This window comes from Ixodes scapularis, unplaced genomic scaffold (assembly GCF_016920785.2).
Source record: "Ixodes scapularis isolate PalLabHiFi unplaced genomic scaffold, ASM1692078v2 PGA_scaffold1__304_contigs__length_218370807, whole genome shotgun sequence".
Lineage (NCBI taxonomy): Eukaryota > Metazoa > Arthropoda > Arachnida > Ixodida > Ixodidae > Ixodes > Ixodes scapularis.
In genome coordinates this window covers 50,624,666-50,856,332 of record NW_024609846.1, presented here as the reverse complement: position 1 = coordinate 50,856,332, position 231,667 = coordinate 50,624,666, and the positions used below count along the sequence as shown (strand labels likewise).

The window sequence follows — 231,667 nt, the reverse complement described above, 5'->3', positions numbered from 1 at the left end:
TTTTTATGAAGAGTTTTATTTTCTCTTGGAGTTTAGAGGTTGGCAATATATATTCTACAGGCAAATGCCACAGTACGGAAAGAGCAGCAACACACACGTCACATTCTCAAGCGCTACATGTTCTAGCGGGAAGAGTGCCATACACATGCCCTTGCCGACAAACAAAAGCCGTTCGGAGGGGCGTGAAGAAAGGCAAACCTATTTCGCCCTCGCCACGGCCCAAGGTCGACGTCTGTTTATAGGAGAGAAAATAGATGCGGCCAGACGTATCCTAATAAATAAAACAACAAGAAAACGTGACGCAGCGTGTCCTTCTTCCTTTTTCTGTCTGTGTATTTCTGCTGGTTGGCGCTAACTATTTAGTCGAAACGTTAGTCAATGTTTCGGAGCCGCCACGCTCCACTCAGGCTGGGGCAAGCTGATGCCGTTGCTCCAACTGGCGCAAGCAGGCGTCACAATGAGCGGATTTCTTGAGGATCTTAGTTACAAGCAAAACCAGGCTCTTGATGATGTAAGTGCACTCCCTCCAAATAATCCTGTACAGGCGTACCAAGAAAGTAAGTTCGGTTAGTGCATGAGTCCATCGATAGTATTAAATTACGCGTTCCGCAAGCGTAGCTGTATGCCTTCATCTATTAGTCACATCCAAACGATATTTCGTAAGGTGGTGATTGTTTATGGCGTGCGTGCTTTTAGTTATTCATGCTTAGGTCACTAGAACGGCCCGCCAACTCTGAAGCATATTTTGTCATAAAATGTTTTAGTGCGACAAGTATCATAATAGGCAGACCACAAAAAGGTTCATTGACTGATTTTCAAATGTTTAAAGACTAAACGTAATAAACGAAAGACTGGTAGGGGATCAAATTCTAATGCTTTATAAAGGGCGAAAAAACGTTCCTGGTGCATCGCGGAGCAGTAGACTCTAGAGGTATTCCTGTCACGGAAGATTTGGTGGAAAAAAGGCTTAGGACACTGTGAAGAACTAACGCATTACAACTTTTGGTCTTTTAACACATGTCCTAGTAGTTTCGAAATCGTTACTTCACGGAAGTTTTGAACACACTTCATCAGCCATACTATCTTCAGGGTGGACGGTAAAGATGTTAACTCCAGACTGAGGCAACATACCTCTATGAAGAAGTTATTAAAAAGCTTGTGCCGTAGGGTATTACGTCAAACAGCAAACAAAAGTATGCAGAATTAATTAAATTGAAGCATTACACAAGAGGCGTTGCTTGACTCCCACTTTAAAAAGCGCAACTCAGTTTTTGGAAGCCCTAGTTTATTCATCACATAATAAAGTAATTTCCTTTATTGCGTCAAACGTTCGAGTTTGCGACGCATAACAGATTTAATATGTTTTTTTGTTATTGAGCTGGGCACACTGACTTGAACGCGAATCCATTTTATTCAGTTATATACAACCTAAATCGGAAAATTCAAAGCAAAATTCGAACATTTTGTAGGCTAATCTTTTATGCAATCATACCAAGAGAATATGTTTAAAATTAGCTGAATTGGAAGAGATACCATTCAAAAATCTTAATAATTACGCCTTTTCAATTGCTAATTATCCACGTTTTAATAATGATCTGAACATGTGGTTGCTTTTTGCTTCGTCTCTTTCTTGTGTCATGTACACCTTGTTTAAAAGATGTCTCAGCAAACAGCGCCGAATGCAGCCCAATACCTCATTCTTAGAGGCACTTGAAAGGCCGTCAAACCTCAAGCCTTTGACCAGTCGGTGAACCAGCGCATGCCGAGAAGCACGCGGAGAGTAAGGAGTGCGAGCTGATTCACCACTCATTCAAAGGCCTTGGATCTGAATTGGCATTTGGAATCACCGTGATATAGGGGTTTAAGACTCTTCGGGCCGTATCATGGCTTTTTTTACTCCTACCCTTGATGCCAGCTTCGTGAGTAGACAAAGGACATCAGGTAAGACATGGTCAAGGCTCCCTTGGCATTAAAGGGGAGTTCCGGCAAAATTTTGTTTTCACAAATTTGGCTGAACATTTATTTGATGAATATATGAATACGACTGAACTGGTAAATCAAATTATATGTCAAAATATTGTATTTTTGCGAACTTATTATAGTTTGAAAATTGTTAATTTTTTTTTTTTAACTTTGTATTTTGGCCATCAGAAACTGCTCTCGACGGGTTACTAGAAGTTTGACGGTGTGAAACGAAAGCTCGAAAAGCATCAAAGAGAAGTAACGCCCTACATGCAGTACCGTTTCGGTTTGCGAGCTCGACCTGTCAGATTTACGGGTGACGTCTCCACAGTGAAATACGCGGGAAAGTTGAATATTCGTTTTGGCATCTTCTTTAGTTCCCATTTTCTATAGAAATATTTTGAATGCAGAGATTATAAATAATGTGGCGAAAAGAGGAAATTCCAGGCGCTCCGAAGAAGTAATAAGTTCGTGTAGCTAAAAAAATAAAATAAAGTATAACGAGAGATGTCCCTTTCGAATTATGAAGAGAGTGAAGCTTGCAGGAGCTTGAAAGTAACCACCTGGAAGCTTGAAACTGGAAGTGAAATTTAGGTTGTAACCTTGAAGCTTCGATGAGGTTTCTCCCGAGCTCTTGTCATGAAGGAAGGTCGAGATTATTCTGCTTGGTTAAGGTCGTTTTGGTTTGATGTAGATTGCTGTGTCTGCGGTACTGTTAACCAGCTATGTTCCTTAAAAAAGTTCCATTGGGCGTTCGGATAAACCTTTTGCTTATCAAAACACTTTTTTTGTGGGAGGATTCATTATTTTGGACATCGACTTGGTCACATAACTTGCAGCTAGGATTGGAGACGGTATAAGGATGTATGCATACATATATCAACAGTTGTCACTAAGGAAAAAATTGTTTTTTATGCAATATGCACATATTTAATCATTTCCTCTTACTAGCGACAACTCTTGCAGGATGACACATGCATATTGGCACATGTGTGCTGAGAGAGCTTAGTTGATGCTACCCCTACCAGGAGGATTAAGTTTACGTCAGCCATTTCCCCATCGGAAACTGAATGTATAATAACATTTGATATAAAGGAAAATAATGTGCAACTTAAACTTTAGTTTAAAAGAAATTACAAGGTGGTTATGACACAAAAAAACAGTATAAAATAAACATGCCATAAATATTACGCGATACCACATTCATTTAAAAATACACAAACTTGGAGTTCGTTTGCTTTTGAGGTCATTTCTTTCTTCTAAGAAAACAACCCTAGAAGTCATGTGAGTACAATGCGACGTGTTTGATACGTTTAGGATATCCCTAAGGCTCCCTGAATTAGTTATGGTTCTGTAATTTGAGTTTCTTCCCGCAGTCTCAAGTCTAGGACATTTTATTTCCGAAACATCGCCCAACATCTTGCTTTGCATTTCAAGGTTCTGCAATGACACTTGCGGTTTATTCATGCGACAAATGTAAAGGCTAAATGTAGGTCAATATATAATTAACATATATTCGTTCGTTGTAATCTTCCTCAGTTCAAGCGGCGCATTCAGGACATCTGGAAGGAGGAGTTCACGGACTCATTCTTACTTAGATGGCTCAGAGGTGAGGCCAGCCCCTGGCATAGATCGATTTTCTTCCCATACGCGCGTCACCTAAAGTTACGGCACAATGGGTGTAACGTGCCACTGTAGGTTATGAGTGTAGTGGCGGCCGAGATGTTGACTTTCTGCTGTAACGCTCTGCTAAAGATATTTTATAAAAACAAATGTCCGACTTGAATGAAGAGTGGCAGGGTATTACCATAGTTCAAATATTGTGTCTAAATAAGAATACAAGTATGTATTAAAATTTACTGGCAAATAGAGCGTTAGTATTTTTAGGACAACCCGCAATGGAAAAGCCATTCAAAATCTGGCATTGAGTGTAGTGATACATATTGATACGTTTCGTTTTAAAGTACAGGTATTGCTGGCAGCGTAAGTCTATCCTGATACACTTTTAAACCACCACGAGCAATATGGCTTCAGCTTTCGGGCTCTTGGTAACACTGCTCTTTTTCTGAGTCAAATTAACTCCACAGCTTGTATGTTAGACTGCATTTAAAGAAGCCGTTAGCAAGTCTTTGCTAGCGGAAAGCTGGCTTGGAGTGCCTGGAATTGGGTGCTGAGTTTTGCGGTATTGTGTTTGTCAACTAACGTTAAATGTTTCAGGCAGCAACACAGGGATGACAGCCAAGCAGATCCCCAATATCTTTCAGTTGTTTCCTTACAAACTAATTCGTAATTAGGATCCTAGTGAATGTGCTTGCCTGTGGCACCAAGGCTGAAAGAAAACTATCTGGTTTGAAGCTAGAACTGGTTAGTAAAAATTAAAAGTGCATGGATTTCGTACTCGTTCTAACTGGGTCATACAGTGTACATTGAATATATGTATCGCACTTGAGCCATTCTTGTCACTTGTTTTTAATTCGTGTATTATTGTTCTGTTTAGATCTGGCTAGGACTGACATTGGTTTTAAGTGAAGTGTATAATCAAAATTACAGGTGTGTTTTTTATGTGAAACAACGATAATGACTTCTCTTGTTTTATATAGTATTATTATTGTTTTTTTTTTTTGGCATTGATTAGTCTCGGCTTGTGTCCGCGTGAAATCAGCTTTTGCGGATCATCGGTCTTCCGTTTGTCCGAAAGCATTAGAGCGCATTGGTAGCGCCCCTGCGTCTGCTGTGTGTGCTCAGCTGACCTGACTTTGGCATATATCACGGCTGTGCCGACTCGCTTCCTATATTCTGTCTGAATCTAATGACAATAGATGTTCAACTTTCAAGCTGTGCAAAAATCTTCCACACGACATTGGCGAAAAAGAACCAAGACAATCGAAAACATCCGTCATATTCCCAGCGTACCTTCCCATTCTCGTTTAAACAGCCGCAGGAGGCGTAGCGTTTTTTCCCCCCGAGAATAATGAGCCACTGAAATCGCCAGAGAGGTTACTTGACATGATGCCGCGCCTAATATGATTAATTTTATTTGAAGCGAGCATTCGTTCATAAAATATAAATCAAAATGAACATTTTTGTTTAGATGGTTTGACTGTTCCCACGACTAACCTAACCAAATGCAGCTATATAATGTAGTTACCGACATCATAATTAAGAAACGCATTTTATCATTTTATTATCACTCTAAAGTCAATCAAACTACTTGATTAGACCACAAGGACGCCGAAGAACAAAGCAAGAAGCGTGAACATCATAAACAGCGCCCTGCATTTATTATGTTGTCAGCGACTACAGTTAATTTCTTTCGAGAGAGCCGCCATTAAAAAAAAAGAAAATAAAAGTGTGATGTGAATAATTGTTTCTTCAAGTTGCATTGCCGCTGATTCCTCTGTAGAAAAAACCAAGTTTGCATAGGCACTGACTGAGGAAATCAGATAAAATATGGGGCGATTCCTACCCGACACAAATATTTGATGTTGGGTGGAATACCGCTTATACGAATTGTTCGATTAATTTCGACGAACCGAAGATTAAGGGACGTAGGGAGCGGCTTAACGTCGGCACAATATCGGTTTGTAGATGTTCGTACAGTTCTCGGTTGAATTTCTCAGCCGGTCAGACGACTGGAGTTTGTGTTAAAGAAAACTAAACCATTCATTGCGGAAAAAAAATACACATGAAGGAAGAAATCTCGGGGGCGTCATAAACGAGAAAAAAAGTGATAAATATATACACATATAATACATTTAAAGATGAAGGGTGCTCAGGTATTAGTGCTGGTTTCTGTGTAATGATCTCGCTTTTTTTAACATAGCAGTACCTATTGCATATGCTGTGACTAGTTGGTTGTGGCAGCTTGTGTTGCACAAATTATCCGGCTTCCTTATATATATTAGGTATCATTAATTGCCTAATCGACTGCAGCAACCAGTTTTTGTTTATTGAGAGAACGTTGAGTGGTAATGTGCTCAGTCATAATTTTTAGAGTCATAAACTCACAATGTGCACCCCATCGCTCGGTGGGTTTCATCGAGCATAAACTCTTAATAATAATACTTGTCCGAAATAACCACGAACAAAACCTATACATACGTGAATAAAACATTCATACTTTGAGCTCAATTAATGATGCGAAGTTTATGACGTGTAGGAGTTCTACGAATAAAACATATTCAGTGACTAGATTCAGTTAGCAGACCACCCAAATACCGAAATGCAAATGAGTTTTTGTTAACAGTATATATACTCAATTCAAAACATGTACATATGTGTATCAAGGTGTTCGATCTTAGTTTGAACAGATTTTTTTGAGAATGAAGAGGGTGAGTATAAAACGAGTCTTCACCATGTATTTATCAGGCTCCGCTGACATTAGCCGAGTGAACAATCGTCATGCTGAAGCTGCAGTACTGACGGCATGCACTATTAGAGGAAAAACCGATTTAACGCTCGATTTAAATATAGCACAATAATTATTGGGACTGTGAGGATATTTATACAGCGTGTAGTTGGTCAGCGATTTCAAAGTTGCGACGAGTCTCTCGCTGTAGATGAGCAATTTACCCAGTGCAGTACAACTGCTAGCCTGGGGTCTTTGACGTGCACCACGCAGTAGTGATACACGACCGCACGCCGGTAGGATGCTCATCCAGATCGAAACGGTCAAGAGTGGGGATTAAACGCATTATACCTGGGTTCTGCAGCGCGAGCTTTCGCTCCACGTTCTCCGAGCCGGTGCGCGCTAGCCCACTCGACTACCGATCCCGCTATAAAATTGCACTAAAAAGAGCGTTGCAAGCCATGGAGGTAGGAAGATTCTGGAGGTGACATGACGCCACCAGAGGTGAAGCCTGAAGTTCTGAAGAGACACGCCCCCAACGCTGACCAAAACCACAGCTGTTTTGGTCACCGTTGGGGGCGTGTCCTTTCTAAACTTCGGGCTTTATCTCTGGTGGCGCCATATCACCTCCAGAAGCTTCCTAACTTCGAATTGCTGGCACTGCCCGCAATGACGCTTGGAAGAGTGACGTTGTTTCAGTCGCGTCGTCACCTGTGTTGTCTGCGCACCCACCAAGCAGACGCTGTCGAGATAGCGACACCATGACTGAAACGATTACGTCACTCTTCCACGTGTCATTAAGGGCAGGGCTTGCGACGCTCTTAAAAAAAAAATTAAAATCAGTAAAAAGACAAAAAAAAAACGCCGAGTATTTCTTGATTAATACATTTAAAACCATTACCTTTACACCCATGTTTTTAATTGGCCTGGACTTTGATAGTTATTGCCGTAAATATTGCTATTGTAACATAACCCCTGAAACCAATAATTTATTTATTTATTTATGCAATACCCACAGCGCCAAATCAGGCATTACCGTGGGGGGGATATACATACAAAAAACAACGTACAATGTCATTCAGACCTCTGCTCCACGGCAGATAAATCATTCAAACAACATATAAACCTTAATTATAAACCATACAAGGAAATAGAAACTTATAAACAACACATATAAACATAGCTTATAAACCACGCAGGGAAGAACTCAAGCTAGATTTAATCTAACAGAGAAAAAAAGTGATCATTTGACAGTACACCAACCAAAGACGGAGGCAATCGATTCCACTCGTAGATAGTTCTTGGAAAAAAGGACATCCTAAATACCTCTGTTTTGAACGAAATTTCTCTCACCTTGAAACTATGGTCAACGCGCTCTGATTGATAGTGGGGCTGCATTATATACATGTCTCTTTGTATGCCAACTGTCGAATGATAAATGCAATGAAACAACTTTAAACGAAGTCTCCTTCTGCGAGTTTCGAGGAGCTCCCATTTTAAAACATCTTTTGTGCGTGTTGCGCTGAAATCTATATTATAATTCCCGGTAACAAACCGAGCAGCTAAGTTCTGCAGTCTTTCTAGCTTTATTTTGTCACGTGCTGTGGGCGGGTCCCAGACTACACAGGCGTATTCCATGACTGACCTGACGTATGTTTTATAGAGCAAATCCCGAGTATCTTTATTGAAATTTCTTGCATTACGACGGAGGAACCCTAATATTTTACCAGTCTTGGCCACTACGTAATCAACGTGTGTGTTCCATCTTAAGTCAGTCGTGTAATTTACCCCCAGATATTTATATTCTAACACTCTTGATAAAATATTGTTATTTATGGCATAAGATGCAGCGTACGGTTTTTTTTTCCTTGTGAATGTCATAAAAACAGTTTTCCCTAAATTTAACTGCATACGCCATCTGAGGCGTAAAAATAATTACAAAGGTAATTATTTTTTAAATTTTAATATTCAATTTATTGTGTTGATTATCTCGTCGTGTAATGCACGTCAAGCATTATCAATACATTATGAAAATGGCAATCCTGTAACACTCACCACCTTAAAGAAAATGTATTTTCGAATTAAAATAAACACCCTGTGTGCCAAAGACCCGGTAGACTCATTTGCAGGGAGAGGACCAGTATCTGAGGTCACTGCAAAACTGAAACCCAGAAAACTTAGTAATTTATCAGTAATTATACAGATGGAAACCAATTAGTTGACGACTGTACCATGGAACTAGGAGCATATCTGAAGTGCTATATTTAACTGCGGGTTTGAAATATTGAGCGACAAGTGATATCAAATTTTTGCACTAAATCTCAGATTAGTGTTGAAAACATGTCGAGTTGATTGGCATATTGTTCTATTTCTTCCACAGCTCGAGAATTCGACGTCAACAAAGCAGAGAATATGCTACGCAAGGTATTTATCAAGTACAGCATCAATAAAATAGAAACACATTTGATTGAGGCTATTAAAATTAACGTAAAATTCGCTAGCATGGTAGAAATATTGAAGTCAATGCACAGCTATATCTAGAAACGTTATTCTAGAAACGTCACGGGACATGAACAAAAAATGTAAATTAGGCCAGGCGACCAAGGTATGCATTTCTTGAGGTTATGTTTCGTGCCGTATGCTGAAAGGAGGACGTGAATATAAAATGTCAGATCATGTTATCCTGCTTCTGCTTTCTCTAAAATCTTAGCATGTGACATGCGGAGTAGAATAATATAATCAAGCTTTTTTACTCCGCTGATCATATGCGAAAATGGTAATGCCATGAAATGTACATGTGAACCACACGTCTTGGGTTACTGGACTAGAAGATGAGATCTTGTAATCGGAATACGGAAGAAACAATCTTGTCGGAAATCAAAAATAAAGAACGCATTTGATTGAAATATAACGGTCAAGTGTATACTGGAATTTGCGAATTATTCAAACTTTTTTCGCTGACTTTCAGTGCTCTTTTTCGTACGTTATTCACCTGGAACTAAGGTGCTTTCAGTTGTTTCGGGTTGCCTTCCTGGTAGGATATAAATTGTCGTGAGATGTTGCAATGGTTGTAGTTGTTCTGAAGGGCGCCTTGATTCAGTAATGTTTTATTGCTTTTCGTGTTATTGAAATGAACGTGTTGGTAATTCCGCGTTCCAGAATCAGGCCTGGCGGATTGACAACGGCATAGACTTGCTACTTCAGACCTACCAGTGGCCACCGGTAAATATCGCAGTCCGCATTGGGCGACGCGTAGCTCCAAATGACAGTGCATGACAACTCATTGTTAAATTAGTGCTCGGAGAAAGTTGACTAGGGACGGAAACATTAGTAGATAATGTTGTAGACTGTGAAGAGTACCAAAGCCGATGGATGTTTGATGATACAGTAAACACAAAACAAAACAAACACTGACCTACTTCTGAGTAATGGCAACATTACCTTCAGGTGGTCGAGTGAGTGCTTCGTGATTCGTGTACGAACTAGACTGAAGAAAGAAACTGGGACTGCTTATTGTTATGTCAGATATTCTTGGTTCATTAGCGATCTAAATTATCATTTTATGCGAGTGTACAATTTGCTTTGCTTTTAAAAGTTACACGCTTTCCCAAGTAATATTCTTATTGAAATCTAGAGAATAAAAAAAAATAAAAGCGTTAACTGACCTAACTATTTTGACATTTTCAAAGCGGGGGCTACTGGTATCAAATATTTTCACAACAATAATGAGTTTGCAAAATCATTACCATCCGGTGTCGCAAATGCATCCTGACTTAAGAACGATTAATTTTTTTACTATGTCAAACGCGCATATATACAGCAACACTTAAGATTCAGTTCCTAAGCATAAAACCATGAATAGAAACAATTCTTTCTGGGTAGACTTGACACCATTTAAGACTTCTCCGTGGCTCAACCAAGGAATCGGGACTTTAAGAAGAAAAACACTGTCTCGGATAATTTCAAATAATGCAGTGCAAGGCTTTGACATAGAATTACATTTTGATGTTTTGCACTATCAACATGTTTTGTTTTTATTGGTAAATCAAAGCTAATATGTGCAAGCTAAAAAAGTAACAATTATTTTTTAGGCAAAAAAGCACAACTCAATCTTATAATTAATTGTCATCTAAATCAATATGATTTCTTCTAGTCACGGGATTTTGCGAGGATAATATCATTAAACAATTTTATGAGCATGAAAAGGCACCTTAGGTACGTGATCTGACTGGTCGGTGGCGGTAATACTAAAAGGACACCCGCGAGCCCTTTGTTTTTTTTTTTATTTGAGTGTCTCTAGGGCACGAAAGCAGGATTTACAACAATTCATACTGTCCCAGGTATTGAAACGCTACATGCCAGGTGGATTGTGCAGCCACGACCGAGACTGCCGGCCCCTCTGGATAATGCGCACTGGCAATGCTGACTACAAAGGTAGCATGAAAATTTTATACTGTCGTTTGGGTTTAAATGAAGAAGACGGCATGTTTCTAATAATAGCTTTAAAAGCTAAAAAACAAAACAACACTAGCATGTGCAGAGAAGTACGGCCTCCGACGATATGAAAGGCCCATTCGCCGACGCAGTTCATACGGCAGTACTAAGCCCATTCTGGCCAGAGAATCTTTGTTTTTACAAGGAGAATAGAACAAAGGTTAATTTCGTTCCTCACCTCAAGCAGTGGGAGCCTGGCCAAAGCGAATCCAGCACAGTTACCTAAAACTTCCACGTCGACGTTTTTATGTTGTTGGAAACATGTACAGAAACATAAAACAAACAACTATATCCTAAAGAAATCGTAGATGCCTGCTTATTATTTTTGTGTTTTTATTTATTGTTGTTTACAAGTATTCAAACTTACCGAATACGTAGAAAACACAAGAAGTTCAATGAGCAAACATTTATCGGTAAGTTTTGGGCCAGAATAATTTACTAAATGGTGTTCAGGCTGACAATATTTGCTTCGGGAGCTTTGTTTTCAGTAGAATAGCTGTATGAGGTGTGATAAGGAATTGTGTGAAATATTTTTATAGCCGATTCAAACGACGAACCGAACCGCGATTTTCGTCCTCGGACCGGGTACCATGTGACCGTCACGCCGATTTCTCCGATCCGCTGCTCGTCCGCGGGAGCGCGGAGGAAAGCGACTGCGAGCGCCATTTCGCTAGCGGATTTTCGGCGGGTGATTGACGTGAAAAGCCTTTAGTCTGGCAACGGTACAACCATTTTGTTAAAACATCTGAGACTGTGTGTGAAAAAATTAAAGACGTTTACCAATATCTGTAAAGCGGAACTAGAGCGCAGCTCGTGAGGAGGAGGAGGGAAGGGTCTGCCCCTCCTCCTCCTCTGTACCTTCCCCTCTTCTTCCTCCTCTCCTCCTCCTTCTCGTTTTCTCTCCTTCTCCTCCCCTCCTCCTCCGCCTCTCCTCCTCTCGTTAAATTTCCCCGCTAAATTGTCCTCTAAATTTAGCAAAAATTTTCCCGCTAAAGTAAGTGCGTTACGTTTCCCCCGCTAACTTTATCGGGGAAGTGACGTTACATGACTTCGTGTCACGTCACCCATGAACAAATTCAACTTTTTTCTCTAGATTTAGCGAGAAAATTGACAACGCGTGACCTCAACACCAATTCAATGTCCCACTAAATGTAGCGGGACGGTTAAGCCGGCCGCGACGGCGATGCCGCTATAAGTGCAAACGGGCGCCTAAGAGCTGCGCTCTAAAAACCCTGAAACAACCAAAAGCAAAAAGGCAGGAAAAGAAGTCAGTTAGACAATGTCTCAAACGCAGCCCTAATAAGTTTATTCATTATACCTCTTATACACACTTTGAAACCAAGGTCGGCACCAACCAGCACACAAAGAATATTTGTTGGCCCCTTTTTTATCTTTTTTACAAACTTTGCAGCCAACTATGTGCACACTTATGAGACATGATGACCTTGCGCGTTCGCTGTACGTTTGAACGATACTCATACTTCTGAGAACCCCCTAGCACAATGGTAAATTTACCTTACCTCGCCTGCGCCCTTACTAAGGTGGCGCATAAATGTGTTTTGTGTATTCGCTGGCACATTTTGTAGCGGAATTTTTTGTTCAATGCGTGAAGAAAGCTCCAAAAAGTTCGCCCCGCGACGGAGGTTCCGGTACAGCTCCGGGCAGTGTTGCCAACCGTAGGGTAATTACCCTACTTGTAGGGTATTTTAGGCATTTTTGGTACATTGTAGGGTTGTAGGGCCGTCCGGCCATTTCCCTGCCAAAAGTATACGATATTTTCACACGTAGCTTCTTCAACGGCAAGCATAATACAAAAAAGTAAAAAAAAGCTGATGTGCAAGCTTTGCATAACTTTACAACCCGTGTGCTGCCACACCACGACATCATGCATAATGAAAGTATCCGAGTTACAAGACGTGCTAACAGAGTGCACCACACACCAAGTTGGAGTAAAGTCCCTCGATGTTTTTTCTGGAGAGTTTTGGAAAGCTACAGCAAGTGGGAGAGGTGGGAGGAGGTGGAGTTGCGCATATGGAGTTTGGAGCCAGAAGAGGTATCTTCCCAGTGGAAATGTTCCCGCCAATTTTTTTCTGGTGACTCTGGTCCATCCGGCGACCCTTGTTACACCTGCGAAACACGTGGCACCGCGGGCGGAACCAGGCCGAGCCCACCAGAACCGGCTGTCACCTGTTCAACTGTACTTTTCTACGCGATGCGTAAGGTGCGCATGCTGCATATACCCATAGCGGGAACTACCACTCGTACTGGGCCCTTTTTTTTTTTGTTATGGCGCATTGCAATTAACTCTCCTTACCACGCCTATAGAGCGCTGATCACGGGTGATCGACGAGTACAGAAACCGATTTCAAAGCTCCCGCGGAGCTTCCCGGCACGTTGTGCAGTCGGTAGGCAGTTTGAAGACTGTCTACCGACTGCGCAAGTAGTTGGGACTGGAGGCGTTCACTTGAGTGAACGACGTTTTAGTGAACGAAGTCGAAACCATCAGATTTCATCAAATGACACTTTAGCGAATACAGAAGAGCCGCCGGTTTCCTATCCTCCCCCGGTGTAATAGCCTAGTTTGTCGAAATATTACCCTCGTTTGACGAATCCCTAGGCGGTTCACCCAAAGAATAAGCTAATATACCGTTCCGATTAGCTTCCTTTTGTAATGAGCCGCCTTGCCTGTCGCCACGAGTGCTGGTCCCACGTAGCCCAGTTTTTAATTTGATGATAAATCAGCTAAACATGTTGGTTGGGGATGTCTGTGCGCTCGAAGTAACACTGTTGTGCTGATGCTACACAGCGCGCATGCAAGCATGGTGTTCTAGAATAACCCCGGTATGCGCGTGCATGCGTGCCCTGTCGCTTTGTACTGTATTAATACTACCCTATATCAGCATAATTCATGCATCAGCATTATTTTAACAAAGATTCGCCTCGTAGGGTAGAATGTAGGGTAATGAGAAATATTCGTAGGGTAACGTAGGGTTTTCTGGACGCTGGCGTGGGGTATTTTTAAAAAATAGGTTGGCAACACTGGCTCCGGGTCCGTGTCAAGAAGCCTTTGTCAAAACGCATATAGCACGCTGGGATCTTCTTTGCACGTCCAATCAGCCTTTCGCCCATCAAGACCTATCTTGCAGCCGGTGTGTACTGAAGTGTTTCGCGCGAGCGCAGAGTGCGTGAAGGCATCTTCAAACGCCTCTCCGCGAGCCCAGGGTTTCGTCGGTTCTACGCCGAAGCCTCCTCGAGCAGGACTATGCTTGTGCCACTGTCATGCCTTGGGTGAGTAAAGCTAGTCACTGGATCCAGTGACTTGGGAAGTAAAGCTAGCGGTATTTCACGCTAAGCCCCTCATGGTGTACTCTCTCCCTTTGTACAAGCTATGTCGAACAATGACTGTGCGACCCATGCTGTGACTGACGATGAGGAGGCTGTTATCTGCTCCTAATCTAGTCTTCTCTTAATTTCGTCATTTTGTTATTTCTTTAGTTCGCCAACATGCCAAGCTCTTAAAAAGAGGCAGAATCCACGAATAAATGCTCGGTCTGCCCTATAGAGTGTCCGAGTCACTTCGGTGGCGACGAAAAAGATTACGACCCGTCACTAGCCGGCCACACTTTCGGATCGTTTGCGGCAAGGATGCCTACGGCATGGATGGCAAGTAATTTCGGCGTCTCTACGCCAACCACAGCTCGAGGAAACCGTGGACAAGTGTGGCGCGTACAAGTTGTGGCTGGAGGCCTTCTTTGAGGGGAACGGCGTGAGCCATACCAAGAAGATGCGATCCTTCCTGGTGGCAACATTTAACACCCGCACGGTCGAGGTGTTGAGCAGTCGATGCTCCCCAAGGAAGGTTAAGGACCTCGAGTACGCAGAAGTGACGCAACTTTCTTAGAAGCACTACTCGCCGAAGACGAACGAGATTACCCAGTCGTACAGGTTTTTCACCCTGAACCAGGAGCCAGACGAAACAGCAAAGGATTTCATCATGGCGGTTCTGAAGTTGACGAAGAGTTGCAACTTCGGGAGCTCGCTACACCGAATGTTGCGCGACCGCATCGTCTGCGGAATTTGAGACCCTGACGTGCAAAAAAACATGTGCACGAAGACGTCGTTGACACTACCGCAAGTTGAAGAAATCTCCCAAGCTGCAGAGATGGCCAAGATCAACATGCAGTGGATGACCTGTCACGAGGAGCCTGGGGAGGAGGACAACGCAGCACATGCGCTCAACGGCCGAACAACAGAACGTCCAGAAAGAGCGCATCGACCGAGTGCTTGTAAGAGCGGCAGAGAGCCCTGCCAAAAATGTGGATCGTGGATCGAGAGAGTGCAAGTTTCGCAACGACCGATGTTTTTGCTGTAACAATACTGGTCACCTGGATAAACGCCGCTTTGTTACACGCAACAAGTCAGCAGGCGCCTTGGCTTTAGGTATTCGTCCAGACTCGAACGAAGGCCCGGACGGGCTTTTAGCAATGAAGCCGCAAGGAGAGTTTACCGGGAACCTCAACGTAGTTGAACCGTTCGTGCAGACTTTCCGTCGGGGTGGTGCACCGGTGAACTTTCATGCTAGAAACAGGGGCACCGGTGTTCGCCCTCCCATGAGCCACATACCAAAGGCACAGGAACGTCTCGCCGAGACTACGCGAGACGTCGCACGAGTTGACGTGCTTCCTGGGAAAGCGTTCCGTGCGCGGAAAGCTGGATATGCAAGTGTCACTAGCAAACAAGATTGTGCCCGGAACATTGACAGTCCTGCAGTGCACTGATCACGAGAATCCAGGTTGAGGCTACATCCAGAAAAATGTAAGTTCGGTCAGCAAGACGTTGCATCACTTCTGCGTACTCGAGCTCGAGGCTGCGTACTTGGGTCACAAAATTGATGTGAAATGTTTGCACACCAAGGTGGAAAACGTTGTTGCGGTGATTTTTTTACCGTTGCCAACATACGTGACAGAGTTAAGGGCGCTTTTGGGATTTATGTCATATAATCTTAAGTTTTTTCCGGATGTGTCCTCGGTCTTGGGGCTCTTGTACGATCTTTTAAAAAAGGGGACTATATGAACCGAGGTTCAAAAGGAAGCTTTCAAGCGCACGAAGACTCTTTTTCGGGAAGACAACTTTATCGCGCACTACGACCCCAACAAACCGTTATGTTTAGAATGCGATGCGTCACCCACGGAAATTGGGACAGTATACTTTCACACCGAGAAGATGGCATGGAACGCCCGATCGAATTTCGCTCCCGGACGCATTCGGCGGCAGAGCGAAACTACTCGCAGTGGGAGCGTGAGACATTTTCTCTAGTGCTTGGTGTCTTGAAATTTTGTCAATACTTGCTGGGACAGAGTTTCACTCTGGTTACCGATCATAAACCCCTCGTAGGGATTTTTCACCCAGAGAGACCAATCCTTGCGACGGCTGCAGCAAGAATACAGCGCTGGGCGCTACTACGGAGTGCCTACTTGTATAACATCGAGTACAAGCCGGGAAGAAGCAACGTCTCGGCAGATGGTCTGAGTCGTTTACCAGTGCCTGAAAGTGAGGAGCGTAAGTTTCGCGGATAAAGATGCTCAAGAATACATCCTGCTGACCGAACAGTCCAATGACGGGGTGATATCAACGAAGGAACTAGCAGTTCACTAACAATGATTTGCAAATACGGCAAATTCGTGGATATATACGAGACGACTAGCCACAGCGGTTGCAGGAGTCGCAGCTGTCGTTACGCCCGTATTTAGGCGGCAGAGACAGGCTGACGCTGAGTCATAGACTAATCTACAGGGGTCATCGTGCTGTAGTTCTGACAAAGGTAAGAGAAACAATACAGGAAATGTTACACGCCACGCACCAAGCTATTGCGGCTGTGATGACTCTTGCGCGCTTACATTTTAATGCGAAAGCATTAACTGTCCCATGGAGCGAAGCCGGTCTTGTCTGCAACCGTCTGTAGCAGCGAAAAGGCAGTTCAATTCTTACTGGCCAAGAGCACAGCAACGCATATGGTTCGTCACGGAAGTCGGCGGTGTGCTCAAGGTTAAAGCGGTCGCGCTTCAGAAATGAGACACAAAGAAAAACACAGCAACGCAGATGCATTTTCACGGAAGGTATGGGGCAGCGGGGTTCGACGCACCTGCGAAGCGGGGGAGCGTGATGTCACCACAGGAGCGCCGAAGGCGATAGGAAGACGTGGCGCGCTGCTTGTAGGAATGCTTCCCACATTCCTTCACATAAGCAGTCTTAAGTGTCTTTGGTTCCCCCGGGTTGACAGCGGCATCGAACGGTTGGCTAAAATTTGTCAGATTTGCGTGCAAGCCTCCTCTATACCACCAGCCAAGCATCTCGCAGGAGGGCCAACAGCGGAGACACCTTGTCCAGCTGAGAAACCGAGCTGTCCCAACCGAGCCGGCGCTCACAGTGGAAGCCATACCTGCGGTCATGGAGGAATCAGCAGCGGCCTCTACCGACGACCCCCGGACATGGTCTCGAAGCCTGCAAGGATTTTCATGAATGATCCCCCGCCACCACCCTAACCACGACTCCGCAGCAGCGTTCGACTAGAAGACGCAAACCACCAGACCGCTACTTGCCTTAAGGTGTAGAAGTGCTATGTCGAACAATGGCTGTACAACCCGTGCTGTGACTGACGATGACGCGGCTGTTACCCCACTCACTAATATATTCTTCCCTTCATTTCGTTATTATGTTATTTGTTTCGTTCACTACCATACCAAGCTCTTAAAAAGCGCCAGAGTCCACAAATAATCTTTCAGTCTGCCCGAGACAGTATCCGAGTCACTCCAGTACGTAACAGCGGCGCACGATTATTTGTCGCAGTAGAGAAACGTCGATTTAGCTTTTAGACAACGGTGCCACAGTGCGATGAGTTCCGAGGCACTGTGGGCTCGCGAACAGGTTTGGTCCGTTCCCGATTTCGTCTGTTCATTGTCTCCTTTGTGTGGATGCGCTTGGGAGATGGGCGAACAGCGGACGTGTCGGCACGCGATCAATTTGTACGCGGATCAGTCTGTCGTGTGAAGCTACCATTAAGCGCTGCCTCCAGTGCGTTCTTGTGCCGCTTCGACCTTCTGTCTACTCTGGTCAGCTGCACGCTTGCCTGGCTTGCCACTAAAGCACCTCTATACTGAAACTCGCGGGGTTGACTGATCTTCGGACACACTCTCAGTCTCCAGAAAAAGCCTCTCCTCTTCAAACATTCCCTTGCCACAATCACTGATTGGTTGAGCGTCCGTCCGGTTTCGGTTCGCCACTTCTGTCCACCCTTCGTACCCTCCCGCGTTGCGGCCTTGCATTCACCGGCAGCGTGCATACGCATACATACTACGTTGTCGGCCGCGTGTCGAAGTTCCTTTTTTTTATCGCTTAAGTATATGTCGCATGTTTTGCTTTAAGGAACGTCATCGAACTGCCGCTATGACCCCCCCATGGCGTTACTAAATCACTTTCGCACGTTTACAAAACACTCATTTACGTTTTTTCAACTTCTTGTCACTTCGCCGTGTAAAGACAGAAACTATCTGGCACAAGCGGTGATGATATTTGCTGTCGACTGTTTCGGAAACGAGTGATTTGGTGACACAGAAACTACGGTGTGCTTTGCTCCGTTCGCAGCGTAAGATCATGGCCTCGCATTCCGTAAGAGAAACATGTACGCGCGTATCGCCTCTCTGCTCAAGAGAAAAAACAAGTCGAAGACACTTCAGATTGCACACGTGTAGGAATGCGTAAGCATTATATTCCGGCGTGTGAAATGTTTTCGAGTAATGTTTTTGCACCCGTGAAAGTTGTTTCTGTCGGTATTGGATTTGGTGTCTGTGTTTGTGTATTCGTTGGCCTGCTTCCTCGGCTGTGGCGCACTTGCGCGGGTGGCCACGTGTGCCTGCGGGAGCCACCGTAGATGAAGACGCTGCTGCCGATGTCGAGGCCATAGATGTAGACGCGGTCGCCTCACAGTCCGTCGCGCGAAGCACACAACGAGCACAGATTAAGTCCGAAGTACAACTGACGCGCCGGAGGCAGCGCGCCACGTCTTCCTTTTGCACACTGCGCTCCGGCGGTGACATCCCACTCCCCCACTGCGCAGGCGCGTCACCCCCGCCGGCGTCACGGCTTCCGTGACGAAGTATCTGCGTTGCTATCCTTTTCTTTGTGTCTTTAATAAGGTTAAGGCGATCTGTCTTATAGCTCAATTTTATTGTATGAATTTATATAAAACGAAATACTGCATCTGATCTCGAACCGAATGATCCGAGCAGACACACAGCCGAAGCCTGGACAAAACTCGCGTGCGCGCTCCAGACGTGAAGCAATGGAAAGACATGCACAGTAGTAAAGGCGTCAAGGACACCAGAAACTCACATCGTAGCGAAAACACGAAAGTTGCCTCTCGAAGTCGCGCGCAGAAAACACCAATCTAGCAAGGGTTTGCCAGCAGTCACCTGTATGGGTGCTCGGTGGAAGGGCAGAGCCTAGGAGGCGCCAGCGTCGAAAAGAGAGAAAGACAGACTTGCGGAAAGGAGGGAAGAGCGAGTGATTTTCGTAAGAAAGAAGACTTGGCCGCTACTTTCAATATACACCTTTTTCACAAGGGCGCAACCATTTTGAATGTCGTCACTTCTGGTATGCTCAAAAACACTGATTTGATCTCTCCACGCCGCTGGAAGGAGTTCACGAAAAATGCGTGATTGTCACACATTCTTGTTTTGCCTCACCTACATTTTATCGCTTTTTACAGGTTGAAATGTTTGATTATTTTTTCGTCCCGCATACCAGCTACGGAACCCACGTGAGCGCCGAAAGCGAAATGAAACAAAAAAACGTCAATGGCAGGCTTTAGCTTGCCACTTCTGCTCGTCGCATGGCGGACTGTGACTGTGAGGAATGGCTAAGTATTGACTGGGAAAGCTTCTAGGATAACGAAGTGGCGGCTGGGAGGATGTGCTAGGTGGCCCCGCTATCTTTCCCTCTCCTTATCTGCGTCACCACTCTCTGCCCTCGATCACGCGGGCTTTTGTGCGGACAACACCAAATTTCGCTTTAAAAATTGCCGCTGCAGAAACCAGTGCTACAAAGCTACCGTTGCAAGAACTCTAAAACAAATGTATTCAGTAAAAAGCCTTGCTTTCCTCTCGGACTTTCTTTTTACATATCTCGAGAAAACCTGATCGCCTTTTTTATACTTCGGTGACTTCACTTTGATTATAAATTAATGGTAAACTCGCTTTCCAAACGCAGGAATGTTGCAGTGCGTGTCAAAGGAGGACATGCTCAAAGCATGCTTCTACCAACTTGAACTGATCCTAGCGGATTTAAAAAGTCAAAGCTTCAAGGTGAGGAAGGTTGATCAAGCGGCCCGGATGCCTGCCTTTCAAGATTTACGTGAACAAGCGTTGTTTTGAAAAATAATGCAACGTTCAAAAACGTTAGAGAAAGAGAGAACGAAAGAGGGAGATAGAGAAAATGATACACAAAGCCACCTCAATTATGTCAGTACGTATTACCATAAGCAGTAATTATATGCAGCCACTGAATGTGATTGCAGTAAAGGTTTTTGTATGTGGCTGTGAAAAAAACAGCAAAAAAAAATCGAAGCAGGTCGAAAAGTTGTTTATAATGGTGAGATTCAAGCAGATACGGTTGTAAAATAAAGCGAGCAGCACAGATCACGGCACATGGATAATAATAATAATAATAATAGAGTTTATTTCCCATTCAATACAGCAATAGAAGAAACGAGGGGAAAATGCGGTTTAACAGCTTGATGTAGCCCTCTGCTCCCTTACAGCTCCCCCCCCCCCCCCCCCCCCCATATGACAAAGTAAAATACAAAGCAACAGCAAAATATCAACATTGTAACAAAAATAGATTGCAACCTATCGCAGAAAACCAATATATATATATATTCGATTCAAAGAAGAAAAGAAATCTTGCATTGTGACAGATATTATATCAAAGTTTTTGTTTAAGACGAAATTTAGCAAAGTAGGTAGCATATACTTTAGAGACTGCATGTAATAGTTGTTGTGGAAAAGAGGCACAGCCCAACGTGCCGCAGAACGAGTTGGCTAAGAAATAACATGAAGACGCGAGTGAGCTTGAATGCTGTTTTATTCTCGTGTGAGATGATGGTAAGTAGCAAAGGAAGTGTTTAACGGCCGCGATTCTCTTTCCAGCACAACAAAAATGTAAAAACCTTTACCGTTTTGTGCGATTGCGAAAACTTCAGCCTGAAGCAGATATATAGTGTCAATGGTAAAGTACTTATCAGTCAATTTCACCGTTTGTGTTTTTCTTTTTCTTTTTTGCAATCATTGATGTTAACTGAATATTTTTTTTTTTCAGTGATCGAGTTTTTAAGAGAGATTATAGTTAAGTTTGAGGAGAACTATCCAGAGACTCTGGAACGATGTCTGGTCATCAATGGTAAAATTACATTGATTGTATTTTATGCTATAGGTTAAATGAGTATAAGAATAGTGCTTTTCGAATTCTTGATTTAATTTGTTTTAGAGTAGGTCTAGAAGCCAATAAAACACACCACTTAAACTCAATATATTTTGAGGGATTATCAAATTTTAATACCACCTTCACGTTTTTTTTTCGCTGCCAAGTGCGCCACGCGGAGTGACCCCAGATATTTCTAAAGAGAAAACCTTCGACAGCTGTGTCGTCATTGATTATTTAGGAAGCCTTTTTTAGATTGAAAACATTGATAAAAATATGTCTTAAAATAAAAAGAAATTATTCCTTTGGAATAGCCTTCTCGGCCGCGGTGAATGATAGGGTAATAATAATAAAGGGAAAAATTACTCACTAATGAACCTTTTAAAACTTTTATGCTCAACAGGAACCTTTCACTTAGAAATGTGTAGCTTGTGCTAAAAATGAGCTATTAGAGGCGATGGTTTAAAAACAAATGGAAAGCAAGATTTCGCTTTGTGCTACTCAGCGGCAACTTAGGCCCTCTAGACCCCAGCATATCAAAGATAAGACGGGAAAGCACGACAAAAGTCCATTCCCCCCAAAAGAAGAAGAGTCATTTTGCACGAAAAGGCCTCGTCTAGATTCTAGCCGGGTCAATATTCTGCCTCCCCTCACAATGTACACCAGTTAATGCTTCAAAAGAAATTGTTTTCTTTGCACGTAAAATTTTGACTGTGATGAATGCTTCGTGGGATTTAAGCGAATTGCGCGAACTTACGCTGAGCAAATAGATGAAACTCCACTGCACAAATTGCACTCGTGCTAGAGTCCAATTTGTGCAGTTACAAAAGGCAGAACATCCTGTTGCTGTCTAGAAAACTGTCACACCAATAAAACCATAAAATAAGCAATGTTACCTTGTTTCGAATGGCCACCAGGTATTTTTATTTTTTTCTGCCAAAGCACCCACCAAATTATCTGATAGCTCTCTCGAATTTTGCTTTAAAGCATGTTTTGAAGTGGCATCGTGACTCCCTGATACAAATAGTTATCCCCCAAAACACTGTCGACTAAAACTACCAGTTCTCTCCCCCATGGGTTAAGTGACAAAGAAATGCCGATAAAGATGGAAATCATGTCGTGGTTGAAAGAAATATAATGCACGCGATATGCTGAAAATGCCATATTTTCCAAAAGGTTACGTGCTGGCCTATGGTAATAGGACAACCTGGCAGTTGTAATTGCAAAACGTGTGCGGTTGACAGCTGCGTCCTTCACAATGAAAGAACACCGACTAGGCAACCGAAACTGTCATATTTTGAAAGAAACCAAAAAAAAAAAAATCTAAGTGCTAGTTCAACTGCTAATTCTGTAGAAGAAATAACAAGTGACTACGAAACATAATTCATGACAGCCATACCAAATAAAGGGTGATATTTTATTTTCTAAGCCAGACCTTATTCATTTGCAGCTCCCAGCTTCTTTCCACTTTTTTGGAAGATTATTCGACCTTTCGTGTCAGAAAAAACAGCAACAAAGATGGAAATATTCTCACAAGGTAGGAGGCATCCTTCCTCTGAATCACTGGACTGCATGTTCTTGCTCCGATTGGCTTTGTCCATGATACGAGCTCTTTTTGCGTCTATCGTGAATGTTAAATGAATCTGTGATGGCCACCACATGTCGCTATCACTTGACAGTATTGGGAAATATCGGTCGTGCAATTGCCTTATGTTTTTGTTTGCGTTTAATGAACTGAAGGAACTGTAGCATCAGAACATGCTGGATAGAAATTCAGATGCAAAATAGAATTTGTGTAACCATACCGCGGAAATGACGAAGGTTCAAATAAACACAGCTGCTTACAATTCGGGTTCGCCGCAGAACAATAAGCATGTCGACAGTTTTGAACGTCTTCGACTGTTTATTCAAAGGAGCCATTACACACCGTTTGGCTTGATACAGAGTAGAAAAATAGTGGAAAAAGTGTTATAGTGGACATAACTTCAAGTGAAGGGTGGACTCGTATTTGACTGTATACATTTGTTTGTAGTGAACTAACGTCTAATAACAGCGGCATTAATGTGTCCGATATAAGATTCATAACACCAGAGTCCAGTGCAATACGAACAGAATTAAGCGATACAGTACTTGTTAAACAGAAAAGTACAGGTTGCGACATGATCGAATTTTAAAAGTAGAGCAACGAATTTTGCTGTAGCAATTTGAACAAACACATAGTCACAGTTCACGTGCTCGTAGCATTGTGAAGTTGTTTGCCCATGCTTCCTGTCATCTTAAAAATGTCGACTGCCTGGCCTCATTGCAGCTGGAGTGCTTGCCGCGAATACAACCATCGCGCAACGACGATATCAGAGCAATTCCTTGTTTGCGGATTCAGGCAAACAAAAGGAAAGGAATGTGCGCAGAACTTTTGCTTGTTTTTTTATATCCAAAAAGCTTTTGTTTTTAGAAGAAAAAAAAAGCTTGTAAGCATTTTTAAGCTTTTAATTCTTTTTAGCTTTTTGGGTATCCCTAAAACCTCGATAATCACTTATCCTCGAAAATTCAAATTTGTGTTTGTTATTTAAAAAGGGGCAAAAAGCTACAAGATCATAAGGTTCGAAAGCGCAAACAGACAGGGCCGATAGGAAATAACACAAACGACAGGGACAAGCGCAACGCCTGTCCCTGTCGGAGCGCCTGTCCCTGTCGTTTGTGGTCTTTCCTATCGTACCTGTCCGTTTGCGCTTTTAAGCCTCATACCTGCCATAGACCAACTAGCCCAAACCAAAGTTTTAATGCTAAGAGATCACTTTGTGAGATTCCATCACGCATAGTGTCGAAATTAAATCGACGCGAGGGTAAAATTCGATACAAATAACGTTCTAAAAGTACGGTCATTTGAGGAGCCTCGCGGAACACGCGTCGTTTAAAAATAAATCTTAAATTGTGTACCCTCTCGACAACATACGATATTAAGCATTTTCAAACGTCATACTCTGTGACCGAGTTCAGATATTAGTTAAACTTCCAAGCGTATCTGAGAACTATGCCAAAACAGGTTTTCTGTCATCGAAGTACCGCTTTAGTTAACGCTAATCATAGAAAATAGTATTATTCAAGACAGCGTCAACCGAAGAAATCATTGTCAGTTCAATTTTTATGATTTTAATTCAGACTTTGATATCATATGTCTGTTAGACCTGATTCAGCATATAATGTACTTCACGTTTTGAATCGCCCCCTTCTGACTGGCTGAAACATTGCAGTTGGATGGCAGCCCGTCTTATTCAAATATGTGGAACCCTCTGAGCTTCCAGCTTATTGGGGCGGAAAACTTTTTGGACCGAATAATGACCCCGAGTGTTCCCACGAGGTGAGGATCTGCAGTTGTTTGAAGGGTGAAACCGTGTCATATTTTGTAATTTTCTATCTGCTGTTAAAAACTGCAGTTCTGATTTCCTGCGAAATGTTCAGTGCCATAACTGTTCATCGGCCGTAGCAGGTTTCTAAATATTCTGTTAAAAATAGGATTTATAACCATATTATAGCACGTCTTATGTAACAAACCAGATAAACCCGACTAAATAAATTGTTAACCTCAATAAAATAACTATATAGACCTTGGGACTCGTCGATGCAGAAATGGCTTTGGACGAGCCTACACTGTCATCTCAAAAACACTTTAAACCAGTCGCCACCGCAGCAGAAACTCTACATCTGTCTTATGCTTTATTAGCATACGTTTTTTCCAAGCACTACATTCTAAAGCCCCATAGTCCCACTTGAGCGGAAACCAGCAGTCACTCACAACGACCAATCAGAAGCATGTGCAACACGCATGCGGAGGTATCTTTGTGAGGCCTGCAGCCAGTCATGCAAACCTTAGCGGCACCGACAAATTGCATGCCTGCTAAAAATACTGTCGAAATCACGCTGCAACTGTTTCAGGTTGCCCTTAATTTGTTATCGCTGCCAGACGCTTATGTGAAACTAGAGCATGACACATTCCTTATGTTTTATTTGAAGGCGCTATTTACGCAGAGACAGTGAGCAAAGTATTCCTTGTGCTCATTTATCCAGGGCACAATGTGTTTACGAGCCAGTTTCTCTCGGGACTCGTAATTCTTGGGGCTCTCCACGAATGGCTGCGTTCGTATCACGTAGGCGTGCAAGAGTGCTTTAGAAACTAAATTGTGAAAATGAAACAAAATATCTCTGGGTCCCTTTGAAAACATCATTTTTAGCCGTATATAACGCGTGCTGTATGAAAGTACTAAGGCCAGCCTAAGGGTCAACCCCACCCCCCCCCCCCCCCCCCCCCCCCCCTTCCCATAGGTCCCTTTGGACTTGAAAGAAGAGTAGATAGCTTGGGGACACTTATGGAGTCGCAGTGAACAGATTTTAGTCAATAGAGCCGATAAAAGATTCGTTAAATGCGGTTTATAAGACGCGAACAAAGTTCGTTCCGTCTTGTGACTCGCAAACTTTGCTTATTGCAACATTGCGCCGTACCGGCAAGCTTAAGATTGCCCTACTTGCGGGAGCATAATATTTCTCACTTTCTGCTTCAGTTTCTTTCTCTGCCCTTTGTTAGCAAATCAGCATAGAAGTAAACCCAGACAGGTTCAAGATATTTCTACGTAATATGTCCAACTCCGTTAGACGTAGCACGCAAACGGTGGGTCCCGCTTCCGTGTTGTTAGCGCCACCAAGTAGGCGTTCTTCAAAGTATCGCGAGAGTGCAGAAATACGGAAGACACCCTAAAGCCCAGTTCACAAGATGCGGTTTTTCTCGCGATTTCGCAACTGCGACGTCAGGATCCACAACCTCCACCACACATTATTATTATTTTTTTTTTTGTTGTTGCCGCGCGAGCGATGTTTTAGCTGCGAAATCGCATGTAGATTCGCACCATGTAAATTGGGGTTAACGACTCAAACAACGCAATGTCATCCGCGGTGTTTTCGAGGAACCGCACACTATAGAGAATTGTAAGTATGACGCCGCGATTGGTGTCCCATATGTGCAAGCACGTGCAGCGTACGCGTGAGCGTAGTATGCCTTTATCAAGCTTGCATTTTGGACGGAATCGTCCCCACGAGTGGAGACATGGTGGTGGCCAGTCGCCCCACCTGCAGTCGTCTATAGTGTGTGGTACTGGCACAGTATAACGCACACCTTTCTTGTGTTACAGCCAGTAAAGTCTGACACAGTACAGATTAACACAAAGTGGGATCGAGGGTTCCCAGCAATCTGTGTCAAGGAGAGTAGCGTAAAGGCCGGAATGCGAAGCCGCTGTTCCTTCTTCATCAATGCATCCAGTTGTCTAGTTCAGGTTTCCCTCTGCCCGTGTGTGCAATGATAAATGCTATCGTATTCACACATAACCACTTCTGTGGTTTATACAAATTTGCCTCGACCATCGATTTGCTGCCCCGTAATTTCGGAGCGCAATTTCGTCTGCTTCTTGCACAGGTGTGGCTGGGACGTCGGGTACGCCGAATTCTAATTGGCCCCAATTGGAACAATAGTGGGTAGACCTCAAGGCAGCCAGCATCGGGGTCTACTCACTATACTTCCAATCAGAGCCATTCAGAGCTTGGTGTTTTGACGTCACTCGAACCTCTGATCAAGAAGCAGATGAACTGGCGCTACGCATAGTCACCGTCACTTTAAGAAAGGCAAGATGTGGCTCAATACGTACACAATTTAAGCTTCGATTCGTTCTTACGCGTTTTTATTAGCAAATTCTATAATCTGATTGACTACGGAGCGATGGTAAAATCCTCTGTGCTTCCTAGTTCCTGCGTTTCTTAAATAGTCATTAACTATAAAGTATAGCATCTGCCACAAACAGGAGGACAGCAATTTGGCTAGCTAGAGTATGTCGTGCCTGTGGCAGTGATTCTCGCCCATTAGCGGGTCCACTAGTACATTGAACGGTTATAATATTTGATTTTTTAAAAGTATTTTCTTTACACGCGAGCACACTGTATATAGCAAACTTAGTATAATATAACATATTAGCAATGTGGAAACTAATAAAAAAAACATCGACCCATGTAGATTGGACGTGGAGGCCAGGTACCCGAGGAGCTTTACTTAAGGAATGGGCCGAGGGTCTCTGATGACCGAGACTCGACAACTTGCTCTCTGGAACGAGGCCAGAGCCTCGAAGTGCCTGTGGAAGTGACACGCGCCGGCAGCACCCTGCGTTGGAAGTTTCAGACGAGCCCTGGGCACGACGTGGACTTCAGCATCACGCGCAGCGTCAGAGGAGACGCGAAACAAGGAGAGCAGGTCAGGCAGGTCGCCAGAATCAAGTGCGACCTCGTGCCGGAAACTGGTCAGCTGGAAAACCTCGCGATCGGATCATGTGAGTGGGACCCCTTCGCTTTTTGAAACTTCATCAAATGTCCCATCATGCGCTTTGAACGATCAAAATATTAGCACTTTAGACAAAACCCCGAGACTGGGGGGAAGGAAGGACAACACAACAAGAAATTTCAAACACGGCTGAAAGTTATTGGACAGGGGATCGTAGTTTTATAGGGTACCAGTGCCCCGAAAACCAAAAAGAAGAAAAAAGGGAGACGTTGAGCTTCTCTTCCCCGAACGCACAAGAGAGGGAGGACATTGACCAATAGCCCATCGGTATTGTTCTAACGCAAACAAAAAGGGGGGGGGGGGGGGGGAGGAGAGATACCTTATCCCACCTCGGTGAGGTCCTGATACGCATTCCAAAAGTCAGGGCTGCGGGGCGGTGACCCAGTAGGGTTAAACCCCAATAAGGACAAAGGCGAACATTTGTCAGATTATTACATTAAAAAGTTCTCAAAAAATGGGGCGACCGACCTCACTGAGCTTTCCACGCATGCGTAACACCGCTATAACCGTAGTCGACAGGAGTCATGGAAGAGAGGGACTGCTAGTGCCGTCTCGTGCTCTACTCGCGCAAAGCCGCAGTAGGGTTGTTGCCCGCGTAGAAAGACTCTACATCTTTTCCCCAAGGGCGCAGCCATTTTGAATATCGACACTTCTGGTATGCGGTAAAACATCATTTTGATCTCTCCACGCCGCTGGAAGGTGTTTACGAAAAGTGCGTGATTGTCACACATTCTTGTTTTGTTTATATTTTCTCGCATATTTCAGGTTGAAATGCGGCGGCGTAGCCAAACTTCCTGGTGATATTATTGCTATATCATTGTGATTTATTTCCCCGTTTTTGGCCGAGTTGGCATCGCCCGCAACTTCCACTCGAGGGTACGGGGTTTGAACTGCCCAGCGTTCTTAGATCTATCAGTTGACAAGTTCCACGGAAGAGCGGAGTTCGAAAACATTTCTTCTCTGTTGCACGGGTGGATAGGGTGTCTGAATATCTGTCTCAGGCTGAAGAATTTTTTTTGTTGCAATGCGAGTGTACGCGTCTAAGCATTAGTCAAGGCTACGCGCTCGAGTTGAGTCACACCGGATTGCGCGCACTTCACAAGACACACAAAAAATGAGCCGGAATCACTCGAAGTCTCGAAGAAGGGTGTCAGCATCTCGCGCAGCGTTTATATATAACAAAGTACGGTGAATGAAGCCCCTCAGCACTTTTCCTCGGGGTGAACGTTCCCGAAACCCCTCTTCTCCCTTGCGAAAGCAGATGATTTCACGCGGTGCGCGTAAAACGACAAAGCCATTTTGTTGTTCGTATTGATTCACCGCAAACGTGCGTTTAATCCTGCGGTGGATAGATCATGCACATGAGCGGCCTGTGCAACGTGAAGTTCGCCAGATATGCCGTTTGAAGGTCATGCACATTGCGACCGAATCTATAGTCGTTTTTACTTTCCTCTCGTTCTGAGGCACGTGGGTCATATGTCTGCTTTGGGGGAAGAAAAAATAATAAGACATTTCAACCTGGAATATGCGAGAAAATATAGGTGACGAGAAACAAGAATGTCTGACAGTCACGCATTCTTTGGGAACACATTCCAGCGGCGTCGAGAGATTGTGGCAACGTTTTACCACATACCAGAAGTGACGACATTCAAGACGGCTGCGCAATTGCGTAGAAGGTGTACAGTGGTGCCGTTGCGCGACGTGGCTTCGGTAACGACCGTGCACGGTGTCAGTCTTCAGGACGTCCCGATGAAGACAGTGCCACTGTTGAAACGTCGACGGACGTCAGACCCCTTTCTTATCTTTTTTTTTTAATTTTTAATTCTTTATTCCATTTTCTATTTAACTATTAATTTTTGTAAGTTCTTGTGTTTAACTTTGACTTTTATTCTTTCATTTTTAAGTGTACCTACTCGTATTTAGCGCTTTTGTGTCTAGCCTCGATTGCTCTTGTAATATAATACACAAGTTTTTTCAGCCCTTTACTCTTTTTTTTTTTACTTTTTTCGCCATTTAGATTATATATATATATATATATATATATATATATATATATATATATATATATATATATATATATATATAATAAGAATGAGTGAAGATTGACAAGTGCAGCCGTAGTGATGTTGTGAACGAAGAGGGGAGAATTTGATTATTGAATTTCATTGCATTAAAGTTAGGGAAAGGGAAAGAGAGCTGGCGAAAAATATGGCCAGGAGCGGGGATTGAGCCCGCAACCTTCGCCTGTCCGGGGCGACGCCTTAACCGATTAGACCATCCCGGCCACTGGTTTCGGCGGACTTAATTTCTGACCAGCTCTTTGTGTACTGTTTAGTTTCGAATTCACTTAACTTGGTAGACGACAACCGTTGATGATTTAAGGCCCGCACTATATATATACATATATATATATATATATATATAATAAATGAATTAATTTATATATATAAAAATGTTCAGCCGACTGGAGTGAAATATTTAGAAGAATGTGTTTCTTCGCCGAATTATTGATTATTTCACGAAGGATATTTATTCTTGAAACTCCCGCTACCCCTCGTATTCTCACCTTATCACAAGCAATCATAAAGGTACAGCCTGCTTCATGATAACGATCGATACCTACAGATGAACAGAAAGGAGCGTTAAACAGAGACACACACACAAACATGTAACAAAATAAAGCTGGAAACAAGTATAAGCAACACAGACGAAACAAATGATATAATACTGTATGTATGAAGAGCCTAAATGATTTACTCATAGAATATATGAACATGAAAATGAGCAGCTTAAAAATAATGGCAGTGTTGATTGCAAATTTAAAAAGCAGTACTCTAACAAGATGTGCTTCTTGAATTTTTAATTTTTTTTTCTTTTTCAGATATTTTCAAGTTTGACAACAGCTACAGTTGGTTCGCCAAGAAGCAGCTTTCTTATATTTTGCAAGTTGGGGATCCTGAAAACTCACTTGTGCCACGCAGTTGATAACTTCACTGCTGATTTCAGCGAAATATATCAAGCATTCTACAGTGTATAAACTAAAAATAAATAAAAATTGAAAAAAAAAGAACTTAAGTTGCAAGGAACGTTTGAGTGGAAAGATAAGCATCAGTTTCGTTCAAGATTCTCCTCCGTCTTTGTCGTTGCTTTGAAATAGATAATATGAAATGTGGGTATGTCTTGAAAACCTTACTAATAATTTAAAATACCGTCATATCCTCTGAGAAATCTCCAAGCGTGTTTGTTTTTGAAGTAGCTTTAGCTGATAGCGGCATTCAGTTAATACACGTGCCACTCTATATAAGCCGTTCAACCCAAATTAGGTCAAAGAATTTGACGCCCTCGTACGTTATGCACCACATAGGGTTATTGGCTTGACTTAGCGGTACATGCTTATGATAGTTAAGAAAATAAAGAGAGGCATCATTGTCAGTTATTCAGGAAAAATGGCTGGCTTCTTGCTATGCTCTGTTTTGTTATGGGTGTGATGCACCAACCCTTGCTACGATTCTACATCCGAGGGAACACAAAACTGCCGCGACTGATGTTAGCTGCATGATTATAATTAGGGTGCACTTCTGTCGTATGCCATTGTTAGCACCCTAATTATAATCATGCAGCTAACAAGGGCATACGACAGAAGTGCGAAATTCTGCCTGCGTAATTTTGTTTCCAGAAAAAGAAATTGAACTTATAAATGTATAAATGGGTCGGCCTGCTCGCAATAAAATAATTTTATCTTACTGAAAGATAATAATAAAAAAAATGGTTGCCAAAGACAAGTGAAAGAAAAGTCACTAGAAGCTATCAGTTGCGGAGCTCGCGCTCTGCGGCCGAGAATTGTGGATCGAACGCTACAGTCGTCACTAGCGCCTAGAGTGAATGACTGTTCATTAAAAGTGACGTACACACCTTTAAACTAGCAACCAACATTTAAAAATGCCACCCTCAACGTGTCAGCCCTCACCTAACCCCAAACTCTATAAAAAAAAGAAAACGCTAAAAAAAAAGAGATCCGGGACTTGGAGTTTGCTAAGGAAAAAGAGAAACAAGAAGAACGGAAGAGAACTTGTCTTGAGGTTGAAGGATTTGTGGTTATGCCGACATGTTGTGTACCCGAGTGTACGGCCGATTACAACATCAACCAAAAGAAACGACACTTTCCTAAGCAATCGGCAAGTGTAGAAAAAAAAAAGAAGAAGCTTGGAACCGCGTTACAACGCGCAGGCAAACTCACTCGGCAAGTTACCATGTGTGCGATCTCCACTTTAACAGTGGGGATGTTATAACAGTTTACAAATACCAAGTAGGCGATGAAATTGTGGATCCAAGGGTGGGACGCTGCCGGCAGACTTGTACACGTTACTGAAAAATAGTAAGGAATTACATTTACAATTACTCGAGGCTAAATTGTAATTTATTACAATTACAATTACCCTCCCATCAAAGTAACTGACCGTTACCCCAAAAAGTAATCCCTTACTTTCGTGCGTTACTTTTAACATTATTGTCCTCAAGTAAGAAACCAAGGGAAGAGGGTTATTTAAGTTCTTATTGCTGCCACCTGTTCCATTGAATGACCTTGAGTATTTTGAGCAACAGCTGGCTCTCGAAAGTCTCATCAGACATTTTGCGTTATTTCTTACTCAATATGTCGACTGCTACGCTGAACACCATTTGAGCTGAGGCTCTGGATGGGAGTGCCATATTGTTCCTCACGAATGCTTTAAGCTCTGCATTGAGCTTTTTCAGCGAAGCGAGGGAAGTACTATTTACTTCGAATGTACAGCAAAGCTTCGTCGTTGCAGCCGTTGCCATGCTATTCGAGAGATTTAGTAGATCCTTCCGATACCTCCGATACCCGCAATAACGGTACCCTATAACGATATGATGCATACGTAAAGACGGCGACGAAGTATCGGATATCATTATCAGAATCATCGGACCGATCTACTAAAATTGTCCATTGTCTAAATCGCGAAGCTGTAGAAGTCATCAATAGCAAAACATAGTTGTAACAGTAAGGGGATAATTAAATAATAAATAAGGTTTGGCTCGATATTCTTCTTCCTCTGGTTATGAACAGTTGGAGCCTCACTTGAGACGTTGGTGAATAAAAAAAAGTTTCCAGTATATAAATATAAGTAATAAAAGGAAAAGAAGGACACTCATAACAACAATTAATTAGAGCGTCGGTTAAAACAAGGAAATGTAAACGCACGTTTGCCGTGTGTACTTTTCTTGGTGCCGTTCAAAAACTCACGGAGCACGGACCGACTGCACTTTACTCCGGTGTTCTCCAGATAGACGTCCGCTGATGCCACGGGCAGCAAGGGGTAGAGTACTAAGCCGCGCTATGGCCCCAATCACGAATTTCACTCTCTCCTCAAGCCCAGAATATCAAGTCTACGTCAGCCACCATTATGTTTTATTTATAAAAATATCTGCTTGAGATAAGATGCGTCCTGCTGGGGCAAAACAGGAAGAAGAAGAAAGGAAGACTATTACCATTTTATAAGTGCTCGCAAAAAGCTGACTCACAAAAAGGGTAGGGTAGACGGAGCGTTGCCTCGTGTTGTGACATTATGAAAATGGTCCTAGTCACTATAACCAAGAAGGACATTGTTAATTCTTTTCAGTGCACTTACCGCCTCAAGCTTCTCGAAGAGGCGCACAATAACTTGGTGTCCTCCTCCCCCCGTCTTCGATCGCAAAAAACAACAACAAAGGAACTAAAAAAAAGCGGAAATGACTTGCCCCCCCCCCCTTTTTTTTTGTAGAGTTGTTTATTTGGATTTTTTTACATTGATGTCAGGGTCTAAAAAAAAGATTCAGGGGCTTGGTGCTGCAAAAAAAGGGTTTGCGGAACTGAAGAGTGCCAAGCCTCTCTTTGCGCTGGTCGATTCGCGTGACAGTGTCACTGCGCTCGACTTTACAAAAATGAAAAAAAAAGAAATCTTTATTTAGAATGGGGGGGGGGGGTGGTTCTGAAAAAAAAATGTAACGGATTACAAGGAATCCGTTACCTAAAAAATGTAACGGAATTACTTTAAAATTACTCTAGAAAGTATGTAATTAATCCGTTACTAAATTACTGATAAATGTAAGGGATTACAAGTAATTTCGTTTTTGTAACGGATTACGTACAAGTCTGGCTGCCGGCACGTAAATATGGGCACAAAACTAAAAGCTGGAGAGACAAGACGTGCAAAAGGCAAGGGAAAGGAAAAAAGCGAAATTTTAGGCGCACGCCCTTCCGACGTTTTTTTTGGGGGTTTTCTTCTTTCTCTGTGAGAATTTGGATTCAAGGGTGGGCGAGGCGTTGAGGGTGGCATATTTAAATTTCGGCTGCTAGTTATAAGAAGTGTAGTGTCTGTTTTCGTCCATCCATGTTTTATTATTTCGTGTCACCACGAGGAAGATGGAAGCTCGTTCAATAGATGCAAAAATTTCAAAACTACGGCTTTTCTTGTCTACTCCCAGCGCGGGTCAAGATCGCAACTGCTACAGTGTTAGAGCATGCATCAGGATAAAATGCGTTCGCGGCGCTCCCAGTGCCCTGCCAGTTGTGATGCAAAACTATTGAAAGCTCGACCATCGATACTATCGATAGTTTTTGCAAAACTACCAAGAGTGGACTACAGACAGTACCAACGATAGTATTGTCAATAGTCGACTATCGATAGTTTTACCGCACTAGTAGACGTATATTGAGAGTTAGGCCTTGTCAATAGTACCATCGATAGCACTATCGACGATAGTCGACTATCAATAGTTGTCTAGCTAAGCCAACAACTAGTCTAGCGTTGTTGGCCAACTAGGCCAACAACAAGTTTTAGTTGTCTCTTGGTTTACTATCGCGGTATTATCGAAGGTGAACTTTGAGAAATTTATGAAGTGTTACGAAAATTAAAGCACAATCCAAAGGGGATGTGATGACGGATTCTAGGGGTAGACTACGCAAGGTGGGCAAAACACAAAAAAAGAAACTAAAGAAAGTTGTATTCTGTTACAAGGAACACAAATGTGCTCCTTTCCCTCTACCCATTACTTGTATATATCCCTCAAAAATCAGCCTTCTCGGTTTAGTTTGCCCGCACTAACAGAATAAAAAGTAACTTCAAGTATTTTTTTTTTCTTTTTTTTTCTTTGAGCTGGGGTAAGCACTCGCTGAGGGGCGTTTAGCATAAGAAGATTCTGCAAGTTTGTTTCCCACTTGTTTTTTTATTATTAAAGAATACAAAGAAACATTATTGAGAAATGCAGCTCGCAAAGCAGCGCGCATGTAGACGACGAACATGCTGGTATATATGACATATGAAATGTTCGGCCGCCGTTTTTGCTTTATTTTTATTATTTACCCACCTCTGAGTTGAGCTCAAGAGAATAAGCATAAAACTTGTTGCGAATTGAAGTTCGCGTGCCCAATTTCAGATATTTATGTTTGTCATTCGAATTTCGCAAGCGTGCCAAACATCCTTACGGTCACTCCACATATTCTATCTATGGCTTCACGATAATCGACTGTCGACCGCCGGCTATCGATGGTTAAATTTGTCATCCCCTATCGATAGTGTCAATAGTGCTACCAATAGTCTTGCACCACTACCTGCCAGCCACGCGGGGTGCTCAAGTCGCCTATTGGGCAGGTGCCAGATATTTTTAGGCTTGGTCGAAAAGTACTGGCGAGATAGGAATCTCCGCCCCACCACTGATACACGAGGTGCTTCAGTGACATTGAAGTGAAAGGACATGAGACGCAATCTTACCTTACTCCGCCGGAGCACTTCTATAACATTGGGAGTGCTTAGATAAGACTCGACTCGTTTTGTTTTGAGCAAGCTGGCCTTGATTATGATGATAATTTATTGAACGTTAAGAGATCTACGTCCTCTTATTACGCAGCGATTGTCCGACTAGTGTGAGTAATAATGGCCCTGCGTGCACAACTAGGTTTTCTGAAGTAAGATAAAAAGCAAAATGACACAATAAAAAGACATTCGATACCTCCAAAACTGGCAACCAATAGTCGGGTTATCGACGAATTCATGCAGTGCTCTGTGAAAGTATAATCAATCGTTTTTTGATATGTATTTTAGATAACATGTTAGCTTATTTGCTCTACATTTCGAAAAAAAAAAACCGAGACTGGGACAATAAGGGACGGACAAACACTAAGTTTTTTTAGACTTTGTGTTTGTCCATCCCTTATTGTCCAGTCTCGGGGATTTTTCAAAATGTTTAACCACCACCAGCTCGTTTGTGCCCTTACTTTTTGTTCATTATTTGCTCTGTTTTTAACAACGAATATAGTCTGCAGTATGGATTATTCATATGCAAGATGTGGTTGTCAGAACGCGCCCATTTGGCACAATTGAGAATAAACAATATTTGTGACTTAGTGACCAGTTACTCTACGGGAATGAGAAGGTTCGATATACCGTGTTTTTCCATATTTTTATTCTTAGCCGTCGATCCGGCTAAAGAACGAAAGAACAGCTACACCAATAAGTGTAGTCCCAAAGACGTATTCAACAAAACTGAATTTTTATTAAATTATCGAGTTAGTTCGGTGAATGGATTTATTATTTCTTTATTTGTATATACTGCAATCATTCTATAAAATTACCAAGGAAGGAAATGCATAAAAAATATACCTATGCAATGCAGGCGACTACCCGACAACAAAGTGTTTAGGGTAGCGCGTCGTTAAAAATAGTAAGGGGTTTTGCACTGATAGCAGTTTTAGGGAGTTTTCTCTATTCGCTTTTTGTGTTAGGGAATAATTATGCTTTAAGCAAAGTAATTTTATATAATGATTCCTTGTACGTAAACCGTACTACCTTTTATATCGACTTGAACCGCGAAGAAGACGCTCTGTGTTAATGCAATTAACCCAATATCTTGTTTGTAAAACTGGCATCTTCTAGAAGGCGTTGGCGGAGATCATCCAAGAATAGCCTTTCACTGGTATCAACGAAGTTTCTTCAGATGATCCCGGTGCCAGGATAACAATGTGAACTAAACGCCAACGATGCACAATAATGCATAATTTTAGAGACACAGCACCGCTATCTCTCGTTTGTAACTGCAACATACCTTCGCTGATGACCGAGCTTGTCTTTCAGCTTTCGTTCTTTAGGTCACAGCTTTAAAATATGTAATCACATATAAGAGAGATGTCGTGCCAAAACAACGGTATCGCCGCGTAAAGAAAAAAAAAATAGAAAAAGAGAACACGATAACGTAGAAGAAGGTAATGCAAAAAATACGGAAGGTAACATTCGAACATTTAAAAAGAGCTTAATTAACTGCAACCTCTTTTTTGTTTTTGGGTTCTAGTTATTTTTTTTTTGTACTAGATTTATAAAAATGAAATAGCCTTTGATTGTTTATCACATGCTTTATTCGTGCACAGTTTGCAGCTGACAACAATAGAAAACACCAGCAATTAATATCGAGCAAGCTTTTGGGGAAACTGTGTTCCTGTTTGTAGAATTATATGGGCTCCACAGAATGTATTTTCTGTCAAAATTACAGGATATGCACGTGTTCGTGACGGGCGATTGTCACAAATAACAAGTTTCGCATCTCATTTTTCGAAATTGTCTTGCATTAAAGTTTAAGAGAGAACGCGTTTTACCACGTATGAATTTGCCTCACCCATTCTAATGGCCTTCGTTATTACCTGAAATTGCGACAGATGTTCTTGCGACACGTCAAGATAATAACCAAGGCACAAAGAGCCCCATCTTGCAAACGCTGTCGCCTACCAGTCCGCTATGCAGTGATGGGTATCTCACGCGGCATGCGAGGTACGAAATACCACACGATTTGCAATATCAGCGCGCATAACAGCAACAAAAAACCCCAACAACATTGTTACAACACTGACGAGTTGCTAGTATGTCAAGGCACGCACGTCGCAACGTTTAGGCATCGTAACATATTCAAATGGAATTGCGAGATCGGGTAGGCCTCTACAACGTTCACCGCTAGGTAAACAAAAAGGTGAAAGCAAGGCACTCGTTGGACCAGTGGAACGTCGTTTGTTTCGCCACGTGATAATGCTCCTGCATCATCCACGCGCGGAAAGTGCTGTCATGTGATGAGAGGGAGACGGATGAGTGGTCCAGTGAATGCGTAGCTCCCACCGCCCTGTCAGCTTAAGAGAACAGCAAAATAAAAATAATTTTTTTTTTAGATGACATAGATGAGAGACGTATTCTGCTTAGTGATTTTTCCACGAAAAGAACAAATATTGTGCAATATTTACGCCGTTAGACACCTTTTAGGTGAAGGTCACGGCACAGATTAGTGGTCCCGCCCATTGTTACTGGATTTGCTTCGGTGCTCGGCCGAACACGCTAAGAAGCCCAGTGTCGCTTTCACGGCACCCGGTTCGTCTGGTCTGGCGTCTGACACCGCCTTCTAGGCCGTGTTCCTAAATTTACTCGATCTTACTCCAGGGTAAGGGTTTTGTACCTTGGCGTTCCAAAACCTACCCGCGTCCAGCACTTTTCAATCTGTGTTGTCACCTGAGACGACCCGCCGGAGTAACTCGGATCCATATGGGTAACATTTGGAACACAGCCCCAGTCGTGCGAGCAGACCCGCGAACGCCACCCGTCGTCTGCTATTTCATCACAGTCTATCGTCGTCTGGAGTGCCCGTTAGGCGCGGACGCGAAAGCTGCACGTCGTCGTCCATTTTCGCCTCCGTCCGTCTGCTATTCCGCCCCGACTAAAAACTCCTCCAGCGCTCGGAAGACGCGAACATGAAAGCGGCGTTCTAGCGTTCCATCACGCACGAGCCACGGTCTGATACAAGCGTCTGTCAGCGTTTATCGATATTGGGTAATACGCGGCCGAGAGGGCTTAACAAAGCAACAAAATAGATATGTCGTCTTTCCAGGTTTACCGTTCTTGTTATTTTTGTCACGTAACATCCGAGGCAAGGTGGTTGACCGTCATGACGCACCATTTAAAACGAAACGTAAAAATATTATCTCTAATAGGTCATGTGCACTGAAAAACTTCAGATCTGCTTGCTTTTCGAAGGGAGATGACGGGTGTTGGGGTCGAAATATGGCTGATTGAACTGCGTAGGTTTATTCTAGCGTAGCAATACAGGTGCGAGTCGCGCCGTGTGTGACAGCGATCTAGTGGAGAGAGGGTCCACGCTCTGAAGCGGCGCGCCCCTTTCTCCACTAAATCGCCGCCAGACATGTAGCGATCTAGTAGAGAGAGAGTCACCCCGCGGCAGTGGTGAATATTGTGGCCTCCAAACACCTCCTCTACTCTGGAAGTACAAAACCCACACTTCAACAAAGTGGTCCACTCCTTGTGGCGGTGGGTGCCACAGCCGGTTGCAGGTGTCCTCTTGTTCCCCGTGGAATTCCGGTCGTCATCTGAACCACGTAGGAACGAAGTTGAGTCGCTGGCCCTACAATGTGGCCGTGAGACGTTGTTCCCGTCAGAATTCCGACCGCAACTCCTGGCGGAAGGGTGTCGAGCTCACGCGTTCTGCGGCGCTTTTCACACTGAGGGCGCACCTTCTCTTTGTATACGACATTTCTGGAGCGAAAGCCAATAGTGTCCCAGCGAGCTGGGAGAGATTTGGGCTTTACTGGCACGTTTGTGCGTGTGCATACAGTCTTCGTCCTATGAATAGCACCGCTGGCGCGTAACCTTCGCACGCTGGGCCAGCAGTGCCTTGTGGATGTCTGTCGATTTTCTGAGAAGTTGCTTAGCCGTTTGGAACTGTCCTCTTGACCTCTCCTTTGCTCTGCGGGTAGTACGGGCTTGACGTTGATTGAGTCAGTCCCCATTCCTGCAGAAACACTGCAGATTCGTGTAAGTTGAATAGAGGTTCGTTGTCTGTTCGGAGAATTCTCGGCGTTCCATATCGTGCAAACATCGGGTAAAGGACGGCGATGATGTCCCTGGGGGGCGTTGTCCTCATAGGTTCCAGTTCGAAGAACCTTAAATAGTAATCGGCGGCAGCCAAGTAGTTACTGCCTTCATGGACGAAAAGGTCAATGCCGACGACGTCTCATGGGTAGTTTGACAATGGCGCCGAAAAAAAAAACGAAAACAGAGGTTGACCTAGTTTCCGGTGGTCTGGACAAACGGGCACCTTAAGACCAAGGGGCCAATGTGGACTCCAATGCCTAGCCACCAGACTTATTATCGTGCTCTGGCGCGGCATTTGGGCACTCCCTTGTGACCTATGTGAAGCTACTTCAGGATTTTGAAGCGTAGGGCTCCCGGTGTGACGGGTCGATCGCCCTTGAACCGTCTATTATGGCTAGTTCCAAGGTAACTTCGTTGTACTTGCGGACTTCTTGAGGAAGCGTCATTTTATCCTACCATGTCCGGATGGTGCACTCGATTACCCTCTTCGTTACCAAGTCTGTTTGTAGCTTGTTCTTGATTCGGTCGAGCATTCCTTGGGAGGAAGCATTTCCAGCGTGAGGAGCTCGTACTCCTTGGTGTTGAGTTTGGTTGTGCGAGAGGCTGCGTCGGCTAATGGCTGAATTGACAGCACGTCGGCTGTGCACATCGCTTTTGCAGGCACGTGTCCTATTGTGTTGTCGTACTGGAGCAGTCGCATTCAGAATCGTTGTAGTTGTGGACTCAGCTCATCGAGTCGCTTTGCTGTTGTGAGGGAAACCGGCGGTTTGTGGTCTGTTTCAATGGAAAACTGCAGTCCTAGGATGACCATGCGGAATTGTACGCAGGCCCATTTGATTGCGAGCGCTTCTGGACTCGTCACTTATTTTGAGAAAGGACGTCCCCCGCATCGCGTCCCGTGGCGTACAGGAGATTATTTCCCTGGGCAACGCTCACTTGCTTGCTGAGTCCTGAGATGGCTCGGTACAAATCCCATCGCGTGATCCAGGGCTGCCAGACGTCTGGACGGAGGAAGACGAACTTTTCTGGGAGAGCTACGACAAATAGGTCGAAGGCTGGCGTCTGAGCCTTTTTTTCTGGTTCCTGTTCAGACCGGGCCTTGGCTTCGGTGTGAATGGATGTGAAACTGTAGCCGTTGACTTGCTACGCTAGCATCACTGCCACCATGTCATGATCGAGATTAGGCTGGTGTAACTGCGTAGGTTTATTCTACCGTAACAATACAGGTGCAAGTCGTGCCGTGTCTGACTGCGACCAGGTGGAGAGTCCGCGGTCGGAAGTGGCGGGCAGAGTTCATGGTCAACTGGGTGGCGAGGGCGATGATGATGATCTCCCGACAACAGGAACATAGACAAACAAACGCCCGATTGGCTCCAGCCAAATTGCTCGCAACCTCTTACCTGTGTAGGCAGGTATCTTGTCGGTATTAAACCATGATTACAATCACAACGGTTGCCCAACTCAAGGAGCGGCGAGGCCGCTTTTATGGGAACCAACATTTTTATTGAGCGCCACCAACACACGCAAAGGAACTAATCAAGCTAGATCAGGCAACATGGTCGACGTGGGACGCTAGGTTCAGGCCAGAACCGCTAGAACCCAAGCACCCGCATAGTGCTTCCGATGGCGCGTACTTGCGACAGTTTTTTGCTGCAAAATAGGTCGGTTGAGGGGATCTTCCTCTAAAAACCTCAATGAGCGCAGAACGACTCAAACTCATAAGAATAAACGAGCTCAACGAGCTACGCTTGTTCAGCACGCCGCAAACGCCGGCCGACATATCTGTTTTCCTTTCAAGGCGAAGCGGAAAGACAAGCTTGGGATGTTTTTGAAAGCAATAATGACTTTTTTTTAAATTGTGCGGTTCTCCAGCATAAAAAAAAAATGTCGACAAACATACTATTACGCACGGAGACACAATGTTACAACCAACATTTCACGCATCAACCATCTCTCCAACTAATGAGAACCAAGAAATGTGCATAGTTTTGTTAGCACCGGCCGGGGCTAAGAGCAGGGCTACCCCCCTGCTCTGAGCCCCTTAAATTTCTTCAAAGAGAATAAATATTTCTGAAAAAATGTTTTCGTAAAAATATTTAACAGAAATGATTAAACCGTTAATTCTTGCTTTTTTCTCTCGTTATTTTAGTGTATTTTTAAAGGTAAAAGGAGTATATCCCTGTCGTACAAACGTGGTTGCCTGTATGGCGGCTAGAATAAATACCGCGTTTTCCTGTCTTTAGTCCGCTGGCAATACATGTTTAAATGCTAAAGTTTTACGCCGTGAGGATTATGCAGGGATTGTTTCATTTAAGACCATTTATTAGGATGATGAGAGGTGTGACAAAGTTTGTGAATGATAAATTGTCTTAAGCCGAGGTCACAATGTTTACACATCATACAAAAGACCGTCTGCATACGACGTCGAACGTGAGTCACTGCGAGATTCATACTTCGAATGCCGCTTGCAATGAGTTCAAGGAGAAACTTGGCACGTGGCATTCGAACCACGGATATTGCGGTGACTCGTGTTTGCAGACTGTTTTTTGTGTGATCTATGACCACTGTGACCCCGGCTGTAATGATGACTTTTTTATGATGCACGCTCCTGTGCTAATAATGCAGGCATTTTTTCAAGGAGTGGAGTAATTGAGAGTTTTTTTTTGTTGTTTTGCTTGTGCTGAAAAAGTTTTTTAGCTGAAAAAGTTTTTTCAGCTAATATTTGCCCCTGAGAATTACACACGGTCCCGAAGATGCGGCAGTTATAGATTCTATAATTGTATATGGCTCTAGGTTAGCTATCGTGTAGCACTGGTCAAATTACCTCGCTACTAAGGCGAGAAAGACATCGAGTCTAAGGATATTTATCATTGACAAACCAGAATTAAGACTTGCTATTCTCAGTCTATTTTAACGCGCTGGCCGCACCAACTACGTTACGAAGATAATAAGACAGCGACGCTTTTGTTCGCAATGCCACTGAAGCCGTTAAGGAATGTTTCCTCACACAAAATCGCTCGTTTTGCCTTTTTTATTTTTGCCAAGCAAACGAAAGGTGTGTGTCTAAACATAAAAAAAGGAGAAGCCGGAACAGTGTGGTCGATTTTCCCAATGGGTAGTCTGCAAAATAGCAGCGCTCCCAGCGGTTCAGGTGCACTCTGGGAGCAGGAGACTATCAATGGGTAGTTTTGTTTTCGATTCTGCCGGGTTGTGGATCTGTTTTCTGCTATTGTCTCCGCATCGCCATTGCTCACGCCGTCGTGGATTACTCCACGCTTACGCTCGATGCAGTAAGTACCTTTATCCAGCGGCGTAGACTTTCCATTTTCCCGTGGGGGGGCAGGCTGAGAAGTTCTCCGAAGGGGGGGGGGGGGGGGGGGGGGGTGCTTTTGCGCGGTAAAGCCCCCCCCGGAGGAATTTCTGTAGCAAACTAGAATACAACTATCAGCGCCACGTTGGGGCGCTGCACTTCAGCTATCATTGTAACAGCAGTGCTCTTGGTCCATTACTGTTTCTAATTTTTATTAACGATTTGCGAACTAATACTTTCTCACGCATGCGGCTCTTCGCGGACGACTGAGTCATCTATCGTTTCACTGGGCGCGTTAAGTTGTCACTCCACGACTCCGGTTCGGGTAACTCCGTCGGAGTCCCTACTCAACGGACTTTTGAAACAGCTCCGGATGGAGTAAGCGCCTTCTATAGAAACGTCCAGTTTTTTTTTTTTTTTTTTTTTTTTTTTTCTGGTGGGACATCGCAAAATGGCAGGCTACTGTGGAAGCAGACCAAGCGGACGTAAAAGTGATCGACGCCGCGTTACCTTCTCGCCAGAACTGGAGATTGAAGCTAACGAAAACGCGCTGCGATTCCATTTCCATGTATTTTGTCAATAAAGGCAACGTGGGCTTTATTTTGTCTACATGCCACTACTAGATGCTCGTTACATGGCACGTAAACAGCGTCTCGGTAAGGATCATGGCCCGGGGGGGGGGGGGGGCACGAGCCCCGATGCCCCCCCTAGTCTACGCCTATGCCTTTTTCTTCTCGTCGCTAAATATTAGACACAGCGAATAACGAAACAATTACGATTTTGCGGCCACCGGGAATGAGCGACAACGCCGCAACGGCGAAGTCAATTGAACGCAGATGGTCGTACGTCGAACGCAATGCAATCACACTTTGTGCATTTGTTTGCAACCTCGAAAACAGCCCCTGACACTTGTACTCCAGCTTTATAACAGCCTTGTTCCCGTGGCCAATTTCCTCGTAGCGATGTAGAAAAATGCATGTTTGCGCTTGAACGTATTCTTGTACAGTGAGGTTTGTCATGTAACGCGTTAGCCTGATTAAAATAGCGATCGGCGAAGCAAGGGTGTTATAAAACTGGCGTACTAGTTTTAGTGGTTGTTCTCTAGGTTGCAAGCAAATGTACGCATTGATCTGGCACAGAGTTCGGCGTACGTAGATCTGCGTTCACTTCGCCGTTGCAACGTTTAAGCTCGCGCAGCCCCCCCCCCCCCCCCCCCCCCCCGTGCCAGCAAGATTGTAATTGTTTTTATCATTCGCTGTGTCTGATACTTAGCGACGAGAAGAAAAGGGTACTTTCTGCATGGCACGTGGGTATGGAGATAGCCACGTCGACGTGGCTGTTGCCAATTCTTTTTTTTGCTTGTTTTGTTTACATTGCAATGGGACTATGCCTATGTAGAAGGGGTTCAGACCTAGTCAAGCTGTACCCTTGCGGCTTTTTGTCTGAGCTCCATCCGTCATTTGTTTAGTACTTTGTACTTGGTGATGTTAAATAAACTTTGATTTGAGACGTGTGCAATGGTGGTGCGGAGACGATCGCAAATTACAGTACATATGCAACACCCGGCAAAACGGCAACCGAAACTACCCGTTGACTGTCTCCTGCTTCAGACATGTACAAGTTACAAAAAAAGTAATTAAGTTAAGTTACTTAGTAGTGACCTCAAATGTAATTTGAACAGAGTAGAAATTACTCAAATTGCAAGTAATTGAGTTAATTACCAACTAGTAGCGAATTACTTTTGAAGTTACTTTTGTATGGTAACAAGAAAATACATAGGTTTTCATCCGTTAGCGAAATTCTGCCAGCCAAATATAAAGCGGCTTGCGTTTTCGCAGAAATGCTTTAACAGCTGGTTCTGCCTCTACGTTCCTAAAATCGTTTGTACTCTATTGTTTTTTTAGTCAATGATGTACTGCGGATGTATCATTTCTACTTTGAGATTTAGCACTGCGTGAGCCTTAATTTGGAGACAGGGTTTGGTTGTTTACAGTGTTGCGTAAAGTACATCTAAAAAGTGCTTGAAGTGAAGTACGAAGTAAATGAGAGGTCACCTTTGCGTTGTCCTTCAGCACGGGATTCTTCAAGCAAATTAGTAAGTACACCGGGTGCAATATGCTTAAAGTACTATAAATACAATGTACTTTCAAAGTAAAGACCAAGTACTTTTAACACAACCTTTCATGATGCCGTTCCATCTCTTATACAGTGTGCTTTTTTAAACTGGTACGCATTGCTTTAAGGGTAATTGGAGGTGCATCAGTTTTTTTTTCGGATGTGGTGGAAAATACTGAAAAAAGTGAAGTTGCCACAAAGTAGTTGTCTTACTCTCGCTGACAAGCTATTTAGCATAATCAACTTAGAAGGCACTTATTTGTATCGGTCTTATAGCCGCCATTACTTCACTCAGAGAAATGACCAGATCACGTCTCGAAAGTCGGTAGCGCGTTTTCACATGACGACGCCGTTTTTTTTTTTCCAAATTTGGGGTTTGTACGTTAAAGTTTGAAATCGGGAGTTGTACATTTCTCGGAAAGTACCAGAAAAATACTTTAGTAAAGCAAAACTAGATGATCAAAGAATGTACTTCACATAATGTACAATATTTCTAAATCTACTTGAAGTAGTACTTTAAGGACCCTGCAGATAAAGTATTTCCCAACACTGTTTGCTTATTATTTTTTATGCAGGAAAGTTGGCGTAATTACAAAGGTTTCTGGAACGATTTTGAGGTCTTGGAAGATTTGCATATTCTGAGTTTTGGGAAGAAAGGCAACGCAAAGAGGTCACCTTTACGTTGCCCTTCAGCACGGAATTCATCAAGTACAACACAAACTCCAGACGTACCAGATGAGCTTCAAAGCGGGTGCTTCATTTTGTTGCCTCTTTTGAGTGAGGATGCAATGTGTAAAACTCCCGTAGTAGGCGAAAGTTCCTACATTGTGGAGAAGCGGGGACAAGCCCTTTAGTCAAGTCTCCTTGAGCTTCGGGACACAAAGAAACGCCAGTCTTCGGCGCTATTCCCGCAGTTACTCGGCCTCACTTGCGACGTGCCTGTCCGCTCCCCGCGCGTCGTAGCAGGGTTGTTGCTGTGGGGGGCTCGTAAAAAGTTTAGAGGGTTTCGGAACCTTCAAACTAATCCCCCGCTCCCCCCCTCCCCCTGCCAACGCCACATGCTCCCCCCTCTTTGCAAATATCAGCTGATCTTCCAACGTCTTATCTTTTTTTCTGCATGAATGTTTGTTGATAAACAACCTACCACTAAAATTCGGAAGTAATTTGTAATTTAAGTAGAAGTTACTTGGAAAAAGTATTTAGACTAAACTAGTAATTACCGAAATAAAATGTAATTGAAAGTTACTAAAGTACTCAGAAAAGTAGTTAAACTACAGTAACTTGATTAAAGTAGTAGAACTACCTACAAGTCTATCCTGCTGCCAGTGTGCACCGGAACCGCTAAGAGCGCTGCTATTTTGCGTAGTGCCCATTGGGCCGTTGAATTCCTGCAGTATATAAGGGGATGCGGAAAGGGGGAGGGCATGATATTAATTCTGGTCGTTTACTTTTAAACGACTTTGTTTACGTGAAGTAGTTTAGTCGCAAGAGGAATATGTTATAGTCGCGATTTCAGTTGACACATTTTAAATATAAAATAACTAGCTGGTATTTTAACCTGCACTTTTGACGCAAAGGGCTGAGGGGTGATTCCAAAAAATGTTTCACACATCAAAAAGGTAACTCTTACTCCGGCCACATTCATACTGTAGAAAGAACTATTGTTTCAGGTACTTCTACTTTGAGCGAGAAACCTTGATCACGCGACCTCAAAACATTTTTGGTGTTTCATTGAAGGCACTGTATTTAGCATCAATTTAATCACGACTGCCCACAACGGATAGTATATGAAACAAAACCCGAGTCACCGATGGCAATGCGTGTAAGTCAACCCTGAACCACCGATATTTATGAGGGTACGGGAATATGAAACAAACATAAACAAAAAAAGAACCGTACCGGAAGTAAGTGCCGTAATATCAAAAACATATGTTAAGGTTTAGGGATGATTTAAAAAGCCCTCCTGTCTGTTTCGCTACTATACTAAAAGCGAGAAGCATACTTATTCTAAATAATGTTTTGCGCCAGCATTATACATCGAAAACCTTTTGCATAAACACCATGCCAACGCATCCTGACTAAAACTAAATTACGACAAAAGTAAAATAAGCTTGCAGACTTTCTAACAGGTCAATGATTTGTATGATATACTTACATTAATCGCACACACCCAAACTTACGACAAAAGAAGAAATAAGCACCCATGTATACAACAAAACCATAACCACTAAATTTTACGCTTCATTTGTTTTGACAAGAACGAACTACACTCGCAATGGCGGAATCACCACGAGTGCGCATATTGAAAAACACGTAGCGCTTACGAACGGATCTGGTTCATTCTTATCATTCTCAGATGTGTCGTGGGGCCTCGGATCATCAAAGACCTTCAAGGCCGAAGTATGCTGCAAGAATCAACAAAGCACGATAACGACGAGAGGTTTCGCGCGCCAGCTATCGTGACGTACAACTCGACCTCGCTGTTCCCTCTCTTTTCGGTTTCACTTTCCGGCGGCTCTCGCTAGTCAAGCTTGAGTTGCCTTGCTGCGGTGGACGGAAAAGGGAGTGCGAAGCGCCTGCTGCTCCCCGACGACATCTCTCCGGTAAACTGTGGCCGTTCCAAAGAAACCGTAAGAGAGCCCTGCCATGAGCGGATACGTGGGAGATCTCAGCGACCTGCAGCAGCAGGCCCTTGATCAGGTAGGTCGCCTCAACGGACACCGCTCAGCCAAAACCTTGTGACCATCCCTAAGCCAGCTGACGCGCCATCCGCGTTTCTTACTATCGGCTGATACGGACGGTATTAACGGTTGCAGGGGATACGGGGATCATTTTGTAGACTACGTGGGTATGCATTGAGAAATGCTGCTGATTTATGCGAATTCGGCCAAGAGATGATCGTGATGGGCCAACGACTCGCAGGAAGTATCTCGGAAACTGAGAAGCTCGCCGGGGGTTCGCGAGTTTCCGTCGTTAGTGCCTATCAAAAGTAAAAGAACGATTGCCAAACAGTAGACGGCGACGCGTTCCACGTCCACGCCTAATCACGGAATGTGATCGTCGGTGGCTTTCCCGCTTGAAGCAAAATAGCCGGCTACCGGCGGCTCAACCAACAGCTAGATGCAACGCATATCAAGGTACACGTGTTTTTGAGCACACAGTTCATCCGACTTTGTTTGATATCGGACTCCCCACCAGACGACTCTTGAAACTGTTTTGCTTGCCAAAGGTGAATCAACACGGCTTTAGGCAGGTGGTCGTGATGTTTTGGATGATCAGTGTAAATCTTCTGCAAAACGTGTGGTCATAGTTGAAAGTTTAAAATAAAACGGGGGATATTGATGGGTCGCAGAACAGCTCGTGAAAAGTGAATTTACATCGATGCAAGAGCGTATTATGTTGATACTGATTGAATGTTATTGTTCTACAAAAAAATTGTGGTTATTGCGAGTGCGTAACGCGGAAACGCTGCTGTTGCTGTCAATTTAGTGGTTTTTGAAGCCACGAACACAACTGACTAAATCAGAGGGAAGACATGCGAATATAATGTTCTATTCTCCTTCCTCGTATGCAAAAAAAAAAAATATTACGGTATCTCTGCTTACGGAATTTTCACTTAATTTCGCTTTGTGAAAAATAAATTTATCCGCATTTTTCCGTGGAATAAAATCCGGAAGCCCTAATTGTAGTAAGCATCATTCGTACTAAAAAAAGCGTTCGCTCCGGTCACCTATTCTTACTGCATTAACCTTTTGATATATTAGAGATACATATTTTTTCAAACTGCGTGACAAAAATAAGTACACAGGAATATAGTTTATTGCCTTAGTGGATTGAATACCGGTGCCCCAAGCACAATGGGTTCAAAGGTTGCATCAATTTGTAAGGCTGTCATAAACTAGGAATTAAAATGCATATGAATCAAAAGATAAACAACAGATTATGATGAAGACTTGTTATTTCTGTAAGTGTATTTATCGTCGTACTAATTTGTTTCTTGGTCTCTCGTTTTTATAATACTGAGATACACGCTTATTCTCACGTTCCTCCTCTCTCATTTGTGAACGCAGCAATCACGCTGATATGTGGCAACGTCGCGCTCAATTTCCTTGTCTAGTCTTGAGACGGCGTTGGCACCGTTCTACGATGTTGTTTTCGGAGCGCTGATAACAAAAACATCTCTACGCGGGGAGAAATAAAACCAACACGTCAAGAGTAACTCCTGTAAGCCGGACTTTCTCTCTGTGCGTTCACATTTCGAAAATGTTGATGTAGAAAGCTGTTTTAATTACAATAGGAATGTCTGGGGCTGGCTGGGGCAAGATAGGGCGTGTGGTTTTCTGACATGTCCACACTCCTCGAACAAGCGAAACTTTAGCAGATAAAAAACCAACAGTTGTAAAAAATAAAGAATATATATATATATATATATATAAATAGAGGTAGTGCATCCGCTGCACGCGCCACCACATTTTTTTTCCTGATAAACGTACAAAAACACGCTCGTACGTGTCGCGGACTTATATCCCGTGTGATATCTTAAGGTTGGTTTGCTAATATAGAACACAAAAAAGTTTATATTAGGCAAGGACCCTCGCTATATAACATCATAATAATTTTCTATCATGGCACCAATCGTCTAAAAGCTTAGAAGACAATGGTCTCGCTATCTGAACATAAAAAAAATGCATTAGGGGTGTGCAAATATCTCTTTAAATTAAATAGCACAGCGTCATCGTTGCTAGCTTCAACCATGTAAAGACAGGCGATATATGGTTGCGCTTCCTTGTGCTGTGAAGGCTGCGTATATATTGTACATAGTTTTTGGATTCCAACCACTATTAGCAGGACTTTAATATTTGCTCAATACGATTCAAAAGAACATTTATTTTTACAGAACAGTGTATACGATACCGGCAGATATGAGACCATAAAAAGCAAAAAAAAAAAAAAATGCAAGTTGTAGAGTTACAACTTTACAAAGCTCATGATCGTCAACCAAATGTTTCAACACAAAATACAATGGAGAATGCAGTAAATTTAAAATGATGTAGGCAAATTTGATGATATATTAATTACATTGAATATGAAGAGAAGGAAGGTACGCTTTAAGAACGAACCCCAAGTCAAACGAACCATGATATGCTGAGAACAATGTCAAATAAATATTCAAAATATTCGCTTGTTTTTCAGACGCATTCAACGTTTTCTTTTCTTCTTTTTTTGTGGCCGTATTCCTACCATGCAGATTCACATGCATAAGTGTGCCACAGAACGGCGGAGGTAAGTCGATGTACACTAGTTGAAACCTGATTTTGCAGGAGATGCCGTTACACTGATTCAGTTTCGCACCGTATGTGCGAACCGTCCTTAACTGTAAGAACACGGGAATTTATTTCCAAACACTTTTTAGTCACGAAAGAGAATTCAAATATTTGCCGGCAAACTGCAGTTACGGTAAGCCCTGACACATTTTTCAGCTCAAGGATCGCATACAAGACATCTGGAAGGAGGAATTCACGGATTATTTTCTTCTCCGATGGCTGAGAGGTGAGAGTCATTGTCACCTGGAATAACATGCGTGATCTTTGTTTTTCTTGAAAGAACTGCGTAGCTTAATACTTGCTCCCACAGGCAGCTCAGTGCTGTATGAGCTCTAATTCATCATTGAGAACGGTACAAATGTAACGCTTAGCAAGCTGTGATAAAGATTCTTTTTTTTTTGGTTTTGAATGTAGCGTGAAGAAGAATGCAGCGAAGAAAAAAAAAACAACAATTGTCAGTGCTGTCGATAGTTTCAGTGTTGTATTTTCGTGTTTCCTAAGTGCGGCGTTGCAGGAATATGTAAATGTGATTGGAGATCCATCTGACACATGTTTAAAGGTTAGACGCACCGTTTTTTCTAGCTTCAGAACTAGAGCGCTTGTACTGTCAGCACCAGGGTTCGATCCCTAGCATCGCCGCCATGCTAGAAGCGGGCAAATGACATATGATTATACAGTGCTACTGGCTACCACTATCACTATTCATGGCTAGCACATGACATCATCGTATCATCGTGTTGGCGGTCATTTCTGTCTGTTTTGAAGAAAAATGCAGCGAAAACAAAAATAACAATTGTCAGTGCTTTCGATCGTTTCACTGTTGCCTTTCCGTGTTTACTAACTGCGGCGTTGCAAGAATGTGTGACTGTGTTTGTGATCCATCTGACATATGTTTATATGATTATAAGGTTAGAATCACCGTTTTCCCTAGCTTTAGAACTAGAGCGTAGCATTTAGAAGTAGAGCGTAGCATTAGAACTAGAACCCTAGCATTACCGCCACGCTAGAAGCGAGAAAATGACATACCAATGTGCGGTGCTAGTGGCTGCCACTATCAGTATTCATGGCTAGCACATTATGTCATCTTATTATCGTGTTGATGGTCATTCTTGCCTGTTCTTGCAGAGTTAAAAAAAAGAACGAATTTGGTGGTGCGAAGTGTTTCCCGTAGAAGAAGGGTTGTGCAGCAATGCCAACAATTGGGCCGCTCATCTGACGTCAATAAAAATGACGTGGTGTTCCTTTCCGGCCGGCAGCGCAATATAAGATGACGGTTAGCTCAAACGTTTTCTTCGCGATATATGTTCCCGGTCTGCATCTGGTATGGCTGTACCGCTCACGGAATTACTGTGCGGTAACGCTACACTATTCCAAAACTCTCTGCCGAGAATTTTTCTGTAGATTTGCAGCGGGTATGTTTAAAGACAGCGGAGAGAGGAAGGCATACACTACTTGTAAAGTGGCAAATATTGTCGACAGACTGCCATGTGGGTGCAAAGTCAACTTTGATTCAGTGCTGCGCTAGTGCATTCTCTGTTCTGCACCGTACGTGAGAGTAAGCATTATTATGAGATTAAGAATAGTATATCACGAGGTTCGACCAAACAGTTGAGAGACTAGTTTTGTAGCGCAAATAGAAAGGGCAGCACAGTAATGTGCGGGCATCTGTGGAAGGCAGGGACCTTTATCGCTGGTTGTGCCAAAGGGCGTTGTCCTGTGAGGGATCGGAGCTGCTCTACACGAGTTTTTGGGACCACGTGCAGGGAGCACATCGGCGATTTTAGTATAAACTTCAGCCAGAGCGAAAAGCGAACATTATTCTGTGTCAAACTCGGACACCCTGGTGTGGACAGCTTAAAATGAGTTGGTAAGCTCATGGCGAAAAAGCACTGACTTGCTCGAGGTGTTTTCAGTGGCGCTCGTACTTCAAAAATGGCAGAAGAGCACTGGAACACGAATATAGGTGAGTTGACCGTCCCCGACCTGTCTTCGTCTTCCAACGTTCTGCCAATCTTAATGAGCGAGCACCATTCAAAAACCTTGCACGAGCCAGTGCGTTTCCGCCGTAAGTCTACAGATTCGTTTAAAGGTCTCTGTTTCAAATCTGTCAAATTTCGCTCAAAAGTAATATTCGCTCCTCGTTCTGGTTACAGCCTATGCCAAAATCGCCTATGTGCTGTTACAGGTGGTCTGAAATACTAGAGTAGAACAGCTTAAAATGCTCAGAGGCCGACACCCTGTGGCGTAATGACAGATGAAGATGCCTGCCTTCGACAGCTTTACGCGCTTCACCGTGCTACCCTCTTTCTACGCAACAAAACTTGTGTCACATGTTGTAGATCGCACCTCACATATCGTTGTCTTTCTGAGAATAGAGTATAAAAAGGTTATTTGTCACCAAACAAACGACAGTGTCGTCACTATACAAACTAAGCGTCCCAATTTCAAACATTTTTTTTTTTGTTATTGCCTATACTCGGCGACAACTTTTCTTCGCAATGCAGTGGAAGGTACAGGCCCGCGTCCCCTCTTCCATTTTGAGTGTACGCAGGCTCTCCTCCTCTCCCCGGAAATGGGGGAAGAGGAGAGCCTGCGTACACTCAAAATGGGAGAGGGGACGCGGGCCTGTACCTTCCACTGCATTGCCAAGAAAAGTTGTCGCCGAGTATAGCTATGAACACTACATATATTATAGCAACAGAATGCTGTCGCCTCTCGTCGTATGAACTTGAGAAACTGAAGGGCCTCACTTTCGAAGCTCCTGCCCCATTGTAGCCCAGAAGAAAAAAAGGTAAATATACAGTTGCGAACCCTCGATAAAGAGCAGTTAGCTCTGGTGATAATACTGCATTTCTTAACTTTATAGTTTCCCCATCTAACAGGCTCTTATACCTAGGAGTATGCGTGATTTCAATTGCTACTGCAAAGCGTGTTGGTGTGCAACTTGGCGGAGTCTGAAGTAATAGTAAATTGTGTGAGCTGGAATGGTGCATAATGGGTACTGAAGAAAACGTTTTCCCATGAAAAGTAAATACGGGTTGATTACGCCTAATTATGACAAAAATAAACAAACAACAAGCCAGGAAGCACAATAATTTCACATGTTTTTTAACGGTTCAGTAGTCATCTATTGTTTTCAATAACTGTGACTCTCCCGTACCGCTGTGGAAGGCAGGCATCTTCATCTGTCATTGCACCATAGGGTGCCGCGGTCTGTGAGCATTTTAAGCTGTTCTACACCAGCATTTCAGAACGCATGTAAGAGCACATCAGCGATTTTGCTATATAGGCTGCAACGAGGACGAGGAGCGAAGATGAATTACTTCGGCCTCAATCGATGACGTTGAGGTTTTAGTCCGCCATTGTGCAGGGATCTCACAGACGCCAACAGAGGGCAGTATTTCGAAAGGGGTCTATTTTCGCCAAGTAAATTTTAGTCAACAAAACTTTTAGAGAATTATGCGACTTATCGTGACGACTAACCCAATTATTATGAACCCACCCCCTTGCCATATTACTCAAGAGGACAAACAGGAATAGTGAAGCTTTCACGGCTTTTTTTTTAAAGAAATTTGTAAAGTTTAAGAAGAAGCACCCTTATATTAGGCCACACCCCGCGTTTCTTAAGGTGTCAAAGACTATAGACCAACACGCACAAGCAAGTCGGCGTTTGCCCACACCAAGTGGGCACTGCGGGCGAGCATTAAGCATGATTCTCGCAAAGTAAAGCGCTTGCGCATACGCAATGCCGGCGGTAGCACCACCGCGGTGCCGTGACGACAAGAATAATTTGATAAAAAAAAAAAAAAAAAAGATTGGAAAGTGTTTGTTTTTCGTATTTTAATGTTTGGCTCTCTGTGGATATATATCTTGACCGAGGCGCTGTGCGTTTATTCCGACACCGATCGGGTCGCTGTTTTCAACAAACAGGTTCCTGCGGCTGTATGAAGGACGACACGTGTGAACCTAGATGCGCTTCAACGATGGAAATTTCCATCTAGATGCATGCCCTCGCGCACGCGCCTCTGTCTCCGCGCGGCCATTGGGCGTCGCGGTTAGTATGCAGTGTTCGAACCGAGTCACCAGTGCCGAGCCGAGGGACAAAATAATCACAGTCAGTGAACCGCAACAGGTTTGGTGGAGGAAAATTATTCCGGTGAATACTCGTTGTCGGCACTCGCGCAACTAGACACACACACACACACACACACATACACACATAAAACTATGTTTTGTTTATTGTATGTTTATAACAGGGAGAGCAATAGAGAGAGAAATATATAGAGACGTGCAGATTAATTACCCCAGCTTTATACCCGTTTGATAATTCGCGATTTCAACCGAAAATCGTCCCAAAAATGGCTCGAAATTAACATCCTACGCAGAACTAGGGATTCGATCTGCGAAAAATAATTATTGATGTTAATAACCTAGAAACTCCTTTCTTCACGTAGTGACGGTCACAAAAAAAAAGAAAAGATAAACTAACAATGCTGATCCCCCAAACGCGCTGTCAGAACAGGAAATTACGTGAAAGGGCGCGTGCAGAACCTCATATATCTGTAGCGTTCGTCTTTTTCCGTCATTGCAGCGATTGCATGCAATGCACTACCCGAATGTTTGCGAAAGAATTGATTGTCACACGCCCAAGTCGAACACTCACGCAGTGCTTGTGTCCACTCTGTGAGCAGCATTCTTTTATCAACACAAATGGCAAATTAATTAATTAATTAATAACCCCAAGTAATTGATGAACTATAAAATAATTAATGAAAGTTTCTCTCCGGCAATCAATCAGTCAATAAGTCGACCAATCAACCGGTAAATTAGTCAATCAATCAATCAATCAACCAATTAATTATTCAATCAGTTATTCAGTCAATCAATCAATGAATCATTAAATCAGTGAGTCAATCACTCAATATTTGTTATTACGCTAAATACATGTTACATATTACTGGAAGACCATCTGGGCTCAGATCCAGTTAGGGTAGTTTCGGCCCATTTTAATAACTCATTAATAGGAGACACACTGATCATGAAAACTCTGAAAATATAAATCAAAGAAGGGTCAGGTTAAGCCAATAGCTGTAAAATGTAGGAAACGCCAGTTATAAAATAAATTAATGCCCTCATATTTTAGTGGTGACGAGAATTAATTACGTAATAATCAAATGAGCGTCAAGATAATGGGAGACATATCTTATCTGTGCGACCACGTCACCGAATATTCCGATGAAGATACCGAATGAAAAAGTCAATTTTTTCTTTGGAATTACATTACGACAGAAAAGCTTCTGGTTCAGTGGGTTTCCGTGCGAGTGCGCCTAGGTCACACTAATGCCAAAATGTTTTTGGTAAAAAGAGAAACATTTCAACCCAATATTGTTGCGTGGCCCCTTAAGACGAAGTTGAGGTGTGACCAATGCTTTGGTGGCATTTTCCCGCCAAAATATAATCATTTTCTTAGTTGCCGCCAACACACGATAAAAAAGAAGTCCTAACCTTGACTCAGACTTACATGGCAATGCTCCAACACAGAGTTAGCTGCAGTGCGTTGATCGCGAGGCAGATACTAAACTTCACCCTATGCGCCTTTTAACGTGAGAACCAGTTCTCCATTACCTAAAACCAGTTTAGAAGCAAGCGCCTGCAATGAAGGTCGAACTTCGAATAAAAGTCTCTCAGCTAACTCAGCGAACTACTGGATGAAAGACGTATGCTTCCCAAGATATATATTGAGAAGCGTATCAGATAGTGTCGCTAGTAAATGCGATAAAAAGGTCGTAAGTTCAGTTCTTAAAAAGTATTTTTTATTTATTTCACAGCCCGGGATTTTGACGTCAGCAAGGCGGAGAGCATGCTGCGCCAGGTACGCGAGATTGCTGTAGGGGCTTTTAGAAAGAAGTGCCGAAGTAAATATCTAACGTAACGTTTTGCTACAATAGCTGAAAAAATTTTTTTTTCTAAGGATAGTTCAATGAGCTAGAAGAAAATAACATTATAACTGTATCTTGGGGGACTCTACGCCTATCCTCATAATAAATCTTTCACATTTAAGCCAACCTTCAGCAGTCTGAATGATGGTTATAAATATACTTTCTGGATAATGGAATGAACCGGAAAAGAAATTAAGTGGAGAAGTTGCTCGTATATCAACTGACAACGTTGGTACGCTTGCTGTGTTAGCCAGTGTTCCTTTGTGCATAAATAGTTACGAAGTACGCTATGATAGCCAGACATGACGCCATTTATGCCTTCCTTTAGTTTTCGCACAGAAAATGTTGTCACTGAACTCAATCTGTTTCTGACCCTATGTCTAGTGGAGGTTGAGCAGGGACTTAGCGTTAATTCGGCAAATATTAAGCTCATGTATTCTAAATATAAGCCTCTCAATTGAGTAGTTAAACAAATGATAACACTATGTATTTTCAAACGTGGGATTTCCTTCCGACCCGTTCTGGCAATAACGATTCCCAAATATGATTTTTTTTGCAACAAAATAGACGCCCGAAATGATATTCCCATCCCATGTAAACTAGGAGCATATAATACCCGTCTCAATGACTTGCCCCTTTATGGCAAGGTTTTCCTCGGTTCGACATGGGAACTTGTAGAATTCTATGCGAATGCAAACTAGCAGCTAGACTTATGATTATGTGCATCCGTAAAATATCACGAGCGTCAAATACCACAAGTGTATCACAAACGTAAAATGTCACATCACTAATGTGTCGTTTTAAACGGCTCTATATACTTTAAAAAAAGTGTGGACTGGTGCTTGGCTTTCCATCCCTGAGGCATGGCTTTACATTCCTTAAACACAAACCCACTTTTACACATATTTTTTTTTTTCTTCCTATTTATTTTGATATCCGATTTCTTAACCTATCTCAATTCCAGAATTGATATTTAAAACTATAGTGAGGCTAACGATCTGATTTCGCATGACTCATTCGCCGTTTAGCTTGAAATGTGTCCACCCCTGAGAAATAACGGTTAAAATATTTCTGTAATATACAACATAAAAAGTTGTCGCTGAATTCCAGAATCAGAAGTGGAGACGCGAAAACAACATTGACTCCCTCTTGGAAACGTTCAAGATACCAGAGGTAAGCAAACATAATTTATGGTTATTACCAAAATCCCATAGAAGCCAATGATAAATTTTGTCCTCTGGGAAACACTTCAGGCTTTTTGGTAGCAACACACTATATATATACAGTTCTATTGACCGTTTCATTCTAATATATTTACTTTAAAGAAAAGCCGTCAAAGGTAGCAGAAACCTGCGGTCTGTACAGAAGTTCGATAGCCCGGGAACATCATAACGGGGGCTAATCGACAAGATAAGTGAACTAATAATTAAAATTTGTTATTTGACTTTTTGATCATAGTTAATGAACAAATTTGAGTTAATTATTTCACTTATTGCTACGATTAGAGTTCTAAATTATGTCCCTCTGGCCGTATAGCTCACCTACACCGACCGCTTTAGTGTAGCTGTCAAGGAATGTTCAAAGGACTGCCTACCCACGCATCCAGATGAGGCATTCTAAGTGACCGCTAAAATCGTCTTGGTGAAGAATCACGCTACAAATTACCACAGAAGTGGCCGAAGGTTGTGGAAGCATCACATCAAAATTAAAGAAAAAAGAACTTACCCGATAAAAGAGTTAAAAAAAACGATAACTGATTTTCGCTATCAACGGCACCCGTCGGCTGACCACGCACCTTCTTACTGGCGCAACAACAAACAAACGGCGGCGGCGACCCCAGCGCTAGCTGACTGCCAGTTCGCACCAAAAGCATACGTTTTTGAGTCAAAAACTGCACGCACTCAATAAAACGCATTCGCTAGAAAATAAAACAAAACATACTGATGGTTCGTCGAGTAATTTCAGCTACATATCGTCGGCTTTTGGCACGTGCGGGTGGTGAGCTTGTACGGGGGTCGCTGCCGCCATCTGTCGGTTAATTGCTGCGGTAGTCAGAGGGTGCGTGGACAGCAGACGGGCGCCGTAGGTTGGAAAAGTCAAGTACCGTTAATTTAATTTTTACTCTAGACACTTTGTTCTTCCAAATTTCCATGCGATGCTTCCACTCATACGGGCACATCTGTGATAAATCGTAGCGCGACACGTTACTAAGACGATTTATGCGGTCAAATTAAAGGCTTCATTTGGATTTGTGGCCACATTGCGGATCTGTTCGAATTAAAAGAAAACATCATTTTTACTAGAATTAACTCATCAAATCATAAAAGTTTTTCTTTGATTTTTACAATGTCAGTTCGAGGATGTCAGCATTTATTTCCAGAAGAGCATGGGTATGTTTTGTTGACCACGGGCCATATAATGCATTACCAAGCTCCCAGCGCACTGCATTTAGCAACTTGTAGTTAAAAAAAAAAAAACTCCCGCTTTTGAATCAGTCACAACCAGTTAAAATTCCTCTCTAACGTCTTTACGGTAGACGAGCGTCGTAGAGGCTTTTTTTTTTTTTTTTTTGCTCTCTATATCGCGTGATTCCCAAACAAAATGTGTGGGTTATCAGGTGTTGTGAACTAACCAGTTTATACCTTCCATCAGCAAAGGCACAAAGGATGCACCATTTCAAGATATAATAAATTAACGCTGCATACGAACCTATTCAACGAATGTTTTGTGCTTCCAGCAGTAAGCCTACAGCTTTCATTACTTCCACGAACAAACAAAAATATTAGCTTGGGCATAAAAGTCAAACTTGGAGGGTTTTACGTGTCAGACCAACAAAGGCCGTCCGGCACTGCACAGCAAAGGGTTGGAGATTGATTTCAACCACTTGGGGATATTTTCTACGTGAAAAGCGTAATTTCGGTTACACGTCAACTTCAACGCAACATGCCTCCGTCAGAGTGCGGGAATGCATGTAACCACTAAGCAAATGGTACAATCATACGGGTTACGTTGTAACTTCCCTAGTAAAGGGTACGAATTTCCAAATTTGTTCCATATACTAATGGTTACCCGATTAAGAGTGCACCTTGGCTGGGATCCGAAGCTGCCGTATGGGACTCCGCAGGGCCTTGATTTTCTTCGAAGTCACCGAAGCAGTGTGTTTGCGAGGTTTTGTTGCAGAGTTTAAGTGGGAAAAAGGGACTTGCAGGATTTTGTATAAAAACAAACAAACAAACTTATTATACATTTCAAGCTAAATATGTTCACTTGAGTGTCACCAATCCGACGAAAATAATGTAGCAACATACCGCAGCTCGGTGCACATCGAGCGGAATTTCGCACTGCAGAACCCAGCAATCTTGGGTTCAATCTCTATCCTGTTCCTTTCAATGTGGATGACCATCGTGGCGGCGAGTGTTTGTGTAATCTCTATTGCGTGATGTACGCTAAAGACCCCGGCCAGTAGGCATATTGAGGTTACCAAAGTTCTCATCTACAGCGCCCAATGAAGCACTTTTTGGTGTATAAGTGTGCATCCGATACTTTATTACTTTACTGTATCAAAGTGTAGACAGAGTTTGTTTGCTCACTACGTCTATCGGAATTAGTATTCGTTTTTGTGCGGGACCAAACCAACTTTGGCGATAACTATTGGTGTTGTACGATTACCTCTACGAATAAATTGCTGCAAGGTGCTGATTTCTAATTGCGACATAGTGCGCTGGCATGCTCCAATATGGAATATTTTTTCTTTCGTTTCGTGACTTCGTCTTTGGCGCGCGAGTTACCATACTAATTGCAGTATCAACTAGGGTGCCTTCATGTGCGTTTCGCTTAGGGTGGAGACATCTCGCCATTTTGTTACCCACTTTTATTTTTATTTTTTGTTCAGAAGCGCGTGAAAGGGCGTGCCCCTACACGCGTGTGGGGCGCTGACTGTGCTACGGCGACATTTTATTTTCGTCGATTTCTTTGTATTTTCCCCGTGAGCGCGTGCTGTCGGCATCGGGTACTACAAAGGGTGGCATCACTCTAAACAGAAGGACATTGAGGCACCCTAGTATCAACTAGACCGAAGGGGGGATCGGTGGCCGAGTGGGCTAAAGCGCACACCCAGCTCGATGCGCGTGGAGCGAAAGCTGGCGCTGCAGAACCCAGGGATCTTAGGCCCGAGCCCCACCCCTGCCCGTTTCGCTCTGGATGAGCATCGTACCGGCGTGCGGTCGTGTATCACTATGGCGTGAGCACGTTAAAGACCCCAGCTTAGCAGTCGTACTGCGCTGGCAAAATTGCTCATCTACAGTGTAAACCAGTGTCGCCTCATCTTGGCAGACCGACCTTACGCTGTATAAATCACTAAAACGTCCAATTTGACTTTGACTAGACCAACGTCCTGCTCTTTCGCAATATACCTCCATTCCACTTTACCCACCTGCTACCCTCCCTGGTTGTGGCACCATCCATAAAAAATGATGACCTGACCTTTCGTTTTATACACAATATGCAGCGTTGTCAAAGATACTGGTTCGAACTTGTGGTATGATCTACAATCTCAGCTGCACGTCCTCTAATGTGCCCCACTCACGCCCCACTCGTGCCAGTAGCTTTTGTAACGTTTCGCTTCGTACAAAACGAACTATAGTTTAGTTTTACTGCGCTATCTTCGACTAGAGTTTAATTTTTCAATATCATAAACTATTGTCTCATGCGAGTCGGTAAAGCGGTTATTTCTTTTGCAGGCTCTGAAGCCCTTTCTCTCTGGTGGGCTATGCAACCACGATCGAGATGGCCACCCAATTTTTATTGTGCGCATGGGCAACACCGACCTCAGAGGTGATCCGACGGCGCACCGCTAAAATTAGGCTTCAAACTATTTTCAATATATGTAAATGATCTAGCTCTCAATATTTCTAGCCGTGTGTGATTATATGCCGACGATTGCTGTGCATATCGCAATATTTCATGTGAGGCGGATTGTGAACTTTTGCAATATGACCTAGACTATATCTTATCGTGGTGTCAAACGTGGAATATGACTTTAAACTTTAATAAGTGCAATTTAGTCAGATGTATCAACAAAAGAAGTCCTATAATTATAAGTTATTTTATTGGTAGCAATATTTGAACTGTTGTAACAAAATTTAATATTTGGGCGTTTCGTTTTCCAGCTAGTTAGTATTTTGGAATGCTCATGTTAGTTATTTGTCCATTAAGGCTAGCTGCACGATGAACTTTCTAAAACATAATTTTACGCAGGTACTTGTACAGCTTAAAGCAACCTTATACATTAGCAACATTACAGATGTGCGTCTGATTTTAAAACACGCTTATACCGCCTGGGACCTTCCAACAAAGTATAGATTAGCTTCAACGCATAGAGAAATGAGCAACACGATTTGTCTTAGGGAACCATGATTTCTCTAAAAGGTCTTTTGCAATATGTGCTAAGTTAGGGTGGTCCTTGCTTGCAAACCGGCGGAAATATCTTAGATTATTTTCATTTTATAACATATGTTTTGACAGAAATGACTTGATAAAATACAATACATGAAAGAACCAACCTATGTGTCCCCCGTACATACCAAAACCTTAAAGTTCGGGAATGCATGTCCAGAAGTAACATATTTAAGTGCACCTTTTCTCTACGAACATTCGCTGAGTGAAATACCCTTACAGAAGAAAATGTATCTGCGTTTCCTTCCTCATTTTTTTACAGCACTGCAAAAACCTACCGTTCAACTAGTTGCTAGATTTGCTTCTGTAAATATTGTTTGTTCATATTTTGCTTTTTTTATATTGCAAAGTTGCTCTGCAAATTCTATTTTTGTATTTTGTTTACAATTTTGCATTTTCTACCCCCTACAATGATGTTCTGTTAAGGGCAATGTAGGTATTCGCATAAATAAATAAATAAAATAAATATACTACAACTTTTGGAGCGGCAATCCTCCATGGTCATTGCTGTTTTTAGTGTAATATCAAGTGCGTAAAGAATATATATGGTTTGCGAAGCTATTCAAGGGACGTATAAACACATATGTGAATAAGTCGACAGGGTCAGCTTCAAACAGAAATATGATCTGAAAGTGTGTGACTCCCGATTTTCTCTACGGTTGTAAATGCCTCAAAGGAATACCAGTGGAAAACAAATATTCGTTTCTAAAAGCCTGACATGCGACGGCCATTTCACGTTTATAAAATGCTGTGTCTATTAGCCATCACCTTCATGTACTCTATTTTTTGCTTTCTTTCTTCCCATAGGCCAGTATATAATATTGCCTTAATGGATAGCTTTAATATTTTGAGCAAACAAACTAAGGTTCACGAATGATTATTATATGGTGGCTAAAAATGAACCAATCGGCGAACAAAAAGTTTTGGGCATATGGTGATTTTTAACAGGCACCGACCTAAAACATTTTGATTGTATGTGGTCAGCTTAACATAGTTGTAAACATATATCGAAACATTCGCTATTTTACCAATTTAGTACTTGTAAATCAGGGATAAAAAAAACGTTTGTCATGGACGAAGATTTTATGAAGGAATTAATGACGCGGCTTACTACATTTACGTCAGTTCTTTCAGAGTTATTTAAAGAAAGTTTGAAGGATGGAGGAATCGAGATTAGAGGGGAGATGTTTAAAGCACAATTTGACTTGGCACTCCCGCAATCGGAACGCGAGTGTTCGTTTCTAGGCAAGCGAGGGATGGACAACGCCCATCCGTCGCTTGGCCGGTAGCGTTTCCTTGTTGGAGCAGGAGCCTATTCAATAAAAATTGGAAATCTTTATGTATAATTGAACGAAATATAGTATACGGTGTTCATTAGAAATATTTCGGGGCACTCTTCATTGATCCAAGATATATCTCTTTGAACAGTTAACAAGTTTTCAATATTTTTTCTTACGTCGTGCAAAAAACAACTACAACAACAAACTCATCTTTCTAAACCAATCACCTAGGACTGGAACCGAATTCACACTTCAGTCGCAACAATCCAACCCGATAACTTGCTAAAATAAGCTGTTACTAATACATTGAACAGTGCTGTATGTAAAGATGTGTTTTGCCTCTGTAGTTATGTTTATCTATTCTTTTTTTTATACATTCCACTTTACTCTGTAATGAAGATGGCCCCGAGGGTATAAAAAATATTTAACTAGATAAATTTGGAAGCACTAAACAGATTGTGACAGCATCTTCATGGGTTGAAAATAAAAATCCACACATTTGTTTTTTTTCATTGACAACAGGCGAAGTAACGTGTTGCGAAGTTTCAATCGAACAGCGCCTTGGTGATTAATTTCACTGGAATGCCTTCGAGGAAGTTGACTGTCATGTCGACAGAATGGGTTGTGATGTGATGCAGAAATATCATAGTCGCCATTTCTGATTTTACTAAGGAGTGCTAAAAAAAAGCTGTGGTATACCGTTGCAAGGTCCTTTCTCTTCCTTAGATTTTTGAAAGCCATCGTGGCTACTTGTTTACTGGTTGCGGAGTAGATTGCCACCATTTGCTTTCCAGTACATCTTAGCATTCACCTTCACGGATGAAATTTCTTCAGGGAAATCTTAAACGGATGACTAGAACTTTTCTCAGAAACAATACAGGTAGATTGAGGTTTAGTAGTCTCCCACCATTATGCCTACAATCCTAAAGCCACAACTTAAAAATTTGTGTGGCATATTTGGCACTATTCTACCAGCGCCTGCATTTGAGCTTCCGTCAAATTGTGTGGCACCTAGCGAGATGTCAGACGAAGGTGCTCTCAAAGAATTGTCGGAATACTTTGCGATCATTAGGGCCTCCTCGTCTTGTCGTTCTGTCTAAGGTGTGTTTCCTCGGCAGTGAGGATTTCTTCAGTCACGGCCGTTGATAATCTGCCAGTACGCTTACCGTTTTTCACATAAGTGTGGCCACGCTGAAATTAACTGAATAATCAAAAACAGGTATATTTGAAAATGAGCGCTCCCCAAAAAGCACGTTATTCAGACTCGTACCGAGTCATTAACATCGTTTCTAAAATTGTAAACCCTCTTCGCTTGGAAATCCCGTCTCTCGGCGTCCATGGCAAAAACCGAACGAAGTGGCACGTCGTAGGCTGTATTCCATATCTTACCCAAATGGATCCGAGTTACTCTGGCGGGTCGTGTCACGTGACAACACAGATTGAAAAGCGCTGGGCGCGGGTAGGTTTTGGAACGCCAAGGCACAAAACCCTTACCCTGGAGTATATAAGATCGAGTAAATTTTGAAACACGGCCGTAATTTATTCAAGTAAGCTGCTGACACCAGGCGGCGTTAATAGCCGATGGAGGAATAGTTTTGCTAGAAAAGGATGAGGCTTGTGTGGCGCCATACTTAATTTCGGCTGCCAACTTTTGTGTTTTTATTTTTGTTTGCCAAATTTTAAAACTTTTTAGTGACCGTCGTATACACATTGCCATTATTTAATATATTAAATATTGTTCATTGTTCTCTAGAAGTCTGACAAAACATTGACAGCTGAAACTTTTGAACTAACTCGACAAATTTTCATGCTGAATTTTTCACTACGTTGAGTGGCAGCGATTGTTGTGATCGATTTGCTCTGCGTCTCCAATGATCTCCAGGTCTGTTGCGATGCTTAACCAAGGAGCAGATGCTCATGGTGTCGCTGGTCTACCTTGAACAGTGCGACGCCGAAGCAAGAAGGCAAAGCGAAAAGGTAAGCAGAGCGATGACACATATCATCCGCGTTGGAGAGATTATGATATTTCTGTTTGCTGCCACTGGTACCCTATACTTTTAACATGCCGCTCATGCGAGTTTAAGTTCATGAATGCGAAAAGTTGACCCTTTCTGAGGTTATAATTCGAATATATTCATGATTTTGTCTGTCGAAATGTGAACTGCAAAAAAGGCACCTCTTAAAAAAAGCAAAAAAAAAAAAAAGCACCACATTTCGATGAATACGCAATGTGTCGAGGACAGACTTGTGTTCGTTACTCGAAAAGGTGCAATGTATGTAATACAATTGCAATTTACTGAGCCTCAAATGTAATAAATTAGCGTTGCAAATAACTTTCGCTGAAAAGTAACAGATTACTTTACTCGTTACGTTACAAACTACTTTCACGTTACTTTTTTCCGTACACTTATCCAGAAAACAATAGAAACAAGTTTTATATTTTTTTTAAATGTTCTGCAACAGAACTTTTCATTTTGCCTACGCCTGTATTATGGTCGTCCTTTTAAAATTGAAATATTGTATTTAAAAAAAAAAGCGTCTAGGTGCACTCCGTTCACTTATAAGCTGACAAGGCACCGAAAGCTGCTACCACACCCGCCATCCCGCTAGCTTACGGCCTCCTGAAATGATCCCTGGAATTGTGCAGAGAAAGCTAGACTCTGAGAAAGCAGAGACGCTGACACTGAGCATACTCAGTATCAGCGTCTGCCTTTGCTACGAGATTCGGAGCTAAAGAAGCGATCTACGATACCTCACTTTTGACTCGAGTATTTCGCCCGTTATCACAATAAAAAAATGGTTCTAACGTCACAATGTATAGCCAATGCAGAATTCAGGTCTCCCAGCTTACCTTCATGTGTTTCAGTAAATTAGACTTTGTTTTTCTTGTTGATGTCAGTGTATGTTCTTTTGGCAAACGAACTATGCACTAATAATTAAAATATGACAACTAACCGATACCTAAACATCTAGGAGCCCTACGTTTCAAAGCGACTTGGTTCCTCTTCAGGGGCGAGCGGCGTTTTTCGTTCTTCTTGTTCTTCTTTCAGGGATGTGGCGCATTTCTCGATCTTTTTATTTCACGAATATGGCGAAGCCCGTTTACGTACACTGTTGGTAAAGCACCAAGGCACCTATTTATGTTGCCTGGCGTCGTTGGAATGTGCCATGACTCGATAAAAAGCCTATCTTGGTTGTTAGCCTAATTATGTGTTTTTTGGGGGGGCTGAGACATATCTTTTGTTGTTGTTGTGAACGAACCTTCTTTTGTCTCTAATGAATTTACCTCTTTTTATGGAAACGTTGAAGTCCTTCAAAATGAACTATTTTAAAAAGTCATCGAAGCAACGCAAGTTGCTGGGAACGCGCAGAGTGGAGATCGCGAGTTGATTCGCTTACTTTTTGACTGAGTTCGTTTTAAAAGGTCTTATAAGCGCCTTTAAAATACGGCTATAAAGGTATTCCGCGGGAAAGTCAGGACAATAAAAAGAATTCCCAGAAAACGGAAAATCATTAGAAAAGGACAAAATAACTGGTGTGATCAGGTGGAGGATGCAAGGGCCAAATCAAGTGTAATTGAGTAGTAGCAAAGGTGAAACTCGTATGGGTGAAAAAAAAAAAAAAAAAAAACTCGAAAGAAAAACAAATCACAAAACTGAGTGTTTTTTTTTTGTTTTTGTTTTTTTGCTTTTGCGTTTTTTGCGTCTTTAGCCGGAAGTTTTCTTAGGGACCTTTATATAATCCGCGAACGTGAACAAAGCGTTCAGGCCTCGTCTTAGTAAGCTTCTGGTCGACTTAAACTAAAAAGAAGAGCAAACACACTGGTAAAAAAAGAAAACAACAAAAAACATTTTGACAAGTTCATTGCTGAGCGAGGTGTCTGCATGCTTTTCAAGTTTTGGCACAGAAAAGTTATCCTCTGGGGTTAGGAGCCAAAGGGGTCACTCCTCTAACCTGGAAGGTGACAAGGCGGAAGGAATAAAAACAAAGCATGCTGACACACTCGGATTCTGAACCGAAAAGGGATCTCTACTTGCCCGAAGGAGCCTTCGTGTGAATTGAACTGATGCGAAGTGTCTCGTCCACCTTCCAGGGGCGATAGATTGTTACATTTTAGACGAACGTTCTTACCACTAGATGCCTGCCTATTTATGCTGAAGAGGTAGTAATATTCGAAAAGGGAGAGGTCCCTTTTGGTTAAGTAGTTGTTGAAGAGACACGGCCGTTCTTCCCGCGAACGGGAATTTTTTTCGGAACAGTGACGGCCTACAGAGGGAAGGAGGGGGGGGGGGGGGGGCGGGTGAGCGAGAGATGGAGCCTTGTGGTGTATGAGGAACAGCGAGGAGACGAAGAGCAGTGCCTATGGTGTAGGGTGGGGTATTGCGTATGCACGGTAGCAGTTTTTGCAGGGAAGGGAAACCAAACAGCTACCGCTGTAAAACTTTATTTCGTTCCAAATGTCCCGATTTTAATATCCGGGCGGGGGTTATTTTGACTTCTTGTGCTTTTCAGAACGGTAAATGTGCCACTCCGGCAGAGTAAAGCGGACAAGTTCGTTTCGTTGAAACGTTTATTGAAACAGTGCTTTAGATTAACGCGGTAGGAGCGCCCTGGATAACCGCGTCAGCGGCTTCAAAAAGTGTATGCAGTGCAAAATAGACTTCTTGCATCACTAAACAGAGGCTCCTACACCTTGGTCTGAACATTGGTCATTGGGACTTGGTGTCTAAAGCAAATGAAGCTATTCAAATTCACACTGCCCCTTTTTGTGAGCAGATACATGACCGTATGCCACACTGTAAGACAACTACAACCATGCATATTACTGGGCGGAGATACATTAAATTTCAAATGAAATGTGTTGCGTGGCTTTGAGGCTTTTTTATCCAGTTAATTGAAAACTAACTGGTGTCTTTAAATCTTGGTGTGCCCCTTTTCCAATGATCCTCTGAGCCAGACATGTACGTAAAGCATTCCTAGTAACGGGTTACTTCTATCCAGTTACCTTTCTTTTTCATTAAGAGTAGCGTACTTATTCACTTCTTTTTTTCGAAAATGACCTAATAAAGTACTAAGTTACTTTAGCGGCCACGTAACAAGTGACGGTATTTCGCTACTTTTGAGGAGTAATGTGTACAGCACCATTAAAAACAACCTATTTTTGATTCTAACTTAAGTATGCGTCTATAGTGACAAAGAGAGATGAACAACTCCCCCCAAAAAACACACACCTAAACAGTTTTGATTGCAACGTTTATAGCGGCACACATCAGTCAAAAATTAGAGCTGGGAATGTCTTTCACCCAGCGAACACAATAAGGTTCGTTTGTTGAACCTTCTAGAATTATGTGCAGACTGAATGTAAACTCGGAGGTGGCCAACACGATGAGGACACAAAACTCCTTGTCATTTTCGACCTTTAGAATCATAAAGAACAAAAGAGAGAGGGTAATCTCAGATTCATCAGCTCTTCCTGAAGCACAACTCTGCCGTTCCTTCGAGCCTGTCGGTAGAACGACTCAAGCAGGGAAACATAACTGATGAAAAGTTCGAGAAACAACTACTGTGTGCCACAACTACAAAAGGAAAAAAATTATGAAACAGAAGCAGTTGTTTATTCGGTCGTCAAGGTAACGACAAAAGTAACGCGTTATTTGTGAGGTAAAGTAACACGTTCCTTTTGAAAATCAGTAACGAGTAACGTATTTAGTTACTTTTCGAGCGACTAGCGAGTAACGATATTTAGTTACTTTTTTAGGGTAATGTGTTCATGTCTGCCTCTGAGGAACCTCTCATTGCCGTAATTTTTTTAGACAAAGAACATGAGGCCAAAATATATAAATGTTGCCGCAGTGCTACATTTTGTTCTACTCTCGTTCAGACGCAACATTTACCTTTCTTTTCATGAATTAAAATTTAGACAAAAAGCAGATTTTTTAAATGTAAGTACCAAGCATATCTAACCGTAGGAACGATACAAACAAAAGAATGTGCACAGCGTGCGTTTTAGCTAAACACACTATAGATGTTTGGTTTCAATGTAAACATTTCGGCGGAACTCCGCCTGGTTAGGTAAGTAATAAGAAAAAGTACAACGTAGACTCTAACCAATTTCTTCAATGTGCCCGACGTTTCGAAGCCAGCTCGGCTCCTTGTTCACGGGTGACTGTATATGGGCCCAAAGGTAGCAACCTGTCGTCGTTTTCTTCTTTTCTCTCTTAGCTTTGTTTTCTTCTTCTGTTTCTGTGTGTGGCGCATTTTAGTCCGTGTATGTAGCTGCTTGGAAGCGTTCCGGTGGATCGGTTCAGGTTGTTGCTTGTATTTTGTATGTGCCAAGATTCTATTAAGAGCCGCTTCCTCCAGTTTCTTTCTGTGTCGAGGATGGAGCTGCAGTCAAAGCCAATGGCGTGGCCGGTTTTCTGAGCATGTTCCGCCAGCGCGCTGCCTTGGATGTCATTCTTCTTTACGTCATACTTATGACTACGCAGACGTTCGGGAAAGTTCTTTGTTTCCCCCACATAAGAGGCGTCGCATTCGGCACAAGGAATTTGGTAAATCAGGCCTTGAGCTTTTTCTTTTGGTGGACGATCCTTTGGAAGAGGAAGAAAATGGCCCAGAGTTGAGACAGGCTTATGCGTAACTGCAATGCCGTACGGTCTCAAAACGCGGGCTAGGACCTCGCTCGTGCCATGGAGGTACGGGACGCACATGCGGCTGGAGGTGTTTTCCGAGGTGCGAGACCTTCGGAAAAACAACTACCCCACGAGATTTGTCAACAAAATATACAAACAACTTCGTCACCCTCCTACATCCAAGGACAAAAACACCTCCAGCCGTATGTGCGTCCCGTACCTCCATGGCACGAGCGAGGTCCTAGCCCGCGTTTTGAGACCGTACGGCATTGCAGTTACGCATAAGCCTGTCTCAACTCTGGGCCATTTTCTTCCTCTTCCAAAGGATCGTCCACCAAAAGAAAAAGCTCAAGGCCTGATTTACCGAATTCCTTGTGCCGAATGCGACGCCTCTTATGTGGGGGAAACAAAGAACTTTCCCGAACGTCTGCGTAGACATAAGTATGACGTAAAGAAGAATGACATCCAAGGCAGCGCGCTGGCGGAACATGCTCAGAAAACCGGCCACGCCATTGGCTTTGACTGCAGCTCCATCCTCGACACAGAAAGAAAATGGAGGAAGCGGCTCTTAATAGAATCTTGGCACATACAAAATACAAGCAACAACCTGAACCGATCCACCGGAACGCTTCCAAGCAGCTACATACACGGACTAAAATGCGCCACACACAGAAACAGAAGAAGAAAACAAAGCTAAGAGAGAAAAGAAGAAAACGACGACAGGTTGCTACCTTTGGGCCCATATACAGTCACCCGTGAACAAGGAGCCGAGCTGGCTTCGAAACGTCGGGCACATTGAAGAAATTGGTTAGAGTCTACGTTGTACTTTTTCTTATGTTTGGTTTCGGCAGTGACTCCATCTAAATTTCAGGGCGACAATAAAAATATTTTTTGACTGTATGATTGAAAGTAATAAAACACTAAGAAAATATTGTTAGGCTTTATTTTTGATTCTACGTTTATGTCTTGATAAAAATAAATAAACAAAGGAGTTACAACGAGGAAAGAAAGTAACTAAACGCAAAAAAAAAGTATATTAATGTTATAAACAGTGTTGTACACGTTCCTCAAAACGAGGAACGGAAGCTCGTTCCTCGTTACTTTTGATTTTTGGAACGCGTTCCCGTTACAAGTTCCATCTGCGAAAAAGGAACTCGTTCTCGTTACAGTTTAAAAAAGGGAACGTATCGTTACATATACGTTACATTTCTATTTTGCTAATTACCATATTTAGTTAGATTAAACAAAGTTTTTTTTTCATCTATCCCATTATGGCAACATGCGAATTTGAATGCCGTGATGGAAGGACACCAGAAGAAATCAAGCGGAAGCAAGGTTTCATTTGTTGATGATTCACTTTTAAAAATCTCAGCGTTTTGCCATAGTCATGTTTGTGGTGGGCGATTCAGACGAGCCAAATGTACTGTTACTCCACATTGCACCCGCGTTTTACAACAACCTCACACGTTTCGATCTAACAAAGTCCCTTCTTCGAGCTTAACAATTGCTTCTCGCTGTTGCTGTCCGCAAGACGAGCAAGTGGAGAAGAGGGTAGGGCTTTCGGAAGATCAGTCTTAAAAACGATCAGTCCTTCCTTGTGAAGGTTGGATTCGTTGTTCAGTTAGAAGGTGGGAGAAGAAGAGAGGGAATGAAGGGTAATTTTTGTGCATCTAGCCAATGCTCGGGATACAAGAGTGCGTTCGATGTCTGGTAACCTGTTCTTTTGGTGTAGCTGTAGGTCTCTTTGTAGAACTTCAGTGATAGCTGTAGTCTTCCCTAGATTTCTGGGTGTATGAGGATTCAAGGAAGCAAAGAAAGAGGCCGAGTTTGAAAAGTCTCTTTTTCTGTTTTTTGTTTCAACTAAATATTTTGATTTCTGTACCGCAGTCTCGGGCACTGAAAAAAGAATCAATGCAGTAGCTCTCCTGCACCCGACTGTTACCAAGCGAGGACCCCACAAAATAAATCCTACGTAACAAAAAGTGAACGAGATCCTGCTGTTCGTAAATATATTGTTTTTATGCTTTTTTTAAAAAACTCCCCTGGAAGAAATAATAAAAAAAATACCTCACTGGACGAAGAAAAAGGAACGCCGTTCCTTTTTCCGTTCCCTTAAAAATGTAACGAGTTCCCGTTCCAGTTCCACCCAAGAAAAATGGAACGGCGGCGTTCCTTCGCTCGTCCTAAAGGGAACGCGTCCCAGGAACGCCGTTCCTTGGAACGCCGTTCCGTACAACACTGGTTTTAATAAAATAAAACAAAAAAACGAATGGTTTCTTTTTGTTTATGTTTGAGGTGTATTTCTTTTATGTTTTATTCGAATGGCTCACTTAAATTAGATCAGACTAGACTCTTTTTCTTTATAAGCTGTTCATCCGGGTAGGTTGATAATGTGGATGCTTGAGCTAGTTGGTAATTCATGCTTGGGTAAGACAGCGCGAATATACAGTCACACTCACAGGCACTCAAGAAGGAAAACAGCTCTGCGAGTCTGGTTCCGTCTCGCGTGCCTGTGAGTGCGACTTTATATCCGCGCTCTTCCACCCAATCCGGTTAGAAATACGGCTGTAGGTGTGAAAAAAAAAAACAAAAAAACATGTAAGACGTTATACACAGACGCATCAACTTAAGCGCTGAATTGATAGCCGGAGTCTAATAGCCGGAGTCTAATAGCCGGAGTCTAATGATCTCGGTTTTTGTTTCAGTTGGGAAGGTTTGTGGGAACCGGGACTGTCCTCGCCGACTATGAGCATCTAAGTATGAGCCAGGTGTGCAGCCTCGAAGGTAAATTTTGTGCTCGGATTTGGCGTGTTCTTGGTAGCTGATGAAAAACCATGGTTGTCCTTAAATTTCCAGTGATCGAGTTTTTGCGGAAGCTAATTGGTGTGTACGAGAGCAACTACCCCGAGACGCTCGAGCGATGTTTTATCGTCAATAGTAAGTTTCACATACAATTTTCCTTCATTTTAATTTTGTGCGCAAGGACCAAATCTTGCGATGTACAGAAATTTGTTATAATATTTTTTTGATAATTATTATTTTTTTCTATCTTTTTTCATTATTAAATGACGAAAAAAAAAACGAAATTGGAGATGTTGGTTGCCGTGAAAGTATGTCCGGCTACTCCATGTTATTATTTTATCTGCTCGGTCATTGAATATTTCGCCATATGAAGAACCACTCTTGACCTACGCATAAATATTGCACTTTGTATCGTGATTCATGTTTCCTGAATCATTGGCTTCTTTGCTAAAAGTAATTAATGAATCCAGAATAGTTCGCTGTGGTCCTCCAAATTCAACAAGTCGAGTTTTCGGAGAAAAGCTACGAATAGGCATAGTGTCGGTGGTGACCTTATCATGACCAGTGTATCATAATTTATTTCGAAGTAAGAATTAAAATTTAATTGCAAATCAAGTTTTGTGATTATGATTAGTTAAATCCCCAAGTAAAATCTATGAAATGGGCAAGACGGCAGAAAATTCAGTGTTTGTTTTGTGAGGAATACAATTTTTCATTGAAACGTTAAGTTTTTATTGAGAATCGTGCTCTGAGTTCGATGCTATCAAAATCCTCGCGTATATTGCGGTTCTTCATTTTAGTGGGCAGAAATGAAAGGTATTCGAAAGGTGGTGAACAAAACCCAGTGCAAAGATATGTCATGTCTAGGAATGTAAAGTGTACGTTCTTAAAGTCCAATTTTGTTATTAATATATTGTACTATTTTCGCCTATAATTCTTTTAGAGAATATAAAGCTATGTGTGGCTGTTTGACTGAAACAAGTATTAAAATAAAAGCTGAGTTGAGAAGAGCGGAAAAAAGGCACAAAGGAATAATGTCCTAGAATGATGGGGACGATATTCCTGAAACTAATAATTTATCGTGAATGTTTTTAGTGTGGTATTTATGGGTTAGTAGTACAAATACGGAAGTTGAATTCTCCAAAACCCTAACTTGCATCGGAGACATATATTAAGGTAATTAAAAATTCGATTGAAGTACTTACATGCAGTACTGTCTCAGAACGAATATACAGTCAGTGCGCGGGCGAGCAGGTGAAAGTTTACTATGGTGCGTTTAACCCGAGACTGGGGAAGAAGGAAGAAAACACTTTGACAGTGGGCGCTCTTTAAAACGTCCTCTGTCATTTCTAAAAAAATGTCTCAGGATATTTGAAAAAAAAAAAAAAAATTGGGAGGAACTAAACTTCCTGCTATATTGCTAAGTTGTTCGTATTTTTGTTAAAACAGAATAGTTTATAATGTAGTGCCTTTTCTTTAAACACCCCTGACTCTACTTTAATGCAGAAGCTGCTGTATTAGAAACTATCCATATCACAAGTTATCCAATTGCACAAATGCAAAAATATTATTATTAAAGGGGCCAAGAAGCGATTTCTCTACTTCCGCTAAATACTACTTAGAATCACTTCATAACGTTAAGAACTGAATAAACTTGCCTTAGTTTTTCTATCTAAGCAATGACAGTCGGCCGAAAAATTCGAGAAATATGAGCATCGTTCAACCCCTGAACTCTGAGGCAGGACAAGCGGCCATGAGGCGTGGTGCCTATTCTATGCCGCCAACGTTATTCATAGCCACGCTGAGGTTGGTAAAGTAGAAAACACATGCTAAGCTCCAGGCATTGTTTGAGTTCGGCTATTCCATCACCGCAGTGGTTGGACGGGAGCCACTACCTGAGTGCCCGCCGATTCACTGATTGCTACGAGCCGAAGTCGAGTGCTCACGCAGTTCTCGTGTCCAATCTATGAGCCGCGCTCGATTGTCGTCGGTTGAGTGTTTTCGATCCCAGAGTTAGGTCATGAAGCCTTGCGAATACAAGTCTAAAGGAAATAATCACCTTTTATTCTCGCAATTTAGCCGCGACCAAGAAGCTTTTGAATCAGTGGTGGTTTGTGCGAGATTAGGATCAGTACGCCTCTGCAAAGTCATGAACAATCCAACCCGATGTCGTTCCCTGATCCCCTATATTCCGAGAGGACTCAGTAATATTTATTTATATATTTAGAATGATGTAATTGAACACGTTCGCTAAAAACTGTCCAAATAGCCGTGCCTTTATTGTGTTAATATTTCCACGGTATTCCTGTGTTTTGTAATCAAGCTAAGTACTTGATTTATCTTTTCGAAGAGCGGTTTCTCATTAAGGTTTTTATATCTTAAAGTTTGAACTGACACGATTATAGTTTATTAGTAATGTACGTTCGGATAGATATCCACAGTAGTCTAAACAAAAAATACACTTCAAAGAATGTTGGTATTGATGGGGTTTTTACTTTTAATTTTCTGACACCTCCATGATACATCGAAACTAAGTTATTTGAATAGCGCTAATCCACAAACAAAATCTAATATGCACATTGTTTGCGAAAAAATAAAAAGCGAAAATTAAAAAAAAAAAAAAAAACAGCGTCAAGCAAGGCAGACGTTTTTCCGTCCAGAGGATTATGTTTCGAGCTGGAGTCCTACGCGTAGGCCTGTCATCAGTTTGAACATGAACATTCGACAGATATCATTTGTCTGTTAGGGGAAAACCTAATTAAAACGGGGGACATCCAACCAAGCCCTAACTAGGGACCCGACGCTTTGAGACTTACTCGGCCATTTCTGCAGGAGTGACTGTGGAGATTGCCGTTGAGGAGCAGTATTTTCGAAAATACTGTTCCTCAACGACCGCCGCTAGTCGCCCCAGAAGAAGTGGTCGAGTTTTTCATCAAAACGTTGGGTCTCGAGTTAGGGCATGGTGTAACTTTCTCTTTTCAAATAATCTTTGGTTTATTTACACAAAGAAGAAAGTGCCTTTTGAGTACGTTTTGACGCGATTATAGTGCGAATGTTTTTTTTTTTTTTTGGGCGTACTTCAAATAAATGCTTTGTTGAAGTTCAATGCTTGTCATGTCTATCGCCTGTCCCTGCCCTTGCCTATTGCGGGCTGTTTCGCCAATCTGTAATTTGTGAGCCATAGTATGGAGCTTCTCAAATGCTCGGGATTTGTTCTTAATCATTCGAAAAGCATGCTGTCCGCTTGATAAATATATTAAGGTGAACAAACATTTTAAACTCTATTTTCGCGTTTTACCACTCGTTCCCAGCTCCCAGCTTCTTCCCGTATGCGTGGAAGATACTGCGACCCTTTATGTCTGAAAAAACGGCAGGAAAAATGCAGATATTTTCTTACGGTAAGGAATGTTTTAATCTAAGTATGCTTGTCTGTGTGTGTGTCATTGTGTGTGCCCCTGCGCATGAGTTTGTTTGTGTATGTATAGGTTTTGCATGAAGTTGAGTTGTAAGGGGCATTGTGACTAGTTCCAACGAGGGGCAGCCAATGCCAGCGTTATTAATCTCAGCTGCTCTCCATTTTTCTCCTTTTCAATCCATAATTTTCTTTGCGTTTCAAATTAATATATAATGTCGGCGCAGATTAATTTATTATTAATCAGTTAATGCCATTCAGAATAGTCATTACACATATTTGCAGTTTGATCTTCAATAAGAATGTGAGCCCAGTTGATAGACATAAAATAACATTAATTTCATAGATGTGCTTCACAAGATATTTTTCCAGCAGCTTAGCTGACATATAGCTAATGACCCTAACCGCTTGATCTGGTATTTTAAGCGTAATTTTTCTCTGGTCCCTTTATTCTTAAAACTATTTATTATAAAACATAAGTGCGGTCAAAGCTTGAGTATGCCTGCATCTGTGATGCTGGCACCGCCTACCTTACTGACTTATTCGGATTAATTCAGAAGAGATCCGCGTGTTTTATTCTGGCTAATTATAATCCCATCGATAGGGTAACATCAATAAAAAAACACTTCCACCCAGTCTCGCACATTGCCGCGAAATTTCAAGTATTTGTTTTTTCTTGCATACTTTTTCATCACAACATTGTACTCAAGAATCAGGTGTCACCCCACCATCATTTGTTTCCGCACGCATGGATCACCGTCACAAAGTAGGCGTTCCATTTTTGCCATTATAACAAATATTTTGAACCATGCCTCTCTAAAGGTTCGAATGAATGGAATAGTCAACCTGCATCACTTACATCAATTGTTAATTGTGTTCTTTTTTGTTCGAATGTTTCAAAACCATGTCTTCCCAGTTGTTTATCTACTTTGAATTTTCCACTGTTATTCTGTTTGTTTTCTCGACATCACGCTGTGCAATGCCTCTGGCCCTGAAGGCAAAACAAATAAATAAGTAAAAAGTCCCAGGACACCTAAGCACTTCTTATGAGTTGTGAATGCAAAAGCATGAATGTCGTTCTTCCGCTCTCTTAGTTCGTCTGCGGCGTAGTGGTGTGGACAGTCACGCTTCGCTACTGCGGATGTTGCGGCCGACGGCCGAGCGCGCGCTTTCGTGAAGTGACCGCGCCGTGCTGAGCTCGGCCGTGCAGTCTCTGCAGAATCTGCCCGGACGAGCTCTGCGGTCAACGCTCCCTCTTCCGGGCGGCCGGGCCTCTGCGTGCCCTGCGCCGCCATAAGGAGGGCTTCTCCGGTAACGATTTTTAGAACTATGCCGCGCGAGAGCCAATGGGCGCCTCGTTCCTTAATGATACGCGCCAGGCAATGGGGAACCTATCCATCAGATCGCGGCGTTACTTCGCTCCATTGAGACAGGGGAGTTTAGGAGCCGTTTGGCGCGGCTTCAAAGCTGATGACGTCGATTGGGTCCAAAAAACAGTTAATACTTTCGCAATAATAAATTAACACATATTTCAGAAGGCTGGAAACCGGTATTATTCCAGTACGTGGACCCATCTGCGATACCGGTTCACTGGGGAGGAACGCTGATGGGACCCGGTGATGACCCGGAATGCACCCACATGGTATGACGGGAATTTCCATTCAGGGTGCAAGGGCGTCGAAGAAAAGAACGGAGCTCGGGTATATCCGGAAAAAATGCCGATTGGTTAGCGAATGTAGCGGCAAATCAAACATGCATGTAGACGAAGATTTAAAATTCCCTAGCCTGACCATTAAACATTTAAGAACGCTATTGGAACCGCGCAACACCCATTACATCTGCGGACAGCTTTAAGGCTCTCGCAGTATTGCGTATGAGGCACTCAGTATCTTTTAAATGCCAGCACCAATCTGAATTGTTCATTTCTACTATACACCTCATAAACATGTGTACGAGAAAATTTGCTCGACCTCCACCTGAGATGGAGCGCAATGGGCTCCCTCTAAGCGACTGGTGCGCCGCTGAAAACAATTCTCCCAGAACCGGCGTCGATACAGGGACGTCTCCATGGCTAGCGGTGCGCTCTGTTAACTGAGCTTACAAGACGATATCCATCAGTAGAGCAAGATGATGTTATCAGTTGCCACCAGTCTTGATTATGATACTGTGACGTGCTGGCACATATAAGTGAAGTGCTGAAAAAACGAACCGAGTTATAAGAGAAGATGTATTATAGAGGTCCAGACAGTTGACGTCAATGCCACTCCTACATTTCTAAAGATTCTTGCATTCAAGGATACCTAAAGAAAACTAAACCACAAAGCGAATCTAGGTTGAAAAATTGGTCGGTGCATAGGTGTACTATGTTGCATAAATTTCCGCAGAACCACGTGTGCCTGGCACAAGAAAGGAGTATGTGTAAGGGGGGGGGGGGGGGTAGGGTTTAACTCTTCGCCGAGTCTCGTTTAAGATTCACGTGACCTTCGCCGTTTTAATCAGACAGGAGCGCGTCGCGTTGAATCGAGCAAACATGCAAGCCAGCAGATGAGAAATTGCTGCAAAAACCACTATTGTTGGTTGTCTATAAATTGAGATAGCATTCGTCCAGTACCTCAAGGGCGACGTCTAAGAGGACCTATAGGACGACCCCTGGGGCGATCTCAAGGACGACCTCTAGGATGACGTATAGGAAAACGTCGAGGACGACGTCTAGAACAACCTCAGGGGGATCTGAAGGATGACCTCTAGGACAAAGTCGCTGCTGAAACAAAGTAGATAAATCTAGCAGAAAGGTCGACGGAAAACACTGCGCAGATGTCTTAATATTATTTTCAGGTAAACTATCAACCCTAAATAGGTCTTTGCGGAGGCCACGTGTGGAGGCTCAAATTTATTTTTCGTATCACAGATAATGCCGCTCGTATTTAATATAATCGTAAAGCTGTGTCCACGCTTTTTGCCTAGCTTCTAAGAAATAATCAACTGTCTGATTACTTTTAGAGTTTACTACCACCTAAATTACTTACCATAGGCTTATACCTGTAAATATTTTTTGAAAGTCGATTTTTGAACTCCACGTGGCTCGTATATTCGTGAATGAAAAACATTGTGGTGTTTGTTTTTTCACTGGAGCTGGTTATGCTTTCAAAGTCTGCCAGAATATAAAAAAAGTCACCGGCATGCAATGTCTCCAGCATACTCTAACATGTCGGAAGTGAAAATTTTGCGAATCAAAAAGACAAATTATAATCGATGCAGATCGGACGTGGGGGCCACGTTCCAGAGCATCTTTACCTAAAGAATCGATCGAGTGACTCTGAAGATTCCGATACTACGACCTGTATCCTTGAGCGAGGCCAGAACCTGGATGTCCCTGTCAAAGTTGAACGCGAGGGATCCGTCCTACGCTGGAAGTTTCAAACCGGCCCAGGACACGAAGTGGGCTTCGGTGTCACCTGGAGTCCAACCGGAGACACCATACCAACTCAGGAGATCCTGCAGCCCACCAGGGTGAAATGCGACCTGGTTCCCGAGATCGGAGAGCTGAGTTGTGCCAAGACCGGAACATGTACGGCCGGCTCGAGGGAGCACTTTATTTCTTTATTTCCTGACAAATAGATGTATGTAAATTTCTTGGTAGCCTGGTCATTGATAGAGCGTTAACAAGGCAAGGTTTTTATGCATGAAAAAAGTAGAAAGCCGACGCGTTGACTCAGTAATCTTGTATGTTATTGCTTACGTTAGTAACCAATGTGGTTGGTTTAAATTTTCGGTGGACAGATTGGACGATTAATATATGATAATCAATACTACCAAAAAACCTTAAAAGATAGAAAAAAGTTGTGTGTTTCGATGTTGGTATATTTGATTACTCAGAAAAAAATCAGAACCTATATCAATTTATTTGAAAAAAAAAGAAACCAACACCTTGCCCTGCTGTACTCATAAGGAACCGTAATTTGTCAGCAACTCGTCTTGAGGAGCTGCTGGATTTGGCAAAAATACCTTGTAAATTTTATCAACTTTGGTGGTCACAATAGGTCACATTCAGAATATGGACGTAGTTTTCAATACCTCTTGTTTTAGTTTTACTTAAAAGTGAGAAGGTCTCGCATACAACATTCTTTGCGACGAAGAATTTAAATTTGCTGTTGAAAAGGTCCTCAAAAAGGAGTTTAAATATATTTAATATCTAGTAAATAAAAATGCAAGTGAAAGGGACGCCTGCACTTAAAAAGTATTATCGGAAAGTTTCTTTAGCATTTGCATGGAGGCAGCCATGTTGCTGAGTGCTCCTGGTATTTACTTAACAGTGTATATTTCAAGTTTGCATATTGCTGCTATTATGAAAAACATTGAAACAGCGCGAAATTAGCGAAAGAGAAGAACAAGGAAGTGAACGATCACAACTTGAAGTTTATTCCTGCGAGGAACAGAAAGGAAAACATAAAAAGGATGCAAGATAGATAAAACATAATCTACCCTTTTGAGGCACGCCCAACACTTAAACAAATTTGCCGAATTTCTTGATAAAAGACACTTAGTCATTTGCCAAAGCCAAGGATTGGGCACTAACACACGTGTCCGCTCCGTATGTAGAAATAAAAAAAAAACACCTCATGAAGTTCTCTGGTCACTTCGTTTTGGTGACAAGCCAGAATCTTAATCTCCGTGAAAACTGGAAATTAAGATTTGCTTTTTGCACATTTCTCTTAGTGCATTAACTAGTCAAACTTCACGCCTTGTTGATGCTATTACGCTGTTTCTGTAACCCTAAGAAATAACCCCATGATTTGTTTTAGAATTACCAATACCACTCATATTTTCAAAATCTTCCTTTTGGGTTTTGCTTTTAGGACTTATTTTATTCATCCAGTTGAAGTTATTCAAAGTCAATTACTGTACTGCTTTTAGAAGGGCGATTCGGCAATTTTTTTATGGTCCCTGATTTGCCTCAAAATGGGCTCAACACACCGATAGACACGGCTGTACCAGTTCTCCAAGTACTGTGGGAAAAGAAAACAAATTCGCGAAGCTATTGAATTTTTGAGGTTCGCTTTCATCCGTTTTTTCAAAGCCCTTTTCTCACACTTCAATGTTGCCCCTACTGGCAACATTGAAGTGTGACGACAGAAATGGTACAAAGTGGGCAGTAAGCCATGTTCCCAACTGATTACAAACCGTTTGATGGCGAGAAAAGAGTGCTTGGTAGCTGATTCACAAAGAAGCACGCAAAAAGCACTCGACATACTCTTCTTAAGACTACCTGCGTGACCTGAAAGTATGTACCATTGGTGACGTCACACCTCTGGAGAGCACGTGGAAATTTGAATGTTGGTCTCGGCATCATCTTCATTTACGGTTTTCTCACTTACTGTTTTGAATTTTGATAAAATAAATAGCATACCGTGAAGAGTAAAGTCCGAGTAGTCAGAAAATGGAATTTTTTTGGTTAGCTCAAAAACCGGCTGGAGTACCCTTTTAAGGCTTTGATACAATCTTGCAACGCAAGTTTTCTAGCCAGAATCACGATTTATAAACCAATCCCTTAGACCATTGGTTTTCAACCATTCATGTCTCGTGGACCCCTTGTTGATCGGTGGAGAGGATGGAGGGCCCCGTCCGTGGTGAGAGGAAAGGAAAGGTACAGGTTAATTATGAGAATGAGTTTATAAGTGGATAAAACTAAGGGCTGGTGTGAAGTAGGCTTCTTTCATTGACATACGCACGGGAAAACTCACCCAAAAATTGAAACGATTCTTCTCAATCGGATAAAAGACAACATTTATTGCCGGGCTTAACTGACGAGACAGGGCTTTGCGGACCCATCGAATGCCTTCGCGGACCCCAAAGGGCCCGCGGACCCCCATTTGAGAACCACTGCCTTAGACAAGGAGAAATATAATAAGGGACAAGATGACACAAAACTCTCAAATTCAGCTAAGTTTATTCGCAATTGAACAACTTATAGCCGTTCAACCTGAACTCTAAAATCAAGGTCTGTAGTCTTATACCCTTTTGTCTTATATATAATACACCCAAAACTTCACTTGGACGTACAGGGCACTGACGTCGAACTGACGACTTCAACTTTTACGAGGGGCTTGTTTACGGGGCGATATGACTTATTAAACAGCTAAGGTAATTATCGAAATCTACATAAAAAACAATTTGGTTTTGCAGTAGGACCAACAAAACCTTGATTATTTGTTTGTAATCAGTAACACGTACATAAGCTATTTTATAAGTTATACCACTCGGTTATCACGGAAATTGTGTGAGCCAGCCTTCAATAGTTTAGAATGAACGCGCGAGAAAGTTCCTTCTTTTGTGAGCTTTTGTTGTTGTTGAGGGGTGGGTGGTCAAAGGGGGTAGTGCGGTCTTTTGCTGGGTCCACATGGTCTTGAGTGGGACTACCTTTTTGGGTAGCTTGACGGCGGATGTCTGTGGGTGGTGTGGTGTCTGGGTGGAGGTCAGTCAGTCAGGCCCAGTTCCGCCAAATTTGCGGAGGCATGCGTTTTTCTATTCTCTCTTTTCTGTCTGCGTGAACTTCTATTAATTGTTATTCCCTTGCGAATAAGCTCAGCTGTGTTTGAGATATTGTGTCGCCTTGTCCGTTATTTTATTTCTCCTTGTCCCAGGATTTTGATTGTGATGTTTCATTACAAGCTGGCCTGCATACTTTCGCTCTTTGCAACAAAATATGATTTTTTCCTTCCCTTTGTAGTAAGTGAAGGAATTTTATATAACACCTTTACACTAATTTCTACGAGAAGCAAAATAGTTTTCGATGATTCATCGTGGCGTGATTAATGCCTTTTTATAAACTTAGCGACGGCACCTTTGTTCTACACTCCCAAACTACGAACGAACTAAAATTAGTTTGACGTTTTAAGACAAACACCTTAATAAAAGGGCTAAAACATATTTTATGTTGAGCAACACTAAATTTTTGATACTATTTTAGAAGCCGAGGTTTATTTAAAGGCACCCTTGGATTGGTTCGCTTGAATTAAGACAATAATGATTAAAAGTTAGCATCTTCAATCTATGCTTAGCTCCTATGGAATTGCTAGCGCTTGGTTGAGTTTCTTTTAGACTGAATAAGACAAAAGTATCACAAGCCAAGGCAATATCAGCCAGTTGTGATTTTAGCGAATGGGTTAGCGGGTGTGAGCTAAAGACTAAAATTCGATAGTTAATATGAAGACAAATATAGGGAAATTAAATGTTCTTAATATATCAATCAATCATTTATCCACAAAAAAGCAGTTAAAGTCATTTTGAGTAGTATTCACTTTATTACCACTAAATATGTTTCCTCAGACACCCTGTATACCTTGTTTTGTTACCCCCACCTTCACATTTAAGTTGTGACTAGATTTTCTGTTCAGTCCTAGTATGGAATTGTTATAAATTTAATGACTTTTTATTAACTGAATGAAGTCGTTCCTTTCTTTTTCAGACATCTTCAGGTTTGACAACAGCTTCAGCTGGTTCACAAAAAAACAGATTTCTTATGCACTGCAAGTGATGAACCCTGAAGAAGCAGCTCGTATTGGCCACTGCTAAATGTTGCATCCTCTACCTTGTACTTTCCTTTGATTCTCCATGTAAGGCATCAACCGGAAACATGGCATGTGAATAATCTCAGGGAAGCTATAAATAGTGGGAGAGGTCACTAAAAGCGCTGAAGCGGTAAAGAACATCTGGTGCATTTGAGCCGCTTCCTGTACATATGTACACAGGTAGAAAGTAGGATTTTGTTTCGAGTTGTACGCATTTTGATATATTGTTAAATGTGAATAATAAACGATATCTGAGAAGCGTGTTTTTTTGTTCTAACGTGGTACTTGGCGACCGTTTCCTTCTATAATTGTGAACATCAGGAAAGTAAAGAATAATCACTGCACTTAATAATGAACATGCACAAGCGTTTTTGTCCTAATTACCATGTTTCTTAATTAGGCAAAAGTTATTTCACGTTCAATAAACTGCAAAATAATTATTCTGTCATGAGTGTGAGCAATACGTCTGGCTCCTTTAGAATCTAAAACGTAAAGCGAAGGTTATCTTTACATGGAACATGTTCAGTTACTTTCATCATGCGGAGATAGAAAACCTCAGTGCAGACAAGAGTCCCATGACATATAGATAAACAATGTGGCCGTTACCTTTTATTTAAAGAATTGCGTTACCATATTTCTTCGGCTGAATGCATGTATACTTTGTAAAACAACAAACAAGAACACGATATCGGCGTTTTTCGCTTTGAACTAAGACAATAAATCAACTATCACTTTGCCTCAAACTAGTCGGCTTGATAGCAACCCTTCGATTCTAATTAAATTCGATTGAAGTCCTTGTTCCTTCCCATGGACCGAAAATGAACTTTGGCGACAGCCGAGGCGTTGCACGTTCTACTCTACGAAGACTACACACTGTCACACTGCACACAAAAGTAGACGTCATGGGATGTCAAAGTTCTACGCGATGTCATGGCGTCCTGTGACTTAAACATATCTGTGTCATTACATCACTGTCGGATGCACGTCACTGTGTCCCGTGACATTAGGATGCCACCAACATTACTATACTACCTCAGTCGTGAACCTCCTTCGGAAGTGGGTACACCCCCCCCCCCCCCTCTCTCCGTCACTTCAGTCCGCTTCCTCCCGTTTAAAGCGCCATCTAGATTTTCGTTTCATAACTGCGTGTTCCATAGAGCTGAACTGAAACGTCATCTAGACGTTGTGCTTTGAAACGTACGTATTCCATGGAACACACTGCAGTTACCTTAGGAGCCGCCTCGCGTGTTGAACGAAGGAGGCGATCCGTGGTGGCAGAGGGGGGATACTGCTCGTGCAAGCAGCGTCTATGAGCAGTTCCGCAATTGGGCTAACCTAATAACCTTGGATGCCACGTCATCATGTTCCGTTACGTCATGCTGTGACGTGAGGTTCAGAATCACGCACTGTGTTGCCAGGTAAATAATGTTGCAATGCCACGGGAGACGGTGACACTTACTGAAGACATTTTTTCATTATATATGAGATAAATGTTTTAAACTAAAATTAGTGGATACATTTTTTTTGTTGAACATAAGGGGGAACTTTTTCAAATAAATCTAGCTGCGAAATGTCTCCGCCACGGATCATACAGGAAACACCCGGTGATCCACTGAAAAACCTCTGCCGTAACGGCCGTCGTCGTAAAACAAAACAAAAACAAATATCGGTGATCGCTTGTTTGTGTTAACCGTGTGGCCCTCTGTGCACATGTGATGTCATGCAATAATTCGTTATCTTGGCTAATCAAAGGTGCACCAGCGGAAGTACAATGCTGATTTAATACTCAAAGTTCGAGCGCGCGCAACATGTGCTTGTAAAAAAAAGAAAAAAAGCTCTTAGCAAGGTATGGTTATAATGAATTAATACTAAAGGCACGTTCACACTGCCTCGTTTCCTGAGGTTGTGTTATGTTATGGAAGCTTACGTCGGCGTATGTCGATAGTCACCAAGACATCGGTGTTTCCTATGAAACGTGGCAACCAGTTCAAGGAGCAGACTGGCAGGCGATATTTGACAAACGGATATGCCACCATAGCACGGGAGCTCTGCTGCAAGGAAACACAACGAAACGGTCCTGTGAGCATGTGCCTTCAGTCAAAATAAGAACGACAGGCTGTTTTTGTTTTTCTTTTCAAACACCGATCCTCCAGCATGAGGTCCATACCTTCCGCCGCTCTTTGGCAGCGCATTCGTGCTCGAAATACACGAGACGCCCAAGCGCTTTCGCAGGTAGGAGGCTCGCGCTGAAGGTTTACAGCTAAAGTCCCTCACTCCCGTTCTCACCTTGTCAGCGACGTCACACGATGTCGTTTTCCCAGGTAGAAACTCGACGACTCACCAGGTTCATATGAAACCCGTTACAGCATATAACGCTGCAACCTTCTAAAATTTATTCTTGAGAGCATAGTCCATGCAGTGTTGTCCGCATTTACCCAGGCGACGTCCCTTATTTACGTTTTGTTTTTTAAACGAATGCCTAAAATAAGCATGATGTGGTGTGAGCTGGGGTTAAACTTTATGTCTAGATTTTTTTCAAGGTACTGCCACTTTCTCGAAGATGTATCGTCGCCGAAGTAAATGGCTGTTATACTTGGTTGCATCACTCACCGTCAAGTGTTGACTGGCCATCTGTGCTAAAATAGCATGGTTTTATCAAAGACGTCACCTAATTCGTGCAGCTTGTTAGAACTTTGTCAGCGCGTATATTTCGTTAGTAGAACTAAAAAAAAAATCTCTTTCAATTTTTTTTTTGAGCAAGTATTTTGAGTAAGTATTTTGAGTAAGTACGTAGGCCCTTTAAGTTGTAATGTATCCTAACGTTTTTTTCTAAATTGCTGACGGGTAAAGGCACGAAGAACATTTAAAAATATGCTGAATTTTATTAGAAATAAGTGCAAAACACTGCAACGTTGTTATGAAGACATGATACAATTGATACGTCATCTGACCTTCCCAATGTCTCAGACACTACAAATGGTGACGTTAACATCCCGAGAGCATACACATTATTATTTATTTTATATCAATGCGCAGAATGAGGTGGTTTCGTAGCGTGATATCGGCATGAATGATGATTTTATTTCATGAACTGTCTTAAGAAACGAGAGATGGATGCCGTTTTATAATCCCGAAAGCAGAGGTCAGTCGCGAGAATGGAAGCACTGCGTTTCACCGCCACTGAAGTCTCGCGCTACCACCAGAGCGAAGGAGACAGTAGTGGCCACGTTCCGGGAGAGCGTCATTCTTACCCACTAGAGTGCCTTCATACACACGCGCGCTTTTGCTTGAGTGGTGACATCTCAGCCATTTTCACGCCCAATCGTTTTTTTTATGCATCTTGAAGTGCGCGCAATACGGTGTTACTCAGCTCGAGCCCGGAGCTTTGGCTAATGCATAGATGCCTTTTTATCGCCCAAGTCACGCACCGAGTGCGCGAGAGCATCACGCGCTGGCACATTCAGTGCAACAATGGATGTCTTCACCCTGAGACAGACAGACATGTAGGCACCCTATTACCCACTGGATTAAAGTGGTGACACTGGCGAGTTGGTTCATGACTACACTCCGTTTCATACTTAGTATGCAACGCTGTCCATGCTACTGGCGCGTGCGTGTCGCTTCATTTATAGTTTCGTATACAAAGTACACAAAGTATGAAACAGAGTATAAATGAAGCAAATACAGCGCACAGAAAAACAAAGACGGAGAGAAGAACATAGAACGTCCGCTGGTTCCGAAAGGCACGACTGTGTCGGCCGCTTCCTACAAAGATGTTACTAAAAATACAATAAAAAAACAATAAAAAAAACTATTCTTGCAGTAGAAGAAAAAAAGACAAAAAGGGGCCCTTCTATGATATTTCTTTACGACAACGCTCAATTTGTTGGCGACACGTTTTAAAAAAGCAATTTAGAAGAGAAGACAACAACCTTATATTGATTACTTATGGTCCCTGCTGTAATGACACAGCGAAGTGCGGCCGTTTCGGCCTATGGAAAATACTCTGTGTTGTCGAGTGTTTTTGAGGCACTCCGCTGTTGCGTTGGCAATATCTCAATGGTTTCGACAAACCCCCAGCTAAGTCTCCACAGCGGTCGCGCAGTCTTGGCATCGACGGTACCGAAAACATAAAACTTACACAGTAACTATGTACAATAGCGACGACAAAGTTCCTGCTTTCTGTTCTATGCACTTTTCAAACATTAAGAGACCCTAGAGCTTGAATTCTTATCGTATGTTTACGCAGCATCAGCAGAGTGAAAAATGGATTAATTAGTTTTAACAATGCACTGGCTCCACATACGACTTGGCGGTCTCCATACAATATGTTTACCATTTCAATCTCAGCTGTGTTTTTAATTACTGATTTCGTGTGTCCACATTTGAAAAGGGTACGTTTTTTTCTTGTGTATTTCCAACCTGAAAATGATAATCAAAATATGATTTGAAGAGACGTTGTTTTATTAGACATTTTCGTCTTCGGTTTGGTTATTTGGATGACAGGCAAACACTTCAGAACAAGTGTAAAGTTTGCTCAATCTAGGTCTTCTAGTGTAGAAAACCATTGGCTAGGTTGTAGAACATAAATCGCGCGCAATGGAGTGTGTGAGAACAAACTATAATATAATAATGCTTATTGGTAAAAAAATATTTCTGATCAATGACTACAGTTTGTTACCTCAACATGGATATAAGATAACGCCAGATCAAAGTATTTAATCTGGAGGCGTTAAATTCACGCTATATGTGCCCACAGCTTGTGTTGCTTTCACAAGTTGAGTTTTGCTCATCTCTTTATCACCCGAAGTTCAATGCGGAGCGCAAGTTGAACTTGAACTTTGAACTTTGAACTTTATTTCAGCAACATTAGGCCGAGGACACCGGACAAAAAGCTAACAGAAGCTAGCTTGACTGGGTCCGGTGCCCTTGCATGTACAGGGAACACAACCATATTTAAACAATCCTAAGTATTTCTTACAATATTCAAATCAAACAATTTAAAATTTTCCAATAAAATTTTAAAATCACGACATTAGAGAACATTTTTTTTTCTTAATTTAACAACACAAAAAAGTACGCAATGTTTTCTTAGTTATACAATGAATATCGATGCGGTTCATTACAATGTTGTTAAGCAATGTAGGTAGATTATGAGCAAGAGACTGCAGTGCATAATTTGTACGGAAATGGGGAACCTTCCAGAATTCTCTACGACAAACATCGAAGACTGATTCACGCTCAGTTAGGTTTGCTAGCTGTGACAAAAAAGCAATAAACTCCAAAGTTGAAAAGGCATAAGAAAATAGGAAACGGTAGTCATAAATACAAGAAACTTTCATGATATTGTTCGTCTGCTTCTTTTGCAGGGGTTGTGGTGACGGCAGAACGCCCAGCTCTGATTGACTCTTGTTGAAGGATAGTGAGTGGTTCTTAAGGCAGCTTGGTTTGAGGTCGACCCACTATTCTTTGATCAGAGCGAATCAAAGCTTGGCGTTCTCACGTCAACACAACCCCTTGAAAAGCTTTAGGTTTTGGATGTAGGAATGCAAACTTTGCTTAAGATAAAACTAGAATTTACTCTAGAAAAAAGTAAACTGAAAATTAAAAAAAAAATTCCGAGCAGATAAGATTATTTATAAAAATGGCATTCTCAGTTAAAGAAAATAAAAAAAAAACTTGAGATTGTGAAGTCTCATTGAGTAGTGGCAACAATTGCGCCTGCTAGACAAAATGCAAACCTGCAGTGTTGTGTCAGGGGAAGTAAGTTTTTATTTATATCTATGAGGGAGTTGTGCGCTTTCAATTTAAGTGTCTTAAAACTTCACAATTTTTTACCAAATATAACCTCTGCTGAGGTTATATTTGGTATCTGGGAAAATCTTGGGGTCTAGTGAATCAGGAAGGAGCACACCTGGGAGCTGCAAGACAGGGTGTCTGCCAGTCAAGATGCTTTAAAATCTCTAAAACAGGTTAGGGAATGTCATTGTTAATTTAAAAAGGACCGATAAATATAAACCGATTGATATATAGTTTCCGCCTGTGAAAATGCTTTAAAATCTTTCAAACAGATTTAGTGAATGTCATTGTTTTTGCAGAGGGCAAGCCGTCTGCTTCTTGCACAGAAGTGACGGTGAAGTCAGAACAACGTCGAGCTCTGATTGGCTTTGACTGGAAGGATAGTCGGTAGACCTGAATGCTAGATGCTTTGAGGTCTGCCCACTATTTTGTTTTAGTCAACCTTTAAGAGCTCGGCGTTCTGATATCATCGCCACCCCTATGCAAGGAGTAGACGAACTTTCGCTCCCCATTGAAAAGGACCGATAGATATACGCCGGTTGACATTTAAAAGAATTCGGGTAAACAAATGACTTTGATATGTCCAAGGCAGCCGTCAGAGTATTCCACAGAATGGTTCTGAACTTAGTCTAGGGTTCTAAAACTCAGACCAGTATGATGGCCGCTACGAGGGCCGGCTTTTGTGCATCCGATATTTCGGTGGCCGAATAGCCGACACGCCAGACAAAGTCGGACAGAGGAGTAGGGGCAAATGCGCAAAAATGTTTGCGAGAAACAACGCAACGTATATTCTCTGTTTTAATAGGTAACCTTCTGCTACTGCCGCATGTATACTTGCTTTTGCATTACGGCCGACCGCAGCCAACGGTACGATCCGATGGAGGGAATCCAGCAGCGCCCAAAGTGCATCGTCATGGCGCTTATATTTTTGTGCGTTTGAGGTCACTCGGTTCCTTGCTAAACCAAGAACAGAACGCCAAAAAGAAAAAAAACCGCAGGATCACGCTACTTTTTTTTTTTTTTGTGCGATTGTGTGAATAGTTTATCATGTCTTAGCAAACGCGCAAATACGACGAGCGCTATAACGGCACACTTTTAGCGCCGCGTGTGTCGCCCATTCGGATCGTGCCGCTAGTTGGGGTCGAACTTAACGTAAAATGGAGTAAAGACATTTCCTGGGGTTATCACCCTGGCGAAGAATGCTGACTCACGAGCTGTGGACGCATGCGCAGCATGTGATATGCTGCACAACAGAGCAACAGCGCCTGCTTGGAAGGCGTTGCACAGCTCAGCAGAAAAAGATGGGAGCGCGCAGGCGGTGTTTTCTCTGGAAAGGTCTATAGCTCTGGATTGGTTTCATGACTTCTGACGGTCCACACGTCCTGACAATGACAAGGTTTAGAATGGCGCCACCCCACAAAGAGCCGGGATGCTTTCGATAGCACCGGAAAACGCTCTATCTGTTGGCATGTTTGACGAGTCACTCAAATAACGCTGGAATTGAACGTTAAAAAAAAAAAAAAAACGTTTTGCACAAGAGCGAGTGTTTTCAGGACATTTTTTACAAAAGCAAATAAGAAAAAGTATCACTTTGACTTGTTGTGTAGTGGGCACCTTGGATATCATACACCGAACACACACACACAAAAAAAACAAGAAAACCGGAAAGCAAACAGCTCAATACAATACACAAAGTAATATATATATATACATATATATATATATATATATATATATATATATATATAGAGAGAGAGAGAGAGAGAGAGAGAGAGAGGGTGTTTCAGAAAACGCAGGCCAAATCGCTCCTGCAAAAACTACTTATCACAATGAAAAAAGGCTTGTGGCGTTTCGGAGGGGCCCATTTAAGAAAATGATTAAAGTCCCGGATAATTAACTTTTTAATTATTTTTGCGTAATTAACTTTTTTACTATTGTGTTTAAAGGCATGGTTCAAATTAGAAAATTGCTCAGCATCATCGAAAACCACTAAATCAACAAATTGCAGAACGATAGAAGGCACGCGAAGCATTTTACGGCTCTCTGAAAAACCGCACAAAAACTTCGGGTGTTTAATCGGTTTGCTATCGGAGCGCATCTCAGCCCCGGTGGCACCGCACCCCGTGGAGAGATAATGCAACCAACCTCTGCTGCGCTGTCATCGCGCGACGCAGCAGAGTCTGGTTGCACAATCTCTCCACCGGGCGCGGTGCTGCCGGGGCCGAGGGGCGCTCCAATAACGAACCGAAACTTAAAAACCCGTCCAATTTTGTGCGGTTTTTCAGAAAGCCGTAAAATGCTTCGCGTGCTTTCTATCGTTCTGCAATTTGTTGATTTAGTGGTTTTCGATGATGCTAAGCAATTTTCTAATTTAAACCACGCCCTTAAACACAATAATAAAAAAGTTAATTAGGCAAAAATAACTAACAAGTTAATTATCCCGGACTTTAATAATTTTCTTAAATGTGCCCCTGGCCCAGGATAACAACGCCACAAGCCTTTTTTCGTTGTGATGAGTGGTTTTCGCAGGAGCGATTTAGCCTGCGTTCTCTGAAACACCCTATATATATATATATATATATATATATATATATATATATATATATATATATATATATATATATATATATATATATATATATATATATATATTGAGATGCCAATAATTTATAAAAAGAAACCAACATTTTGAACGGTAATTTATGTCAACACATTTTCTGCATGGGTCTGAGAGAGTCGGACAATCGACGACCCCAAGCCCCAATGGCGCAAGTTATCACTGGCGCTCGACAGATAGGAAAGAGTACTCGCATCGGTGGAATGCTTGAGAGCTGGATTCAAACGAATTGAGGACGTGATACGGCTTGCCGGTCTTCCAATTTCTTCTTTTGATCTATCTTTGCTTTCATTTACTTTTCAATTGAGTTTTACGCGCTTGCGGGACATAAACCTGCTAGCATTGGTCTTATTTGAGAAAAATAAACCAGATTGAAGAACCCGTTTTTCGCCAAATAATAGCTGTATAAAGTCAGAAACACCAGTTAGAGGTAGCTTGCTTTGCTGCCAATGGAGTTTCGTTAGAAATTGGTTTTTCAACTGGGAGAAAAGTCACCGTATTCGAAGGATTCGAGAAACCAATGTTATCTCGCGGTCATCCAAGTTGAGCTTGAGTACGTAAACAACTTTCAAAGCGAGGCTGCATAATGACATTCAGGAAACTCCCGGCACGACGCGCGGGTACAGAGAGGGGTATTTCGTCATGCCAGCGCCGTAAACACGGGAATTAGACTCTCTAAGAAGACCGGTTCTGCACGGTTGCGTGTCACTTTCGCTGTTACTGGCCACCAGCATTGAAAACACCACTCAACGGTTTGTTCCTTCAAAAGTACAATACAGTCGTTTCAATAAAGTTTTCTTTGTTTTGCAGTGTGGGCTGAGTGGCAAAATGTTAGTTCTTTAAGTGTTTTTTCTTATGTAGAAATTATGATTACCTATGCCATGACAGTCGCGGCGGTGCCGCACCGCTGACTCTACAGACAACTTTCCTTCTCTATCCTTCGAGGACATCGACAACCGGTGTTGGGTAGCGTCTGTCTTCTGATTGGTTTGTTCTCCCCAAGTTTTATTTTCTTATTTTATTTCACCTTGAAGCTCACTGACTACTGTTCTTTCGCCGTCGCGTTATAAACACGTGCGCTAAACATTTCCTCTTTGACGATGCCGGAGTGCACACGCTGAGCGTATCCAGCGTGCACTGACGTTGTGAAACGCTGCTATGAGTGGATACCTCGGCGACTTGAATGAGAAGCAGGAGCAGGCTTTAAAGGAGGCAAGTGGCTTTATTTCTAAAATGACTTTCAGCCCAACACCTTCAGTGTAGTTCATCTAAACGTTTATCAGTTTTAGGTGGCGTAACTGTTGGCGAAATGTCGGTAGTCTGGACTATAAAACGCCAGTTGTCATAAAAGAAAGTAAGCCAAGGGAATCTTCGGAAGCTCGCACATTTAACGACCTCACTGTGCAGCAAGCTTGCGACTGTAAAAAAACATAAAACACAAAAAAAACGTCGTAAAAAAACCCAGTATTTGAGTTTCTATCTTGAGATTCCATTGCGTGAAATACAAACTGGAGTCTCTGGCTGTTGACGACGAAGTTGCATTACAGTTGGGGGCTCCCCGTGGAGTTTTGATTATCAGCGAATTGCCATATTCCAATAAAAATATGGCTTTGTATGGTATACAACTTGTTAATAAATCAAATGCCAAGATTATAGTATAATAACAGCCTGCCGAACCTAGACTTTTCTGTGTGTTCATGCATTAAAGTCCTTGTGACGAGGAAAATGTATGGCTTTGCAATTTTTGATGGTTCAAATTATAATACCTTCAATTTCATCTTCCATTACTGAAGCAAACAATACTCCCTGCATTGCTTATATCTATAAAGTTAGTTATATCAGCCGGTGAAAATGTGTCAACATTGGAGACTATCATGACGCTTTCATGAAGTTTCATTTGATGTATTGTCTTAAGTAATAGTGGAAAGAAGGCATAAGGAATCATTTAGCTTCTTAAAAATATTTTCTAAATTAACGTATAATTCGAGCCTACAGACTGGTAATAATATAACTTTGAGTCAGCCATTCTAACTCATAATGTGTTTGTTCAGAGGAACACCATTTATAACATTGTAGGGAGAGCTTAGGTGGAAACCAAACCTCGCCTACAAAAGTACCTCCCGCTACATTTACGTAATTCTAAACTATTTTTATTATTGTTCGTTACATACAATATAATTTTAATGATATATTTTTGTTGGAGCTTGCTAGAAAATTTTTATTTATCCGAGCTCTCCTCTGGGAGCATAAACGAAACCGGTTTTAAGAAGGCTTTTCTTAATGAGTAAAACCTTGGACGTGTCTCCGTTCAAGCAGCATTAAATGGGTACAAGGCTGGTGGGATGGTACGGCATCTAAACGGAAAATACGACGATGAATTTATAAATTCTGGGTTGGAGAACGAAGAATGACCTAGAGTATAGATAACCTTCCCTGATTGAACAGGGTCACCATGAAAAAAAATGTAGGTGAAGACCATCTGCAAAATGATGCAGATCTAGCCTCCAAGATCGGCGTTTCAAGTCAGACAATCTTCGAATAGGCAAGGTGAAATATCTCGATAAATGGGTAAGGCACGGGATATGAAGAGTCAACTAGTTTCAACTGCTAAACGAAGATGGATCTCTGGTGACTTTTTTCTCGACCGAATTTGGACGTTAGACCTAAAATAAAAATTCTGTGCTGGAAAGCTTCGGCGCAGTAGTCCTTATCGTACAGGTGTGCAAAAAGGTTAGCAACTTCAAAAGTGTCAGTGAAGGAAAGTACAATCACTCTCCGGTGGTCTACCATCTCAATTCATTTATATTTAGTACACTCTGGGAGAATTATTACTGCAGAATTGTACTGTGTGCAGCTACACAAATGCAAAGCCGTAAAACAAAAAAGAAAAAAAAAAACGAATCAAACGTGACATTGGAATTGGTGGCATTGGTCAATTGATAAATTACGATACTCCGGCTGCCCAAACCTCCGAGTCACCATGTCCCAGAAATAGAAGTGCAGAACCTGAGAATTTACGGTATTAAACGTTTTATTCACTGACAAGGTGAGAACGACAGGAAGGCTTCAGTTGTCCTGCCTCCGGCGGGAGCTTCCCAACTTCGATAGCGCTTCGGAATCTCGTGCATCTGGAGTGCATGCGCGCAGCCAAATCGCGACAGATGGCATGGAGCTTGTGCTGGAGGCGGGGTGTTAAGAAGACACACGCCCTGCCATTCTCAATTTGGCAGTGACTATAGCACACCTACGATACTTTCCCTACCTTAACCCAACTGGCTTAATTTTACCAGGACTATATTTTGAAGGAAATAACGTGCACCAACCTAGATAAGATGAAAAATAGCATAAAAGTTTTCATCAAATCTAGAGTCCAAAGTTAGATGGATAAACTTTCACCAGGTTTAAAAATACGTACAGTTCTTAATGGCGATTATTCAAAGTAGTTTTGTCGAATTACCGTAAAGGTAGAAAACGTAAACGATCAAATTCCGCCTATACATTCCGAATGACTTCATACAACATGGTTTGCTATTTTATTCCGAAATGAAAGGTTTGTCACGCACTTTCCTTCTCGTCATGTAAAACATAACGCTTTAGTAAAAACAAATAGACTTCTTAGATTAAATAATATTTTTTTTGAAAGTTCTATTGCACTAAAACGCCTTCATGTACTATAATATTTACGAACGGTCAGGTCCGCAGCTAAATATATAAAATTTTCTCAAATTGTACACTGCACACGTTATTTGCAGGAATCATATTTTCAGTCATAACCTTTAAAAACTTGGGATTTCTTTCTCATTTTTGCTACAGCTCAAGTCCCCCCTTTGCGACATCTGGAAGGATGACTTCACGGATGCATTCCTTCTTCGATGGCTCAGGGGTATGGTCTGACGCAACCTACTCAAGCTGGCACTTAAACTAATGTATTTATACATTTTTAAACTGAACCACATAAATGCGGATTTATTTTAAACATTATTTAGAGATAGTTCATTTTCATCATTAGCAATGGGGGATACGGACAAATATGTTTTTATTCATTTCAACAACACGAGCATACGAATAGAAAAAAGAACACTAACAAAACATGAGATCAAAGTCTACCTGATACAACTTTAGGTATATCATTTATGTTCAATGATGCGATATAATGTTGCAATATAAATTAATGCACTTTGAAGATGATGCAATATAAAAAAAAGTTAAGGAAACTTATGCTTTATTCTAGGACGTCGACAGTTAATTCATAAGCGGGGAATACGCTGTGGATATATCTTACGGGTTTCGAGAACTGAAACGTAAAAACAATGGCCAGCGAGGTTGAGATATCACCCAAATTTACCTTTCATGGCAGATCGGTTCGTTCATGACATTCGTTGGGAATAAATGTTTTCGTCAGTTATATATCATTTTTAAAATAGATGTAATGATAGGCAGGATCGAAGGATCATCAGCTAAGGATCAAAGATAGTTTCACTATAACGCTCTAAATATACCATTTGCTGCTTGATTCTGTTGCAATTGCCATAAAAATGAAAGAGACACGAACATATATAACATGCAGGCAAAATAGTTTTTTTTTAAAATAAAGTCACACATAGAAAATTGTATTTTTTCCCCTTCATCACCGAGAACTTTGTGCGCAGGATGTCTGATACCGACCCGCAGAACATTTGTAACTAATATCGGGAGATTTAATAAATACCTCCGGTATGTGTTCTTTCAAGCATCCGTCATTCAAGCTTAAATCAAAGTTCTATTTACGAAATAAAATCAAAAGTTGTTTTTTTGTAGCTGAGTAGACAAGCCAAAGATTAAAAACTTAAACGTATATTATTCTAAAATAGATTGTTTCCTGCATCTAATGAGTGAGTTAAATAATTTTGTTTTATATTTGTTATTTTCAAGCTAGTGATTTTTATTCTGAATGCGTGACTTTTTTTCCCTTTGAATAAATAATTACAATATTTTGGACGAGATTATATCTACTTATAAGCACAAAAACAAATATTGAGCATGTTCAATCAACATGCCAGTTTTCAAAGTTACACGCTTGATACGTTTGTAAGTTTAGTTGGAGGAGAGAGCAAGCTACTTCGTACCTGACCAATTGAACGGCGAAACATTTTACAACGATTTTATTCAGGATTTCGAACATTGAGGATGATCGAGCTTTCCTCGAGTCATTGTAATTTTATCGGCTCATTATACCATAGATATGCAGCATAATGCGGATATTCTCAATGTAATTTACTTTTAAGTGAATATTGGCAGTAAGGCCATGCGTTTTTTATAATTATTTCTTGAGCTGCACTTAAGAATTTAATGATTTACATCACGGTGACAAGGTTCCTGGATCAATGCTATTCGTGACATGTAGGAGGATGATAATCTTGATAAAAAAATGTATTTTCAAAATATACGCAAACAAAAGTATTTTGTGAGCTGTTATATTGGCACTGTCTTGAGTCGGCCCAGGAATTGTATCTTACAATTTAATTTCGTAAAATTTTGTTATCCACAGACCTCGCAACGCATTAGTTTATGATAATTATTTCTGCTAAAACAATACTCAGAAGGAAGTGCGAAGAGGATACTTGCCTATCATGCGAGCGTAGCGTGCTTAACTTTAGTATGACACGTAACATTTTGACTCCCACACTTAAAATTACAAGAAAAGGATCAAGATACGAGGAATATTTCAAGGTAGCTGTTAGATGATCATCTCACTTAAAAACACACACAAAAAACAGAAAAAGGTAGGCTCACATAAAAAAAGACACATTTGTACGTGCATTATTTTTTGGTCTCATGGCTTCTTTTTTATTGTTTGTGTCTGGATTGGAAGCAAAATCCTCTCTTTGGCTTTATTAAGCGGTGGTGGCGCATTTTGGGCATTTCACGTGCAAATTGTGGCAGGTGATTCTTGTAACAAAGCGCGTTGTATATGTGCAGTATGTTCAGCTATTACGTGACCATGCACTCGCATATAATCAACGAGTTGGTGTATACTTTGAAAAACAATGTTTCACTTTTAATACTCGCTTGGTCTTAAGCAGCCCCATATTTCCCTCGCCAAAGTATTGTGTTAATAAAAAAAGTTGTTACGTTTGCCTCAACTTACACGTTCACGCGATTCATGCATACGAAACGATAATAATTAGCACTGATGAGAGTTTATTATCAATTTCTTACCTTTATAGCAAGTTTACGGTTTTAAAGGTGGCGTACCTCAATCAACACGTTCGTTATTTTTGCGAAAATATTTAGAGCTCCGCCAAAAGGTAATGGACTGTGAGTTCATAGTTAGGTGTGAATTATGAGTTCGCAGTTTTGACGTTATGATTGCACTCCAATAGCTTGCATAGCTTTTTACCATAGCACAGAGGCTTATATTATAACACTGCGATTACTTACATCATTAGGCAAATATTATACTTTTCATTGTTTTGTACACAAAAAGTATGAGGCTGTCAAGAAATTGAAAATAAAGTCTTTGGTTTTTATAGAAAGCATTTCCGCGCTATCTTAAATAAAGTGCTCCATTATATAAACGAAGAAATTGCGCTGAATTTCGCTCTTCTATCTGTTGACCCCATATAGTGATGGTTTCTTTATCGCAGCTCGAGAGTTCGATGTCGTCAAGGCGGAAAAACTTCTCAGGGAGGTACGTAGATCATATAGCAATTATTTTGCCCCATTTGTATGGCCAAACTCCTGCTAGAGAAGTTTAATTGTTTACTTCGGCGTTTGGTGCGCTTTCGAGTCACAATTTGCAAACGTTTTTCGGCACAAAGAAATTTATGTATTATTCGTATCTTGGCTCCGTCAGCTTTGCGCCCGCAGCACTGGCGGTAGCTTTTTCTTAACACCACGGATCCCATGAACTCCAGTCGTTTCAAGTTTGACTGACTTAGTGATCACCGATGTCACCCAGCAAGTTTCTAATAAAAAAATGTTTCGTTTTATTAACGAGTTAATTATTCAAATCTTTACGAAGCTATTCATCGGATGCTTTTGTACCTCGAAAAATTAACCTCTTGTTAGTGTATATTATGACACCTATTTTTTTTCAGTGTTATGCAATGTTTTGGCAGAAAAAAATGTTGGCCGATGTTCGGTGAAACAAGAGGTGTAAAAGCGATACATTATAGGAGATGTGATATAAACACAGTATTGAAAAAAAAAGTTAACTGAACAACAAAGCAAACACATTACTAGATGACTAAATAGTCGTGAACGGCCCGACTTAAAATCAGCCGTTTGCAACCTGAATGTCGGGAACGCTTTAAACACGCAAAATAACAATAAAGCATGATATACTTTTTCTAAATACGATTCAGATTTAATTTATATTAACTACCGTAACAGCGATCGTTTTTGTCCTCATTGCAGAACTTGATTTGGCGACATGAGAACGGCATTGACACCCTGGTAACGACGTACCAATGTCCAGATGTAAGGTGTACAATTATATACCTTTTTTTAGGTTTTCAAGCGCTTCCGAGCGTAGAAAGCTCTGTAGATAGGTAGATATAAATAAAAAAAATATATGCGGTGCAACACATCGCCAATGCTGTTGTCTTAGAAATTTTGCCCTCATATATTGGTGGTATACTGAATGCAAAAAGGACCCACGCATAAAAGATAATAATTGCTGCCGTACTAGTGAGCAGTTACGGTAAAAAAAAAAACTGTTTTTTTAGACAACGGTATTTCGGATAATGAAGTCATTAATTATTGTTATAAAAACTGATTAGTAAAGTAGTTTTATGCATGTTCTAACTACAAACTTGCTGAGCGTCAAAAACAAAACAAAACAAAAAAACTTGAAATTAGTAAATTTGAGAAAAACCTGAAAAGCGTCATAAGCGGGTTGATAATAAAAAAACATTTTGCTACAGGTGCCAAGATTGGTTTAGTTCAAATTCAGATAAAAAGAAAGAAGAAACAACAACAATCACCACGATGTGTCAACGTTCTGTGTGCTTCAGAAAAAAAAAACAAAAAAAAACGACGCACGCTTTTCAAATTGTTTTAAAACTAACTGAACTAACTTTTTTGTTTTAGTCAATGAGCAGCGGGTATACAATCATCTTTGGTACGAAGGGAAGGTAGCCATGTAGATGCTAGATACGAAAACGAACGGATCTGTTTTTATGGTTTCCGTCTAAGTCTTAGGTTGAAAGGGTTTCTGGCATAATCATTGCTAAATTATCTTATTTCTAATTGTCTGCTCTAAAAACGTTTGGTTGTAAAAAAACAACAACAACAAAGAAAAATTGTGTATCCCTTCGACTTCAAGAGATAAAATTAATCCAACTCTTGTTTTAGGGTTCTAATGTTGACAGGAAAACGACGGCGTGTTTTCCCCATTCACAGGTGCTGAAGCGTTACTTCCCTGGCGGAATATTCAACCACGACAACGAAGGTCGGCCTCTCTGGATCCTGCCTACTGGCAATGCAGATTTTAAAGGTAGCATGATTTTAGCCTTTTTCATTTAGGAAATAACAATGAGAACCGCTGCAGTGTTCGGGATAACCATGTGGCTCTGGGTACACTACTGGAAAATTAAAGCAACAATAACGGATCTAGAAAAAAAAGAGCACAAATACTAACAATGAAAAATCCTAAGTTGTTTAGGGCTCTGTCGCAGCCTAGCAGCAAGACGATAAAGTGGTGTTAGCAGATTTGGGGGACGGTTAGACAGGCCGTGCTCTAGTTTGTTGTTAATATAATTGAGCAATCCGCCAAATCAGACTTCAGTATTTCAGTTTTTAATCTGGCACTTGATCGCGCCGTGTAAACGGCGCGATCAAGTGCCAGATAAAAACTGAAACACTGGGAAAACACCCTCGCGCTCAATACTTAAAAGTAAGATACTCTTAAATTATGAATCGTTAAAATACCTCTGAGGCTTCAATACTCTTGTGTCTGACGTCATCCTAACTTTCTACTTGGAATTAGAAAAAAAGTGAATTTCGAGGTTAACAGAATCGAAACACAGGTACAGTACTTTAAGAGGTACAAACGTCACTCGTCTGATGATAACTGATATTATCTTTCTAGAAACTCATGAAAATTGTTTTATCAATCATCTTTACGAACTCTAGTAGTTTCCGAATTATTTCAGATAAACAGAATAAACATTAAATTTATGTGTGGCAATAGTGGTAACAAAAATAGAAAGAGCTCATGTCAATTAATTCTCTCAAATGTTCGCGAGAATTTCTGGGAGGATTCACTAATAAACAATCAACCGTTCAAAATGAACAAGAGGTATGCTGATTTTCGAACGCAGGAATGTTGCAGTGCGTGCCCGTGGAAGTGATGGTGAGGCACGTAATATACCAGATTGAACTAAACGTGGAGGAGATGAAAAAGCAAACAGAAAAGGTAAGAAACACGAGTTCATAAAAGCGTGCCGTCAGAGGCATGCTACGTATGTGTTTTACTTGCAAAAACACAATTTTAAATTTTTGTTTAAAATTTTTTTTTAGGGCCTACAAACAACAGTAACGCCTTTTGTGTGGTGCACTCTCGGTTCGTGTTCCCAGCAACATTATTTAAAATACTAGCGTGCACAAAATTAGATACATTTTCAAGGACAGAAATACAAGTTTGCAGAGAAAAACCAACCTTACACTAACACTAAATTGAAAATAACAAAATCACGAAACATGTGTACGTCAAAATCGCATTCAATATTAAAGGCGGACTGCATACGACATAATGGCGATGATTGACAAATGCTAGTAGAATAAAATGTTCCAAAAGGGCGACTTGCTCGGGGGGGGCACGTAAAAGTCTATGTTCATAAGTAAACTTTCAGTTTTAACTGTACCATGCAGTACCTTATCAAGAAAATGAGTGCCTCAAACAGCCCTCCCCGTTGATAGCCTTTCAAGGCTAAATAAACACAGCAAGAAATTTTAGCTAAAAGACAGTTTCTGACCAATGTATCGGTCATAAATAATTAGCATAAATTTCTTCTGCACACGCGCAATCCTTTCAACTTGTGTTAAAAAATAGTGAATTCCAACTAATTGAAGCAGATTCAAGTTCTGAGCGTACAAGACTACAGAAGAGACACACTACAGCGAATAGGGAGGTGAAATAACTTGATAACCGAGTGATCATTCCCAACTTTCTTATCGCCGAATAAACGAGCTTAGAAACGTGCGAAGTAAATGATAGAGTACTATCAATATAGATGCCAAGGTCTCTTACAAGAGATGCATGATCTATCACATTTCCCTCAAGCACATAAGGCTGAAAGAAAGCGACCCGTTTTCTTGAGAAAGAAATCAATTTAGTTCTTTCTGTATTTAACGACAAAGCGTTTTTTCCTACATCACTCGGAAATTTCTCCAACATCAGTTTGCAGTAAAGTACAATCAGAATAGTCTTTAACATTCAAAAATAGTTTTATGTCGTCAGCAAAAAGAAAGACATTCCAGTGCTTGACGCATGATACTATATCGTTTACGAACGAACGAATAAACAACAACAAATAAACAACACTTCGAAAAAGCGTTGCCAACACGAACAGTTTTACAGCGTAAACTCAAGTAGCTCCTGAACTATTCGCAAAGCTTTGGGCACATGCCATAAACATGAAGTTTGCAAAGAGGTAAAGTATGATCTACCAGCTCAAAGGCATCGACATATCAAAATTTACGGCATCGATTTGTCCTCTGTTTGTGACTACTGGCACAGACAAATCTAGGAAAGGGCAAAAATTTGTTTCAACGAACTTTTCCTTTAAAGACCATGCTGAAAAAGACTAATTTTTTGACAGGTAATCCCAGATCCTGTTATGCATAACCATTTCAAAAACCTTCGCGAAACCACAAAATAACGAAATGGAACGATAGTTACTAACTAATGACGGATCACCAGCCTGGAATATGGGCACATATATGGAAGATTTCTTCAAATCAGGGAAAGTACCCTTCATGAGAGGTAGGTTAAATATGTGTTTCAAAAGGGGAGAAAGTTTATCAAAACAAGCTTTAATAATAAAATTAGGTATGCCGTTAATTCCTGTCGAGAACTTAGGTTTCCAGTTTTTATCTCCTCAAGAACTTCTCAAGAGCAAAAGTTTTACAGCGTAGTCAACAGTAAAAGCAGATAAAAAGTCTGTGTTGTTAATGTTGTCTGATGCACCGGCAGTTCTCAAACTAGAATAGCAGTAACTAAAGTAATCAGAGAAAGGATTAGCTACGTCAGTTGGCGAGGGCAAATAGCCAGTTAATTTACTTAAGCGTAAATTTTGTGCATTGTCGCGCATGTTTTTTTTTTTTTTTTACGTAGCGTCAAAACGTCCGATGTTCTCTAGTTAAGCTTTCAACGAGCGCAATAGTTCATCCTTCTATATACCTTTTCACCGGAGCGCGATAAACACTAAATTTATCGTACCAAGCGGTTAGCCCTGTTTTCTTATACTTCGAATAGAGTGAGATTTATTAAGAAATAGGCTTTTTAGCTGTCTAGAGAACCAGCTACGACACTTAGATTTATGTGCCTGCTGTTTCGGAAAAAAAAATTGCTCATTGCGGTGGACACTACCATAGTCAAGTTAGTAGTGGCTAAATCAGCATTTTGATCCAATAAAACATCTGACCAATTATGCTCAGCAAGTCTATCGTAGAAACCGTAATAATTTCCATTTCTATGACACAACGAAGATAACGGATAATTAGCACAGGGCCTACATGACCAGCAAAACAGAACTACAAAGGGAGGATGATATGCATCAGCTGACACCATAGGCATAACAGCCGGAACAATATATCCTATGGGTGCAATTAATAAGCATAAATCAAGCACAATATCAGCAGTGTGTTTTCGGAAGTTACACTGAGTAAACCCATATAAATATGAAATGGAAACTAACCATTCCGCTTTTTATAGAAGTAACAATATTCATATGCGACACCGTTCTAGTTGACCAATCAAGACCAGGAAAGTTAAATTACCCATTTATTTGTACCCTGTAATTAGACAAATCAACAGTATTACAGAGGGTCTCAAAATGGCCAATAAGCACAACGTCATCAAAAAGTAGAGGGAAATAATGTTTCCTATTACGTAGTGGAAACCATCGCTGGCAGGATTTTCTACCCAAACACACTCAGCATAGGTCTCGAAATCCGATTTTCGAAGTAACTGAACAGCACAGTCAGCATCTACCAAAACCCCACCTCGTAAGTTTTGACCCGTGTTCACATAGTCGCGATCTCTCTTGTGAACAACATAATTTGGAGGAAATTATTCAACACTGGATATTCTGTCACAGGAGCCACGTTTCAGTCAGACAAAATATGTCTATATCAGTTGAAAGAATATCCGTCATCACTTCCGCTCCTTTTTTTATTAAGCCACGAGCATTCTGATAAAAAAAATCTTAGAGCGTGGATGCATCATCGTCTAAGCTTTCTGTCTGAAATACATATAAACGAGTCATGTCAAGTTTGCCGTAAAACTTATGAAAAAGAGTACCCTCACTCCACATCTCAGGGAGCTTTAAACTCTCAAACAAAGAGTAGTCAAATTCGAGTTAAGAAGACGCATAAGAGTTGAATTTCAGTTGTAGCTGCGTGACGGTTAGATACCTGCCGCGAAGATGGGGCAGAACAAAATCCCTTACGTCATCCGCTGTCGTTCTCGGATGTAGTCTCGAGAGAAACAAGACCTCAGTTTAACGAGGAGCAGACGTCACCTTGAGTGTCTTGGCCGTTCCAAGCTTCGGTGGATTTCGCTTCTTTCTCGCTATCATAGTGAAACCGTCCTCCTCCGGCATATCAGGCGTTTCATGCCAGAAAGCAGGTGCAGCCTTAGACACAAAAACACCGTGGCTGTCACTTCCCTTGATAGAAGCAGGTTTCAGGCCGGAGATTACACTTGCTGTTGGTGGGTTGTGAACAACCGATGGAAGTTTCGAGGATGCCAGTGCCGCTGAGTATAAGCCGAGAGGAGCCGACACAGAAGGAAGACGATCGAACACCCACCTGTTCAGCAACGCCAACTCGGATCGCAATCGTCGATATTCAACCCTTAGGCATTTTACCTATCAACTTTACCTTACTCGTAATTAACTTCAAATATTCAAACCTTGGGCACCTTACCCGTGAACAAGAAGCCTGCTTGCTGCTTGTTCACGACGCATCACTCTGAAGGTGTTGATTGGCGCGTGTTTTGCCTCTTACTCTTAACATTGCTGTCGGATGTCGCCGAATACCAAACGTTGAAGCTGTAGGCACTGTTGTGTACCGGACTGTCACAACCCCGGAAGCTTAGCAGGCGTGAAGCTTGGAAGGTTCTCGTCAAGGCCGTGGAAAATACAACGCCGTCAGAGATGAATAAATGCCGTGAAACGTGTAAAATAATCATTGCGGTCACATTGCCTGACTTGAGGTGGATTTTTAAATATGATCTTTGACTCGATATTTATAATTAATATGCTTAAAGCCGGGCGTCGTCTTTGGATCCGATGTGATGACTCGCTCGAGCCAGATCTGTCCTTTGACGCTCTCACTGCTCTCTCCTCCACGGACACATCTTGCTCAAGCGACGTTTTTTTGATCGTTTAATCCTAATTAACAAAAACCAAAGTGAGCGACTTCTCCGCTTCGCTGGTTTGATAGAAGACTGTCGTTTGCGCTTTTAGCGTGATCGCGTAGCTGCCCGAGATGGTTGCTCTATTTCAACCTGTGTCTCTGCGGTTTTAACTTCGTCTTCGCTGCGAGAAAAGTACATTAAAAAAAATGCACGTACTCCACGAGAAAAGGTTATCCATGCGGCGTTTATGTTCTGTGAAAGAGAGAACAGCAGATTCAATCGCCGATAACACGCATGAGCTTGCGACGAGCAGCTGCGTATGACACAATTCAAACGATCTTGCACGAAAAACACAATCTTCGGATATCACAGTCGTCTTCAACACGATGACGAGGGGAAGGGAAACAAGTTGATCCCCGTCCCTGAAATGAGGTCAGCTATATATGTGGGGGGAGTTCACTTGAGAAAAAAGGGTAGGTGAGGGTGAGGGCGCTTTTAGTACTGCTTTTATGGAGGCGGGAAGCTGGACGAAGTTTTCGCTTTTGTATTTTCTAGCGCACGAAAACAACATAAAAAGCTGCCTTGTCTGCTTGCTTCACTTAAATTTGGTTGTAATATCAAGACGTTCAATCTTCTTTTGCTAGCTCCCGTTTTAGGTTGTCTCAACCTATCGGTAGAAGGCACGTACTAAAACACCCAAAGGTAGAACCACACTAACACACAACCACGCACACATTAATATATTTAACGTTTGATACATTTTAACAAAACTCGGCAGTGTAGTGCGCGACAAAGGAATGCTCGGAGTTGGTAATAACGCAATCTCGCATGGGTACGCCGGCGGCACTGCCGTTTTAGCTGTCCCAGTGTGGCACGGATGGTCAACCGACGGTCACGCTCTGGATCCCTGCCTAGCACCGATAAGCAGGGGTAGTAATTTTTGGTTGAATTCTCACTCACAACTGCCTCAAAATTTAAGAAAAGTTAGAAACTCACTCACTCTCAGCCTCGCGGCCGCACTCTCCTTCAAGCTTTCACTGACGAACTTATAAACTTATGAACTCACCCAACTCACGAACTCAGGCCCCTAACCGAACTCATGAGCACACCAAACTTACCGAACTCACGCCCCTCACCGAACTCGTGAACTCCAGCGAACTCATGATTAACCAAACTCACGGAACTCACGCCCCTCACCGAACTCATGAACTCACCAAACTCATGAACTCAATAAACTCTTGAACTCACGCCCCTCACCATATTCATGAACTCACCAAACCCATGAACCCACTGAACTCACAAACTCACGCTCCTCATCGAACTCATGCACTCACACACTCACCGACCTCACTCAGTAAGAAGTAGTTATCGCACTCACCGTAGTCGCGGCGCTGGCCGTCCTCCACCGCTCAGGGCTAGCTCTCACGTCGCCGAGAGAACAAATCTTTTGTCTTTCAGTTTGTTTCGCTTCGACTCCTTCGGCGGACCGGCCGAACGCTCCCGGAAGGCGCGCTTCGTTGGGATACATGGGCGCATCATGGCGAGCCATGTAAAGAAGTATTCTTTTATGTGCCCACTGTTTATCTCAAGCAATCTCTACAACTACGTGCAAGTCTGAATTGACCGTCTCACTCGCTGTTTATTCAGGCGTGAATTATTATTATTATTATTAATATTATAATTCCAATTCGCACTACCGTGGTGTGTATTTTGTTTATGCGTAGAATATTGCGAACTTCTCTTTTATGGTAAGACGGTTTTCTCGGGAATTCGTTGTTGAGTAGAACTATTTCGGAACGGTCTGTCCTTATATTTATCGTCGTTCAGAGAAATTATTTCACCTGAAATAACTGCCTGGTGAATATTTTTTTCTGGAAGAAGTGATCAAAGACCTTTGTGCGTACCATATTATTCTATATTTTTATTGCGTTTCTCGCTTTTTGTGTTACGCTACATATGCCAATTAAAACTGAAACGTTTTAATCTAGCTACTTTGTGACTCGCAAAATGTAATACTTTATGGATCTTGACATAAAATCGTGATCGTTGTCAAATCCCTTTGGTATGCTGGTTGCCCAGACAATGTGTTTGTGTTCAAACTTGTCAATATTTTTAATACAAATATTTACAAACTACATGTAGTAGGTTTTCTATTATAATCACTTATTAGTCTTTGATGGATGGAAAGTTTTAATGTCGTCACTAATTCGAATCAATACACTCGTTTAAGATCAAGTCATTTTAACTTCGACAGTCAAATTGCTTCACTTTTAACTATTGATAGCCTAATTCGGTTATTCACGCTATATTTGAGGAGAAGAGGGGCGCGGTACGGAACTTAAATAAACTATCCAGAAGTCTTCAAGATTTTATTTTCTATATAAATAAAGAATGGGGCACTCAATTTCTTCGCGCAGAGAAGGCTGCTTCAGTGCATGCAAGTGCATGCACGCACTTAAAATATATTTAATGACTTAGTTTTGGATCTTACCCTTTGTCCCGTTATTTACTCGTGTGATTATAAATCATGTTGCTAAAAAGTCAAATAGCCCTACTCCTAAGAGGCAGTGACGTGCATTGGTTGATAAATAGTATTATATAGGAATCATAACTAATATCTGAATACTAAAGGAGCTAGTGAGAAGACCCTTCTCCGGCACGCGAAACGTTTTCGGGGGCAGCCAGTATTCCGACCATGTTCAATGGGCCCCTTTTGAGCGACTAATGTGGAGTGGGATAGCAGGCTAGAACGTCGATTTGTTATCGCCAATATTAAGTGAAAGTGAACATTTTTCTGAATCTCTTTGAATGTATTTAGAAACTTGTCGTCTGCAATGTTTTTATAACAATACACAATCGAATAAACTTTTATATCCTAGGAAATAAATGTAGCAGCCTTTAAAACCAATGGCGAACAAGGCGGGCGTTTCCGGTGTACTCGAGCACAAAGACGTGGATACGTACTCTTTTTATAGAACTCCTGGCTCCGACTTGAACAAATAAGTATACCAGTGAATCGTGACAGCTCCCATCCGGCATCATTTTAATATTGGATTCAGAATTAGCGACCGTGTATGAAACGAGTGCACTCGAAATCGCAACACCTGCTTTCATGCGTACCGGCGTAGCGCCCGTTTGCCTCTTTCATGAAAGAACACAACGCCGCGCGTATAACGGTGCCTCGCAGTGTACACGAGAACGGCCGAGGCGAGCAGGAGAGGCCTGTCCCCTCTCGCCACCCCGTCACGAGACAGTCACCAGTGGCAAAATACCACGTGAAGCCGTGGGAAGCGAGCCGGAGGCAAAGAGCACAGACAAATCAATAGGCAATTCTGATTTTCCCATCACTCGTAGAGGACCAGACGAACGAGCTAACAGCGCCATTGCGAAGCAGACTTGTACCGTACGCATTACAAGTTATCAAATTACTTATAATCGATTACTTTCGTGAGTAATTTTGTAATCAGTTGATTACTTTCACTAGGCAGTAATCACAAGAGTAATCTGATTACTTTTTGAAGTAATCAAAATTACTTCTAACCGTTACTATTTTTCCACGGGATCCTCCCCCTCCCCTCCGCCGCACACACCTTTTTCTTCTGAAATGACAAAAAGAAAATTTGCTTTTTCCGGACAGAAAAAAAAGAAAAGATTTTTGCGAATCTGTAGGAAATGAGGTCAATCTTTTTGTATGTATAGTTTCTTTAGAATGTCCGTTTTTTTTTTCGAGCTGGGACTGGGATTGGGAAGCCTCAGGGAAGCCCCAGGGCATGACAAAGACCCTTCAGGGCGAGGTTTGAGGGAGCAGAATGTAACTTTGTAAGTCCTTTGTTCAAACTAGCCCCCTCAAGTACGCACACACAAATAAAAAAAAGGCAATTCTGCTTACGGTAGCTACTCGCAGCCCATAGGAGAACCAGAACCGAAGAATGCTTAAAGCGGATGCAAAATATAACAAAGCCAGTTCAAATACACGTCAAGATCCCGTATTTACCCTACGTGGTTTTTGTAACAAGCAAGCTTTCGAGGTTGGAAGCAGTTCATTACTATGAGCACTAAAGATGTCAGTTTTCACACAATAAAGTAATCGGAAAAGTTACGGTTACTTCTTAAAGTAATGTCGAATTACTTTTGCTGCCGAGTAATCAAGTAATATAATCGAATACTTTTTAGCCAAGAGTAATAGTAATTGTAATCGATTATTTTTTTAGTAACGTCTACAAGACTGTTGCGAAGCGAGTGTTGATTCAACTTCCCCGGAAATATACGGAAAAGTCACATGACCCGCCCTTCCTCGACGTCACCCCGAAAACCCTCATCAAACCCATGGCCCCTCAGGTACCTTATGCCTCGCCAAACTGATAAATTCATCGACCTCACGAACGCACGCCCCTCACCAAACTCATAAACTCATGCCCATCACCAAACTCACGAACTTATAGAACTCACAAACTGACCTCCCTCACCGAACTCATACACTCACCTAGCTCATAAACTCACGCCCCTCAGCGAATCCATGAACTCGCCAAACTCACCAACTCACGCCCTTAACCGAACTCATGAGCTCACCGAACTCGTGAACTCATTGAACTAATGAACTCACTGAACTCATAAACTCACTTAACTCATGAACTCACCAAACTAATGGACTCACTGAACTCACGCTCCTCACTCAACCTCAAACTGATGAGTTTTCGAGGCTTATGAGCTCACTCACAGTCACCTGAGGCCTGGTCGGTGAAGGTGAGTGAGGTGAGTGAGTACAGTCATGAGTGAGTTTTGTCGAGGTATGCTAATAAGGCAGTGCTCATTTCGAGAAGCAAAAAAAAAATACAGCAAACCAACCCCGGCACATTCTTCATCATATCTTTAAAATGATTTATCACCATAATTCCGTACTTTGCAAGCCGCTTTAGAAAATGCTTCTCCCACGTCTCTAGACCGCACCTTCCTTTCCAGCTTATGTTCATGGCCTATACTTGTGGTTTGTCTGTTGACGCCTATCATCATTCTATTTTTATTCAATTGCGCTAATATCGCTTTCTGTGCTACAAACATATCTTGAAGCGTACTGTTAGTATTAGAGTAATGATTGACGGTACCTAGGAACTCGCGAAACTGACACAAGTTCTTGCAAGCACTTCATTTGAGACTTCTTTACTGATATTTATTTATTTATTTATTTCAATACCCGCAGGGCCCGAGGGCATTACAGAGGGGAGGAGCAGGTACAAAACATAATACAACAATTAGAAGAACTACAAAAACTTAAGAAGACAAAAAGCAGTCAGGGGGCTTGCTGACAAAAATGGCTAATATACTCTTACGCCCTGATATACCGTTAAAACTAATATAATTAACCCTTGCAGGAATGTTGGTGACAAAACTGAAACCCGAGAAGATGCTACGCATCTAACAGGCCCTCGTTGCTTTTTGCAGGGCTGTGACTGTGCATGCGAGGTAGTTTTACCAATGGCGGAATGATCACTATCGAGGCGGAACATGTATTGGGTTTTTAACCTGTCGCCGACTGTATGTCCAATGAATCGGTGTTTTTCTTTTCAGGAAGGAATGCTCTATAATAAAAATTCCCGAAAATATGACCCAAGACGCATTAATTGAAACGAGAATTATCATGTTAAACATAACGTTGAATTTGATATTGCATAAATAACATCCTAACCTTAACCTCATTATTATGTTTCTAGTTAGGAAAACCCGTGGATACCTTCACCGTTGTTTCCGACTACGAGAATTTCAGTCTCAAGCAGGTCTATTGCTTTCAAGGTAGGGCAAATATATATATATATATATATATATATATATATATATATATTTTACAGTATGATGTCTTCTATACATTCACTCTAACCGTATCTGTGCAGTGATCGAGTTGATGCGACATCTTGTGGTTGTCTACGAGAACTACTACCCTGAATTACTCGAGCGATGTCTATTCATCAACGGTAAATAGCTTGCCAGTACGTGAGCACTGGTGTTTTGATTTGTCAAGTTTGATTTTTGCGTTTTCTGCATGACCTCTGGGATACGGTAAGAGACAACCTTTGAATCCTTGAGAACATCGATAATCTAGCTTTTTCATTTCGGTAATCAGCAGGACGAGAATGAATACAAAAAAAAATCAATAAAGTCAATCGTGAGAGTAGCTTCAATATAACTTAGAGAGTAGATATGTACAAAAAATGGATCTGGGAACAAACTTTTCTCCGTCGCCGATTGGTGACTATGTAGTATGTATCCCAAGATCGGAAGCAAATTGTTTTTAGTCCAGGAGAAGTTGGTCAACGTTCTGTGACGGGGCCGTTTCTCATATCCACAGCGAATTATTTTGAATGCGGACTGGATGGAAAACATTTAGAGAGATGGATGCTAAACAGCCCTCCCCCTGTGCCTTTCGATCTGAACAGGAATCGTACTGGCGTGCAGTCATACAATATAGCATTGGCCAATGCATGTTAAAGACCCCAGGATATACGTCGTACTGAATTTAATTAATTTCTCATCGTCAAAAAAGAAATCGTTTACTATGTTAGACTGACCTCATGCTGACTAAGCAGCTAACGTTTTAATCTTTTTTATGTTGCTGCTGAGGTCATGAAAGTACGATTCTGGCGTTCCCTTTAGGGCATTTCCACAGCGAGAACCCCGTCTCGTACACTATGAAAACTAGGAAATCATAATGTATAAAACTTTTCGCAGCGTCACACGTTAAGCTTGTTTCACATGCAGCGACTGCGAAAAAAAGCGGTGCGAGAGCCGACGCACAGTGTGCGATCGCAACGTTCTCCAACAACCGCGCGATTTCTGTCGGCGCAGCTAACGGTGGGCGCAGCCGGCTCTTCTGCCCAAGGTTAGTTGCAGTGGCCACGGACGCGACGCGTTTGACTTTGCCTAAAATACAACAAAAACGTCTTAATAAACACAAATGTTTTACGAATATGTGTCCTAGTTACGAATATGTAACTAGGAGTTTCTAATAATTAAGCACTAAACCAAAAGCTTTTATGTGTCTAAATTTATTTTCGAATACGCAGCTATCGCGGATAAAAGCTGGCTTACGACCGGTTGGTTGATGAGAAAGCGATTGCACCGACTCTGCGATAAAATACCAAGTTGGTGGAAACTAGTTGCAGAGCCGGTGCGATAGTGCGACTGTGATTTTAATTGCACCTTTACTGGAAATCGCACCGATTTCAGACGAGAATCGCAGCACGTGAAACAGCCTTTAGTGTTACTAAAGTTAGCATCAGAGTGCGTACAGCATTAGTACGTCTAACTTTCCGCACACACAACCAAATTGTTCAATAACATGTACTATGTGCAAGTTCACACTGAATCTGCACTGCAATTTTTCAACAGCTCCTAGCTTCTTTCCCGTGTTCTGGAGGCTTATCCGGCCCTTTTTCACGGAGAGAACAACAAAGAAGATAGAGATTTTTACACGTGGTAAGCACTTGTTCCTGTCGCGTAATCAGAAATAGCCATTACACGGACGTCAGTGCAGCAAGCCTTTCAAGCTCATATTCAAGCAGAATTACCATAAGACCCGATTTTATATCAGCCGAAAAATTCAAAAAGTGAAAGGTTGAAACACAACCAAGAATTCAGTATGGTCTTTGAGACGTAGACAATATTGTGAGCAGCGGCAGTGTCTTTATATACGAGAAATTTAATATTCCTTTAACCGATGTTATAGGTTAAAAAACGTTGTAAAAACACACATGGCAAGACAGCACTGAAGCTACTGCCAGACACCGTCGAGACTGATCTTGGAGGGGTGCCTCTGATGAATACTGCAGAAAATCAGTTTTCCAATCGCGACCTACTGGCGCTACACGTAAAAAAATGCAAGTGTACTTTTCTGCAGAACACAAGGGCAGCCAATCTCTGTAAATAAAATAAGGATCCTAGCCAACCACGAATATCAAAATACAATCAGACGTAAGAAATGCATAGTACTCAGGGACAGTGAGCCAGTGCACCTTCGTGCTAATTTTCTTTACGGATACAACATTTTTTGTTCTAATCGCGTTCTGAGCTTCGTCATAAGCTAAGTTTATTTTACTTATTTTCGTGAATGGATGTCTTCGTGTTCTGCAGGAATGCGAACCCACAGACGTTTTTGGAGTCTATATGGTCATCCGATATTCAGCCGGCCAGCAGAGCTCATAACGTTACCCTACCTTTTATAATTATATTGCTTATGCGTTTGGAATGCGGCTGTTGCCCGCCGACTTTCCAATCCTGGCTTAGTCTGCAACTGCATGAACAATTGGCTCTGATCAGAAATACATTGCAATCTTTTATATGGTAGTTTTTTCCCCGTAGTCTGCAAAGCTTTGATTCTGACATTTCGCGAATCGTTGCAGAAGGCTGGCAGCCCGTACTCCTCAAGTACGTGAATCCTTCGCAGCTACCGGTGCACTGGGGAGGACACCTTATGGGACCAAACGGAGATAAGAAGTGCAGCGATGTGGTATGTCAAGACGATTTGGTGGCCATAGTGTTACATGCTCTTTCTAAGGCCTAGTTGAAACGGTGGTATTAGCATGTGTCGGCAACATGGGCTGCTTAAAGTTATAGTAAAGTGGTAATTAGAGCTAGTTGGTACATCGCTAATATTACACAGCGCACAAAACGTCGGCGGAAGAGAAAAGCACAGTAGAACGAAAGAGCGCTGACTCCCAACTGATTTATTTAGACAGAAGAGAAAAGGAGACAGAAGAGAAAAGGAGAACACGTGGGGTTCAATTTTCGTGGCTTCTTTTTCCTCCTTTTCTCTTCTGTCTAAATAAATCAGTAGGGAGTCAGCACTCTTTCGTTCTACTTTCCTTTTCTCTTCCGGAGACGTTTTGTGCGCTGCGTAATATTAGTGCCTAAAGTTAATTCAAATTTAATATCGAGTCGCAAGTTTCGCCTGTGCCATATAGGTGCGCAGTTAAAGAAGTAGTGCAAGTTTGTTTAATGTAAAGAGGAAGTATAGTCGCGATTGGAAAACCGATTTTCTGCAGCATTCATCAACTCCTTATGTGTGCGCGTGTGCATGTGCCTGGATATGCACCACAAGAAAATAAAATATCAGGGTACTGTAATATGCGGGAGGCATAAAACAATTGGTGAATGCTGTAGCGCTTTCCTTGTTAAGGACGGAAGAGCTGGTGTGACCCACTCCGGGTTTAGGTGAAAACGCTTTGTTTATTCTCTCGTGCCGTTGACCTCGTATCAGCGAGTAACATCGTCATCTTCTATTGGTGGCGGCAGGTTGACGGACCGTCGCAAATGCTATTGACCACTGCAGAGGTGAAGGTTCGATTTTGAATTGAGAATACATTAATTATTTACTTCAATCAAACCTTTAACATTACAAGATCGTCATAGCTTCATTCTGCCTTAAAAATAAGCGGTAACTAACCTGGGGAAAAATAAGTGCAATCACATTTTGATTAGATCTATTAGGATAAAAACTTAAAGTGTAAGGGGTGTTTTTATGTCGGACAAAATACGCGCAAGAACAACGAAGGTACTACCACAAAGGCAAGACAATGTTCATTGCGGGAGCAGGATGTTTGGAACCGCGAGCCATACTGGGATCACCCAATACCTTTGGGTCTCGCGTTGGCAGCACTAACGTCTCGCGGATTGTGGAGTTCTCCGCGCTATTTTTACCCAGCATGACCGGTTCCAAAGTGTCTGTAGTCGCCACCGAATAGCACAGGAGCGGAACATTGTTTTTAACATCTAATAAACAAAACTTTCAAAATTCGAGTTTTTAGAGCCAAGGCAAACCACATAAGAGCTAAATATTTCAGTTAAGTAATTCATAAAAATATATAATTATATTTGTTTGTGACGTGAACCTCGTAAATAAGAGCATTCTGAAGACAATGTTGCCTTACTTGAGCTGCTTTTTTTAATCATGTGCAGTTCAGTACAACACCCTGCACATTAGAAAATAATATGAATATATTTTGAAATATTTACACATAAGCAATGCAATTTGTCAAGCACTTTTTCTATTGCTTTCATCTCAGAATGCAGCAAAACCCCTTTCCTTAGACATGCAAGTGTGAGTTTGTGAAATATGGAAAAACGTAAATTTATAAATTATTGATCATATTGTCACGCATTTAAAATGTAAATAATTAAGGTCCACCGATACATAGAAACATGTATATTTAAATAATGCGCAGTAATTTAATATATGTTACAACTAGTGTCGTGTATATTTCTAAAAACATCTGGGTGGTATTAAAAGGACAGGAGCATAATATAATAAAATCCCAAATAAAAATATTTTTGTACAGATTACACCCGGAGGCGAGGTGCCCATTCAGCTCTACCTGAAGAACTGTCCGAAAGTATCGGCGGATCCTGACGCCATCTTCTGTTGTTTGGCACGGGGACAAAAACTCGAGATTCCAGTGAACGTGGAAGGTGCCGGCTCCACTTTGAGTTGGAAGTTTCAGGTGGCCCAGGGTCACGACGTGGGCTTCGGTGTGGTGCACAAGCCCAAGGGAATCGCAAAGACCAAGGAGGTTCTGCAGGTCTCCAGGGCAAAATGCGACCAGGTTCCGCAATCCGGACAGCTCATCTCGGAGCCCGGAACATGTGAGACATCTATTCCTTTTTTGATGAATCAGCAAAGTCTGTCCTCGAGCTTTTTAAACTTCTAATTTATAAGTCATTCGCAATTTAATGATTTTATTGCGATAGAAAATGTTACATTAGTAGTGCCCCATCCAAAATAAATCACCGCTATTTATATATGCTGGAACCATTACCCGAAGACTAGCATCTAGATCCCGACTCCCGCCAAACACCCTGAAACTGACAATTTAATGCAAGCATGCGTGGAATCTTTGTTAACTCCTCTGACAACCTAATCTTGAAATAGCGCAACGCCACCCCACGAGAAGTTACTGCTCTAAAATCCCTTCAAAAAAGCACTGACCTCGTAATCAAGCGAGCCGACAAGGGAGGTGCCGTGGTGGCCTGGCGCAGGCATCTCTATTCCGAGGACGCTCTCGGACAGCTCTCCGTTTCTGATTTTGCGAACTCCTTACCTCCAACCGCCGCCTTCCAGGATAAAATTTCACCCACCGTAAAGCTCCTAATCAAAACCAACTTCCTTCCCTCCGCTGCATATCGCCTAATCGTTCGTAATTTCCTCGCAGCCTTATTCTATCTCCTTTCCAAAGTTTACAAAGCTGGATCCCCTGGCTGAACTATTGTGCCCTGCGATATATTGCCCCTCTTACATCATCTCCGCCTTTGTCGATTCTGTACTTCAACCCATTGTACAAAACCTGCAGAATTACGTTGAAGACACTACAGACATCTGCCAACAAAAAGCTTGGGCGTAAACGAGCTGGTTAAGGTTTAACATAATTTAAGACAAACCCCCGAGACTGGGAAAAATGCGAAGGACAGCGGAGCACGCATAGACTTTGTGTGTTTTGTTGTTCTTGGTCTTTTACCCTGTCACGGGGGTTTGTTTGAAATTATGATAATACTCCATTCCAACGCCTGTCTTATCTGACCTCGACCCCCGACACTAGCCTCTTTCAAATAAAGATCAACAATCTCTACACAGCAATTCCTCACTCCGAAAAACTACACGCTCTTTCACATTTTATTGACTACCGCCCTTCCCAAAACCCCCGTCTCATGCCATAATCCATTGAGAGCCACAGCTAGCTTCACTACTCCTCGAACCATCCTAGATCCCAAATCAGCTTTATTTCCTTATCACAATTCTTCCGCCTCCATAGTATATATAATTGCAGTGACGGCATTAATTTTCGTCATCAGCTTAAGACGATGACCACCTTCTTTGTTGAACGCAGTTACCCACTCGGCCTTCTGCGCAATGCGAGCAGTCCCGTCTCTAACATTTCTAGGCACGATGCACTATTTTCCCAACCAAGATCTAAACCACCGCGCAACCCCCTCATCTTAACGTTTAATCCCTTCATACCCAGGCTCGACGGAATAATCATCGATGCCACTTCCCATCTCGTAGACCCTAAAGTTATTTCTAAACCACCTGCCCTAACGTCTCGTCGACAACCCAACTTACACTCCCTACTAGTGCGCAGCATCTGGTTCAAAAAACCTCCAACTTTGCACCCCAGTACCACGCCGTGCGTCGCCCCGAAATGCCTTACTTGCAAACACTCCGGCCCTCCTCCCTGCTTGCTAATAGAATCCCAGACAATCGCACGTGTAGATCTTCTAATCTGGTATACATAATTTTCTGCACACTCTGTCCGACCTTTTTATATCGGTGAAACTGACCGGACGACTCCACGAACGCTCCCGAGAACACCGCAGGCTTGTCACACAAGAAGGAGCAAGCCAACTTAAACATGACCTCTCCACACACGTATCTAAACACTTCTCTTCCAGAAATCATTCCGAACTCAACATGAAAGTATGTGCAATCAAATCAGGCTACCACATACCTACCTCACGCAAAAGGGAGGACATCAGAGTACTTTTTAACCTAAAGACGGAATTTCCTTCCGGTCTAAACAAGAAACTTACTTTCGGATACTAGACATTCCCATTTCGCCTCCTCCTCTCCCTCTCTGGCTGCCTCCCTTTTTTTTGGTCAACGCGGACTTTTGGGTTGTCACGCGGGGTGCCTTAACTTTCCCCACACCCGTGTTCCTCCCATTATTGACTTACAGACCTCTTTCATCTTAATTGATAACTTACCCTCCCCTGTCTCTGACTTCATAATGTCACATCTGTCACGTGTTTCCTCCGTCTTTTGTATATACATTGTGTATATATATATCTTGATCAGTCATCTCTCCTCTTAGAATACCTGATGAAGACCGTTTGGTCGAAACGTCGTTCCCCTCCTTTCCACTTGCACTTCTCTTTCCCTTCATATCCCCACAGCAAAGATGAAGCAGACTTCTGCATTTATATTTTATACATCCATATACGTGAAGTTAGTAAGATAGCGCCATTGTTTGAATTTGGGGGTCTTTTCGTAAAAAATCAAGGAAGGGCATTTGGCACCTTCCAGCGGGAGACAGAATATTTATTTTGGGTCGCCTAAGGTGCATTTGACGTGCAACCGAAATATTGGTTCCACGGCGCATTTTGCTTAATCTACCTCTGTCACAGTGCGTGCACCTCGGCCGAGATTTGAACCTGCGACCTGAGAATCAGTAGGCTGGTGCTTTGCCTCGGAGCCATTTACGGGGCTAGATGACTGTGAAACTTCGTTCTGTTACTGTAAAAGTGCTGGTTTCTTGACTGGAGTATGCCACCTCAAACTACCCGGGAATTTGAGGTGCCGCATTTACGTCGGCGTCGTACTACCCAGATAATGAAAAAGCGCCCGGAACGTGCATGGTACTCTCCCATGCATCATTATGGCAGTAGGAAGCGGAGGGGGGGGGGGGGGAGAGAGAGAGGGGGGGGGGCCTTTTTAGGTTGTCAGTTTCAAACTCATTCAGAAAAGATGAAACACCCGATCGTTAAATAAGCGCTTAAACTTTGTTTAGCCTCTAATAATGACTGCCTTCAAACCAAGGATTGCAAAACGTCCCATTTAACCTTGAATAAAAAGTTGATGAACAATTTTTTGTAAACAGCCAAATACTATGACTGCTGTCACCCCATCTGCCCGCCGAGTCCCATAGACGCACAGTCAGGACGGCATTAGGATAACTGTCACCCTCTTTACAAAAACAAATATGTACATAACAAATGCATATGATTAATGAAGCTCGTGCTGTTGAAATAATAGTCGCGGTCGTACTCCGATCGCATTAATTCTAATTGGGTCTAAATAAACCGTTTGATCAAATGTCTATAGCTCCTTGTTAGCATAAGTGTCGTTAGTTCTATTTTATTTTACTTTCAGATATATTTACATTCGACAACAGCTACAGCTGGTTCACCAAGAAGCAGCTATTCTACGTCTTAGAAGTCAAGAACTCCGAAGGAATCTTGGGCTCCACCCTCCGATGATTCTGTTGCGGCCAGTTTAGATTGACAATAAACGTATATAAAACTGGCACCAAATCTCAGGTACAAGTGTTACAACACTTAAGCAAGAAAGAAACCGCACCACTTAACTTGCGTCCATGACTTTGTTTTGGTAAATCAAAGGCTGTGAATTAGGCCACTTTGTTCAAAACCACATCCTTTTTTCGCAATGTAAAGCTCAAGAAACGGTTAATTTCGCAATCTATACCCTGCCATTAGAGAGCTAGATATTCTTTTACTCAACACAGTGGCTTAGCATAAAAACAAGTTTGAGCAAGAAGGCAATGCAATCCATTTCTTCGTATGATCCTACTTGGAGTTGGTTGATAAAATAAAATTGATCAGTATGGTGTTAGTCCAGGGCCCAGTCGAAGCGATAGCTGCGACGAGTCAAGGCGGAGTCGTCAGGCACTGGCGTTTTGTTCACGCAACGTGGGGTGCGCGAACAAAAGCGTTAAGAACAAAATAAACATATGACCATTTTGTTCCCAACGCTTTTGTTTCTTTTTGTTTCGGGAGCGCGTGAAAGCGCGCCTCCTAACGGGAACGTTAGGCATTGACAATGCAGAACGGCATCTTGTTATCGTTTTTTTTTTGGAAACGCGTGTAGTAGGCATACGGTACTCCCAACCCCGAAGTATAGAGCGGCTTGATAACATCGTGGCATAGCTTGGTGGTGTTGTGTCCCGGGCTACGGGGACACTGCGAAGTGAGCAGCCAGTCTGGTCCGAGCGTTCTGATATACTGTTCTTTTATTAGATCGAGCCAATAGAAGCAAAGAAAGATGAAGAAGAGAAGCATGATGATAGCATCGAAATATTTACAACAATGCGAAGAAGATGAAGTGGAAATCGAAACTATGTGAACACAACATTCTCCCCCCTCCCATTGAATTTGGAAAATAAGAATGAAACATTGAACATAGTTAATAGAGAGAACCAAGAAGAGAAGAACATTTCAAGGAAATTACAAATTAAACCGGATCACTATACAGTACCAAAGGCATGTGAACAACAACAATTACACATATATACAACTGGCAATTTTTTTCGATGTACAATGCTAAGTTCGTTACGTTGAAACCAAGAACAATTTCGAAGGCATCGCTCAAGGTAACACGACCCATTTTCAGACTTATTTACAGCACATTCATTCCAATTCTACACGTTTAGTTATTTCTGACCAGGACTATAGACGTTAACACATACTACTACATGTACTCATTTTTAACCACTCACACATACAGGTTTCATGAGATAAACTATGACAGTTCGTTCCGTTTTATATAAATTCTACTGAATCGCTCTCGTGGTCGCCGGCTGCGCTGAGACCGTCCCGTAGCCCGGGACACTTTACAACAATGCGAAGAAGATGAAGTGGAAATCAAAACTAGGTGAACACAACAGGTGGTAATGCCTCCACTTCGCACGCAGCGGATGCATTACTATACTTCGATTCGCACGGTCGGCGGGCGATTTTTTTTCAAGGATTTGGCATCATCGACGGCGGACGTCCTACATCGCTAGCTACAACATCAACAACGACAAGTGCCCTATTAATAACTACTACAACTGCAACATCAATAAGGGACGTCATTTCATTGGTGGGAAGGGTCCCTAACAGCTGCCGCTGCAAAACGGAGGAAATACGAAATATGAAAGAACGTGACGTGTCTGCCATCGGACAAACCAACCATGGGTCGAGGAGAGCACGGCCGCGCGCTTTGAATGCCGGAAGTCGTCCCTATTTTCTGCCCAAAAATATGGCATCGGTGTTGATCGTCGACGTGGTCGGCGTGGTGGAAGCTCATCGTTCCGCGTGGAGCGCTATCCTTGACTGTGAATACACGTCGTGGGTGGCGATGATGAACCAACACGTCATAGAAGACCATCTACTCGTTCGGCGTTGCCGTGGCAGTACCCTCAAGATAGGAAAAACCCTTGTGCCGTCGTGTTTGTGAACCTCAACTCCAGTTGTCCTTCCTTAGCATTTGTGCCCTCGAACATCGCCCGGATTTCTTATTTTGCGTACTCCATTCGTGTGGTCATGTAGGATGTTACTGGTGCGTACTTGTTTTAAAGATGTCTTTGAAAGATGCAATTGTTCACGAGTTTTTATTATCTGAGAAGAGTGATTAGTGGTAGCATTTCTGAATGCTTGAAATTATTATTTGGTTTTGCAATCATATCTACACGTCGCTATATCGATGCTACAATAGCAGCGTTTTCCGTAATCGTTAAAACGCGTGTGGCGAGATTTGCAGTGTCGGTAAAGTTATGTATCCGTCGCGCCAGCTGTGCGCCGTGTGACGTCACTGCTCCTCGCGCTTGAGCGGCACGGCTCTTAGACGGCCACGCGAAACTGCTCAACCTCGGAAGGTGTAGCTCACGCTACAAAAGCCGCGACGCCCCAAGATATATGGCTCTGCCCCAAGACAGCTTCACACGCACTCGGCGGCAGCAGCGGTGGCGAGCGGTCTGCACGCAGCTAAATCCCTGCTGCTTTATGCCTTTCAGGTTGGTAGAACTACTTGTTTTTCCGTAAACCTTCGAACGTTTGCTATCGCTGATGCCACTGCATACACTGCTGTAATTATTTCTAAAATTTTAATACCATCGCTCGTACAAAAGAGGAATTGGGCCAAAGGCGAACGATGTCGGAGAAGAAAGATTTCTGCTTTCCTTGTAAACAGTCCTTATCGAGTGAAACGTGTATGATTTGATCAGGATGAAGCTTCGGTTATCACCTGAGGGAATGCTCAGGAATAAGCAAAACTGCATTGAATAAAAATGACTGAAGAAAGAAAAAAATCATGGCAGTGTCCAAAAAGTCAAACTGCAACAACAAAAAATGCACTCTCTAGTTCAGGAAAAGCCTGACAAAGCTGAAAAGTCTGAGACACAAATGGCAAAGATGATAATGAAACTGGTCACCTTTCTTGCTATGAAAGCAACCGTAGATAGGATCGAGCAGTCCGTGCAGCACATATCTGATTAGTACGATGAAGTACTTGCAGAAATAAAAAAAAGAATATCAAGATATCAGAGAGCTGAATGAACACGTGGAAAAGATCGAAAACAGTGGGACACAAAGGGAAATCGAAGAACTATGGCAACAAGTGAACGAGCTACAGCAGTACAGTCGGAGGCGGAGCCTAGACGTGCATGGTGTCCCATTCTTATCAAATGAAAACCTGTTGGATAAACTATTGGAGGTAGCAAAGCGGCTAGACGTTGCTGAGGTCACTAAATGAGACATTGAGGCCATCCTTAGACTCCCGGGAAACCAGATAAAGTTCCCCCAGTCCTTATTCGTTTTGAATTCAGAATGACTCGAGACCGCTGCTTTAAAAATATGACGTTTCTCAAGCAGATCAATTCTGTTGTTTGCTTGATGGAAGACCTGACCGCTCAAACCAAAAGACTGCACTGAATTGCAAAAACAAAGGCCGGCGAAATGCATTTATGTGGCAAAAGGTTGTTAAGATTTTTGTTAGAAAGCAGTCTGGTGACCTACCTATCAGCATAAAAAATGAAAGCGATCTCGCCAAAATCCGTTAAGGGTGTTATGCTCGTCTAAAGTGTTGGGAATATCGAGCTATCTATGGCGGCTTCAGGGCATGAAGGATGCTTACTATGACGTGACGTCTTTCCAAAGCTGTGTAAATAAAAACTTCACGAATTGTAACATGTGAATAATGAAAAGTAAAATGTCGTACCGCGTACTCTCTGAATTCACTTGTTTAACCGTTGATTTCGAATGTTAATTTAGTGACGAGGCGTGGAAGTGTCATAATTGCTGTGATTTATCAATGTTTTTCTGAAAGTTTTTGGAGGAGTTACTAGAATACGTTACATCAACAAATATGCAAATAGCTATAATAGGTTACCTAAATATTGATCTGCTAAAAATAAATAAATAAAAATGTATTTTTTTAGAAATCGTTTAATTAAATGGATGGGGGAATATTATCAATGTTCTAACTCGTATAACCAAATGTACGGAAACCTTGATCGATAAGTACCGATGTTTTCGCCGGAGTACTAGGTGCAGGTCTAAGCGATCATTTGCTCGTTTTTCCGTAAAAACAATTTAACACAATAACCAACAACAATAAAATATTTTGTAGGATTATAAATCAAAACTCCTTAGTAAGATTCCACAACCACATATCCTTAGAGACATAGAATGACATATTAATTAAAACAAATCCAGGGAAAGCCTACAATTCTTTTAAAACAAAATGACAAGTGTATTAGAAAAAGCCCTTATCATTACTTCAAGTAGGAAATACAAAAAGTCAAGTAAACCTTGGTTTACACGGGAGCACTACGAACTAATAGTAGCGCCCGATAAAATGTTAGCCAAGTTTATCAGAACTAAAGATAGTAACTTCCTGAGTGACTATAAAAATATGGGAACAAGCTTGAACTGGATATTAAAAAAATAAATAAAAATATTATTTTATCAAAAATTTTCAGAAATGTATAGGAACCCTACTATAATTTTGAACACTATGAAAGAGATGTAATTAAATCATGTTGCTATTGCAGGAGAGTTAGAAATTGGCGGTGACACATACGCCGGGAGCTCAGTGACAGACAAGTTTAATGAAAAGTTTTGTCGTCTGGTGCCTGTGCATCATCAGGAGAATTTTCGAATTAATGTCGTTTAATAATAGTTATGAATGTGTAATGACAATATCAAGGCTATTACAATTAAAGCGATAATAGACTTAATATTACTCCATTTAGTTTATATATGTAATCAAATTATTGTTTCGGGTATTTCTCCAGATATAATGAAAATTGCAAAAGTCTGCATTATCCAGAAAGGTGGTACATTTGAAAATCTCATGAACTATGGATCCATATATCTGTATAGCCTCATTTCTCGAAAGTTGCGGGAAAAGTTATCAACCTAAGGTTGTATACTGTGCCAGCAATAAACTGATAACTTATCACCAGTTTGGTTTTCAGATGGAACAAACAACTGACTCGGCCCTGAAAAGTATAATTCTACATTAGAATATTCTTAAACTTTAAAAATAAATTTCATTAAATTAAGCACCAAGATCTACTACGAAAATTGGAGACATTTGGAATCAGAGTGAATGCGCTGGAAATAATTCGTAGTTATTTATCATCCCGTTTTCAGTATACAACACTACATGTTTCCAAATCAGAGTTGGCAACCATTAAATGCGGTGTTCCGCAAGGCTCTATCCTTGGGCCTTCATTATATCTTTTATTTGTAAGCGACATGGTGACTAAAAACATAGTCACGCCATATCATCTTATATGCTGACGATACAAACGTCGTAGTTTTAAGCAGAGATCTGCTTCACCTCGAGCAAGCCTCCAATAACTAAATGGAAACTTTATCTGTGTGGCTAAAATATAATAATTGCTTCTTAACCCCAGTAAAACAAAATATATTGCTTATAGATAAAATAATAAACCAATTTTATACGACTTAAATATTTATTTCGAAGGATTAAAACTTGAGCGCGTTAGAACACACATATGTTTAGGTTTTTTTGGAAGAAATATTCAATTGGACTCCCCGCATTGAGAAAATGAGATGTTGTTTATCCAGAGCAATATGATCATTAAATAAACTCCGCAAACACTTAACAAAGTGGTTAAAGTTACAACTCTATTATGCACTCATGTATTTACGACTGAAATATTATTTACGGGTATGGAGTACAACCATAAAAAACAATATAAGCAAGTTATTTATAGTGCAAAAAATGCCGTTGGATTTATTGGAAACCTTCTGAAATATTATCACTCAATGACACTTTTTCGGGAGTACAAGATATTGACTGAACACAGATCCAAAATTACCAGGATACTACAGTCTACGATGTGGTATCTGTGTAAAAAGCAAATATTGTACAAATTATGGCTTCCAGCAACTTGCATATCTCCTTACAGACACCCACAATACACAACCTACCGTAGCTCAAATGGTGCAAAACAACGGTTCCTTTCGGACATTCAAAGATAACCTTGTAACATTTATATTAAGTCTTTCATGATCCGCAGTTCGTATCCCGGTTTTAATTTGCATTCAATTGATATTTTACATATGCCCGTTGGCAATAGAATTAATTTATTTTTTGTTTTGCTTTCTTATGAGTGCTGTAAAAACTAGAGACTGGGGTTATGTCAGAAGACAAGCTTGTCATTTTTTATCACAGGCCCCAAGACCTCTTTTTCTATACTTGTTAGTACGTAAAGACAGGGGACACTTTTTGTCGTAGATTTTGGTGCTTAATTTAATCAAAGGTATTTTTAAAGTTTGAGAATATTCCAATTGTAGAATTATACTTTTTTATATCTCAAATTATTTTGTCTTTAATCTGCATCAGGGCCGAGTCAGTTGTTTGTTCGTTCGTTCGTTCGTTCGTTCGAAATAAAGACTACATACGTACATACATGCATTTGCTGATGCTCTCTTTGTGTTTCAGTTACTCCCTCTCTTAAATATAAGCTCTCTAATTACGCACTTTCTCTACGTGAAAACTATCAAAGCCTGGCGTGCGTGCCAAACACGGATGTGAAAAGGAGCACGAGCGAAATTTGTCGACCATACAGATGGTGTGGTTTATCGCATTCCGTTGTCCTGTGGAAGGCACTACGTCGGCGGACGGGGCGCTGCCTAAATGATCGCCTTCGCGAGCACAGTAACAACGTGCAAAAACAAAACGGTGGCTTTCTTGACTTAACATTGCAAGACATGCGGTTGTACCCCACTGTTTCATGGATACGCAAAATTTTAAATTACAAGTCAACGTTAACACACGAAATTGTGGAAGCCGAACCCATTAATTATTTAGGAGACACATGTGTTGCTATGCCTTCGATTGCATCATCGAAGAAGGAACTGGTTTTTCTAAGAACAAGATAGTGTTTTTTTTTTCAATCACGCTCTGTGATGGTTGTTTCTTTGTTCTTGTTCTTTTCGTCGCGATGGTTTGGATTACAGGTACTCGAGGACGAATTCAATAAAAATCAGTTGAGAGTTGCACTTCGTTGTGTCTTCTCCTTTTTGTTTGTCTTTGCTGGGTACAAGACTGCATAAGATGTCAAACTACCCCAAACAACCATTCTTCGTGTCTACGTCGTCTGCTTTGGCTGCCACTGGCTGCCTCGGTCCGTTTTGCGTTGGGACTCGACGTTGGACGTCGTCTCCCTGCGCTTTGCCGCAAATATTTGTTAAAATGGCCTTCTGTTCCGTCTTGGCTGACATTGATTGAAGAGAAAAGTTGTATTGCTGCGATCCTATCAGAAAGCTAGACACCGAATGCGACGTTGTGCAACACTAAGGTATCCGGCGAGCCCAAAAGAAATGCTGACTGCCTCTCACGGAATAGTGGAACGTTTAAACATCAAATAGGTCAATCAGAGCGCCAGACGTTCCTCATGGTCACACGCTTTTTTCGAAACTGCGTGTGGTACTGCACTAATGTATTCGGAAAAGCCAAAACGGATTGATGAACGCATGGCATGCATCTATCTATCCAGCCAAACAACCCTGTTTCGGTGGCTCGCCTAGCTGCAAAACGTTGAACTTGTGACGACAGCGGCTTATTCTTTTCCGACTTCTTTGCCAGGCACTGAAAGTATGGAAGGGGCACTGGAACGGTTAAACTCCTCGTGTTGCGAACGACACAGCCGTTCGGCAGCTCGTTGTTTGAACCGGTTGCATTCGTTCGCTGTCATAGCGGTGGCTCTGAACCCAAATGTGTGCACTGGCCTTTGATTAGAGTACATAAGCAACCATTTAAGCGATGATAGAAATTGACGTCCAAGAAGCTACCAACGTGACGTGAGAGTAGAGCGTTCCTTCATTCTATCCGCGCTGACAACGCGGGCCTTCCGCAAGGAAGACCGGTTGTGGGCATTTGCGTGCCACTCTCTTATTAGAGGAGGTCGGTCTGGCAAAATCAGGATTGAAAAAATACTATAAAACATTCAACAAAAACCGTTCTCTCGCTTAACATTGCAATACAATCGGAATTATATTATTTAGTTGTTTTTTTTCCGGCGAAGGCTCAGTGACGTCATGTTGATTTGTTTGTTTTGCTTGTTTAGAAATTGAAACGAGCATTACCGAGGTCACGACCATTGCAGCTGCGTCGCAGCGCTGACTCTCCAAGGCGACTTTGCTTCGTACCTTCTGAGGTAATGGAGAACCGGTTTCGGCTTCCGCCTGCTCTCCGATTGGACCATCGACCCGAGTGGCTTTTTGTGATGTTTCACCTTGAAGCAACGTTGCCTTGAAGCTAGCTGGGCCGCGAAGGTTCTTTCGTCACCGCGTTATGCATGCGCGTGCTAAATAATCAACGTGTCTTCGAGGGCGCCGCCGGTACGCAGACTGTGCAGTTCTCTGCGTCGGAGTTATTGGGAAACGCTGCTATGAGCGGATACGTCGGGGACCTGAATGAAAAGCAAGAACAGGGCTTGAAGGAGGCAAGTGACCCGATTTTTTTGTAAATATTTATCCAGATAAATATTATTGTGGTGAAACGTTTGGGAAACTAGGTGTGAAATGAAAACAGTTTCAACACGAAAATCGTTAAAAAAACGTGCATGCAAAAAGTGTCCGTGCAACCTCGCGCAGTTAACTGGTGCGGTATTTTAAAAAAAAACTGGCTAGTATAAAAGCTAGTCATTAAATACCTCGGTACTTGAATTCCTATGTTGAGCTTCCATTGTTTATAAACAAAATCTCGTCATTGGGTGTTGACGACGAATAGCGATTTGAGTTAGGGGTTCCGCATCATACGTTTGATTGATAATATGTGTATTGCCACATTCTGTTGTAATTATTCAGGGGAATGTTATGTAAACGGTTGTTTCATCGAACTCGGAAGGGTAAATGAAAACAGGCTGCGGGTCATAGGCTCTCTGTTTATATAGCACTTGTGTCCTTGTGGTATCGAGATAATAAATGAATGCTTCGCCATTTGTGATTCTTTTTTAACTAGTAACAAAGTTTCACCAGTTACTTGATCGGAGAAGTTTTCACGTGTATTGCTTTGGTCTTATAAAGGTACTACTCGGAAACGATAGGAAGTAAAAAAAAAAGACATTTGAGGCTTCCAGTATGTTCTATTTTATTAATGCATTCACTAAACACAGAATTAAAGAGGTTATATATATAGGTTGTCAAAGACATGGTTTAAATTAGCGTATTCTCTGAACATTCAGCTTACTGTCAATACGACTTCGCCTAAACAATAGCTCAAAATGTGTAATCTTTATTTCAAGGACCTTTTTAATAATCAAAACATGGTTTCAAATTTGTCGATTGTAGAATATTTTCAACACAATTACTTTCTTTTGTAGTGTTTCCTAAAGTTTAGGTAAATCGAAAAATTTTATTTCCATGCTATTGCATCAATTTTTAACTGTATTTATGTTAACAACTTTCTACGTGTGATATTTTCACGCACAGAATTAATGTGATTACACATCCTCTATAACTCAAAGGTATTAAATAATGACCGAAAGTGCCGTTATATAAACGAACGGTCGACCCCGGTGCTAAAGATGAGGGGGAGGGAGGGGGAGGAGGAGTGGAGGAGCTTGAAGGAGGGGGGTGAAGGAGAAGGGAGGAGGGGTATACCCTCCCCTCAATACCTTTCCCTCCTTCTCCTCAAGAGTTGCGCTCCAATTCGACGTCACAGGGTGTTGTAAACGTCTTTTATTTTTTTTTTATTACTGGCTGCAGCTCAAGTGCCGTCTTTCCGACATCTGGAAGGATGAGTTTACGGATCCATTGCTCCTTCGGTGGCTAAGAGGTAATATCTAATGCTACAGAAACAAACTTTCACTTAACCAAATGTTTATATACTTTTTTTTTTTGTCACCTGAACTATTTCGAAGCACGCTTGGTTGTGGTTGTGGCTTCCTTAAAAATAAGAAAACCAGCAATTGCAGTACACAGACTGCAATAAAGAAGTCCGAGGCACGTTGTATAAATCACAATTCCTTACTCATAATCAGCGAAAAATCTGTCAGGGAGTCTAGTAACGCAGCGACATAATTCATTGACATTGTCGGGATATTTAATAAACAATTGCGTGATTTGTTATCCCAAGACCATGTTTAAATTTTTTTTTTAGAATTAATGTAAAAATTAGCATTCGTTCATTGCTTCCTGCTAGGCACGAAGATTTTATCAGCTTTGAAGTTGATCAGATAGACAGAAAGCCTTCTCCACATTTGAAGAGTAGGTAAAAGAAATATTTTTGTTTGTTTGGTATTTTGATGCTAGCGTTTTGTGTGCAGACTTGAAACTTTGTGCTTCAGGTATAGACAATTTAGATTTAATAGTCTTATACCAATTTCTGATGTCACACGATTAAAAAATGCAGATTCCAAAGAGGGTGAAAGCAATCTGGTGGCGGGTATATTTAATGGCAAAACAGGCTCCGATAATTTTGTCAAGAAATGGTAGAGCGGGGTTCCCCTGACCTTGCCACTTTTTCGGATTTTTACATCCCAGTTGTGCGAGCTCAGGTCACTATTCTAGAATGAATGTGGTATCAAGGAAATTGTGCCAATTTTGAGTAATGGTTTATTTAGTTGTGAAATTTTTTAGAGGACCTTAGTCGTATTTTCACACGAGTTACTGCGAAGTGACAATAGCATTTGACTAATTCTATTCACTACATGGCGAAGGATTTAAATCAATGATGAATCCAATTGTTAAAAAAGAGGCGGCGAGGACCAGAACAGCGTGTAAGCCATTATTTTAGCACAATTTATCACCAATGTGTTGACGTAAAAGTAGGGAAACAATGCAACGTTTAATAGCTCGCATGAGCCTAAGATTTAAGCGAGCTATATAATCGGTTGTGAATTGCTTGAACTTACGGCTCAAGCCATTTACCTCATTAAAGGGGTAATGCAACGATATTACCCTGGCGTGTTTTTCATTTTACACGAGCGTACTGGCACTACTGGAAACCTAGTATACTGGCACGCAACTCCATTAAACAAGAAACCTCTTTGTTACGGTGGAATTTTAAGAATAAAAGCGAGCATATTTTTAACAATATTTTCCTCGCTACGTTTGATGGCATAGTTTAGAGGTCACAGTGTTGGAATAGTCCCCCAGCAAGGATGTTTGAATGCGGCTCATTACCTGGACCCAAGCATGGCGTGAGCACTCAATTTGGGTTCACGATAATCAATAGCTCGACAAGAATTCGGGTAAAGGCTAGTGCCCAATCGCTAGAATGATGAAAATAACCGACCCTAACAATGTCGGGAGCTCAGAGCGTGTCCTGTGCTTTGCCGACCCCAGCGCGCGGATATGGTAAACATTGGCGGTATGTATTCGGCTCCAGATCACGCGGCTACTTATACTGGCTTCGAGTTCAAATGAATAACGCTGTTCATTTTTATTCAACCTTTTTTGCGACTACTACTGATCCAGGATTAAAATTAATGCGTGTTTCGGAGGTCATAAACGTCAGGAATTTTCTATAAGTGATATTTAGGCAAATTTTAAAAAAATCGTTGCACCGCCCCTTTAAGGTCATGTGCTCTCAATCAGAGCATCATGTCAGATGAATTATGAATAGGTTTATTTAGTATTTGCCTCAAAGTCCATGTACAGGATGCATGCGGAGCTCCAATAATCCTCAAGCATGAGCGTCCTCCCTTCCCCCCCCCCCCCCCCTAAAATGTGTTATGTTCATGACAAGCCTACAGTCTTGAACCTACACTCTAAAAATATGCCGTATCTACTTTCCTGCAAAACACTTGGCAAAGCCAATGACTGAAATATGCGAAGTTAACTCGGCGAATGACAAGGCTCATAATATGTTTAGATGAAAAAAATATTAATCTGCGCTCTGAAACTGGTCATGGCGTTTCACCATACCCAGTGCCTGAACGCATATTGTTTGTTTAGGTCTGGACATGTCATTAGGCTCGTCATACGCCGAGCTCCGGAGCCTTCGCAGATTTGCTTTCTCAAAGATTCTGCGGGAAAGTTGAAGCTCATTAATTTTTGAGTCCGGTAGTTAGATTAGGTAATTTCCGCTGGAAGCTGACATCATCAGGCCGCGATTTATTGTAATATTATGGCATTTCAATTACTTTTTCAGTGTGCGCAAAGGCAGTATACAATTCACAAGAGCGAGTGAACTTTGTTTTACGTTGAAGATATCGGCGCACTATCTGGAAACATGGTCCTCAATTCTGAAAACGAAGGAAGACTGCACTTGAAACCGCGCATGTACGAGTTAAAACGTAGCATAACGTTTTTATTTTTTATTCGCAGCTCGGGAGTTTGATGTCGCCAAGGCAGAGAAACTTCTTAGAGAGGTACGCAGAACACATTACACTTTTTAACGTACTCTACGACAAAACGCAAGTTTGATATGTTTTTTTTTGTTTCTGCGTTTTTATTGGTTAAAATTCGCACTTTGAAAACATTACTCATCAGACAGGAATTCATGTTCTGAGGATACTTCTTATTTACTAATATGTAGATTTGTGTTCAAGAAAAAAAAAAAAAAAAAAGACAACTACCAAAATACAATATACGCCTCGGTAATTATAATCAAGAGCAGTTGAACCCACCTTTTTATCCGTCATTACCTGAAGATTGTTAATTGAACAAGAAACGAAAATACAATGTGAGCTGGTCCTTCATTTATATAATATCCATATTCTTTATACTGCATAAGATATGAGAATAATTGCAAACCATTAAATGAGAGCGAATGCATTTATTCCACGAGGTTGACTCAATTAAATTGAACAATGTATTAAAATAACCTAATAGTGAAAAATTAGAAGCGAAGGCCACAGTGTAAAATTTACCGTTCAGAATGTGACGGATGAAAGGGTTTCGAAATCAACAAACAAAAACAAAAATGAAATAAAAAAAACTCGTTGCTTTCAAATTGTATCTAGATTGAAGTTAAACGAGTTGCTACAAGGCGTACATTTCATGTTCAAATTACAGAACTCACTTTGGCGAAACAAGAACGGCATTGACTCCCTGGTAGAGACGTATGAATGCCCAGATGTGAGTTGTACGATTTGTCACTCTTTTACCGGTGACATTCTAGCTTTCTCGGGAGCTCGAACATTCTGTCTAAAACGTTTGTATGGTTTTACAAAAAAGAAAAATGGCGGCTTAGTAGGTTAGAGTAGCCGTCGTGCTAGTAATGTCGGGCCAGCACGTATAAGCAGTTATATGATATAGTCGCATATCAATCGATTTTGTGGCTTGTCCTGGTTCTAATCCTCTACACTTCTGTAACGTAAATGCATACCTGTATGAAGTCGCGGTTATAAGCAGATACACTAAAAATTGCAGAAATTCAAAACAAGTAGTGATATGAACTGCCGACATACGTTTCGAACAGGGATATCTTGAGTTTTATACGGAGCGCAAGCTCGTCTGCTCCTTGCGGTGACGTCAGAACGCCGGGCTCTGAACTGCTCCGAATGAATCGATAGTGGGCAGACCTTGAGGCAGCTAGCATTGAGGTCTACCCACTATCCTTCCAAACAGAGCCAATCAGAAATCGGTAGTGATTTGATGTCACGGCAAACCCTGCACGAGAATCAGACGAACTTGTGCTCCGGGTAATCTCAAAGATAAGGACCTAGATCAATAGCCAACTCGCCAATACCGCTCAAGTTAAGCGGGAGGGTGGTTCGCAGTTACTCGAGGTAAGGGTTTTGGGGAGATGCACTTGCAGCGATCAGGAAGAAAACGTGCGGCTTGTCTTTCCGATCAGGTTCTGAACTTCTGATAGCAACCACCTGGAGGCTATTCATGCCACATCGGTTGTCAAACGTTTAATTTTTGAATTCATATAAAGCGCAGAAGAAAGTTCTTCTTTTGTACCTAAAGGATATAGGTATACGTAAATCCTAGGGTAGAAAACCGAGGGCTGTTTTAAATGCTAGTTTTATACGTTTTATGTGTTCGCGTTCAAGTCTCAGGTCCAAAGTGTTAGAGGTACAGCAGTTATCCTGTAATGCTCGCCATTCATGGCCTATTGCGGGGACATTCCGTGGAATAAAAGGTTTTTTAAGGAAATATAAAAATTCGAATTGATTGGTGTTCTATGGCACCCAGGCAATTACAGTCCTGGGGAACAACACTACGATTTTTTTTGTCAAGAGGAACAGAAATTGATCATTTTGTGAAGGCAATCCAAAGGATTTATTGCAAAGAAAATTGTATAGCCGTGGAATTAAAACTGTACATGTCCATTAGTTTAATTACTGCTTATTGAAATTTTATGATTGTCATTTAAAATATACCCGGGACACATTTTAACGTTTTTTCTTCAGATGAAATTATAATTTTAATGCATGCGCCAAGGCGTTGATGTCCAAGAAAGTTGGGAATGACACCTGTTTTAACCTCTGCCTGCCCTAAAAATTCTGCGGTGGCGAAAACACATCTTGTGTATTCTATCAACATCAAGGCCGTAGCAGGAAAATAACTCAAATAATGTAATTAAGGTGTAACAGCATGGGAACAATGAGCAAATTTCCCTGCGTTCACAGGTGTTGAAGCGTTACTTTCCTGGAGGTATGTGCAACCATGACAAGGAAGGACGACCTTTATGGATTATGCCTACCGGCAATGGAGACTTTAAAGGTGATGGCAATATTATCCTGTTTCATTAAAATTAATACTACGCAAAATGCAATAAACGGAGTATTCGTGTTACTGGTATCGGCCTGGCATATGAATATTGCGACTAAAGTAAAAAAAAAGAACTTGTTTTACCAGAAGTTTGTTGCGGCTTAGAGCTGATAAAACTAGGGTTGAAAATTTAGAATGAGTGTTAGTCGGGATTTGCCTTAAGTGAGTGGTCTATATAAGCAAGCGACGAGCCAGGCCAACACCTCCAGATTTGAAGGCCTTATTATAATGCCTGGAACCCGTCTCCAAAGCGGTGAAGCAGCCGTAGCGTCTTAACTAACTGATCGGAATTGCTCCTGCGACAAAGCCAGTCGCACGTTTTGCGGTATCGGAAAACGAGCTTTGTGTCACACGATCGACATGTACCTGACCACAGGGGTTGCCATCATGCACGAGCCGGTAGTTTCTGTTTCGCCGTAGACCCCCGAAAGAAAACCTCGAGATAGGATTTCTACAAACTTACACAAGGGATCGAAAAAAAAATACATTTGGTAATTCAATGAGACTTCTTCCTTAAAAACCGTCGTAACCTTAAGATTGAGAAAATGTACCGTAATTATCCTTTAAAGGAAGGGTCAGCTGAGAGCTAAACTGCTACAACAAGTGTGGGGTGGTCTTCCAAGAGCCATTTTTTATCTTTTTATGTACCCTTAATGATATATTTATGTCTTTTGTTAGCCAATAGCTTAAAAACTCATTCTAGCACACAAACACAACAGTCAGTATTCTGCGAAAACGCTTCGATTGTTTCCAAAATATTCTGGGGAGATAAATTTGCAGCGAACGTAAAGCTGTCGATTTTCGAACGCAGGAATGCTGCAGTGCGTGTCTGTGGATGCAATGGTGAAGCACGTTACATACCAGGTTGAACTAATCGCGGCAGAGATGAAAAAGCAAACGGAGAAGGTAAGGAGCACTACAACCTAAAGCATATCAGCTTCGGCGGCATACTATATATACGAATTTTATTTATGAAAAGTTGAGCGCATGCTGAGAGGCTCACACTGATTTATATTTAGAAAATTTATCTTGTAAACTTCCAATATGATTGGCAAATTTGTATTCGAGGGTAACGCAAACGCCTTGCCATTAATGGGATCAAGAAATTCGGTATGTTTACAGAAAAGATAAGCGCTGGATCACACATTTTCTTTTGAGAGTGATGGAGAGCGCTGCGTTCTCTTGTAAGCTCTAATGACGAGAACACACTGATACACTAGTGCAATCTATCTGGTAGTCCTGGAACGCTACCAAAGTGAGTATAATTTGTATAATTTTTCCAAATCATTTTTACGCCGTAGACTTGACCGAATTCTCACAATGTCAGAAGCAACCGTTCCTTATTGATACTGCGTAGATTCGATGTAGCAAATGCTACAAAACTTTCATTGTAGTCATAAAGAGATGGGAGGTTTTCCAGGCTTACGTCATAGATGGCGCTAGTTTGCCAGTGTTTTAAATACAGGTGTTTTACGTGTGTTCACTCGGTCGCCAGCCGTTACAAGAGAATGCTAAGCACTCGATCACACTCAAACAAAAATGTGTGAACCAGCACTTAAGGAGATAAATATAGGTGACTGGACAGCTCTTTACAACTCGTGACGAACAATTGCTGAGAATTCAAAATGTATAAACTTGTAAAGGAAGTTGAATGAAGATGTGAAGAACCAAAAGGAGAAGAACGTGTGAAAATAAAAGAGAATTTTACCCCTAAGTCTTGAAAAGCAAACTCTGGGGTAGCAATCTGCTGTGCCGGAGACAGCAGATTGTAGCTTTTGACTTAAAGGGATACTACAACAAAATTTCGGGGCTCAGTTTTTGGTCTGTATGTGTTCAAAAAAGCAGCATCACATCGAACGTACCAATATCTTGTTAAAAAAGTCACGAAAATGAATTTTGAAACGAATTAAACGATCAGCAAAGAGCACCTGGTGGATGTCGCTAACGCCTCGCTTGTAATGCCCGTCTAGGAACCTTGACAGCTAGTGACGGAGGTTGTCTCGTCTCCGGCCACGTCGAGAGAAGAGGGGCAGGAGGAACTCCTCTCTTCCCGAGAATGCCTTTTGTGTGTCGCAGAAGTCGCTATTGTCCCTCTACAAGATTACAGAAGATTATCCCGTCACTCAAAATTCGTACAAAAGCAGCAGCTTCGGTGGCTGGAACGACTAGGCCATCCTCTCGACGTCAGCCTCGCCGTAGCTTTGCTCGTCTTGAGACAACCTACGTCACGATTGCGTTGGATGTCACGTGGTCTCCACTGGGCCTTCTCCGAGCGCTTGCCAGAGTGGGCCGTTTATAACGAAAAATACAGCCACCAGGCTCAAAATACAAACGCGCGATTGTCATTTACGGATATTGTGGATCATATTCAACCTATTTTTGAACACGACGGAAATATTTCAAATTTCGTTGAAGTATCCCTTTAAGATGATTAATCCTGTGCTCAATAAGCTGATGGATTCCATGCGGACTTTCTCTTTACAATTGTGCATTGAAATTGCCTCACTCATTTCGCGTAGACATCTGTCTCTGCCGATTCTGCTTGTAGCACGAAACTTAACGAAACATTTCTTGCGTTACCTGCATTCTCCTGTCATCAAGTCATTACCACATTTATTCTATGTAACGGACGCTAGGTAATTATAGAAAATCGAATCAACACACTCTTTGCCTCAAGATTTTTTTTTTATCTGCTGTCAGAACAGGAATAATAAATGTATAGAAGTGACTCATTTGAACTGGCAAAATAGATGACTTTGGTAATAATGCCGAGTGCCAGATATCTTGGATGATGCGGAATATGCCGTATGCACGAATGAAAGACAACCGAGAAGGAGAGGGTTTGGTTTATTTGATATATTTAGGAAGCTTTTGACGTTCGGCAAAATTTTTTTTTTTTTTTCACATTTCTCCGCTTTAAACTTTTTCATATATAAGGCATTACCTGGAATATAAGACATGTAACTCCTCGACACGATAAAAAAAACAGTGCACACAGGATAGGACAACAGGAAAGAAACAAAGAAAACACACAAGCGCTGACCCGCCACTGATATTTATGAGAAGAAGAGGAAAAAGACGTTCATACATAAAAAAAAGAGAGAGAGAGAGAGATAAAAAAGGACGAAGCGCAATACATTGAATGAATATTTACAAAAATAATAAGAAACTAAGAAAACTACAAAGACACACGTGTAGGGCAGATAACAGGATCACGTAACACTTGGTCGTTAAAATATCCGTCTAGGAAGAGCACTTCCTTCTCATACAGCGTTATTGATGACTTGCTAACACAGCATGTCGTCTCAACACCAGCTAGCCCAACTCACCAGATTGCTGTAACTAATCGGTTCAATCCATCGTAAACTGTTTGACGTCCCAGTGTCTGTACAGGAGCGTCTACCTAAACTATGAGCGTAGATTCAAATTTTTTAAATAATATGTCTTGAAGTATGGATTGCACCTTTCACTAAAAAAGAAATCGTATCTAATTACTTTGATATTCATAACAATAGAAATGGCAGCTGCATAGTCTGTGAATAAAAACATAGCCTTAACATCAGTAAAGTGGAGATTTGGGCCAGTTGGTTCATTGCAAGCAACATCAGTTGAGAGTGCGCCTTGTCCTGTTTCCCTTCGTCTGTGTCCCTGTATTTTTTCGGCGCTTTTTGCTTAACATCAGCCTTATCTTCCTAGTTGGGAAAACTCGTGGACACCTTCACCATTGTGGTCGACTACGAGAATTTCAGTCTCAAGCAGATCTATTGCCTTCAAGGTAGAGCTAGAGAATCTTGGTTATTTTTTATAGCAATTGTGCTTGACATATATTCATTCTAACCGTCGGTTTTCAGTGATCGAGGTGACGCGACGTCTACTGGTGCTGTACGAGAACCACTACCCAGAAACGCTTGAGCGATGTATAATCATCAATGGTAAATAGCATCTGGCAGTGCGTGAGGACTGCCATCTTCATTTTTCTACTTCGGCTACTTGCTGCTTGACTCATCAGGAAAAAAAAAGATTACCGCTGGATACATTAAAGTATTTAAGCCTCGTTTGTGTTGTTTTACATGTTTTGTCTCAAGCAAGACGAGAAAAAGAAAAAAAGAACGAAGCAAGACAATATACGAAGTTCGTTTTGGTTTGCCACTAGGCACCAAAGATTATGGAAAGGGGTAACAAAAACTACAGGAGGACGCTTAAGCTTCGTATTTGAAAGTGGGACGCAATAGCTACACATATAAAATCTGCGCGTTCCCAAGCCGTGCAAGCGGGTCTGCGTGGACTAGTTGGTAGCGTGTCTAGCTCGCAACCATAGAGTCATGGGTTCGAATACATCCTGCGCCTAAATTTATTCTAATTGTTTCTTTAAGGAAAATTAATCACTCTACAAAGTGAAATCATTTGAGACATGCAGTGACCTTTAATACGCATTACATGTCATGTTTCACTTCCATTCCATGTGTGACGTTTCACGCGGGCTTTGTGGGTTGTTTAAAATTCCCGTGCGAGGTCATACGGTTGTTACGTCATAGCGCTATCTACCAATCAAGGTTTTCGCGGCTTTTCTGGGCAGCCACCGGCTTTTCTGGCATGCCACTGAGGCCGGCGCGACACAAACCCCTCAAAGCTAACGTTTGAAAAAATAAATAAATAAAGATAGAGGGATTGTACACAAGGTTCAGGAAACAGATATATCTAAAAACTGTGCGAACAAACTTATCTGTATTCGCGAAACAAAATGATGATAGGAATTGCATAGTCTACGACGAAATTCCGCGAAGGCACCTTTGTTTCAGGAAAGCATTACGAGTAAGATATTTACCTATGTTTTTTTTATGTTGCTTAGTTGTTTATTCCACAGCAAAATAGCTCTCAAGAAGTGCCGGAGTTCATCTTAAAGCGTAATCACTGACTGCAGAAGAAGGCGACATTTCAACTGAAAGTGCGACTGCGGCACGCTTACCATGCTCCTGGTTAGCCGTCTCCACGAATGTGCACAGTGCTAACACCTTGAATTATACACTATAATAACTGCAGATATTTTACTGTAGGTCAATAATATATAACTTGCGGACTGGCCAGCTTAATCTTTTCTTTGTGCCACTAAGCAGCAGATACGTTTCCATCTGGATAGATCGTAATATTAAAAAAGGTATACAATACGGAAGATCAGCTAACTTACCGCGGCACATGTTAATGTTGTGTAGCCTGACACTTTCGTCGTGACGCAGGATACCTCTTCCGGATACACAAGGGGGCTAACAACGACATAAACATTTGTTCCCATTCCCGCCGCGTTTCATGTGAGCCACGTGAACCAACTTCTTTCGCGTTGAGGACAACAGGTTTGCAATTTTTCGAACGCGGATATCGGCCAGACGTCACACGAAAGGTCACTAAAAAGATTTCATCATGTGAAACGAGTTTATTTAAGCTATTGGTCTCAAACACTTACTGTTGCTCCCAGTCTCACTAGATACAGCAAAACTGTCTATTTTTCCTTAACACAAACGTCGATGGCCACGGACCCCAGTAAAAATATCCGGCAGTAGGCTTCTCGTTTTGATTCGAAGGAGCATCGCACTGGAATGCGGTGATGCACTACTACCACGTGCTGCATACTAAAAAAAAAAACAAAAAAAAAAAACAACAGGAAAGCAGTTTCATTACGCGGCCGCAATTTTCATATACAGCGAGAACCACATTACCATGGTAGACCGCACTCAAGCTACTAAATAGTTACCGCATGTGTTTTCTTTTATATTGCTAAGCTTATGAGATTACTTTCCTGGCGTCAATTCCAGAGCGTGAACCCTCAGACTCCTGCTTTATAAAAACTATTATATTTTAGGAACACACCTTTTATCAGTGTAAACGTTTGCGGCAATTAAAGGTTATAATAGCTACTGGAGGAGCAGTCGGTACGACTGGTCTTTCATCAAATACGACCACAAGCCATTCAAGGCTCTTTCAAGTAGAAAAACCCGCACCGAATGTGCGCTTATGTGTTAACAAATATAAACCTTCTGCAGAGTAGCACTAAACTTTCCACGTGCCCGGCGATTTGTCCACAGCTCCAAGCTTCTTTCCGGTGTTCTGGAGGCTCATCCGGCCCTTTCTGACGGAGAGGACAGGAAATAAAATAGAAATTTTCAGAAGTGGTAAGCACTTTCCTTTTGGTCTGGGAGGAAATAGTTTTGACACAACTAATAAATTTGGAAACTTTTGAAGCTTCTATAGAGGAAGAATCAACATTGTATCCCACTCTGTACCGCTTAAAATAATGCAGACAAATGATGACTTATACCAACGCCGCCTGAAAACAAGGACGTAGTGCTGACATTTTTGCGTCACCAGAGAACGCCAACGGTGGAGAGAGATTGGAAACGATTGCTCCGTCAGTGATCGGCTTCGAGTCAGGTTTGAGCAGAACACGGACGCAATCGTTGTGTCCAATCTGCGCCCAGCGTTGGCCTTCTCCGATGACGCCATCTCATTCAGCAGTACAGCTTTGTTACCTAGGAGGTGTTGCTTAAGGCCCGTTCACACTCTTGCGACTGCTTGCGACCTCTTAAACCTGGGTTCCTTAAAACTTCTTAAACCAGAGAACACACTGGCGCCATCTATTGGGAAGCAGTGTAAACTCGGCGGTCCGGCATGTTTTTTTTTATTTCTCGCGCAATATCCTTTCTTTTTTTGGCTCGAAAAACTTTTGTCAATGTTATAAACGAGCCTTTCTATGGGTATTACGCACATTTGACCTCGGAAATCCCGCAAAACGTTCGCTTTTGTGAAATGCAGTTCTAGGGTCACCGCATAGATGGCGCCACAATGTCAGTGTGTTCCCTCATTCTAGAAACATTTAAGAAGTTGTAAGAGATCTCGTCTCTCTCAGTCGTACTCGGTCGCAAGAGTGTGAACGGGACTTTATACCACTGCCATACGGCAAAGTATATGTCATTTTTATCAAATTACATAATGTGATTGGCGAATCAGCTCGCGGTCCTGACTACGAAAGTCGCCCTAGCGTCGCGCGTGCACCGAGCTCCGCCAGAAGCAACGCCCTCTGATTTGCCTGTCAGATAATATCACTCGATGGAAACTACATTCGCTTTGCCGTGTGGCGGAGTTATAAGACCACCCCAAGATTTTATTGAGCTATGTATCGCTGGTTAAGGTCAGTTTTTATAACGCAAGGTCGGTAGCAGGGTTAGGATGCGAGTCGGGAGAAAACCCAAAGTGTATTAATCCAATTCCGCGTACGTAAGTTTATTTGTACGTTACCCAGGTGCGCACATTTATAGAACCCTCTTGACTTTCTTGATTATTAAATTCTTAATTTTTAGTATCATTTTACACAAAATAATAAACATTTAATAATAAAGATTTCGAGTACCGAATCTTAAAACTAATTCCAAATAAGGTTGCTTTAATATGAAGTGTTTGTCTCTTTCGTTTAAATTTATGACGTTTGAGGACTCAACCAGCAATACAGTGTACGGACGGCATGGTCATATGGTTTAAACATAAGCAATTTAAATTTCCTTTTTGGATGTCATAAAACTCTTTCGGAACATAAAAAAAAACGGTTGAGAAGACATCGCTTTAATGGACACGCCGTCGAAACTTCCTTTCTTGGAGTGTCAAAACCATTGGGTATTGTAAGGCCCATTGCTAAAAACAACATTGGTTATTCGAGCACGACCTGCTGGCCGCTGTGGTCATTCGATATTCAGAATCCCAGTAAAACCAATATAAGCAATTTAAGCATTTTTGATTGTAGTGCACGAGTTGTTATAGGATCGTAGCTTGCAATCTTGACAATCCTTGTCTGGATGGAAACTCCATGAACGCTAAGTTTTGATTCAAACGTCCAGTATTGGGCAGAATATAAACGGTGTTCTATCACCGACAAAATTAACTACGTATTGCCGAATGTTCAGTCTCTGTGCAATTATAGCACGAGCGTGTGGAGCAGATGATATTCCTGTACTAATCGTTTCAAGATTTGTGTGCTATAAGGAATTTCGTGAAATTTTATATGATTGAATGGCCTTTAACGAATCTGGAAAACGGTTGGAAATGAACAGTGTCTGACAGGGGGAAGAAACCTAAGTTTTCAAGTGCAAATTTTTCAAAATAGCTTATAACTATCAAGTTTACTGACATCTGGTCTGAGCATACGACAGTGCGTAGTTTGTTTTTGCGGTGGTTAAAGCAGAATTATTTGTTTCTTTAAACACCCAGTACATTGATATCTATTATATCTCTGATTTGTCTTCATGGTTTGTAAATGTTTAATTCTTGAATTACATGAATCGCTGCAGAAGGCTGGCATCCTGTAATAATCAAGCACGTGGATCCACCGCAGTTACCTGTTCATTGGGGAGGACACCTTCTGGGGCCCAACGGGGATAAAAGATGCACCCATATGGTATGGCGAGAAAATGTTGAGGTCATACATAGTGACACATCATATGTGTACATAAGCTAATGATGGGGCATTTTTAACCCATACCTTCTACATTTGCTGTTCAATATTAACTTGAATTTGATGTTGCTTGTCCTCTCAAAACATTTTCAATTGATGGTAGACTCCAAGTTTCATTTCATTTATTTCTCCTTAAGGACGATGCATATTCTAGTTTTGGGCGGACAAATATTATGCAGGCCAGTTTTCTTAGGGGAGAGGGTGCTGATTTCAGGTGGCGTTTTAAGTATCCGAGGGTGCGTGATGCGTCAGCTCTAATAATGTGGATTTATTTATTTTACTTTTATTTATTCTTTTACAAGATACTGCAGGCCAGTAATCCGGCCCGAGCAGGAGTGGATGTGGTTTTTCTTTCACATAATATCCAGAATTTATACATCAAAAGAAAAGGAGGGGTGATTAAAAACATAAACAACATAAAACACAAATTACACTTCAAAGAGGTGTTCAATTAATCGTAGAACATTGCCCGAAATAAAAATTTCGGGAGGCAAGGAGTTCCGATTTGTTACACTTCTGGGGAAAATTGAGTACTTGAAAGCATTTGTTCATGCGAATATGGGAGTTATTTTTTGTGTATGGTCATGTCAAGTCTGTCTAGTAGATTATGGCTTAATTTAGGATGAAGACTCAAGGCGAAGTTTGTGATTCCAAAGCTGAAAAATGAATTTTAATCTAGCTAGCTTTCTGCAGGATTCTAGAGGAATGATGTTGTTAGTTCTAATTAATACGGTAGGAGAGTCAGGCTGGTGATAACGATTATATATCAAACGAACAGCTAGTCTCTGGACCTGCTCAAGCCTGTTAATGTCTATCTTCGTAAAAGGATCCCATAAAGTGCACGTGTACTCAAACCTAGACTTTATTAGTGTGTTATAGGCCTGAAGTTTCACATGAGAGGGTACGTATTTAAGCTTGTGCCTCACTGGGCCTTGTTTACGACGTGCAGATGCACAGATTCGTTCACTGTGTGAGGACCAAGAGAGGTTGTTAGTAATTGTAACGCCAAGGTACCTAAAATTGTCTGTTTGAGAAATGATTGAATTGCCAATAGAATAATCAAACACATGGTGAATCTATGAAAGCGAAGGCACCAAATAAACACCAAGGTGTTTATTTTGTTTATTACAACGCCACTTAGATAGAAGGGATGAGTAATAGTAGATTTTTCCGAATGAATAATATGTTTGCTTTTCTCGTGGTTAAAAGGCATAAGCCATTTATCAAACCAAGCGCTAATTCGTGTTAGGTCGCTCTGTAGCGTAAGAGGATCAGAGACATTTGAAACCAGATGATAAATGACGCAGTCGCCAGCGAACAGTCTGATTTTTGAATTGATGCCAAGCGGAAGGTTGTTTATGTACATAAGAAATAAAAGTGCGGAAAGTCCTGCGGCCTGGGGAACACTTACATTACGTTTGCAAGGGGTGATTTATGATTATTAGCTATTGTGAACTGTACAGGGAAAGTGAAAATTCATGCATCCAGGAAATGATGACTCTGTCAAGGCTAAGCACCAAAAGCGTAGAGAGAAGACGGCTATATGGCACTCGATCGAAGGCCTTGAAAAATTCATGAGTATGGCATCTGTGTGATAGTTGTTATACATATTGACATGGAAGTTATGAGTAAATTCAGAAAGTTGGGGTTTGCTAGAGACATTTTTTTAAAGCCACCTTGATGAGGGTAAAAAAAAAAGTATAGATTTAAACTATTAGATTAGTAGCTCTTATTACGCTCCGGGAATATACAAGCGCCGTCGGAAAAACAACTGAACCCGTCCAGGCAGATGGTGGATCACAAACTCGAGTGAATACCCGTGATGCCGTGACTCATCAGCGCCTTTTCGAGTTTCGACATTGTTCCGACTGTCGCATGGCGTCTGGGGCGTCACGGCTCGATTTTGCACCCAGGGATTATTACTTGTTCGAGGCTAAGAAGAAAAGAACCACTACGAAATCGCCAATTCGCTGTTATTATTGATCTCGAAGCTTCTGTCTAGTCGTGGGTGCGATGCACTTCCAAAAAGTGCTTTTGGCAGGGCATATGAGCATACTGCCAAACTTGTCGCTCTGATGCATTCGGCACCAGGGGTGTATGCAGTCTTGTACACGTTACTACAAAAAAGTAATCGATTACAATTACTATTACTCTTGGTTAAAAAGTATTCGATTAGATTACTTGATTACTCGACGGCAAAAGTAATTGGACATTACTTAAAGAAGTAATCGTTACTTTTCCGATTACTTTATTGTGTGAAGACACATCTTTAGCGCTCATAACAATGAACTACTTCCAACCTATATTTCACATTTGCACAACTATTGAAGAAGAAAAACTGGCTCCCTCTTTGTGGTCGTTGCACCTTCACAATGCGGACACAAGCATAGAATTCGTTTGAAGACGTTTAAGGATTTGGGCGTTCGCCGGTGTGTGTGTGTGTGTGGGGGGGGGGGGGGCGGAGGGGGTTCTAGATCTTGTTAAGCTTGGGCAAGGGTTGTCGCTCAAAGTTTGCGCCGCTCATTTTATTATTCACATTTGAATGAGCTCGCATGTTATACAAAAGAGCAGCAGCTCCAGGATTTGAAACGGATCATGTGTAGTATCCATTAGCGGAAGAGATCGCCCCGACCACTTCTCAGCTCGAAACATCGCTTGTCACAAAGACCACGTAGGGGAAATGGGGAAATATTTCAACTGCCTTTGTTATATTTTGCATCCGCTTTAGGCATTCTTCGATTCTGGTTCTCCTATGGGCTGCGAGTAGATACCCTAAGCAGGATTTTTTTTATTTTTTTTTTATTTCTGTGTGTGTGTGTACGTGAGGAGGCTAGTTTGAACGAAGGACTCACAAAGCTGCATTCTGCTTCCTCAAACTTCTCCCTGAATGGCCTTTGTCACGCAGTCTGGCTTCCCTGGGGCTTCCCACTCCCAGTCCCAGCTCGAAAAAAAAAAACGGACATTCCACAGAAACTGTACATAGAACGAGATTGACCTCGTTTCCTACAGCTCCGCAAAAATCTTTTTTTTTTTTTTCCGTTTGAAAAAAAAAAAAAAAAAAAAAGCAAATTTTATTTTTGTTATTTTATAAAAAAAAGGCGTGTGCCGGGGTTGGGGGGGGGGGGGGGGCGGGGGAGGGTTCCCGTGTACAAATTGTAACGGTTACAAGTAATTTTATTACTTCAAAAAGTAATCAGATTACTCTTGTGATTACTGCCTAATAAAAGTAATCAACTGATTACAAAATTACTCCTAAAAGTAATCGATTACAAGTAATTTGATTACTTGTAATGCGTACGGTACAAGTCTGGGTGTATGTCCCTCGACCTAGAGGTCCGTGGACATATCCATTGACCTCTAGGTCTCGATTACCTGCAGCAAAAACTAATGTGTAAATCAATATTATACGCCCCTTCTATATGCTTACGCATTTGGCCTTGTTCCTAAATGCTGAATTTATTCAGAAGCGCAACGCCCATGGTATCCACATATATAAAATCAGAGAGCGGAGTCCTGTTATACGCCCGGGATGCAAACAAAGCTCAGTGAATGTGATCGAACACGTCATCGACCACCGTCACACTAGTGGACTTGAGACCACAAGTGTGACATGGTAATTCTTAATCTCATTACGTAAAATAAATGATTTACACAGGCCTTACGAAGCCGTCTTCGCTCGTGCCTTCCAATGCTGTAAAAGCCTTAAAACGAGCCAATAAAACTGCATTTTTATAAAAATAACAAAATTAGAATTCGCCCGATTCAGGAGCTAATTAAAATTGTGAAGTGCAAGTTTTGATGCCGGAGCCTGGAACGTTCCTGCAACGTGCCTCTAACTGGCGTGTTTACCACGCTCCCTCATTTTCGGTACCTCAATTTCCGCCTGATGGCGTCATAATGCTGTAGTGCTTTTACCTGCCGTTATCCTGGCGGTGGCACAACGGCGGCAGTGGACACGTCACACGCCTGTTCTGCCATTTGATTCTCCACACCTTGACAGCCAAATGCAGCATCAGAAACCCAGAAATGGAACTCCGTTATACGCAACAGCAGCGGTTGTGGTCGCTCGTATTATCTGCCGGAACTTCTATTGGCGATGAGATGTTCCGCTGGCGCCCTTCTATGGTTACAATCGTCGACTTCACGACCAAGGTTATTAGTAGTGAGCGACACGTTTGATACTGCGTAAAAACCGCAATGGAAGCCTAGTCATTACGTTACTACATTAACACCGTCAAAGTTGAGAGTCTGAATTTGCTTTTATTTCCGTCTATGAGAGAGCCGAAATGATCCGACTCAAGACGTCATAGTGGGCGTTTGGCCAATCGTGGAAGCCCGATCAAAGAGACGCTTTCGGTCGCGCACGTTGCCAATACCCCATTTCACTTTGCGATAGACCACCGAGAACACTACGAGCGAACAAGGCCAATACAATGCCGAGTGAGTGTCACGTGTCTTTTGGGAAGGGGCACATTCAAGGCCTTGCGCTTTCAGTAACGGGACACGTTCAGAATGCCAGATGGGTTGGAGTGGCTCGTAACGTCCGCTGCGTTCCATCAAAAGTTGGAATGGAGAGTACCACCAAACAACCAGAATTGCGACATCTAGCAGAATCACATAGCGCCGGCACGCCGGATAAATAATGTCACGTATCCAGGTCCGAAATATGTAGGTAGACGCACGAGGTTGACACATCGTGATAATCAAGAAACCAGGAAAAATGTTTATTTCTTTTCCTCCGTAGATTAACCCTGGGGGCGAGGTGCCTATTGAGCTGTACCTGAAGAACTGTCCAAAAGTGTCGGCGGATCCTGACGCCATTCCCTGCTGTTTGGCACGCGGACAAAAGGTTGAAATCCCCGTGACTGTAGAAGGTGCCGGCACCACATTGTGCTGGAAGTTCCAGACAATCCAGGGTCACGACGTGGGCTTCGGTGTGGCGCACAAGCCTAAGGGAATCGCCAAGACAAAAGAGGTTCTGCAGCTCTCCAGAGTGAAATGCGATCAAGTTCCGCAAACCGGACAGCTCCTCTCGGAGCCCGGAACATGTGAGACAGCTATTTTTTTTTTATGAACGAGTAACATGCGTTTTTGAGCACCTAGGTTAGATTTGTTATTTACATTAAATTTGCTATTTTATATTTTATTAACTTCGTTGTCTTCTACTCCTCGCACACAAACACACACGCACGCGCACACACACATACGCACACACACACCACACACACACACACACTCCATCATTACAATCAAACTAACAATTGTAGGTGCGTTTTGATATTTTTTGTTTTATGTACGGTAGAATTTCCTTAAGTCACTACTCTGAAACATCCTGGTCGTCATATCGAAAAGCATGCGCAAAGGCGGGAAATCGAGGTACATGTACTGTTGTTCTCTCCTTATTTCGCGAATGCGCGGGTGGTGGATCGAGAAGATCGTTTAATGTGCCGCAGTCTTCGCAATAGAGAGTTTTCGTAGATCGCGTTTCCTCCTCCGCAAAGCCCTTCACAAGGAAGAAGCCGCTGCTACGCCTGCGCGCCGATAGCCTTGACTGTAGAGTTCCGGGTATCATAGCGGGTTGCGGAGTGTGTTGCGGGACGGCGAAAACTATCTTCGAAAACTCCTTTATACCTCGCAAGAGGAAAGAGTGTTTAAAAGAGGACATAGGTTAACAGAAGAGACAAAGTGCTGAGTGTGACTGTGCTCGATGAGCTAAAGAGACGTCGGAGGAAACAGTGCGACGCTCGGCTGGGGATAGAAAAAAAAATAAAAAAAAATGTTGGCTTGGCTTGTTATGGTGCGATGGAAGGTCGTGTGGAGAAAGGAGGAGCCTACGCAATATTGTACATAGCTACCCGGTTTAGGGTTCGTCGAAATCCAATCAGTGGAATTTAGACTTCATAGAACACAGCATATACTGCATTTCGACGTAGTCTGCAGCAAAGCACCGCAGAAACAAAGCCCCGTCTTAAATATCAATATATCTGTCAGCTTCGTGATATGGCACTATTGGCTATCGAATTCAATCTCCAAGATTATATAAGGGGGAGGCTGCTGGTTTCTAGCCAGAAGTCCGTCACGCGAAACTGATCTGGCAGTTTGACCTGCTGCACCTTTGGAACAAAATCCAAGAATAGTTCTGGAATGTGAAAAGACATTTTACGTTTTTGCGCCCATAAAGTCGGGGATGGAAGTGAGCATGAGTGCCTACTCAGTTTTTTTTTTCGTATACAAGAAGTCATGTTAATAATCCCCACGAGAGTTGCACTGTGGAATCACGACGGGTTCAATTGCGGTATCAAATTGTATGGCTTCAAATGCTGGCCGAGGTACCCGCAAGCTGACCGATGCGTGGTTGGGGGTCCAGGCCTTAATATTTTGAGAATTTGGGGTTGCTTAAAGTAGTCCCCAGTTATTTACTCGGACGTGCCTCATTTGCTTTTTGGTTTGCACACCTAATTCAAAACAACGTTTTCCTTAATTATTTAATATATAACTTGGAGCCAAATGACGTGAAGTTAAAAATGTTCCCATAGATTTACTAGATGCAGACATAGCCTGAGCTGTACGCGATAAATTTGTTTATGTAACATGAAAAAGACGGTTTGCCATGATGGCAAAAACAGAAAATAATTGCAAACTTGTGATTATACTTCTGTTCGCACTTCGGTCCTGGGAAGTGTAATTGGGCATACATGTATAAACCGATTAATCTAGTGCCTACGCTATTTTTATTATGAATGTCGCTGGGGTTTATTATTATTTGTTTTTATTTTCAGATACATTTACGTTCGACAACAGCTACAGCTGGTTCACCAAGAAGCATCTATTCTACGTCCTAGAAGTAAAGGACTACCACGGACCCTTGAGCCCCACCACCTGATGTCTCCTCTGCGGTCATTTTAAGTTGGCAATAAACTTCTATCAAAAGCGAGTGGTATCAAATTTCAGTTACCGGCACTACAGCAATTAAGAAACAGAAAAATCGCACAGATTCTCTTGGGTTTGAGCCGTTAACCTGGTAAATGCATGGCGACGGATAGTGTCACTTTGGACGAAACGATATTTTTTTGTATTTACACTGGCAATGAAAATATTGTTTAATGACGTGTCTACAGTGCGGCCGCGTACTTAAGAAGCGCTATGGTACGAGGGATGGGAAGGGGAGGCGTAAGGGGGGATGGGCTTCCCAAATATGGCCGAGAGCCGAGTATATGATGGTCGTTCGGCGCAGTGGAGTGTCGATAGAATGAATACTCCAGCGTCCTAGGTCTGGTCGACAGAGGGTACCTACCATTAAAGAACCAGTTTATTTGCTATGAAGAATGGCACAGCTGAAAAGGGCAAACAGCAGCTTGTACAATACGAATCTTTTTCTATACCGCTTCAGAAGTTCGTGATTTACAAAGCAAAAAAAAAAAAAATATATATATATATAAAAGAAAGCGATGCTTCCTTCCTTTGAATGTGTTTCGACGCGAAACAATTCTATAGGCTTAAACTTCAGGTAAAAGCCACTAGAGACGCGGATTATCTGCCTTTGAAAATATGGGCCAAATAATGGTTACTGCAACGCTCTAAGGTCCTTAGAGCGTTGCCAAATGTATGAAAGAGGAAAATGGTATACCCTATGTAGCACTTACTACGCCAAGGAATTTCTTTACTGATGGTTAATTTCATTAGCTCTCACCTTGAGGCATTTACACATTTCTCACTTTGAGGCATTTACACATTTCTCACTTTGAGGCGGTCACATTTATAAAATATCCCGCAATAATCTATTGATGCATTTTTCACTGACTACATTATAACGCATTAATTATACGAAAGTAGAGCTTTCCACCCGCTTCCGTGTTGCTTAAAAAAGTTCTTAGTTTAACTGGACTCGTACAAACCAGTGAACTCAGTGCATTCGATAAATGTAAGTTACCTTGCTTCACATTTTTGAAAAACCGGAGACGACGGGCAAAAAAGGAGTGTGTTGTCCTACTTTTCGTCCGCCGTCTCCGGTTTTTCAAGAATCTGTAACCTCAACCAGCTCGCCTACCTACTCACTTTATCTTCAATTACTTTGTTTGCACAACTTTCAGTATCAGACGCAACTAAGTGGCCAGTAGAGGTTAATCTGATGTCTCTATGTATCGTTATTTACCATAGTAGGAAAAACAGAATGTGAAGCACAATTTATGTTGACGATGCCCTCTAAACATTGTTCCGTAAATCCCACTTTTTTCATTTACTTGAATCGTGACTGGCAACTAGACTACAAAACGTGTGTACATTTCCTTTTATGTAAACATTTGACAGAAGTCTGTCTGGTTGGGGAATGATTATTAAAATACGACGACCAACCAATCCCTAAATCAGGGGCCCAACGTTTCGAAGCCGGTTCGGCTTCTTCTTCAGGGGCGACTATGGAGGAAAGGAGCCGCAATCTTCCGTTTTCTCTATGACGGAGGCGAATGTGCATGATCCCATCTTCTTCCTCTTTGATCGTTTTTTGAACACAACTGGTGGAGTCCGTTCACATACACAGATGGCAGTGCACCAAGAGACCTATTAATGTTTGTTGGCGTGGTCTGAATGTGCCAAGATTCAAGGAAGAGCCTCCGGCGAGGATTAGTTTCAATGTCCAGGATACGTGTGTTAAGAAAGTCAATGCGGTGGTCATTTTTTTCACAGTGTTCAGCAACCGCGCTGCGCTCTTGATTGAAGTTGCGCACATCAGCCTTGTGTTGACAAATCCGTTCATGATAGTTCTTTGTTTCCCCGATGTACGAGGACGGGCACTCCGCGCTGGGAATCTCGTACACCAAACCTTGCGCTTTCTCTTTAGGGGGCCGATCTTTTGGTCGTTTCATAAAGCGTCCAAGGGTTGAAATTGGCTTGTGGGCCATCTGAATGCCCTCCTTTGCTAGCACCCGTGCCAGCGCTTTACTTGTTCCCTTGATGTATGGGACGCTGATGCGCGTGGTTGGCCGGCGTTTCGTATCAACCTGCGACTGGTGGTGTTGTCGGCTGCGGTTTTGACGACGGGCAATGCGGTGTATGAAGCTGCCCGTGTATCCGTTCTTCTTGAAGTCGCAAATGATGGTTTCTTCTTCTTTTTGTCGGTCAGAATCAGTTGAGCAAAGGTTCTTTGCCCTTGATAGGAGTGTGTTTACCACCGATACTTTATGGGGTGTTGGGTGGTTGGAGTCAAATTGTAAGTACCTTCCGGTGTGCGTTGGTTTGCGGTAAACTGAGAACTCGAGATGGTCTTTCTGCCTTTGTACAAGCACATCGAGAAACGGTAAGGTGTTGTTTTTTTCCCGTTCCACGGTGAATTGGATGTTAGGCTCGATCGAATTGAGGTGTGTCAAAAAGTTGTCTACTTGAGACTTCCTCATGACGCAGAAGCAGTCGTCCACATATCTTAGAAAAAACTTTGGGCTTTCAGCAAAGTACTGGAGAGCCTTTTGTTCTATGGCTTCCATGCACAGTTTTGCCGTGGCGACAGAGATGGAGGCCCCCATTGCGGTTCCACTGGTCTGCTTAAAGTACTCTCCTTTGAAGCTGAAATAAGTGTTACTCAGGCAGAATTCAAGGAGGCGGCAAAGTTCGTCCACGTTGAGCTTGGTCCTGTTGCTCAAATCGCTGTCTTTCTCCAGGGTGTTTCTAGCAGTCATGACTGCTAAGGAGACCGGAACGCTTGTGAACAGGGATATCACGTCAAAAGATACCAGAATCTCCTCGGCGCTTATCTTTAAATGCGAAATCTGCTCCACGAAGTCGCTGGCATTGCGCACATATGTCGGGGGTTTCCCAACGAGAGGAGAGATAGTGTGATGAAGGTAGTTTGACAATGCTTTGAGCGGAGAGGTGGTGAAGTCAACGATGGGTCGGAGGGGGACGTCAGGTTTGTGTATTTTTGGAAGTCCGTAGAAACCGGGGGTAAAGCCATTCCGGCAAAGAAGGCGCAGGTGAAGGCTCCTGGAATCTGGGTGACCTTTGAAAATATCCGTAAGCATCTTGTTCAACTTCGTCTGGACTTGTGATGTTGGGTCTCTCTTGAGTTTTTCATACGTAGAGCAGTCAAGAAGATCGCGGATCTTATGCTCGTAGGCATCCCGGTCTAGGACGACCGTTGAGTTGCCCTTATCCGCTGGCAGGATCACAATGTTGTTGTCCTCTCGAAGCTTCCGAAGAGCCTGCACCTCTTCTCTTGATAAATTGTGTCGGTGATGTTGTGGAAGTTTTGATAGCACACCAACTACTTTTTGTCGGACTCTTTCGCGAGCGTTTGAATCCAGCTGCGCGATGCCATCTTCTATTGTGGCAACCATTTTTGGTAAAGGCGGCTTCGTCTTTTTCGAAGCCGAACCGGCTTCGAAACGTTGGGCCCCTGATTTAGGGATTGGTTGGTCGTCGTATTTGAATAATTTCCTTTTATCCTCTCGTCGATTTCTACGCATAAAGGTACACCAAAGAGGGCAAATAAATAAAACAAAAGGGCACAATTAGATTGCCCCTGTATCGCTAAAGCTTAAATCTATAGCAGTTGTTTTGCCAGACTATAATGATATATAAATAAATTTGAAGTTTCAGTTAGAAACTTACTGGACATAACTAGTAACCTCTATCTGAACTCTTTTTAGACAAGTATAAAAATGCCAAGCATTTTACCATGTTTTGACAAACCCTTCAATTATGACGGGTACTCTGGTTTCGGCTTTTTATCCAAGCGCATCTTGGCGGTACCTGTCCTGCTCTCTGACGGCCGAAGCTCGGAACTAATCCAGATAATTCGCCAGTCTCGCCCGCCCGCCCGCCTCCCTTCCGTCTCTCGTAAAAACACAAAGAAGCGTAGCGCCCGCGAGTGGCCAGGCGATAAGGAACGCCTTGCTGCGCTAAGGTTCCGCGCTTTGGCCGTTGGAGGACAGAACAGCTGCCGTCAAAATGCACTTAGATAAGAATCAGAAACCAGAGTTCGCGGCAGAATTGAAGGGTCTTTGAAAACATGGCAAAATGCTCGGCATGCCTTATACTTATCTAAAAAGGGTTGATATAGGGATTATTGATGATGCTCAGTAACTTTCTAATTGAAACCGTGACTTTAACATTTACAAATAAAAAGTTGCTTTCTAAAAAAAGAACTATTTTTTCTAAACGTTATTATTTTTTTCTAAAAAAGCTCTTGGGCAGACACCAAGACGGCATCAACCTTTTTTAATGCGGAAACATTAACTGTCCCATGAAACAAACCGACGCCATCAGCTTTTAAAGCCTTGCAAGACAGCGACTTCCCCTGTCCAAATGAAGCGAAGCTTGTCGTCTGTAGCAGACATCTGGTGGATAGGCTGCCATTGACTGGCGCGCGTCATCAAGGAAAGAGGTTCCCATTGGCTCTCGCGCGGCGTAGTTACAAAAGGCTCGAGGTACGCCTAAGCACTTCTTATGAGCTGTGAAGCCGAAAGCATGAACATCATTCTTCCGCTCCTTTGTTTCGTCTGCAGCGTATTTGCGTCGACAATAGAGCGGCGCGCTCTGCCGACGAGGAGAGGGCGCCTCTCCTCGCCGCTCTGACCTTGCACTCTAAGAAATGCCTGTGTGTGTACTTACCCGCAAAACACTTAAAGAGCCAATCTCCGCGGTCTACAAAATCAGCTCAGCGAATGATGAGGCAGAACATCCGTTCAGACCTAAAAATGAAGTCTGCGCTGTGGCATTACGCAATGCAAAGCGTCATGCTTGCATTGCGCAATGCCACAGTGTAGACTTCATTTTGATGTCTAAACAGATTTTCCGCCTTAAAGGGATACTACAACGAAATTTCGGCGCTCATTTTTTGGTCTATATGTGTTCAAAAAAGTACCATCAAATCGAACATACCAATATCTTCTTAAAAAAGTCACGAAAAGGAATTTTAAAACGAATTAAACGATTAGCAAAGAGCACCTGGTGGATGTCCCTAACGCCTCGCTTGTAATGCCCGTCTAGCAACCTTGGCAGCTGGTGACGGAGGTTGTCTCGTCTACGGCCACGACGAGAGAGAGGGGCAGGAGGAACTCCCCTCTTCCCGAGAATGCCTTTTGTGTGTCGCAGAAGTCGCCCGTCGCTCAAAATTTGTACAAAAGGAGCCGCTTCGGTGGCTGGAACGACTAGGCCATCCTCTCGACGTCAGCCTCGCCGTAGCTTTGCTCGTCTTGAGACGACCTACGTCACGATTGCGTTGGATGTCACGTGGTCTCCGCTGGGCCTTCTCCGAGCGCTTGCAGAGTGGGCCGTTTATAACGAAAAATACAGCCACCAGGCTCAAAATACAAACGTGCGATTGTCATTTACGGATATTCTGGATCATGTTCAACCTATTTTTGAACACGACGGGAATATTTCAAATTTTGTTGAAGTATCCCTTTAACATTCGCCGAGCTGATCTCGTAGATCGCAGAGATTGGTTCTCCGAGTGTTTTGCGGGTAAGTAGACGCACAGGCATTTCTTAGAGTGTGGACGTTTTGTGTTAGCGGCGCGCTGACGGACACGCAGCGCCATGGGGTGGCCGTCGTTGGAAATGACGCGCAGTGGCCAATGGGAGCCTCGTTGACGCGCGCCAGCCAATAGGAGCGAAGCCGAAAAACCATCAGCTTGGTTCCGCTCCTTTGGGATTGGGGAATTTTGGTGCCGTTGGCTAGCTTTTAGCGTGGTTTCATAGCTGGGAGCTGGCGTCACTTCGAGAAAGAATTTAAGATGCCGTTCGGCGCGGTTTCAAAGGTGGCGACGTCGGCTCGCTCTATGAGAAATTTAATGCTTTACCATTGAAAAAAACGCCAACAGAGAAGCCCTCTCCATGGCAACGCAGCGCACGCACCGGTTCGGCTGCCCGTAAGAGGTACGGGGGTGCGGGCCGGGCCGCAAGCCAGCTCGGGCAAACTCCGGAAAGGGTGCACGGCCGAGGTCAGCGCGGCGCGGCCACTTCACGAGAGCGCGCGCTCGGCCGTCGGCCGCTGCCTCAGCAGTAGCGGAACGTGGCCGTTCACGCCACTACGCCGCAATCGAACTAAGGAAGCAGAAGAACGACATTCATGCTTTTGCATGCACAACTCATAAGAAGTGCTTATGTGTCCTCAAAATCTTTTTTCCTGAGCAATGCTTAGTTTTCGCAGGAGCAATGTGGCCAGTGTTTTCTGAAACACCTTGTATATATATCTACAGCTCCTGCTGCTCCTTCACTAAATATCCCAAATAAATGTCAAGTCAGATTTTATTTTGATCTTCACCACAAAAATACGCTGTGTTCCTCTTTTTCTAAACCTACACTTCTCTCAGTGCAAAATGTAACGGTGTTTTCCAAGCAATTTGGGTCCTTGCTATTCCCCCAACAAACACCGGTATTCTAAGAAAAATAAAAGAAATTCAAAGTGCACGGGAGTTGGTGCAAGTTCATCATATGATGATAAGACCTGAGACTGGACTAAAAAGAGAAAAACACACACATACTCTCTTCCACACATACAGATATACATACGCATACAAACGCACAAACACACACGCACAGGCGCGCGAGCACGCAGACACACACACGCAGGCACGCACTTACGCACACAGACACACACACACCGGCACGCACGTACGCACCGACATACAATCACAAACACACAAAGGTACACACGCACGCACGCACATGCACGCAAGCATGCGCGCACACGCACCGTGATTCAGACACCAAAAGGGAAAGAGACAACGCCTCAAACTTTATTGCAAAAACGCCTGGTACTATCTAATTTTATAGTTTTCAGCAACGCAAACGGATACGAATTTGGAGCAGCCAGGATATAATAGGACGTGGTTAAAATAAATAATGTTGCTGAGTTTCAGACGGCCTCTCTTTTCTTCCATTTCGTACCTCTTCATGTGTGTTTGCTTTTCTCCTTTCAATCCCAGGCTCAAACTTTAGCATCCTGATTATCTATTGTCCCGCCTGTGATTAGTATTGAGTTTCTAAATAGTAACTTGTGTTAGAGATATAAAACGCATTTGTTTTTTTGTTTGTTTTTTATAATGCCGCGTGCGTCGCGGTCTTGGGACCGCACTCGGCTGATACGCCTAGGAACGGAGCTGTAACCCCGCTGCAGGGCGCTGTTTTCTTCTTTTTTTTTAATTTTTCGTCATTTAGAACGTTCTGGAAAGTTCCAGCCCATTTTTGGCTGCGATTGAGTGTTCTGATTCGGAACATTGCTGGACATACCGCGCAGATCAAAATTCAAATCAGCGGTAACGCGCTGCTTCGAGTCGTTTATCCTTCCGTCACCGACGCAAGATGCTTGATACCTTCTGTTTTAGTTTATAAATATAGGCATACGTACGCCTCAATAAACATTTCTTTTTAGTTTTGCATTGGTTGATCATTTTTCATCAGCGACAATATGTGAAGAGCCTTTTTCTTTCAAATATATTATTAAAAGATTGAAATCTGCATTCTATTAAAAACGGTGATGTAAAGCAGGGATGTTTGAATACATTTCTGTAACCATCCAAAGGGATGTAACGATAATCTATTCCACAAAGACGGATGAGCTCCAGTGGTTGGTCGGATCCCGTTGGGAGGCACTAGGTTGGCGACCTATGGTCTATCTAGTGCGTAAGTTACAATCTTGTACAAAAAAATGCATATTTATTTAAAGATGTTTATGTGGCAATTGACCTGATAAAGGTGTTCCAGTGTTTCTAAGCAAGTGAGAACGAGGGGAATCATGGGTAAATAAGGAATGTTGCGGACCCTGAAGGGACCTTGAGAATTGAAAGTAATTTTTTTTATTGTTGAAAACAACTGTAAGTGTTTCCTAGATATCATCATCAAACGTGGTGGCTGAAGCGTATGTGACAAAACAGAAAAGAAATAAATAAATGAAGGAAACCGGATATGAAGCTCCTACGGGAGTCAATAAAGTAGACGGTCAATAGCAAAATGGCGCATTCCTTGCTTTTTCGGGGGACTATAACTCCCCCGTGTTGATGAAGTTTTTCTTTTTCTCTTATCGGGTCACGAGTTCTCGTGCCGACCTCTTGCCCACCAACCGCGCGCCTCTTTCGCTCCTCGCTTCCTGTCTTTTTTCTCCGCGTGCCGATGGCGCGGCACTGTTCAGCTGTAGTTTCTTATTAGAGCAGCGATTCACTAACACTTCCTGGCTCTAATTTATTTTTATTTCAAAAGCAGCGGTGTCGTACGTTTTTAATCGAGGTAAACAAAAGATTTGACTATTTTTTTTTTTATGATTGTTAGTAACATGCAAATAGCCAAGCACTCAAACTGTTGAAAAAAAAATGCCTTCGCCATCTACATCATCACAAAAAACAAAACGAGGAGGAGCCCAGTGGCTGAGGAGAAGGCGGATTTTGGCGGACTGATTCTCACAGCAAAATCATTTATTTTTGCGACACTTTTTTATTTTTTTTTTTTTTTTTGGGGGGGGGGGGGGGGGTACATTACGCCATGAAACATAAAAAAAATAAAACGTTTTAGATGTCAGTAACCCTTTATGTCAATCGAAAAAAGATGGTTTTGTTGTTTGTGAGCAGGTGCTAGAAAGATTATCACGCAAACAAGGGATGTCGCATGTTATCGCCTATCTTGTGATGTTTTGCCGAAACCGAAACCGAAAATAAGCATTTGAAAATGTTTCTGTATGAGTCTGGCTTCATTTAAATACAGACGCATCTGTTCAAACGAGAAAAGTATTTCGTTTGGTCAAATTAGATCACAAAGCTTATTGTACACTAGAAGAAACAAATAACATAACCGTAGAGCTTGGCGGATACAGAGCTTTAAAATGCAAAACAGGTGCCGGTACACTAAGTTCAGGGAAAAGGTTGTGCAAAATATTCCTGAAGCACGTCTTGATCGCGAAATGCTGATGATGTAAAACACCGCTCTTTCACAAATAAAATGACACTGCAACTTGGCACTATAGGGGAATAAAATCAGCGCTGACTTAATTAGTTCCCCGCCACTCCAATATTTAAAAAGAGAAGCCAGTTGGGAAACCGACACTGAAATTGTTGATTTCTGCATAGCTCGTCTTGCACGTTGAAACAACGTGAGACGACCCATCTTTCTCCAATTTCTGCAAACACCTCCAAATATTTTCTTTGGATGAACAAAAAAAAAGAAAACAATCTACTGTTTTCTGACAAAGAAAAAAAAGTGTTGCTCCAACACTTCAGGATGGCTAAGGCTTCTACCGCCAGCCATTGGATGCCGTCCTTCTTGTTCCATCCCAGTCGCCGGCGAGGATTACCAAACGAGTGCGTTTAGTGAATAGCAGATATTCATGCAGTATCTCTCCCTATTCTTACTTCAGTTACACATCCGGCACGTACGCGAGCACCTTTATTCCTTTCTTCAACCGGTCTTTAGTTTCCATCAAACGGGACGGCGCTCTTGTGCAAATGTAGTTAACATTGATTTCAAGCTGTTAGTCTGGTGCGGGGTGTAGCTCGCTGATTTCTAACAACGGCACCATGAGTGGATGTGAGGGTGATCTGAGCGGCAAGCAGCAGCTGACGCTCGGAGAGGTAAGTTTCTTTGTGTTCCATCTTTTTAGCTTCCTCGCACGTTGCCGTCTCAAAGCAAAAACTTGAATTGTAGCTGCGCTTTGCTGTGCACGAAAACGGAGACGAAATCACCGCAAATCACACACGACATGTAATTACCTTTATATACATGCCAGTATACGCACGTCCCCAGCGCAGTCTACCTGTAGGTCAATCTTCGCTTTCTTTTTGGTGGTTCAAGGGTCTCACTGAGAAAAAAAAAAAGGGTTTGAGATTGTCCAAACCGAAATGAGCTGAAGTAAAAAAGAAGAGAAATGATCATCATCTTTTGCTTTTCAACAGATAAAACACCGTATCTGCGATATCTGGAATGAGAAGTTCACGGACAGGCTTCTACTCTGTTTCCTGAGAGGTGAGAATCAACTTAATCAAACGGGAGTCGCCAAATAAATCCGAATATTTTATGTAAACAGTGCCCCATTTCGAAGAATCTTTTGTTTTCATGTGCACACATGTTTGCCGTAGGTTTCTGGCTCAAAACGTTTGCGCCTTACTCATGACAAAGAGCGCTTGTTTATTGTTTTTTTTTTGTTTGTTTTCATCGCAAAACGCGGTTCAAGGCATTCATTTATATATACTAAAAAAAACCAAGTGACGGCCAAAAAAGAAAAGAAAGTGTTTTGTACGGAAATGAAATGTGCGCTGATCGACACACTTCAAGTGACATTTCAAATGTGGCAGTGTTCGTCTTCAGTAATAATTTATCTCCTGACATTGCAAATATTTCAGCTTATTTCGCAGAGTAAAATGATTGGCAACCCACTTGTATCGTGGAGACATATATGCACAAGGTTTATTGATAAGTATTGGAAAAGTTATACGAGATAACGTGGTAAATATACACATTTCACTCGTTCGTTCCTAGCGAAAGCCATAGACAGTATTTACAGAGGTGGGCAGTAAAAGCTGAAAATACCGAGGGAAGACGGAAATATACCGGGTGACGCTGCTGCGACGCGATAAGGTTCGTGGAAGAAGCAACGAAAGATAGCATACGTACAAGGTTGCAGTATCGTACGATCTGTGTCTGTATGAAAGTGCTTGAAAATATCGCGCCGTTGCTGCGCACGGGCTGCCATCGGGTGCGTTTTTAGATATCATCACATTCGCCTGGTCAGAGATAAAAAAACAACAACAAAAAACAATGATTTGATCGGTGCAGGAACCTTGAGGTTAGATCATGCCGGCGGCGACAAGCACGGGCAGGTGATATAGTCTGAGCTTAAAGGGGAACTAAGCCACTTTTCTCGATAGTCTATTTATTGTCATTGCTCAATATCTGAAAACTAAGCATCTTAAGAAAACACATATTCATTAAAGGAAAATTAAGTAAAATAAAAAGGAGGGGGATAGCTCTAAGCGTGTGGCTCAAACAGTGCGCTCGAATACGGCGTCGAAGAAATATCATGTGTGGTATTAAATATACTAACGTTTATGGACGAACCCTGCGCAATTCTTGTAACCACGAAACAGGCGGCGCGCATCTGTGACATACTCAATTAAATTATGTCTGCAGGGCCAATGTGATATGGTTTATTATCCTCTCAACGTCGAATAAAGTGGCTGGTTATTTTGCTTATATGCATATTATGTTTATACACAAGGTAAAAAAAAATATATGCATGAATTTCAGGAATGTTACAACGGAAGCCGCTGGTTAATTGTGGAAGGCCTTTCCGCGTGATGTAGGTAAACGACTTAATTTTCGCGGGCTCAGATTTTCGCGAATCGGGCCAAAGCTGAAAATTTGAAATTATTCGCGGGTTATAATTTTCCCGAATCGAGTGTAGCTTCCGTAGCGTTCACATATTGCCAGAATTGTTCGCCGGACGTATTTTTCGCAAATCGTAGCCGATTCGCGAAATTCGCGAAAATTAGGTCCCCGCGAAAATTTAGTAATTTACAGTACTTAAATAAAAAAAGAGTATGAAAAATTCTTTGAAATGTGACATAACATATCATGGACGCCAACAAAATTTTCTTCTGGATTTCCACAGCAGTTCCTAAGCTGTTTAGTAACTAAAAATACTTCTACACTGTACAAGACGATGCAAAATGCTACGTTATTTCAACGACATCCAACGCAGCAATTTAAGCGACAGTTTATTTTTGTTTGTTTTTTCATGACGAATTACGTTTTTTTTTTTTTTCGAGCTTGGAAGGGGGTGCAAAGTTGTGAGATCGATGCCACGAAAAATGGTCAAGGAAGTGACGTCACACAGATAGCACCGGAGCGCCGACCGATTTGCATCGCCGCGCTCCCTGACGGCGAACCGTGCCTGCTGCCGAGAACCGCGTAGTGCGTATGCGCGTCCTTTTAATGCAACATCATTCTTTAGCTCCCGCCCCTCCCCGGAATTCCTTGTCCTTGCTGGCATCCTAATGCACAGTAGGTATGCGCACTGGACCATTCCAGCTATTCTCACACTCCTTCACATTCGCACCCTCTTCGAAGGAGCTGACGACCTCGATATCGTTCTCGACGTCCTAGAGGTCACCAAAGAGGTTGGCCTAGAGGTCGTCCTAGGCGTCGTCTTTGACGTCCTCCTCTAGGACGTCGTTATAGACGACGTCACAAGACCAGGTCCTCCTAAACGTCATCCTCGACGTCGTTGGTGGGGTCGTCCTAGAGGTTGTACTAGAAGTAGTCCTAGAGGTTGTCCCAGAGGCCGCGCCAGAGGTTCTCCGAGAGGTCTTCCTTAAGGGTCGTCCTAGAGGTTGTCGGTGAGGTCGTCCTAGAGGTCGTCGCTCACCTCTTCCTCCGTACCCTCCCCACCTTCTCCTCCGTACTCTACCCTCCTTTTCCTGCGTACCCTCGCGCCCTCCTCCGGTTACGCTGACGGCGACGGCGACGGTGACGCCGCAAAACACGGGAACGATGGCCTAGGAGCTACGCTCTAACCTTTCTTTCACACTGGAAGCGGATCCGCGTTCGCAAAGCGGTTGTGAATGTGGCTGTATGAAGATCCAGTACAATTGCATCCGCACTCGATGACATCAAGTGCGCGAGCAAATCTACTGAATCTTTATACAACCGCGTTCGCAACCGCTTTGCGAACGCGGATCCGCTTCCAGTGTGGATGAGCGGTTACAACATCTCCGATCTCTCAGACATACTCGCTTTCCAGACGAATACGAAGGGCGCGTTTCTTGCGGGCTCGACACGAACCTTCCTGGCATGACGAAACCGACGCTCTGGGGCCAATTTGGCAACTCGTTAAATAGGCAGAATACGATGACACGTTAAAAGTTTCCTGAGCCAGATAGGAAATTAGCACCTATTAGAAAAAGTCGACCTCCGTGGTGGAAATGCGTTTCCTTTTATAAAGCATCTTGGAATACATAACTATAATAAAAAAAAATAAAAAAAGAAAGATGTTTACAATTCTCTGAATGCCGAATTAGAGCGCAGCGGGTGCGAGAAAGTTATATGAAATACGCAATCTCAGACTGCTGTTAAGCCTAGAAGTGTAGTGAAATATGCGTATGCTCAGCGATATTGAGGAGGCGATCCAATCTTCGCGCTCCTAGTGGCTAAGTTGACATCTAAAGTCACGGGATGAAAAACACGAGCCATGTGTGGGTGTTGTACGTGGACGCACCGCTTGGTTGACTTGGCTGGATCTTGCGCCAGTGTTCGGCTGACGCAACAGTTGTTGGGGCTATTAAACCTAAGAAACAAAGCTCGTGCTTTAAAAACAAATCAAAAACAAAGTGGTATGGTTTTTTTGTTGTTTCTTTTCTGCAGACATTAACGGCTTTATTTAGATCACTTGTCTCTTAAACAAAATAACATATGGAACAAAAGACTACTTTAGTACACAGTAACAAGTTTACAACAAACTTTCCAAATGTCAGTCTACTCCAGCCTGTGAGAGCTGAGAAGGTCATTATAGAGGTACTGGCTACTGCGCAGGAATTGGAGATACGTATTTTATCCTAAATTGCGTTTTACGGCATAACTATTGCACTAAAAATATTGTCTAAGGAAATTTTTTGGGATACGTGTTCCTTGTTCTAGTCACTTGAACCGTTTTGCGAGTCCTGCGTTCTTTTATGATTAATAATTAATAAACTTATTCTTGATGAGTCAACCTCAGAAGTGTTCAAGAATTCCTAAAAGAGTACTTTCATATTTTGCGTTTTGATTCAACTTTGTATATCATCGCAGGTAGGACGAGGAGGCGAGGTACCTTCGGAACTATACATGAGAAACAGTCCAAGAGTGTCTGCTGATCCTGAGGCCACCACATGCTTCCTGGAGCGGGGAAAGAAGATGGAAGCTCCCGTGAGGGTGGAACGGGCCGGCACCAGGCTGCAGTGGAGGTTCCAGACCGATCCCGGCCACGACTTGGGCTTCGGAATCGCATATGTCTCTGCGGAAAGCGGAATTTCCAAGGAGCTGTTGCCTCTCAGCAGAGTGAAGTGTGACCAGGTCACTGAGAGTGGAGAAGTTTGCTGCCCTGAGCCTGGAACATGTAACGGCTTATTTCGCCTTTAAATTTTATACATATCAGCGCTATCTTAACACACGTTTGTTTTGCTTCACCTAGTTGCTAACTTCCCGCATGTGGTTTAAAATTGTGGTGAAAAAGCAACAAAGTATTGAGATGACGACTACACAAATGCCTACGGAGCACTCTTATTTGTACCGCTTCCTAAGAAAGCATGTAGATACGAGAGTAAAAAGAAACAATAGTTCTGAAAGAATGTTTGAAACTCAGAATTTATTATTAGCCCACTCTCATGCAAGCTGCGCAGGCAAGACGGGAGTCTTAAAAAAAGGCCAGAACCTAAGAATAGGCATGCTCGACGGGAAGTCCTGTATTTTTTAAAATTAATTTTGTTGTCTATGTTTCTTTTTAATTTTTTTATTAGACTTAGACCGCTAGAAATTCGTGAATATTTGCCAAGATAACAACCCTGTTTACCAGCGCTGAGCTTCGAACACTTAAAAAGAAACAAAAAACGAAACGTTTAATAAAATTTTAGGTTCATTTTAGACTGCTTTTCGCTACTTGCTCAGCGTTCGTGAATAATGTTGCTTTAAGCCTTAGCATTTGCATTCGTTTTTACTTAACATAGGTAGGCCATGAAAGGTACCGTACAGCTCCCAATCAAGAACACAATTACCATTTACTTCCAATACCCCTGCTGTTTTCCTCATTGAGTGGTATAATGTAAAGGAAAAGGTGGCGTCAATGTCTTGTATTTATTTATTTTGATTTTTAAGGGCAATGCCGCGGGGAGGGAGGCTGGGACAAAAGGGATTGCTGTCTGACGGGGTTCATATCCCCCTAAAGCTCAAAACATGAAACAATATGCAGCAATGGTATTTGCTTAATCTAGAAGTTTATCAACTCTTAAAAAAAAGCAAGAAATGAATAAACAATTTAATAAAAATGATGTAATACAATCTCTAAGATACTTTTTTCGTACCTAAGTACGATACTTCTGACGTTAAAAAAAATATACAGCAATGGTATATGTTTAATGTAGTTTATCATCTCTTGCAAAAGCCACAAAAAAAAAAAAAGCTATTCAAACTTTAGAGGTAGGCTGGTTTTAAACAGTTGCACGGTGAACACAAAACGGGTAACGAATACCGAAGTAATTACACAAGCTATGGTGGCTCTAATGTCGAAAAGGAAAGAATCCTTAACAACTTTTTTTTTTAATTATTAAGAAAACATTCTACAAACGCTCGCAACAGCGTAAAAACACGAAGTTTACCATGAAAGGCCATTTTGAATTTGGCAGTATGAAAGCTTAAGCTCGAAATTCTTCAACAATGTAAAATAAAAGAAGAAAGAAGTCAACATCTTCTAGGAGGTTCGTAAAATGCATCAGTCACCCAGAGCGTAACCCAGCTGAGCCAGTTCTGCCAAGCTTTCCTGATGCGCTCGTTTCGCAGTGACCATAATATGAAATTTGGCGAGGCGGCGATATGACGGCTGTGGCATCCCAAATCCACACGAGTTGAGAACTAAATTGGCAGGAGCTTTGTCGGTTGCAGTGTTCAAGGCTTCTGGTCCCGCAACGGCTCGGGATCGGAGAAATAATTTAAGTCGGAGAAATAAAAAAGAACAACTGCACTGTGGTTCATTATGCATGTACGGAAGAATTTGTTTTGTGAATAAATGTTATCTAATAACACGTAAATAAATGTATCTGTCCATCGTATTTAAATACTTAAAAGTGCGAGTTTAAAATACAAGTGTAATTAAATACACATGGGGCTCCCTTTGACGCGATGTGAGTCACATACAAAGACCACGCATCTTGGCAAAGTTCCGCAAAAAATAATCCTAAAAAGAAAAAAAGATCAGAGAACGCGCGGGATTTTGGTTAGAGGTTGTTTTTATTTTTGTACTGCATTAATGACATCTTGCTTTAAATACTTTTGTCACTTCAGAAGGGCTAGAAGTCTCAATGCATCTTTGCAAATAAGCTCGCATTCAACTTATATAACAAAAATGCGCTGTCTTTCCTGACTGAGTACATTCTTGTGTTACATCAAATAACTAATATACCTAAAGGTTTCATTTGTTTTCTATGACCTAAATTGTTGTAACATTTACTCTACTGTTCTTTAGCCATGACGTTTTTTTTTTCAAGGTTAAATTGAGGTGGCAGTTGTCAAAAAAGGAAAATAAAACTTACATAGAAGAGTATTTACCTAGGATAAACCTTCAATTTTTGTATTTGTACTTTATATTTCATTACTTTTTAAATTAATTAACTTTTTGTGCACAATTTTGTTAGAATGTATTGTATTTGTGTTCAGCACTAGATTTGTTTTATATTATTTTGCTTATTCGGGCCTGTACGCATATTCGATCGTATTTTCTTGTCGTCGAAAACTATAAAAGTCACATATATGCTTTGTTTTATCCTCAGATATATTCACATTTGACAACAGCTATAGCTGGTTCACCAAGAAGCAGTTGTCCTACGTCTTTCATCTGAAGCACCCCGAATATACCTCGAACCCCGGACACGGATGATCACTTTTTTTTATAAATTTAGCCATCCTTTGTGTAGAACTCAAAGAGCAATAAAAGCTTGATCACCCAACAACCAAAATAAATTTAAATATACCACTCAAAAAAGCTTCTGCAGTTTTCACAGAAACTGCACTCCGTTTGACCTTGTTGGACCGCGGCGGAGTCTACGTACCATGCCATTCAATTTAGCTTGTAGGTCGTATCTAGTCACATCCCGTCAAATGCGCTGCGTCCCTCCAAATGGTCACTTCACAGTCAGGTCGCGCTGGATTGGCTTCGGCTTCTCTTAGCGTGTTCTTCGGTTCATTGTGGAGTGAAACGGAAAATAATTGTAAGACGCCGCGAATTAAACAGCGTAAAAGGCATAATTCTTACGGGCTTGAAATTTCGCTAATTTTGGAAAGTCTGGGCAACGGAACTATACCGCGCGCACAACAAATTACCGCTAAAAATGGCAAGTCGTGACTTTTTTTTTCTTTCTTTTTTCGTGGAGTATATAATGTCTTTGCGTTATGAATTTTGCGCAATAGTTTTAAATCGCAAATTCTGAGAAAATGTGGTTATAGCGAAACTTAAAGGGACACTGGCAGGGTATTCGTGCTTGCCAAGGTTTTTCTTTGTACACGACATATGAGAGCCCAATTACCCAGAACACAACTTGCGGCTCGAAATTCGTTTTCTTATCGCCCGAAAACCGCCGATCGAGAACTGGCCGGTCTGAGTCGCGCTCACACACTTCTCCGTGGTCACGTGCGGTTCTCTATGGTTTAGACACAACCACCACATAAAATGAATGTAGTGGGTCATCAAAGGCACACTAAAAATAAAAAAAGAGTGTAAGATATATGATACCCATTTTTTGTGGCTTCTAAAAATCTGCAAATACTTTGATCGCAGAAAAAAATTAAAGACGTTTACAAATCTCTTTAACGCAAAATTTGAGCGCAGCTCTTGAGGAGAAGGGGAGGGTATGGGGGAGGGTATGTCCCTCCTCCTCCTTTGTACCCTCTCCTCCTCCTTCCATCCTCCTCCTCTCCCCCTCACCTTCTCCCGTACACGGTACACCCCCTTTCTTCCTACTCCCCTCTTTTTTTCCTCTCCCCTCCGCCCTCCTCCTTTGTAACTTCCCCTTCTCCTCTTCCACACGTGATGTCAATTTTCCTGCTACATGTAGCGGAGAAACTCAATTCGTTCATAGCTGATGGAACCACAAGCCATGTCACGTCATTTTCCGCACTAAATTTAACGGGGAAACTGAATTGGTGCTGAAGTCACGTGACGTCAATTATCCCACTACATTTAGAGGAGAATTGAATAGCAGTTGAGGTCACGTGATGTCAATTTTCCCGCTACATCTAGCGCAGAAGCTGAATTTTTTCATAGGTGACGTTACATTTAGTCATGCGACGTCATTTTCCTCGCGTACATATAGCGCGGAAACTGAATTGGTGTTGAGGTCACGTGACGTCAATTTTCTCGTTAAATTTAGCGGGGAATTGAATTGCTGTTGAGGCTACGTGATGCCGATTTTCCCGCTAAATCTAGTGGAGAAACTGAATTTGTTCATATAGGTGACGTGACAACAAGTCATGCGGCGTCAATTTCCCCGCTTAATTTAGCGGGAAATTGAATTGCTGTTGAGGTCACATGACGTCAATTTTTCCGCAAAATCTAGCGGAGAAACTGAATTTGTTCATAGGTTTCGCTTTTTGTTTTCAATGAATGCCGCATATATATTAGCGTAGGAATGTTTGCGTTCGAAAGACAATAAAAAAAGTGAACAGTTAAGCGATATGAAACGTTACGATTGCGTGTTCATAATATTTCTACAGGGCAAGAAATACGAGTAAAACGCTCTTTCTTTCAGCTTCAAGTTTTAAACGTCTCTGAAAAACAAAGTAATGTAGACTGAAGATTGTGTTGGTTGCGTCGAGGAACACCCGAAGTATAACACGCAGGTGGGACGAGGGACGACGTGCACCTTCTTTGAACTTGGAAACAACAAGCAACAAAAGCATAATCCAAATAAATCTGATGTTGCGGCAGACAATTTATTTTTAAATCATAAAGACAATCCACCGGAAACATCTATATGATTCCGGTGGATTGTCTTCATGATATTTGAGGATTACGACATTGCGATTTTCTCCTCATGTATTGGCTCTACCCCGTGCACGTGCGTCCTTGCAATAATCAACGTGGAGGTTGGTTGAAAACGATTCCCCGTAGCGCAGTATTACTGGGCTCTCGGATATTCATAACACGCTCTGGTCTAGTTCATTTGTAGCATTCAAGTTTGTATCATAAGCGCAGTACAAAATATATTTCTCTGCTAGTTTCCAGCAGCGGGAAGCGCGTGCATTGAACATATACGATGCTGACCAGGCGCTCTGCGTTCTCTAAGCTTCAACGTCACTATTGGCTACTTGAGTTCATTTTACTGTTGCAGGAAGGTAATCAACCTGACGAAAAAGTCAGAAATGCGTCGAGGTTACGTTTTGGCCGTGAGTTGATGACCGAAAGAAAGCCATGAGCCTTTTTCTTTTAGATCTCCGAGTCAGCTTTGAAATACAAATTGTGCTGAATGATCGACTGCGTGGTTTTAAATTATCCTGTTATCGCGATATATTCGCACAGTGGCCTTTAGGAAGCGGTAAATAAGTATAAAAATGGAGGAGACTCAACAGCCTTGTGGGTGTGCCTACCCAACGAAATGACGCAAAAATTTCACAAAACGTGCTCTGACTGGATCTGAGACCTACCGCTCTAGTAAACTATCGAAATTGCCAAAAGCGTCACATATTATTTAAGGTGGAGCGTGGTTGTGAGCTGTAGTTGTGACATAAAGAAAAAAGAAACAAACGTACCGATATTATCGAATTCTATACCTTAACATAGCATAAACGCCTTTAAACAGCGAATTTCAGCAGTCAGTCGTACTTTGAAGTTCTTAGGGTTCACACAGAATGTATTCAAAATAGTAGGGTGCAAAAAGACACCTTCATGAGCAAGAAGAAAAAAAAAATGGCCAGATAAAGCATTGAATTTTCGTGGTAAGTGGTCCGTGGGTATAGCGCGCTAAAACACCATATCCATAAAAAATATCACCGAAGGCAAGTTGAGTGCGAACCTATTTTATGCAAAAAAAGGTGTCGGCGAAAAAACAAAAAAAAACAAAAAAAAAAACAAAAAAAAAACGCCACAAACACAAAAGACGAATAAGACCAACTGTCATATGAGGAATATCATATTCGTCCTCTTTCTTTTTGCGCTGTTTTATTTTTATTGTAACCTCTAAAGTGTTTCATACGCATATGCGGACGGCAGAGCTCCTCTCCCGTTGGTCACCGGCGTCCGCGAGCTGCCCTCCCCCAGTCTCTGTTGATTCCCCAGGAAAAGAACAGACACGCGCGCCTTTAATAAAGACGCTTCTCAACAAAGGAAACGGCCATCATGGGCTGATTTGATTTACAGCAAAGCGTGCTTTCACATGCCCGAGCCGTGGCGCCACCTAGATTTATAAACATCGTAATTCGTGAGCGAAAATCTGCGGTTACATCCTTTCTTAAGCTCAATCAGCTATCCGACATTGCAGCGCAGACGTAAAAATGTCCGCCATGCGGGGGAGCCAGAAAAGTCTAGGGCGAGCTCTGCGTGTGAATGGACAAAAGAATGCATCATTCGTTTTCATTCTCGGCTACTGAGCTAAAAAAAAAAAACGCCGAGGCAAAACTGAAACGAGATGGTTGAATAAAAGATTAGTGGGTTAGCGAATTAACTTTTGTTTTAAATGAAAATTTCATAAATCAAATAAAGGTAAATATAAGGATAAATACGTTTTTTGCTATTTACACAACGGTTGTTTTAACGGAAGGTCCGGAACAACTGCTCATAGTGCACACCAAGAAACTGAGATTAGTTCGACTTTGTATAGCAGCGAACGATTATATTAAGTGCAACATATCGGTGTCCTTTTAAGCATAAATCGCTGCGGTGGTTTTTTACTCCGAATGTGTCCAGGGCTAAGGGTTCATAGAAAAGATCCCCAAAAAGTGCAACAAGAAAGTGAAACATGCGTAATAAAATGTAAACTTTGGCGAGTTGGTCACTCATACTCTAAGATTAACAGCGCAAGATCAATCACACACACCGACACACAGAAGGACAAACACACGCGTTTTGTTCGTGTCTTTGTGTGTCTGTGTGTTTGATTGATCTTAACCTTAGAATATGAAGCGCGCAATTTATTCCCTACATATGGCGGGAAGACCTGTGTCCGTGTCGAATAATAAACCAATTGGATTTCTTCGCTGCATTTGTCGGGGAAACGCTACAAAGATGATTTCTTTTTCGTTTTACCGTCCTGGCAGACCAAAAATAATAAATCTGTGTTTTTGTTGTTGCTTTCCTTGAAGCGTATTTTAATAAATATTTTCACCACACTGACCCTGGGTCATCCACCGGAGAAGGAGGAAAAATGTTAGAAAGGGTGTTAGCTTCCAGCCTGTAATATACATTTCAGGAAAGAGTTGGGTTGGGTCTTGCGCGCTGGCCTTAAGGGTTCTGGATAAACATTGCACAGAGACCAAGCGGAAAGGGTATATATTACGGCCCGTCGGATTCACGCCGAAGCTCTGCATTCCCAGATGAGATGTTCTGTAGGTTGGATCCCCGGTCCCGCACCGAGTACAGTCGAACATTACAAGTGAATGTGTGTCATATCGATATATCACGCATTTGGTATTGTCCAGCTTAACATGGAGGGCTGGTCGCCGTAAGTTTCGTGTTTGTGCGGATGCGGCGCAGGATGATGCGGTAACTCTTGTTTTATTAGGCAAGTAGGCTTTCATACGGGTCTTGCCTGATTTGGTCTGTGAGGACTTTCTGCCACCTTGTCTTTTCCGGTAGAAATTCCTCAGGTTCAAAAGGGAGGACATTATTTCCGCTTTCTCGACTTGGTTTTGGTGCTGTTGAACTGGATGCGCGAGCTATGCTTCCAGCACCGTTCTTACAGCGTTGTCGGCCTCCACGTTGCCAAGGATGCCGCCGTAACGCGGCACGCGTCTGATTAGTAAGATGCGCGCTTGATCTGAAAATCGCTGGCCTTAGAACTGCAAAAATAAAAGCGCAACAAACATAACACAATTTCATCTCAACTCAGATTTGTGACAGAGACGAAGCAACCTCAAGCTGCTTTCTGAAAGGTCAACAAGTGGAAGGTTTTTGAGTGATTCTACTACTCTAACCGTGAAACTGTCGTTACTATTTCTAGCACTTTGTGAGCGAGGAGAGAAACCTATCTTTTTAGGAATGACATCATCGACCGGAGCCAAGAAAACAACATGGTTGACTAAATCGGGAGTTGTGTTTATTAAGATTGTAATCACAATAAAAGGATGGACAACCAGTTTTGCTTTTCTTTATTTACACATGTCTCTCAATACGCTTACATTTGCATGAGTAGAAAATAATTAATTAATGATACTTACACTTCAGTACTTCCTGAAGTCAAAGCTCTCGAATCGAAAGAGCGCTCAGTTGCCAACGGTTTCCTCGTAGCAGACAACGCGGCCGATAGCCGATAGTAGGCGTATAGACGACGGCAGATTTGCTACACGACGCTCGGCGTTGACGGCGCGGCGCGCCCGTGCACTTCGTCGGCTAGCGGCTGTTCGTCACACGTGATGCGTTGAAACAGGTTCGTCATATCGCATTGATTATTGGAATATTGTTCCAAGGGCTGGGGATCCGAGTGCGCTGCGCGCTGATTTACGACACGCGTTGTCATGAGTGGATACGCCGGAGACCTGAGCGACAAGCAGCAGCATTCTCTCGACGAAGCAAGTAGTTGTGTTTTCGTGTTTTTTTGTGTTTTTTTTTTTGTTTTGTTTTTTTTAGAAAGAAGAGATTGGGAAACGGTTTGTGGGACTGAAATTATGGCTTTTCGAGCCCAAATATTTTACATGCTTCGCGTGTCGGCACAAGAGAAGTCTATAATATAGCGCTGTCAGACACTAATGTTAACATAAATTGTGAAGTGTTTATTATTCACATCAACTCGGAAACAATACATTGCAACTCCGTGTTTTCCTCAATAAGAAACGAGCCTTGGGTTTGCGGTCTAGTTAAACGAAAATATCAATTCGTATCATTACTACACTGATTTTATAGATGGATAAGATGCCATTATGTGGATGAGTAACTGACTGAATGAGGGAGAACTTTATAGTGTGTTACTTCATTAAATTAGATTTGGAACGCATCAATTTAGTTTTAATAGACTTTATTCACTTTCATTTTCAATTGAATTACATTCAGGTAACTTATCTGGGAAATGCATGTTACTTCACAAAGAGTAAGTCAGTCAAATGAATAAATGACACAGCTAATGTCGGATGTCTATATTAGGAGGACATGATTGAAAATTTGTTAATTTTATGTAATGTTAGTCTGCCAAAATGACATATAATTGTGCAGCAAACGCTTGTAATATTTGGGCGCTCAAAGCACTGCACAGACGTATCTTAATTCGATCGCTTGGGGATGCGTATAAAACTTAAGCAGTAAAATTCAAAATCTAGAACAGCAGTCCTATACTTAAGCACAAAACGAGCGTGTTGGTAACAGTAATTAAACATGAGGAAGATACATAGAAAGTTCGTTCCCCTTTCTATGTATCTTCCTTATGTTTAATTAAGTCCTATACTCATTTAAGTTTTGAAGTCTACACATTACCACCTTCCAAACGACGGAACACTCAACATAGGTATTAAAAACAACTTCCAGTTAGTGAAGTGTCAAGATATTTTTATCCTCAAAACCGCGTTTGCTCACTCCTGTCTCTGTAAACCTTTATTGGAAACAGCCAAACCCTGTATGGATGTCCAATGTCTTCGGCAGGCCATACTTCGCTGACAAACTGGAACGAGTTTAACCCATAGATAGGGGCACTGACACCCCAAAGCTTGTTTTTTTTGGTATTTTCTAAAACGATGCAAATGGTAGTCATAGACACGTAAAAAAATACCGCATCGCGAAAAAAAAAGTTTCTCACGCGCGCGCGCCTTTTTATTTTTGGTGTTTTTCTCTACCGCTCCTTACCTACTCGCTCCTTTTGATTTGTGACGTCAAATATTATGAAATTTAGAAGCTTTGTAGGCGACATTTCCGTAACATTTAAAAATGGCAATCGTAAAAATGTTTTGTAACGCATTTGCGAACGCCCCACGGACCTCCTTTCTGAAATACCAAGAATCGGGGTCCGGTGTGGTGCTGTGTGATGTCGCTTCCTGGCTTTTTATCCTGCACGGCTCAGAAAACATGGCGGCGCTCGACGCATATAGCAGAGAATGATCGGTAAGTCGGGGAATCGGACGGAGTGGTCCTTTTTAGGTGCCCGACGACCTCTCAGACTTCGAAAAGGAAATCGTCAAACGGTAAAAACAACTGGGTTTAGTGTATGTGTACCGTAGTTTCGGTTGTGACTCCACCGGGGCAGCCTTTCAGAAGTCAAGCGTCGTCTGCTCGCAGCGATAGGCAGGCGGCACGGCACGCACGGAGGAAACCAAACCGGTGTTTTCCGGTAAGCCGGCGCCCTTTTTTCCCGCTCCTCACCTCCCCGTTTCGGGTCGCGCTTGCAATCGCGGTTTGGAGCGGAAGGAGTGAAAGAAAGTCGACTCCCAGGGCTCTTCTATATTTGACGCCACTGCACTGGCGCAGATCACGCGACAACTTCAAATTTAATGTAAACATTTCGGCGGAACTCCGCCTGGTTAGGTAAGTAATAAGAAAAAGTACAACGTAGACTCTAACCAATTTCTTCAATGTGCCCGACGTTTCGAAGCCAGCTCGGCTCCTTGTTCACGGGTGACTGTATATGGGCCCAAGGGTAGCAACCTGTCGTCGTTTTCTTCTTTTCTTCAAATTCGGCATTTAGAAATTCTTTTTCTACTTCAAAAATAATGAATTCCCAAGTTTCAAATTTTGTGGGAAATGTTCAGGAATCGCTTTTAATCGTTTCGGATAAAAAAAAATGATTTTGACGTGTCAGTGCCCCTTCAAGCCCACTTGAAAGTTTCGCGGATAACAAATGATAGCTTTGTGAGCGAGACCAAATATCGATAGAGCTCTGTCATTCCATCCGATATGCGTTATCACATGAAGCTATCTAGCTTACACCCGGCTAACTCCTCGTGCGAGTTTGCTTTCCGTCTGGAAATGGTGAAGGGTCTCAAGTGACTCTAGCGATTACGAAGTCCTAAGCCTAGTTATGTTACGTTAAACTGTCTGTCATCTTGTTAGACACACCAATGACACTTTATTTCTCAATTCAACCGACGAGATAGGGGTGTTTAACATTTTTAAGGCTGAAAATAAAAAAGAGGATTGACTCTAATAAGCTACAATTCAAACCAGTTAAATTTGTAATGGATATAGTTTCCTCACATTATTATCACCTGGTAGGATTTCCAGAGCATGAACGTGGCTGACGTGACGGTTATGCATAAAGGAGGCGATAAACATGTTACAAATAATTATTGACCAATAGCAGTAAAACCAGTATTTTCCAACGCACCTAAAAAGGTCATTCTTACACGCCTTGACCACTTTTTGTGCAAACATTCTATACTACCAGACCCTCGATTCGGCTGTCGCAAAGGTAAATCTCCACAAGCCGCCTTGTTACTTAAATTTTATTTTCAAAATATAAAAATCACTTGTGTTCTAAATCACGCAATACTAATTATAAAACTCAGTCGATATGGTAGCCGCGGCTTACCAGCCGCTTTACTTCAGTCATGTCTAACAAATAGGAAACCGTGTGTAGTTATTAACAGTTATTTCTCTTCTTTCCAAAATGTTTATACCTATCCAGTAAGGCCAATCCCCTCGACTTCCCCTGCCTCTCTAGCCTTCCCCTGACTCGTCATCAGACCTCTTTCCTTCACCAAGCCAGATCAGGAGCACTCTTCGCTCCCGCCCCTCTCAAGAGGATTTGGCCACAAATTCCTGTGGACCCATAGTGCACCCTCTGCCACACACCCGCTACGCTCTCGCATCTTTTGCGGGAGCGCCCCTTTCACTCCACAGCCCGCTCTTGCGCTCTCTTAACCCTCTCCCCCCCCCCCCCCCCCCCCATCCACTCTCACTGAGTGGCTCATCCCGCCACCCGCTCCCGACCATGACTGGGTCCTCGCAGCATCACACACTCTAAGAAAAAATGGAGGAAAAAAGTAGCAACGGCGCGTCTTTGTCCCTTCTACTGACGCGCCCCCAAGCGGACACGAGAAGAAGGGAGGAACGAGACGTTTTCCTCCTTCTCCAGGCAAACGGGAGAAAGCTTTCGCCCTCCCGACTTTTCTTCTTTCGGTTTCGTTTTTCGAGCAGGTCGCGCACGTTGTTTAATAAATTAATGTTGAGTTGATTAAAATTCAGGGGCAGCGAAGGTCGCCTGTGATTCCGTCTTCTAGTCCAAACGTGCAAAACATTTCGGTTGCATTGACGTTTTTACCACTAATTTTATCAAACGAGCAAACGAAGCCGCTAGAAACAGCGAAGTTCCGGAGCAGTGCCAGCAGCGCCACGTACACTGGGGGATGGCCGTCTCCGGCGTCTCCGGATTGCGGGACTCGCGCGGCACGGAACTACACTAGCGAAACCACGCGGAACTGTGTCGACGTTTTTGACGTTATGGAAACCGCAGGAACTGCGTCCAAGACAGGCAGGTTTTGATGCCGGCTGCCTGGGTGCTTTCCGCGCTGAGTTCGGTTCTGTTTTCCGATGCCGAGTGCAACCGGCGTTCAACGTGGTTCTGTATTTGTGCGTGTCAGCAACATAGTTAGCTGCAACATCGTGATTGCAGTGTTGTGGGTTGTGAACAGCAGACTGGAATTATCGCCGATGTGACTGTGTGTTCGCGTATCAGTGGTGTAACAACAAGATGAGATCGTTAACTGTCGGGCATTGAGGCCGCTGGTCGGGCCGTGATCGGAGGGGGCGGGGTGTCGCAGGTTGACATTCCGCTTTACATTAAAGAGTTTAATACCACCTGAGGGATTACGTGCAATAGTCATGTTGGAACGCTGGTCTGAACAGTAGAAGCGCCTATCGCTATCGTACAGTGGCCAATGTGACTGTGGGAATCATCTCGACCCCGAGAGCGATTGCGCTCTGGGGTAAGGACTGAACAGTACGAAATCGTGACGGAAAGTACGTATATTTACAGTATGGAATTTCGGCATTAAAAAGCAATAGTAGGCAAAATCGAAAAAAAAGCTACCCTTTATTTTGCTGTTTAAATATACTACGGTTCCTGGAGAAACCGCCCTCCAAGTGGCGCGCTGGGATGAGCGCTAGAAGTTTTCGGGCTCGCCACGGCGTAGCTCCATACTCTTAACACCTGCCGCAAGTCGCGGCTTTGACTGCATTCAAGTTGATCGAAAAGCGATTTCTCAGCCCGTGAAGCATAACTTCCAGCTGAGTGAATATCCGCTTTACAGAGATTAATTCATGACGGCAATTGCAGCTTCGCGCGAACATCGCAAATAGAAAAACCAATATAAATACGGGCTACGGCGTGCCGTGTGAGGAAACAAACTCATGGCTTCGAACCGCATTGGAGCGGCTTGATTTATTGGCTTTCAAATAATTACGGCATGATCGAGCGTTTACTTTTTCATAAGAGATTAATCTCCTGAGCCATTCAAAATACTCTCAGAGGTATGAGATTGCTGGGAAAAAAATCAACATGCTGGGAATATTTTTTATTGCTTAGGGAGTCACCGAAAAGTTCCGTACGTTCAAAACGACCACTATAAAAGACGGAAACGCAAAGCACGGGTGTAGTAGCAACACTTCCTTCGATTTCCTTCTCCCAAGACTCTGACTGACTGACACGGGTGTAGTGTTCGGGTTAGTGTGGTGTTACGTTGTATTGATATTTGTGTGTGCCGTCTGTGTGCTCAATGTATGTTCACCTGATACTTGTAATCAGCGTAATGTGTGTATACTGTATAAAGTAGAGGATCGCCAAGCGCAATACTGGCCTGAGAAAATCAAATTATTTTTTGTAGAACATGAATTGGGCGGCACCTAGCGCCACTTAGCCTAGCTACTTGCAATTACTCTGCCTGACCCCGCCATCTGGTGGCTAGCCATTTAACTTTTCACACCACGCGATAAACAGCGGCTCCGAGTTTGTTCTTTCGAGAGCGGCTTTTGGTTTCGCGGATTGAGTTTGCCCTTCTCTGTGATATGCGGTTGACGAAGGAATTGTGACCCGAGGAACACCAAAGGTAAGACGCAAAGTGCGCGAAGTAACTGGGTATTGGCTGTCTCCGTTTAACATCGCAGTGCTGTCGACGAGAAGACTGAGTAACTGCTTTCGAAACGCAAGTTTCTGTACCTGTGGGGGGAATCTGGCTTCGGAAATAAACACACAGTTTGCGGAAAGCTCGAGTTACGCTTTTATTTGCTGCTGCTCTCGTCCCGTACAAGAGACGTAGCGTCCTCGGGAAGCCATATTGGGCTCGATTTGCTCGATTCGGGGCCGCCATATTGGGATGCAAGCGACGGAGGAACTTTGCTCCCCTGCTTCAGGGACGAACGTTTCTCCCTTTCTAAAGTAACATAGGTTACAAGACCGTTCCTCCCCTAAGTGAGGACTATATCTATACCGTTTTTTCTAAGAGTGCAGGCGCTCCTTATGTATCTGAAAGACTCCGAGGCACCTCCACTTGGGTCCAGACTACTGATGCCCCATGAGTCCCTGATCGCTGCCACTCGTCGTCTCGTTCTTCCTAAAAGATCCCAAAACATCTAAAAAAAATTGTTTTTACCAAACAGCAGGGCCCATGTGGTGCCCATTTCTTTGGTGGGTAAATAAATACGTTTCAACTCACTTTCTGGTGTACCGGAAGGAAGTATAATTGGTCCCTTTTTATTTAATGTCCAATCAATTATCTAGTTAGTATCAACAACTAAATGCAACGATTTTTGAAAAAAAAAAAACCTGAGACGGCGGACGAAGAAAGGGACAAACACAGGACGTCACACAGCAGTTACCAAATATTATTTACACAACTGTTTATATATCATCTCACATACACACGTCACCCAGAACTTGCACAAGTCCTTGTGGCGTTCCACCACGGTACAATTTGTAATGACCTCAATTTAAAGCAACGACCTCATCCCGTACACGATACAACACACACGTCTCCCGGAATTCGCAGACATCTTTGTGACCTTCGACCACGGTGCATACCTTATCTCGTACACAACAATTGGTACAGGCAACAATTCAAAACAAAGCATCCTCCCCAAAGACCTAACCAGGCGCACCCTCGTACATCCGTTCACAGGCCCCACAGAGCCACCTAAAAAAACAAAAAAAGACCCATAAAAAAAATACAGCAGCAAAACTTTTTGGGTTGCTGTATCTAGAGTTATCGATAGTTGACTGAAGGAGACGATCAGACTTACGTCCTACGAACGTAATTTAGGTCGTCTCATTTAAAACTCTTTTTGCATAATATTTTTCTTTGCTTAAGACCCTTTTACTTCTTGAATCAACGAAGTGCAGTTCGTTATAAAAGCGGATGATACGAGTATGTTTATCTCCGTGGCCAATGCTGATACACTGTTGTGTAAAGCCAATTCTAGTCTAATAATATTTTCGTTGTGGTCTGATGAGAATTGTCTTGAGATAAATACAATAAAGTTCATACCAATCGTGTTCAGGTCAAAAATAAACAAATTTTCATAAAGCATACTCTTTCACCGGGGACTTCCTCAAACAAACAAATCCAAGAACACAAAACGTTCAGTAAACTCTTCCTGTGTAAACGATCTGGGACTGTCATGATAATTATTTGATAACTAAACTCTCTCGGGATATTGGTTTTGTCTCTAGGTGACGCAATATTCGGCCCCTCAACATTACACCTAAAATCTAGTATGCATTATTTCAATACCAATTAAATTACGGTCATCTTTGTCCATTTGCGATAAAATTATTATTATTATTATTATATGGGCTACAAAAACAAAAGCAAAAATTGAAAACATACTTTAACTACATAAGAAAATAATACGAAATGTTGCCAATGTTTCTTATTTAGGCCACGCAGTGCCTTTATTTTCAAAATATGAAATAATTCCCGTTGAACGCATGTATGAGTATTGTTTAACCTGTTCTATTCGTTTGTCACCTACATCTTTCATAGACTTGTTTTACACTTTTTCTGAACTTGCAAAGCATGAGAGTGATGTCAGCATACGCCGCAGAGAGGCATGGGTCCTCCCTCTTTCCCGTACAAACTACAATTTACAATTTTTTACATTACGAAGTACCACTCGCTCTAAATAAACGCATCACAAACAACATAAAAATTTACACGATCAGCAAATAAGACTTGCGCCCTTATACCCAGGTTTCTTTCTATCTCAGTGCATCCTATCATCGTTTTTATTTATTTCTTAAATTATATGTTCATACTAGTAGAGTGTATTGTACCAAATCTGCTCCCAATAAAACGAATGCCGCAGAAAAGTTCACCGGAGAAAAGCTTACCGAAGAAAAGCTCACCCACTTTTATGCGCATCCGGAGAAAGGCTCACCTGTCTTTAGACAGACCCCGAGAAAAGCTCACCTCAAATTAAATTATTATGTAAAGTCGTCCTTATCATTTACAGGAGATTTATAGGTTTAAGGCGCACCACATCTCACGCAGGCGGTACACCGTGAAGCAGAATTAGCACTAAGCGAGTTTTCGCATTTTACTTAGAGAAGGGGTTGATCACCGTCAAACGTTTATGGCATGAATTTGTACCCCGGATGAGCAATTTACGCCACACTAGCTGTTTCGATAGTATCCAAGAAAATCTAAGAAAAACAAAGTTCGGCAGAGACACTAAGGCTTTTTACGTGTAGAAATGCCAAAGCATTCGTGCAGGCAGCGCATTCCTACAAGCATCGCGCCACGTCTTCCTTTTTCAGACGGCGCTCCGGCAGTGACGTCACGCTCCCCCACTGCGGAGGCGCGTTGAACCCCACCGGTTTCACGACGGCTTCCGTGACGAAGCATCAGCGTTGCTGTGCTTTTCTTTCTGTTTGATTTCTGGGGCGCGTGCATGATGACGTATTTTTATGACCACCTTTCGGGGACAACGCCGCCGCTTTCTCGAGTAATGAGACAAGTAGGGCTTTCTCCTTAAAAGCCAACGTTCGTTTATGTAGGCAGCGTAACGGAGTGTACGCACTTCACATTTGGTCACTCCGCTGTGGGCAAAGTTTACAATATTATTTATAAAAAATAGTAACATGTATTTGATTTAAATCAGACTAATACAGCTGCAGCTAGAAAATATTGATTATTTATTCTTGTACGCACTTTCAAAGCCGACAGGCTATTTCTTCAGTTCTTCCGGTTTGTGAAAATAATGCGGAAAAGAGAATTACTGCAATCTTAACGATTTTTTTTTCATGAAAGCCCAGCCACGCTAGAAGAAAAACAGCTTAGTGTTTTGGTAGCGAAAAGGCTGTATTTGTTTCGCGACTGGATTTTCTTGCAATACAGAACGTCCGGAGTTTTCCTTTCTATATTTTCCGTTCCAAAATTATACAAAAAAAGAAAAAAAAAAATATGCGGCCTAACTGACGAACGAAGTCAGAGGTAGAAATAAAGCTCATCGTATCGATTTTCTCCGCAAACCACTGCTTTTTTGTTCGTGTTCAATCCGATATAAATCGTTGTTGTGTGATGACACTGGTTTAAATACAGAACATATGCGCACTACTTTCAGTGGCTCTAATGCGCACATTGAAAGTACCAAATGATAAACAAATGGTGAATAAAGAAATATATTTTGTGATTATATTTCCTGAAAAGGTTTGATTGAAATCCTCCCACCAAAAGGAAGTCTGAATGAAATCACGATTTGGGTCATCTTGATTTTTTTTTTCTCCACCCTGGCTGTAGCCCTCGTTCTGCTTTTATGTCAGCCACTTTCGCGTCAATGTTTCATTTCAAAAGACACCTCCTTAGCACCCAGCGACTGGGACGGTTGGCTGACGCATTGCTGTCCTACTTTTTGAATTTCAAAAGCCTCGTAGATCTCTCGAGTAGTCAATGCGTTAGTCAACTGTCCCTGTCACTGAGTGCTAAGGAGGTGTCTTTTTTGGCCAACGCCTAAGCACAGTAACTCTGGCCGGCCAAAGGTGAAAGTACAGTTTTCTAATTTTCTAATTTCTTCCTTTTCTTCTTCTTCGTTCTCTTTGTTTCTTTTAACCTGTACATTTTTTTCCTTTTCTTCTTCGTTTTCTTTGTTTCTTTTATCTTGTCTTCACTTCACGTGGGGTTCAATTTTCGTGGCTTCTTTTTCCTTCTTTTCACTTCTTTCTAAATAAATCAGTTGGGAGTCAGCGCTCTTTCGTTCTACTGTCCTTTTCTCTTCCGCCGACTTTTTGTGCGCTGTTTAAAATCAGTGATATACCAACTAGCTCAAATTACCACTTTACTACAGCCTTCTAACAGCTGTTTTTCTGGAACTGTTTCTAGCTTTCCTTGGAAGTACAGACTTTATTAATTTGATTTAATTTGAAGTGAAAACCTCGAATATGCATCCAACAAGGGCTTCCGTGGTAATGAACTTGCATATGTGAGGGCTGGCAATTACAAAACAACAAACACTCCACGCATTTGCGATTCCAGTTGGGTGTTTTGCTCACAGGAATAACGCCGGGAGGCATTGCAAAATTTAAAAATTGCGAAATGAGCATGTTTGATGCTCCACCTTGGGGTTTTTCATGAGGAATATATCCCTCATTGTCAATGAGCTTACTAAATATTCACATGTCTTCGTGTTGATGGCTTCTTACAGATTCGCAAGGTTTTTTAAGAGCAATGCTTAATTTGCATGCAAAACATCCCGTGGGAAAATCGTCTTTTTTTGTTGTTTACACCTATCTGACTAGACGTGTTTTCTTAAAAAAAATGGTATCGCAAAACTAAGAGTTCTGGTGAATTACAGAAAGGATATATTCTGCCTAATCACCGATATTACACATGACTTCCTACTTTGACCGTCCTAGCGAAGGAATATAGTTGAAGCAACACTTGGGGTGTTTGAGCTACCACAGCGCTGAATTTATGGCATTGCTCCGGCAGTGCCGGTCCTAAAATTCTGAGAGCATGTTTTCTAAGATATTGTTTTCGCTGAACTATGGTTTTATTTCGTTGCTTCAACAGCTCAAGTCTTGTCTCCGTGATATCTGGAACGAAGATTTCACGGATCCATTTCTGCTGCGTTGGCTGAGGGGTAAGTTTCAACGTAATCAAAAGAAGAAAAAAAAATCATCAAACATCGAACGTGGGTACCCATGGCAGTTTGAAAGTAAACTAACGAAGGGTAGTTGATGGTAAAAAATTTAACGATATTACAGGGTGTTCAAATGCAAACTAAAACTTTGCGTTGTAAAAATATAGTAGGGACAATAAACTGCTCCTATTGATGCTGCGGTTCTGGTTCACTGCCTTTACTGTGTGAAGAATGTAGGCACGGCTTTACGCATTGGGGTTAATTTGAATTACTCTGAATCATGGCTTTCGTTATGCAGCTCGGGAGTTCGACATAAACAAGTCGGAGAAACTGCTGAGAGATGTAAGTATTTTGGCTTTTCCACAACGTTAAACTCTTGAACATCCCTTGCGAAATTCCGATGACTTTTAATCAATAACTTAACAGCGGGCTTTCGGTTGGTGTCTTCCATCAAGCTATGGCAAGTCTGGTAAATTTATCGTTTTTATAAGTGAGTTACACTTTGTGATAATAACACTCTCCTAATACTAATCCGAGGCACTAAGACGAAGTGCATCTAGAATAGTGCCTACAATCCAAAGATCAATCTATCATTCAATAAATCAAGAAATCAATCACTCAATGAACTAACCAATCAATAAATCAAACAATGATGATTTTGCTACAGATGGCATACTCCGACACTACGTAAACTCCGGTGGCACGAAGTTAAAATATTTGACTCGACAAAACCTCTGCAGCCTTTCAATTCACCGACGGTGACCAGGCAAACAATCAAGGAATAAAACATAGACACAGACAATTCCTTGAATTCACGTCACTTGGTCAGACATAAGGGGGGAAAGGGCTGCGTGAAAAGATAGCTTCCGCTGCGTAAGAGAGACGCTTCATGCCACCAAAGAGAAGGGTAGACTGACGTCACGTGCGAACCTTGTTTATGTTTTCCCACACTTTTAGGTTTTGTCGTCTTGTTGTGCAAAGCAAAGCCACGTGACATAGCTTTGCACAGCGTGGCTAAACCGAAGTTCAAAATGCGCCAAGTCACGTGCCAAAATAATACTTAGTTTTATAGAGTGGTTTCCATAAACTCGCTTTGGTGTACACGGATTCCTTTCTAGGTGTACTACAGATGATGAAGACCGCAACGGTGGATATAAGGGAATTTTAGCTCTAGGAGACCAATATATTATTTACGAATATGTTTCCACTCCCACAGCTCTCAAACACGTGACATAAACCCTCTTGATGCGGATCTTTATTGGAACGGGATTGCGTATAGATATACGGAATTCCACATATAATATGTATTTTTATTGTGGGAGATATTTAACGCAGAATATCTTCGGAACAATACGAATTGAATATTTAAATATTTTGTTTTACGTTCACTTCAAATAGAACAGTACAGAAGAATTGTGAGTGGAAAATTTTTAAAGCGAATGAAGTCATTACACAAAATATTATTAACCCAATTCCTCTTGAAACATCTACAACGCATCACACAAAGCTCCAATGGGCCAATACGGAGGGTCAAATTATTTGATGCCTCATGGAATTTGTCCCCGGCGGGTTCTTCAAACTGCGAGTTCTGCAGCGCCCAAAAAACGAAATTGCGTTCGAATCATTTAAGGACTGCTTTCTGTAGCTATTTCGACAAGGATCCCACACTGCAATTCTTTATTTCGGCACAATTAAAAAGGAAGAGCTAGGTTTCCAGAAAAAAGAAGAGAAAATGAAAGACGTTTACAACACCCTGTGACGCCGAATTAGAGCGCAGCTCTTGAGAAGGAGGAGGGAAGGGTACTGAGAGCAGGGTATACCCCTCCTCCCTCCTCCTCTCCTCCTCATCCTCCCAGCTACTCCTCCTCCCCTCCTCCCCCTCCCTTCCCTTTTGTCCTCCTCCCCCCCTCCTCCTCCCCACGCCTGACATCATGGGAAATGTCCCATAAGGCACCGCGCGAGACCCTCCTGACGTCACACGTGACGTCACGAGTGACGTCACGAGGGTCCCGCGCGGAGCATTATGGGACATTTCCCATGATGGACCGCGTGGTTACGCCGAAGGCGACAACGACGGCGACGCCGACGCCTCTCAAGCCGGAAACGGATGCCTAAGTGCTGCTGTCTAAAAAACGAGACTCAAGAAGGACAAATTTAGAAGAAGATACCCAGCGAACGAGAAATACTTGGCGCGTAGCGTGCTCGAATCTTACAGATATCAAAGACGGATATGTGGACACTCAGATCAACGAATAGAGATTGATGATGTGCTATTTTTGTGACCTATCTATTTAAGCAATGAGTACTTTGTTACTATCTCACCTGGTTGACTTATTGCTTAGTCAAGGTGCCCCTAGAAACAAAGGAGTGTTGGTATCCTTTATCATCACGAAGCAAACGCCTACCTACTACATAAATGATTTCTTCTGCGCCGCAGAAATCAAGACAAGCATTCAACCTGCGAAAATGATCTAGTCAATACAAAATACACAAGCTCGATCATGTAGACAAAGGCCGAGAAGCAGAATATGAAGAGCGCAAACAACCACCTCGCGGAACCACCTCGCAGAATGTAGCGTCACGTGATTTGAGGACACATGACGTTGTAGTGCGACGTGTGTTTCCCCGCTAGATTTAGCGGGAGAAAAACCCACGAGTGATTTGAGGTTACCTGTTGTTCACGTATCCTTTGTTTTTAGAGCGCAGCTCTTAGGCGCCCGTTTCCGGCTTGAGCGGCGTCGCCGTCGCCGTCGCCGTCGGCGTAACCGCGCGGTGCATGTTGGGACATGCACCGCGCGAGCCCCCCCTCCCCCCCTTTTGAGCGGTGCATGTTGGGACATGCACCACGCGAGCCCCCCCCCCCCCCCCCCCGCTCCCTCCGAGCGGTGCATGTTGGGACATGCACCGCGCGAGCACCCCACCCCCCCCCGAGGTCACGTGACCTCCCCCCTCGAGGTCACGTCGTGACCCCCCGTGGTCACGTCACCTCCCCCCCGGAGGATATTGAAGGATGAGGGGAGGAGGACAAGGAGGAGGGTGTACCCTACCCTGAGTACCCTTCCCTCCTCCTCAAGAGCTGCGCTCCATTTCGGCGTTACACGGAGTTGTGAACGGCTTTCATTTTTTCTCTAAATTTCGAAGGGAAGCGGACACCACGTGACAATATTTTCCGGATATATTTAGCGATGAATTTGAAGAGACTGTCCTTCATGACACTACTTCATGACGATTCTTCGTGAGGCATTTTTTTGACGATTTCCGCATAAACGTTGGCTAAAAAATTAAATGTCATGTTAAATTGTATACCATTATTTTTTTAATGTAAATCGTTAGTTTCCCTAAGAAGTGGCATTGGGGCATCGCGTGGTAAATCCATACGCTGGTACCGGCCCTTTCAGACCTGTGACTTACTGCGTTTGGTAGTGTCCGAATCAATATGGTGATTAGTAGCCATCACATCAACTTCAAAAACAAAGTTTAGTGTAAACCTTCAAAAAGGACTGGACACTGAACCGATATTTTTTTAGCACTCACGTTTCTTGTATTTTTTGCAAGATAAATAGCCTTAAATTGGTTAGGCGTCATTTTGACAGCTCAGCTCGTAAACGTAACGATTGAATGTGTGCAACGAAGCTAGCACCGGAAAGCACAAACAGGACAAAAAAACTCCATCTGTTGAAATCATTTGTATCTCGTAATGTATCTCACGTAGCTAATCAGGTTAACTACCACTCTACGGGTAGCAAAGTGGGGTTGTCGTGATCGGTGCTTAAAGTCTTGAGTGAGATTTCGTCATCGAACGCCTGCCCTGTCGGTCGCAAAATTACCTTTATATAAAGTTCTAATTCGAAACAAAACTGATAAGGACTTTCGTTCTAAGAACCAAGAGATTTAATCTAAAAAAAAGCGGATGCACGTGGCTTTCAAGAATTTAAAAAACGCTCGAGAGCAGCGACGAAGATTGATGTATACAAACGTACCACTTAAAGTGGCACCAGTACCCGTGAAGGCCAATTGAAAAACTTCGAATTAATTAGCTAAATCTCTTTCTTGTGTTTTTGTTGATGCATATATCCACGCTGAGCTCTTTTTTGTTTTTATTCTAGTACATTATTTGGCGACAACGGGAGAATATCGACTCAATTATCGAGACTCACGAAATTCCAGAGGTGAGCCTGTGTCATTTTCGAATTTCATATAATAATTGGCGGTATGTATAGACTCTGTCTTCAGTTCAAACGTGCAATTTTGTCCAAACTTCGCACTAATGTGCTGCATTTTGGGGCGCTTCACCCAAAAGATTGCATTATAATTAATGCTTATTATTGCATACATAAAATAACACTCCAGCATGCAGCACATTAATGAATGTGTTGCATGCTGGAGCGTACTTTTCAGTACTTTTCAACGAATAACAACTGGTTTTTGGTATTCAATGTTTATTAATCTCTCTTTCCCGGTTTTATGTTCTGTTACTTCTGAGTTTCAAATGCAAATTTAAGTTACGTTTATTTTGTCCCGGACCACAAATATAAGTTCAAAGTAGAATCAGTGGAGCGCTTCGCAAATTCCCGCCATATAGCCGAACATTGCCTGGTGTCAGATCCTGGCAGTACGTTATTCCTGGCGTGAGCGTGCGAGACGAGAGGATTGCAATGAATGGCAACAACACCCTGCTAACGCTTAATACAATACAAAAACATTATTACGCTTAAAGCTTCTACAGCTTATGAAACACCTAAATCAAGAAGGGTTGTCGGTGGGAGGCGGCTATAAAGTTTAGGGGGGAAATATATCTAACAAGTAAGAACACAAAAAAAAATATTTTTTCCCAACATTTTATGTTGTTGCCAGTATTCGCAGCGATCAAAGCACTGAAACGAGTGATACCTATGCCTTCGCATGCTGAAGATTTTGCAGAACCCTAATTGTTTTTATCAATACTATCTTTGATCTGCTAAGAAATACAGATTAGTGAAGTTCAAGTATCATATACATAAAGAATATGAGCAGCCGGGCAATAAACATTACTGGTAAGGCTTCAATTTGTTTATGATCCCACAATTCATCAGCTTTGCTCATCTCAATATTTTTTTTTTCATATGAAACTATTCTACTAATCTGAAAATTATAGGTGTGAAATATTAAACTGCAACATTAGTTTGAACTAGATGGAAGGGTAGTGATGGATTGGCATAATGTGAGCTCATTATAATTCTCCCAACAAACTTCAGGCCTAGATCGCCACTCCTTCTTAGTCCTAATTTTGTTCATATTTTTTCGACTCTTGTGGGGCAAAAGGGAGGGGGGGGGGGGGCTTTAGTGCGTAATTTATGTAAGTTAATCGCGACTCTTGTTCCTACCGTATACTTTGGTATTCACTGAAAAAATGCTGCTCTTCCGCATCCAGAAAAACAAAAAGATTTAGTGATTTAGAACAAACACATAATTAAACCAGAAATTTAAGGGAAGAAACTAATTTCGACATGTGCTCACATAATAGGAACTCATTATTGCAATGTTCTCTTAATTTTATATACGCGTTTTTCCAGCACGAAGGTAACATAAAGTGTTCACGCCGACCACCTATAAGATTTTGTTCATGCCAACGCTCTCTCTTTTGCCGAAATATATGTCAGTGTCCCTTTTTCCGTTTCTGCATCCAGTTAGCGCTTCGATTGCTCTTGAGGTGAGATATTTGGATGCAACATTTTTATATTGTGTACAGCTCAGGATATTCGCCGGTTATCCGAGTACGTGTTGAAGCGAGCTAAAAAAAGATGTTCTTTTAGGTGCTCAGGCTCTATTATCCTGGCGGCCTGTGTAACCACGATCGTGAAGGCCGACCCCTCTGGATCCTGCGTTTCGGCAATGCGGACTTCAAAGGTAACATTGAAGACTTCAGCAACACTGCAACATTTAGACGCTGTTGGGAGCACTAAAACATTGAACTTGGCTGTACATTAACGCAGGCGTACAATGCTACGTTTGTCAAAGATATTTTTTGTTGCAGTGAACCCGTAAACCGTATAGTGGTGCGGACAAACGGAATCGACGTACGAGCAACTCCGTTTTGCTGTAGGAAGCGCAGGAATGTTTGTCTTTTACTGTGGACAGTTAGAAAAAAAAGGAAAGGGGGAAGGGGCAAATATTCTTAGTTGCAAGAACGATTCTTGCGAGGAATTGTACATTTCTCCGTGTATTTGCTTATTTTCGTTTTTTGAGAGCATAAACCTATTCAGTGCTTTAAGGTTTTGATGTGGCACCAGTCATCATAACAAGCACCACTCTGCCGCCTTGACCTGTTATGTATATATTTCAGAACCTATCAGGGGGAGGGGGGGGGGGGGAGGGGATGCATATAAGGCTGCCGGCTTCTCAGGCCCAATCGACTCACGGCGGTGCATCATTGGCTTCTCTTCTTTGTTTTTTGAACGTTCTCACTGGTCTATTGTACTTTCGGCTCTAACATTATAAAAACATCCTTAATTGTATTGAATTCAAACCAATGTTACCAATTCTCTGACTTGCGAGCATGATGCCAATGGGCAGGTGCTCGCAGACAGCGATCAGAAAGCATGATGTTCTCTTTTGACACTCCTCGGCGAAGAGCTAGCGATTTTCTATCGAAACCTTGAAAGGCCACAATCTCTCCGAGCCTAATAAAGCTGTAGGAGCCTGTCGCGTCATTTTTTCTTCCCCATATAACTGAGAATGATAGCAAGATCAAGTGGTATGCTCGTGTGGCTCGAAGCCCCACCGTGGCCCACCTTACGAAAAACTAAACTATAGAATATGACTCAGCTGCTCATCGAAAAGAAAGCATTGTCCAAGTTAGTCTAAAACGTTATCAAGACGCCGCCACCTAATGTCAAAATATTGCAATTTGCTGATGGCTGGTGGTGGAGAAGTGGCAGAGCTGGGAATAAGTATATTTGTTGTTTACAATTGCCGTTTTACATTTGATTGTGCACATTTGATTTTTTACCCATCTCATTTTTGAATAAATAAAATCCTTTTAGGTCTGTAACGGAAAGAGCATTAAGAACGATATGGTTACCCACAGGAATGTTGCAGTGCGTATCAAAGGAGGTGTTGGTCAAGCATGTCACATTTATCGTTGAAAAGATCATCGCAGACATGAAGGGACAAAGCAAAATGGTGAGCCCAAAGAAGATTTTGAAATCGGGGACCTCATTTAAGCATAGAACATGGCAGTCAATAATCTAAACCGGTTCAGAGATAGCAGTGTTCCAGTGAATAAAAAATAGGCTTCCACTAATGCAGTTATAATGACCGAATTGATGCAAGGAAGGTTTAAAAAATTAAAAGTGTGACGAGGTTTTATAAAAATCTACACTAATTTTCACATTATGTTTCGGTTCACTGTAACTTGGCGAAGAGCGAACGCTACAGCACCCTTCAGCCAATAAGAGCATTTGTGGTAAAGCACGTGACAGTGTGTAACAAGGGTACAGGGTAGATACCGTAACCGGAGCAGTTAGAGATTAGGAACAGGGGAAACCCCCCTCGTAACCCGGACCCTCTTTTGTATGTCCCAGACGTCGCTTTTCCCGCCCGGGTTGATAAGACTGCAGCCCGAAATTCGCAGAAAAAAGACTTTCCTCTGACTCCTGCCCGTGGCTTTGACAGCACTGCGCACGGCTCGTGAGATAGAGTAGAATCACGTGAATCCCTCCAACGCAGTAATTGGGTCACTGGGACCATAGACTTCACCGTTTGCCAGGCTACGGTGAGGCGTATAGTCTAGGGCCACTAAAGTCGCGCAAAAGCAAACAGGAAGAGATAGAGATAACAATTTATACACAATACATACCTATGAATGTATTCTAGGTAGGGGCTTGGGAAAAAAAGCGGTTCAAGCAGCTTGACTGGTCTCCTGCCCGTTACAGGTACACAGAGGTGCAGAAAACTAATTTTATTTTTATGTAAAGATCCCTTGACAAAAGCACAAGAAAAGAAAAGAAATATCAACAAACAATAGAGTGAAAAAAACAAAAAACAACTCAAAGCCGTTCACAACTCCCTGTAACGCCGAATTAGAGCGCAGCTCTTGAGGAGGAGGAGGGAAGGGTACTGAGGGTAATGTATACCCCTTCTCCTCCTCCTCCCCTCATTCTTCAATCTCCTCAGGGGGAGAGTCACCTGACCTCGGGGAGGGGGGTCACGTGACCTCGGGGAGGGGGGGGTCACGTAACCTCGGGGGAGAGGGGTCACGTGACCTCGGGGGGGGGGGGGGGCGTGACTCTGGGATGGAGGGGTCACGTGACCTCGGGGGGGGGGGGGGGGGGGAGTCACGTGACCTGGGGGGCACGTGACCTTGGGGGTGGTGGTCACGTGACATCGCAGTTACACCGACGGCGACGGCGACGTTGACGCCGACGGCGAGGCCGACGCCGCTCAAGCCGTAAACGGGCCCCTAAAAGCTGCGCTGTAATAAATAAAAATGAATAAGCATTGTAGGCTTTCAGCCTTATACTATGGTTGCAAAGTTCTCTGAAGAAATTTCTACACTGTGAACTAATTCTACTTCGCTTAGAGGAAATCTAGGAAACAACAAAGCAACGAATGTACGTTCTAGATATAGAGTTGACGAAGTTTACGTAGACTAGAATTTACTATATTAATATTTTAAATTGGTGGAAGTGTTTGTTGGTCAGGTCCATTCAATAATTCGAAGGCCGTAATATGTGAGGGACGTTTCTACTATTCAGAAGTCAAATTGAGGAGTGAACTGTTTTAAATTATTTTTTCTCAATGATACCAAATTTATTAAAAACGTATTATTTTTTAAATAACCTTGTTCATATTTAATGTTAAACTTTTATTCGTAGTGGTAAAGCTTTTTCAAAAATATTTCAAATGAATAAAAGTGTGGTATTTGTTTTACGTAGAACATTCTTTTGCAATAACAATGTTCTACGTAACTTTGTATTTATTGTGGCATCTCCACTGATCTTTTTGTCTATTTGCTGGATCGTGTGTGCCTGCTCCGCGAATGCGGTCACTAACAGACATCTTTTTTGTAGAGTTATATTACGTCTAACCGCACCATAGTGGTATGGTGCCGCAATCTACTGCCTGTTAGATAGGGTACAGCTGGTGCAGCCACTATCATCCATCCGTGGCAGACAGCGTTGTGGAAGTTATACTGGCAGGCTGCCATAAAAATAACCATTAGTGCTATTTCGTTCTTGATTGAAATTGTTCAACGAAACATATTGTTGAAACCCGGCGTGAACGGTAGCCGATCTTTGAAGACCCAGCGAAAGTTTCACGAAATCGCAGCACCGGGGAAAAGCAGCAGAGTTCGCATCGAAAGCGGATTTGGCCGATGGCGGGACACACACATGCTTTTGCGTATTTCCGGCTCCTCTTATGTCTTACAAGACTAGTACACCTTCGGCAAAGGGGCCCCCCGTCATCGATAGGCTGCGAATATCTGCTGGGACGCCTGCGGACAACAGAGTGCTCGTCAAGGGCGCGAAGCCTCGCTGTTCGCGGAGAATTGTTGTGATGGGCAGGCGCTAGGCCTAGTGCCCGGCCATTACCCGCTGGCTCCATCCACCGTCAGCCGTATCTCACCTGACTCCTTCTCATCGCCGGGGATTTGCTCCCAATCCCTGCCCGGTGCCCACCTGCCCCCGCTGTTCCCGCTCGGTGTAAAATAATTTGGCGGCATTGCAGTGTGACGGGTGCTGTCAAGACCTTTGTAGACTTCCTAGAAAGGTCTTGACAGCGCACAGTCACTCCTCTCCAGTTCGACATATAGATAATTACTAACTTATCCATGTCATCTGCACTCAAAAATTTTAATCACTAGTCATCATTCAAACTTGTCCTTATCGTGCTGTATCCTACTATTTTTTGTTCTCTACGGTCACGTTGCATGTACGATGTCTTATGCTACTGCACACTTACCAAGCTGTTCAACGTATGTTTCGTTTTTGGCTGTGCTAGGAGTACTCGAGCGTTGCCATGGCCTCTGTATACATGGCTTGCGCTTAACGTCACAGTCATGTCTCGCTATTATGGACGCCTCCGTTCTCCCAAAACAAATCCACGATAATGATAGTTGTCACTATTAATTAACCAAAGTAAAGAAAAAAAACATTATTTACCAACCGTAGCAGAACAAGCGCCTGCTATCGTCTTTTTTGTCTTTGAAGTGAGCAGAGAAGTGTCCAGCCTTGCTTTTTATGCAGGGCGAATGTGAGTCACCACATAGTATTTTTCAGAAAGGGATGACTGGGGCAATACACCTCTTGGCTCGAGGACCCCCGAACACCCTTTAGGTGCCCACGCTTTGTCTGACCTGTGCAATTCGCTAAATTTTTTTTTTTTTTTTTTTTTTGGGGGGGGGGGGGGGGGGTGTTTGTTGATTCATGTTCAAAATACCGAGCCTAGAAGCAAAACAAACAATAGTGAATTCAGAGTACACACTGCGGCCTCTGTGGTGCACCAATGTTTTTTTTTTTTTTTTTAAAAAGGTGAGGAAGTGGGGAAAGGGAGAAGATAGAGGAGGGGGTATGTGAACTCATGTCCATATTAATGTGAATATATACACCCGCGAGGGGGGGGGGGGGGAATTCCCCAAATGATAAATGATCGCGAGCAGATCCACGGCGTCTCTTGATCCGTATCCATGCTTTCGGGAGCACACGACTTCACCCCCAACGAAATCACACCACCGCCTGTCAGCAATGTCAAACTACGGAGGGGCCCATTCCCGGTACGGCGTCTGCTTTCGATGCGAGCTGCGCTGCTTTCCCCTCGGTGCTGCACTTTTGTAAAACGTTCGCTGGGTCCCCAAACATGGGGCTACCGTTCACGCCGGCTTTCAAGACTCTGCTTCGTCGAACAACTTCAATCAAGCACGAAATATCGTCCACGGTACAGTGCACTAGACTAAGGCTATTTTTATGACAGCCTGCCGCCACAGCGCTGTCCGCCATATTACTATGATGGTTAAAGTAATATAACTCTACCAAAAAGATGGCCGACCGTGGCCGCGTTTCCGTCCATAGTCGGAGCTGGTCAAACGCAATCCAGCAAATGGACATAGAGATCAGGTGGGTATCCCAGACCAGGTAATTATATTTAAAAGGAAATAAAAAAAAATTGTTCAGTAGTAACTTGACGCATAATGGAGAAGGAAACGACGTTCATGTAGCAAACCAATGATACCAGCAAGTATTTAAATGATGCCGTTTATGTGCTTAGTCCATGGAATGTAGTAGCTGATGTAGTTAATGTTGAACTTACTTTTTCAATAAGGGAGCAGTGCAAGATGATGCCGCTAGAAAGATTATCATTCTCATGTTTTGGGACTAAAAAGCAGGTTTTTTTTGTATTATTCTCACAGATTATTAAAATATTGTATTGAGGTAGGCCAAGTTTTTAGCCCTTTTATGATGTTATTTGTTGTTTGTATAAGGTAATTACAATTTCGAGCGAATAAGAGGAGGTGCTTGTACTGACCAGTATGGTTTTATTTATTTATAAAATTGATAGAAACGCTTTGATGTCTCCTTACTGGGTTATACTGATTCTCGCCGATATCAACAGTTGTAGTTGAAATAAATATTAAAACCTAACATGTGTATTTTACTTAGTACCGCGTTACAAGAAAACGGTATCAAAAGGGGGCACAAAACGCTTAAGTTTGTAACTCTTCAAAAAAAAAAAAAAACGAAATTTTTTTTTTTTAATGTTTATTGTACATATTTTTTAGTCGAGAATGTTAAATATAGTTTATATGGTGAGCAATTATCTCGAATTTTGTGTTATAATAAAGTAGTGTGCTTTCCTAGCCGGGATGGACTTTTCCGATGACTGCCTATCTCGTTTAAAAATTTTTTTTTTTTTTTTTTTACGTTGTGCTTGGGCAACAATCTCATTTTTGTACCTTTCGGCGGTACATCATTGGTCATATTGCGTTGTAGTGCGCACTCACATTTATAAAAACTCTTGCGGTAAGTGGCTTTTTATCGTTTTTATTTCGAAGCTCACTTATTCAAATGCATCACAACAATAAAGGAATTTTTTTTTTTACGAACGCTAAGCCTTTATATGCAAAACAATCTTAAATGTTCCTTTAAATTATCTTACGAGCAGAAAATTTATTCACTGTCACTACACATGTAAAAAAAACTATTTACAGTTTATGCAGGTTATTTAGCAAGCAGTATTATAGAACTAAAACTTTACATAGATTGTTTTGACATTTTTAACGTGCTACCGATATCCCAGTTATAAGGTACCACCGAAACGTTGGTACAGGAAATAAGACTTGCTTTACTGCGTTTTAACTGTTCAGAAAATATTATATCTTTTTTTTTTATCTTATGTTTCTTTGCAAGGCTGCTAATATTAAAAAGGCGTCGATGAAACATGATGTTCTAGTAGGATTGCAGGTAAAATGCCATTCCGTGACCGCTTTACGTATCATCTGCTCGGCCATATAACCGCTATGATAAATGGGGAATACTGTAAATGCCCCAGCAATGAGGTCACAGGGGTGCATAAAAAATTGCTGGGGAAAGAAAAGTAGGAATTTTCGCGACCCTCTTTAATCTAAAATCCTATGTTTAGACTTGAAAGTGTGAGAAGTTAATAATGTATTCTAATCTTTTTGGCACATATGCTATTGAAAAGGACACAAATTAAGGTATCAGATTATGAAGCGCCAAAAAACGACAGCACAAAAAAGAAAGTAAACAGGACGAGCCTGTTTACTCTCCTCTTTGTCCTATATTCCCAACGAGCGGGTTGGTAAGATGTACTAGATAACAGAAAGTATAAAACAGAGAGAGAACGAAAGGGAGAACGTACTCGTCTGTGTTTCGCCCTGTCTCTGTTTTATACTCTTTGTCCTGTCGTTTTTTTTTGTTTTTTTTTTGGCGCTTGATATTTTGATCACGAACCAACTGGCCCAAATTTCCACTTGAACACAAAGGTATCAAGCGTTTAGTTTGAACGTTTTTTACGTTAAAGAAAAGAAAGCAGTCAGTGCGAATGTTTGTTGTTTTAAAGAATTTCTCGGAAGCTGTGGCAGCCAAAGAGACAAACGTACTCGTTTCCGCACTTATCGCAAACGGCATAAGAACGAATATTAAAACCGCAGGTATCATGATGTCACCGACTGCTGTCCTAGTTTTTTTCCACTAAATACACTTTGTTGTTTTTGTCAGTTTCGTATTTTGGCGGATATTTAAACTAGTGTTACCTTTGACACTTAGGGCCGGTTGCACCTACGTCGCTTACCTTAACCCAAAGCGGCTCGTTCGTAAGTCGGCTTAGCGTCCTAAACCGGGCTCGGATAAGCACGGGTTTAAATTCCGGTTGCACCAACGTTAACCCGGCTTTACAGACGCGCCCCTAGCTAAACTCTGGATTTGCCTAGGAAATGTAGGGACAAACAGAGCGAACTAGGGAACGCTCAAAGGGACGAATACGATTGGCGGTGGGGAATCTCGTGATGTAAACAAAAAACCTGCTGTAGTCGGCGTCTGCTTTTCGCTGTATTTCTTCGGTGAGTAAGGATTCAAAGATCTCCGAATTCAAACATTTTTTCGCTTAAATTTCAAAAACAGGAGTCAACGCTTTAAATAAACACGAATGCTCTTCACATCTGTGATTGTGTGTTTAATATTGGTCGATAACGGAATATTTTGACAGTGACAGTATTTTTCGTGCTCACATTTTGGAAAAGGAGCCATCGGGGGCCCCAAATCTCACCGAAAGCGAGAAGGACGCTCTGCTCGCTACATCGTTGAAGACAAAACATCATCAAGAATAAGTAGGCAGGTAAGATGACTACTAAAATCAAGTCATGCCTGAGACCGACGAAGTTCAAAACAGTGACGAACTCGCCACGGCAGCTGTGAAAATGCTCGGAAATCGTCGAATAAAAGTCGTCGAGTTGTCGTCGCCACAAATAGAGGTTGTCGTCGCTACGAATGAACGAATGAAAGCTATAAAGCAAAATATTCCTAAAAAACGTCATCACCAGAAAAGTTACGGTTATGGAACGATACAGTTTTCTGAAGCCAAGATTCTACTCGCGAGACAAGAAAAATTCACGGAAGATTGTCTCAAAACTCAGAAAACGAAAGAAATTGACTTTTCGCTGTTTTATAATATAAAAGCGCCGCAATCTGATGTAAACGGCAGAAGTGTCGACAATCAGCTGATCGCCGAGATCATGTACCGCCACTATTCAACGCGCTGATCGGATTGAAGGATATGCGTTGCAAGTAGAAATAAACAAGGTGGTAAATAACAATACGTTAAAGCTATGCGAAAATTAGTAAGTACAGTACATACGAATAAGTTCGTTCAGAGAAGAACCAACGGGAAGACAGACGCGAGCCCCACAGCTCCGAACGGATTTCGGTTAGGGCTAACACGCAGTGAAAGTGGAGAGCCAACTTGAAAACAGGGGTCGATAAAGACTTCACGCGACAATATTTTGCATCCTTGTCACAATCGAAGGTAATTCTGTCGAGACTCACACGCTGTTGTAGCCTAAAACACTTTGTACAACCAATTTCGTCCACCGCGTCGACCGCCACAAACCAGCCGCCATGTTTTAAACTCAGGATTAAGAAACAACCAAAAGCAAAGCGCCCAATGTTGAGCGCTTACGATAAGCGTAGCTTAGTGCTAGGTTTAGCGATAAGCGATTTTGGTGCAACCGAACGAAACCGAAACTTAGCTTAGGCTCCCGGCTAAGCTCCGCTTTGCGCTAAGCGGCGTTGGTGCAACCGGCCCTTAGACTTTATATCGCTTGTGAAAGATAACTCTTTTCGCTTTACAAAGCAGGACACTGATATGTTTTGTTACAGCTGGGGAAGCTCGTGGACACTATTACCGTCATTTTTGACTATGACAACTTCGGCATCCGACAAATGTACAGTTACCAAGGTACAAACTCAAAATATCACCGGCTATGGAATGCATTTGGCCTTCATGACAGTCTCTTTTCTTTCAAGTGGTCGAGTTCGTTCGTCTCCTCAGTGTACTCTACGAGAATTACTATCCTGAGATGCTTGAACAATGTTTCATTATTAACGGTGAGTTAAGAGTCATCATTATGCTGGTGAAAGTGTCCTGTATTTGATTCTAAACCTATATATAATTTCATGGAGCTGCTGTTAAAAAACTTGCTCCTAGCAATCATTGTGTTACTCATGAGAACCTGGACACTCGGTTTGTTCAGTCCGGTTTGAATCGGATCGTGGAAGAAATGCGAAATAAAGTACGTTCTCCACGCGTTAACATGAGGTTGAAATTATATGAAGTTGGCATGCGTCAACAAAATTGTTCACTACGGTGTGAGGTTGCCATGCGCAAAATAGTGATAAAATTTTCCCCTTAGACAAAACAGGAAATAATATGAAATTTAATTGCCCTTCTTCAACGGTAACCAAATCGTTACCGGCTCTGAGGCGTCTAAACGTACGCCAGTGCCAACTCTCTTGCAAATCTAGACGATGTCGAATAACTGCAATTCCTCTTGTGTGATTTATCAATTATCAGCCTTGTATACTGATCGGTCTTCAAATGCGATTGAATCTGGGTTTTTGAAACCGATGTTTCGCATGCGCTCTGTCCCAGCACAAGTTGCAATGTCTGGTTTTAACGTTTCTCACACTTTTATTTTACGCCGAGTGACCTGCATGAATTAGAACTATGAACTCAACGCACACGTATTATGGACGTAGATATGGGGGCTTTTCATGATAGCTGCACATATATTGGTGTTGTGAGTTTTAAATAACTTATACGCCATTGCAATTAATAACTTGTACATGTTTCAACTTAATCACTTTATTTATCACAGAATTTCAGCACCATCTTGTCAGTTAACTGAAGTTACGTTTTCGAAACATTTTGAGGTATTACGGCTCAATGTATAGATGCATTCCTGGCGTAGTAAGAGCATGACCCAATTAGATGGCTCCACACAGCAAGCTTGCTTGCTCTTACTTTTACGCTGCAATACACACTATGCCCTAAAAACCATGTGGAAAATGACACAGACCACATCTGAGCCTCGGGATGGTAAAACCAATTGATTAATCAACTATTCTGTGATTTATGTGCTATTGCACAGAGGCGCCTCACAGTTGCACGGGGAACGTACCGTACATCCCAAGGGAATTACACGTGGTTTATAAAGAAGGTTCATAAGACCGAGTCAGGTGAATGGCGAAGCCCTGTACTCTTTGGTTTCTAAAATACAAGCGTGACAGCTCTGAAAGCATTTTGCTGGAAGAAATGTGTCTCTGCCTCAAATTGTTTTAAAGTTCTTTCGACGACCACTGTGATTAGAGATGATTGTCTTATGCGAGAAAATAGGTGCGTGGGGTGTTCATAAACATTGACCTGCTTTCACAGCCTGGTGCTATGCTTCAATCAAAAGCCATGTCGTCACTTGCTACGTTTACATGAATGCAATTGCATAAATACAAATGTATGTGGGATCAATACCATGAATGGAAGTTTTTTCTTAATTTTGTTTATATCCAATCATAGTCGTCCGTCTCGATTCGATGAGCTAATCACATGCATGTATACACAACCACTGGTTGGCCTATCAACTGAGAATCCATCATTACTGTGCCCCACACTAGAATGTAAGTGCTGCATACGCATGTAATTAACTTTGGCAGGCTCACAACAGGCCCTTTTCTAAAGTATGCGGTCTTCAGTAGAAGCTGCGCCGATTATCTAGGGCAGCCATATATTGGGCATGCACTTTGAGCGTTACTAGACATGAGTGTTTCTTCGGCGTTCGGCGTGAACTGGGATCCGATCCTACGCTTTGAGTAGGAAGCTATTACAAAAATATAGTGGCCGCTAGCGTTGTTTCATAGGCTTTTGAATGACGCGACCACAAATCTGGGCACGGAGTTTGGATTTCAGTTCACAAAACAATTAAAATGTGGGTAAGTTTATACAGCCTCAAGGTAGTCTGCCTCGATGGGCGACTTGTCTCTCAGCTGTAGAGGAAACATTTAGACAGTGCTTTAGAACCGCTAGCCTGGGGTCTTTAATGTGCACCAGGCAGTAGTGATACACGATCGCTCGCCGGTACGATGCTCATTCAGATTGAAACGGGCCGGAGTGGGGATTGAACCAAGGATCACTTGGTGCTGCAGCGCGAGCTTTCGCTCCAGGCGCTCCGAGCTGGTGTGCGCTAGCCCACTTGGCCCCGCACTTTCAGTTCACAAGCACGCATTCATAGCAGGATTCCTCAGAGCATTGCGCTCGCTTTCCCAGCTTTCTTTACGCTCGCACATAGGTAAAACAAACTAGGAAAGACACGGGATAAATTATGTGGCAAATATACTTCTAAACCTCTGCAGGAAAAACAAAAAATAGCACTATTAGCGTATACTTCGTAACAGTCCCAAGTTAACTACGAACGAATAACGTTTTTTTTTCTTCTTGCGTTTGCAAACATTTCGGCAGCTCCAAGCTTCTTTCAAATCTCCTGGAAGTTCATCAGACACTTCGTGACTGAAAGAACAGCGGGAAAAATCCAAGTATTCTCACGCGGTAAGAAACTAAGCGCATCATAATTTCTTCATGTCTTAAGAAATTTCGTGTCCGCCGTTATTGCGCATGCAGTACTTTTATTGGTTTATGAACGAGGGAGGACTTTTATCTCTTAAATGTACACAGAAAACAGGTAGAGGAATGTTAAAGCGCCCTGACGTAACTAGCCTGGGTATAGACATGGGAAATTTTAACTGCGTCAATGTGAACGCAGCCGGAAAAGGCTCAATACTACATGAATAATGTTATGTTGCACAAGTAGCAGAGGTGATGAGGAAAAAAAAAGGCGAGGGCCGGGGGCTGCGGAGCTGCGATTGAGCTAGACTTGACGGGGAGATTTTTAGGCCGAATGTAAGAGAACGTTGTGGTTTCCTCAGATCCACGACTGTTCTGGCTAATACTTCGGCGTGCTTCTATTGATCTACTCTTGTTAGCACGTGTGCTTCCAAGACCTCCAACTTCATCTCAGAGTTTCCGTGTGTACGTGCTTGCCATTTGCATCGCCAATTAAGTAATACTAGTTCATCTTTGTTGACATCCAGATACTTTTGTTCGATTATATAGGTTTTCACATTGAATTTCTCCCCGTGTTACAAATAACAATCTGATATTGAAGTTCGTTGAACGCCCAGTAAAAACTGCGCTAAAAACGAATATCTTCCCTAAAATGCAAGTGCAGTTCAGCCTACAACTCCAGATGGTATGAAATGGGCGGTACATGTTTTCGCCGAGCCTCTCTTAGCGCTAAAACAATTCAGTGAGGACGGCACTTTTCAGCTACAATTCGAAATTGGGGTGGAGGCCTCCGTCACCTCAGGTCGAAGGATTTCCTTCTTTTGCATCAGTAAACCAAACGATGATTCCACGGTGTCTATTCCAAGTAAAACCCCTGTACGACAAAGTTTATTTTTTGTACGGTGGTCCGGCGTCTACTCTGGCTCTTCGTTACCAAATTTCTAAAATACTTCTCATTCCTGTAGAAGGATGGCAGCCGGTTCTGTTGAAGTACGTGGATCCTTCCCAGCTGCCTGCTCATTGGGGAGGAGACCTGGTGGGACCTAATGGCGACAGAGAGTGCACCCACTTGGTAAAAACAATTTGTTTATCATGGCATATATACATTGCTAGCAAATATTTGGTTTGTTTTATATTTGTACAGTAGGAAGCCCTAAGAGTTGTTTCGCCGAAGCAGGAGGACCATAAGGTCCAAACGCAAATTGGCTCTCCGCTCCACTTCAACGTTCCTAAAATTCATTGACGATTTGTTTGTGTTTGTTGTTGAAAATGGTTTCACTCTGTTCTTGGGGGGGAGACTTGAATCTCAACATGCTTTCCTCATCACCGAGGTTCCTAGGGTTTTTCTTTTTATATCAGTCGTACAGATAGTTTAACCCAATATCTAAACCCAAGCGAATAACTCCTTTGGAAAAAAACATTACTAGATTTGTTTCTAACCAATGCCTAGGAATTTCACGTCTCTGGAAGTGTCATTGGAACCACGATAATTGACCTGGTGCGATTTTATATGTTTGACGACTCAAAATTTAGGACACAGAAGGACGGAGATGACTGTCCAGTTTATATCAAAATATCAGAGAAAACAATCTAGATGCATTTGAAACTGAGGTCTGCCGTACTGGTTGGAGCATGGTGTTGTCTAGCGTTTGAGCCAATGATCATATGAATAATTTATTTTGATTTTTATATATATATACAAACAGTGCTTCCCGTACAAAAAAAAAATCAAATTGCAAACAGAAAAGCTCGGAATCCCTGGGTGACCAAGGAGCTAATCAAATCATGAAAAAAAGCCGCCCTTACAACCACTTTATGAAATTCAGAAATATAGATGCGCTGTCGTTATTTAAAACGCAGCGGAATGCTGTGACAAGCGCATCACGTAAGGCTAAGCGTTCATATTTCTATGCTGCCTTTGAAAATTAGCGATGAATCGATATTATATGGAAGAAGCTTAACTCATTTTTGAGATGTGGCCCTTTCGAATCTACAGCCATCAAGCGTAACATCGAGGGGAAGACGAAATGCGGTTTGGCGTTAGCTGAACTATCTATTGACCATTTTCTATACATTGTAAATAATGGTAACGCTACCGATGAATTTCATTTTGAAAGAGGCGTCTCTGACACACTTCTGTTTTGCCCCCACTGACGCAGAGGAAGTGGCAGCGGTTTTCAGAAACCTTGGAAACAGCAAAAGAACTGACATAGATGGTGTTCAACTCAAACCCCTGAAACATGCAATTAAATCAATTGCTAATATTTAACACATTTTAATTTGGCACTTGAAAATGACCATTTTCCAAACAAAAAAATGGCAGTCACTAAGGTTACGTTTATTTTGAAGTCTGGGGATAAGAACAACCTAGGTAATTATAGATCTGTTTTTGTGCTCCCAGTGTTTTAAAAGGGCATGGAAAAAATAATACACGACAGATTATACAGCTTCTGTAAAAAAACTCTCTCTTAATGTCTTCCCAGTTTGGCTTTAGGAAGGGCATCCGACGGAACTTGCGGTATTAAAACAAAAATAATTAAATTTAAACAGTATAGGAAAGAAGTTGATTACCTTGGGCGTCTTCGTTGATTTTTCAAAAGCTTTCGACCGCCTAACCATAAAACAGTGATTTTAAAATTCAATGCTTACGAGGTGCGAGGAGTAGTTTCAACAATGATCGACAGTTTTTTAAAGTATCTACATTAGTGTGTCGTGATAAATAGTCAGCGATCCATCTTAAGGAAACTGACGTCAAGTGTGCCGCAGGGGAGAATCCATGGACCCTTTTTGTTTAACTTGTACATAAATTATATAGTGAGTATAAATGACACTGCAGATTTTATAATTTACGCAGAAGACACCACTTTATTCTTCTAGGGTGAAGTTGTCCACCACGTTTTATGTGCGGCAAATAGCGTTCTGCAGAAGATAAGTGACGGGACAGTTTCAAACTCTTTAGTAATTATTACAAATAAGACGAAAGCAATACTTTTTCGAACCAAAAAAAGTCTTTTTATCTACTCAAGGGCTCTCTCTCCAAAGACAAAATATTAACTTTGTACAGAATGTGAAGGTTCTCGGGTACATGTACATGTACATGTACGAGTACATGAGCTGGGACGCAGAAGTACAATATACAGCTTGCAGACTTTGAAAAGTTGTGGGCATAATTAAAATGTGAAAATTTTAAATTCTCACATGTCTCTTCTTTGTTTTTGCTGTAAATACTGCTTCCTTGTTTGGGATAGCACAACGACTACAAATATTAATCACTTTCGTGTGCTCCAGAAGAGAATTATCCGAATTAGGTGCAATGCGCAATTCAACGCCTCACACATAACTACTTACCCTCCCCCCCCCCCCCCCCCCCCTCCAAAAAAAAAAGAAAACCTTCACATAGCTCCAATTACAGAGCAGCACAACTATAAATTTCGTCTGACATATCAAACGTTTCTAATACAAAATCCAAGTTGTTTTTCCCTCGATCGCCAATACGATGCGGAGTGTGCCTGCATATGCAAGCCGTTGTGTGAACAGATGGTCAAAGCTTCGCTCGAGAACACACTACAGCCTCAAGATGCTGCAGTTCTCATTTCCGAATGTTATAAATGGTACACATATATTTGGCACAAATTTGATGAGGTTAAGCTGAAGGAATATTCGTTCTTTGTTTCTCTAGCTTTATCTGTGCCTATTTGTACGGAACCTTTGCCTTGTAATAAGCATTCGTAATGTATCTGAGATCTTTTTTCGTTTAATGTTGTGTGTTTTGCTTCTATGTAAACTTTATTGCACGAATCACTGGTATGTAAAATAGTTTTACTTGTTGCTGGTGGGGAGGAGAAACCCTGTGAAGCGACAAGCCCCTGCTTTTTCTCTCCCTCCTCCTCTCCCGAAGAGAGAAACAATAAAGTTGTAAGTAAAAAAAAAGTTGAAGTTGAGTCTGGACGTGTCCACACTTTATGTCGGGTAAAAGCAGTTTTTATAAAAAAAAAAAAATCTAAAATGAAATATTAAAAAAAAATGGTGCTTTCTTCTTTGGGTGTTGATAAAAAATAAATTCCATTCCGCACATTTTTTCACGACGTCCTACGTGGAGTTTCAACCATGTGGCCATCTCGCCGTTTCAATGGCTCATTATGACATCCGCCGCTGCATGAATGTTGTCTTATCATACTCGTTTTTCATGGACGCATTTTTTCTAGTGTCGAAAGCGGTCGAGCGTCTACTGTAAATTATGGGTAATAGGTGAGGCTGGGTGAGATCCAGTTGCTTTTTATGCGCGTGTTACATATTAGGTGTATTAATTTTGCCATTTATCACCTGTTTTCTCCTACTGTGTATAACACCAATTCCTCAATGGAATTGGTGTAATTTGGGGCGATTACACAGCTCAGCAAATATCTCCTTGCGTTTCCGGTGTTTCATTTTAAATAAAAATGCATAGAATTTAGGCAACACGCCCCAAGAATCAAAACGCGGGCAGTGTAACTGAACAAGTAACGATTGCGTTCGTTCGAACAATTCGAAGCGCTTTCAATATCACGCAACATGTTAGTTAATGAAACACTGACTGCTTCAATAGCGAAGTGAGATTGATTAAATCTTTTTTTTTTTGGTAATGAGTGTGGTACTGACTTCTGATCCTATATCAGTAAATATATAGAAGAATCAATTTGGCACCGAGCTCACATGAATATCCTTAGTTTACTCAAAGACCACTTACATGCTAGTCAATGACATGTATATTGCTTTGCTTTTTTTAACAGAAAGCAACAGTTGAGCGTTGAGCAAAACGCCTTCATTACAATATTTTGTGAGACGAAGGCCCTACTAACCAAAATATTGGTATATATATAGGTCACGTGGCAAATCTCTCACTAATATTAGCGGGGAAACTACATTTGTGTATGGATCAGCTGACGCCAACCTGCTTACTGTATTTACGGTGGAAAGTGATTATGTATATCGGTCACGTGACGTCACTTTTCCGGCCATATTTTGAGAGGAAATTAAATTGGTGCACAGGTCATGCGACATAAATTTCCGCGCTAAATCTAGCGGGGAAAATATATCAGTCTTCAGCTCACATGGCGTCGATTTCAACGCTAGCGAGGAAACTATAGTGGTGTTTAAGTTGCGTGACGTAAGGTCACGTGACATTATTTTTTCTTTATGCTCAGCTGGGAAATGCAGGGAGGGGACGAGCAAATGGACGAAAACAATTCTGGGATCAAGGGGCTTTGTTTAAAAGCACCTATTGTATTAACACGAGAATGATCGCAGGTTCCAGCTGGAGGCGAGGTGCCCGTAAAATACTACCTCAAGAACGGCCCTCGTGTTTCCGAGGATCCCAATGCCACCACCTGCTCCTTGGAACGAGGACAGAAACTGGATGTACCCGTGAAAGTAGACAGCGAAGGATCAACCCTGTACTGGAAGTTCCAAACGAGTCCCGGACACGACGTTGGCTTCGGTGTCCTACACATTTCGGGAGAACACGCCAAGCCGAAGGAGGTCTTGGAAGTCGGCAAGGTCAAGTGCGATCAGGTTGCTGAAATTGGGCGACTCTCCGCTGAGCCCGGGACATGTGAGGCTGCTATTGTCAATATCACTTGCGCACCTTATGACCCTACTCAGGGACAGCTTTTTGTGACTATGCAGCCAATGCTATGGGTGCTGGGTCGAACGAATACCTTTAGCGTCGGCGAAAGCTCTCCACGCGCATACTTCAGTTCTGCGAAATCGACGGCACCTAGCGTAGAGATCAAATTGATATCATGACAAGTTCGCCCGCTACAGCTTTCTTGATCGAGTCAGATATTCACGGCGCCTGGCAGTCTAAAACAAAACCGTGAAAGTAAGTTAAGAAAAAAGAAACACGAGATAAAAATCGTTTAAAGTGTTCCGTGTTTTCCGTAAATACTGATAGGCTCTTAAATTAAATTCCTGAGCCGATTTTATTTTATGAGGGAAAATTTAAAAAAGCCGATTGAAGAAAACTTTTGCTACTACTTTAGTTTTTGTTCGCCGGAAACACAACCCGTACGGCACCACTACCACCTGGAATAGGGAGTATTCACTGGCGGCCATAGCTGTGTGCGCAAATACTGAGCGCGTGCTGATGGCGAGCTTCCGCAGTTCTTTTGCAACGTGCATTCCGCACCATTAAGAGTGCCGGTCTTAGCAGCCTATACATGTGCGCTCGTTCTAAGCATGCGCTCTGAACAGCCCCCACAAATATGGCGTCCAGTGAATACTCCTTATACAAGGCCTACGCATGACGTTATCTTTAGTGAGTCCCCGACCCGCTAAAAGCGACAAAGCACGGTGAACGAGAGTCACCGTAAATGAGAGGTGCGTCTGTCTGCGACACAAGGTGTAGGCGTCGATGGGTGGTTCCATTATTGACAACGCTTTAGAGGGGGGGGGGGGGGAGCGCGGGAAGAGGAGGGTTGCTTTGTTTTGTGGGTGGTCTTCACTAAACGGCACTCAAGGCTGTTTCCTTCTCTTGGGAACAACAATTTTTTTGACGTTCGCTTTTCTTATAGGCACCGGGAGAATCTCAATGTATTCGGGTCAAGCGTATGTTCTGTGGAGGTTGATGAATCCTACGCGGAACACAAGCTCGTCTGTCTCTTTTGCAGGGGTTGTGGTGACGTCAAGACATTGCCGAGTTCTGATTGGCTTGATTAAAGGGATACAGAGTAGACCCCAAGGCATCAATGCGGAAAGCAAGTTCTCTTGCATCGGTTGTGGTGACGTCAGAACGCCGAGCTCTGTTTGGCTCTGATTCAAGGATAGTGGGTAGACCTCAAAGCCAGCTGCATTGAGAACTACCCACTATCCTTCCATAGGAGTCAATCAGAGCTCGGCGTTTTAATGTCCCCAGAACCCCTGCAAAAGAAGCAGACGAACTTGCGCTTCGCATATCATTGAGGTCTACACATTATCTTTCCCACAAGAGTAAATCAGAGCTAGGCGCGTTCTGACGTCGTTGCCACCTCCTGCAGAAGCAGACGTAGTTGCGCTCTGCATTCTGTAGTCCGGTTTTGTGCAACACAACGCATATAAATAGTTATTTTAGCCTTATACAATAAACATTGACGTTGAAAAAAAAAAGACGCACTATATCTATTTCTTAAAATAAACCTTGACAAAACAGCCTACAATTTGGTATAAATACATAGCCCTAAAACACTAACCCCCCTTATAACGATTCTTTAATGGAAGACGTCAGTCTAGGGTCTGGTGAAGCGCGATATGTTCTCTCTTTTACCTTGTTGCCCAGCGAAATAATCAGCGTCTTACGTGCGCGAAAAGTTCCTCAGAATAAGAGAGGCCCAGTGTATACTCCATCTCAGAAATGTCTGCAATAAACACGAAGGCACAATCGCGTGAGCTTTAGTTCAGCATATGTGTTTTGTTTCTTCAAGAACTCGTTTTTAGGAGGCACTTTCCAAAGCCAAACGCTCGTGCCCGAGCCTTTGTCAGCGCTGCAAATGTTTGTGATATGAAGTATAAAAGAATAGAAAAAAAATACAGTTGAAGCGAGATCTTTTATTACATCAGAGGTTACTATATCGCCTCGTAGATGCCAAGTAAAACAAAAGAGCGTTCCTGAAGTCATGGTGCCTTTTGTCACAAAATTTATTGTGAAGCATTCGTTCTCTATAATGAACACCATGATGATCGTCCGTCGCCCGTCACGCTGAGTTTTTTTGTTTCTCAATATATTGTATTCTGTAATACGCTATTTGCACACGGAAAATGCAGTGTTGGCGTTAACGCGTTACAAGTAACGGTGTTACCTGTAACGAGCGACTTTCTCCGATAACATAGTAACGTCCTCGCCATATCCCGAAAGTAGTAACGGATACCGTACTTTTGTAACTTATTTTAAGTGACGTAATTAGGTTAATTTTTGGTCTTCTTTCCAAGAGTAGCAAAAATTATACTTTCCTGCTTTCCTATTTTCGTGTTTTAAGCGCCAGATTTTATGAATTCTTGCACTCATCCCACATACCTTCAAAATCAGAATCATAAAAATAATAAGGGTATTTTCGTTGGATATAATGCTTCTTGAAATATGGCGCTCAGGCAGTAAAAGGCTTTATTCATTAATCAAAAGTAACACAAGAGTAACGTGCCTTATTTGTATTGAGAAGGGTAACGGTAATCCGTTCCTTTTAATTTGAGGTAACGTAGGTCTGAAACGCGTTCCTTTTATTTGCAAATACCGATTAACGTATTTCGTTACTTTTTTGGCAACGCCTAGAGCACTCAAACATAGTGAGCGTTTGAGTTCTGACAAGAGTAATTAAAGCAAATAAAAATGCGACATTTATTTGTTAACGGCGCGACATCACGAAAACACACGCAGAAACGGTTCACACCGCCTCCGCGTGAAGGGTCTTGCTTGGGTTTCTTGATTGCTTACCTAAGGCATGCACGTTTTCATTGGCAGCCTTCAATGACTTCTTTTTCAGTTTCGACCCAGGTACGACAAGTTTGGATTACTAAATACCGGTTCTATATTATATTCCGGATAAAAGAGCTTACATTTGTCTGATAATGCAATGCATTTATTCCATTCAAAAAGTGATTGCAGAACTTGCGGGTCAGTGGTACCTGATTGACGGCCCCCTAATCACAAGATGATTGGGGCGGGCAAAGCCTCTTTGTCGTAAGGTGTAGCTGTGCTAAGAATATAACAGTTTGAAACTACGTGTATTTTTTTTTCAGACATATTTAGGTTTGACAACAGCCATAGCTGGTTTGCCAAGAAGCAGCTTTCCTACGTTTTCCAAGTCAAAAGCTCTGACGAAGTCCTGGCCTGAGGAAGCTGATGATTATTATATTTTTTCTTTTGCCAAAACACTACATCAAATCAAACTAGAATATTATAAACACTCTTTGGAGTACTTCATGCTTGTACTTACGTAATTAAATGACTTTTGAATCAGGTTATTATTGATATTGGTTACTTTCATTACAAGGCAGCCTAGAGACATGCTGTGTATACATCTACCACCATGGCGTCCGGACTAGAACCCTATCGGTGTCAGTGCGTGCTAAAGGCGCGTGAAAGGTAACTTTCGCAGGCTTGCAATTACATCTGCTTGGTCACTCGACCCAAAGGCTCTGCTCGAGCTGAAAAACGATGGAGGTAAAATTTATAAATCTAAGGAGATTGTGCTAACTCCCCATTCAGGCGCGTGCATGCACGGTGCTTGGGGTAGAGAAAAAATAATCCGACATAAAGAAGAACTCTGCAAAAAAGAGCACCGATCAGAAGTGTTTTTGCAGCGCATATTACTTTGAAAAGTTTCGATCTGGGAAATTTTTTTCAATTAAAAATGAGACAAACATTTCTAAAATTTTAAACGCCCAACGCCGACCGAGCTTCACTAAGCATTCCAACAATCTCGAAAGCCATGCTCGGCGCATGATCTTGGACATTACCGATACGCGAAATTTCCTCTGGATGCCTCGTTCCTCGGGAGGGGACTCTATTTAAGGAAGTGGCTCGAGGTAGAGCATCGGCTCTGTCAGCAGATGGTCGTTGGCAGACTTGGGAAGTAATCCATTACAAGTAACTAATTACTTGTAATCCGTTACTTTTTGAAGTAATTTTGTGATCGACACGTTACATTTCTTCGAAAGTAATTTGTTAATGTAATTTCGTTACAAAATATTGGTAACTGAATACTTTAATTACTCGTCACTTTTTAAAAATATGACCATAATACAGTGACTGGAGCAATACGACCAGAACATTAAGCAGCATAAAGACAGCAAGTTCAGCAAAATAGAAAATATCCATATGGGGAGAATAGCCGTAAAGAAAACACGATTTTTTGTATGAACTGTCAATAGAACCGAAAACAAAACGGGTAAGGCATTTACAAATATATGAAAGACAAAGGTCAATTAAGACAACGCCGAATAGGCTTTCCGTTGCCTTCCATCGTGTTTTTCTTCTTCTTCCTGGCAGGAGAAAGCTATTCGTGTTGATTTGTTTTTCGTCTTTTACGCCGTTTCACTCTTTCCAACTTTTTCGACGTCTCCTGCCACCGGCACAGACATCAAACGCTGGTTCGTACCCCCTCAATTCGTGGGTTCACAACTCGCGTAACACACGATGTAGCCTCGCGCGAGGGCGTAGAGTTCTTTTTGTCTTTGATGCGCGCTACTGTATTATTGCACGCTCTTCAGCAGACTTGGAAGTAATTTCTTACTTGTAACGGAATTACTTTTAATAAATTACTTTTCTTGTAACTTTCTAACTAATCAGTTACTTTTACGAAAATGTAATTTGTAATATAATCTCATTACGTTTTCTGTAGCATGTTACAGAATTAAATTACTCGTAAGAATTCTTCCGCCAGTCAAAGGAAGAAATAGAGTGGAAGAAGAACCATGCCTTCGCGCTTTCAGCATGGCAACACGAAACGGGGGCTTGCTAGCGAAAACAGTGTTGGCGTGGGAAAGGAAAAGAATTCACGGAAAGCATAAGAGCCCAGCCAGAGCCCGTTTCTGGACTCGTTCGTCCGGTCAGCCAAGTTGACGGATTCGGCTTTTTATATGAAGGCAATTAACAGGCTTAACGAAGGGACTGCGTCGAGCTTACAAAAGAGCAGATAACTAATGGCCCCTAAAACTGTCGCGTGGGGGCCGTGCGTAGTAGTACCGTAGACACTGTGACCGTGGTGCATATCTGCACCCTCAAACCCCCCCCCCCCCCCCTTTCCTCCCGACGTCCTTGCGTTTTGTCTCCCAGAAGCCAATCAGCGTTTTTGTTTTCGTATTTTTTTTTGTTTTCGTTGTTGTTGTAACTTGTCGCACGAAACCGTCATTTGCTTGTCGGTGCTACTGCCTACAGACGCCCACCTCACAATACACACACAAAAAAGCTCCAATGAGACCTCGCCCCTGCTCATCCTTGACAGCGCTGTGAAAGCTAAGTACCGGCTGGACCAACCAGCTATGTGGCTTCTTTCACTTGACTTCACACTAGCAAATGCGTAAGAGGAAAACATAAGGGAAGCAATAACAGCAGCAGATTGAAACAAAACAAACAACTGTAGCACCAACTTTGCTGTCAGTTTGAAGAATAACTTTCGACAGCAGGCGATAAGCTGGCCGGGGAGCATAGCCAAAGCGGCTTGGGACTTCGAAGCTGAATTTATAATCTTAGAAACAAAAATGCAGGGGTTCTCGTCAGCGGATTGTGCCCGCGGGACCTTAGACTGACATTTCAGGGGAAGGGAACACAGACCGCGTTTTCTGAGAATAAGCAGTGGCTGACTTGGACACTGGACTTGGGACAGCGTAAGGCAGCTGTAAACGCGTGATAGACATTGAATATTTGGGTTGTTTGGTATGTTTATACAGCCTAGAACTTGGTCTGCCTCACAGGGGCGACGAGTCTCCCAGCTGTAGATGAGCAATTTAGCCAGTGCAGTACGCCTGGGGTCTTTAACGTGCACCACGCAGTAGTGATACACGACCGCACGCCGGTACGATGCTCATCCAGATCGAAACGGGCAGGGGTGGGGATTGAACCCAGGATCCCTTGGTTCTGCTGCGCGAGCTTTCGCTCCACGTGCTCCGAGCTGGTGTGCGCTAGCCCACTCGGCCACCGATCCTGTTCAACTGTTCACCTGTTCACTGACAATTGCGCTTTTTTTTAATAATTTCTAAACGGCAAAATCAGTTCAGCTGAAAGATTTCCCTTAATATTTCGTGTTGAGTTTTGATTTTGTTAAGTTCATATCAAACATATCAAACACTTTTACAGTTCTGATGAGCATGTCTCGCTATTTTAGATTTCGGAGCTTTGAATTTGACATTACGCTTGTGCTTTGTTAATGTGTCGTTTAGAAATCTTGTGGTTTGAACCACGTTTTTGAATCCAAACTCCAGAGAGATTTTATTCACCTCCCCACTCTCACATTAAACAGACTTTGCACTATGTGCTTTTTGGCACCCTTTCTTCTTTGTAAGAAAGGGGGTTAGGTTGCCTCACCTGAAATCCCTGCCAAACACAACGCCGTCTCCAAGCTTCTTCGCACATGCCTTTACCAATGTGCGATATCTCATGAAAATAGGGCGTAACTGCGTACTTTTTCTCAGGTCTTTCATTCCCCCCTACCCTTTCTCTTGACATTAGAGCCACTTACCTGCTTATGTAGCCTTCCTTGTAACCCGTGCTACATAGTCTTTCAAACTGCCCTTTCACTGATTCTGCTAGATAATGGATGCAAGACCTGTTCACTCCGTTGTTATCAGTGACCTTACAATTCATGCTTTCACAGCTTTCGAATGACAACCTGGTCTTGAAAGAAAAGGTTTCGGATTGTTTTTCCCATGCTCCAAAAGACAAACGTTTTCCTACATGAATCCGTAAGTCCGAAAATTGCAATCCATCTTTCTCCAGTTTCTCCACAGTAAAACACAATTCAAGCGCTGACTTTCCACTACTCCGTTCCTAAACGAGCATTCTACAATGTCATCGACATTACCACATAGCTGTGTGAGGGTATTCTTTTCAGATCATAAATCACGGCAGAGTCCAACGAATTCAAATATATCTCTGCCAGCTACAGACGAACCTATCCACACCTTTTGTTTTTGAACATACATCTTGCCCCTATATTCTATAATCGTAGAACGCAGATAAAAATCCAAAATTTCAATAAAACCTGTCAACAGCGATGCCCGATCCAGATTGGAACTTCGCTAAATTGAGCTCTAGAGTCGGCTTCACTCTTTTCATTAGTCTATTACTCTCCCACAAATAATATAAATCCGTAGTTATTCATAATAAAACCGAGCACTGTTAGCCATGGTGAACGTCCAAGAAGCCAATCGATTCGTTCGAGTCTTTTAGTGACAGTGGATTTCTGAGAGGAACGAACTCTAGCCCTTGTTGAAGGAACTTGGACACCACTTTTTGCAAAGTTCCATTCTCATCAACAACCGTTCGAAACGAAAGCTCCGGCTTATGGTCTTTAAGGAAGAACTTTAAGCTTAATGTTGAGCGCCTTAAACACATCATTCTTTTGGCCATACCCTTGAAATCCTCCTCCTTCAAGACCCCACAAATAAATTTCCTTGAGTTCCCAATGTCTCCTCTCGATTCACACAAGGAACCCAGCGCTTCTTTTGCCTTGTTCTCAAAAACTGACCGGGGTAATACCGCAAACTTCCCACTCTTGCATGTTTGCACTAATACGAACCACTTACTTTTCAGTTATTCTTTAACCGCTTTTATCTGCCCGAATTTTCTTTTTTCTCTTTGGTAATTCCTGCCCATAACTCGTTCCAACCGTTCAACCACCTGATCCATGAAGGCTGCTTTTTCCTCATATCCGACCATTCTCGCTACCGACTGAGTTGACGAAACGACATCAAGCCTATATGGCTTCATATATAAAGAAAATGTAGGCCCCCTCCGTAACAATTGTTCAGATTTCCGGGACACTGATACTCCATAAGGGTTGACAAGATCACCAAACGATACGCTACGACTGTAATTTGCATGCGTTCGATCAATGAGTCCTCGACTATCCTGCTAATTGTGCGTTCAATGTAACAGATTACCAAGTCTGATGCAGTGGGCGTTCTGCCTCTTGATGCTGTACAAAACGCGTCTCCGCCTTGCACCCCAAAGCCGGTTGAAGTGGGCCTTTCTGACGTTGTTCGAGTGCTGAAAGTCCTTGTAGCGTCGAAAATCCGTCCCGAGGAGTAGAATCCACAGTTTGTCACTTGCGTTGCGGATCTCCAAAATCCTTTGTGACGTACTGTCCCAGCACGTTCTGTAGATCTTCTTTTCGGTGGTCCAGGGAATTGCCGGTGACGTTAGATGTATGAAGACGAATTTCTTCCGTATGCACATGCCAAAAAACGCAACTTCGGATTCATGTTCCGCCAACCGGCGTCCCAACTTGTCAAGGGCAGCGAAAGCTTGATACAGCAAAGTAGTTGACCACGATGAGAATGAAGATGTATAGAAAAAAGGAAGTAAGCCTGCTTCAGGTACGATCAACAAAATAACAGTGAGAGCGCAGGTGAGCGGGTGTAGCTTAAGATTTCTTTAAATTACCCAAGACTTGCACGAGAAAACTATGAAGCATCAAAACGGGGAAGAGAAAGGCAAAGTGATAGGAAGACAACGTCTCAAGCTCACCTAAAAGCTATCTTCAGTTATCTCTCTTATATACCGCCACTCCTAACGTCGCCAGCCCCCGCACACTGCCTCCGCTGTCCAAGGACACATACTTACTTTTTCAAACATAAATCGCGGACAGCCCCCCCCCCCCCCCCCCTCACAATAAGAAAACAACAACAACAAAGAAACAAACAAAGACTCTGCTATGGGTAATGGTCTGAACAGAATACACTCGGAGAGTTATATGGCAAAGCGGTATGTCGGTGACACTGTATTCTGATCGTTTTGGAACGGAGTAGCGAAAACGGTGCAAGGTTTGATAAAAAAGTAAGCTCCTCAATTACGTTTCACTGTGGAGGAACCGGAGAAATATGGTCTACAAGTTATGAACCTACGGATTCATCTAAGGGAAGTTTTTTTGTTGGGAGTTTGGAAAAAACAATCCGAAACTTGTTCGTCCAAGAACAAGTTGTCATTTGAAAACTGTGAAAGCCGGAGTTGTAAGGTCGCTGATCATCAACGCATTGAACTGGTCTTGCATTCAATATCTAGCAAACTCAGTGAAAGGGCGATTTGAATAACTATGTAGCGCGGGGTACAAGGAAGGCTACATCAGCAGGCAAGTGCCTCTAAAGTCAACAGAAAGGAGAGGAGGGATGAAAGACCTGAGAAAAGGTACGTAGTTCTGCCCTATTTTCATAAAATATCGCACAACATAAAGGGGTGTGCGAAGAACTTCGGAGTCGACGTTGTGTTTCGCACGGATTTCCCCCTTTCTTACAGAGAAGAAAGGGTGCCAAAAACCACACAGGGAAAAGTAAAAAAGATTGGGGTGGTGTATGAGATCCCTCTAAAGTGTGGATTGAAATACGTGGGTCAAACCTCCAGCTGTCTAGTCGACAGATTAACAGAGCAAAAGCGTAATGTCAAAATCAAAGCTTCGAACTCAGAAATAGCGAGACATGCTCAGGAGTGCAATAATTGTCCAATTCAGTGGTCAGAAACGGAATTCGTACACAACGAATTCAATGGCATGAAAAGGGTAGTTAGAGAGAAAGTCCGAATAAAAACGATGGGTTATTGTATAAGCCAGGCGTCACTGCAGCTTAATGGCGCATCCAAGGCCTTCCTGCGACTTTAAGTTTGGTCTTTGTTGTTTTGTTTCAAAGGGGGAGACGAAGGCAAGGTATAATGGGGACCGCGTTTGTCAGCCTGATACCTGTTTAGTTTGCAGCAAGTTGATCTGGTGTGTGTCCCAATGTTCATGTCCCCCTTTTCCTTCCTCCTTATGAAGATAGGTGTGGCGTGTATAACTATATCTGTGTGTGTGTGTTTTTTTTTTCCTTTTTGTGCCCATGTCTGCGGTTTAAGTTTGTGAAAGGAAGTCTGTGTCCTTAAAGAGCGGAGTCTGTGTGTGCGGGGGCTGGCGACGTTGTGAGTGGTGGTGTAGAAAAGAGAGAACTGAATAAACATTTTAGTTGTGTTCAAGACGTTTTCTTCCTGTCACTTTGCCGTTCTCTTCCACGGCTGGATACTCCATATTTTTCTCAACCCAGTCTCGGGTAATTTCAAGAAATGGTAAAGCCACACCAGGTCGCCTGCGCTCTTACTGTTATATCGATGCACGCACACGCACCGCAATTGAGACAGCAAAAGGGAAAGGTACAAGGCCTCAAATGTTTTATCGTCAACGCCTTCTACTAGTTAATTTTATGGTTTTCACCAACGCCAACAGATACGAATTTGAAAAGAGTATATAATAGGACGTGTTTAAGAAAAGTAACGTTTCTGAGTTTCAGACGGCCTCAGGCTTCTTCCATTTTGTAAGTTTCATTGTGTGTTTATTTTCTTGCTTTAAATCCCAGGCTCTAACTTTACCATCGTGATTATCTATTTTCCCTCATTTGATTGGTATTGAGTTTCTAAATAGTGACTTGCGTTATAGATATGAAAAGTGTATTTTTTTTATATATAATGTCGCGTCCGTGGTAGACTTGGGACCTGATTCGGCTGAGACGCCGTGAAACCGAGCTCTAACCCCACTGGGCCCGTTTTTTTTTTTAATTTTTTGGGGTATTTTTTACGTTCTGTAAAGTTCCAGCCCATTCTTGGCTGCCACTGAATGTTCTGATTCCGAACAATGCTGAACGTACCGCGTGCATAAAATCAGCTGTAACGCGCTGCTACGAGTAGACCATCCTTCCGTCACCGACGCAGGATGCTTGATACCTTCTTTTTTAGTTTATAAATATAAGCACACGTTCTCCTCATTAAATATCCATTTTTAGTTTTACACTTATAAATATAAGCACAAGTTCGCCTCATTAAATATCCATTTTTAGTTTTACACTCGTTGATTATTTTTCATGCGTTATAATATGAGGATAGGTGTTTTCTTTCAACGATAAAATCAAAAGACTGAAGTCTCCTTTTCGTTAAAAACAGTGTTGTAAAGCAAGGATGTTTGAATACATTTTTATAACTAACAAGACGGACGGTTTGAAACATGTATCCCACAAAGAAGGATGAACTCCAGTGGTTGGTAAGATTTCACTTGGAGGCAGTAGGTTGGTGACCTTCTATCTAGTGCATAAGTTACACTTTTGTTAAAAAAATGGATATTAGTTTGAAGGTTTCTAAGTAGCAATTGACCTGATAAAGCTGAACCTGTGTTTCTAAGCAAGTAAGAACGAGGAGAATCATGGGTAAATAAGGAATGTTGCGGACCTTGAAGGGCGATTGACAATTGAAAGATAATTGTTTTATTGTTGAAAACAACTGTAATAAATGTTTCCTAGATATCCTCAAACGTGGTGGCCTGGTAACTGCGCATGTGACAAAAACAGAAAAGGAAAAAATAAATAAGGGAAATCGGATATGACGCGATTTCGGAAGTCATAAACGTAGACAGTCAATATCGAAATGGTGCACTTCTTGCTTTTTCGAAGGACTAGAACTCCCCCGTGTCGTTCTGTCTCTTCTTCTCTTATCGGACGACGGGTGCTCGTGCCAGCGTCTTGCCCACCGACCGCGCGCCTCTTTTACTCCGCGAATTCTGTCTTTTTTCTCCACGTGCCGATGGCACGGCACTCTTAAGTCGCAGTTTCTTTAATAGATCAGTGATTCACTAACACTTCCTGACTTTAATTTATTTTTCATTTAAAAAGCAGCGGCGTCGTGCGTTTCCAATCGTTGTAAACAAAATATTTGAATATTTTTCTTGATGATCGTTAGAAACATACAAATAGTCTACCCCCAAGTTGTTGAAAAATATATGCCTTCGCCATCTTCATCATCGTAAAAGCAAAACGAGGAGGAGCTTAGGAAAAGGCGGCTTTTGGCAAAATAATTCTCAGAGCAAAACTATTTTTTTTTTTTGCTACACGTTTTTTGGGGATTACATTACGCCATCACGAAGCGTTAAATACAATGAAATGTCGAGATGTCAGTGACCCTTCATTGTCAATCGAAAAAAGACGGTTTCTTTTTTGTAAGCAGGTGCAGAGAGGATTTTCACGCAAAAAAAAAAGAATCGTCTATCTTGTTGTGTGTTGCTGTTGCTTATAAGAAATCGGAATTGGAACCAAAAATCGGCATTGGAAAATGCGCCTGTGTGAGTCTCACTTCGTTTAATTACAGAAGTAGCTTTTCAAACGAAAAAAGAAAACAAAAACTATTGCGTGTGGTCATATTAGATCAAAAATCTTATTTCCCACTAGAAGAAAAAAAAACAAAAAAAAAAATCGTTGACATGAAGGGTCCAAAGCTTTCAACTGCAAAAACAGGCCGCTGTACGTTGAGGTCAGGAACAAGATTGTGCAAGATATTCCTGAAGGGCGTTTCGGCCGCTAAATGCGAATGACGTAATACACATAATATTCTTTAAAAACAAAACAGGACTCTGCAACGTTGCAATATATATATATATATATATATATATATATATGTAGAGCGAAAAAATCTGCGCCACCTAAATAATCTCCCCACCACTTCACTATCTAAAAAAAGAAGGAATTTGGAAAACCGACACTGTAATTGACAATTTCCGCATAACTCGTCTTGCACGTTGAAACAATGTGAGACGACCCATGTTTAATCAAAACTGTTGGGCTCGCTGGCTACACATTGTATAAAAATTCAAAAGCGCTAACGCTTTTGAATTTTGAAGAAGAGGGGACAGGACAGGCGCTCTGTCCTGTCCCCACTTCTTTTCCTTGGTGTTTGCGCTTTTGAATTTGTACACCCATGTTTCTCGATTTTCTCGAAACGCCTCCAGATATGGGATATGCCTCTTCCATTGTCTTTAGATAAAGATAAGAAAAGTGCTGCTCGAACACTTCCCGATGGCTGGGGATGCTATCGCCAGCCACTAAATGCCGTCCTTCTTGTTCCAACAGCCAGCGAGGACTGCCAACAGAGTGCGTTTAGTGTTTAGCAATATCCCTACTCTGACGACAGTTACACGTCCGGCACGTACGCGAGCTCCTCTGTTCCTTCCTCAACCGGTTTCCAATTCCCACTAAACGGGACGGTGTCCTTGTTCATGAGCAGTTAACGTTGGTTTGAAGCTGTTAGTCTGGCACGGAGTGTAGCTCGCTGATTTTTAACAACGGCATCATGAGTGGATTCGAGGGTGATCTGAGCGACAAGCAGCAGCTGGCGCTCGGAGAGGTAAGTTTCTTTGTGTTCCATCTTTTTAGCTCCCTCGCAAGCTGCCGTCTCAAAGCAAAAACTTGGATTGTCGTTACGCTATGCTGTGTGCAAAAACGGAGGCGAAATCCTTTCAAATCCCACACGACAGGTGATTGCCTTTCTATACACGCCGGTACGCACGTCGTTAATGCAGGATACGTGTAAATCAATCTTCGCACTCCTTTTGGTGGTTCGGAATCTCAGTGAAAAAAAGAAAGAAAAAAAAAAAGGTGGGGGGGTTGAGATTGTATAAACTGAAATGAGCTGAAGTAAGAAAATAGAAAAATGCTGATCATCTTTGGCTTTTTAACAGTTAAAGCACCGCCTCTCTGATATCTGGAAGGAGGAGTTCACGGACAGGCTTCTGCTTCGTTTCCTGAGAGGTGAGACTCAACGTTAGCAAGCAGAAATCGCTAAATAATCGGTATGTTTTGTGTAAACTGTGCCCCGTTTCGACGAATATTTTGTTTTTATGTGTACATACGCATGCCGTAGGTTTTTAGCACAAACAATGTGCGCTCTACTTTAAAAAAAGCGCGCTTGTTTTCTTTTTTTTTTGTGTTCATCACAAAACACGGTTTAAGGCAATCAATCAGATTCACTAAAAGAACTAATGGAATGAAGAAAAAAAACGTATTTTCGTACGAAAATGAAACGTGCGCTGATACACTTCAAATGACGTTTTAGATGTAATTCTGCGCGTCTTCAGTAATAATTTTATTCCTAACATTGCAAATATTTCAACTTATTTTCAGATTAAAACGATTGGCAACCCACTTGCCTCGAGGAGACATATATGCACATGGTTTGTTGATAAGTATTGGAAAAGTGATACGAGATAACGAGGTGAATACACACAATTCACTCGTTCCTTCTTAGGAAAAGCCATAGAGAGTATTTACAGTCGCGGACAAAGCAGGCTGAAAATACCGGGGGAAGACGGAAAGACGTCGGGTGCAAAGGCGATAAGGTTCGTGGAAGAAGCAACGAAAGATAGCATGCGTGCAAGATTGCAGTAGCGTACTATCTGTGTCTGTATGAAAGTGCTTGAAAATATCGCGCCATTGCTGCGCACGGGCTGCCATGGGGTGCGTTTTTAGATATCATCACATTCGCCTGGTCAGAGATAAAAAACAACAACAATGGTTTGACTCGCGGGGACCACGAGTTCAGATTATGACGGCGGCGACAAGCACGGGCAGGTGCTATAGCCAGCCGCAACAGTCAGGTGGCGCCAGCACAGTGAGAGCCCACGGTTATACCCTGCCTCGTTGTAACATGGCAAAGGGTGAACGATAAGCCCAACATTGCGTGCCGACGGCTTCGATATGCGCTACTTATACGAGCGCCACGCACATATATTAGCGCATGACACAGCGAAAAGCCTCATACTTCTTCGGAGTAAAGGCGCACTCCGGTGATACGAAGTCACGTTTCGATTGGCCCGCCAGGGCCATAGCTTCCGCCGTACTGTCATGTTAACCGATCACGGCTTCCTAGCCTACGTAGTATTTCTTGCTTCAGACGCTAGGCTAAGCGGCGCCACCAGAAGAATAGCTCACGTTTGAACAATGCAGCCACCATTCCCAGCCATATCCAATGTTTCTTGCTTCAGTCCCTACATAGCGCCAAACCAAACAGCACTGCAGGTTTCCTATAGTCGGAGCTCAAACGGGCACTCAGTCGCTTTTCTGCGTTAGTTGGCCTATTTATTTTGACTGTTGAATATCTGGAGTCTAAGCATCCTAAACAAATCACATTATAGTCATGAGTGGCAAATTAAGTAAATAAATAACGGGGGGGGGGGGGGGGGGTAGATCTCAGCATGTATTGCAAACAGTGCACTCGAATAGGGTGTCTAAGGAATATCATGTGTGGTATTGGATACACTAGCATTTATGGACGAACATAACGCAATTTCGCGTCCGTAGCTTGGTCTATAACCAACGAAACAGGCGGCGCGCATCTGTCATAAGTCTAATTCAATTATGTCTGCAGGGCCAATGTGATAACATTCATTAGGTTTTGAATGGCGAATAAAGTGGCTTTTTATTTTGTATATATGCATATGATGTTTATACACAAAATAAAAAAAATATTTATTAAAATTTCAGCAATATTACGACTAAAGCCGTTCGTTGGTAGCGGGAGGCCTTTCCCCGGGGGGTAGGTAGTTAAATCTGAAAATTATGGAACTTCTTTTAAATGTGACATAAAATTTAATGGACGTCAAAATATTCCTGGACTTTCCACGGCAGTTAGTAAGCAGGGAAATAATAAAAACAATCTTTTACTCCGCACAAGACGTTGCAAAATGCTCCAGCTTTTCAACGACAACCAAAGTAGCAATTTAGGCGACAGTCTTTTTTTTTTTTACGTAAAACAACGCCTTTCTTTGCGCTCGGAAGGAGGTGCAGGGTTGGGAGATCGATGTCACGAAAACTTAATGACGGAAGTGATGTCACACAGATAACACCAAAGCGCCGACACATTGAAAGGGGCTTTAGACCGATTCGCATCGCCACGCTCCCTGCTGAGAGCCGCGCAGTAGGTATGCGAGTCTTCTTCATGTGACAGAATTCATTACGTACCCCCTCCCCCGCCCCTCCGCCCTCCCCCCGAATTTCTTGGACTTTCTGGCCTCCTAATGCGCAAGAGGTATGCGCAATAAACCATTTCAGGTCACATTCTCACACTCCTTCACATTCGCACCCTGTTCGAAGGATCTGACGATCTTGACATCATCCTCGACATCCTAGGGGTTGTTTAGAGGTTGACATCGTCCTAGACGTCGTCTTCTAAGACGTCATCCTCGGCGTCGTCCTTAAGGTCGTCCTAGAGGTCGTCTTACACGTCATCCCTAAGATCGCCTTGTCGTCCCAGAGGTCGTCCTAAACGTCGCCTTCGATGTCGTCCTCTAGGATGTCGTTCCCCACATCGTCCTCGAGGTTGTCCTGGACGAATGCTCTCACAATTCCTAGACACCCAACAATAGTGGTTTCAGCAGCTATTTCTTATCTGCTGGCTTGATCGTTTCCTCGCTTCAACGCAATGCGCTCCTGTCTAATTAAGGCGGAAATTGACGCCGCCCCGGCAGCCGTGATTCCACAATCTTAGCGCGACTCGGCGAAGCGCGGCTCGGCGGCTACTGAAATTTATGTAGCATAGCACACCTGTGCCCAGACGAATTTTTTTCATAGCGATACCGAAGGAACTTTTGTCTCTCCTCCAAAACATGTTCTGAGGCTTACGCTGGAAGATGTAAAACTTAAGAGAGAAAAACAAATCTTTGAAAAGGTTTTTATTTTAAAATTGACTTCCATACTGAAGATTCCATATAGAAGATTAAAATTATTGTTAGTTATCAGCAACAAACGACAATATTTGTTGCTGATAATGCAAAATCAAATAAATTTGGTTTCCTAATATTTGCTTATTTCTTAGTTGCTACTGAGAATAGAAAAAAAACATATCTGAGATTTCTCAGACTTCGTCGACTCAGCTTACGAAACGAATACGGGAGGCGCGTTCCTACATGCTCGACACGAACCTTCCTGACATGACGAAACCGACGACCTGGGGCCTATTTGGCAACTCGTTAAATAAACAGCCTATGATGCCACGTTAAAAGTTTCCTCAACCAGATAGCAAATTAGTACCTGTTGAAAAAGTCGAGCTCCGTGGTTAGAAGGCGTTTCCTTCTATAAAGCCGGTTGCAATAAATAAACTTAATATAAAAAAGATGTCTGTTTAAGATTACAGTGCGTATAAAAAGGTGCGGTGTTTTCGCGATTTCGGAGGTGTATTTTAGGAGATCGTACCCACAAACCTCGTCTACCCGGGGCGACGACATAACCGGTTACATCATCCCGGCCGCTGGTTTCGGAAGACTAAATTTTTGACCGGCTCTCTGAATACCGTTAGTTTCGAATTCGCTTAAGTAGGTAGACGACAACCGTAGCACATTTAAGGTCCACGCTAGTTCCGAGTTGTGGCAGTGACGTAGCACGACATTTCAGCTTGCAAATGTCAGGAAGTGCATGGCCCGCCTTCCATGATGTCTAGGGAACCACTCTTCCTCATGGGGACAGGCTGCAGCGTGTATATAGTGGGAGCGAGGGAAGATTGACAAGTAAAACCGCATACTTCGTCTCATTATATATATATATATATATATACAGGGTGAATCAAAGAGACGCCAGGCTCTTTAAATCGACCGCAAAATTCGGTTTCCTAGCCTATCACGCTACGATTTTGTGCAGCGTTGCCCACAGATGGTGCATTTTTTTTTTCTTTTTGTAAAATTTGCAAAGAGCGAACTTCCCTGAGGAAAAAGTTAAGAAAGAAAAAGGCTTAGCTCCTATGGAAATGCAGCGACGCCACCGGTCTTCAAACAACACGGCGCCGTTTGGCACGGGAGACAGGAAATGGCGCAATGAACGCCACCAACGAACGAGAATAAGGCGCCGAGAGCCGGCGTTTTTAGCAGACAATCTTTTCGACTCAAAAGCTCCGCAGGCGGCGACAGTCGCAGAAACAGAAAGAGGCGTGGTAACAACGAGTAAGTGCAGTTCCTTGTCTGCTAAAGACGCCGGCTCTCAGCGTCGTATGCTCGTTCGTTGGCGGCAGTTGGCGTCGCGACCGCTTGCGCCATCTCTTGTCTCCCGTGTGAAACGGCGCCGTGTTGTTTGAAGACCGGTGGCTTCACTGCGTTTCCATAGGATCTAAGCCTTTTTCTTTCTTTACTCTTTCCTCGGGTAAGTTCGCTCTTTGCAAATTTTACAAAAAAAAAAATCACCATCTGTGGGCAACGCTGCACAAAGTCGTAGTGTGATAGATTAAGAAACCGAATATTGCGGTCGATTTAAAGAGCCTGGCGTCTCCTTGAATCATCCCGTATATATATATATATATATATATATATATATATATATATTTTTTTTTTTCTTTTTTTTTTTTTTTTTTTTGCGGGTGAAATATTTTTGGTGCCAGGTTCAAGTCGCCAGCTATAGGGGAATACGTTGACGAAAATCAAGACAGAAACCTGGGATCTATCATTTTTCATGTAACATGCCCCCGATCTGAATACTATGCGAAACCCTCTCGGCTTCAATCAGAGAAGGAAACTGGACTAGAGGTGTGGTTTTCAAAACACCTGGAGGTATGAGCCCCCAAAAATATTTGTATTTCACCGCAGCTTGAGGTATTAGCCAATGCACACCGGCGAAGAACGAATTATAAAGAGAGGATTGTGAATATGATAGTCCATGGCTTGTGTATGTTGAGATATCAGGGAATCAAACTTGCGGTGCTGTGACCAAAATATATGAAAGCAGGTCAGTCAAAGGCACGCAGTTGTAACTTATTACGCAGAAATGTGCACCGTCTACGGTGGAAAGCAAGGGTATTCCTCCGAATGATGGGCCAGACGCGCGATGACTTTCAACCAGCTTCTTAGATTCAATTTAAACCAAGCGGGAACGTCATGTAAACCAGCGTGAAAGACATGTGCTTCCACTGTGCACTGATACTATATTTTAAATTAGGGTTCATGCCACGATCTAAACGAAATATCATGTTAGTCCACATCAACAACTAAGTCGGATCTTATCGCTTTCCTTGACAGCTCGAGATTTCGATGTGGGCAAGGCTGAAAAAATGTTGAGGGAGGTAAGTGTTCATGCATTCCTACGCAAGAAAACCTAAGAATGCAGTTTGTAAAGTAAGCAGTCAAAGAGGAAACTTTCAAATGGATATAACATTCGTAACATCATCATAAGCAGACAATTAAAAAAAAGGTACCAAATAAATGGACTAATTCTAAGCACGAATCGCGATGGTTGAGTAGCATGTATTTGAAAGCAATAACACAGTACTCTCCCAAGTCACCGAGCAAAAGAAAATATTCTTTGAAGGGAGGTTGAAGGGATAAATAAATTTGGCTCCTTCTCACATCTACCTCCAGTAAAAAAAAAAAAAATTGAGCGTTGTATGAAATATTGGTAATGAATATAATGCGAGCAAAATCTGGCTTTAGCTAAAAAGTGGCAACTATTATAGGAGCTAGTGAAATATTGAAGAGCGGAACGGGGAATGTATTATGCGCACCTCTCTGCGTCTGTTTTCACTGGCAGCTTAATAAACGCAGTACGTGGCGATACCCGATCTTTTTCTTATCGCTCTGGAGCCACTGTGATTGCAGCACCAGCCGGTAAGAACATGAGAGAACCAATCACAAAGAAAGAAGAAAGAAGCCACGCCTTGTGTTTCTTTTGAGCTGTCAGCGACTACCAGACATAGTACGACACTTCAAATTATGACGATTGTTTAAAGCAATTCCAAGGAAACAATACGGAACACACTGCAATTGAACAGCATTAGGATGCAGTCACCATCTATGATTTCTTGTGAAGCTAAGCCTATTATAAAATGAGATGTAAAGTATTTAGGGGGAATATGACATCATTTAATTTCAACTGTGGTCGTTTTAAGCCGTCGCCCCTTGGCTGGCTAGCTTCGACTACATATTACGTGCTAAAACAAATTATTAAAAAAAAAATTACAGGAGATCGGTTAAGCATGGCCTTTAAGAGAGGAACATGATAGCTAAATATAAACCTCTGCTTATTCCGAAGCCGATCAAGCGTGTCTGCGTTGACTAGTTGGTAGCGTGACTGGCTCGTAACCGAAGCGTCGCGGGTTGGCTCACAAGTAATTGATTTGCCTAAGGGTCGTGATTGGTCCATAACTAATTCATTTGCTTTAATGAAAAACTTCTGCGAATTTTTACTTCAAGGCAAATGATTGACCTATGAACCAATCAGGATTTTCCCGTTGCACCATCGCCGACACAGACATCGTACGCCGACACCGACTTTCCTGAACAGCGAGCTTCTTAATGCTATCGTTTTAGTAAGTTGTTGGACGCGGACACTTGTACCTATAAGGTGGTGCCACGGTCCATCCCACACAAATAAACATAGACGAGTGATGTGAAACATGTCTAACTAGTTGCTCTAGTATAGAATATTTTGTATTACCATAAATTGGTAAACATGGGTAAATGAAAAAAGCTAATGCCACAGTGAGCCAAAACGTTTGTAGGAGAGAGGCTCATCTCAATGCAGCACCGCAGTGCTGCATTGTGTTTGGAATGATGTAAGAGAGTTCGCTCCGACGTTGTTATTCGCACGAGTGTATACGTTTCCGTTTACTAACTTACACGCGTACTTCCAGCAAATCATTATGTTATCCACCTCCTAGAGGTGCTGTGGCGCCATCAATATCTTGTTATATATTTCCGACATGTAACAACGTCCGATGTCTACAAGTTGTATCTTAGCGCTACGATTTCTCAGATATTCGTGCCAAAAGAAGTGAGCTTGACACTTAGAATAGAATGGTTATCCGTGTTTGGCGTATGAGCTAAAAAGTGTTTGTATGAATAAATGTCAAGTTTGGTGTGTTTTTTCCAGTGCCTAATATGGAGACAAGAAAACAACGTAGACTCCCTCATCGAGACGTATGAGTGTCCAGAAGTAAGTTAAACAAAAAAAATATATCTTTATGCAATCAAATATTTCATCAAAGAAAATACTACAGGATGCCCAAAGCTGTTGAAAATTATTACTGCACAAATTCTAAGAAAATAAAACCCTCGATACCATGAGCTTTAAGAGCGTCGTGCTGCCTGAAGCTTGTTTTCTACATATTTTTTAGGTTGAAGTATGTGACCTGCGAAGCAACATTTGTTAGAATACGCTTTGTCTTTCAAAATACATCTTATTCTGAAATTTGTTTACACGCACAAGAGGAGTAGTTGATTGCATGAAGTTTTGCCGAGACGCTTTACTGCCACTTGAGTGTTCCCGATATCAAGAAGAAAATTTACAATGGTTCGAGGTCCCACACTGCTCATTGTGTATTAACAGAAACTTTCAGCTCTGTCAGTCACCAGGAAATAGAGGCAGATTAAACCCAGATATTACCAGGCTGCGATTTATCTAGGGTGCTTAGAAGAGACCTCTGAGCGGTGTCCTTAACGCCCTATATTTTTCATTCATCGGAATATCCACCAAATGGCAGCTAAATGCGTCACAATGTGACGAAAACGACGACGACGCTGGTGCAGTTGTGCGTCTGACCATCGCGCCCGGTCCGGTTTCCACAAAACTTTTCGGCTTCATCGTGTGAACGCGTATCTTTTTATTCCTGCATGCCGCTCATTTCTGTAACAGCAAAAACTGCGAAGAAGCGCTTCGGATTGCCGCGATTATAAGGGCGGAAACAAAACAGGAATGCTTCAAATAAACATCACCGCGTACAAAACATGGCATCGAATTGAGCCGCGAACCAACCAAGGCAATAGCTCCGACAAGTTATGTGACGTTAGCACGACGGGCACCACGATAGCGGAAAAGGTTTGCATCGCAGAGGAACCCTACCAGGCGGTAATGAGAGTGCGAGAGAAGCTTCTGGCATATTCTTAACTTGTACCTGACCATGGAAAAAGAGGCGTCCATGAAGAGCAGGTAGCACAGGCGTCGGGGTGCTCCAACCCAGTAGCTGCTCGAGTTTTCTCTCAAATGGCTGATTACATGGGAGCTAGAGCAGAAGGTGTCTGCGGTATCCGACTCTCCAACTGTCCGGAGGACGCCTCTGTGGCGTCCTCCCGAGGAACTCTAGAGAACAAAACAAATACATTTTAATCACGGGTCACGAAGACATGTTCCAGACATGGTAAGTTAGGTTACCATGTCAAATTGTTCAGACTATTCTCAAAGAGGTGAAAGATAGAGGGGGAAGCCACAGATCTTGCCATTTTCGTGCTTTTTAACTGACGTTCTTGTGCCTTCAATATACATATGAAGAACAAAACATGTTAGCATACATATTTATCAATACTCTAAGACTAGAGTTAAAACAAACTTTCCTTCAAAATAGCAGTGAAGGGAGCGTGATCATTGGGCACATATGCGGTCCGCAAGATTTTTTGAAACCATTTTTGATTGTTGTGCACGCAGGTATTGAGGCGCTACTTCCCAGGGGGTATGTGCAACCATGATCGGGATGGCAGGCCTTTGTATATGATGCGCTTCGGCAACGGGGATTTTACAGGTGACCACTAATTACCTCCCCCGATAAGGTGTGAAGGTTATCCGGTGGTGACTTATACTTGGCCAGAAGGCCCCACGAAACTCCTTTATTATTTCCCACCCCACACCGGCTTAATCATGGGTGCGAGTCTGGTTAAGGAAAATTAAAGACGTTTTCAAATCTCTGTAACGCGACATTAGAGCGCAGCTCTTGAGGAAGAGGGGGGAGGGTACGGATAAGATAGTATATCCCTCCTCCTCCCCTCCTCCTTAAATTCAATTCCCACTCTAAATTTAGCTTTGAGAATATGACGACACATGACTAGGTGTCACGTCACCCATGAATAAATTCAGCTTCTCCGTTAGATTTAGCGGGAAAATTGACATCACGTGACCTCAACACCTATCGATTCCCCACTCAATTTAGCGGAAAATTGAATTGGTGTTGAAGTTGCGTGACGTAAATTTTCCCGCTAAATTTCGCGGAGAAACAGAATTTAGAAAGCTTGTACATGTGTGTTTTTGTCCCTCTGCTTGTTTTGTGCTTTCTTACTGTTATAAACAGAATTTGTTCGGTAAATCTAGTAGAGGAACTGAATTCCTCCCCTAAATTTAGCGGGGATTGGAATTGGTGTTGACGTCACATAGTGGGGAATTGAAATGGTGTTAAGGTCACCTGACGTCAATTTTCCTGCTAAATCTAGAGGGGAAACTGAATTTGTCGGCTGAATCGAGCTTAGAAACTGAATTTTACCTCTAAATTTAGCGGAGAATTAAATTAGTGTTGAGGTCACGTGACGGTCAATTTTCCCGCTAAATTTAGCGCGGTTATGCCGACGCTGACGCCGCGAAACCCGGGAATGGGTGCCTAAGAGCTGAACTGTAAAAGCTATCCGAAGATAAACTACTTAGCAAAAAGTTAATGCTTCGACGTGCTGTGGCTTAGAAGTGACGCAAATTTTGTCATTAACACGTGACACTCCGGCGATAAACGAGGGTTGTCTTTCCGGCGTTTGGTTTCAGTATCGACAGATTTCCAGAACAAAATCCATTGCTAAGCTTGAATAGTGTTTGTCTGCGAAGACGCTCGGGGCGATCGCACTCCCAGACTGCATGAGTGAGTGGTAGTCGTGGGCGTACGGCAGCGGCCTTCGTCGGGGTTGTCGGGAACGAGCCTATGGCGCAGCGCCGGTCATAGGGCAGTGTTTGTCGTGAGGCGGAGGAACGAGGGTCTGAGCGCACCTCGACGACTCTTCCGGCAAGGGGGCAACGGGGCGTCTCCACACATCCGGGCGTACCTCCTGTTCTTCGCAGAAGTAGCGAAGAGTCCTTCGTCTTCGCTGCTTGGCGATTTCCTTGGCTGTCATGGGGTCAGCCGGGCACGGTTCTCCACAGGCTAAAATGCTGGATGCGTTTGGCGCGGCTGTTGCTCGCGTCTCGCTACGTGCCCACTCGGTACCGTGTATGCCCGCATATGCAGGCACCCAGGAAATATTTTAATAATTTCATACTTTCATTCGAATGTAACATTTTCAAATTCCATCGCTAATAAAAATATATTACCGCCTAGGAGGCAAAACTTATTGACCACCCTTTAAGTGTTATGACATACCCTGCCAATCGCAGCGAAAATCGTTGATCCTTTAACTAAACGCGACGCGACACGGCGTTCAAAAGCAAACCCGACGTCGTGTGAAAGGTTGACGAGGGAGGGAGGATAGCGAAATCGATGGACGGGGTGAGCTACTATTCAGGTTACGTCATAACTTTGTGACCGTGGCATGATCACTTTAATGTATCACAGTAAACACGCGAAAGGTCAAGGTGACCTTTCACAGCTTACTTATGGAACGCCGATTCTGTGGCACCCAACTGTCAGGAATGCCCAGTGTGCATTTACGATCTTTAGTGAACATTGAGAATAACCGACTTTGTTTAGAAATGTTTTGGGGATGGTGGAAATCAGCAGGTGGTTTAAATGAGAATTTAAATTCCCAGATTTTTTTCTGCGTTTGCTGCGAGAAGCCTAATTAATACGTATAACCTTTAAGTACAACATAAATGATTCTCCGCCCAATGCGCAGGAAAGCAGAAAGGTGAAACATTGCTGAAAAATGGGCATAAACAGCTCTGCTTTTTAATCCCTTTTGTGAAGTAAGGAATAGTTTTACGACCAGTTTCGAGAGCCACTGTTTCTAACACAGCACATCAATGTCGTACTACTTGGCGAACAACTTGTTATTTTCTAACACAGGAATCGCCCACTGCGTGTCCATGGACGCGATAGTGAAGCATGCCACGTACCACCTAGAAATGGTGATGGCAGACATGAAGATGCAGACCGAGAAGGTAAGGTTTCAGTTCGGCGGTGCTCCCTTTGGAGTTTGATATCCACTGTCGGGAGCGCAGACATTTTGAATTAATATTTGTTCCTTTCCGTAAGTTTTACTCACATATCCACATAAGGCATTGGTCAAGCGTCTAAGTCATTAAATAGTGGTTTGGCCATCTGTAATTATATTTCATGTTGTTGTATCTTTCTGTTCTTATAGGTACCATTGATGTAGTCTTCATTCGTCTGGTAACCATAATTTATCTCGCTGTTGTATAAGCGCAATCTCAAAGTGAGCCTTGACTTACTCTCATCCAAAAACAACTATCTTTATGGTGTAAAACAACATTACAAAAACGGGGTCGTTGATCGCCACGCCGCCCAAGAAGCGCGAACACCAATATGCGTGCCGTTGAATACCAACGGTAGTAGAAACAGTTGCTAATACTCCACACTTCTGTCATCCAAACCGGTCTTTTCAGTTAAGAAGAGTCGTGGAGACCGTTACTGTCGTATTTGATTACGACAACTTCCAGCTCAAGCAAGTCTACTGTTGGCAATGTAGGCTTTCAAACTTAACAAGGTATGTGAGTGACCAATCTTAGTGCTAAAATCACGCCATTTTCTCCCCAGTAATAGAACTTCTCCGACACCTGACGGCGCTTTACGAGAAATACTATCCGGAGATACTTGAGAGATGTTTGATCATCAATGGTGAGTGTAGACACCAGGTGATTGTACGTACGTCATAATGTTTACTCGAAGAACTAAATAAAAAGTGAACGCCGCGTTGGATTTGCATAAAGATTTACGATTCATCGTTGGTTTTTGATCGCTTCAGTTTCGAACTCTGGTGCACTGAATGAGTTCTTAGATTGACAAACGAGCAGACAGCATACTGAAGTTTATATATTCTGAGTTCTGCCCCGGAAATATTGTGCCCAGAGGTTGAACACGTGGTTTTATAACTATTTTCAATAGGTCAGCAGTTTATCTACAGTTTTATTCAACAAGGAGTGCATCAATTCAGAACCTGTCTTGACGTCGTTTACACCAGAATTTCTTGCCTCTTTTCGGCAATATTTAGCAAACGAATATCTGAGTCGAGCCATGTCTTTATATCGTATATTAGACACAGTCCGGAAAAAAGCTATATGAATTAAATACGATCTTATCGAAAAAAGGACCAATTTTTTAATATTTACATCAGCACTTTAATGAGAAGGCACAAC

General features: G+C 42.3%; 6 protein-coding genes across 6 annotated transcripts in view; all 6 read left to right on the top strand.

Annotated features, from left to right (window-relative positions):
• The first annotated feature begins 457 nt into the window (after positions 1-457).
• On the top strand, positions 458-30,635 carry LOC8038623 (SEC14-like protein 2). The gene is made up of 12 exons (XM_042290162.1): positions 458-511; positions 3,502-3,571; positions 8,691-8,734; positions 9,470-9,532; positions 10,651-10,744; positions 20,069-20,163; positions 21,007-21,085; positions 21,176-21,256; positions 22,728-22,814; positions 24,529-24,635; positions 27,330-27,639; positions 30,532-30,635. Exons 1-12 carry the CDS (start codon positions 458-460, stop codon positions 30,633-30,635), a joined length of 1,188 nt encoding a protein of 395 aa, XP_042146096.1.
• Positions 30,636-47,510: 16,875 nt separating this feature from the next.
• Positions 47,511-83,659, top strand: LOC8038603 (SEC14-like protein 2). The gene is made up of 12 exons (XM_029976854.4): positions 47,511-47,690; positions 50,471-50,540; positions 56,143-56,186; positions 57,364-57,426; positions 60,993-61,086; positions 64,870-64,964; positions 72,325-72,403; positions 72,476-72,556; positions 75,733-75,819; positions 77,369-77,475; positions 79,092-79,401; positions 83,299-83,659. The coding sequence occupies exons 1-12, from the start codon at positions 47,637-47,639 to the stop codon at positions 83,403-83,405; spliced, it is 1,191 nt and encodes a 396-aa protein (XP_029832714.3). The 5' UTR covers positions 47,511-47,636; the 3' UTR covers positions 83,406-83,659.
• Positions 83,660-92,629: 8,970 nt separating this feature from the next.
• Positions 92,630-119,451, top strand: LOC120836371 (SEC14-like protein 2). Its single transcript, XM_042290726.1, has 11 exons — positions 92,630-93,029; positions 95,631-95,700; positions 98,444-98,487; positions 99,216-99,278; positions 100,203-100,296; positions 101,123-101,217; positions 111,093-111,171; positions 112,765-112,851; positions 113,775-113,881; positions 115,710-116,013; positions 119,291-119,451. The coding sequence occupies exons 1-11, from the start codon at positions 92,976-92,978 to the stop codon at positions 119,395-119,397; spliced, it is 1,104 nt and encodes a 367-aa protein (XP_042146660.1). The 5' UTR covers positions 92,630-92,975; the 3' UTR covers positions 119,398-119,451.
• An 8,390-nt stretch (positions 119,452-127,841) lies between these two features.
• LOC8038604 (SEC14-like protein 2) lies at positions 127,842-149,552 on the top strand. Its single transcript, XM_029976847.4, has 12 exons — positions 127,842-127,898; positions 129,163-129,232; positions 131,728-131,771; positions 132,418-132,480; positions 133,983-134,076; positions 134,936-135,030; positions 137,821-137,899; positions 137,976-138,056; positions 140,202-140,288; positions 142,455-142,561; positions 147,363-147,666; positions 149,398-149,552. Exons 1-12 carry the CDS (start codon positions 127,845-127,847, stop codon positions 149,499-149,501), a joined length of 1,182 nt encoding a protein of 393 aa, XP_029832707.3. The 5' UTR covers positions 127,842-127,844; the 3' UTR covers positions 149,502-149,552.
• Positions 149,553-172,002: 22,450 nt separating this feature from the next.
• LOC120836368 (SEC14-like protein 2) lies at positions 172,003-209,101 on the top strand. The gene is made up of 12 exons (XM_040205201.2): positions 172,003-172,056; positions 182,467-182,536; positions 182,835-182,878; positions 186,643-186,705; positions 188,329-188,422; positions 189,603-189,697; positions 197,407-197,485; positions 197,554-197,634; positions 200,039-200,125; positions 201,106-201,212; positions 205,427-205,730; positions 208,886-209,101. The coding sequence occupies exons 1-12, from the start codon at positions 172,003-172,005 to the stop codon at positions 208,978-208,980; spliced, it is 1,173 nt and encodes a 390-aa protein (XP_040061135.1). The 3' UTR covers positions 208,981-209,101.
• A 9,568-nt stretch (positions 209,102-218,669) lies between these two features.
• Positions 218,670-231,667, top strand: part of LOC8038607 (SEC14-like protein 2) — an 18,333-nt gene continuing 5,335 nt past the window's right edge. Inside the window, exons 1-8 of the mRNA XM_040205195.3 lie at positions 218,670-218,987; positions 219,322-219,391; positions 224,635-224,678; positions 226,484-226,546; positions 228,032-228,125; positions 230,358-230,452; positions 230,918-230,996; positions 231,069-231,149. Coding sequence (XP_040061129.1) covers positions 218,934-218,987; positions 219,322-219,391; positions 224,635-224,678; positions 226,484-226,546; positions 228,032-228,125; positions 230,358-230,452; positions 230,918-230,996; positions 231,069-231,149 — 580 coding nt within the window. The 5' untranslated portion in view covers positions 218,670-218,933. The remainder of the gene's footprint in view (positions 218,988-219,321; positions 219,392-224,634; positions 224,679-226,483; positions 226,547-228,031; positions 228,126-230,357; positions 230,453-230,917; positions 230,997-231,068; positions 231,150-231,667) is intronic.

Bases quoted from the DNA above. Each gene is read 5' to 3' on its own strand.
- LOC120836371 (XM_042290726.1), top strand. From the start codon at position 92,976: ATGAGTGGATACCTCGGCGACTTGAATGAGAAGCAGGAGCAGGCTTTA. The intron at 93,030-95,630 runs GCAAGTGGCTTT...TTTTTGCTACAG, and splicing joins AGGAGCAGGCTTTAAAGGAG to CTCAAGTCCCCCCTTTGCGA. The intron at 101,218-111,092 runs GTAAGAAACACG...TTATGTTTCTAG, and splicing joins TGAAAAAGCAAACAGAAAAG to TTAGGAAAACCCGTGGATAC.
- LOC120836368 (XM_040205201.2), top strand. From the start codon at position 172,003: ATGAGTGGATACGCCGGAGACCTGAGCGACAAGCAGCAGCATTCTCTC. The intron at 182,537-182,834 runs GTAAGTTTCAAC...TTCGTTATGCAG, and splicing joins TCTGCTGCGTTGGCTGAGGG to CTCGGGAGTTCGACATAAAC. The intron at 197,635-200,038 runs GTGAGTTAAGAG...ACATTTCGGCAG, and splicing joins ACAATGTTTCATTATTAACG to CTCCAAGCTTCTTTCAAATC.
- LOC8038623 (XM_042290162.1), top strand. From the start codon at position 458: ATGAGCGGATTTCTTGAGGATCTTAGTTACAAGCAAAACCAGGCTCTT. The intron at 20,164-21,006 runs GTGAGGAAGGTT...TTCTCTTTCCAG, and splicing joins TAAAAAGTCAAAGCTTCAAG to CACAACAAAAATGTAAAAAC. The intron at 24,636-27,329 runs GTGAGGATCTGC...CGACCCATGTAG, and splicing joins ACCCCGAGTGTTCCCACGAG to ATTGGACGTGGAGGCCAGGT.
- LOC8038604 (XM_029976847.4), top strand. From the start codon at position 127,845: ATGAGCGGATACGTCGGGGACCTGAATGAAAAGCAAGAACAGGGCTTG. The intron at 127,899-129,162 runs GCAAGTGACCCG...TACTGGCTGCAG, and splicing joins AAGAACAGGGCTTGAAGGAG to CTCAAGTGCCGTCTTTCCGA. The intron at 134,077-134,935 runs GTGATGGCAATA...TTTCGAACGCAG, and splicing joins CGGCAATGGAGACTTTAAAG to GAATGCTGCAGTGCGTGTCT.
- LOC8038603 (XM_029976854.4), top strand. From the start codon at position 47,637: ATGAGCGGATACGTGGGAGATCTCAGCGACCTGCAGCAGCAGGCCCTT. The intron at 61,087-64,869 runs GTGATCCGACGG...AATGATCTCCAG, and splicing joins GGGCAACACCGACCTCAGAG to GTCTGTTGCGATGCTTAACC. The intron at 72,404-72,475 runs GTAAATTTTGTG...TTAAATTTCCAG, and splicing joins CCAGGTGTGCAGCCTCGAAG to TGATCGAGTTTTTGCGGAAG.